Raw genomic sequence first — 288,358 nt, forward strand, 5'->3', positions numbered from 1 at the left:
ATAGACAATATCAATGCCCCATGAAAAAGACGAGGAGGTCGAAGTAGCTTAACAAAACGGTTTTAATGCCCCTTGGAAGAGACGTGGAGGTCACAGTAGCTTAACAAGACGCTTATAATGCCCTTTGGAAGAGTTGTGGAGGTCACAGTGGAATAAAAAGACAATATCAAAGCCCCGTGGAAGCGACGTGGAGGTCACAGTAGCTTAACAAGATGGTTTTAATGCCCCTTGGAAGAGTGGTGGAGGTCGCAGTGGAATGAAAAGACAATATCAATGCCCCTTGGAAGAGACGTGGAGGTCGCAGTGGAATAAATAGACAAAATCAATGCCCCATGAAGGAGACGTGGAGGTCACAGTAGCTTAACAAAACGGTTTTAATGCCCCTTGGAAGAGACGTGGAGGTCACAGTAGCTTAACAAGACCATTTTAATGCCGTTTGGAAGAGTGGTGGAGGTCACAGTGAAATAAAAAGACAATATCAATGACCCTTGGAAGAGTGGTGGAGGTCGCAGTGGAATAAAAAGACAATATCAATGCCCCTTGGAATAGAGGTGGAGGTCGCAGTGGAATAAAAAGACAATATCAATGCCCCGTGGAAGAGACATGGAGGTCACAGTAGCTTAATAAGCCGGTTTTAATGCCCCTTGGAAGAGTGGTGGAGGTCGCAGTGGAATAAAAAGACAATATCAATGCCCCTTGGAAGAGACGTTGAGGTCGCAGTGTAATAAATAGACAATATCAATGCCCCATAAAAGAGACGTGGAGGTCGCAGTGGAATAAATAGACAATATCAATGCCCCATGAAAGAGACGTGGAGGTCACAGTAGCTTAACAAAACGGTTTTAATGCCCCTTGGAAGAGCTGTGGAGTTCAGAGTGGTTTAACGAGACGGTTTTAATGCTCCTTGGAGAGTGGTGGTGGTCGCAGTGGACTAAAAAGTCAATATCAATGCCCCTTGCAAGAGTGGTGGAGGTCACAGTATAATTAAAAGACAATAGCAATGCCCCTTGGAAGAGTGGTGGAGGTCGCAGAGTAACAAAAAGACAATATCAATGCACCGTGGAAGAGACATGGAGGTCACAGTAGCTTAACAAGATGGTTTTAATGCCCCTTGGAAGAGTGGTGGAGGTCGCAGTAGAATAAAAAGACAATATCAATGCCCCTTGGAAGAGTGGTGGAGGTCTCAGTGAAATAAAAAGACAATATCAATGACCCTTGGAAGAGTGGTGGAGGTCGCAGTGGAATAAAAAGACAATATCAATGCCCCTTGGAAGAGTGGTGGAGGTCGCAGTGGAATAAAAAGACAATATCAATGCCCCGTGGAAGAGACATGGAGGTCACAGTAGCTTAATAAGACGGTTTTAATGCCCCTTGGAAGAGTGGTGGAGGTCGCAGTGGAATAAAAAGACAATATCAATGCCCCTTGGAAGAGACGTGGAGGTCGCAGTGGAATAAATAGACAATATCAATGCCCCATGAAAGAGACTTGGAGGTCACAGTAGCTTAACAAAACGGTTTTAATGCCCTTTGGAAGAGACGTGGAGGTCACAGTAGCTTAACAAGAGGCTTATAATGCCCTTTGGAGAAGTGGTGGAGGTCGCAGTGGAATAAAAAGACAATATCAATGCCCCTTGGAAAAGTGGTGGAGGTCGCAGTAGAATAAAAAGACTATATCAATGCCCCTTGAAAGAGTGGTGGAGGTCACAGTGGAATAAAAAGACAATATCAATGCCCCGTGGAAGAGACATGGAGGTCACAGTAGCTTAACTAGAAGGTTTTAATGCCCCTTGGAAGGGTGGTAGAGGTCGCAGTGGAATAAAAAGACAATATCAATGCCCCTTGGAAGAGTGGTGGAGGTCGCAGTGGAATAAAAAGACAAAATCAATGCCCAGTGGAAGAAACATGGAGGTCACAGTAGCTTAACAAGACGGTTTTAATGTCCCTTGGAATAGTGGTGGATGTCGCAGTGGAATAAAAAGACAATATCAATGCCCCATGGAAAAGACGTGGAGGTCGCAGTGGAATAAAGAGACAATATCAATGCCCCGTAGTAGAGACGTGGAGGTCACAGTAGCTTAACAAGATGGTTTTAAGGCCCCTTGGAAGAGACGTGGAGGTCACAGTAGCTTAACAAGACCGTTTTAATGCACTTTGGAAGAGTGGTGGAGGTCGCAGTGGAATAAAAACACAATATCAATGCCCCTTGGAAGAGTTGTGGAGTTCAGAGTGGTTTAACGAGACGGTTTTAATGCCCCTTGGAAGAGTGGTGGAGGTCGCAGTGGAATAAGAAGACAATATCAATGCCCCTTGCAAGAGTGCTGGAGGTCACAGTGGAATAAAAAGACAATATCAATGCCCCTTGGAAGAGTGGTGGAGGTCTCAGAGGAATAAAAAGACAATATCAATGCCCCGTGGAAGAGACATGGAGGTCACATTAGCTTAACAAGATGGTTTTAATGCCCCTTGGAAGAGACGAGGAGGTCACAGTAGCTTAACAAGACCGTTTTCATGCCCTTTGGAAGAGTGGTGGAGGTCGCAGTGGAATAAAAAGACAATATCAATGCCCCTTGGAAGAGTGGTGGAGGTCGCAGTGGAATATAAAGACAATATCAATGCCCCTTGGAAGAGTGGTGGAGGTCGCAGAGGAATAAAAAGACAGTATCAAAGCCCCGTGGATGAAACGTGGAGGTCACAGTAGCTTAACAAGACAGTTTTAATGCCCCATGGAAGAGTGGTGGAGGTCGCAGTGGAATAAAAAGACAATATCAATGCCCCTTGGAAGAGTGGTGGAGGTTGCAGTGGAATAAAATGACAATATCAATGCCCCTTGAAAGAGTGGTGGAGGTCACAGTGGAATAAAAAGACAATATCAATGCCCCTTGGAAGAGCTATAGAGTTCAGAGTTTTTCAACAAGACGGTTTTAATGCCCCTTGGAAGAGAAATGGAGGTCACAGTAGCTTAACAAGACCGTTTTAATGCCCCTTGGAAGAGTGGTGGAGGTCGACGTGGAATAAAAAGACAGTATCAATGCCCCGTGGAAGAGACGTGGAGGTGACAGTAGCTTAACAATATGGTTTTAATGCCCCTTGGAAGAGTGGTGGAGGTCGCAGTGGAATAGAAAGACAATATCAATGCCCCTTGGAAGAGTGCTGCAGATCGCAGTGGAATAAATACACAATATCAATGCCCCTTTGAAGAGCTGTGGAGTTCAGAGTGGTTTAACGAGACGGTTTTAATGCCCCTTGGAAGAGTGGTGGTGGTCGCAGTGGAATAAAAAGACAATATCAATGCCACTTGCAAGAGTGGTGGAGGTCACAGTGGAATTAAAAGACAATATCAATGCCCCTTGGAAGAGTGGTGGAGGTCGCAGAGTAACAAAAAGACAATATCAATGCCCCGTGGAAGAGACATGGAGGTCACAGTAGCTTAACAAGATGGTTTTAATGCCCCTTGGAAGAGACTTGGAGGTCACAGTAGCTTAACAAGACCGTTTTAATTCCCTTTGGAAGAGTGGTGGAGGTCACAGTGGAATAAAAAGACAATATCAAAGCCCCGTGGAAGCGACGTGGAGGTCACAGTAGCTTAACAAGATGGTTTTAATGCCCTTTGGAAGAGTGGTGGAAGTCTCAGTGAAATAAAAAGACAATATCAATGACCCTTGGAAGAGTGGTGGAGGTCGCAGTGGAATAAAAAGACAATATCAATGCCACTTGGAAGAGAGGTGGAGGTTGCAGTGGAATAAAAAGACAATATCAATGCCCCGTGGAAGAGACATGGAGGTCACAGTAGCTTAATAAGATGGTTTTAATGCCCTTTGGAAGAGTGGTGGAGGTCGCAGTGGAATAAAAAGACAATATCAATGCCCCTTGGAAGAGACGTTGAGGTCGCAGTGGAATAAATAGACAATATCAATGCCCCATAAAAGAGACGTGGATGTCGCAGTGGAATAAATAGACAATACAAATGCCCCATGAAAAAGACGTGGAGATCACAGTAGCTTAACAAAACGGTTTTAATGCCCCTTGGAAGAGCTGTGGAGTTCAGAGTGGTTTAACGAGACGGTTTTAATGCCCCTTGGAAGAGTAGTGGTGGTCGCAGTGGACTAAAAAGACAATATCAATGCCTCTTGCAAGAGTGGTGGAGGTCACAGTGGAATTAAAAGACAATAGCAATGCCCCTTGGAAGAGTGGTGGAGGTCGCAGAGTAACAAAAAGACAATATCAATGCACCGTGGAAGAGACATGGAGGTCACAGTAGCTTAACAAGATGGTTTTAATGCCCCTTGGAAGAGACTTGGAGGTCACAGTAGCTTAACAAGACCGTTTTAATGCCCTTTGGAAGAGTGGTGGAGGTCGCAGTAGAATAAGAAGACAATATCAATGCCCCTTGGAAGAGTGGTGGAGGTCTCAGTGAAATAAAAAGACAATATCAATGACCCCTGGAAGAGTGGTGGAGGTCGCAGTGGAATAAAAAGACAATATCAATGCCCCTTGGAAGAGTGGTGGAGGTCGCAGTGGAATAAAAAGACAATATCAATGCCCCGTGGAAGAGACATGGAGGTCACAGTAGCTTAATAAGACGGTTTTAATGCCCCTTGGAAGAGTGGTGGAGGTCGCAGTGGAATAAAAAGACAATATCAATGCCCCTTGGAAGAGACGTGGAGGTCGCAGTGGAATAAATAGACAATATCAATGCCCCATGAAAGAGACGTGGAGGTCACAGTAGCTTAACAAAACGGTTTTAATGCCCCTTGGAAGAGACGTGGAGGTCACAGTAGCTTAACAAGATGCTTATAATGCCCTTTGGAAGAGTGGTGGAGGTCACAGTGGAATAAAAAGACAATATCAAAGCCCCGTGGAAGCGACGTGGAGGTCACAGTAGCTTAACAAGATGGTTTTAATGCCCCTTGAAAGAGTGGTGGAGGTCGCAGTGGAATAAAAAGACAATATCAATGCCCCTTGGAAGAGACGTGGAGGTCGCAGTGGAATAAATAGGCAATATCAATGCCCCATGAAAGAGACGTGGAGGTCACAGTAGCTTAACAAAACGGTTTTAATGCCCCTTGGAAGAGACGTGGAGGTCACAGTAGCTTAACAAGACCGTTTTAATGCCCTTTGAAAGAGTGGTGGAGGTCACAGTGGAATAAAAAGACAATATCAAAGCCCCGTGGAAGCGACGTGGAGGTCACAGTAGCTTAACAAGATGGTTTTAATGCCCTTTGGAAGAGTGGTGGAGGTCTCAGTGAAATAAAAAGACAATATCAATGACCCTTGGAAGAGTGGTGGAGGTCGCAGTGGAATAAAAAGACAATATCAATGCCCCTTGGAAGAGAGGTGGAGGTCGCAGTGGAATAAAAAGACAATATCAATGCCCCGTGGAAGAAACATGGAGGTCACAGTAGCTTAATAAGACGGTTTTAATGCCCCTTGGAAGAGTGGTGGAGGTCGCAGTCGAATAAAAAGACAATATCAATGCCCCTTGGATGAGACGTTGAGGTCGCAGTGGAATAAATAGACAATATCAATGCCCCATAAAAGAGACGTGGAGGTCGCAGTGGAATAAATAGACAATATCAATGCCCCATGAAAGAGACGTGGAGGTCACAGTAGCTTAACAAAACGGTTTTAATGCCCCTTGGAAGAGCTGTGGAGTTCAGAGTGGTTTAACGAGACGGTTTTAATGCCCCTTGGAAGAGTGGTGGTGGTCGCAGTCGACTAAAAAGACAATATCAATGCCCCTTGCAAGAGTGGTGGAGGTCACAGTGGAATTAAAAGACAATAGCAATGCCCCTTGGAAGAGTGGTGGAGGTCGCAGAGTAACAAAAAGACAATATCAATGCACCGTGGAAGAGACATGGAGGTCACAATATCTTAACAAGATGGTTTTAATGCCCCTTGGAAGAGACTTGGAGGTCATAGTAGCTTAACAAGACCGTTTTAATGCCCTTTGGAAGAGTGGTGGAGGTCGCAGTAGAATAAAAAGACAATATCAATGCCCCTTGGAAGAGTGGTAGAAGTCTCAGTGAAATAAAAAGACAATATCAATGACCCTTGGAAGAGTGGTGGAGGTCGCAGTGGAATAAAAAGACAATATCAATGCCCCTTGGAAGAGTGGTGGAGGTCGCAGTGGAATAAAAAGACAAAATCAATGCCCCGTGGAAGAGACATGGAGGTCACAGTAGCTTAATAAGTCGGTTTTAATGCCCCTTGGAAGAGTGGTGGAGGTCGCAGTGGAATAAAAAGACAATATCAATTCCCCTTGGAAGAGACGTGGAGGTCGCAGTGAAATAAATAGACAATATCAATGCCCCATGAAAGAGACGTGGAGGTCACAGTAGCTTAACAAAACGGTTTTAATGCCCCTTGGAAGAGACGTGGAGGTCACAGTAGCTTAACAAGACGCTTATAATGCCCTTTGGAAGAGTGATGGAGGTCGCAGTGGAATAAAAAGACAATATCAATGCCCTTTGGAAGAGTGGTGGAGGTAGCAGTGGAATAAAAAGGCAATATCAATGCCCCGTGGAAGAGATGTGGAGGTCACAATAGCTTAACAAGATGGTTTTAATGCCCCTTGAAAGAGATGTGGAGGTCACAGTAGCTTAATAAGACGGTTTTAATGCCCCTTGGAAGAGTGGTGGAGGTCACAGTGGAATAAAAAAAAAATATCAATGCCCCTTGCAAGAGTTGTGGAGGTCGCAGTAGAATAAAAAGACAATATCAATGCCCCTTGGAAGAGCTATGGAGTTCAGAGTGGTTTAACAAGACGGTTTTAATGCCCCTTGGAAGAGACATGGAGGTCAAAGTAGCTTAACAAGACCGTTTTAATGCCCCTTGGCAGAGTGGTGGAGGTCGCAGAGGAATAAAAAGACAATATCAATGCCCTGTGAAAGAGACGTGGAGGTCACAGTAGCTTAACAAGACGGTTTTAATGCCCCTTGGAAGAGACGTGGAGGTCACATTAGCTCATAAAGACGGTTTTAATGCCTCTTGGAAGAGTGGTGGAGGTCGCAGTGGAATAAAAAGACAATATCAATGCCCCTTGGAAGATTGGTGGAGGTCACAGTGGAATAAAAAGACAATATCAAAGCCCCGTGGAAGCGACGTGGAGGTCACAGTAGCTTAACAAGACGGTTTTAATGCCCCTTGGAAGAGTGGTGGAGGTCGCAGTGGAAAAAAAGGACAATATCAATGCCCCGTGGAAGAGACATGGAGATCACAGTAGCTTAACAAGATGGTTTTAATGCCCCTTGGAAGAGATGTGGAGGTCACATTAGCTCATCAAGACGGTTTTAATGCCCCTTGGAAGAGTGGTGGAGGTCGCAGTGGAATAAAAAGACAATATTAATGCCCCTTGGAAGAATGGTGGAGGTCGCAGAGGAATAAAAAGACAATATAAATACCCATTGGAAGAGACCTGGAGGTCGCGGTAGCTTAACAAGATGGTTTTAATGCCCCTTGATAGAGTGGTGGAGGTCGCAGTAGAATAAAAAGACAATATCAATGCCCCTTGGAAGAGTGGTGGAGGTCGCAGTGGAATAAAAAGACAATATCAATGCTCCTTGGAAGAGCTGTGGAGTTCTGAGTGGTTTAATGATACGGTTTTAATGCCCCTTGGAAGAGAAATGGAGGTTACAGTAGCTTAACAAGACCATTTTAATGCCCCTTGGAAGAGTGGTGGAGGTCGCAGTGGAATAAAAAGACAATATCAATGCCCCTTGGAACAGTGTTGGAGATCGCAGTGGAATAAATACACAATATCAATGCCCCTTGGAAGAGCTGTGGAGTTCAGAGTGGTTTAATGAGACGGTTTTAATGTCCCTTGGAAGAGACTTGGAGGTCACAGTAGCTTAACAAGACCGTTTTAATGCCCTTTGGAAGAGTGGTGGAGGTCGCAGAAGAATAAAAAGACAATATCAATGCCCCTTGGAAGAGTGGTGGAGGTCTCAGTGAAATAAAAAGACAATATCAATGACCCCTGGAAGAGTGGTGGAGGTCGCAGTGGAATAAAAAGACAATATCAATGCCCCTTGGAAGAGTGGTGGAGGTCGCAGTGGAATAAAAAGACAATATCAATGCCCCGTGGAAGAGACATGGAGGTCACAGTAGCTTAATAAGACGGTTTTAATGCCCCTTGGAAGAGTGGTGGAGGTCGCAGTGGAATAAAAGGACAATATCAATGCCCCTTGGAAGAGACGTGGAGGTCACAGTAGCTTAACAAAACGGTTTTAATGCCCCTTGGAAGAGACGTGGAGGTCACAGTAGCTTAACAAGATGCTTATAATGCCCTTTGGAAGAGTTGTGGAGGTCACAGTGGAATAAAAAGACAATATCAAAGCCCCGTGGAAGCGACGTGGAGGTCACAGTAGCTTAACAAGATGGTTTTAATGCCTCTTGGAAGAGTGGTGGAGGTCGCAGTAGAATAAAAAGACAATATCAATGCCCCTTGGAAGAGTGGTGGAGGTCGCAGTGGAATAAAAAGACAATATCAATGCTCCTTGGAAGAGGTGTGGAGTTCTGAGTGGTTTAATGAGACTGTTTTAATGCCCCTTGGAAGAGAAATGGAGGATACAGTAGCTTAACAAGACCGTTGAAATGCCCCTTGGAAGAGTGGTGGAGGTCGCAGTGGAATAAAAAGACAATATCAATGCCCCTTGGAAGAGTGTTGGAGATCGCAGTGGAATAAATACACAATATCAATGCCCCTTGGAAGAGCTGTGGAGTTCAGAGTGGTTTAACGAGACGGTTTTAATGCCCCTTGGAAGAGTGGTGGTGGTCGCAGTGGAATAAAAAGACAATATCAATGCCCCTTGCAAGAGTGGTGGAGGTCACAGTGGAATTAAAAGACAATATCAATGCCCCTTGGAAGAGTGGTGGAGGTCGCAGAGTAACAAAAAGACAATATCAATGCCCCGTGGAAGAGACATGGAGGTCACAGTAGCTTAACAAGATGGTTTTAATGCCCCTTGGAAGAGACTTGGAGGTCACAGTAGCTTAACAAGACCATTTTAATGCCCTTTGGAAGAGTGGTGGAGGTCACAGTGGAATAAAAAGACAATATCAAAGCCCCGTGGAAGAGACGTGGAGGTCACAGTAGCTTAACAAGATGGTTTTAATGCCCCTTGGAAGAGTGCTGGAGGTCTCAGTGAAATAAAAAGACAATATCAATGACCCTTGGAAGAGTGGTGGAGGTCGCAGTGGAATAAAAAGACAATATCAATGCCCCTTGGAAGAGAGGTGGAGGTCGCTGTGGAATAAAAAGACAATATCAATGCCCCGTAGAAGAGACATGGAGGTCACAGTAGCTTACCAAGACGGTTTTAATGCCCCTTGGAAGAGTGGTGGAGGTCACAGTGGAATAAAAAGACAATATCAACGCCCCTTGAAAGAGACGTGGAGGTCGCAGTGGAATAAATAGACAATATCAATGCCCCATGAAAGAGACGTGGAGGTCGCAGTGGAATAAATAGACAATATCAATGCCCTATGAAAGAGACGTGGAGGTCACAGTAGCTTAACAAAACGGTTTTAATGCCCCTTGGAAGAGACGTGGAGGTCACAGTAGCTTAACAAGATGGTTTTAATGCCCCTTGGAAGAGTGGTGGAGGTAGCAGTGTAATAAAAAGGCAATATCAATGCCCCGTGGAAGAGATGTGGAGGTCACATTAGCTTACCAAGATGGTTTTAATGCCCTTTGAAAGAGATGTGGAGGTCACAGTAGCTTAATAAGACGGTTTTAATGCCCCTTGGAAGAGTGGTGGAGGTCACAGTGGAATAAAAAAACAATATCAATGCCCTGTGAAAGAGACGTGGAGGTCACAGTAGCTTAACAAGATGGTTTTAATGCCCCTTGGAAGAGACGTGGAGGTCACATTAGCTCATCAAGACGGTTTTAATGCCTCTTTGAAGAGTGGTGGAGGTCGCAGTGGAATAAAAAGACAATATCAAAGCCCCGTGGAAGCGACGTGGACGTCACAGTATCTTAACAAGACGGTTTTAATGCCCCTTGGAAGAGTGGTGGAGGTCGCAGTGGAATAAAAAGACAATATCAATGCCCCATGGAAGAGACATGGAGGTCACAGTAGCTTAACAAGATGGTTTTAATGCCCCTTGGAAGAGACTTGGAGGTCACAGTAGCTTAAGAAGACCGTTTTAATGCCCTTTGAAACAGTGGTGGAGGTCACAGTGGAATAAAAAGACAATATCAAAGCCCCGTGGAAGCGACGTGGAGGTCACAGTAGCTTAACAAGATGGATTTAATGCCCTTTGGAAGAGTGGTGGAGGTCTCAGTGAAATAAAAAGACAATATCAATGACCCTTGGAAGAGTGGTGGAGGTCGCAGTGGAATAAAAATACAATATCAATGCCCCTTGGAAGAGAGGTGGAGGTCGCAGTGGAATAAAAAGACAATATCAATGCCCCGTGGAAGAGACATGGAGGTCACAGTAGCTTAATAAAACGGTTTTAATGCCCCTTGGAAGAGTGGTGGAGGTCGCAGTGGAATAAAAAGACAATATCAATGCCCCGTGGAAGAGACATGGAGGTCACAGTAGCTTAATAAAACAGTTTTAATGCGCCTTGGAAGAGTGGTGGAGGTCGCAGTGGAATAAAAAGACAATATCAATGCCCCTTTCAAGAGACTTTGAGGTCGCAGTGGAATAAATAGACAATATCAATGCCACATAAAAGAGACTTGGAGGTCGCAGTGGAATAAATAGACAATATCAATGCCCCATGAAAGAGACGTGCAGGTCACAGTGACTTAACAAAACGGTTTTAATGCCCGTTGGAAGAGCTGTGGAGTTCAGAGTGGTTTAACGAGACGGTTTTAATGCCACTTTGAAGAGTGGTGGTGGTCGCAGTGGACTAAAAAGACAATATCAATGCCCCTTGCAAGAGTGGTGGAGGTCACAGTGGAATTAAAAGACAATATCAATGCCCCTTGGAAGAGTGGTGGAGGTCGCAGAGTAACAAAAAGACAATATCAATGCACCGTGGAAGAGTGGTGGAGGTCGCAGTAGAATAAAAAGACAATATCAATGCCCCTTGGAAGAGTGGTGGAGGTCTCAGTGAAATAAAAAGACAATATCAATGACTCTTGGAAGAGTGGTGGAGGTCGCAGTGGAATAAAAAGACAATATCATGCCCCTTGGAAGAGTGGTGGAGGTCGCAGTGGAATAAAAAGACAATATCAATGCCCCGTGGAAGAGACATGGAGGTCACAGTAGCTTAATAAGACGGTTTTAATGCCCCTTGGAAGAGTGGTGGAGGTCGCAGTGGAATAAAAAGACAATATCAATGCCCCTTGGAAGAGACGTGGAGGTCGCAGTGGAATAAATAGACAATATCAATGCCCCATGAAAGAGACGTGGAGGTCACAGTAGCTTAACAAAATGGTTTTAATGCCCCTTGGAAGAGACGTGGGGGTCACAGTAGCTTAACAAGACGCTTTTAATGCCCCTTGGAAGAGTGGTGGAGGTAACAGTGGAATAAAAAAGCAATATCAATGCCCCGTGGAAGAGATGTGGAGGTCACATTAGCTTAACAAGATGGTTTTAATGCCCCTTGAAAGAGATGTGGAGGTCACAGTAGCTTAATAAGACGGTTTTAATGCCCCTTGGAAGAGTGGTGCAGGTCACAGTGGAATCAAAAAACAATATCAATGCCCCTTGCAAGAGTTGCGGAGGTCGCAGTAGAATAAAAAGACAATATCAATGCCCCTTGGAAGAGCTATGGAGTTCAGAGTGGTTTAACAAGACGGTTTTAATGCCCCTTGGAAGAGACATGGAGGTCAAAGTAGCTTAACAAGACCGTTTTAATGCCCCTTGGCAGAGTGGTGGAGGTCGCAGAGGAATAAAAAGACAATATCAATGCCCTGTGAAAGAGACGTGGAGGTCACAGTAGCTTAACAAGACGGTTTTAATGCCCCTTGGAAGAGACGTGGAGGTCACATTAGCTCATCAAGACGGTTTTAATGCCTCTTGGAAGAGTGTTGGAGGTCGCAGTGGAATAAAAAGACAATATCAATGCCCCTTGGAAGATTGTTGGAGGTCACAGTGGAATAAAAAGACAATATCAAAGCCCCGTGGAAGCGACGTGGAGGTCACAGTAGCTTAACAAGACGGTTTTAATGCCCCTTGGAAGAGTGGTGGAGGTCGCAGTGGAATAAAAAGACAATATCAATGCCCCTTGGAAGAGACGTGGAGGTCGCGGTAGCTTAACAAGATGGTTTTAATGCCCCTTGATAGAGTGGTGGAGGTCGCAGTAGAATAAAAAGACAATTTCAATGCCCCTTGGAAGAGTGGTGGAGGTCGCAGTGGAATAAAAAGACAATATCAATGCCCCTTGGAAGAGTGGTGGAGGTCGCAGAGTAACAAAAAGACAATATCAATGCCCCGTGGAAGAGACATGGAGGTCACAGTAGCTAAACAAGATAGTTTTAATGCCCCTTGGAAGAGACTTGGAGGTCACAGTAGCTTAACAAGACCGTTTTAATGCCCTTTGGAAGAGTGGTGGAGGTCACAGTGGAATAAAAAGACAATATCAAAGCCCCGTGGAAGCGACGTGGAGGTCACAGTAGCTTAACAAGATGGTTTTAATGCCCCTTGGAAGAGTGGTGGAGGTCTCAGTGAAATAAAAAGACAATATCAATGACCCTTGGAAGAGTGGTGGAGTTCGCAGTTGAATAAAAAGACAATATCAATGCCCCTTGGAAGAGAGGTGGAGGTCGCTGTGGAATAAAAAGACAATATCAATGCCCCGTGGAAGAGACATGGAGGTCACAGTAGCTTAACAAGACGGTTTTAATGCCCCTTGGAAGAGTGGTGGAGGTCACAGTGGAATAAAAAGACAATATCAATGCCCCTTGGAAGAGACGTGGAGGTCGCAGTGGAATAAATAGACAATATCAATGCCCCATGAAAGAGACGTGGAGGTCGCAGTGGAATAAATAGACAATATCAATGCCCTATGAAATAGACGTGGAGGTCACAGTAGCTTAACAAAACGGTTTTAATGCCCCTTGGAAGAGCAGTGGAGTTCAGAGTGGTTTAACGAGACGGTTTTAATGCCCCTTGGAAGAGTGGTGGAGGTCGCAATGGAATAAATAGACAATATCAATGCCCCTTGCAAGAGTGGTGGAGGTCACAGTGGAATAAAAAGACAATATCAATGCCCCTTGGAAGAGTGGTGGATGTCGCAGAGTAACAAAAAGACAATATCAATGCACCGTGGAAGAGACATGGAGGTCACAGTAGCTTAACAAGATGGTTTTCATGCCCCTTGGACAAGACTTGGAGGTCACAGTAGCTTAACAAGACCGTTTTAATGCCCTTTGGAAGAGTGGTGGAGGTCGCAGTAGAATAAAAAGACAATATCAATGCCACTTGGAAGAGTGGTGGAGGTCTCAGTGAAATAAAAAGACAATATCAATGCCCCGTGGAAGAGACGTGGAGGTCACAGTAGCTTAACAAGACGGATTTACTGCCCCTTGGAAGAGACAGGGAGGTCACAGTAGCTTAACAAGACGGTTTTAATGCCCCTTGGCAGAGTGGTGGAGGTCGCAGTGGAATAAAAAGACAATATCAATGCCCCTTGAAAGAGTGGTGGATGTCGCAGTGGAATAAAAAGACAATATCAATGCCCCGTGGAAAAGACGTGGAGGTCACAGTAGCTTAACTAGGCGGATTTACTGCCCCTTGGAAGAGACGGGGAGGTCAAAGTATCTTAACAAGATGGTTTTAATGCCCCTTGGCAGAGTGGTGGAGGTCGCAGTGGAATAAAAAGACAATATCAATGCCCCTTGGAAGAGTGGTGGATGTCGCAGTGGAATAAAAAGACAATATCAATGTCCCTTGGAAGAGTGGTGGAGGTCGCAGTGGAATAAAAAGACAATATCAATGCCCCGTGGAAGAGACATGGAGGTCACAGTAGCTTAACAAGATGGTGTGTCCCTTGGAAGAGACGTGGAGGTCACAGTAGCTTAACAAGACAGTTTTCATGCCCCTTGGCAGTGTGGTGGAGGTCGCAGTGGATTAAAAAGACAATATCAATGACCCTTGGAAGAGTGGTGGAGGTCGCAGTGGAATAAAAAGACAATATCAATGCCTCTTGGAAGAGTGTTGGAGGTCGCAGTGGAATAAAAAGACAATATCAGTGTCCCGTGGAAGAGACATGGAGGTCAAAGTAGCTTAACAAGACTGTTTTAATGCACCTTGGCAGAGTGGTGGAGGTCGCAGAGGATTAAAAACACAATATCAATGCCCTGTGAAAGAGACGTGGAGGTGACAGTAGCTTAACAAGACGGTTTTAATGCCCCTTGGAAGAGACGTGGAGGTCACATTAGCTCATCAAGACGGTTTTAATGCCTCTTGGAAGAGTGGTGGAGGTCGCAGTGAAATAAAAAGACAATATCAATGCCCCTTGGAAGAGTGGTGAGGTCACAGTGGAATAAAAAGACAATAACAAAGCCCCGTGGAAGCGACGTGGAGGTCACATTAGCTTAACAAGACGGTTTTAATGCCCCTTGGAAGAGTGGTGGAGGTCGCAGTGGTATAAAAAGACAATATCAATGCCCCGTGGAAGAGACATGGAGGTCACAGTAGCTTAACAAGATGCTTTTAATGCCCCTTGGAAGAGACGTGGAGGTCACATTAGCTCATCAAGACGGTTTTAATGCCTCTTGGAAGAGTGGTGGAGGTCGCAGTGGAATGAAAAGACAATATCAATGCCCCTTGGAAGAGTGGTGGAGGTCGCAGTGGAATAAAAAGACAATATCAATGCCCCTTGAAAGAGTGGTGGATGTCGCAGTGGAATAAAAAGACAATATCAATGCCCCTTGGAAGAGTGGTGTAGGTCGCAGTGGAATAAAAAGACAATATCAATGCCCCTTGGAAGAGTGGTGGAGGTCGCAGTGGAATAAAAAGACAATATTAATGCCTCTTGGAAGAGTGGTGGAGGTCGCAGTGGAATAAAAAGACAATATCAATGCCCCGTGGAAGAGACGTGGAGGTCACAGTAGCTTAACAAGATGAATTTACTGCCCCTTGGAAGAGACGGGGAGGTCACAGTATCTTAACAAGATGGTTTTAATGCCCCTTGGCAGAGTGGTGGAGGTCGCAGTGGAATAAAAAGACAATATCAATGCCCCTTGGAAGAGTGGTGGAGGTCACAGTGGAATAAAAAGACAATATCAATGCCTCTTGGAAGAGTGGTGGAAGTCGCAGTGGAATAAAAAGACAATATTAATGCCCCGTGGAAGAGACATGGACGTCAAAGTAGCTTAACAAGACCGTTTTAATGCCCCTTGGCAGAGTGGTGGAGGTCGCAGAGGATTAAAAACACAATATCAGTGCCCTGTGAAAGAGACGTGGAGGTAACAATAGCTTAACAAGACGGTTTTAATGCCCCTTGGAAGAGACGTGGAGGTCACATTAGCTCATCAAGACGGTTTTAATGCCTCTTGGAAGAGTGGTGGAGGTCGCAGTGGAATAAAAAGACAATATCAATGCCCCTTGAAAGAGTGGTGGAGGTCACAGTGTAATAAAAAGAAAATATCAAAGCCCCGTGGAAACGACGTGGAGGTCACATTAGCTTAAAAGGACGGTTTTAATGCCCCTTGGAAGAGTGGTGGAGGTCGCAGTGGTATAAAAAGACAATATCAATGCGCCGTGGAAGAGACATGGAGGTCACAGTAGCTTAACAAGATGTTTTTAATGCCCCTTGGAAGAGACGTGGAGGTCACATTAGCTCATCAAGACGGTTTTAATGCCTCTTGGAAGAGTGGTGGAGGTTGCAGTGGAATAAAAAGACAATATCAATGCCCCGTGGAAGAGACGTGGAGGTCACATAAGCTTAACAAGACGGATTTACTGCCCCTTGGAAGAGACGGGGAGGTCACAGTAGCTTAACAAGATGGTTTTAATGCCCCTTGGCAGAGTGTTGGAGGTCGCAGTGGAATAAAAAGACAATATCAATGCCCCTTGGAAGAGTGGTGGATGTCGCAGTGGAATAAAAAGACAATATCAATGTCCCTTGGAAGAGTGGTGGAGGTCGCAGTGGAATAAAAAGACAATATCAATGCCCCGTGGAAGAGACATTGAAGTCACAATAGCTTAACAAGACGGTTTGCCCCTTGGAAGAGACGTGGAGGTCACAGTAGCTTAACAAGACAGTTTTCATGCCCCTTGGCATTGTGGTGGAGGTCGCAGTGGAATAAAAAGACAATATCAATGCCCCTTGGAAGAGTGGTGGAGGTCGCAGTGGAATAAAAAGACAATATCAATGACTCTTGGAAGAGTGGTGGAGGTCGCAGTGGAATAAAAAGACAATATCAGTGCCCCGTGGAAGAGACAAGGAGGTCAAAGTAGCTTAAAAAGTCCGTTTTAATGCCCCTTGGCAGAGTGGTGGAGGTCGCAGAGGATTAAAAATACAATATCAATGCCCTGTGAAAGAGACGTGGAGGTCACAGTAGCTTAACAAGACGGTTTTAATGCCCCTTGGAAGAGACGTGGAGGTCACACTAGCTCATCAATACGGTTTTAATGCCTCTTGGAAGAGTGGTGGAGGTCGCAGTGGAATAAAAAGACAATATCAATGCCCCTTGGAAGAGTGGTGGAGGTCGCAGTGGAATAAAAAGACAATATTAATGCCTCTTGGAAGAGTGGTGGAGGTCGCAGTGGAATAAAAAGATAAAATCAATGTCCCGTGGAAGAGACGTGGAGGTCACAGTAGCTTAGCAAGACGGTTTTAATGCCCCTTGGAAGAGTGGTGGAGGTCGCAGTGGTATAAAAAGACAATATCAATGCCCCGTGGAAGAGACATGGAGGTGACAGTAGCTTAACAAGATGGTTTTAATGCCCCTTGGAAGAGAAGTGGAGGTCACATTAGCTCATCAAGACGGTTTTAATGCCTCTTGGAAGAGTGGTGGAGGTCGCAGTGGACTAAAAAGACAATATCAATGCCCCGTGGAAGAGACATGGAGGTCAAAGTAGCTTAACAAGACCGTTTTAATGCCCCTTGGCAGAGTGATGGAGGTCGCAGAGGAATAAAAACACAATATCAATGCCATGTGAAAGAGACGTGGAGGTCACAGTAGCTTAACAAGACGGTTTTAATGCCCCTTGGAAGAGACGTGGAGGTCACATTAGCTCATCAAGATGATTTTAACGCCTCTTGGAAGAGTGGTGGAGGTCGCAGTGGAATAAAAAGACAATATCAATGCTCCTTGGAAGAGTGGTGGAGGTCACAGTGGAATAAAATGACAATATCAAAGCCCCGTGGAAGCGACGTGGAGGTCACAGTAGCTTAACAAGACGGTTTTAATGCCCCTTGGAAAAGTGGTGGAGGTCGCAGTGGAATAAAAAGACAATATCAATGCCCCGTGGAAGAGACATGGAGGTCACAGTAGCTTAACAAGATGGTTTTAATGCCCATTGGAAGAGACGTGGAGGTCACATTAGCTCATTAAGACGGTTTTAATGCCTCTTGAAAGAGTGGTGGAGGTCGCAGTGGAATAAAAAGACAATATCAATGCTCCTTGGAAGAGTGGTGGAGGTCACAGTGGAATAAAATGACAATATCAAAGCCCCGTGGAAGCGACGTGGAGGTCACAGTAGCTTAACAAGACGGTTTTAATGGCCCTTGGAAGAGTGGTGGAGGTCGCAGTGGAATAAAAAGACAATATCAATGTCCCGTGGAAGAGACATGGAGGTCACAGTAGCTTAACAATATGGTTTTAATGCCCATTGGAAGAGACGTGGAGGTCACATTAGCTCATTAAGACGGTTTTAATGCCTCTTGGAAGAGTGGTGGAGGTCGCAGTGGAATAAAAAGACAATATCAATGCCCCGTGGAAGGGTGGTGGAGGTCGCAGTGGAATAAAAAGACAATATTAATGCCCCTTGGAAGAATGGTGGAGGTCGCAGTGGAATAAAAAGACAATATCAATGCCCCGTGGAAGAGACGTGGAGGTCACAGTAGCTTAACAAGATGGTTTTAATGCCCCTTGGAAGAGACGTGGAGGTCACAGTAGCTTAACAAGATGGTTTTAATTCTCCTTGGTAGAGTGGTGGAGGTCGCAGTAGAATAAAAAGACAATATCAATGCCCCTTTGAAGAGTGGTGGAGGTCGCAGTGGAATAAAAAGACAATATCAATGCTCATTGGAAGAGCTGTGGAGTTCTGAGTGGTTTAATGAGACGGTTTTAATGCCCCTTGGAAGAGACGTGGAGGTCACAGTAACTTAAACAAGACCGTTTTAATGCCCCTTCGAAAAGTGGTGGAGGTCGCAGTGGAATAAAAAGACAATACCAATGCCCCTTGGAAGAGTGGTGGAGGTCGCAGTGGAATAAAAAGACAATATCAATGCCCCTTGGAAGAGTGATGGAGGTCGCAGAGGAATAAAAAGACAATATCAATGCCCCGTGGAAGAGACATGGAGGTCACAGTTTCTTACCAAGACGATTTTAATGCCCCTTGGAAGAGACGTGGAGGTCACAGTAGCTTAACAAGACGGTTTTAATGCCCCTTGGCAGAGTGGTGGAGGTCGCAGTGGAATAAAAAGACAATATCAATGCCCCTTGGAAGAGTGGTGGATGTCGCAGTGGAATAAAAAGACAATATCAATGCCCCTTGGAAGTGTGGTGGAGGTCGCAGTGGAATAAAAAGACAATATCATCAATGCCCCTTCGAAGAGTGGTGGAGGTCACAGTGGAATAAAAAGACAATATCAATGCCCCTTGGAAAAGTGGTGGAGGTCGCCGTGGAATAAAAAGACAATATCAATGCCTCTTGGAAGAGTGGTGGAGTTCGCAGTGGAATAAAAAGACAATATCAATGCCCTGTGGAAGAGACGTGGAGGTCACAGTAGCTTAGCAGGATGGATTTACTGCCCCTTGGAGGAGACGGGGAGGTCACAGTAGCTTAGCAAGATGGTTTTAATGCCCCTTGGCAGAGTGGTGGAGGTCACAGTGGAATAAAAAGACAATATCAATGCCCCATGGAAGAGTGGTGGATGTCGCAGTGAAATAAAAACACAATATCAATGCACCTAGGAAGAGTAGTGAAGGTCGCAGTGGAATTAAAAGACAATATCAATGCCCCGTGGAAGAGACGTGGAGGTCACAGTAGCTTAACAAGACGGCTTTAATGCCCCTTGGAAGAGACGAGGAGGTCACAGTAGCTTAACAAGATGGTTTTAATGCCCCTTGGTAGAGTGATGAAGTTCGCAGTTGAATAAAAAGACAATATCAATGCCCCTTGGAAGAGTAGTGGAGGTCGCAGTGGAATAAAAAGACTATATCAATGCTCCTTTGAAGAGCTGTGGAGTTCTGAGTCGTTTAATGAGACGGTTTTAATGCCCCTTGGAAGAGACGTGGAGGTCACAGTAACTTAACAAGACCGTTTTAATGCCCCTTGGCAGAGTGATGGAGGTCGCAGAGGAATAAAAACACAATATCAATGCCCCGTGGATGAGACATGGAGGTCACAGTAGCTTAACAAGATGGTTTTAATACCCCTTGGAAGAGACGTGGAGGTCACATTAGCTCATTAAGACGGTTTTAATGCCTCTTGGAAGAGTGGTGGAGGTCGCAGTGGAATAAAAAGGCAATATCAATGCCCCTTGGAAGAGTGGTGGAGGTCGCAGTGGAATAAAAAGACAATATTAATGCCCCTTGGAACAACGGTGGAGGTCGCAGTGGAATAAAAAGACAATATCAATGCCCCATGGAAGAGACGTGGAGGTCACAGTAGCTTAACAAGATGGTTTTAATGCCCCTTGGAAGAGACGTGGAGGTCACAGTAGCTTAACAAGATGGTTTTAATGCTCCTTGGTAGAGTGGTGGAGGTCGCAGTAGAATAAAAAGACAATATCAATGCCCCTTGGAAGAGTGGTGGAGGTCGCAGTGGAATAAAAAGACAATATCAATGCTCCTTGGAAGAGCTGTGGAGTTCTGAGTGGTTTAATGAGACGGTTTTAATGCCCCTTGGAAGAGACGTGGAGGTCACAGTAACTTAACAAGACCGGTTTAATGCCCCTTCGAAAAGTGGTGGAGGTCGCAGTGGAAGAAAAAGACAATACCAATGCCCCTTGGAAGAGTGGTGGAGATCGCAGTGGAATAAAAAGACAATATCAATGCCCCTTGGAAGAGTGATGGAGGTCGCAGAGGAATAAAAAGACAATATCAATGCCCCGTGGAAAAGACATGGAGGTCACAGTTTCTTAACAAGACGATTTTAATGCCCCTTGGAAGAGACGTGGAGTTCACAGTAGCTTAGCAAGATGGATTTACTGCCCCTTGGAAGAGACGGGGAGGTCACAGTAGCTTGACAAGATGGTTTTAATGCCCCTTGGCAGAGTGGTGGAGGTCGCAGTGGAATAAAAAGACAATATCAATGCCCCTTGGAAGAGTGGTGGAGGTCGCAGTGGAATAAAAAGACAATAATAATGCCCCGTGGAAGAGACATGGTGGTCACAGTAGCTTAACAAGGTGGTTTGCCCCTTGGAAGAGACGTGGAGGTCACAGTAGCTTAACAAGACAGTTTTCATGCCCCTTCGCAGTGTGGTGGAGGTCGCAGTGGAATAAAAAGACAATATCAATGCCCCTTGGAAGAGTGGTGGAGGTTGCAGTGGAATAAAAAGACAATATCAATGTCCCTTGGTAGAGTGGTGGAGGTCGCAGTGGAATAAAAAGACAATATCAATGCCTCTTGGAAGAGTGGTGGAGGTCGCAGTGGAATAAAAAGACAATATCAATGCCCCGTGGAAGAGACGTGGAGGTCACAGTAGCTTAGCAATATGGATTTACTGCCCCTTGGAAGAGACGGGGAGGTCACAGTAGCTTGACAAGATGGTTTTAATGCCCCTTGGCAGAGTGGTGGAGGTCGCAGTGGAATAAAAAGACAATATCAATGCCCCTTGGAAGAGTGGTGGATGTCGCAGTGGAATAAAAAGACAATATCAATGCCCCCTGGAAGAGTGGTGGAGGTCGCAGTTGAATAAAAAGACAATATTAATGCCCCGTGGAAGAGACATGGTGGTCACAGTAGCTTAACAAGATGGTTTGCCCCTTGGAAGAGACGTGGAGGTCAAAGTAGGTTAACAAGACAGTTTTCATGCCCCTTGGCAGTGTGGTGGAGTTCGCAGTGGAATAAAAAGACAATATCAATGCCCCTTGGAAGAGTGGTGGAGGTTGCAGTGGAATAAAAAGACAACATCAATGCTTCTTGGAACAGTGGTGGAGGTCGCAGTGGAATAAGAAGACAATATCAATGCCCCGTGGAAGAGATGTTAAGGTCACAGTAGCTTAACAAGATGGATTTACTGCCCCTTGGAAGAGACATGGAGGTCACAGTAGCTTAGCAAGATGGTTTTAATGCCCCTTGGCAGAGTGGTGGAGGTCGCAGTGGAATAAAAAGACAATATCAATGCCCCTTGGAAGAGTGGTGGATGTCGCAGTGGAATAAAAAGACAATATCAATGCCCCTTGGAAGAGTAGTGGAGGTCGCAGTGGAATAAAAAGACAATATCAATGCCCCGTGGAAGAGACTTGGAGGTCACAGTAGCTTAACAAGACGGTTAGCCCCTTGGAAGAGACGTGGAGGTCACAGTAGCTTAACAAGACAGTTTTCATGCCCCTTGGCAGTGTGGTGGAGGTCGCAGTGCAATAAAAAGACAATATCAATGCGCCTTGGAAGAGTGGTGGAGGTCGCAGTGAAATAAAAAGACAATATCAATGCCCCGTGGAAGAGACATGGAGGTAACAGTAGCTTAACAAGACGGTTTTAATGCCCCTTGGAACAGTGGTAGAGGTCACAGTGGAATAAAAAGACAATATCAATGCCCTGTGGAAGAGACGCAGAGGTCACAGTAACCTAACAAGACGGTTTTAATGCCCTTTGGAAGAGTGGTGGAGGTCGCAGTGGAATAAAAAGACAATATCAATGCCCCTTGGAAGAGTGGTGGAGGTCGCAGTGGAATAAAAAGACAATATCAATGCTTCTTGGAAGAGTGGTGGAGGTCGCAATGGAACAAAAAGACAATATTAATGCCCCGTGGAAGAGACGTGGAGGTCACAGTAGCTTAACAAGACGGTTTTAATGCCCTTTGGAAGAGTGGTGGAGGTCGCAGTGGAATAAAAAGACAATATCAATGCCCCGTGGAAGACATGTGGAAGTCAGAGTAGCTTAACAAGACGATTTTAATGCCTCTTACAAGAGCCATGCAGTACAGCATATTAAAAACATTATTTAAATTATTGGGGAGTGAGTCTCCCATAGTCTTTGCTTATGCCTTCCAAGCAAAAGCTGCCAAAAATTAGGACGGAGGAACTTGCAATGCCCCGTACAAGAACCATGCAGTACAGCATATTAAAAACAATATTCCCAATATGGGGGAGTGGGTCTCGCATGGTCTTTGCCTATGCCTTCCAAGCCAAAGCTGCCAAAAATTAGGATGGAGGAACTTGCAATGCCCCGTACAAGAGCCATGCAGTACAGCATATTAAAAACATTATTCCCATTATGGGGGAGTTGGTCTCCCATAGTCTTTGCCTATGCCTTCCAAGCAAAAGCTGCGAAAAAATAGCACGGAGGAACTTGCAATGCTGGCAACACGGACCATGGTCACCCTGGTGGTATAGTGGTGGTGGAGTCTGAGGATAAGGAAAAGAGCAAAAAACAGCCGAAATGAGGAAGCATATACCCATGTGTGGGTGTGAAGCGGTGCATGGGAATACACCTCCCGAAACAACACAGTGGATTTGACTTTATATTACTCTGCTGTCATTTGGTGGTGCTGAGAAGTCTGGCCCGATCCAGCCCTTGTTCATTTTGATAAGGGTCAGCTTGTCAGCAATGTCATTTGACAGGCGAGTGCGCTTATCAGTTATAATTCCCCCAGCGGCACTAAAAATACGCTCCGATAACACGCTAGCGGCTGGGCAGGCAAGGACCTCCAAGGCTTGCAGAGCGAGTTCATTCCAAGTGTCCAGCTTGGATACCCAATTATTAAAAGGCACAGAGGAATCACGGAGGACGCTGGTACGGTCGGCAAGGTACTCCCTCACCATCTTTTGCAACTTTCCACTCCTTGTGAGAGTACCCTGCGCCTCATGGCCTGTAAGCTGGTCTCAGAAAACTGTCGCAGAACATTGACAGTGTTCCCCTGCCTCTGCTGGATTGGAATTGCGTCTCTCTTGCCTGTACGCCTTGGTTGGTCAACGAACTGTGACCTCTGCCGCTAGCATGTTCAGATGGGAATTTTTTTAACAGTTCAGCAGCAAGGGCCTTCTTGTACTGCCCCATTTTTGTACACCTCTCCACCTCAGGAATAAGAGAGTTAAAGTTCTCCTTGTAGCGGGGGTCTAAAAGTGTCACCAACCAGTAATTGACTGTCACCCAACATTTTGACAACGCGAGGGTCATGGTTAAGGCAGCGTAACATAAAGTCAGCCATGCGTGCCAGACTGGTAACGGTCAAGACTTCCGTGTTCTCACCAAGATGATGACTGACCATGCTCTCCTCCTCCTCCTCCCCCCAGTCCTCAGGCCACCCACGCTGAACCGACGGTATGACAGTTGTACAGGTACTACAGTCTACAGCGCATGATGCCAGCTCCTGTTCTTCCTCCTACTCCTCCTCCTCCTCTCCATGGTCCCCCAATGCACGTTGGGATGAGATGGGGCTGGGCTGTGTGTAATCGACCGCTACGGCTTCTTGATCCATCTCATCATACTCTGGCTGCAATGCCTCCTCTTTAATTCTCTGCAGAGAGCGTTGCAAAAGACAGACAAGTGGAATGCTGACGCTAATGATGGCGTCATCGCCACTCACCATCTTGGTGGACTCCTCAAAGTTTGTCAGGATGGTACATATGTCAGACATCCAGGTCCACTCCTGAGGTCTTATGTGTGGAGTCTGACCTGAATATCGACAGTTTTGTTGCAGCTGGTACTCCACAACTGCTCTCTTCTGCTCACAAATCCTTTGCAACATGTGGAGGGTAGAGTTCCAACGTGTGGTGACATCACACACCAGTCGGTGTGTCGGAAGCTGCAAACGCTGCTGCAACACAGCAAGGGCGGCGGAAGCTGCAGCCGACTTCCGAAAATTAGCTGACAGGCGGCGTACTTTGATGAGCAGATCTGGCAACTCGGGGTACGATTTAAGAAACTGCTGAACCACGAGGTTAAGCACATGAGCCAGGCATGGCACATGTGGGATCTCGCCTCGCCACAGTGCCGCCACCAGGTTACGGCCATTGTCACACACGACCATGCCTGGATGTAGGTTCAGCGGTCTCAGCCACAGGTCTGCCTGCTCTTTCACAGCTGTCCACAACTCACAAGCAGTGTGAGGTTTATCACCTAAGCTTATGAGTTTCAGCACAGCCTGTTGCCGCATGGCTGAGGCAGTACTGCATTGCTTCCAGCTTGTAACTGATGTGGTGATATATGAGATGGAGGCTGAACATGAGGAGGAGGAGGATGATGCACAGGAGCTGTACTCTGTGGGGGCAACTCTGACTGACATAGGGCCCGCAATCCTCGGTGTGGGGAGGATGTGTTCCGTCCCAAGGTCCGACTGGGTCCCAGCTTCCACTATGTTTACCCAGTGTGCCATCAGGGAGATGTACCGTCCCTGGCCCCAAGCACTTGTCCACGTGTCCGTTGTCAGGTGTACTCTCCCAGTAACTGCGTTGTTGAGGGCACGGCAGATGTTTTGGGACACGTGCTTGTGTAGTGCGGGGATGGCTCACCGGGCAAAATAGTGTCGGCTGGGGACCGAGTACCGAGGGACGGCCACAGCCATAAGGTTGCGGAAGGATTCCATCTCCACCAGCCTAAAGGGCAGCATTTCCAATGCAAGCAGTCGTGAAATGTGTGAATTTAGGACTGTAGCCTGTGGGGCGTGGCTGCGAATTTCCGCTTTCGTTCAAAGGTCTGGGATATGGACAATTGAATGCTGCGGCGGGATCTGTAAGTGGACGTTGATGCTGTTTCTTGAGAAGCTGCCTTAACAAGTGAAGACTGAGAGGAGGGGGCATCTTTGCATGCAGTATGGACAGGGGATTGCCTTGCACGCACAACAGGGGGTTCTCTTACATGCACAACAGCGGAAGAAGCAGTGGTGACACCTGCTGACAATGGTTGTGGACCCTGGAGTTCACCCCACAAAGTCGGGTGCTTTGCTGCCATGTGCCTGATCATGCTGGTGGTGGTCAGGCTGGTAGTTTTGTCACCCCTGCTGATGGTGGCCTGGCAGGTGGTACAAATGGCCTTTTTGGGGTTATCAGCAGAGTCTTTAAAAAAACTCCAGACTCTGGAAGACCTACCGGTTGTACTGGCAACGTCCCTCATGTTGGTGTTACGGGGAACGGTTGCCCGCCTTCTGTCTGCGGCCACCACCCTGCTTCTTCCTGCCTGTTGGGGTACCCTTCCTCCCTCCGTCTGTGTGCTGCTGGCCTCGCTCTGCATGTCCTCCTGCCACGTTGGGTCAGTTACTAGATCATCCACCACCTCTTCCTCTTCCAGTTCCGCACCACGGTCCTCCTCCTCACTTTGTGGCAATTGTGTCTCATCATCGTCCACCTCTTGCGACAAATTGCCAGCGTCGCCTTCCTGTGGCCGTGGCTGTTCAAATATTTGGCCATCGCTACATGGGATCTCCTCTTCCACCACTTCAAGCGGAGCAGGCGAGGGGCCCAAATATGGAAATGGACCAGTGAACAGCTCTTCAGAGTGTCCAAGTGTGGGATCAGTTGCTGTCTGACGACACTCGGCATGGTGGGAGGAAGAAGCATCAGGGTGAGGAGGAGTATGCGGTCGAGACTCACGGCTACTAACACTTGACCGTGTGGAAGACAGACCAAAGGTGGTGGTGCCCAGGTGACTGGACGTATTATCTGCTATCCAATTAATAACCTGTTCACACTGATCAGTTCGCAATAGTGGTCTTGTTGTTGTGTGCTTCCCTAGTAATTCGGTCAAGAACTGTGAGCGAGAAGATGTGGCTGTTGGTTGTGGCACATTTTCACCTTGGCCACGGCCCCGTCCTCCGCATGCACCATCACCAGAACGTCCAGTTCCACGTCCCTTGCCACGAACCTTGCCCATTGTAAATGAAGTAAAATAGCTTACACTCGCACTATCAATGGCAAAAGGGTAATGAAAAGGAGATTAGAACAGTGGAAGAGGAAAACCACAGTTTTATTTCTCTGGTCTACACCAGAATCATTCAAACAGATATATTGGTGTCTGAACTGTCAGCGAGACACTGAAAATGTTTTTTTTCTATGGAAAAAACACAAAAAAGTGGATAATACAGAGATTTGTACCGTGGAACTGCAAAACCACAGTTATAATTTCCTGGTGTATACCAGACTTGTTAAAATAAATATATTTGTGTCTGAACAGTCAGCGACACACTCAAACTGTTTTTTTTAATGGAAAAAAAGCAAGTAGGTTGATAACACCCAGATTTGAACCGTGGAAGAGGAAAAACACAGTTCTTTTTCTCTGGCCTACACCAGAATCATTTAAACAGATATATCGGTGTCTGAACTGTCAGCGAGACACTGAAAATGTTTTTTTTTTATGGAAAAAAGACAGAAAAGTGGATAATACAGAGATTTGAACCATGGAACTGCAAAACCACAGTTATAATTTCCTGGTGTATACCAGACTTGTTAAAATAAATATATTTGTGTCTGAACAGTCAGCGACATACTCAAACTGTTTTTTTAATGGAAAAAAGGCAAGCAGGTTGATAACACCCAGATTTGAACTGTGGAAGAGGAAAACCATAGTTCTATTTCACTGGCCTACACTAGACTCTTTTAAACAGATATATTGGTGTCTGAACAGTCAGCGAGACACTGAAAATGTTTTTTTTTTATGGAAAAAAGACAGAAAAGTGGATAATACAGAGATTTGAACCATGGAACTGCAAAACCACAGTTATAATTTCCTGGTGTATACCAGACTTGTTAAAATAAATATATTTGTGTCTGAACAGTCAGCGACATACTCAAACTGTTTTTTTTATGGAAAAAAGGCAAGCAGGTTGATAACACCCAGATTTTTACCGTGGAAGAGGAAAAACACAGTTCTATTTCTCTGGCCTACACCAGGATCTTTTAAACAGATATATTTTGTGTCTGAACAGTCAGAGACACACTCAAACTGTTTTTTTTTATGGAAAAAATGCAAGCAGGTTGATAACACCCAGATTTGAACCGTGGAAGAAGATAACCACAGTTCTAGTTATCTGGCCTACACCAGAAACTTTTAAACAGATATATTGGTGTCTAAACAGTCAGCGAGACACTCAAACTGTTTTTTTTTATGGAAAAAAGACAAAAAAGTGGATAATACAGAGATTTGAACCGTAGAACTGCAAAACCACAATTATAATTTCCTGGTGTATACCAGACTTGTTAAAATAAATATATTTGTGTCTGAACAGTCAGCGACACACTCAAACTGTTTTTTTTTTTATGGAAAAAAGGCAAGCAGGTTGATAACACCCAGATTTGAACCGTGGAAGAGGAAAACCACAGTTCTATTTATCTGGCCTACACCAGAATCTTTTAAACAGATATATTGGTGTCTGAACAGTCAGCGAGACACTGAAAATGTTTTTTTTATTGAAAAAAGACAAAAAAGTGGATAATACAGAGATTTGAACCGTGGAACTGCAAAACCACAGTTATAATTTCCTGGTGTATACCAGACTTGTTAAAATAGATATATTTGTGTCTGAACAGTCAGCGACACACTCAAACTGTTTTTTTTAATGGAAAAAAGGCAAGTAGGTTGATAACACCCAGATTTGAACCGTGGAAGAGGAAAACCACAGTTCTATTTCACTGGCCTACACCAGACTCTTTTAAACAGATATATTGGTGTCTGAACAGTCCACGAGACACTGAAAATGTTTTTTTTATGGAAAAAAAACAAAAAAGTGGATAACACAGAGATTTGAACCGTGGAACTGCAAAACCACAGTTATAATTTCCTAGTGTATACCAGTCTTGTTAAAATAGATATACTTGTGTCTGAAGAGTCAGCGACACACTCAAACTATTTTTTTTTATGGAAAAAAGGCAAGCAGGTTGATAATACCCAGATTTGAACTGTGGAAGAGGAAAACCATAGTTCTATTTCACTGGCCTACACTAGACTCTTTTAAACAGATATATTGGTGTCTGAACAGTCAGCGAGACACTGAAAATGTTTTTTTTATATGGAAAAAAGACAAAAAAGTGGATAATACAGAGATTTGAACCGTGGAACTGCAAAACCACAGTTATAATTTCCTGGTGTATGCCAGATTTGTTAAAATAGATATATTTGTGTCTGGTCAGATACACTCTCAAAATGTTTTTTTTTATGGAAAAAAGGCAAGCAGGTTGATAACACCCAGATTTGAACCATGGAAGAGGAAAAACACAGTTCTATTTCTCTGGCCTACACCAGAATCTTTTAAACAGATATGTTGGTGTCTTAACAGTCAACGAGACACTCAAACTGTTTTTTTTTATGGAAAAAATAAAAAAAGTCGATAATACAGAGATTTGAACCGTGGAACTGCAAAACCACAGTTATAATTTCCTGGTGTATGCCAGACTTGTTGAAATAGATATATTTGTGTCTGAAAAGTCAGTGACACACTCAAACTGTTTTTTTTTATGGAAAAAAAGCAAGCAGGTTGATAACACCCAGATTTGAACCGTGGAAGAGGAAAACCACAGTTCTATTTCTCTGGCCTACACCAGAATCTTTTAAACAGATATATTGGTGACTGAACAGTCAGCGAGACACTGAAAATACGTTTTTTTATGGAAAAAAGTGGATAGTACAGAGATTTGAACCGTGGAACTGCAAAACCACAGTTATAATTTCCTGGTGTATACCAGACTTGTTAAAATAAATATATTTGTGTCTGAACAGTCAGCGACATACTCAAACTGTTTTTTTTATGGAAAAAAGGCAAGCAGGTTGATAACACCCAGATTTTTACCGTGGAAGAGGAAAAACACAGTTCTATTTCTCTGGCCTACACCAGGATCTTTTAAACAGATATATTTTGTGTCTGAACAGTCAGAGACACACTCAAACTGTTTTTTTTTATGGAAAAAAGGCAAGCAGGTTGATAACACCCAGATTTGAACCGTGGAAGAAGAAAACCACAGTTCTAGTTATCTGGCCTACACCAGAAACTTTTAAAAAGATATATTGGTGTCTAAACAGTCAGCGAGACACTCAAACTGTTTTTTTTTATGGAAAAAAGACAAAAAAGTGGATAATACAGAGATTTGAACCGTAGAACTGCAAAACCACAGTTATAATTTCCTGTTGTATACCAGACTTGTTAAAATAAATGTATTTGTGTCTGAACAGTGAGCGACACACTCAAACTGTTTTTTTTTTATGGAAAAAAGGCAAGCAGGTTGATAACACCCAGATTTGAACCGTGGAAGAGGAAAACCACAGTTCTATTTATCTGGCCTACACCAGAATCTTTTAAACAGATATATTGGTGTCTGAACAGTCAGCGAGACACTGAAAATGTTTTTTTTATTGAAAAAAGACAAAAAAGTGGATAATACAGAGATTTGAACCGTGGAACTGCAAAACCACAGTTATAATTTCCTGGTGTATACCAGACTTGTTAAAATAGATATATTTGTGTCTGAACAGTCAGCGACACACTCAAACTGTTTTTTTTAATGGAAAAAAGGCAAGTAGGTTGATAACACCCAGATTTGAAACGTGGAAGAGGAAAACCACAGTTCTATTTCACTGGCCTACACCAGACTCTTTTAAACAGATATATTGGTGTCTGAACAGTCAGCGAGACACTGAAAATGTTTTTTTTTATGGAAAAAAGACAAAAAAGTGGATAACACAGAGATTTGAACCGTGGAACTGCAAAACCACAGTTATAATTTCCTAGTGTATACCAGTCTTGTTAAAATAGATATACTTGTGTCTGAAGAGTCAGCGACACACTCAAACTATTTTTTTTTATGGAAAAAAGGCAAGCAGGTTGATAACACCCAGATTTGAACTGTGGAAGAGGAAAACCATAGTTCTATTTTACTGGCCTACACTAGACTCTTTTAAACAGATATATTGGTGTCTGAACAGTCAGCGAGACACTGAAAATGTTTTTTTTATATGGAAAAAAGACAAAAAAGTGGATAATACAGAGATTTGAACCGTGGAACTGCAAAACCACAGTTATAATTTCCTGGTGTATGCCAGACTTGTTAAAATAGATATATTTGTGTCTGGTCAGATACACTCTCAAAATGTTTTTTTTTATGGAAAAAAGGCAAGCAGGTTGATAACACCCAGATTTGAACCATGGAAGAGGAAAAACACAGTTCTATTTCTCTGGCCTACACCAGAATCTTTTAAACAGATATGTTGGTGTCTTAACAGTCAACGAGACACTCAAACTGTTTTTTTTTATGGAAAAAATACAAAAAAGTGGATAATACAGAGATTTGAACCGTGGAACTGCAAAACCACAGTTATAATTTCCTGGTGTATGCCAGACTTGTTGAAATAGATATATTTGTGTCTGAAAAGTCAGCGACACACTCAAACTGTTTTTTTTTATGGAAAAAAAGCAAGCAGGTTGATAACACCCAGATTTGAACCGTGGAAGAGGAAAACCACAGTTCTATTTATCTGGCCTACACCAGAATCTTTTAAACAGATATATTGGTGACTGAACAGTCAGCGAGACACTGAAAATACGTTTTTTTATGGAAAAAAGTGGATAGTACAGAGATTTGAACCGTGGAACTGCAAAACCACAGTTATAATTTCCTGGTGTATACCAGACTTGTTAAAATAAATATATTTGTGTCTGAACAGTCAGCGACACACTCAAACTTTTTTTTTTTTATGGAAAAAAGGCAAGCAGGTTGATAACACCCAGATTTGAACCATGGAAGAGGAAAAACACAGTTCTATTTCTCTGGCCTGCACCAGAATCTTTTAAACAGATATATTTGTGTCTGAACAGTCAGCGACACACTCAAACTGTTTTTTTTTATGGAAAAAAGGTAAGCAGGTTGATAACACCCAGACTTGAACCATGGAAGAGGAATAACACAGTTCTAGTTCTCTGGCCTACACCAGACTCTTTTAAACAGATATATTTGTGTCTGAACACTCACAGACACACTCAATTTTTTTTTTTGGGGGGGGGGGATACCAAAAGGTTAATAAGACGGGTATTTGTACAGTCTGACTGAGGGAAAAACAAACAAACAGGATTTAGATGAAAAAAAAAGGATTTTTCCTGGCCCCTGAGACCTGGGGATAAGTCTAGCAATTTGATCAGCAGGAGCGCACAGGACTGTAATGCAGTGTTTGTTGGTATAACCACTGCTTCTCCTCTACAGCCTGCCTGCCTGCCTGCCTGATATCTGGGATGGATATTAGTCCTGAGAAGGACTGTTTGTTTGATTTGGCAGGCTTTAGAGACCCTACACTAACTATTTTGCAGTATAAATCTCTCCCTAGCTCAGCAGCACTGAACCTACACTGTCTGATCCGGAGCGACTGTGTCCAAGATGGCGGCGCCCAGTTTTAAATACTCAAGGTGACGCTGTGCAGCCAGCCAATCACTGTAATGCCCACAAACAACATGGCTGCGGCATTACAGTGACTGGCTGACAATCCCTGCATGTTCATTGACGCTGTAAAGAGCGCCAAACATGCAAGGCGGAGACCCGAGCTCCCGCCCAAGTAACCCGGAAATGCTCGGTGCTCGCCGAACATCCCGAGTAGTGAGATGCTCGGGCGAGCACTGAGCAGTGTCGAGCATGCTCGCTCAACACTAGTATTTATTTACTGATGATGGTTCTGGTGCCATATTCATACACTATTAATGGCTCTCACATTCTATTTATGTAATGATGATAATTTTGTTTTCATATTCATGTATTGATGATGGTTCTAGTAATGAATACATGATCACAATCACCAATACTACATGAATATATCACCAGAGCCATCAGAAGTACATGACTACAGCACCAGAACAACTACCAATACATGATTATATCGCCAGAACTGGAATATGTTACCAGAACCACCATCGGCACATGAATACGTCACCAGAACCACCATGAGGAGATGCATATGTCACTAGAACCACCATCAGTAAATTAATATATATCACCAGAACCACAATCAGAACATGAACACAGAACCACCATCAATACATGAATACATCACCAGAACCATCATCAGTTTTGTGAAAGCTGTATTTATCGCATGATGGATACAAAAACCATCATACGTGTCCCTTTATCTATCATACGGGTCTGTTTAGTTTCCATTAGAGTATCCACCAAATGCTGGACACCTTAATTGAAACCAAACGCCCCCCATTATATATAGTTAACCTATATTAATTTCAATGACTATCCTTGAGTCTAACATTTAAAATATAGAACGTCAGGGATGAATATTGCTATTTGTCACTGGTATCATGTAAATGGTCAGCAAACAATAAATTATTCTAACTTTGAAATTGCACTTCCTGATGGGTCAAATGCCTAAAGTATACCACTTTGTTTTTACTTTTGCTGGTATTTTTTTGGTGAAAAAGGTAACAATTCTAGTGGAATTGGTCGTCAGAGCTTGTTACCTGTTCTATAGGAGGGGGTGCGTTACAAGTACTATAACCTCCGTCTCTGACCCATTCCTTTGCTTTGGAGCAGGGGCACTATTGGCTTCATCTGCCTATGGCACCAAAATACCTTGTTCTGACCCTGTCTGTCACAAAAGTGGTAATGTGAATGGACAAGACACAGAGGTTTAGTGTTCTGTTCAGAGAAAATGTATGATGTTGTACCTAATTTTACAATAATCAATTATAGAATCATAGAATGTTAGAGATGGAAGGGACTTCTAGGGTCATTGTGTCCAACCCCCTGCTCAATGAAGGATTCACTAAACTATCTCAGATAGATGTCTGTCCAGCCTCTGTTTGAAGACTTCCATTGAAGGAGAACTCACCACCTCTCGTGGCAGCCTGCTCCACTCATTGATCACCCTCGCTGTCAAAAATGTTTTTCTAATATCTAATCTGTATCTTCTCCCTTTCAGTTTCATTCCATTACTTCTCGTGTTTCCACATATTTGTAGACCAATATTTGTAGATAGCTATCAAGTCTCATCTTAGCCTTCTTTTTTGCAAGCTAAACATTCACAGATCCTTTAACCATTCCTCATAGGACATAGTTTGCAGACCGGTCACCATCCTGGTAGCTCTTCTCTGAACTTGCTCCAGTTTTTCGATGTCTTTTTTATAATGTGGTGCCCAGAATTGGACACCGTATTTCAGATTAGATCTGACCAAGGAGGAGTAGAGGGGGATAATTACTTCACATGATCTAGACTCTATGCTTCTCTTGATACATCCTAGAACTGTGTTTGCCTTTTTTGCTCTTGTATCACACTGTTGACTCATGTGCAGTCTGTTATCTATTAATATAGATGTCTTTTTCATATGTGCTGTAGCTTAGTTCTATTCCTCCCATTTTGTAGATGTCATTTTCGTTTTTCTTGCCCAGATGTAGAATCTTGCATTTCTCCCTGTTATATACCATTCTATTAGCTATCCTTCCTAGCTCTGCATATACCTAACTAGTTATTTAGTGATGTTATTTTCCATTGATGACAACATTTTAGATTTTTAGACCGATATGTTTACATGAAACTAAAATGTTATGACATCAAATATTTTGAAATGACGTGTACAGTGTTCTTTTGTCTACCTCCATGGTAGTAGTGCCCCATGTGCAGGCAGATAACATGTGGTTTGCTCAGCATGCTGTGTTTGGACGTGTGTATCCCAAGTAACCAGCTGTCACTACTCACCCCCTCCGCCTGTGTCTGGCCCAAAGACCTTGGTACTATTTTTAATTTGAGACACACCCCCTCATTGGCACTAAGCAAGAGAAACTTGTATACACTTAGCACAGCTATATAGCTCACACAGAGACACACTACACACAACACAAAGTGTATACAAAAACTGAGATATCTGCTATGTGATAATCACTATACAAAAACTTATGCCAGTATAAAGCCAACCCCACGTCACCTGTACACACTAGAACAAACACTGGCAGCGTGGTGCACATATAAGTATACAGCTAGGTGGGTGATTCTTTTATTCAAGACACATGGGGACAGAAGAGGATCTACGGAAAATTGGCAGGAGGCTGGAGAAGCGGATCAGCGAGCAGAGCAAAGTGAGTATTTTGGAGTACATAAATAAGTTGCTTAATTGCAGTTTTAAAGAAATGTTATTATGTCTCTGAGTACTAGTTCTTGAATTTAGAAACATAGTCTCTATTAAAGTCCCATAAAAATGTACCTTCACATTCCCTGCAAATTCACAAAAAAATTGCCTTGTAGCCATGGTCGCTTTATTAAATGTTGAAAAGAAGGCAAAACAGAAACGTCAACTCAGGAAATACACAGCAAACTAGTCACTCATTATATGTCATGTTTACATAAGGTTGGGTTAGCTTCTAGGAAATGGGCCAAGTGATAGTGGTCAAAAAAGAAGCGAGCTACAAAGTAGGACGTTTCAGACAAGTGTGTGTGGGACACAGTGCAAATGATGCATGACATGGGTAATTTGGAAATGCTACTATATACAGGGCTAGAAAATAAAAAGAATGATTGTTAAATAAGGGGGAGTGAGTGGGCTAAGCCCTGAGAAAGAGGGAGCATGATTTTCTCTGAAACATGAGACGTAAAAAGGGGGAGGGGAGTAAGATATGAATAGCGAGCAACACAGAAAACAACTGAACAGGTGAATAAGAAGGGTGAGAGAGGGGGTGTGATGTGAGAAAACAGAAAATAAAGAGTATTATAAGAAGATTAATAGATTAACTTTAGCAAAGTACATAAACAAGCCACTGCAACGTGCTTCACTATTCGCTCGCTAAATTGCTCTCATTGTTCAGATTTGTAGCAAAACAATGGGGAGAAATGTTTGGAATAAGTTGTTTCATAAGCAAGAACTCATACAACAGGAATAGACTAAATGCAGGAGAACAATGGCGGTGTGTATAGTAGGTGCGTAGCATGAAACATGGAAACATGTAGAGGAGTACTGCTCTGTGACCTCATTAACAGGAATATATGTTATTTCTCATTATTATAATTTCCTGCTTCTAGTAGTCAAATTATGCAGAGGTGTAGGATAGGGAAAGATCTTTGTTATGTTATAAATATTAATGGGTTGCTATTCATATGGAATTTTTCCTTAGGTTAAGAAGAAAGAAAATGTACAGGTGCCAATATTTCTGCGCCAATTGAGATTTTTAAATAAAATATAAAATTAGACATTGAGTTGTTGGAAATAAACTAGATTCACAGTGGTAAGCAGCTGTCAGAGGCTTATTTTCCTCTCCCCATTAAAATAAACATGCATGCTTAGTAAGAGCCATCTTAAAGTATGGAGACAATTTTTTCATCTTACTGTAAACGCATGTATTTTCTAAATAAATTTGATTAAATGGTTTTCCAGTATCAGAAAAACCTCAGTCACCCTGCTACAGTTTATTTAAAAACACCAAACAAACTGTGCTTTACTCACTCTCCCCAGGTGCAGGGCTGAAACTCTGCCACTGCTCCCAGTGACTGTCATTGTCTGCAGTGCTGACGTCACGTAGACAGCGCTGCAGCCAATAACTGAGCTCTGCAACACTGCCAGTGAGCTTGTTCTGATGAACTCTCTTATCAGCTCACAGCTGACTTATGACTACAAACCACATAAACCTCAGCCAATTTTCATTTTTGCACTTTTTTCTCCCTTTCTTCAAGTGGGGACCCCCTGCATGCGAAAACCCCTGCAATCACGTACATGTACGCGATTATGTGTTAAGTGGTTAATAGTGAGACGACCATGCATGTGATAGTAGAAAGGGATATACAGATAATTCTGCTGGTCAAGATTATATGAGCTTGTTGCGTTTTTTCCTGATGGAGTTTGCTCAGCTCTGAAACGCGTAGATTAAAGGGGTTGTTCACTACTAGGACAACCCCTTCTCATTCTGAATGTTTGCTCCCGTTAAAACAAAAGCACTTATATTCACCTCCCGTGGCAGCACAGGTTCAGCGGTGTCGGTGCACGCATTCTTGTGGCTCACGTGAGGTTGTTATTGACGCGCCCCCTGGGCCTGTGTTGTGCAGGGGATACCAGGAGCCGGATCGCTGGGGGTTGTAGTCTCCGTGGCGCTGACCCGGTCCGTGCCCAGGGTGGTCAGTTCAGTGGCAGTCTTAGTGTAATAACAAGTGTCCGACTACGCCACCCGTGGATTGCGGTCAGTGGGGACCGCCGCTGCGCTGCAGACCGCTGAGGCTGTATGCGCAGCCAAGTATGGGATAACTCCCCACGGGAGAAGTATTGCCTCATGGCAGCTAGTGTGAATGATGAGAGTGATGGTGTGAGCGTCCCAGTACTGATGGTGCTGGTGCGGCAATGAAACACAGAGACGTGTGGTTGCAGTTTCCAATGCTTTACTCACAGTTCTTTACTGGTCCTAGTCACCTCGGTACCGGCGGTGACTGCCCAAGCCGTGCTGCGTCCACCAGGCAAGGGGCTCGACCAACTCCCAGGCAATTCCAGAGCGTGGCACAGGGCTCCCTTCTCTTCCTTTCTCTGGCCGTCCCCACCAGTGACCCACCTTTGTCCAGCTTCCTCGGGCCTTCTCTTGGCGAAACCTATCTCCGGTTTCCCTGACCCTATGTGGTATGCTTTCCTGGTGGATGTAGTGAGGGGTCGCACCAAGTTGTGGTCACAACCTCCGGTCTTTGGCTGAGGAATTTATTGCCTCCACCAATTTGGGTTCCGGTACCCTGTTCTGCCAACCCGTCACCCGCAATCTCCTGGGCCTATGGGGTTCCTTCTGCCTTCGTGTCTATGGGCCTCTCTTAAAGTTCCATTTCTTCTTTCCTTTCTGTTCCTTTCTGTTTCCGTTCTCTCTGGCTCCCGCCTTCACCCTAGGCCTGCCTCGTGGAGCTGGGCCCAGACTGAGCCACAGCTCCCTGTCAGCCCTCTCTGGCTGAGCTCCTTCTCTCACTGCCTGCACTCCTGTCTCGTGGGAGCACCGTTGAACTGTGCCTTGGAAATGGGGTGTGTGTGGTGCATGCAGCCTACTGAGTCCTGGTCCACACTCCATCCTTACCCGGGAGTGGAATATCACACCTCTGGTTTGAGGTGCAATACCCCTGTAGCAGCCGAGCCCTCGGGGTGCTACATTCCCCCCTGGTAAACCACAGCACGTCCTCGGGCTGGAAAAGAATAAAAACAATTTAAAACATACAAATTTTTAAAGTGCACTCACATATAAGACATTAACCAAATACTCATCCCTTTATGGGAGGTACTCCTTTCTTTTTAACGTTACTGGTATAATCATTATAAAACATTTTGCTAATGCCACCGGAACTCTTTTTGGCAAAAACACCATATAAAACTTTGGCATTTCTATTTTGGCAGCACATAGACTTTTCACATTAAGGCATTTTCAAGTAAAACATTTTCAAAACATATTCTTGAGTTCTGGCCGCTGTGCAACTTGCGACCAGGTAAAGATGCAACAGTCCATTTAATCCGCCTTGAGGTAGACGTTGCGGTTTTTGTATAAAACCAGTAGGGGGCGCTTTAAGAAGCGCAACTATTTACAAGGGGTTGGCCGCTCTGAGTCCTCGGCCAGTGGGGATAGGGGAATGGCTGCTCACAGTCCTCAGCCTCGTAACTTAGGAAGGGGCAATTTTTAAACAGTCAACAGTTCACTATTTGTCCCAACGGGGATCACACTCCAATCAGTAACAGTTTCAGCAACAGTTCTCATACCCTTGACGGGTAACTATATACAGTTACTATTCTACCGTTCATTGATAACGGTGTCCTCCTCGCTCTTCCGGGTAGTCTTCAGGTCTGTCCGGACCCTCAGGGTAGTCCATGTCTGGGCGGTACCGCAGTTCCTCCTCCGTTAGACGGTGGACATGGAGGGCGTACAGTCCCTTTGCGCCCTTGTGCCGGGTGTAGGTGACCACGTCGCCGGGGTACAGGTCACGGCCGTGATGTCCCTCTGGCAAGTGGCTTTCCACGTCTCTCCTGGTGACGAAGACATCGGTGTCAGCCTCCGGGTCTCTGATGAAGCCCCAGCCATGCTCTAGCTGGAACTTTACTAAGGTCCCGGTGGCTCGGGGACCGCGGATGGCTTGGGAGTCCTGACGGGCCCTCCTCTTCTGCTCCGCGCTCCGGGCTTGGAGTCGCTCCTCCCTGATGCGCCTCTGCCACCGCTCCCTTTCATAGGTGGCCAGCTGTTGACGGCAGCAATCCAGGCGATGGGTTGCCTCCGCCCGGGTCTCCTGGGTGAACCCCATGAGATTCTCGCCGGTGGGGTCCCATGCAAACTGGGCATCCTCCGGCGGGGGTGGAGCGATGTTGGCAGGCTCCGGGGCCGGGATCAGAGGCTCGCTCAGGGGTTGTTCTTTCCGGAGACGGGGGTTGACAAACTCTGGTGGCCACTCAAAGGGCAGCCCGTCTGGGCTGGTATGTTGGGCGTACAGGTCCGCACCCAGGGGTGGCACCGCAGGCTTCGGATGGGTGGCAGCGCCCAGGGGCACTCGGCCTTGCGACCAGGCCGGTGGTCGCTTGTTGGTCGCACCCGGGGATGGCACCGCCAAGGTAGGGGGCGCTGGTGAGGCAGCGGCGCCCGGGTGTGCTGGGCCTTGCCTCCCGGCCTGTGACGTCTCCCGCTTTACGGCGCCGGGGTTCAGAGGGCACAGCGCGGGGCAGGGCGTGACAGTGACGTTTGCAGCCTGAGGCCTAGCTGGCGGCGGTGGAGGCCTGATGTCAGGTACGGTCCCCGGGGCTTCGGGTCCCGCAGCGGAGGGTGAGGGCAGGCTGGTGTTCCCAGGGCTTGGGGTAGTGGCGTCCCCATTACCTGCCTCGGTCTCCGTGGCCTCCTCCGCGGCGTCGTCTGCAGCTGTCGGTCCCTCTTCTCCGCGCCCAGCGGTAAGCGCGCTGCCCGGTCCCGGCGGGGCCCTCCGCTGGCTGCCTTCGTACTGCCGGGCCCTCTCCTCTCTCCACCCGGCAAACACATCCCGCTGCGCCCGGACCATACGTCTGTTCAAATCTTCCAGCGCTGCGCGCGCACTGTCCGGGTCCCTGGGCAGCTGGGCTAGCAACTCTGTCAGGCTGCAGGGTGGCTCAGCTTGCAGCAGGCTGCGGGCCAGGGTGCTGGTGGAGTTCTCTGCTCCCTCCATCTCCGGGTGCAGTGGGTCCAGACTGATCCAGGCCGCACCCGACCCCACAGTTTTCTTTCCTATCCGCCCCCATGGGGGGTGGTCCTGGGGGCATCTGCTGACAATCACCTTTAGGGGCAGCCCCCCCACGTTGATGGACATCTCCACTGCTGCATTCATGGCTGGTGGGGGCGGGCTCCTTCTTTGGCGCCATTCCGGGATCTGGCCCACGATGGGAGGCGGCTTCCTGCTGTCTTTTGGTGCGCACATAATGGCGTCCGCTCTGCCAGGGCGGGAAAAACGGATGAAGATGGCGGGAAACGGTCCAAGATGGCGTCTGATGGCGGGAATCAGCCCCTGATGGCGGGAAACTTCTGGAAATGGCGGGAGACTCCTTTTCAAGGTACATGCACAATCTTCTTCAGGCACGCAATACCCGCTTGTGGCGGGTTGGTAAAGATCCTGCCGACTATGCCAAAAGTTGACGCGCCCCCTGGGCCTGTGTTGTGAAGGGGATACCCGGAGCCGGATCGCTGGGGGTTGTAGTCTCCATGGCGCTGACCCGGTCCGTGCCCAGGGTGGTCAATTCAGTGGCAGTCTTAGTGTAATAACAAGTGTCCGACTACGCCACCCGTGGATTGCGGTCAGTGGGGACCGCCGCTGCGCTTCAGACCGCTGAGGCTGATGCTGTATGTGCAGCCAAGTATGGGATAACTCCCCACGGGAGAAGTATTGCTTCAGGGCAGCTAGTGTGAATGATGAGAGTGATGGTGTGAGCGTCCCAGTACTGATGGTGCTGGTGCGGCGATGAAACACAGAGACGTGTGGTTGCAGTTTCCAATGCTTTACTCACAGTTCTTTACTGGTCCTAGTCACCTCGGTACCGGCGGTGACTGCCCAAGCCGTGCTGCGTCCACCAGGCAAGGGGCTCGACCAACTCCCAGGCAATTCCAGAGCGTGGCACAGGGCTCCCTTCTCTTCCTTTCTCTGGCCGTCCCCACCAGTGACCCACCTTTGTCCAGCTTCCTCGGGCCTTCTCTTGGCAAAACCTATCTCCGGTTTCCCTGACCCTATGTGGTATGCTTTCCTGGTGGATGTAGTGAGGGGTCGCACCAAGTTGTGGTCACAACCTCCGGTCTTTGGCTGAGGAATTTATTGCCTCCACCAATTTGGGTTCCGGTACCCTGTTCTGCCAACCCGTCACCCGCAGTCTCCTGGGCCTATGGGGTTCCTGCTGCCTTCGTGTCTCTGGGCCTCTCTTAAAGCTCCATTTCTTCTTTCCTTTCTGTTCCTTTCTGTTTCCGTTCTCTCTGGCTCCGGCCTTCACCCTAGGCCTGCCTCGTGGAGCTGGGCCCAGACTGAGCCACAGCTCCCTGTCAGCCCTCTCTGGCTGAGCTCCTTCTCTCACTGAACTCACTCAACAGAACCCTGTTCTAAGATGGTGCCCACCTTATATACCTCCCTCTATGTGTGAGCCCAGGTGACTAGCAACCAATGGGCTCCTACCTATGCCCAGAGACCCACCCCTATCTGCTCCTACACCACTGGGTGTACTTTCCCCTCCCCACTCCAGCCAGGGACAGATGCTGTCGTGCCTGCACTCCTGTCTCATGGGAGCACCGTTGAACTGTCCCTCGGAAATGGGGTGTGTGTGGTGCATGCTGCCTACTGAGTCCTGGTCCACACTCCATCCTTACCCAGGAGTGGAATATCACACCTCTGGTTTGAGGTGCAATACCCCTGTAGCAGCCGAGCCCTCGGGGTGCTACATTATAACTCGCCCCCTGGGCCGTGGGGCACTCGGAGCCGGGCAACAGGGCAATAATGGGGGTAGTAGTGGCAACCCGGTCCGTGGCTCAGGGTGCTCAGACCAAACATTGTGGCAGTCTATTTGTAGGGTTTTAAATGTCCGGCTACGCCACCCGTGTATTGCGGTCAGGGTTAACCGCCGCTGCAGTGCAGATCGCTGGGGCAGATGTAGGTGTGCAGCACTAAGTAGTATAACTCCCCACGGGAGGAGTATGGCCCCAGGGCAGTATATAGATGGATGATGGAGGGGATGATTCCGATCGCAATAGCCAGGAGACGGAGGCCTCTTAAACAGTACAGGGTCTTTATTAGAACAGGTGAGACAACCCAAAAACAGTCCCGGCTAGGAGGGGGCCTGGATGTCTGAGAACAAGTGGGAAGCTGGACCTGGTCAGGGTGAGGGTGAAGGCCTACCGTATTCTCTGCGCTCTTTCTGGCTATTTCCCTCCTGGTGGTGTAACAGCCCTCGTTCCTGAGCTCGGCGTGTCTTCTCACCCGTATGGCTTGCAACTTGGGTTCCTTTCGATTCTTGGCCTGGTGCAGCCTTGCTGGTCCCTTCTGCTGTGCCGGAACCTCCAGGCTTCTTAGGCCAAGGAACATACAATCCCCTGCGGACTGGTTATTTGCTGTAGGACTTGGAATCCTAACAGCCTCGGACACCAAAGTCCGGTAGTTCAGTTTCTCTCTCAGCCAGGACAGGCTCCCCTCGCCTTCCGTCCCTGGCTTGTGGCTCCTCTACTGCCACTCGTCCTCCTCAGCCTCAGCTGAACTGGCTCTCCCTTCTCTGGGACACCTCTCACTCCAGAGACAGGTCATCCAGAACTCTCTAACCCTGCCCCCAGCTCCAGCTTTTATAGGGGCAGCCTGCTCCCCCTACTGGCCTGGGACAGGAGTTGCTGCATGCTAATGGTCCCTGACCAGAGAACCTCCCCCTTGCTCTCAGACACAGCTTTATTATACATTAGTGGCATCCAGGCCAGGGTGACACAGTTACATCGTGAGCCCTCAACTCAGTCAGCACTGGCATCACTGTCCCGGCCTTCAGACACATATGTAATCAAGAGGAAGTGAGCAGCCAGCCACAGCTCCCATTTTCTCTTGATTACTTATATGTCCGAAGGCAGTTGCTACAGATACAATTCTATGGACTCAGAGCTCCTCCCTCCTCTTCCTCCTATCTAGATAGAATCTTATCTGGATAGAAGTCTTCACTGAATACAGATTTTACCTCAGAATTGAGAATTTTGATAATGACTGATCATTTCTGTCAGAGAAAGAAGCAGATTTCTCTGGTAAGATATATTACAAAGTTGCTTATTTTTATGTGTACTATTGATTTATGAAATAAGAATTAAAATGACGGTTATGCTTTGAGTACAAAAACAAAACTGCTCTCAAGGTGACCATACCCATACACCTTAATCTCTTAACGAGCATGTACGGTGCTGGTCGGCAGAGGATGAATGGAGAGGGTCAGGAGCAGATGATGGGTGCGTCACTTAGCCATCATCTGTCTCTAACAGCTGCATTTTCTGACAGTTGCATTTACCACACACTTCTCAAGGGGCATGCTATTCTAATTGCTCATCAGCGCCTCTTTTTTTTTTTGCCGCCACAACTCTGCAAAAAATGCAATAAGGATCCATCAAACATTTTATACACCCCAAAGCGGTATCAGTATAAACATCAGATCAACCTGCAAAAAACAACCCCTCACACTGCTCCATCAACTGCTAAATGAAAATGTTTGAGGTCTCAGAAAATGAAGACACAAGCAATATAAAATTTCCAAATTATTTTTACCACTTAAAGTAAATGAAAAAAAACATGCAAGCTTGATATCGTTGTAATCGTACTGACATGGAGAATTATATTTCCAAGTAATTTTTACTGCACAATGCACGACAAAAATCAAATGTGCAATTGCATGGGTTTTTTTTGCAATTTCACCTATTTTTTTTCCCATTTTCCATTATTGCATATGATAATATTAAAAAATACAACTTATCCTCCAAAAAACAAGCCCTCATATGGCCATGTGGGTGGAAATATAAAAAATTATGGCTCTTGGAAAAACGAGAGGAAAAAATGAAAGCGCAAAATCAAAAAATAGTCTGGTCCTTAAGATTTCAGCAACACCATCTAATATATGTTTGCATCTTCTGATTGGGAAACAAAAATTGGGTATATTGATTTTCAGCACCATATTATTTTGTTATCAGGTAGATAAGTCTCCACCAGAGGTGTCCGGCAGGGGCTTGTTCATTTCTCCTGGTTCAGAACACGTGCACTCTGGGCTGTCGAGAGATCACTGCTGGCCAAATGAGCATTTGGATTTATGGACATCATCAAGGAAACAGACATATATTATAATGCAGGTCATTGTCTTAGTGCAAGATGAGCTTAGAAGATTAATACATACAGTACAGACCAAAAGTTTAGACACACCTTTTCATTTAAAGATTTTTCTGTATTTTCATGACTATGAAAATTGTACATTCACACTGAAGGCATCAAAACTATGAATTAACACATGTGGAATTATATACTTAACAAAAAAGTGTGAAACAACTGAAAATATGTCTTATATTCTAGGTTCTTAAAAGTAGCCACCTTTTGCTTTGATGACTTCTTTGCACACTCTTGGCATTCTCTTGATGAGCTTCAAGAGGTAATCACAGGAAATGGCCTTCTAACAATCGAGAGGGAGTTCCCAGAGATGCTTAGCACTTGTTGGCCCTTTTTCCTTCACTCTGCGGTCCAGCTCACCCCAAACCATCTCGATTGGGTTCAGGACTGGTGACTGTGGAGGCCAGGTCATCTGGCGTAGCACCCCATCACTCTCCTTCTTGGTCAAATAGCCCTTACACAGCCTGGAGGTGTGTTTGGGGTCATTGTCCTGTTGAAAAATAAATGATGGTCCAACTAAACGCAAACCGGATGGAATAGCATGCCGCTGCAAGATGCTGTGGTAGCCATGCTGGTTCAGTATGCCTTCAATTTAATCCACAACAGTGTCACCAGCAAAGCACCCCCACACCATCACACCTCCTCCTCCATGCTTCACAGTGGGAACCAGGCATGTAGAGTCCATCTGTTCACCTTTTCTGCGTCGCACAAAGACACGGTGGTTGGAACCAAAGATCTCAAATTTGGACTCATCAGACCAAAGCACAGATTTCCACTGGTCTAATGGCCATTCCTTGTGTTCTTTAGCCCAAACAAGTCTCTTCTGCTTGTTGCCTGTCCTTAGCAGTGGTTTCCTAACAGCTATTTTACCATGAAGGCCTGCTTCACAAAGTCTCCTCTTAGCAGTTGTTGAAGAGATGTGTCTGCTGCTAGAACTCTGTGTGGCATTGACCTGGTCTCTAATCTGAGCTGCTGTTAACCTGTGATTTCTGAGGCTGGTGACTCGGATAAACTTATCCTCAGAAGCAGAGGTGACTCTTGGTCTTCCTTTCCTGTGGCGGTCCTCATGTGAGCTAGTTTCTTTGTAGCGCTTGATGGTTTTTGCAACTGCACTTGGGGACACTTTCAAAGTTTTCCCAAATTTTCGCACTGACTGACCTTCATTTCTTAAAGTAATGATGGCCACTCATTTTTCTTTACTTAGCTGCCTTTTTCTTGCCATAATACAAATTCTAACAGTCTATTCAGTAGGACTCTCAGCTGTGTATCCACCAGACTTCTGCACAACACAACTGATGGTCCCAACCCCATTTATAAGGCAAGAAATCCCACTTATTAAACCTGACAGGGCACACCTGTGAAGTGAAAACCATTTCAGGTGACTACCTCTTGAAGCTCATCAAGAGAATGCCAAGAGTGTGCAAAGAAGTCATCAAAGCAAAAGGTGGCTACTTTGAAGAACCTAGAATATAAGACATATTTTCAGTTGTTTCACACTTTTTTGTTAAGTATATAATTCCACATGTGTTAATTCACAGTTTTTATGCCTTCTGTGTGAATGTACAGTTTTCATAGTCATGAAAATACAGAAAAATCTTTAAATGAAAAGGTATGTCCAAACTTTTGGTCTGTACTGTATATTTTGTCAGGAAAAGATTTATCAAAATTAAGCCATTTATTAAAATTCCTGCACACTTTGTGCTTAGTTGTCCAGTCGGTGGTCCTACTCAATGATAGAGAGCTATCTATATATGCACCCTCATTGGGAAAAGGCTATCAATTACAGAGTAGGACTGCCCTCTTTGCTCTTAAAGGGATTTTCTCCATTTTAACAATCTTTAGCCCTTGGGTTTGCTGATGTTGAAAATAACAAGAATAGCCATACAAACCCTACCCTCCTCCTATGATACCTTTTCACCACTGCTTCCAATGATTGGTAATAGACTGTAGCAATGACAAAATGACTACAGCACCCATGACCGCTGCAGTCAATTACTGGGTTCAGCGACTCTGCCAATGTAGATGACTTCAGCTGTCATTGGCAAATATTGTAAAATCAAAGAGATCCTTCAAATGACCATTTGCATTCTTATATGGATTAGTGTCCTCCCGATCCATCATTGCCTTTCTACCTTATTTGTCCAGTTTTGTGTGTTCTGCTAGATTGGTGTCGGGAAGTGAATTTTTCCTCAATGATGTAAATTGGCCTATACCGCATGGGTTTTTGTTGCCTTACCCTGGATCAACGCTGCGGAATAGCTGCAGTGCACAAGAAATAGGCTGAACTGGATGGACGCTTGTCTTTTTTCGGCCTTATAAACTATGTAACTATGTAACTATGTAACTATGTAACTGTGCCTCTTTTTTGTTTGAACCCAATTCATTATTGTATTTGCTCCTTTTTTTAACGTCTATTTTATATGTGCTTGTCTTTTCTCTTTTTTTTCGCTTTGTGGGCAGAGTCTAGTGTTTTTGTCTAATTCATCAATTGCAACTTTTTAGAAAGTTAAAAAATTTGTTGCAAGCTTGCTCCAGTCCCCCCTTGGAGTGATTTTCTACACCTATGTCAAAAGGCGTATCTTTGCTCAAAAAGTAGCAAAATGATAAGTGACAGGAAAAAAGCCTATTTTTGATGTTGTGCAAAATTCATGAACTGCATGCACCATTTTGAAGAATTTGGCACAAGAAATGTCAGCAAATGCCACAAGGCAATAAAAGAAAAGTGACTTAAAAACTCCCACAAATGATGAATTGGAGACGTACAAGACCTAAAGCATGTATAGGAATGACTGTCACATTTCTTACCTCTTCAATCTTATTGTTATTGTATTAGCAATATTTATTCTCTCTATGAAATTATTATAGGATCGTATTCTGGATCTATTAAAGGAGCTGCAAAGATTTCAAATGACTGTCACACTCCTGAGGGTAAGAGTGGCACCTCCTCCTACTTCAGAAGCCTGCACAGACCATTAGAGAGTAAGGGGTTGTTAGAATTCAGAAGTGAGTGAGTAGCATATAGCTTCTTAGGGGAATTTCTCAAAAAAAACAAAAATTTAAGTGTATTGCCCACCCTTTTCCAGAGCACTAGGATTGGAGTGACTGTGAATAAGTTAAAAAAGCAAAGCAAGGATCGAGAGATTGGAGAGCTTGCCAAAGTAATCATCAAGAACTGGAAAAGACTGCTGGGTAAGTAGGTTTCAGGTTTATGTGAACATATAAAAATTTGTTAATTAATTAATTAAAAAGTTCATGTATGTTTCCATGTGGTTCTTAGAATCCTCGTACAAGAACAATGGAGCATCAGATGCTGGAGTTATGGCTTCTCCTACCAAGACAGAACCCGAAAAGTAAGAAAAAATATGAGGCAACCAAAATGTTGAACCCCCTTCTCTACCTTTCTTAAAAAAAACCTACAAGTATAACTTTTCTCTCAATTTCATTTCCACTTTTTTCTCTACTTGAATGAAAATTTAAGAAAGCAGAAAGAAGAAAAGACGTTGCATTTGAAAAAGTAAGATTGTATCATGAAAGTGGAGCTCTGTGCTCAGTAGTGTCATGACTTCCAATCATAATCTAGGCATGATGAGAACTTTAATAATTGTCAGGTTTCAGCAAGGATAGTACTGCTGACTACACTATCTTGAGCATCAAATAGCACCTGACAGAATGTTTCAAACAATGTGAGCCATTCTCATGTTTTCAACAGAAACTAGATCCTGCCCCCATCTCTTCCCTACTGCTGCTCAGGCTATGTTCACACCTGAATTTTCACATTCCATTTGTCTGTTACATTTTTTAGGATGTCAAACATTTTTTAGAAATGTCAAAAACACATCCAGTGAACAACTGCTGAAAAAGGAAGCATAAGACCTAATTTATAAGATAAATAAAGTTCATAGTTGGTACTTTGACTTGCAAAAGTATTCACACCCTTGGATTTTTACCTATTTTGTTAAATTACATCATCTGTTTAAATATTTTTGTAATCTAATTTGTGTGGGAGGCATCAGCAATAGATAGTCTAAGTTGGTAAAGTGAAGTAAGAAAAATCTAGGCATAAATTAAATTGAAACTAAAAAATGGCATGTGCATATGTATTCATATGAGGAGATGAAGGCCATAAAAAATTATGGTGCAAGCAATTACTTTCATAAATCACATGCTTAGTGAAAGGAAGCCCACCTGTGTGCAATCTAAGTGTCACGTGGTCTGTCAGTATATACACACCTTTTCTGAAAAGCCACAGAGGCTGCAACACAATTAAGCAAGAGGTACCCTTAACCAAACACCATCATGAAGACCAAGAAGATCTCCAAACAAATCAGGGACAAAGTTATTGAGAAGTACAAGTCAGGGTTGGGTTATAAAAAAAAAAATCCCAATGTTACACGCACGCCGCTGTAATGCACACGCCCGGGCTGAGCGGCGTGTGCGTGTGATTCCACTGGACCGTGCCGGAGAGTGAATGCCTGGAGGGGCGTAACTAGGTATTCACCCGATCCGACCAGGGTCGCACGACAGCATACGACGCCAGTGCACCAAGGAGGAACCGAGCAGAGGGACCAGGTGCTACTCCAGGACAGACCCCGGACACGGCTGTTGACCCACACAGGGGAATACAGGAACAGAATGGTTAGGCTGGCACACAGACTGGTGGGAATAGGCAGGCACGACTGGTATGCAGGCAGATGGGTATGCAGGCAGGGGGGTACAGGCAAGCACGGCTAGAGTGCAGACAGGGAGGCACTAGCAGGTAGGAACACAGGCGGGATAGGACCCAGTACACACTGGGACTCAGGAACAGAACCACAGATGTGGCGGACAAACACAGCAGAGTGAGGCCGCCCAGAGAGGTGAGCGAGAGCAGGGCAGGACGAGACCGTCTGGAGCGGTGAGCAAGAGTAGAGCAGGACGAGGCCGCCTGGAGCAGTGAGCAAGAGTAGAGCAGGACAATGCCGCCTGGAGCGGTGAGCAAGAGTAGAGCAGGACAAGGCCGCCTGGAGCGGTGAGCAAGAGTAGAGCAGGACAAGGCCGCCTGGAGCGGTGAGCAAGAGTAGAGCAGGACAAGGCCGCCTGGAGCGGTGAGCAAAGGGTCAGAGCTGAGCGAGACTGCCGGAGCAGTGAGCAAGGAGTCAGAGCAGAGCGAGACTGCCGGGGCAGTGAGCAAAGGAGTCAGAGCAGAGCGAGACTGCCGGGGCAGTGAGCAAAGGAGTCAGAGCAGAGCGAGACTGCCGGAGCAGTGAGCAAAGGAGTCAGAGCAGAGCGAGACTGCCGGAGCAGTGAGCAAAGGAGTCAGAGCAGAGCGAGACTGCCGGAGCAGTGAGCAAAGGCAGAGCAGGCTAGAACCACCGGAGCGGTGAGCAAAGGCAGAGCAGGCTAGAACCGCCGGAGCGGTGAGCAAAGGCAGAGCAGGCTAGAACTGCCGGAGCGGTGAGCAAAGGCAGAGCAGGCTAGAACCGCCGGAGCGGTGAGCAAAGGCAGAGCAGGGGGGACAGGGCTCTGTTCACACGGAACAGACAGGAAGGGAAAGGCAGAACCAGATACCCACAGGGTACTTGCAGTGAAGTATCGAGTGGACCACAAACTCACAAACGGGAGTACAGTGACAACGAGCAGGAGTTAGGTACGAGTTCAGACTCTGCAGAAAAAGGAAAGGTACGGACAAAGAGAAAAACAGGAAACAGGCTAGAAGAGTATACAGACAAGAACAGACACAGGAGCAAGATACAGGAGCGGGTCTAGGTAGCAGCCCCTAGAAGGCGGGAGGAACAGGCTAGGAGCGTGTTCAGACAGGACAGACAAGATACAGGAGCGGGTCTAGGTAATCGGCCCCTAGAAGGCGGGAGGAACAGGCTAGGAGCGTGTTCAGACAGGCCTGGAAATACAGCCTCCTGGATAGGCAGACAAGAGAACACAGAAGGGACCTGGCACATTCAGAGTGCAAGAGCACACTAAATGAAACACAATGCTCAGGCATGGGTTAATTGGAGCAGCTGGTTTAAGTACCAGGTGACAGACAGCAATAGGCTGAGGACGCACAAGGGGTGTGCCTGCAGCAGGTACAATAAGCAGGAAGTGATCGGGCGCCGCCCTTAAGCAGCAGAAACAGACACAAACAGACAGCATGGAGGGAAGCCAGAGAGACATTCTGGATTGGAGATCAAGTGCGCGCTCTTGCATAGTGGAAGATGGACCACTATGCAAGGACGCCGCCAGGTATGTTACAGTACCCCCCCCTTACGCCCCCTCTTCTTCAGGCCTGCCAGAATGTTCCGCAGGGAATTCGAGGGCCAATCCTTAACTTCAAGGAGATCACTTCCACTGTCCACCGGAAAAACTGGTCTCCTCTGGGTAGCTAGGATGCTACCTCCCATCCAGCCACCCTTAGCAACAGACGAAATGGGTGGAGTACCAGGAACAGCACACAAGGAAGTCTCTCTCCATATATTTTCAGGTGGCACCCCAGAGGGTACAGTAGACAACTGGAAGTCCTCCACCGGGTTGGAGGGGAGCAGAGACTTGGGGGTAACCTCTGCTTCGAGGTACATCTTGTCAAGCTCACAGGAAGAAATAGACGGGTTATCGGGTACAGGGTGAGGAAAAGTCACTGTCTCTTTGTTATCTGGTGGTACCACGGAGGAGTCAGGAAACAATTGGAGGTCCTCTGCCGGGTCAGAAGAGTGCAGAGGCTCGGGGAAAACATCTGCTTCAGAGTACACTAGGTCGGACTCACTGGACGAAGCAGGCGAGGTATCGGGTGCCGAGTATAGGAAAGTCTCTGTCCATTCACCACCAGGTGGCACCCCGAAGGGTCCTGGAGACAACTGGAGGTCCTCCACCTGGTCGGAGGGGTGTAGAGACTCATGAATAACCTCTGCTTCGGAGTACACAAGGTTAGACTCACTAGGCGAAGCGAGCAAGGTATCAGCTCCAGGATATAGGAAAGTCTCTGTCCATTCACCACCAGGTGGCACCCCGAAGGGTTCTGGAGACAACTGGAGGTCCTCCGCCTGGTCGGAGGGGTTTAGAGACTCGGGAGTAACATCTTCTTCGGAGTACACTAGGTTGGACTCACTGGATGAAGCGAGCAAGGTATCAGGTACAGAGTATAGGAGAGTCTCTGTCCTTTCCCTACCAGGTAGCACCCCGAAGGGCTCAGGAGACAACTGGAGGTCCTCCGCCAGGTCGGAGGGGTGAAGAGACTCATGGGTAACCTCTGCTTCGGAGTACACTAGGTCGGACTCACTGGATGAAGAGGCCGAGGTATCAGGTACCGAGTATAGGAAAGTCTCAGTCCATTCGCTACCAGGTAGCACCCCGAAGGGTTCAGGAGACAACTGGAGATCCTCCGCCTGATCGGAGGGGTGTAGAGACTCGGGGGTAACCTCTGCTTCGGAGAACACTAGGTCGGACTCACTGGACGAAGCGGGTGAGGTATCAGGTGCAGAGTATAGGGAAGTCTCTCTCCAATTGTCCTCAAGTGGTATCCCGGGGGATTCAGGAGGCAACAGGGGGTCCTCCGGTGTGGATTCTGGGTGGGTAGCAGTCTCTTCGGGCAGGAGAACTGGTGCACTACCCACACACATTACCCGTTGGGGCTTCTCCGGGATACAGGGAGATGAAGCTTCAGTAGGGACTTCAAGGTTGGGGTCAGGAGGTCTCAGGGAGGACAGACCCTGGCGTGACGGCTTGCCTCTACGTCTAGCACGTCTGGACTGCCTCTTGAGGTTGGGAGAAGTATTCCGGAGAGTGTAGTCACCCTGTGAGGATTCTGGATGGGCAGTAGTCTCATTGGGCTGGAGGACTATTGCGCTACCCATACACATTACACCACATTTCCGGGGGGGCAGGGTGACCGATATGCTCCAAGTAGAGGACGACAGTCCCTGGCCCTGGCTGAAGTGGGGGGAGGGAACACCGAGGAAGGGGGAACCACTGTAGTGCATATGACTCACCCCCTGGGCCGTGGGGTACCCAGAACCGGGCCTTCTGGTGTACGGTGCTGATGGGGGTGGTGGTGGCGGCCCGGTCCCGTGGCTCGGGGTGGTCGGACCAAATTGTGGCGGTCTATTTGTCAGTGTTTTGAGTGTCCGACTGCGCCACCCGTGGATTGCGGTCGGGGATAGCCGCTGCTGTGGGGCAGACCGCAGAGGCTGGTGTTGGTGTGCAGCACAGGGGTGGGCTAGCTTCCCACGGGAGGAGTGTAGCCTCAGGGCAGTGTGGGTGGATGCTGGGGGTGATAGTGCAGGCCGCAATAGTAAGAGTTCAGAGTCCGCTTCAAACAGTCCAGGGTCTTTATTGTAGGAATTATTAATGACCCAACAATAGTACTGGTTAGGAATGGGCCTGGGTGTCTGAGAGCATTCGGGGGAGCCCCACTGGTCAGGGTGAGTGTGTAGGCCTGAGCATGCTGTAATGCACACGCCCGGGCTGAGCGGCGTGTGCGTGTGATTCCACTGGACCGTGCCGGAGAGTGAATGCCTGGAGGGGCGTAACTAGGTATTCACCCGATCCGACCAGGGTCGCACGACGGCATACGACGCCAGTGCACCAAGGAGGAACCGAGCAGAGGGACCAGGTGCTACTCCAGGACAGACCCCGGACACGGCTGTTGACCCACACAGAGGAATACAGGATCAGAATGGTTAGGCTGGCACACAGACTGGTGGGAATAGGCAGGCACGACTGGTATGCAGGCAGACGGGTATGCAGGCAGGGGGGTACAGGCAAGCACGGCTAGAGTGCAGACAGGGAGGCACTAGCAGGTAGGAACACAGGCGGGATAGGACCCAGTACACACTGGGACTCAGGAACAGAACCACAGATGTGGCGGACAAACACAGCAGAGTGAGGCCGTCCAGAGAGGTGAGCGAGAGCAGGGCAGGACGAGACCGTCTGGAGCGGTGAGCAAGAGTAGAGCAGGACGAGGCCGCCTGGAGCAGTGAGCAAGAGTAGAGCAGGACAATGCCGCCTGGAGCGGTGAGCAAGAGTAGAGCAGGACAATGCCGCCTGGAGCGGTGAGCAAGAGTAGAGCAGGACAAGGCCGCCTGGAGCAGTGAGCAAGAGTAGAGCAGGACAAGGCCGCCTGGAGTGGTGAGCAAAGGGTCAGAGCTGAGTGAGACTGCCGGAGCAGTGAGCAAGGAGTCAGAGCAGAGCGAGACTGCCGGGGCAGTGAGCAAAGGAGTCAGAGCAGAGCGAGACTGCCGGGGCAGTGAGCAAAGAAGTCAGAGCAGAGCGAGACTACCGGAGCAGTGAGCAAAGGAGTCAGAGCAGAGCGAGACTGCCGAAGCAGTGAGCAAAGGAGTCAGAGCAAAGGAGTCACAAACGGGAGTACAGTGACAACGAGCAGGAGTTAGGTACGAGTTCAGACTCTGCAGAAAAAGGAAAGGTACGGACAAAGAGAAAAACAGGAAACAGGCTAGAAGAGTATACAGACAAGAACAGACACAGGAGCAAGATACAGGAGCGGGTCTAGGTAGCAGCCCCTAGAAGGTGGGAGGAACAGGCTAGGAGCGTGTTCAGACAGGACAGACAAGATACAGGAGCGGGTCTAGGTAATCGGCCCCTAGAAGGCGGGAGGAACAGGCTAGGAGCGTGTTCAGACAGGCCTGGAAATACAGCCTCCTGGATAGGCAGACAAGAGAACACAGAAGGGACCTGGCACATTCAGAGTGCAAGAGCACACTAAATGAAACACAATGCTCAGGCATGGGTTAATTGGAGCAGCTGGTTTAAGTACCAGGTGACAGACAGCAATAGGCTGAGGATGCACAAGGGGTGTGCCTGCAGCAGGTACAAAAAGCAGGAAGTGATCGGGCGCCGCCCTTAAGCAGCAGAAACAGACACAAACAGACAGCATGGAGGGAAGCCAGAGAGACATTCTGGATTGGAGATCAAGTGCGCGCTCTTGCATAGTGGGAGATGGACCACTATGCAAGGACGCCGCCAGGTATGTTACGGCCGCTAGGTTCAGATAGGGGCGAGACAGGTTACATGAATTCTTTTGAATCCTGGGGGAGCCGTTACTCAGGGAGACCATAGACCATGTGCTGCAGCTTTTCCCAGGCACACAGGGGTATTGACCCTCAGGCACAGACACGTAGGTTGTTTCACTTGCTGACCAGGCACACTTGACAAGAGTCCTCATAAATGGTAGAACATGCAGCCAGTGCAAGTTAAGTCTTATGAGCAACAGGCTCTAGTGACAAACAGTACAGTTTCCTTAGCAGCACAGCAGTTCACAGTCTTCCTAGTAGTACAGGACAGCACCGTTCTAATGCAAAGGCACATTCATGAACACAGCATTCTTTACAGCACAGTGAGATGGAGGCGGGAGGGGGGGTTTACTGAGGGAGATGATCCCTGTAACACCATTTCATCCAGTCCTTATCTTTCTGCCTGACAATGCACTGTTAGTTCAGGAACTCTACATGATCTGTGCTTAGCTTTACTCCTGACTTGAATCCTTTTCACTTGCAGGGGCACTTCTGTGAGATATAGATCACACACACCACCTTTCTTTTCGACTCCAGCCAGACAGTAAACAACTTCCCCACAATCTCCCTGGGGCTCTGCTAAAACACTCCCCTTCTCCTGTGACTGTGTTAACCCCTCTAGTTGCTAGATGCTTCTGGAGCACAACACTTCCTGTCTCATGTGCTTGTGTTACTTCTAATAGTTGCTGAATGCTTTTAAAGCAACAGCACTACTTGTGCATGTCACACCAATCTCTGATGATCCCCTGGAGCACCATCAAATCCTTATCATCAAATGAAAAGAACATGGTGCCACAGCAAACCTGCCATGAAAGGGCCACCCACCAAAACTCTGAGCCCAGGCCAGGAGGACATTAATCAAACAGGCAGCACAGAGACCAAAGGAAACCCTAAAAGAGCTGCAGAGTTCCCAAGCGATGACTGGAGTATGAGTCCATACGACCACAATAAGCCGTACACTCCACAGAAGTGGCCTTTATGGAAGAGTGGCCTTTAATTCCGCACAAAAACTGTAAGGCTCATTTTGAGTTTGCCAAAAGACACGAGGGAGATTCCCCAAATGTATGGAGGAAGGTGCTGTAGTCAGATGAGACCAAAATTTAACTTTTTGGTCACAAAGGTAAAATCTATGTCTGGCGCCAAACCAACACAGCTCATCACCCCAAGAACCCCTGTTTTTCAGCAGCATGGATAGGGAAAATGGTCCGAATCAGAGGGAAGATAGATGGTGCGAAATACAGGGATGTTCTTGAGCAAAAACTGTTTCAGTCTGTCAGTGATTTGAGACAGGGATGGAGGTTCACATTCCAACAAAACAATGACTCAAAGCATACTGTGAAAACAAAACTTGAGTGGTTTAAGGGGAAATGGGTTAATGTTTTGGAGTGACCCAGACCTTAGTCCAATTGAGAATCTGTTGCCAGACTTGATGATTGCTATTCATTAGAGGAAACCATCTATCTTGAAGGAGGGGGAGCAGTTTTGCCTTGAGGAATGGACAAAACTCCCAGTGGCAAGATGTGTAAAGCTCATAAAAACTTATCCAAAGCGACTAGCAGCTGTAATTGCTGCAAAAGGAGGCTCTACAAAGTACTGATTTTAGGGGGGTGAATAGTTATGCACACTGACATTTTCAGTTATTTTGTCCTATTTGTTGTTTTCTTCACATTATAAAGAAAATCAAATCTTCACAGTTGTAGGTATGTACATGAACTGATGTAAACCCTCATAAAAAGCAGTCAAATTCCAGATTGTGAGGTTACAAAACACGAAAAATGCCAAGGTGGTGAATACTTTTGCAAGTCCCTGTAGATAAAGTTCTGTTTGACGCGCTTTATCTAAAATGGACATATAACAAACATCAAATGGACCAAATAATAATCAGTGAAGTCTTTACAGTACTGTTCACATTAGTTATGCAACAGATCTGTTTTTTTAACATTAATTCTGTTTGTCTGTTCCTATAAATGGAACAGATAAATGGAATGTGAAATCGCAAGTGTGGATAGAGCTTTATCAGGTTGTAACAATCATACTTTAATCATATTTAACAATAGTTATTTACCTTTGAATACACATGTACATTGTATCTGTCCCATGTTATTTCTCCATTAATGCAAGAAAAACACAATGGACAGACAATATGGTTTATATAGTCTGATGGGTAATAAATACACCAAGCACCAGATGGTTTAGTGGGTGGCATGTCATGTCATGGCAGGGTTGTTGGTTTTGTTTATATCATCTAAACCTAAATTATCATACAATGTTATTATTTTGAATAACTCTGTAAATTTAAAATGCCAGTACAGTGTAAATATCTAAAAAAATTGATGTGCTTAAAGGGGAAATGATCTTCTCATTTCCAGAAAACAGTAAGTCATATGGTTGAGTTGAGGTCAGGGATCACCAGATAATGTTTTATTTATTTTGCTTAAGGTTTTTAGACTCTATCGAGACTTGTCTTTCTAATACTATGATCATGCTCTCTGTTGCTCGTAGGCTTCCTGCTGCTTCTTTTAAGAGCCCACACCTTGAAAAAGGAAGGTATATGATTTTTCTTTAACTTTATAGCATTTGGGTATTTTATTTTAAAATTGAAGGTATAATAATAAAGGCAAGTTAGTTTTCTTCATGGCTTCCGCCATGACAGTATTGTGCTATTTTAGGTCCATAGTTCAGCTTTTATATACACTGCTCAAAAAAATAAAGGGAACACTCAAATAACACATCCTTGATCTGAATGAATGAAATATTCTCATTGAATACTTTGTTCTGTACAAAGTTGAATGTGCTGACAACAAAATCACACAGAAATCATCAATGGAAATCAAATGTATTACCCAATGGAGGCCTGGATTTGGAGTCACCCCCAAAATTAAAGTGGAAAAACACACTACAGGCTGATCCAACTTTGATGTAATGTCCTTAAAACAAGTCAAAATGAGGCTCAGTATTGTGTGTGGCCTCTACTTGCCTGTATGACCTCCCTACAATGCCTGGGCATGCTCCTGATGAGGTTGCGGATGGTCTTCTGTGGGATTTCCTCCCAGACCTGGACTAAAGCATCCGCCAACTCCTGGACAATCTGTGGTGCAACGTGACGTTGGTGGATGGAGCGAGACATGATGTCCAAGATGTGCTCAATCAGATTCAGGTCTGGGGAACGGGCGGGCCAGTCCATAGCTCCAATGCCTTCATCTTGCAGGAACTGCTGACACACTCCAGCCACATGAGGTCTGGCATTGTCCTGCATTAGGAGGAACCCAGGGCCAACCGCACCAGTATATGGTCTCACAAGGGGTCTGAGGATCTCATCTCGGTACCTAATGGCAGTCAGGCTACCTCTGGCGAGCACATGGAGGGCTGTGTGGCCCTCCAAAGAAATGCCACCCCATACTATTACTGACCCACTGCCAAAACAGTAATGCTGACAGATGTTGCAGGCAGCAGATTGCTCTCCACGTCGTCTCCAGACTCAGTCACGTCTGTCACATGTGCTCAGTGTGAACCTGCTTTCATCTGTGAAGAGCACAGGGCGCCAGTGGCAACTTTGCCAATCCTGGTGTTCTGTGGCAAATGCCAAGCATCCTGCACGATGTTGGGCTGTGAGCACAACCACCATCTGTGGATGTCGGGCTCTCATACCACCTTCATGGAGTTGGTTTCTAACCATTTGTGCAATTACATGCACATTTGTGGCCTGCTGGAGGTCATTTTGCAGGGCTCTGGCAGTGCTCCTCCTGTTCCTCCTTGCACAAAGGCGGAGGTAGCGGTCCTGCTGCTGGGTTGTTGCCCTCCTACGGCCCCCTCCACGTCTCCTGGTGTACTGGCCTGTCTCCTGGTAGCGCCTGCAGCCTCTGGACACTACGCTGACAGACACAGCAAACCTTCTTGCCACAGCTTGCATTGATGTGCCATCCTAGATGAGCTGCACTATCTGAGCAACTTCTGTCGGTTGTAGAGTCCGTCTCATGCTACCACGAGTGTGAAAGCACAACCAACATTCAAAAGTGACCAAAACATCAGCCAGAAAGCATTGGTACTGAGATGTGGTCTGTGGTCCCCACCTGCAGAACCACTCCTTTATTGAGGGTGTCTTGATAATTGCCAATAATTTCCATCTATTGTCTATTCCATTTGCACAACAGCATGTGAAATTGATTGTCAATCAGTGTTGCTTCCTAAGTGGACAGTTTGAATTCACAGAAGTTTGATTTACTTGGAGTTATATTCTGTTGTTTAAGTGTTCCCTTTATTTTTTGAGCAGTATATTATTGGTCATTCACTTCTGAACCTACATTGTCCAACAAAATAATTTATTAAATGATGCAATTAAAAGAACAGCAAAAAAAAAAACCTGGAAACAATCCTAGAGCAAAAATTGGCTTCAAGATGGATTGTGCATATTAAATTCTGAGAAGTCATTACTTTTTACGATGGGATAGCAATGATTTTGAATTAAAAGCAATTTAGTCAAAACTTCATGTGATTATCTTCCTGCTAGAAAACCCATATAGACATGTGGTTTAATTACATCTGAAGTGTCCCATTATTGATCCTCAGGACTGTACTGCCCAATGGAAATTTATTAGTAAAGCTTTTACTACCAAACGGATATGAAACGTAAACATCACGTAAAACAATAATTATACTGTATGTATATACATGGTTTCTACTCATACAAAATGTGCACCCATTATAAACATACAGCTAAGTAGCCTCTTTAATGTATAAAATATGATTATTCTTAATTGACAACCTTTATAGGCTAGGAAATCAATGGTAATCTACTGTAGTCAAATCATTGAATGTTAGCAATTAACAGGGAAACTGTACAATAGCACAGGCTTTGTAATGAGCTTTGTAATGAGCCATATAAAATGTACTCTTATATGCATAAAGGCTATTAGTTGGAAAGTGCCTGATAACTATGGTCATTTAAGTGCTGAAAAGTGCATAATTAACTTCAATTGTAGCTTAAGTATGAGGTCACTGTATGGATTACCAATGTGAAAAAAAATAGAATATAATCTTAATAGCCTATAATCTGAGCATTTAGCTAAAATTATAGCATGTAAATAACAGCACAATATTGTCGACATGTTAGGAGAGGTCCTTAACAGAACAACTTATTATGATCAACCATGGGTTACTCTTCAGACCAAAATCAGCATCCACAGGAGAACTAACAAAAATAACACCAAAAACTGCCTGTGAAATAACTGATACTGATTTGAAGCTGGTCCTGTCGATTTAAGTATTTATTAATAAAAGCAATCCTGATATTTCTTATATTATACACGGGTGCAATAGATCCACACTACTGACAAGTGATGGGGGACTCATCAAATAACAGGTCGTATAGAGATAAGTAAATATTCTATCATTATATAAGCAGCTTGTGGTTCTGTAACAGGAACTTCTCTGAGGTCTAGTGTTATATGCTTTATGTAGCTCATTATTTACTATAGTATTGATGCTTACCTCAGCTTGTCTCAGCTTAATAATGAAGGATTCAATCTTATAACACAAGCTTTAAACTATGTTCCCATATGGGATACTTCCTTCAGATGCATGATGGAAACATTTCAAAAGATAAGTGACAGAGCTATAATTAAAGGGAATCTGTCTGTAGGATCAACCCTCCTAACCTGTCTATATGGACATGCAGGTCATAAAAAGTTTAATAAAATGATACTTTGATATCTGTGATCCGATGTCTTATTCCAGAGGAATCCACATTCCACATATTCTTAATATGTAAATATCTAAGGGACAAACACAGATATCTGTGACATTCCGCCTCCATAACTTGTTAACTTGCTTTAAACTAAAGGGGGAGTTATAAGTGAGATGTGTAATGGCTGACAGTCTGCCCTCCTGATATCACTGCAGAGCTGTGTGTGATTATAACTGACGCAGTACAGCATTAACGTCTTCATGACTTTGCTATTTTCCATTTTTGCGTTTTCGTTTTTTGCTCCCCTTATTCCCAGAGCCATAACTTTATTTTCCCATCTATATAGCCGTATAAGGGCTTGTTTTTTGTGGGACATGTTGTACTTTTAAATAACACTATTGATTTTACCATAATGTACTGGAAAACATGAAAAAAAATTCAAAGTGCGGTGAAATTGCAAAAAAAGTGCAATTGCACAATTGTTTTTTTTATTTACCATGTTCACTAAGTGCTAAAACTGACCTGGCAATATGATTCCCCAGGTCAGCAGAAGTATGAAGTTACCAAACATAAATAGGTTTTTTTTTACTTAAATTGTGAAAAAAAAATTCTGGAATTTTTAAGAAAAAAGAAATTTGCTTATTGTCGCCATTTTCTGAGACCCATAGCATCTACATTTTTCATGATCTGGGGCCGGGTGAGGGCTTATTTTTTTGTGCCCAGATCTGATATTTTTATTGATACCATTTTAGGGTAGATACAATGTTTTGATAGCCTCATTGCATTTCATTTCAATGTTGCGGCGGCCAAAAAAACGTCATTCTGGCATTTTGATTTTTCTACTTTCTCCTCATGTTTTCATAGATCGGACATTTCTGAACGCAGCAATATCAAACGTGTAATTTTTTTAATGGTTTTATTTTTAATAGGGCAAAAAAGGGGGTGATTTGAACTACTGTTTTTATATTTTTATATTTTTTAAAACTTTTTTTTTTACCTTTTCCTGACTTCAATATTCACCTTAGGAGACATCAGTGCTCTATGATCACGTGACATGACTTGTGAAGCGCTTCCGAACGGTACATGTTAAATGCTGCTGTCAGTGATTGACAGCGGTATTTAACTGGTTAACAGCCACGGGTGGTTCTCAGATCCACCCGCGGCTTTTAGAGGCACTTGATAGCCATCAAATGTGGGGAAAGATGCGGGCTCAGCGTTGGAGCCCGCATCAATGGCAGGGGCACAACCTCTGACGTACCTATATGTCAAAAGTCGTGAAGGGGTAAAACACCTTTGCGGTTGGCCTCCTATAGAGCTTCAGCTTCCATCTCACAGACAGCCAGTGTTACAAGATAGGAGAGCAGTGAGAGGTGCTGGTGCAAATGTATTTGTAATGAAACACAGTTCCGTTCTACTGTCCTATGTTAGTTACATGTCTTACACTGGTAACTCCCTCTATTATTTAAAATAAGCTCTGGAGGCCGATTTTCATGCAGATATGTATCCATCCCATAGATCTTAACAGCTCATTTACATATTAAGAAAATGTACTTTTCTCTGGAATAAGACATCAAATCGCAGATATCAAGGTATCATTTTATTCAGCTTCATATGACCTACATACCCATATAGACAGTTTAGGAGGGTTGATGCTACTGACAGAATCCCTTTAATGAGCTAATTTGAAGTACCTTTTGGGCCCCACTAGTATCTACATTGTTGGCACCTCTGTTCAAGCTGACTGGTTTACAATTGCCTTCATTTAGACTTGTTTCAAATAGTAGATATGACTAACTTTGTTTAAATGTTTCATTTTCAAGCCATCACGGACTCTCTTTTATCACTTTATCATGCAGTCCATGTTCTGAGAGCTCTCAGACTCTTAGCAAGCAACCTGCCACCCAGGAGCCAAAAGTCAAACGGTAAAGAACTAAAGCCTTTCCATTATCATTTCATGTAAACTCAAGTGCACATATACAAAGGTCTCATGCTCATTAACCTAGAGAAATATCATGTATACAAACTATAGCATTCTACATACAGTCCTGTTCATCGTTATTGGCACCCATGAAGTTTAAGTACATAATGTGCAATATCTCCTGAAAAAAACAACAGTTTTTTGTATAGAGCCCTTGTGTTAAATATAAAAGAGAAAATGATAAACAAGGATTTAAAACCAAAAACAATGGGAGGGAAAAATAGGAAAACCTAAAACTTGCTGTAACACTGGTATTGGCACCCTTAACATTAATTTAGTATGGAAATACATTTTGACTCACCTGTGGTAAATCGCAAAATATATTCTCCTGTGATTGTCAGTACCCATGTGACCTGAATTAGCCAATGAATGATGACTTTAGTGATTTAAAAAGCCACATGGTAGACCCTGTTTCTTTGTCACAATAGTGAAGACAAAGGATCTGTCTGAGGACATCAGAACTGCTGTTATTAGCAAACACACAACTTCCAAAGGGTATAAGGTAGTGTTGAGCGAACATGCTCGACACTGCTCGGTACTCGCCCGAGCATCACGCTACTCGGGATGTTCGGCGAGCACCGAGCATTTCCGGGTTACTCGGGCGGGAGCTCGGGTCTCCGCCTTGCATGTTTGGCGCTCTTTACAGCACCAATGAACATGCAGGGATTGCCAGCCAGTCACTGTAATGCTGCAGCCATGTTGGTTGTGGGCATTACAGTGATTGGCTGGCCGCACAGCGTCACCTCGAGTATTTAAAACGGGGCGCCGCCATCTTGGACACAGTCGCTCCGGATTAGACAGTGTAGGGACAGCGCTGCTGATTTAGGGAGAGATATAAACTGTGAAATAGTTAGTGTAGGGTCTGAAAAGGCTGCCAGAACAAACAAACAGTCCTTTTCAGGACTAATATCCATCCCAGATACCAGGCAGGCAGGCTGTATAGGAGACACAGTGGTTATACCAGCAAACGCTGCATTACAGTCCTGTGTGCTCCTGTTGCTGAAATTGCTGGACTTAGCACCAGGTGTCGGGGGCCAGGAAAAATCCTTTTTTTTTCATCTAAATCCTCCTTTTTTTTCCTCCTTCACACTGTACAAATACCCGTCTTATTAACCTTTTGGTGTGTCCCCCCTCCCCCCCAAAAAAAGCATGTCTCTGATTTTTCAGACACAAATATAACTGTTAAAAATAGTCTGGTGTAGGCTAGAGAAACAGAAGTGTTGTTTTGCACATCCACGGTTCAAACCTCTGTATTATCCATTTTGGGCCATTTGTATCTAAAAACAAAAAACAGTTTGAGTGTGTCGCTCACTGTTCAGCCGCAAATATCTCTATTTAAAAAAGTGTGGTATACCCCAGTAAACAATAACTGTGGTCTTGCCATCCCACGGTAAAAAATCTTTATTTTTCAGGTTTTGGTAGTTTTTTCCGTAAAGAAAAACAGTAGTGTCTCCTGACTGTTGTGACACAAAAATATATCTGTTGAAAATAGTCTTGTGTAGGCCCGACATCCCAGTGTGGTTTCGCAGTTCCACGGGTCAAATCACTGTACTATCCAATTTTGAGCCTTTGGTATCTAAAAAAAAAGCAGTTTGAGTATGTCGCTCACTGTTCAGCCGCAAATATCTCTATTTAAAAAAGTGTGGTATACCCCAGTAAACAATAACTGTGGTTTTGCCATCCCACGGTAAAAAATCTCTATTATTCAGCTTTTGGTAGTTTTTTCCGTAAAGAAAAACAGTAGTGTCTCCTGACTGTTGTGACACAAAAATATATCTGTTGAAAATAGTCTTGTGTAGGCCCGACATCCCAGTGTGGTTTCGCAGTTCCACGGGTCAAATCGCTGTACTATCCAGTTTTGGGCCTTTGGTATCTAAAAAAAAAGCAGTTTGAGTGTGTCGCTCACTGTTCAGCCGCAAATATCTCTATTTAAAAAAGTGTGGTATACCCCAGTAAACAATAACTGTGGTTTTGCCATCCCACGGTAAAAAATCTCTATTATTCAGCTTTTGGTAGTTTTTTCCGTAAAGAAAAACAGTAGTGTCTCCTGACTGTTGTGACACAAAAATATATCTGTTGATAATAGTCTTGTGTAGGCCCGACATCCCAGTGTGGTTTCGCAGTTCCACGGGTCAAAATCGCTGTACTATCCAGTTTTGGGCCTTTGGTATCTAAAAAAAAAGCAGTTTGAGTGTGTCGCTCACTGTTCAGCCGCAAATATCTCTATTTAAAAAAGTGTGGTATACCCCAATAAACAATAACTGTGGTTTTGCCATCCCACGGTAAAAAATCTCTATTATTCAGCTTTTGGTAGCTTTTTCCGTAAAGAAAAACAGTAGTGTCTCCTGACTGTTGTGACACAAAAATATATCTGTTGAAAATAGTCTTGTGTAGGTCCGACATCCCAGTGTGGTTTCGCAGTTCCACGGGTCAAATCGCTGTACTATCCAGTTTTGGGCCTTTGGTATCTAAAAAAAAAGCAGTTTGAGTGTGTCGCTCACTGTTCAGCCGCAAATATCTCTATTTAAAAAAGTGTGGTATACCCCAGTAAACAATAACTGTGGTTTTGCCATCCCATGGTAAAAAATCTCTATTATTCAGCTTTTGGTAGTTTTTTCCGTAAAGAAAAACAGTAGTGTCTCCTGACTGTTTTGACACAAAAATATTTCTGTTGAAAATAGTCTTGTGTAGGTCCGACATCCCAGTGTGGTTTCGCAGTTCCACGGGTCAAATCGCTGTACTATCCAGTTTTGGGCCTTTGGTATCTAAAAAAAAAGCAGTTTGAGTGTGTCGCTCACTGTTCAGCCGCAAATATCTCTATTTAAAAAAGTGTGGTATACCCCAGTAAACAATAACTGTGGTTTTGCCATCCCATGGTAAAAAATCTCTATTATTCAGCTTTTGGTAGTTTTTTCCGTAAAGAAAAACAGTAGTGTCTCCTGACTGTTGTGACACAAAAATATATCTGTTGAAAATAGTCTTGTGTAGGCCCGACATCCCAGTGTGGCTTCGCAGTTCCACGGGTCAAATCGCTGTACTATCCAGTTTTGGGCCTTTGGTGTCTAAAAAAAAAAGCAGTTTGAGTGTGTCGCTCACTGTTCAGCCGCAAATATCTCTATTTAAAAAAGTGTGGTATACCCCAGTAAACAATAACTGTGGTTTTGCCATCCCACGGTAAAAAATCTCTATTATTCAGCTTTTGGTAGTTTTTTCCGTAAAGAAAAACAGTAGTGTCTCCTGACTGTTGTGACACAAAAATATTTCTGTTGAAAATAGTCTTGTGTAGGCCCAACATCCCAGTGTGGTTTCGCAGTTCCACGCGTCAATTCGCTGTACTATCCAGTTTTGGGCCTTTGGTATCTAAAAAAAAAGCAGTTTGAGTGTGTCGCTCACTGTTCAGCCGCAAATATCTCTATTTAAAAAAGTGTGGTATACCCAAGTAAACAATAACTGTGGTTTTCCTCTTCCACGGTTCTAATCTACTCAGGGGTTCCCTTTTTCCATTGATAGTGCAAGTGTAAGCTATTTTACTTAATTTACAATGGGCAAGGCGCGTGGCAAGGGACGTGGAAGTGGACGTTCTGGTGATGGTTCGTGCAGAGGACGGGGCCGTGGCCAAGGTGAAAATGTGCCACAACCAACAGCCACATCTTCTCACTCCCACTTCTTGACCGAATTACTAGGGAAGCACAGAACAACACCAGTATTGAGAACTGATCAGTGTGAACAGGTTATTAATTGGATAGCAGATAATACTTCCAGTTACCTGGGCACCACCACCTCCGGTCTGTCTTCCAAACGGTCAACTCTTAGTAGCCGTGAGTCTCGACCGCATACTCCTCCTCACCCTGATGCTCCTTCCTCCCACCATGCCAAGTGTCGTCAGACAGCAAGTGATCCCACACTTGGACACTCTGAAGAGCTGTTCACTGGTCCATTTCCATATTTGGGCCCCTCGCCTGATACGCTTGAAGTGGTGGAAGAGGAGATCCCATGTTGCGATGCCCAAATATTTGAACAGCCACGACCACAGGAAGTCGACGTTGGCAATCTGTCACAAGAGGTGGACGATGACGAGACACAATTGCCAGGAAGTGAGGAGGAGGATTGTGGTGCGCAAGTGGAAGAGGAGGAGGTGGTGGATGATCTAGTAACTGACCCAATGTGGAAGGAGGACATGCAGAGTGAGGCCATCAGCACACAGGGGGAGAGAGGCAGAGTACCCCAACAGGCAGGAAGAAGCAGTGTGGTGGCCGCAGACAGAAGGCAGGCAACCGTTCCCCGTAACACCAACACGAGGGACGTTGCCAGTACAAGCGGTAGGTCTTCCAGAGTCTGGAATTTGTTTAAAGACTCTGCTGATAACCCCAAAAAGGCCATATGTTCCACCTGCCATGCCAGCATCAGCAGGGGTGACAAAACTACCAGCCTGACCACCACCAGCATGATCAGGCACATGGCAGCAAAGCACCCGACTTTGTGGGGCGAAACCCAGGGTCCACGACCAGTGTCAGCGGGTGTCACCACTGCTTCTTCCACTGTTGTGCGTGCAATAGAACCCCCTGTTGTGTGTGCAAGGCAATCCCCTGTCCATACTGCATGTAAAGATGCCCCCTCCTCTCAGTCTTCACTTGTTATGGCAGTTTCTCAAGAAACAGCATCAACGTCCACGTCCCACCGCAGCGTTCAATTGTCCATATCCCAGACCTTTGAACGAAAGCGGAAATTCGCAGCTAACGCCCCACAGGCCACAGTCCTAAATTCGCACATTTCACGACTGCTTGCATTGGAAATGCTGCCTTTTAGGCTGGTGGAGACGGAATCCTTCCGCAATCTTATGGCGGTGGCCGTCCCTCGGTACTCGGTCCCCAGCCGACACTATTTTGCCCGGTGTGCCATCCCCGCACTACACAAGCACGTGTCCCAAAGCATCTGCCGTGCCCTCAACAACGCAGTTACTGGGAGAGTCCACCTGACAACGGACACGTGGACAAGTGCTTGTGGCCAGGGACGGTACATCTCTCTGACGGCACACTGGGTAAACATAGTGGGAGCCGGGACCCAGTCGGACCTTGGGACGGAACACATCCTCCCCACACCGAGGATTGCGAGCCCTATGTCAGTCAGAGTTGCCCCCACAGTGTACAGCTCCTGCGCATCCTCCTCCACCTCCTCCTCCTCATGTTCAGCCTCCATCTCAGATATCACCACATCAGTTACAAGCTGGAAGCATTGCAGTACTGCCTCCGCCAAGCGGCAACAGGCTGTGCTGAAACTCATAAGCTTAGGTTATAAACCTCACACTTCTTGTGAGTTGTGGACAGCTGTGAAAGAGCAGGCAGATCTGTGGCTGAGACCGCTGAACCTACATCCCGGCATGGTCATGTGTGACAATGGCCGTAACCTGGTGGCGGCTCTGAGGCGAGGTGAGATCACACACGTACCATGCCTGGCTCATGTGTTTAACCTCGTGGTTCAGCGGTTTCTTAAATCGTACCCCGAGTTTCCAGATCTGCTCGTGAAAGTACGCCGCCTGTCAGCTCATTTTCGCAAGTCGGCTACAGCTTTCGCCGCCCTTGCTGTATTGCAGCAACGATTGCAGCTTCCGGCACACCGACTGGTGGGTGATGTCCCCACACGTTGGAACTCTACCCTCCACATGTTGCAAAGGATTTGTGAGCAGAAGAGAGCAGTTGTGGAGTACCAGCTGCAACAAGGCCGTCGATATTCAGGTCAGACTCCACACATAAGACCTCAGGAGTGGACCTGGATGTCTGACATATGTACCATCCTGACAAACTTTGAGGAGGCCACCAAGATGGTGAGTGGCGATGACGCCATCATTAGTGTCAGCATCCCACTTGTCTGTCTTTCGCAACGCTCTCTGCAGAGAATTAAAGAGGAGGCATTGCAGCCAGAGTATGATGAGATCGATCAAGAAGCCGTAGCGGGCGATTACACACAGCCCAGCCTCATCTCATCCCAACATGCATTGGGGGACAATGAGGGAGAGGAGGAGGAGGAGGAAGAACAGGAGCTGCTATCATGCGTTGTAGACGGTAGTACCTGTACAAGTGTCATACCGTCGGTTCAGCATGGGTGGCCTAAGGACAGGGGGGAGGAGGAAGAGGAGGAGGAGAGCATGGTCAGTCGTCATCTTGGTGAGGACACGGAAATCTTGCCCGTTACCAGTCTGGCACGCATGGCTGACTTTATGTTACGCTGCCTTAACCGTGACCCTCGCGTTGTCAAAATGTTGGGTGACAGTCATTACTGGTTGGTGACACTTGTAGACCCCCGCTACAAGGAGGACTTTCACTCTCTTATTCCTGAGGTGGAGAGGTCTACAAAAATGGGGCAATACCAGAAGGCCCTTGCTGCAGAACTCTTAAAAAAATTCCCATCTGAACACGCTAGCGGCAGAGGTCACAGTTCGTTGCCCAACCAAGGCGTACATGCGAGAGAGATGCAACTCCAATCCAGCAGAGGCAGGGGAACATTGTCAACGTTCTGGGACAGTTTTCTGACACCCGCCCAGCTTACAGGCCCTGAGGCGCGGGGTACTCTCACAAGGAGTGGAAAGTTTCAAAAGATGGTGAGGGAGTAGCTTGCCGATCGTACCAGCGTCCTCCGTGATTCCTCTGTGCCTTTTAATTATTGGGTATCCAAGCTGGACTCTTGGAATGAACTCTGTTAGAACCTTGCTCTTAGGTTTTTTCCTTTGCTGGTCACATGACCTTGTTGGCCTATTTAATCCTGCTCCGCCCTTCTGGCTTTGCTGGACTTCATTGTATAACTACTTTCTAGCTAGCCTGTGCTCTGTATCTAACTCTGTTAGTTTGCTTGGTCTACGGACCTCTATGTTCTATATATTTTGTTTGTTCGTCTGTCTGCTACTATTTCTGTTAGGAGGTGTCCCATTTTCCTCCCAGTCCTTAGTACTTGTAGGGATTCCTTCCCCACATCTATAGGTCTCCGTACAGACTAGCTTAGGACTTTAGCAGGTCTGATCGCAGGATTAGGTCCCCTGTTACATCGTAGGGATTAAGCTGAGTTCTATCGTAGGGACAGATCTCCTCTCTTTCCTTAGCTCTGGTAGCAGAACATAACAGTAAGTCCAGCCTGCAAATTCTCTAAGGAAAGATTTTTCTGTTCCATCATGGTGTCGGTTCAGGATTTGGCTCATCGCCTGCAGGGACTCTCTCTGGAGGTGGCCGAGCTCCGTCAGCACGTGAGTAACTGTCCTGGAGCACATTTCTTGGAGCCTAAGGTACGTTTGCCGGATTTATTTTTTGGTGAACACCGAGAATTTTTTTCATTTAAAAATGCTTGCTTATTGTATTTTCGTTTGAGACCCAAGTCCTCTGGGGATGAATCCCAGCGCATAGGGTTCATAATGTCACTTTTGCGCAAAGAGCCTCAGGAGTGGGCCTTTTCTTTGCAACCTAGTGATACATGCTTCAGATCAGTGGATAGTTTTTTTTCTGCTTTGGGACTGTTGTATGATGATCCTGACCGTGTCTCATCAGCTGAGACTAAGTTGAGGCGTTTGAGACAGGGATCAGGTAATGTGGAAAAATATTGTACTCATTTCCGTCGTTAGTCTACTCAAACAGGGTGGAACGATTCTGCTCTGAAAAGTCTATTTCTTGCTGGGCTCAATGAAAGGGTTAAAGACCTGCTAATTGCTTATCCTACACCTGAAGATTTGCAACAGGCTATGCAATTAGCTATACGGGTGGATAGGAGACTGCGTGCAATTGTTAATGAGAGCAAATCCTCTGCTATGTCAGTTTCTGGTTATGAGAATGTGTGTACTAACAGTGGTGAACCAATGGAGATTGGATCGGTGGCACCTCGCTCTCAAGAAAAAGACCGTAGATTTTCTGAAGGCTTGTGTTTCTATTGCGGAAAATCTGGTCATTTGATTAAAGGCTGTGAACTTCGTATGAAGAAAGAAAAAAAAATGGTCAGTCATGCCCGTATTGCCTGTTTAAATTCCAAGGGTGTATTTTTAGCTGCTTCCACGATTGCTCAGGAAAAATTAATGGAACTTCGGGTGTTTGTTGATTGTGGGTCTACTCTGAATGTAATTGATGGGGGATTCTTGGAAAGACTCAATTTAAAACCCGAACCTTTATCATCCCCCATTGCTGTGGTTTCTGTGGATGGTTCCCCTTTGAAGAATATTACTCTCAAGGTCTGTGAATTTCCTCTCACTATTAATGGTGTTCACCATGAGAAATTGGATTTGGTAGTTTTGAATAACTTGCCTTCTCCAGTAATATTGGGATTGCCCTGGTTAAAATTTCACAATCCTGGATTGGTCTACCAGTGAAATTAAATCCTGGAGCCATAAATGTTATGACAAGTGTTGTAACGGGCGTATTGCAGCTTTGGATAGGGGAGAATTGCCTGTTCCTATTCAGGATTTTTGGAGAGTTTTTTCTGAGAAGGAATCGCAGGTTTTGCCTCCCCATAGAGACTATGATTGTTCTATTGAATTTGTCCCTGGAGAGACTCTTCCTAAAAGTCGTTTATTTAACCTTACTATTCCTGAGAGGAAGGCTTTGGAGGAATACATACAGACAAGTTTGGCCGCTGGTCACATTAGGCCCTCTAAGTCTCCTGTGGCGGTTGGATTTTTTTTTGTAAAAAAAAAGGACGGTGGTTTACGTCCTTGTCTGGATTTTCGTGAGATTAACAAAATTACTGTACGCAATCCTTACCCACTGCCATTGATTCCTGATCTGTTTAACCAGTTAATGGGGGCCAAGTGGTTCTCTAAAATTGACCTTAAGGGGGCATACAATCTGTTGCGCATGAAGGAGGGTGACGAATGGAAGACTGCTTTTAACACTCCTGTGGGTCATTTTGAGAATCTGGTTATGCCCTTTGGTCTTACTAATGCTCCTGCATTTTTTCAGAATCTTATTAATGACATCCTTAGACCTTTGATCGGCAAAAATGTGGTTGTGTATTTGGATGACATTTTGATTTATTCGCCGGATCTGGAGTCTCATTGGCGGAGCGTACGTGAGGTATTACAGTTATTAATGGACAATTCGCTTTTTGCTAAGCTGGAGAAATGTGAGTTCGCTGTACAGAGAATTAGTTTTTTGGGCTACATTATCTCCAGCGAAGGTTTTGAGATGGACCCGGTTAAAGTTCAAGCTGTACAGGAATGGCCTAGGCCTATTGGTTTGAAATCGATACAGAGGTTTTTAGGTTTCGCCAATTATTACAGAAAATTCATAAAAAAATTTTCTAGTATTGTCAAACCTCTGATCGATCTCACCAGGAAAGGTGCTGATGCGGTTCAGTGGTCTTCTGAGGCCATTGAAGCTTTTGTGTATCTCAAGGAGAGGTTCACCTCTGCTCCCATCCTTATGCAGCCTGATGTGACTAAGCCGTTTTTGGTTGAGGTTGATGCTTCCTCTGTGGGGGTTGGCGCAGTATTGTCTCAGGATAACGGGGATGGATTACATCCCTGTGCCTTTTTTTCAAAAAAATTTTCGGAGACTGAACTGAATTACGATATTGGTAATCGGGAATTATTGGCTATTAAACTCGCATTTGAACACTGGCGCCACTTCTTGGAAGGTGCGGAATTTCCCGTTCAGGTTCTTACGGATCATAAAAATCTGATATATCTTGATGCTGCCAAGCGCCTGAATGCCCGTCAGGCTAGGTGGGCACTGTTTTTTTCGCGGTTTAATTTCTCCGTTACTTACATCCCTGGTACTAAGAATGTTAAGGCGGATGCCTTGTCTCGCAGTTTTTCTCCCATAGTCGGTGTTGAGAAAGAGGAGAACATTTTACAAGAAGGTGTTGTGATAGCTGCTTTGGACTCCGTTTTGGAAGATGAGATTCTTAAAGCACAGGAGAATGCCCCATCTAACACTCCTCATGGGAGGTTGTTTGTGCCTGGGACCTTTAGGAGAGATTTGTTTGTTGAGTGTCACGAATCTCGGTTGGCAGGTCATCCCGGAATCTCTGAGACCAAGAGACTGGTGGGTCGCAGTTTTTGGTGGCCTGGATGGCAGAAGGAAGTCATTAAGTGGGTGCGTCAATGTACTATATGTGCTAGATCTAAGTCCTCACATACTCCTGCTGCGGGGTTGCTTTGTCCTTTGGAGGTTCCCAGTGCTCCTTGGACACATTTGGCTATGGACTTTATAACTGACCTTCCCCCCTCTGAGGGTTTTACTGTCACCTGGGTGGTCGTGGACCGTTTTAGCAAGATGTGTCACTTGGTTCCCTTCGTCAAACTGCCCTGCGCTAAAACTCTCGCTAAGGCCTTTGTCAAGGAAATTGTCAGACTTCATGGCGTTCCTACTGACATTGTTTCTGATAGGGGGCCTCAGTTCGTGGCTCGTTTTTGGCGTGCCTTTTGTGACAGGTTGGGAGTTCATTTGTCGTTCTCGTCCGGATTTCATCCTGAATCTAATGGCCAGACAGAAAGGAAAAACCAGGATGTTGAGCAGTTCTTGCGTTGTTTTGTGGCAGACAATCAAGAGGGGTGGTCTGAGTTTCTGCCACTTGCTGAATTTGCTCTGAACAATCATACATCTTCTTCTGCTGGTTGTTCGCCTTTTTTGTTGTTCTGGGAGACATCCGTCGTTTGGGTCGTTCTCCAAGTTAGGATCTGCCGTGCCTGAGGAGGAGAATTTTTCCGGTGATTTGGAGAGAGTTTGGACGGATGTGCGTGGTAATCTTCAGGAGGCCAACAGAAAATCTAAAGACTACTTTGATAGGAAACGACAGGAGGTTTTGTTCGCTGTTGGAGACATGGTTTGGTTGTCCTCTAGGAATCTGCGGTTGAGGATTCCTTCTAAGAAATGGGGTCCCAAGTTTGTAGGGCCCTTTAAGGTGCTTCAGGTTGTCAACCAATCTGCTGTTAGGTTGGAGGTTCCTACCTCCTGGAGAATTAATCCGGTATTTCATGTCTCTCTGTTGAAAAAAGCTGTTGTATGGGATTGTGACGCCTCTGCCTCTGTTCCTCCGGTGGTGGAGGACGGGGAATATGAAATTTCTCGCATCCTTAACTCTAGACGGTATAGAGGTAGTTTGCAGTATCTTGTGGCCTGGAAAGGTTTCGGACCCGAGGATAACTCTTGGGTGAGGTCGGATGATGTTTCCGCGTCCAGACTTATCAGAGCGTTTCACAGGAGATTTCCTGATAAGCCTGGTCCTAGGGGATCCGGAGGATCCTCTTAGAAGGGGGGGTACTGTTAGAACCTTGCTCTTAGGTTTTTTCCTTTGCTGGTCACATGACCTTGTTGGCCTATTTAATCCTGCTCCGCCCTTCTGGCTTTGCTGGACTTCATTGTATAGCTACTTTCTAGCTAGCCTGTGCTCTGTATCTAACTCTGTTAGTTTGCTTGGTCTACGGACCTCTATGTACTATATATTTTGTTTGTTCATCTGTCTGCTACTATTTCTGTTAGGAGGTGTCCCATTTTCCTCCCAGTCCTTAGTACTTGTAGGGATTCCTTCCCCACATCTATAGGTCTCCGTACAGACTAGCTTAGGACTTTAGCAGGTCTGATCGCAGGATCAGGTCCCCTGTTACATCGTAGGGATTAAGCTGAGTTCTATCGTAGGGACAGATCTCCTCTCTTTCCTTAGCTCTCGTAGCAGAACATAACAAACTCGCTCTGTACGCCTTGGAGGTCCTGGCCTGCCCTGCCGCTAGCGTGTTATCGGAGCGTGTTTTTAGTGCCGCTGGGGGAATTATAACTGATAAGCGCACTAGCCTGTCAACTGACAATGCTGACAAGCTGACCCTTATCAAAATGAACAAGGGCTGGATTGGGCCAGACTTCTCATCACCACCAAATGACAGCAGAGTAACATAAAGTCAAATCCACTGTGTTATTTTGGGAGGTGTATTCACATGCACCGCTTCACACCCACACATGGGTATACGCTTCCTCGTTTCGGCTGTTTAATCTTCTTCTCCTTATCGTCAGCCTCCACCACCACTATACCACCAGGGTGCCAGCATTGCAAGTTCCTCCGTCCTTATTTTTGGCAGCTTTTGCTTGCAAGGCATAAGCAAATACTATGGGACACCCACTCCCCAATAATGGGACTTATGTTTGTAATATGCTGTACTGCATGGCTCTTGTAAGGGGCATTGCAAGCTGCTCCATCTTAATTTTTGGCAGCTTTTGCTGGGAAAGCATAAGCAAATACTATGGGACACCCACTCCCCAATAATGGGACTTATGTTTGTAATATGCTGTACTGCATGGCTCTTGTAAGGGGCATTGCAAGTTGCTCCGTCCTAATTTTTGGCAGCTTTTGCTGGGAAAGCATAAGCAAATACCATGGGACACCCACTCCCCAATAATGGGACTTATGTTTGTAATATGCTGTACTGCATGGCTCCTGTAAGGGGCATTGCAAGTTGCTCCGTCCTAATTTTTGGCAGCTTTTGCTGGGAAAGCATAAGCAAAAACTATGGGACACCCACTCCCCAATAATGGGACTTATGTTTGTAATATGCTGTACTGCATGGCTCTTGTAAGGGGCATTGCAAGTTGCTCCGTCCTAATTTTTGGCAGCTTTTGCTGGGAAAGCATAAGCAAATAGTATGGGACACCCACTCCCCAATAATGGGACTTATGTTTGTAATATGCTGTACTGCATGGCTCTTGTAAGGGGCATTGCAAGTTGCTCCATCTTAATTTTTGGCAGCTTTTGCTGGGAAAGCATAAGCAAATACTATGGGACACCCACTCCCCAATAATGGGACTTATGTTTGTAATATGCTGTACTGCATGGCTCTTGTAAGGGGCATTGCAAGTTGCTCCGTCCTAATTTTTGGCAGCTTTTGCTGGGAAAGCATAAGCAAATACCATGGGACACCCACTCCCCAATAATGGGACTTATGTTTGTAATATGCTGTACTGCATGGCTCTTGTAAGGGGCATTGCAAGTTGCTCCATCCTAATTTTTGGCAGCTTTTGCTGGGAAAGCATAAGCAAAAACTATGGGACACCCACTCCCCAATAATGGGACTTATGTTTGTAATATGCTGTACTGCATGGCTCTTGTAAGGGGCATTGCAAGTTGCTCCGTCCTAATTTTTGGCAGCTTTTGCTGGGAAAGCATAAGCAAATACTATGGGACACCCACTCCCCAATAATGGGACTTATGTTTGTAATATGCCGTACTGCATGGCTCTTGTAAGGGGCATTGCAAGTTGCTCTGTCCTAATTTTTGGCAGCTTTTGCTGGGAAAGCATAAGCAAATACTATGGGACACCCACTCCCCAATAATGGGACTTATGTTTGTAATATGCTGTACTGCATGGCTCTTGTAAGGGGCATTGCAAGTTGCTCCGTCCTAATTTTTGGCAGCTTTTGCTGGGAAAGCATAAGCAAATAGTATGGGACACCCACTCCCCAATAATGGGACTTATGTTTGTAATATGCCGTACTGCATGGCTCTTGTAAGGGGCATTGCAAGTTGCTCTGTCCTAATTTTTGGCAGCTTTTGCTAGGAAAGCATAAGCAAATACTATGGGACACCCACTCCCCAATAATGGGACTTATGTTTGTAATATGCTGTACTGCATGGCTCTTGTAAGGGGCATTGCAAGTTGCTCCATCCTAATTTTTGGCAGCTTTTGCTGGGAAAGCATAAGCAAATACTATGGGACACCCACTCCCCAATAATGGGACTTATGTTTGTAATATGCTGTACTGCATGGCTCTTGTAAGGGGCATTGCAAGTTGCTCCGTCCTAATTTTTGGCAGCTTTTGCTTGGAAAGCATAAGCAAATACTATGGGACACCCACTCCCCAATAATGGGACTTATGTTTGTAATATGCTGTACTGCATGGCTCTTGTAAGGGGCATTGCAAGTTGCTCCGACCTAATTTTTGGCAGCTTTTGCTGGGAAAGCATAAGCAAATACTATGGGACACCCACTCCCCAATAATGGGACTTATGTTTGTAATATGCTGTACTGCATGGCTCTTGTAAGGGGCATTGCAAGTTGCTCCGTCCTAATTTTTGGCAGCTTTTGCTTGGAAAGCATAAGCAAATACTATGGGACACCCACTCCCCAATAATGGGACTTATGTTTGTAATATGCTGTACTGCATGGCTCTTGTAAGGGGCATTGCAAGTTGCTCCGTCCTAATTTTTGGCAGCTTTTGCTGGGAAAGCATAAGCAAATACTATGGGACACCCACTCCCCAATAATGGGACTTGTGTTTGTAATATGCTGCACTGCATGGCTCTTGTAAGGGGCATTGCAAGTTGCTCCGTCCTAATTTTTGGCAGCTTTTGCTTGGAAAGCATAAGCAAATACCATGGGACACCCACTCCCCAATAATGGGACTTATGTTTGTAATATGCTGTACTGCATGTGGCTCGCCCCCTGGGCCGTGTGTACACGTGTGTGGGATACCCGGTGCCAGGTCTCTGGGGTCTGTAGTCTCCGTGGCGGTGACCCGGTCCCGTGGCTCAGGCTGGTCAAACCAGTGGCAGTGTTTCTTAGGTTTTGAGGTTAATTGTCCGACTGCGCCACCCGTAGATTGCGGTCAGGGAGTATCACCGCTGCGAAGCAGACCGCTGAGGCTGGTGTTGTGTGCGCAGCATAGAATGGGATAACTCCCCTCGGGAGCAGTATAGCCTCAGGGCAGTGAGTGTGGATGATGGGGGTGATGGTTCATGAGCGCAGCAGGAATGACTCAGAGTCTTTGCAGTGCAGTTCAGGGTCTTTACTGATGATTATAAGGTAGACCCTCCCGGGAGTACTGGCTAGCATAAGAGGCCTGGTCAGTCTGTGAGCAAGCAGGAGTTCCCCTGGCCAGGTGGAGTTGTAGACCTCCCGGTCTGTCTGCACTCTTCCTGGCTACCTTGCTGTAAGCGGGTAGAAGTAGCCCACGTCCCTGAGTGTACCGTGTAGTGCTCACCCATATGGCTGGTGACTTGGGGCCTTCTGTTAGCTTCCGCTCCACGACGGCGGTGCTGGTCCCTTGCTTGTGACTGAGCCTCCGGGCTACTATGGCCAGAGGACCTGAAATCCCCTGCCGGCTGGTTTCTGCTGCTGGATATATAAGTCCTCACAGCTTCGGACTCCTGTGTCCGGTTCCTATTGTCTTCTGCCAGGGCGAGCTCTGCTCAGCTTCCAGCCCCTGGTCTTTAGCTCCAAGCTCCTACAGAGCTCCTTGCTGTTACTTTCCCTTGCTCTCACTCTGACTCTGACTGTTCTCTGACTCACTCAACCCCGCCCCAGATCCAGTTTATAAGGGCAGAATTCTCCCCTCCCAGGATTGGGGCAGGAGGATGTTGCATGTTTAAGGGATCCTGACCAGGAAACCTCCCACTTGCTCTCCGACGTAATATCTCTATTACTGTGGTGACCAGACCCCTGGGATGCCACACATGGCTCTTGTAAGGGGCATTGCAGTTCCTCATAATTTTTGGAAAGCCTTCCATTCACTGCTTAGGCCAACAGTGCACGGGAGACCCAGTTGCTATAAATGGAAAAAAAGGTTTAGTTAACGCCCTCTGACCTCCATGTCATTTCCAAGGGGCATTGGAGTGGCTCGAAATTTTTGGTAGGCATTGCACTCACTGTATGCCCTATAACTGTGTAGCCGAACCGCTCCTTTTGTTACAGAAACATATCCTACAAGACATATCTGGTTGACTGGCCTGATATTGATGTGAATGGTCCCTGTTCCTCCTGCTCTTTCTCCTTTGCCACTACCTCATCCATCATTTATCACCTGAAGCTTTGTTTTAACGGGAGTCATAGAACTTGGATAGTAGCAGGAAAGCATCCAGCAATCCTCGGAGGAGGTAGGATATGCGCCAAAACGCTGACCACCTCAGGCCTAGCCGCTACTACATACATGCGCTTGCATTACAACAAAAAAAAGCAGATGCTAACTTCTATCATCCTCATCATGCTCCTCACCTTGGCACGCTCAACTCCCCTGATGGAGAAGCCAGGGCCCACCGGAGGAGTCTGATAGTCCGGTGGGCTCGGCCAATGCTACCCTAAAGCAGGCCAGGCTAAGAAAAGTGTGGGAAAGGTTACCGGGACAAATAGGGGTGGCTGGGGACCGAGTATGGACACCCGGCCACCCGCTGGAGGCTGGGGAGCAAGCGGGGACACCCGGCCACCAGGCGGCTGGGGACTGAGTATGGATACCTCGCTGCCGAAGCAGCCATGAGGTAGTGGCCAGCTTCGGCCTCCTCCAAACTAAAAGGCCCCATTTCAAGTGCAAGCTAGCAGTATGTAATTGCAGTCTGGGGGTGGGTGGGTGGCAGGCTGCACACTTACACTTGCATTAAAAGAAAACATAGCAGATGCTAACTTCTGTCATCATCATCATGCTCCTCACCTTGGCACTCTCAACTCCACCGATGGAGAAGTCAGGGCCCACCGGAGGAGTCTGGTTCTCTGGTGGGCTCGTCCAATGCTGCCTAAAGCAGGCCGGGCTAAGAAAAGTGTGTGGGGGGATGTTCCAAGGAGAAATAGGGGCGGCTGGGGACCTTTTATGGACACCCGGCTGCCCCCAGGCGGCTGGGGACCGTGTGTGGACACCCGGCCGCGGGGTTGCTGGGGACCGAGTATGGACACCCGGCCGCCAGGCGGCTGGGGACTGAGTATGGATTCCAGCCCGCCAACACAGCCATGACATGGTGGCCAGATTCCGCCTCCACATGCCTAAAAGGCCCAATTTCAAGTTCAAGCACGCAAGCAGTATGGTATTGCAGCCTGGGGGTGGGTGGGTGGCAGGCTGCATACTTGAGCTTGTATTGCAAGGAATGGGGGAGGTACAATTGAACACTGCCCTGGGACTAGAACTTGCATGGGGATAGTTGCAAGTCTGCATCTTCTGATGTGGTAAGGATCACTTATGATGGGCACACTTTTAGACAGTGACCTGGGAGTCAGAGATGCTTCCAGGGGTCTTCCCCATGCTGTTCCCTTGTCTTTTCAGCACTTTATGCATGTGTCACACAGCACATGGCCAGATAAGGTTGTAAAATGTTAAAATGACATTTCACGGTGAATGCATTTGTCATAGTTGAAAGCAATACAAAAGTGCAAAAACGCATAAAAAATGCTACTTGTGAACATAGCCGAAGGTGTGGAGGAGTATTTTTGGTTTTGGTCATTTATTTTAACTTATACACAAGTCTTTACCCTGGAAAGGATGTTCCTTAACATATTTCACAGGAAAAAAGTTTCACTTTTGTTTTTGAACGTTTTATTGTGAGCCTGTAAAAGTGGCTTAATACCTCTGACCACGTTGTTGACAGCAGTGACCTGGGGGTCAGAAATGCTTCCTGGGGCAATCCCCATGCTGTCCCCATGTCATTTGAGCACTGTCACTATCGTTTTGGGCACTTGTTAGGCTTTTAAAAGACTGCCGGGGGTGCCACCGCAAAAATGCTCGAGTCTCCCATAGACTAACATTGGGCTCGTTGCTCGGGTCGAGCACCCGAGTATCACGGCGAGCTCGGCCCGAGCTTCGAGCACCCGAGCATTTTAGTGCTTGCTCAACACTAGTATAAGGCCATCTCCAAAGACCTTGGTATCCCAGTTTCAACAGTTCGTAATGTCATTAATAAGTTTGCCAAGCAATGAACCGTCAAGAACCTCCCTGGATATGGGGGAAAGAGGAAAGTTGAAAAGAGATGACTTCGAAGTTTGGTGCGAATGGTGGAAAAAACACCACGTCAAACATCCAAAGACCTGAAGGCCAACCTGGAACAGTCTGGAGTCATGATTTCAACAAGTACCATACACCGCACACTAAACCAAGCAGAGCTTTATGGGCAAAAGCCAAAGAAGAAACCATTGCTGAAGAAAAGACATGAAAAGGAACAACTGATTTTTGCCAAAGAGTACCTTGATAAACCACAATCCTTCTGGGAAAATGTTCTGTGGACAGATGAAACAAAAATAGAGCTTTTTGGCAATACAAAGCAACAGTTTGTTTACAGACGGTGCAATGAAGCTTATAAGGAAAAGAACACCTTACCAACAGTTAAGCATGGTGAGGGATCCATAATGCTGTGGGATTGCTTTGCTGCATCTGGTACGGAAGGGCTTGACTGTGTAGTGAGCTGGCCGGCTCTGGCTGTTCTGTGATAATTGATATAGAGCCTGTTACAGAAGTGATTACACAGGATGATGTTGCCACCTTGTGGCCAGAGGTTGCACCTGCGCAGGGTGTGATGACAGAGAAAAAGACTGAGCCTCCTGTGTCCCGCCCTTGAGAGTCACGTGACCAAAGTGGGAAGCAGGAAAAAGCGCGCGAAGAGTCTGCTGTGGTCTGTGAAAAGAGCCAGGACGGTGTGCAGGCCCTCGTGTGTGGCGCAGGAGAGACTCTCAACGTGATTTCTTCTATCTAACACCATATCCTCGGAGCCTTCCCCAGCTTCTGCACTGCTGAAGGATTCAGCTGTTACACTCCCTGCTACTGGAGTGTGGACTACATAAGGGGACCCACCAGAGCTTCTATCCGGATCAGAGAGACTGTAAGCGGGACCTCTGGCGAGAGGCCGAAGTACCCCTTCCTTTCTTTCCGCGAATTCTGCTGTTCCTGTTTTTTTTTTCCGGCTGGGACGCCCTCCTGCAAAGACAGACAGGCCTGCGACGGGGGACACATCCTTCTGGAGTAAAGGACTGGTAAAGTGTGAGTAGGGACAGTGAGGGTCAGCTTATAAGTACACGTTATTACTGTGCATATTTACGGTTGTCATTTATTGTTTTTCTTTGCTGTGTTAAAAATGTATACGAGTAAAGATACGGTTATCAAGATAGAGTCTGTGTGTGGGGATCTTGCTGGGCCAGATCATAGATACCAATGCACGGCCTTGCCCGCGGTCACTTCATCTGGCGTAGTCGGCAGGATCTGTGACCAACAGGATTCCCACCCAGGCCATGTGTACAGTCAGAAAGCCCCGCCGGTGTCTATTGTGAATCAGGTCAGGAAATTTGGCGGACGAAACTACCCTGTACCAGAGTGGGCGGAACAAGTCCGGATACTGGGGGAAATGTATAATATTGACCCTAAGACCTTGGCAGAAATGGCGGTACTGACGCTAGAGGGGGAGGCATGGACGACAGTCAGACTGGAGACGGTCAGGGGCCAGCGTACAGTAGATGATTTGGTGCGGGTGCTGGAGAACACCTATGGGCCGACCACATACCAGGGAACACTGCGACACATGTTCTTTAGACGGACGCAGCTTGAATGGGAGGATATTCCCCAATATGCGAACGCCCTTCAGGTACTCCTTGAACAAACCTGTGGAAAAGGGGAGCAACTAGCTGGTATGGCTTCTCGTGACCTGGTACTGAGAGACCAATTTGTAATAGGACTGAGAGACCAGTATCTTAACCGCACGTTACAGGACTTGATCCGGATGATGCCGGCTCTTACTTTTGCTGAAGTCAAACAGGAAGCCATAGAACGTTCAATGGGATCCGTCATGGATGTGGGGATTCAAGGTGCTGCGTGCAGATCCATATCTGACTTTAAAAATCCGAACAGTGACACGGAAGACCTGAAACAGATGGTAGCAGACTTACAGAGACAGATATTACAGTTAACATTAGACCGACAGGGAGACCAGCGAAGACAGCCTAGTCATCCCGTGAGACAGTGTTGGTCATGCGGTGATCCTCGCCATAGGGCAAATCGTTGTTCTCAACACTTCCCTCCGCAACAACCTCCGTCGCACCAACGAACAAACCCTCAGTCACCCCAGCGAAGGGAATTTCGATCAGACCAGCGAAAGGAACCCAAGCCATATCCACAAGCAGAGCTACCACGCCGGGCCTCACCACAATGGCCGCCGTTAAACTAGACACCCCTGCAGCTGAGGCTTGCGCAGCAGGGGAGGCCAAGGAGAGGGGTGTGGAAAAACAGAGCCGATGGCGGAGTGCTCTTGCCTCGAATAGCCCGACACTTGAAGTTGTCCTGGAAGGAATTGCCGTACAGGGACTGATGGACACCGGGTCACAAGTGACCACGATCTCTGAACAGTTTTACGAAAATTACCTCAAACCAAGAACTGCTCGTGACCCAGACACCGCCATTAAGATTATTGCGGCTAATAATCTACCCATTCCAGCGACCGGAGTTGCTTGGATGGACACAAAGGCCTGCGGGCAGGACTTAGGGAAACAAGGGATCGTCATCGTCAAGGAAGGTTTCGGCTCCGAGACCCCAGTGATAGTTGGAATGAACATCTTGAAAGACCTGGATCTTATGCTGTTGACAAGAAAAGGACCGAAATACTGGCAGAAAGTCACCAAACATAAGCCGACTCGTCTGGCGTTCCAGTGCGTAATCCGGACCGTTGGACTTCAACAGATGGCAGAGGAACAACTACCCCTAGCCGCCATTACGGTGCCATGCCGTACCCAGATTACTTTGCCCGATGAAAAAGAGACAGTAATTTCCTTACCCCTTAACACCAACCGGCAACTTGAGGGGGTTGAAGTGTTGATCGAGCCGAGGACCCCAAGTGGGGGTAAGCTAAACCCACTCGTTGCTCGCACTCTAGCCGTCGTGAGGAACGGGAGAGTCCCTGTCAGGCTAAACAACACCGCAGACATAGGCCTAGCCCTTGAAGACGGCACTCAACTTGCCCGGGTATATGCTCTACCCACGGAAGTGAATCCCATTGGGCCCCTAGAATTCACACCGTCTACAGAAGGCGACTGGACGGTAACCGTCTCGGCCATAAACACTCAAGTAGACGATGAAGACATTGGGCGAAAACTACAGGAAAAAGTGCAGCTAGACACGTCTCAGTACACCAAACAAGAAGTGTCTCAAGTGGAGGAACTCCTGCGGGAACACCAAGACTCCTTTGCAAAGCATGACACAGACTTTGGGTGTACCACCAGTATCCAGCACGAGATACCCACGGGCGATACCCCCCCTATCCGCGAGAGGTACCGGCAGATACCACCTCAGCAATAGCAGGAGGTGAAAAGCCTGTTAGAATCTATGCTACACGCCGGAGTGGTACGTGAAAGCCAGAGCCCGTGGGCTGCACCCGTGGTGATAGTCAAAAAGAAAGATGGTTCCCTAAGGTTTTGCGTGGACTACCGTAGGCTGAATGCTTGCACTATCCGGGACTCATATCCACTTCCTCGGATCGAAGAGTCACTGACCGCCCTGAAGAAGGCCAAATATTTTTCGTCCCTAGACCTGGCCAGTGGATATTGGCAGGTTCCACTGAGTGAGAAGGACAGGGAAAAGACCGCCTTCATCCTTCCCATGGGCCTGTATGAGTTCGACCGGATGCCATTCGGCTTGAATAACGCACCGGGGACCTTTCAGAGACTAATGGAACGCTGTCTGGGGGACTTCAACTTTGAGTTTACGCTGATATACCTTGACGACATTGTGGTATACTCCGCCACCTTTGAAGATCATCTTCACAAGCTTGGCCAAGTGTTCCAGCGCTTGAGGCGACACGGCTTGAAGTTGAAGCCCAGCAAGTGCCGTCTGTTCCAGCAGGAAATCGACTACTTGGGTCACCGGATCTCGGCCGAAGGCGTCCAGCCCTCTCCGGAGAAGATAGCAGCCGTTCAAGAGTGGCCGCAGCCAACTACCGTCAAAGAAGTCCTGGCTTTTCTGGGGCTAGCAGGCTACTACCGTCAGTTTGTCAAGGACTTTGCTCGGCTTGCTGAACCACTGCATGAGGTTCTCCGAGGGACCGCGAACAGCCCCAGAGGACGACGCATCAGTTGGGGGCCTGACCGAGAAAAATCCTTTCAGGCACTTAAGGCTGCTCTAACATCACCCCCTGTTCTGGCATATGCAGACTACACATTACCGTTTCAGTTGCACACCGACGCCAGCCTTCAAGGTCTAGGGGCGGTCCTCTCTCAAGTTCAAGATAATAAAGAACGCGTGATAGCCTATGCCAGTAGGTCTCTCCGTGACACTGAAAAGAATCCCGTCAACTACAGCTCCTTCCGCTTGGAACTCTTGGCTCTGACTTGGGCTATGACGGAGAAATTTGCTGGCTACCTGACAGGAGCGGAGGTGCTGGTCATGACGGACAACAATCCTCTTGCCCACCTAGAGAATGCCAAACTAGGGGCAATGGAACAGCGCTGGATGGCCAGGCTCTCTAGATTCCAGTACAAAATTAAATACAGAGCGGGGAATGAGAATCAGAATGCGGACATCCTGTCTAGAGTGACATCATCCCCGCCAGTGGGGGACCGGGATGAAGAGTTGGAGGAAGATGAGATGCCTGACTTTGCCCGACTCGCAAAGCAAATAGAAGATAGCCGCCAGTATGCGGTAGGAGGGATTGAAGACGTAGTGGGATCTCCCCTGTCCCAGCAAGAATGGGCCAAGCTTCAAGATCGAGATCCCGAGCACGTCTTACTGAAACAGTATGTGAATAAACAAGAGAAACAGCCCTCCGAAGTGAGAGCCCGACTATCGACCGGAGCCTTGGCTCTGTTTGCCCAGTGGGATCGGCTGATCATGAAAAATTTAGTCCTGTTTCGCAGGGCCCTTTTATCCCATATGCTGGAGGAGTGTTTGCAGATTGTCATCCCGGTGCAGTTGGCCCATGAGATGGTGGGCGAAGCTCACAGGAGGAACGGCCACTTCGGCATAGACAAGACCCTCCGGTGGACCCAGCAGTTCATTTTTTGTCCGGGGCTCCGTAAGTTGGTTGAAAACGTCTGTCAAGCATGCCGTACCTGTGAATTCCACAAGTCCGCGGAGCAGCGTGCCCCCGTCCAGACTATTAAGACGTCGAGGCCCCTCGAGCTGTTGATGGTGGACTATCTGTTGATCAGAACGGCGAATAGTGGCTACCAGTACTGTCTGGTGATGGTGGACCACTTTACGAAATTCGCTGTCGCTGTTGCTACCAAGGATCAGACTGCTGAATCAGCTGCACAGGCTATCTGTCAGCAATTCGTCCGGGTCTACGGGTGTCCGGAGTGGCTACACTCTGATCAGGGGGCTTGTTTCGAAGGGCGAGTCATTGAAGAACTCCAACGGATGTATGGAATCAAGAAGTCCAGGACCACCCCTTACCATCCACAAGGGAATGGCGCATGTGAACGCTTTAACCGGACCCTCTTACAACTGATCCGGACTTTGGCTGAAGACAAAAAGCCCGACTGGCCTCGTTTCCTCCCGGAACTGCTGTGGGCCTATAATAATCAGGTCCATTCCATCACCGGATACACCCCATACACCCTTCTCTTTGGCCGTCCAGGCAAAGACATCCATGAGTTGCAACTGTCTAGCTCCGAAGAAGATACCTGTGGTACCTATCCTTCCTGGCTACAAACATACCGCCAGAGAATGGAGACTGTCTACCGGCTAGTAGGCCGACAAATTCAGGATCAAGTGCACGCTGTAGCGTCGGCGTCCCTGCCTCCTGCTAAGCAGGGACGCTGTTCCCCTCACCTCTCCGCTCCGTGCCCGGCGTCCTCCTCCCGCTCTGCTGGCAGCGCGCGCTGCTTCCCGGCCACTGTGCTTAGGGCGCGCGCGTGCTCCCCCTCTCTTAAAGGGGCCGCGCGCGCCGTCCTAAGGAGTCCCCGGCCAATGGCCGGAGGACCTCACCATATATAAGGCACCTCCTCCAAAATGGAGGTGCCCGAGCAATGTTGTTGCAAAGCCTTCACTCTGCTTCAGCCCTCAGGTCCCGTTACCAGTTACCTGCCAGTCACCTGCCAGATTCCTGCTTGTTACCTGCCAGTCACCTGCCAGATTCCTCCTTGTTACCTGCCAGTCACCTGCCAGATTCCTGCCTGTTACCTGCCAGTCACCTGCCAGATTCCTGCTGGATACCTGCCTGATATCCGCTTACCTGCTTGCAAGCCTGCGGTCCGACGGTCTGCCTTCCAACACCTGTCAGTCTGTCTATGGACCAGCCTGCCCACTCACCTGGGAGCGCTCACCTGCTACCTGCCTGCTTGCCTACCTGGAGGCTCTGCCGTCACTTTCCGTGACCACCTGCCTGTCCAGAGACTCTTGCCCGCTCACCTGGGAGTGCTCACCTGCTACCTGCCTGCTAGCCTACCTGGAGGCTCTTCCGTCACTTGCCGTGACCACCTGCCTGTCCAGAGACTCTTGCCCGCTCACCTGGGAGCGCTCACCTGCTACCTGCCTGCTAGCCTACCTGGAGGCTCTGCCGTCACCTGCCGTGACCACCTGCCTGTCCAGAGACTCTTGCCCGCTCACCTGGGAGCGCACACCTGCTACCTGCCTGCTAGCCTACCTGGAGGCTCTGCCGTCACTTGCCGTGACCACCTGCCCATCCAGAGACTCTTGCCCGCTCACCTGGGAGCTTCCACCTGCTACCTGTCTGCTAGTCTACCCAGAGACTGTCCCTGTCACTTGCCGTGACTACCTGCCCTTCTACCCAGAGACTGTCCCTGTCACTTGCCGTGACTTCCTGCCCTTCTACCCAGAGACTGTCCCTGTCACTTGCCGTGACTACCTGTCCGTCTTCCCTGGGAGCCACCCGCTTCCTTACAAGGACCGCCCCCTTGTATAGTTGCTCAGAGGTTCCGCCTGGTCCGTATCCGTCAGGGGGATGAATGGAAGACGGCATTCAACACCCGGGACGGCCACTATGAATACCTGGTAATGCCCTTCGGTCTCTGTAACGCTCCCGCCGTCTTTCAAGAGTTGGTCAATGACATCTTCCGGGACCTTCTCTACTCCTGCGTAGTGGTGTACCTGGACGACATCTTGGTCTTCTCTCCGGATCTCCCCACACACCGGAGGGATGTTCGTCAGGTTCTGCTCAGGCTCAGGCAGAACCACCTCTACGCTAAATATGAGAAGTGCCTCTTTGAGCAGACCTCACTTCCGTTTTTGGGCTACATAATTTTTCAGACCAGCCTACGAATGGATCCTGAGAAACTGTCTGCCATCGAGAAGTGGCCTCGACCAGAGGGGTTGAAGGCTATTCAGCAGTTCCTGGGCTTCGCCAACTACTACCGCCTCTTCATACCGCACTTCTCTTCCCGGACTGCCCCAATCTCTGCGCTCACCCGTAAGGGCACTAATCCCAGAGAATGGCCGCCCGAAGCAGAGGAAACCTTTCTTTCCTTAAAACAGGCTTTCTCTTCCGCCCCGGTGCTGCATCGCCCGGACGGCAACAAGCAATTCTTCCTGGAAGTTGACGCCTTCTCCTCTGGAGCCGGAGCGGTACTTACCCAAAAATCGTCTTCCGGGAGAATGGTAACTTGCGGCTTCTTCTCCAAACTCTTCTCCTCTTCCGAGCGCAACTATTCTATAGGAGACCGAGAGTTATTGGCCATTAAGCTGGCATTGGAGGAGTGGCGTTACCTGCTCGAGGGGGCTCTTCACCCGGTAATAATTTACACGGACCACAAGAACTTGGCTTACCTCCAGAGCGCCCAGAGACTTAACCCGCGCCAAGCCCGGTGGTCCTTGTTTTTTGCTCGCTTTGATTTTGTTCTTCATTTTCGCCCGGCTGACAAAAACATCAAAGCTGACGCCTTGTCCCGATCCTTCCTGGTGTCTGATCTTGAGGAGGAACCTAAACACATCATCGATCCCGCCAGAGTAATGCAGGTGGCCCCCGTGAGTCTAAATCATCTCCCTCCCGGTAAGACGTTCGTAACGGTACCTGATCGGGAGAAGATCCTACACTGGGGTCGCTCGTCTAAGCTTGCTGGCCACGCCGGTCAGAAAAAGACCCTCCAGCTTATCACCCGGCACTACTGGTGGCCTACCCTGCACAAGGACGTAATAGACTTTGTTTCTGCCTGTGTGTCCTGCGCCCGCAACAAGGTTCCGAGACACCTGCCAGCCGGTCGCCTCCTTCCTCTTCCAGTACCTGCTGCCCCCTGGCAGCATATAGCTATGGACTTCATAACAGATCTCCCTGTCTCTGCCGGTTGTACGGTCATTTGGGTGGTCGCTGATCGCTTTTCCAAAATGGCTCATTTCATTCCCCTGCCAGGCCTCCCATCTGCACCCGAGCTGGCTAAAGACTTTATCCGCCACATCTTCCGTCTCCATGGCCTGCCCCTCCACATCGTGTCGGATCGTGGGGTTCAGTTCACCTCACGCTTCTGGAGAGCCACATGTAAGCTGCTAGACGTCACCCTGGACTTCTCCTCCGCATACCACCCACAGTCCAATGGTCAAGTGGAGCGGATCAATCAGATCCTGACCAGTTACCTCTGGCACTTCGTTAATGCCCACCATTCAGACTGGGTGGATCTCCTGCCATGGGCCGAATTCTCTTACAATAATCAAGAGAGCGAATCTTCCTCCAAATCCCCGTTTTTTGTAGTCTTCGGTCAGCATCCTCGGATCCCATTTCCCGTCTCCACCTCGGTGGACAATCCGGCTGCGGAATCTCTCGTTAGCAAATTTTCCTCCATTTGGGAGAGTACCCGAACCGCACTCCTTCAGTCGTCCGAGCGGATATAAAAACACGCTGACAAAAAACGCCTGGATCCTCCACAATTCCGTCCTGGAGATAAAGTCTGGCTCTCGTCCAAGTATATCCGGCTCAAGATTCCTTCCTACAAGTTAGGGCCTCGGTTCATCGGCCCACTGGAGGTTATCAAACAAATCAACCCAGTGGCCTATAAATTGAAACTCCCGGCCAACTTGCGGATCCCTAACTCCTTCCATGTATCTCTCCTCAAACCCGTGGTACTTAACTCTTTTTCCAAGTCTACAGGTACGCCTCCTGCTCCGGTTTCCGCTGAAAACCAGTTTGAGGTAGAGAACATTCTGGCCACCAAAAGGGTAAGAGGAAAAACCTTTTTTCTGGTAGATTGGAAGGGGTTTGGTCCTGAGGAGAGAACTTGGGAGCCCCGGGAGAACATCCATGCCCCTCTCATCCTTGATAAATTTCTGTCTGGCCTAAAAAAGGGGGGGCCTAAAGGGGGGGGTACCGTAGCATCGGCGTCCCTGCCTCCTGCTAGGCAGGGACGCTGTTCCCCTCACCTCTCCGCTCCGTGCCCGGCGTCCTCCTCCCGCTCTGCTGGCAGCACGCGCTGCTTCCCGGCCACTGTGCTTAGGGCGCGCGCGCGCTCCCCCTCTCTTAAAGGGGCCGCGTGCGCCGTCCTAAGCAGTCCCCGGCCAATGGCCGCAGGACCTCACCATATATAAGGCACCTCCTCCAAAATGGGGGTGCCCGAGCAATGTTGTTGCAAAGCCTTCACTCTGCTTCAGCCCTCAGGTCCCGTTACCAGTTACCTGCCAGTCACCTGCCAGATTCCAGCTTGTTACCTGCCAGTCACCTGCCAGATTCCTGCTTGTTACCTGCCAGTCACCTGCCAGATTCCTGCCTGTTACCTGCCAGTCACCTGCCAGATTCCTGCTGGATACCTGCCTGATATCCGCTTACCTGCTTGCAAGCCTGCGGTCCGACGGTCTGCCTTCCGACACCTGTCAGTCTGTCTATGGACCAGCCTGCCCGCTCACCTGGGAGCGCTCACCTGCTACCTGCCTGCTTGCCTACCTGGAGGCTCTGCCGTCACTTTCCGTGACCACCTGCCTGTCCAGAGACTCTTGCCCGCTCACCTGGGAGCGCTCACCTGCTACCTGCCTGCTAGCCTACCTGGAGGCTCTGCCGTCACTTGCCGTGACCACCTGCCTGTCGAGAGACTCTTGCCCGCTCACCTGGGAGTGCTCACCTGATACCTGCCTGCTAGCCTACCTGGAGGCTCTGCCGTCACCTGCCATGACCACCTGCCTGTCCATAGACTCTTGCCCGCTCACCTGGGAGCGCACACCTGCTATCTGCCTGCTAGCCTACCTGGAGGCTCTGCCGTCACTTGCCGTGACCACCTGCCCGTCCAGAGACTCTTGCCCGCTCACCTGGGAGCGTCCACCTGCTACCTGTCTGCTAGTCTACCCAGAGACTGTCCCTGTCACTTGCCGTGACTACCTGCCCTTCTACCCAGAGACTGTCCCTGCCACTTGCCGTGACTTCCTGCCCTTCTACCCAGAGCCTGTCCCTGTCACTTGCCGTGACTACCTGCCCGTCTTCCCTGGGAGTCACCCGCTTCCTTACAAGGACCGCCCCCTTGTATAGTTGCTCAGAGGTTCCGCCTCCCAGACCCGTTACACACGCTGACCCACTTCCGGTACAAGAAGACCCACTGAATGTAGGTCAATTGGTCCTAGTCCGAATAAAGAAGCCGCAAGGGAAACTCCGGCCCAAGTGGGAGACCGAAGTCTATCGAGTAATTGGACAGCCGTACCCCGGTGGCCCCGTCTATCGAGTGCAGGGCGAAGACAGCGGCAGCATCCGAACTTTGCACCGTAATATGTTGCGCCCCTGCCGTTCCCAGCCCGACTCCCCTACTGTGATACCTAGAGAGATGGATATCACTAATACTGTCGGAGACACTGACCCCGGGGATGTAGAGACTGAATGCATGCCTACCCCTGTCCGTCCAACTGACGCACTTGAACCGATTACCTCCTCTACTGACATCTCGACTGGGAAAGAGAGTGGGGTGACTGATAGGAGAGAGGGGATCCAACCTGTTAGGCGGACAACGAGGACCACTGCAGGGGTACCTCCAGGACAGTCCTACAGAGACCAATATGTGTGGCCCTCTTCCCAGCCGCCCCCTGTCACATCCACAGCCATCGCCGCACCTGGAGCCGGTCGTTGGCAGGGACTGCCAACCTTTGAGTGGGGGGGCGTGTAGTGAGCTGGCCGGCTCTGGCTGTTCTGTGATAATTGATATAGAGCCTGTTACAGAAGTGATTACACAGGATGATGTTGCCACCTTGTGGCCAGAGGTTGCACCTGCACAGGGTGTGATGACAGAGAAAAAGACTGAGCCTCCTGTGTCCCGCCCTAGAGAGTCACGTGACCAAAGTGGGAAGCAGGAAAAAGCGCGCGAAGAGTCTGCTGTGGTCTGTGAAAAGAGCCAGGACGGTGTGCAGGCCCTCGTGTGTGGCGCAGGAGAGACTCTCAACGTGATTTCTTCTATCTAACACCATATCCTCGGAGCCTTCCCCAGCTTCTGCAGTGCTGAAGGATTCAGCTGTTACACTCCCTGCTACTGGAGTGTGGACTACATAAGGGGACCCACCAGAGCTTCTATCCGGATCAGAGAGACTGTAAGCGGGACCTCTGGCGAGAGGCCGAAGTACCCCTTCCTTTCTTTCCGCGAATTCTGCTGTTCCTGTTTTTTTTTTCCGGCTGGGACGCCCTCCTGCAAAGACAGACAGGCCTGCGACGGGGGACACATCCTTCTGGAGTAAAGGACTGGTAACGTGTGAGTAGGGACAGTGAGGGTCAGCTTATAAGTACACGTTATTACTGTGCATATTTACGGTTGTCATTTATTGTTTTTCTTTGCTGTGTTAAAAATGTATACGAGTAAAGATACGGTTATCAAGATAGAGTCTGTGTGTGGGGATCTTGCTGGGCCAGATTATAGATACCAATGCGCGGCCTTGCCCGCGGTCACTTCAACTGCATCACAGAAATCATGAAATCAGAGAATTATCAAGAGATGTTAGATCGTAATGTCCTACCCAGTGTAAGAAAACTCGGTTTGAGTCGAAGATCATGGGTCCTCCAGCAAGACAACAACCCAAAGCACACATCTAAAAGAACACAGGAATGGTTGAAAAAGAAAAAATGGACTGTTTTAAAATGGTCATCAATAAGTCCTGACCTCAATCCCATTGAAAATCTTTGGGGTGAGCTGAAATCTGCCATTGGGAAAAAGAACCCTGCAAACATTCAAGAGCTTGAACAAACTGCAATGGAAGAGTGGAGGAAAATTCCAGATGAGAAGTACAAGAAGCTTATAGATGGCTACAAAAAAACGTTTGGAGGCTGCCAGCAATGCTGAAGGGTGTGCAACCAAGTATTAATTAGGGGTCTGAAAAAAGATAATTAGCTCATATCACCTGATACTCACAGGAATCCCAGGCTCACGGATTAGTGTCCAGCATACATTTACAAGGAATTATAAGGAAGGTAAAATCCGGTGCCACATGCGATAAATCCTTTTATTCCAAAATTAAAAATCACAAACTGTCCCTAGGAAGGGAACAACTGGACGCGTTTCGAGGACACAGCCCCTTATTCATCAGATTTAAACAACACATTTCTAATAAAAACTGTGACCACCCCTAAACATGTGTGATAGATTAGTATACAAATTAGGATATTAACGCCTACTTAGACAAGATTTGCGTGCAACAAATTCTCATAGAATATTCAGATATAAACTTAGGAGAAAGAAAAAAAAATTATATGTAATAAAATTTGCCATATAAATGCACAGAACAGAACATGGTTATAATATTGTAAATGCCAGCATATATGTATAATTTAATAAAAAAAAATAGATCTGATCTATAATTCATACCTTGCGGTATCCGTGCATTTAATTTCAATATCCATACGTGAAAAAAAAAAAAAAAATGGACTCTATTTTCTCTGGTGGTGGAAAAATGGATATGAGTGCTCCTGAAATTCGTGAGGCATTTTTTACTTTGGAGAAGGCTTTGATTCAACATCTAAAGGTTTGGTGGGATCATGCCACCTTGAAAAAATATGTCGTGAAAAAGATGATTCCTCGAGGCCTTCGCATTAAAAAGATTGCAACTACTCCGTTCAGTGATGAATTTACAAGTAAGTGGAATGATGTTCTTTCAGAATGTTCCTTTAAATTAATGAATCTCATCATTATGGAGGAGGAAAATAAATTGGAGGCTTTAGAGAATGATATTAAAGTTTTGCAAGATGCAGCGGATAGGTTTATTTCTCAGAATGTATATGAATCACTATATGAGAATATGCATAAAAAAATCGATGAACTTGAAAAGACTATTATTGATTTAAAGAGTTCCAAGTATAAACGAGATTTAAAAGACTATGAGAGTTATTCTGTTTATGTATGGAAACATCATACTCCTGAAAAAACTCGTTTTTCATCTACCGCTAGCACACCTAAAACTCCTAAAAATTCCACGAAATCAGGCACCATAAAATCCATTTTGAGAAATCCACCTGGACAAGTTAAGCAACCGTAATGTGAGTTTTTCTTCACCTGTCTCATCAGCAAGCACAGATGAATCAGATGTGTCGGTTTCCGGTCAGGATGAAAATGGCTCTTTTAGAGCATATAATACCAGATATGCCTCCACATCTACTGTTTCAAAAAACGGCAACAAAGGCCGAAGCGGCGCTCACGGAGAAGGAGGAAAAAAGAGATACAAGAAATAAATAACATAGATACAGTCTCTGTTCACAATTTATCTGCTTGCATTTTTTCTGAACATGATCTTAAAGTTTTGGAGAATGGTTTAAATTTTGTACCTAACAAAAATGCTGATCTATTTCAAACATTGAAGGATGTAAACAAGTTCACAAGAAAGGTCTCTACAGATCATGATTGTGCCCCTCCTATATTGCCTGACTGTTATCCATTACATATGGGGTTACAGGAAATCATGTGCATCAAGGATTTACATCATTTAGAAAATAATGTTGAGATCAAAAAATGTCTGAATTTTAGAAATGATTTGGAAATATCCAATTTTACTACATCCAACGAAAATTATTATCCCATTGCAGCGAGGATACCAGCTATGGATTCCTTTCAAGCCGCAATGGAAAGGGATTTAAATAATCTTTTGGATGATGGAAAATTGAGAGTATCAAATAATCTCTCCAGAAGGGAAAGGGAAGCAATAATTTCCCTAAGGGCTAATTCTAACATTGTCATTAGACCTTCAGACAAGGGGGGGTCGGTGGTGATTCTGGATTCAGGATTATATAAAAAACTGGTAGAAGATATATTATCTGATTCCACCACCTACCGCCCCTTAGTCTCTGATCCTACAAAAAATTTTACATTAAAATGAAACAAGCTACTGGAGGAATTAGAAGCTCTTGGAGCCATTGATTCCAAGATGAAGGCTTTTTTGTCTCCTGATCAGCCTGTAATTCCGATTTTTCATGCCCTCCCTAAGACGCATAAGTCTGTGTTTCCGCCTCCCCTGAGGCCAATCGTGGCGGGTATACATTCCCTCCATGAGAGACTTTCGGGGTGGGTGAATTCCAGATTGTGCGTCTTATTGAAGGGATCACCAGGTATGATAAAAGATACAAAGCATCTAATGCAGGCCATTAATCTTATGTCTTGGCATGAGGACTGTAATTGGATAACATGTGATGTTGTCCAGTTATATTCCTCAATACCTCACGATAAGGCATTGAGGGTTGTGCAATATTTTTTGAATCAAATTGACGTTTTCACTGATGGTGTCAAGGAATTTTTGTTATTGAGTTTGGAGTTTCTTTTGAAGAGTAATTTTTTCATCTTCAATGATAAATTTTACTTAGAGCTTTGCGGTTGTCCGATGGGCTCTAAGTTTTCCCCTTCACTGGCCAATGTTTATATGAAAAGATGGGAGGAAGAATATATTTTCAGTGAATGTTGTCCATATAGGAACAATATCTGGTGGTGCGGGAGATTCATTGATGACATGATCCTCATATGGGGTCTGTCATCGGGGTCTCCCGCACTACCTGTTACAGAATTTTTAAATTATCTGGAGGATGACAACTATAATTTAAAATTCACTATGGAGATTCACAAGGAGTCAACTCCGTTTTTGGATGTTGTATTGACTGGTTGTGTGAGTACAGGGAAAATTACCTCTAAACTTTACCGCAAGCCCCTCAGCGGTAATTCTCTCTTGAGAGCTGAAAGTAGCCACCCAAAACATGTTATAAAAAATTTACCAGTGGGTGAGTTCATTAGAGCCAGACGCAATTGCAGTGAACAAGAGGGTTTTGAGGAGGAAACTAAAACCATGTCAGCGAGACTAAAATCTAGGGGATATGAAAAATGGATGAACAATAGGGCTGTATCTATAGCTACATCTAAAGATAGAGAAGGTTTGTTGACACAATCAGAAAAACATAGTTCCAATAAGGCAAAATCGTCATTAACTTCCTCCACGCCATATAGTGATCATTTTTACAACATTAAACGATTTTTTCTCAAGAATTTACCCATATTATATCAGGATGACAAATTGTCTAATATATTGGAAGCAGGTTGTAGGGTGGTTTCAAGGAAAGGTCAGGATCTACGCAATATGTTGTCACCCAGCGTATTTTTGGATAATAAAGTACAAAGTCCCACCTGGCTGAAATATGTCGGTATGTATAAATGTGGTGAAAATAGATGCTGTATGTGCAAATATGTCGCTATGGGTTCAAGTTTCTCTGATCTACACACAGGTAGAAAATATGACATAGAGTCTTATATAAATTGTAACACCTCCCATGTAGTCTATATGGCAACTTGTGTCAGCTGTTCAAAATATTATATAGGCCGTACTATCAGAGCCCTTAAGGCAAGAATATCAGAACATATTACAGGAGCAAATCCTGCCTCAAAATCCATCAGGTTATCAGGTCTCTCCAAACATTTCAGGGAGGTACATGCGGGCAATATAAGTACATTAAATATTAGAGGCATAGAGAGAGTACCATGTCCCCATCGTGGCGGTAATTGGGAAAAAATGCTCCATAACAAAGAAAAATTATGGATATTGAAATTAAATGCACAGATACCGCAAGGTATGAATTATAGATCAGATCTAATGTTTTTTATTAAATTAGACATATATGTTTGCATTTACAATATTATATGCATGTTCTGTTCTGTGCATTTATATGGCAAATTTTATTACATATACATTTTTTTTTTTCTCCTAAGTTCATATCTGAATATTCCATGAGAATTCGTTGCACGCAAATCTTTGTCTAAGTAGGAGTTAATATCCTAATTTGTATACTAATCTATCACACATGTTTAGGGGTGGTCACAGTTTTTATTATAAATGTGTTGTATTTTAATTCATTTGTATACTGACGAATAAGGGGTTGTGTCCTCGAAACGCGTCCAGTTGTTCCCCTCCTAGGGACATGTGATTTTTAATTTTGGAATAAAAGGATTTATCGCATGTGGCACCGGATTTTACCTTCCTTATAAATATTAATTAGGGGTGCCTTTACTGCTGCACATGCTGTTTATTCTGTTTCGTCTTTGAAATTGCAAAATGGAAGTTGAAAAACAATGTTTTATTATTGCATTATTTTAGACCACTAATGAAAAAATCCTGAGGATATAACTTTGGTACATTTCCATTTATTTCTGAAGATATTGTACAGTCTATGAATGAAATGAAGGAGTGCCAATAATGGTGACCAGCACTGTTTATAGTATTTTAATAAAGCCAGTTTGAAATGCAAAATCCATGCACATTATGTTTAGCTAGGGTAACAATAAAATTACATTTCATACAAATCCCATTTATCAGGAAGAGGAATGCATTATTAATTTATAGGCCTTACCAGATAACTATCTCTGTTGTCCCTTCTACTAAATGTATGTTGTGATATAAATGCCATGCATGCCTAATTTTTATTACATGTTTTGAACACTTTTGCTGCCTTGTTAAGGACTGTGTAAATTAGTCTTTGCATGAAATGCAATAATGTTTACAATGATTGGGCAATACATTTTTGAAGAAACCTATCAAAGGCTTTGAACCAGTTTTCTGGCATAAAAAAATCACTAATTTTGTTGCACATAGTTTTTGCACAAAAGTTTGTAACTTTTTGTAATTTTACTCCACTTTTGAAATATACATGGAGTAAGTTAATTGCAACTTATTAAAAAGTCACAATTCCCACAAAAATTGGAGAAACAGCAGAAGTGTGTTATAGCTAAGAATTTCCCAAATTTATAAAACAGTATATGATGTTTTGATACATTTGGCTCAAATAACAGTTATGCAGCATCAAACAAAACGGACTTAAAAAATTCCCTCATAATGAATTTCCCCATGACATGTACCACCTGGAATACTTGTATAAGGGGTTGAGAACCTAGGCTCCAGGTAATTGAAGTATATTACAAATTTTAAAGGGGTTTCCCACATTAACATAATGTAACACTAGTGGGTGTGGACCCACTGCACCACGGGTCGGGCTTATCCTGGAGGGGCATGAATAAGTGACTACCGAGTATTCACTAGAGCCTCTGATGGGGAGGATAGGCTTTGCCGCCGGTAGTCACCAGGTACCACTCCAGGGTAGTCCCCGGGTCTGCAGCAGCTTACCAGAGGGTCAGAGACGCGGGTATGAAGTACAGGAGGGAGAAACAAAGGTGTAGTCAGACAGACCGAGGTCTGGGAAAGCAGCACAGAATCAGTAAACGTAGCTGAGGTCAAGAGCAGGGAGGTCAGACAGGACGGTTAAATAAACCGAGTCAAAAACTGGAGAGTCAAAATACACACAAGCATAAGCGTGGTGCTAGGAACCAATGGTTGGGCACTGAGTGGTGGGAGGAGCTGCTTAATATAGGACCTAGTGGCATGGGATAGGCAGGGGAACCTAATCTCTGCAGGACACAGCAGGGTTAAATTCCTGCAGAGACTGGCCATGCCCCTCTAAGGCCAAATGGAAGCAACATTCTCTTGCAGCAATGCAGAAGAGTCCTGCAAGCTGCAAAACTCAGCGAGCTGACCTGACCGGAGGAGATGTGCGGTGACCATGGTGAGTAGTGCGGCACTGAGGAGGCCATCAAGTTACCGCTGTGACACAAAACTTGTCCCTAATGGCATTTAGAGATATAAAATAATGAACTCAGCAGGTATCCACCCTCCCCGGGTCCAGTGACAGCTCTCCACCACTGCTTCGATCAACACTTCGACGTCAACACTGGTCTTTGGCTGCAGTGTTGACGTCAATGACTACTGTGCACATCACCACTGCAACCAATCACTTAGCTCAATGGCTTGTGCCATCTACATCAGAAGATACATTGAGCTCAGTGATTGGCTGCAGTGGGGATGTGTGCTGTAATTATAAATGACAACATTGCAGCTAATGCACAGTGATTGTAGGAGCGAAGGGGGGCTGTCACTGGACCCGAGGAGGGTGAATACTTGCTGTGTTTATTTTATTTGTATAAAAGCCTTTGGGCACAAGTTTTGCTAATGTGCAAATCCCCTTGAAGACTTGTAACATACTTCAGTTACCTGGAGCCTAGGTTCCCAACCCCTGATACAAGTGCTCGTAAGTGGAATATGCCATGGGGACATTTCATTATGAGGGAATTCATGAAGTCTGTTTCAGTTTTGCTTGATGCTACATATCTGTTATTTGAGTTGAATGTATCAAATCATCCCACAGTGTTTTATAAATTTGGCAAATCTTTAGATATAACACATTTTGTTTATTAAAACTTAAACAGTAACTGTTGTTTTTATTTTTATTTCATAAATCAATAGTACACCTGAAAATAAGCAACTTTGTAATATATCTTATCTGAGAAATCTGCTTCTTTCTCTGCCAGAATTGATCAGTCATTATCTAAATTCTCAATTCTGAGGTAAAATCTGTATTCAGTGAAGACAGACTTTCCCATTACTGAGATAGGAGATGGCAGCTACTACTGATAAGATTCTAGCTGGATTGTACAGGGAGGAGGGGGGCTCTGTCTCTAGCTCCTTCCTCCTCCCATCTACATAGAATCTCATCAGTACCAACTAATATCTCCTATCTCAGTAATGGGAAAGTCTGTCTTCACTGAATACAGATCTTACCTCAGAATTGAGAATTTTAATAATGGTGGAACAAATCTGGCAGAGAAAGAAGCAGATTTTGTCTGATAAGATATATTACAAAGTTGCTTATTTTCAGGTGTACTATTGATTTATGAAATAAAGATTAAAATGACGTTTACACTTAGCCTTCTCCTAAATATGCCACACCTGCATCTACAATGTTGAATACGTAAAAATTCATCCTATGTCATTTGTACACTGTGTCGACACACTTTTACAATGAAGTACAAACTTGCAGTGTGTAAACCCAGCCTACGATTACAAAATAGAAAAAGAAGTTCCAGCTGATTGAGCCGTCCTGTCCATCAACTCTAGCAGCATTGGGAAAAACTGTCCATGGGTGGAGCCAGACTAGACTAGTCTCTGGTTCTGGTCCCTGGTCAGATCTTCTGTGTTTCAGAGGAAAACGTATCTGCCTACAATTATGCAGCCATGCTTTGATTCATGCTGCTGATGGTTTGATCAGCATGAATCAAGTGAAAGTTTCCCTTTAAATGTTGATAACTATGATTGTTGTAGAGATGTACAGAAGCTGGCACAGCTCTTTCCAATCCCTGAGCATATGACACATTCATATGATTTCCTCTTTCATCACAAGACTTCTTTCTCTTGCAGTGACTGTCCTGAAAGTCAATCTCAATCGCAGAGCCAGCACAAAACTTCCAAGGACTCAAAGCTAAAACGGTAAAGCTTTCTATACCTGGCAACAGACATATAGGGCCTGATCATTTAGACTTAGTGAAGACGTGCTGGAGTAAGATGCGCCTAATTCATTGCAAGGTGCATGCGTATTAATACATGAAGCGCGTCTTACAACTGATATGCACTCCCACCAGAAATGTTACTCCAGCAAGGGAATGGCATACATTACGGGCACAAATTACACTACAAAAGTGGCTTAAAGTGTAACTGTTTTTATTTCATAAATCAATAGTACACATGAAAATAAGCAACTTTGTAATATATGTTATCAGAGAAATCTGCTTCTATTTCTGGCTAATCTTTTATTCTCAAAATTCTCAATTCACATGTAAAATGTGTATTCAGTGAAGACAGATTTTTACATTACAGATAGGATGAGAACATTACTGACATAGAAGATGACAGTATCTACTGATAAGATTCTATGTAGAAAGGTGGTGCTGAAGGGAAAGTAGCAGGAAGGAGCTAGAGGCAGAGCTCCTTCCTCCTCTGGTCTAATAGAATCTTATCAGTAGAAACTGTCATCTCCTATCTCCATCTCCTATCTCAGTAATGTAAAAATGTCTTTATATAGATTGTCTGAATATGGATTTTACCCATAAATTGAAAATGAAAGCTTAATCCAGGAGGTGAAACAAGCAGATATCTATGATTACTATTGATTTATTAAATACAAATTAAAACAATGGATACACGTTAAAGAGAACCTGTAATCAGGATTATGCATGTTAAAATAAAGGCCATAATGGCTTTCTATATTGATTTAATAGATACCTTCAGTGAAGAAATTTGCAGTCTGGTTGTTAGCAAACCGAAACTTGTAATCATAATTAACTAAGCTTTGCATGCATTGGAGTGGGACTGTGGGTAGGGTCTTCGGCTTTGCCCTGACTGCTTCGCTGCCTCTGGTGTCTGCATCTTCTTCTTGTTTTAAATGTCACACTGGCACTATTCTAGCCATGGGCGGTACTTGCGCAGATTGATCTAGCTGCGGGCTGCATTAAAATGGCACCAGTGGCAGAGCATGTGCAGACTGAGATCTCGGTTTGTCATTGAGCCGAGATCTAAAACTGCGCCTATGCCACCACCGACGCCATTTTCTAGAAGGCTGCCAAAAGATCAATCTGCGCAAGTGCCACCCACGGCTAGAATAGTGCCAGCGTGATGGTGCAGGCTGAAGTTATCTTCAAAAACAGTACAAGAGCACAGACTTCCATAAACAAACTGAGACTCCTTGCAGTTTATCATGGGGTTTCTTTCGTTTCTAAATAGAATGTTTACAAATATATTATTATATGAAAATGAAAGGTATAATCTGACTATGGTGCCCAAGTTTAAGGGGTTGTCCAGGACTTTAACATTGATAGCTTATCCTTAAGATGTCATCAATGCCTGATCGATGAGAGAGTGTGACACCCGGCAGCCCCACTATTCAGCTGTTCCTGGTGCTGGCGGTAGTTGGAACTACTCAGTTACGAAGCTGCATATCAACATCAACTGTATTGTTGCCACAGCTCAGTACTGCATATCTGAGACGTATTCGCATCAATAGGGGGCGGATGTGCATTACCCGGCAGCGGCCACTATTTCGTTGACGGAACTGTGCTGTGCAGCTCCACAACTGAGCAGTTCCAGCCACCGTCAGTGCCATGAATAGCTGATAGACGTGGGTGCCGTCAATGTCAATCAGACATTGATTTATCCTAGGGATAGGCCATGAATATTAAAGCCCCGGACAACCCCTTTAATGTGGGAGGCAGTTCCTACTTTCCTATTAACTTAAACAGGACACAAAAAAATATGTATTTTTGTGACTGATTGCTGGCTGCACAGCAGTTTATCAATCGCTGATGACAGGGGCATGAGGAAGTGGCTAGATGAGGTGTAGCGCTACATTCAGGATACAGTACACTTCTAACTGTATTTTTTATTGCTTCTATTTGGCAATTGAACCAGTATACCTTATTGAAGAGAGGAACTGTCCCGATTTTTTGCTAATCTGACATAGGGCGAGATAACCTTGATGACAGATCAGTTTTACTAATTTACTATCCATAAATGTCCATATATATATGTAGCGCCCCGAGGGCTCGGTTGCTACAGGGGTATTGCACCTCACCCAGAGGTGTGATATTCCACTCCCAGGTAAGGATGGAGTATGGACCAGGACTCAGTTAGCTGCACACACACACTCACCCCATTTCCGGGGGACAGCTCGACGGTGCTCCCAGCTGCGGGCACAACTGACCATGTCCCTGGCTGGACTGGGGAGGGGGGAGAGAACCCAGTGATGTAGGAGCAGAGTGAGGCGGTTTCTGGAGCACAGGAAGGAGCTCATTGGGTGCAGGTCACCTGAGCTCAGACACAGAGAAGCAGATAAAAGGTGGGAGCCATCTTAAGTCGGGGAGTAGTTCAGTCAGAGCAGAAAGGAGAGAGAGCTGACAGGGAGCAGCGGCTCAGCCTGAGCTCAGCTCCACGAGGCAGGCCTAGAGAGAAGGCCGGGGCCGGAGAGGAGAAGAGAAGAAGGAGAAGGAAGGAAGGAGAAGAGACAGAGGAGTGGAAGGGCTCCAGAAACCAGAAGGCAGAAGGGACTCTTAAGAGTTCAGAATGGTCAGCAACCGTTGCATACCCCATTATACCGGGTGAAAGGGTCAGGCTGTGGAAAGGTGCCAGATCCCTAAGTTGGTGGAGGCGAATCTACCCTCAGCCAAGAACCGGAGGTTGTGACCATTTATTGGTGCGACCCCCCGCTAAATCTGCTAGGAAGGCACCATATAGGATAGCGGGAAGTTAAGGCCAACGCTTACCCGACACGGTCCGCGGTAGCCGGACAGAAGTCAGGACACTGGTGGGGCACGAGAGGCCAGAGAAAGGACAGAAGGGGATCCTGTGCCATACTCCTGAATTGCCTGGGGGTTGACCGAGCTCCACACCTGGTGGACGCAGCATGGCTCGGGCAGTCCTTGCTGACAGAAGTGACTTGAGTAACAACTGTGAGTAAAAGACCCTGGACTGCATCTTTGGACTCTGTGTGATTTCTGCTGCGCCGGCACCATCACCCCCAGCATCCACCTACACTGCCCTGAGGCTACACTCTTCCCTTGGGGAGTTATCCTACCCCTGTGCTGCACACCAACACCAGCCTCGGCGGTCTGCCTCGCAGCGGCGGTTATCCCTGACCGCAATCCACGGGTGGCGTAGTCGGACATTTAAAGCACTGATTGATAGACTGCCACAATTTGGTCTGACCACCCTGAGCCACGGGATCGGGTTGCCACTACTACCCCCAGCATTGTACAGAAGCCCGGCTCCGAGTACCCCACGGCCCAGGGGGTGAGTCATATACACACACACATATATACAGTATATATATATATATATATATATATATATACAGTATGTATATGTGTATAATATATATAAAAATATATATATACACATACATACATGCAGTGGGTATGGAAAGTATTCAGACCTCTTTACATTTTTCACTCTTTGTTTCATTGCAGCCATTTGGTAAATTCTAAAAAGTTCATTTTTTTTCTCATTAAAGTACACTCTGCACCCCATCTTGACTGAAAAAACAGAAATATAGAAATTTTTGCAAATTTATTAAAAAAGAAAAACTGAAACATCACATGGTCATAAGTATTCAGACCCTTTGCTCAGTATTGAGTAGAAGCACCTTTTTGAGGTTGTACAGCCATGAGTCTTCTTGGGAATGATGCTGTAATACACAGGTGTCAGAATGCAATGCGCAGAGTCACAAAATGAGGGCACTCAAATAGCTATAAATAATTTATATATGTACATATATTAAACAAGCTGACAGGGGTTAGTAATGAGAACACTATCACAATAGCAATAACAATGGTAATAACACACAATGCATCACAATAGCAATAACAATAGCAATAAAATCCTTCTCTAAAATACTGTATCTAGCCCAAATATGGGATTAGCACTGAAGTCCATTGGTTCTGCAAATGGCCCTAGCGGGGGTCTCCGGTTATTCCCGCTAGGCCTTTAAGTCTTTTTCTGACAAAGTCAATTAGATCCCGTTTGGCTTGATCCACCTCACCCGTCCCCCTCCCAACCTGATACCCTAAACCCGATTGTTCCCGGTATGGTGAGGGAGCGGATGAAGTGACAGCCCTGTTCAGTGATGACACTCGTCGGCTTCTGCTGACGAGATCTCTCCGGCACGACTCGTTTCTCTCCTTTCTTTTTTCATGTCAATCGGGGCGGTTTACCACGTCGTGGGTAGGAGGGTCTTGTACATTTCCTTAATGTCATATCCAAGTCCCGGTCCTCCTCCGTAGCCGTGACACCCGAGAGACCGCTGCACTGAATCCCGCGCTCGTTCACCGGCAGCCACCCGTCTTGCCTTATGGGTCTCTCACCCCGGTCTCTCTCGCTGGTTCCTTCAGCACGTCCAGCCTGCGTCACGTCTCTCTCTGTGTCTTGCGCCGAAATCACCTCAGGCACTGCGCCCTCGACCGTTAAATTTTGAAATCCTCTGCTGGAGGTCACCTGACCTAGTCCGGCGTGCAAACTTGAAATGCTCACTAGATGGCGCTCTCTCTCCTTATTACATACATCTTGCATTGATTCTCTGAAAGATTTTTCTCCTTCTATTACATTCCTCCCTCATTTTTGATCGCCCGGGCGAGTGGATTTTTGCGAGATCGATGCCTCCTTCGAGGCAGCATAAGTTCAGACAAGAGTTGAGCACACTCTTCTATTTTCTGTTGAATCTGAGATCAGATAATCTCCTCTTGAGCATATCGGTTAGGAGGGATCCCGGCATCAGCCCGTTCGGTTCTGTGGGGTTCCTCCTGCGAAGGTGATTCCGGGGTATCGTGATAAATCAAGCAGTGAAGATTGTAAATCGCCTCCTGATCCATTTTGTATCTCACTTGGGACTGAAGGGCTCAATTGCATTATAGCCCATCCTTCTTTGTCTTCCAGAGTCACCATGTGTGGCGCTTCAGTTAGCTTTTCCGCAGGCTCAATTCTGTTACAGTCCTCTGCTTCGGATGAACAGGATCGTAGCATATTATGGTGCAACACCCTAGATGTCGTGGCATCACCCCCTTCTGGCCTAACCTCGTAGACTGAATTCTTTGGATGGATCTGCTTCACCACTCGATATGGTACCACCTCCCAACGATGGTCTAGCTTACTCCCAACCGGTTTGGCCCTTACTAACTCACGATCTCCTGATCAAAGTGGGCTCACTGAAATCGGGGGCCACCCTGTATGCTCTATTTCCTGAAATTTCTGCGCAACCAGCTTTCTCACTGTATGAAGCCACGGTCTGTGTTCTCGAATGCAGGTACTCGGACTGTTGTACGGACCGGAATCTTCTGAGTCTAGCTCCAGCTCAGTAATCTCTTGTCCATTCCTTCCAAACAGCAGCATATAGGGTGTGTAACTAGTAGTCGCATGAACGCGATTATTATACACCCACACCAACTCGGACATGAACTCAGGCCATTTCATTTTCTTGTACTCTTCCGTAATGTCTGCAACAAGGTTCGTTTGAAGCGCTCACATGCCCCATTTACCTGGGGGTGATGGGGCATTGTTCGAGATCTGTTGATCCCATAGATATGATATATGTAATGCACACGCCCGGGCTGAGCGGCGTGTGCGTGTGATTCCACTAGACCGTGCTGGAGAGTGAATGCCTGGAGGGGCGTAACTAGGTATTCACCCGATCCGACCAGGGTTGCACGACGGCATACGACGCCAGTGCACCCAGGAGGAACCGAGCAGAGGGACCAGGTGCTACTCCAGGACAGACCCCGGACACGGCTGTTGACCCACACAGGGGAATACAGGAACAGACTGGTTAGGCTGGCACACAGACTGGTGGGAATAGGCAGGCACGACTGGTATGCGGGCAGGCGGGTATGCAGGCAGGGGGGTACAGGCAAGCACGGCTAGAGTGCAGACAGGAAGGCACTAGCAGGCAGGAACACAGGCGGGATAGGACCCAGTACACACCGGGACTCTGGAACAGAACCACAGATGTGGCAGACAAACACAGCAGAGTGAGGCCGCCCAGAGAGGTGAGCGAGAGCAGGGCAGGACGAGACCACCTGGAGCGGTGAGTAAGAGCAGAGCAGGACGAGACCGCCTGGAGCGGTGAGCAAGAGCAGAGCAGGACGAGACCGCCTGGAGCGGTGAGCAAGAGCAGAGCAGGACGAGACCGCCTGGAGCGGTGAGCAAGAGCAGAGCAGGACGAGACCGCCTGGAGCGATGAGCAAGAGCAGAGCAGGACGAGACCGCCTGGAGCGGTGAGCAAGAGCAGAGCAGGACGAGACCGCCTGGAGCGGTGAGCAAGAGCAGAGCAGGACGAGACTGCCTGGAGCGGTGAGCAAGAGCAGAGCAGGACGAGACCGCCTGGAGCGGTGAGCAAGAGCAGAGCAGGACGAGACCGCCTGGAGCGGTGAGCAAGAGCAGAGCAGGACGAGACCGCCTGGAGCGGTGAGCAAGAGCAGAGCAGGACGAGACCGCCTGGAGCGGTGAGCAAGAGCAGAGCAGGATGAGACCGCCTGGAGCAGTGAGCAAGAGCAGAGCAGGACGAGACCGCCTGGAGCGGTGAGCAAGAGCAGAGCAGGACGAGACCGCCTGGAGCGGTGAGCAAGAGCAGAGCAGGACGAGACCGCCAGGAGCGGTGAGCAAGAGCAGAGCAGGACGTGACCGCCAGGAGCGGTGAGCAAGAGCAGAGCGGAGCGAGACTGCCGGAGCAGTGAGCAAAGGAGTCAGAGCGGAGCGAGACTGCCGGAGCAGTGAGCAAAGGAGTCAGAGCGGAGCGAGACTGCCGGAGCAGTGAGCAAAGGAGTCAGAGCGGAGTGAGACTGCCGGAGCAGTGAGCAAAGGAGTCAGAGCGGAGCGAGACTGAGCAGGGGGAACAGGGCTCTGCTCACACGGAACAGACAGGAAGGGAAAGGCAGAGCCAGATACCCACAAGGTACTCGCAGTGAAGTAGCGAGTGGACCACAAACACACAAACGGGAGTACAGAGACAACAAGCAGGAGTTAGGTACGAGTTCAGACTCAGCAGAAAAAGGAAAGGAACGGACATAGAGGCAAAACAGGTAAAGGATAGGAGAGAGTTCAGACTGGAACTGAGTGTACGGAAGAGACCGACACTGCAGCGGGATACAGGAGCGGGTCTGGGAATACGGCCCCCAGAGAGGCGGGACGAACAGGCAAGGAGCGTGTTCAGACAGGACAGACAAGATACAGGAGCGGGTCTAGGTAATCGGCCCCTAGAAGGCGGGAGGAACAGGCTAGGAGCGAGTTCAGACAGGACAGACAAGATACAGGAGCGGGTCTAGGTAATCGGCCCCTAGAAGGCGGGAGGAACAGGCTAGGAGCGTGTTCAGACAGGCCTGGAAATACAGCCTCCAGGATAGGCAGACAAGAGAACACAGAACGGGACCTGGCACCTTCAGAGTGCAAGCACACACTGAATGAAACACAATGCTCAGGCAGGGATTGATTGGAGCAGCTGGGTTATATACCAGGTGACAGACAGCAATAGGCTGAGGATGCACAAGGGGTGTGACCCACAGCAGGTACAAAAAGCAGGAAGTGATCGGGCGCTGCCCTTAAGCAACAGAAACAGACACAAACAGACAGTATAGAGGGAAGCCAGAGAGACATTCTGGACTAGAGATCAAGTGCGCGCTCTTGCACAGTGAGAGATGGACCACCATGCAAGGGCACCGCCAGGTATGTTACAATACCCCCCCCCTTACGCCCCCTCTTCTTCAGGCCTGCCAGAATCTTCCGCAGGGAATTCGAGGGCCAATCCTTCACTTTAAGGAGATCACTCCCACTGTCCACAGGAAAAACTGGTCTCATCTGGTTAGCTAGGATGCTACCTCCTATCCAGCCATCCTCAGCAACAGACGAAACGGGTGGAGTACCAGGAACAGCACACAAGGAAGTCTCTCTCCACATATTTTCAGGTGGCACCCCAGAGGGTACAGGAGACAACTGGAAGTCCTCCACCGGGTTGGAGGGGAGCAGAGACTTGGGGGTAAACTCTGCTTCGAGGTTGATCTTGTCAAGCTCACAGGAAGAAATAGACGGGTTATCAGGTACAGGATGAGGAAAAATCACTGTCTCTTTGTTATCTGGTGGTATCCCGGAGGATTCAGGAAACAACTGGAGGTCCTCCGCCGGGTCAGAAGAGTGCAGAGGCTCGGAGAAAACATCTGCTTCAGAGTACACTAGGTCGGACTTGCTGGACGAAGCGAGTGAGGTATCAGGTACAGAGTATAGGAGAGTCTCTGTCCTTTCGCTACCAGGTAGCACCCCGAAGGGTTCTGGAGACAACTGGAGGTCCTCCGCCTGGTCAGAGGGGTGTAGAGACTCATGGGTAACCTCTGCTTCAGAGTACACTAGGTTGGACTCACTGGACAAAGCGAGCGAGGTATCAGGTACAGAGTATAGAAGAGTCTCTGTCCTTTCGCTACCAGGTAGCACCCCGAAGGGTTCCGGAGACAACTGGAGGTCCTCCGCCTGGTCGGAGGGGTGTAGAGACTCATGGGTAACCCCTGCTTCAGAGTACACTAGGTTGGACTCACTGGACGAAGCGAGCGAGGTATCAGGTACAGAGTATAGGAGAGTCTCTGTCCTTTCGTTACCAGGTAGCACCCCGAAGGGTTCTGGAGACAACTGGAGGTCCTCCGCCTGGTCGGAGGGGTGTAGAGACTCGGGGGTAACTACCACTTTGGGGTACCCATTGTCAAGCTCACAGGACGGAGCGGACAAAGTATCGAGTACCAGGTGTAGAGAAGTCTCTCTCCATTTGTCATCGAGTGGTATCCCGGAGGATTCAGGAGGCAACTGGGGGTCCTCCGCCAGGTAGTAGAGGTGCACAGACTCTGAGGTAATCACAGCTTCGGAGCATCCTTGGACATGCACACCAGTTAAAGTGGGTGAAGCATCTGATGCCGGGTGCAGGAAGTTCTCCTGTGTGGAGTCTGGATGGGCAGTAGTCTCTTCGGGCAGGAGAACTGGTTCACTACCCACGCACATTATCCGTTGGGGCTTCTCCGGGATACAGGGAGATGAAGCTTCAGTAGGGACTTCAAGGTTGGGGTCAGGAGGTCTCAGGGAGGACAGACCCTGGCGTGACGGCTTGCCTCTACGTCTAGCACGTCTGGACTGCCTCTTGAGGTTGGGAGAAGTATTCCGGAGAGCGTAGTCACCCTGTGAGGATTCTGGGTGTGCAGTAGTCTCATTGGGCTGGAGGACTATTGCGCTACCCACACACATTACCCATCGGGGCTGCTCCGGGATATTGGGAAGTGAAGCTTCAGCAGGAGCCTCCGGGTTAGGATCATCGAAGACCATTAGAAAGGCCACCAGGAAGGCCATTATGTCCAGGACGATAGGATCCTGTGTTTCCCATAGGGGGGTTGATCCATTCCAAGGCATCACCCGCTAGGTTAGACATAATGAATGCCACCTTAACCCGATCGGTGGGAAAACATAGAGGGTAGAACTTGAAGTGTAGCATGCATTGCTCCACAAATGCACGACTTTGTCTTGGATCCCCATAGTAACGTGGCGGATCCGCAGGAACGAGAGCAGATAGATCCATCTGGACGGGTGCGTAATTAGCCAGGAACTCAGCTAGAGAAAAAAAAATTGTATTTATTTATTTTTAATGCATGTATTCGCTGGAAAACGTCTCAGAGAGCGAAGGCCGTGGGGCTCAACGGGAACCATGGCCTGAGCATGCTGTAATGCACACGCCCGGGCTGAGCGGCGTGTGCGTGTGATTCCACTGGACCGTGCCGGAGAGTGAATGCCTGGAGGGGCGTAACTAGGTATTCACCCGATCTGACCAGGGTCGCACGACGGCATACGACGCCAGTGCACCCAGGAGGAACCGAGCAGAGGGACCAGGTGCTACTCCAGGACAGACCCCGGACACGGCTGTTGACCCACACAGGGGAATACAGGAACAGACTGGTTAGGCTGGCACACAGACTGGTGGGAATAGGCAGGCACGACTGGTATGCGGGCAGGCGGGCATGCAGGTAGGGGGGTACAGGCAAGCACGGCTAGAGTGCAGACAGGAAGGCACTAGCAGGCAGGAACACAGGCGAGATAGGACCCAGTACACACTGGGACTCTGGAACAGAACCACAGATGTGGCAGACAAACACAGCAGAGTGAGGCCGCCCAGAGAGGTGAGCGAGAGCAGGGCAGGACGAGACCGCCTGGAGCGGTGAGTAAGAGCAGAGCAGGACGAGACCGCCTGGAGCGGTGAGCAAGAGCAGAGCAGGACGAGACCGCCTGGAGCGGTGAGCAAGAGCAGAGCAGTACGAGACCGCCTGGAGCGGTGAGCAAGAGCAGAGCAGGACGAGACCGCCTGGAGCGGTGAGCAAGAGCAGAGCAGGACGAGACCGCCTGGAGCGGTGAGCAAGAGCAGAGCAGGACGAGACCGCCTGGAGCGGTGAGCAAGAGCAGAGCAGGACGAGACCGCCTGGAGCGGTGAGCAATAGCAGAGCAGGACGAGACCGCCTGGAGCGGTGAGCAAGAGCAGAGCAGGACGAGACCGCCTGGAGCGGTGAGCAAGAGCAGAGCAGGACGAGACCGCCTGGAGCGGTGAGCAAGAGCAGAGCAGGACAAGACCGCCTGGAGCGGTGAGCAAGAGCAGAGCAGGACGAGACCGCCTGGAGCGGTGAGCAAGAGCAGAGCAGGACGAGACCGCCTGGAGCGGTGAGCAAGAGCAGAGCAGGACGAGACCGCCAGGAGCGGTGCAAGAGCAGAGCAGGACGAGACCGCCAGGAGCGGTGAGCAAGAGCAAAGCGGAGCGAGACTGCCGGAGCAGTGAGCAAAGGAGTCAGAGCGGAGCGAGACTGCCGGAGCAGTGAGCAAAGGAGTCAGAGCGGAGCGAGACTGCCGGAGCAGTGAGCAAAGGAGTCAGAGCGGAGCGAGACTGCCGGAGCAGTGAGCAAAGGAGTCAGAGCGGAGCGAGACTGAGCAGGGGGAACAGGGCTCTGCTCACACGGAACAGACAGGAAGGGAAAGGCAGAGCCAGATACCCACAAGGTACTCGCAGTGAAGTAGCGAGTGGACCACAAACACACAAACGGGAGTACAGAGACAACAAGCAGGAGTTAGGTACGAGTTCAGACTCAGCAGAAAAAGGAAAGGAACGGACATAGAGGCAAAACAGGTAAAGGATAGGAGAGAGTTCAGACTGGAACTGAGTGTACGGAAGAGATCGACACTGCAGCGGGATACAGGAGCGAGTCTGGGAATACGGCCCCCAGAGAGGCGGGACGAACAGGCAAGGAGCGTGTTCAGACAGGACAGACAAGGTACAGGAGCGGGTCTAGGTAATCGGCCCCTAGAAGGCGGAAGGAACAGGCTAGGAGCGAGTTCAGACAGGACAGACAAGATACAGGAGCAGGTCTAGGTAATCGGCCCCTAGAAGGCGGGAGGAACAGGCTAGGAGCGTGTTCAGACAGGCCTGGAAATACAGCCTCCAGGATAGGCAGACAAGAGAACACAGAACGGGACCTGGCACCTTCAGAGTGCAAGCACACACTGAATGAAACACAATGCTCAGGCAGGGATTGATTGGAGCAGCTGGGTTATATACCAGGTGACAGACAGCAATAGGCTGAGGACGCACAAGGGGTGTGACCCACAGCAGGTACAAAAAGCAGGAAGTGATCGGGCGCCGCCCTTAAGCAGCAGAAACAGACACAAACAGACTGCATGGAGGGAAGCCAGAGAGACATTCTGGACTGGAGATCAAGTGCGCGCTCTTGCACAGTGGGAGATGGACCACCATGCAAGGGCGCCGCCAGGTATGTTACAATATAACTCATCCATGACTCGCCCTTGGAAGCAGGCCCCTTGGTCAGAATGTATCCGCTGCGGACACTCATATATCCGAATGAAATCTTGACAAATGGCCTTGGCTGCGGTTTCTGCCGTCTGATCCCGAGTAGGTGTCACCACTGCAAATTTGGTGAAGTGGTCGGTCATTACTAAACAATGCCAGTAGCCTTTGTATGAAGCTCCGATCGACAGATAATCGATCATCAGAACCTCTAATGGTGCAGAAGTTCAGATGGTCTGAATGGGAGCTCTTTGTTCAGGAGGCTTGCTCAATTCACATTGCCGACACTTTCGGCAAACTTCTTTGATTTCTTCCCGCAGTTGGGGCCAATATACCAGTTGTTGTAACCACCAGAAAGTCTTCTCCACGCCGAAATGGGCACCTCTTCCATGAGCCTCCTGGGTAGAGATGAGCGTTGTTCTACTCGAACTGTTCGCCAATCTCAAATTCGAGCTGTTTTGGGCGGTGTTCGAGCCGTTCGGCGAACACGAACAATTTGAGAAAAATTCGGCTGTTCGAGGTTATGTTCAATAACTGTTCGTGCACCAAAATCATAACTGGATTTTTTCTCAGTAATGATGAAAATTAATGTTAATTCGCAGTTTGAGTGTACAGCGGGGTGGGGGGAGGGGCAGGGGATGGATCTCTGCAGGAACAATGAAGATCTCCATTTTTTTTTCTCTTTCCCGCATTTGCAGTGGGGAGGTGCAATCTGTCAGCCTATCAGCAGCGCACACACGGAGCGAAGTGCTTTTTTTCACACAAGCAAGGGCATGTGTCATTGGCAGTGTATGTCACATGTCCTTGCCCTATAAGACCAAGCCATTTTCCCCGTCGCCACCATTTTCTCACTGCTGCAGCTGCGTGTTAGACGGCACCGCTGTTGCTGTGTGCGCTATACCTTGTTAATTTCAAGCCAATTTTCGCACAAATATACAGATAGCTTGGGAGTAGGGAATAGTTGTGATTGCAGTCCTTTTAAGGACTAGGTTACAGCATTTCCTACGACTTTTATCAGGGAGGTCTGTGCTCTTAAATAGATAGGTTGTGGGAGTAAAGACTAATTGTAATTGGAGTCCTTTTCAGGACTAGGTTACATGAGTTCCTATCAGTTTTTGCCAGGCAGGTCTGTGCCAGTGCTGTGCAAGTTTTTTTCACAGCATTTGGCTGAATCTAGCAAAGCTAATCCTTTTTGGCCTATTGCAGAGTGTGTTAGTCAGTGGAGTAGCCTATCTGTGTTGCAAGATATAACACCTGTGTATAGAATACCAATTTTTTACTGCACCTAGTGAAGTAAAATCTTTTGGGCATAGCATCATTCTATTAGTCCATCTATACTGACCTCCATCAGGTTGCAAACTTAATATAATTTTTTTCTGCATCTAGCTCTGAAAAAATATTTGGGCTTCTAGCAGTGTGTGGGACTTGGTCTATTAGTCCATCTATACTGACCTCCATCAGGTTGCAAATTAAAAATAATTTTTTTCTTCATTTAGCTCTGAAAAAATATTTGGGCTTCTAGCAGTGTGTGGGACTTGTTCTATTAGTCCTTCTATACTGACCTCCAGCAGGTTGCAAATTGAATATAATTTTTTTCTGCATCTAGCTCTGAAAAAATAGTTGGGCTTCTAGCGGTGTGTGGGACTTGGTCTATTAGTCCATCTATACTGACCTCCATCAGGTTGCAAATTAAAAATAATTTTTTTCTGCATCTAGCTCTGAAAAAATATTTGGGCTTCTAGCAGTGTGTGGGACTTGGTCTATTAGTCCATCTATACTGACCTCCATCAGGTTGCAAATTAAAAATAATTTTTTTCTGCATCTAGCTCTGAAAAAATATTTGGGCTTCTAGCAGTGTGTGGGACTTGGTCTATTAGTCCATCTATACTGACCTCCATCAGGTTGCAAATTAAAAATAATTTTTTTCTGCATCTAGCTCTGAAAAATATTTGGGCTTCTAGCAGTGTGTGGGACTTGGTCTATTAGTCCATCTATACTGACCTCCATCAGGTTGCAAATTAAAAATAATTTTTTTCTTCATTTAGCTCTGAAAAAATATTTTGGCTTCTAGCAGTGTGTGGGACTTGTTCTATTAGTCCTTCTATACTGACCTCCAGCAGGTTGCAAATTGAATATAATTTTTTTCTGCATCTAGCTCTGAAAAAATAGTTGGGCTTCTAGCGGTGTGTGGGACTTGGTCTATTAGTCCATCTATACTGACCTCCATCAGGTTGCAAATTAAAAATAATTTTTTTCTGCATCTAGCTCTGAAAAAATATTTGGGCTTCTAGCGGTGTGTGGGACTTGGTCTATTAGTCCATCTATACTGACCTCCATCAGGTTGCAAATTAAAAATAATTTTTTTCTGCATCTAGCTCTGAAAAAATATTTGGGCTTCTAGCAGTGTGTGGGACTTGGTCTATTAGTCCATCTATAATGACCTCCATCAGGTTGCAAATTAAAAATAATTTTTTTCTGCATCTAGCTCTGAAAAAATATTTGGGCTTCTAGCGGTGTGTGGGACTTGGTCTATTAGTCCATCTATACTGACCTCCATCAGGTTGCAAATTAAAAATAATTTTTTTCTGCATCTAGCTCTGAAAAAATATTTGGGCTTCTAGCATTGTGTGGGACTTGGTCTATTAGTCCATCTATACTGACCTCCATCAGGTTGCAAATTAAAAATAATTTTTTTCTGCATCTACAGTACCTCTGAAAAAATATTTGGGCTTCTAGCAGTGTGTGGGACTATTTGTATTAGTCCATCTATACTGACCTCCATCAGGTTGCAAATTCAAAATAATTTTTTTCTGCATCTAACCCAGCCAATAGTTTTGGCCTAATACCACAGTTTGGCCACTCAGCTCTGCTCGGTTACCATCCATTGTTTTTTTGTGCAAACAACTCCAGAGTTGTGAATTAGTTAACCACCAAAATGAGTGGAAAAAGGCCTGCTGCTGGTGGAAAGGGGAATAGGCGTGTTGGGAAGGGGAAAAAAGGTTGTGTCCGTGGGGTAGGTGTTAAAGCAACAGTAACATCTGCAGAAGAAAGACCATCTTCCAGCCAAACTAAAATGTCTACTTCTTTTAGCGGACAATGTGATAAGATCCCTTTCTTACGGCCACGCCAATCGCTACAAATTCCAGATGAGGCACAAAAACAGCAGGTGCTTCAACGGATATCAAGTGCTCCTTTAAGTGGGCTCTCCTCCACATCAACTTCAACATCACAAATACTCCAGTCCTCAAAGGTGTCACCCAAATCGCACTTGCTTCCTCACAGCTCCCAAATCTCCAGCTGCCCGTCTGAGTATGAGGTAGAACAGATGGTTGAGTCTGCAGAGCTGTTTACTCATACTATAGCCTGGGAATCAGAGGTCGACTCCAGCGCTTCTGTGAATCCAGACAAGGAAATGATCTGCACTGATGCCCAGAATCTTTATGAGTCGGATCCAGGACCAGACGCAGAAGGTTCTGACCATAATGTAGACCCTCATTCCCAAACTGTAACTCCTGTTGGTGGAGACAATGAGGAAGACGATGATAAGACTCAAATACCTGATTGGAGCGACAACTTTAGTTTTTTGTCAGGGCAGGAACAGGTTGGCTCTGAGGACGACGGGTGTGATAACGCACAGGGTGATGATGATGAGGTCGGAGATCCCACTTACTGTCAACCCACAGTCAGCCAAGAGATGAGGTCAGCAGAGGAGGTGGAGGAAGATGCTAGTGACGACGAGGTCAGGTTGCGCCTTCCTGGACAGAGACGTAGTACTGGAAGCACGTCAACAACTGCATCCTCAAACACAACTCTGCCTCTCACCACAAGTCGTGGTGGCTCTTCAGGTCGCATGGGTGCTAAGCCTTGCATAGCCTGGGCATTTTTTCAGATCGATAAAGATGACCCAACTCGTGTTATCTGTAACATTTGTCAGCAAAAGCTAAGTAGAGGCCAAAAAATACATAGTTTGAGTACTTCATGCATGAACCGGCACATGGACATGAAGCATAAGTTGCAGTGGGAAGCTCAGTGTGCTACAATGCGGCCTAGCCGGCCGGGCCAATCACCGTCTGCCATATCTTGTGCATCCGCGGCCTCTTCATCCTCTGTGACTGGGGGGACAGCAGTCACACCTGTTTTGGGGCGCAGACCTGCCACCTCTTTACCCGCAACAGCCAGCGTGATTGGCAGGTCATCATTTTCTTTGGAGGTGGTAACACCAGCTGGTGTTGAGCGCTGTCCGACATCGATAGCACCACCTTTGGATCAAGGCAACCTAACATGTCCGCCTGCATCTTCCTCACAGACCGGCAGTTTGCCGGGGACACCCTTATCAACCCCGTCTAAGCACAATAGCCAGCCCTCGGTCCCTCAGATGTGGACAAGTAAAAGACCATTTCCTCCTAGCCATGAGAAAGCTAAGAGGTTGAATTTCACCATCTGCAAGCTCTTGGCTACAGAAATGCTGCCTTTCCGCCTGGTGGACACAGAGGATTTTCGAGACCTTATGTCCGTCGCAGTGCCCCAGTACCAGATGCCCAGTCGGCACTACTTCTCAAAGAAAGGTGTGCCTGCGCTCCACCAGCATGTCGCACACAACATCACCGCTTCTTTGAGAAACTCTGTGTGTGACAGGGTGCATTTCACCACAGACACTTGGACGAGTAGGCATGGACAGGGGCGTTACATGTCGCTGACTGGGCACTGGGTAACTATGGTGACAGCAGGACAAGGGGCTGCTGTCCAAGTCTTGCCGTCCCCACGAGTTGTGCGTCAATCCTCTTTATGTCAAAGTTCCTCCACTGCTTCTGCCTCCTCAACCTCCTCTCGGTCTTCCACCTGCACCCAAACCCTGTCTGGTCATGCCACAAGCTTTCTAACTGCGCAGAAGGGATCCTGCACACCTCCTTACTATGCTGGCAGTAGGGCTCAACGTCATCAGGCGGTTTTTACATTGAAATGTCTGGGAAATGTGAGTCACACAGCTGAGGAGTTGTGGTCAGCTCTGGAGAACCAATTTCATGAATGGTTGTCTCCACTGGACCTGAAACCAGGGAAGGCCGTGTGCGACAATGCTGCAAACCTGGGTGCGGCCCTTCGCCGGGGCAATGTCACACACGTGCCTTGTATGGCTCACGTGTTGAACCTGGTTGTCCAGCAATTTTTAGCCCACTATCCCAGACTAGATGGCCTTCTGCAGAGGGCACGGTCGCTGTGTGCTCACTTCCGCCGTTCGCATCCCGCAGCTCAGCGACTTACATCTCTACAGAAGTCGTTGGGCCTGCCACTTCACCGGCTAAAATGCGATGTGCCTACCCGGTGGAATTCAACTCTGCACATGTTGCAGCGACTGTGGCAGCACCGACAAGCCCTGGTGCAATACGTTCTGACGTATAGCCTGGGCCAACGAGATTCAGAGGTGGGGCAAATCACGCTGGAGGAGTGGTCTCAGATCAGGGACCTATGCACCCTTCTGCACAGTTTTGAAATGGCGACGAAGATGTTTAGTGCTGACGATGCCATTATCAGCATGACTATTCCGGTGATTTACATGCTGGAGCACATGTTAAACAGAATTCGGAGTCAGGTGGTGGCACAAGAGGAGGTGAAGGAAGTAGAGGAGGAGGAGTTGTATGCGGAAGGGCTAACATCTGCAAGGTCCAGACGGTCGGCAGCACCAAGGCGGCAGGCATGTGAGGGTGGGGGAGATGGTTTTACCAGGGCGCATGGTAGCAGCCAAACTAGTGAGGAAGGTGCAGGAGCCCAGGAAGAAGTGGAGGACGAACTGATGGAAGACTCATCAGATGAGGGAGACCTTGATCACATTTCTGTTGTGCGAGGTTGGGGGGAGAGGACAGAGGAAGGAAGCATGATTGTTACCTCGCCACCAACACAACAGGGACTTGGTGCCCCTGGATGCGCAACACACATGAGTGCCTTCTTGCTGCACTACCTGCAACATGACCCTCGAATTGTGAGAATTAGAAATAATCCTGACTACTGGGTTGCCACACTGTTAGATCCCCAGTACAAAAGTAAATTTGCAGAAATTATTCCTGCCATAGAAAGGGATGCACGCATGCAGGAGTATCAGCAGAGACTGTTGCAGAATCTTACATGTGCTTTTCCACAAAATACCAGTGGTGCACGTAGTGAATCTCACAGTTCCAACTTGCCAACCGTGGGACCGTCAAGTGTTCAGCACTCAAACCGTAACAGAACCACAGTATCTGCTGGTAACATCAATTTTGCGGAATCATTTCACCACTTTTTTAGCCCTTCCTTTGCAAGGCCACAGGAGACAAGAAGTCTGACACATAGTCAACGCCTAGAGACGATGGTACAGGAGTATCTCCAAGTAAACATTGAAGCCACGACTGTGTCACTGGACCCTTACTCTTTTTGGGCTTCCAATCTGGATAAATGGCCGGAGCTAGCCACTTACGCCTTGGAGATCTTGTCATGCCCCGCAGCCAGCGTTCTGTCTGAACGTGTGTTCAGCGCTGCTGGTGGTGTGCTGACAGATAAGCGCACGCGGCTCTCCACTGATAATGTAGACAGACTCACGTTCATAAAGATGAACAAATCATGGATCCGAAACGACTTTTCTACCCCTGTGTCATCCTGGGGAGAGTAAAAGCTTGATGATTGGTTAAAATCACCCTACCAACCGTTTTAAGCTTTCAAATTACTAATCATGTTTATCTGTATCTTGACTGGAAAATAATTTGGGCTTTGTAGCAGTGTGCAGCACTGATCCTATTAGGCCATCTATACTAAAGCTTCACCAGATTTAAAATTAAAAATAATTTTTAGCTGCATCTAGCCCGGAAAATAATTTTGGGGCTCCGAGATGCGCAAGGCACATAAGTGCCTTCTTGCTGCACTACCTGCAGCATGACCCTCATATTGTCAGAATTCGAAGTAATCATGACTACTGGGTTGCCACACTCTTAGATCCCCCAAACTTTTCGATCAACCTTTTCATTTTAATAAAGACCAAAAAAATGGTCATTTTTGAAATTATAAGCATTAGCAGGTTGTTAGAAACTGAAATCAAACAGTTTTCAACTCAAAACTTTATTCTAGGTGATGTTACATTTTCACATAGGACCCCTTGTTCGAAAGGAGCTTCTGAACTCTCTCGTCCATTGAATTTGTCAGGTTTTGGATGGTTTCTGCTTCAATTGTTTTGCATGAGGACAGAATACCCTCCCAGAGCTGTTGCTTAGATGTGAACTGCCTCCCGCCATCATAGACACTCCTTTTAATGATGCTCCAAAGGTTCTGAATGGGGTAGAGGTCAGGGGAGCATGGGGGTCACACCATAAGTTTGTCCCCTTTTATGCCCATATCAGCCAGAGATGCAGATGTTTTATGTGCAGCATGAGATGGTGCATTATCATGCAGAAAAATGATCTTGCTGTGAAATACACGGTTCTTCTTCTTGAACCATGGCAGGAAGTGCTGTTTGAGAAAATCCACATACATTATGGAGTTCATCTTTAGCGCCTTCAGGGATCCTAAAGGGGCCGACAATCTCTCTCCCCATGATTCCAGCCCAAAACATTACTCCACCTCCTCCTTGTTGGCGCTGTAGCCGTGTTTGCGTGGGGTGTCCATCAACCAGCCATCCTCCACTCCATCCATCTGGACCATCGAGCGCTGCACGGCACTCATCCGTGAACAAAACAGTTTTGAAATCAGTCTTCATGTAATGTTTGGCCCACTGGAGCCGTTTCTGCTTGTCTGAAGTGGATAGAGGAGGTCGACAGGATGGCGCATGCACAGCTGCAAACCTCTGAAGGACCCTGCATCTTGTTGTTCGGGGGACGTTGGAGGCACAAGCAGCTTCAAAAACTTGTCTGCTGCTATGACAAGGCTTTTTTGCCGCTGCTCTTTCAACCTGACGTAATTGCCTGTAGGAAAGAGTCCTCAATTTGCCCTTATCAGCACGCACACGTGTGTACTGTGAATCAGCTACATACTTCTTGATTGCCAAGACACTTCATCCTGATCATCGCACAATGTTGATTGTAGTCATGCCTTGACCTAAACACTCCACAATTTGTTGCTTCTCAGCAGCCGACACATCCTTTTTCTTTCCCATTTTGGCAGAAAATGTAGGCTGCTTAATAATGTGAGAGAGCCTTCTTAAATAGTCTTGCCTTTCATTGGACACACCTGCCAAACTAATTAGCACAGGTGTCTGCAATTGCTTACAGTGATATAAAGAGCCCTGACACACATCACCATCAATGAGTTTAACTGACAAACAAACAAATTCTTCCCTTATCACTCCTAAACACTTTTTGTATAATAATTTGGAACGCAGTGTACATGTGCTTTTCCACAAAACACCAGTGGTTCACGTAGTGAATCTTACAGTTCTAACTTGCCAACCGTGGTCTGTATGGAGTTGTTCAATAAAGGGCCCAAAATTAAGATAACATAGATGGGAGAGGTCTCTATGAATAGGAATTCCTAAGTATTTGATACCCTGTGAGGGCCAGGCAAAGGGAAAGTTGGACTGGATGGAATCCTATATGGATTTGGGGAGGGAGACATCGAGGGCCTCAGACTTCGCTGCATTGATTTTAAAATTTTACCATGTAACAAAGTGATCTATTTCAGCCATAACAGCATGGATGGATATATGTGATTGAGTGATATATACTAGGACATCATCAGCAAATAGAGAGCACTTGTACTCGGTGCCTCCCACCTCAATCCACCTAATATTGGGGTTATGGCGAATTGATGAGAGCAGGTGCTCCGTCACTAGGATGTATAAGAGAGGGGACAGAGGACATCACTGCCTTGTCCCATTGGTGATTGTGAAAGGTGATGAAAATGTTCTGACGCACCCCCTGGGCCTTGGGACACCCGGAGCCGGACCCTTTTTGGTGGATGCTGGTGGTTGTAGTCTTCGTGGCGGCGACCCAGTTCCGTGGCTCAGGGCGGTCAAACCAGTGGCGGAACTATTTATGTGGTTTTCATGTTTAAATGTCCGACTACGCCACCCGTGGATTGCGGTCAGAGTGAACCGCCGCTACAGGGCAGACCACTGAGGCTGGTGTTGTGGGTGCAGCAGAGCGTAGCATAACTCCCCACGGGAGGAGTATAGCCTCAGGGCAGTGTATGCGGAGGATGGGGGTGATGGTGCAGGGCAGCAGCAGTAACGACACGGAGTCAGTGATGCAGTTCAGGGCCTTTACTCACAGTTCTTATTATCCAGACCACGTCTGCAGGTAACGGCTGCCCACGTCGTACTGTGCTCACCAGGTGAGGGGCTCAGACAACTCCCAGATAACTTTGGAGCACTTCACAGGACCCCCTTTGTGTGTCCTTTGTCTGGCCTTTCTTACCAACACTTCTGTCCGGCTGCCTTGGGCCTCCTCTTGGTAAACTTGGCGCCAGTTTCCCTGACCCTATGTGGTGCCTTCCTAGCGGGTGTAGCGAGGGGCTGCACCACATAAAATGTCAGAGCCTCCGGTTTCTAGCTGAGGGTCGTTTCCTGCCTCCACTAGTTCGGGGACCGGTCTCCCCCTTTGGCCTGACCCCTCCACGCAGGTGGATTCGGGCGTGCGGTGGCGACTCGCCCGTCCGCACCCCTGGGATCCCTTCATTCCTCATTCCTGGAGCCTTCTCCGCTCCTCTTCCTTCCTTCTCCCTCTTCCAGGCCTGGGCCTCTGTTACTAGGCCCGCCTCCGGAGCAGAGCTCATGCAGAGCCCCTGCTCCCTGCCACTTCTGCTCAGACTTCTCTGCACTGAACTAAGATGGTGCCCACCTTTTATACTCCCTTCTCAATGCACCCAGGAACTGCTTCCTCCCTGCTCCTGCACTACAGGGTTCCCCTTCCTCAGTGTTCCCTCCCCCCACTCCAGCCAGGGACAGGGACTGTCGTGCCCATCTCAGGGGCATATTGGTCGCCCTGCCCCACGGCAATGTGGTGTAATGCATGCAGGTGTCGGGTCCTGATCCACACTCCATCCTTACCTGAGAGTGAGATATCACACCTCTGGGTGAGGTGCAATACGTCTGTAGCAACCGAGCCCTCAGGGTGCTACAGTTCCATTTATCTTCAGCCTAGGTGACGTATTGCGATACAGGGCCGTGATTTTGGCTATAAAAGGGTCCCCTAGACCCCTACCCCAAGCTTTTTAAGAGAATCATATATGGCGTGCCAGGAGACTCTATGGAATGCTTTCTCAGCATCCAACGAGAGTATCTAATTACAAATTTTTAACTGCATCTAGCCCAGGAAATACTTTGTGCCTAGTAGCAGTGTCTGCTAGTGAGCGGATTATCCCGGCTGTTAAGCAAGCTGCACCACCTGTAGTTTAGACACTTAATTTTTTCAAAGGAAATGCTTCGGGTCCATGGGATACTTAGTGAAGAGCATCAGGAGGCACCCCAAGGCATAGGGGCTGGGACTGGCAGTAGGATGCCTTGCGGTGGACAGCCGAGCTCGATCCTTATAAAAGCTTTTTAACTGCAGCAGCTTTAGTGGACGCTACTGGAGCTGGAATTACCGCGGCTGCTGGCATGAGACTTGCCCTCCAATAGATCCTTGTAAATGGATTTAAAGTGTATTCATTCAAATTAGAGAGACAATTTAAATTAAAAAGCTTAGAGCTGCCTCCACCACAGGGGGGCTCGCTCGACCCACCAGCGGACAGGCACCAGTATTGGGAGAGGGGGGCTGGCCGTCAGGGTTCACCGCGGCTCTGGCACAAACCCGGCGACACGGAGGTGGCACGGGCAGGAGCGGACTGGCCGTGTCGGCTTCTCACTTTTTGGATTTTAGAAGGGCATGACATGCCTATATCTGTGTCTCCCCCTCCTTTTACTCCTCCACCTCTTTTATTTTCGCATGACTATATGTACTTGTCACTTTTCCATGTGTTAGTTATGTCTTCTGAGCAGTTTGTCAGCTTTTGGACACCTTTGAAGGTGTTTTCTATGTGTTTCTATGTGTTTTTGTTTGCCTGCCATTGGTTTTAACGGTGTTCGAAGGTGTTCGACGAACAGTTCGACGAACAGTTCGGCGAACACACGGGTGTTCGACGAACCGAACCGAACTCGAACACTACGGGGGTGGCTCAACACTACTCCTGGGCTAATTGTGTTACTAGTGTTCCTGGGACTAATACCTGCCAGGTCACGTCAAACTCTCGAGGTAGCTGGATTTTATGGCATAGCAAGCCATCCTTCAAGAAGAGTCTTTCCCACTGACCTAAGATTTGTAGGGTAGTTGGGAGTGAAGCAGCTCTAGCCTTCTGGTCGAGTCTCTGACCTAGAGCGACCCATTCCCTAAGCTTTGCCAACTCTGGGTCGAACCGTTGCAACTGTATCCACTCATCTCTTGAGCGACCCAGGATTTGAGTGGGCCTTGCCTTTTCTTTGGAGTTCTGAATATCGATTACAGCTGCAGCGAATTGACGAAAATCTAGAGTCTCTTCGCCTTCCAGCTCTTCATCTATATCTTTGGCCCCATCTGAGTGACCTGGGACAGAGCAACTGCATGGGTGTTCAGGGCCTTAGACCGATAAGCGATTTTGTACTGATATTTAGACATCCTTGCAACCCACCGTTGTTCCAATGCACCCAGCTTTGCATTTTCCAAATGAGCTAAAGGATTATTGTCCATCCGCACTTGTACTTCTGAACCTGACAAGTACTTCGCAAATTTCTCAGTCATGGCCCATACCAGTGCCATTAGCTCCAGTTTGAATGAACTGTAGTTATCTGGATTCTTCTCAGTGTCATGAAGTGACCGACTGGCATACGCGATCAATCGCTCTTTTCCTTCTTGCACTTGAGCGAACACTGCTCCCAGTCCATGTAGACTTCCATCAGTGTACAATACAAAAAGCTGTGAGAAATTAGCATGGGCCAGTATTGGGGCGTTTGTTAATGCCATTTTCAATGCTCGAAATGCGTCTTCTTGTTGTGGTCCCCACTCAATAGGTTGCCGCTTTGCTCCTCCAGCCATTCCCCTCAGTAATTCATTGAGCGGGACCCCAATCTTAGCGAAGTCTTTTATGAATCTACAGTAATATCCAGCGAGTTGACTGGTGTGGGCCACTTCTGCACTGCGGCTACTTTCTCAGCAGTGGGATACACTCCCGCACTGAACACAGTGTGCCCCAAATATTCAATTTCTCGTTTGAAGAGATGACACTTACGAGGCTTGATTTTCAATCCATGCCTCTGAAGTGGTTCTAGAACTTGTTCCAGTCAGCGGAGATGATCTTCAAACGTGACTGAATAAATAATTATATAATCCAGATAAATTAAAGTAGCTTCGAAGTTGAGGTCCCCGAAAGCATCTCTCCATCAATCTTTGGAATGTTCCTGGTGCATTTGTCAGCCCAAACTCAAACAAACCCATAGGAAGAACAAAGGCAGTTTTCGAACGATCTTTCTCAGCTACTGGGACCTGCCAATAGCCACTGGCCAGGTGAAGAGAAGAGAAGAATTTAGCACTTCCTAATGCGGATAGAGATTCTTCTATTTGGGGTAATGGGTAAGAGTCTCGCACAGTACATGCATTCAATTTCCGATAATCTACGCAAAATCTCAGAGTACCATCTTTTTTTCGAACTAGCACAATAGGAGCTACCCAAGGACTCTGACTTTCGCGAATTACACCATTCCGCAGCATATGGGCTAAAAGTTCTTTCACCTCCTGGTACATTTGAGGTGGGATCTGCTGATACTTTTCCTGAATGGGAGCCATATTTCCTGTGGGTATTTTGTGTTGAATATCTCGAGTGCACCCAAAATCATCTTCCTGTTGTGCAAACACCCCCTGGTAACGCTGTAAAAGTTGCTCGATCTGCTTAACTTGTCCAGCTGAGAACTCAGTGAGATTAGCCTCCATTTGCTCTAATAGGCGGCGCCCAGGCAAATGTTCCCTTTTGACTTCTTGTCTGTGAAGGGAGACCTCTAGGGTCCATGGTTCTCCGTCCATGGGCTCCAACTCTATAGCATTCACTCTGGTTAGGTCCTCTGGCATTATGCAAACCCACGCTATGTCTTGGCAGGGCAACAACTGTAGGCTTGTGCCACTTAGGTTATTACAGCGTACGGGTACTCGACCCTGACGCATGGTAGCCAGTGTGCGAGCAACCAGAAGTCCAGCAGGTGCTTCTTCCCCTTCTATTGGTTCTATCTGAATGTCCACACCCTCTAATGATACGAGGGTCAGTCAATAAGTAATGCCTCCTATTTTTTTTCTTCTTAAATAAGGTAGTTATATTAAATATTCGAATTTGGCACAATTCCTCTAACCTTCTTCTCCAATTGCAACTTCCTGCACCAACAGGTGGCAGGACTGTATCCGTTTGCAAAATGGCTGACATCGATGTTCGTATTAGACAACGTTCTGTGATTGAATTCTTGCATGCAGAAGGTGAAACGCCCATTCGAATTCATGAGAGACTGAAAAATGTGTACGGTGATGCAACAGTGAATGTCAGTACTGTTAGACGATGGGTTCGTTGCTTTAACACAGCTGAAGGGCCATCACCGTTGGCAGACAAAATGCGCAGTGGCAGGCCAGTAACCGCAGTGACTCCAAGCAACATTCAGCGAGTCGATGACATCATTCATGGTGACCGCCGGTTGACTGCAGATGAATTGTGTGGCATTATCTGCCTCAGTAAAGGCTGTGTGATGAAAATTATTGGACAACTGGGATACAGAAAAGTTTGTGCACGGTGGGTTCCAAGAATGCTTTTTACCATGCTGGAATACATGCCCTTGTTAAACGGTGGACCAAGACTGTGGAAATGGATGGAGATTATATTGGAAAGTGACAAATTAATCGTTAATGTTGTGGTATTCAACCTATGTAATTGCATTCGAATTTCTTGCCAATTAAAAGGAGAAAAAAAATAGGAGGCATTACTTATTGACTGTCCCTCGTACATGTGCCAGCATGTCACTGTAGCTTCAGACGCCATAGACACTCTACCAAGATACTGAGAAGCAACAGGCAATTTTTGAATTTGACTGACTCGTACGAGGTGTTGAAAGACCCTCTTGCTGGCTGGGTCACGAGTGGTGTGGGTCCAGTTATTTCTGTCAGAAACCTCAGCCAAGAACTGTCCGACCTCCTGGACATTCATGCCCAGGGTTACAATGGGCCCATCACCTCCAGATCCTGTGGTCAGTATTATCCCCTTTCGGCTGAGGTTCTTTCCACATGCCCGGACCAACATCCATACTACCCCTGCTACCGGGATAGGTAATTGGTTAGGCGTTACCAATTTGACGGTAGGTTCCTTCCAGGAATGAGCAACCTCTGGAAAATGACTTTGAAAATATGCTTCAGGCATAGTGGTCTCCTGAGACCCAGTGTCCATTAAACAACGAATCCGCTGTCCATTGAATTCAGCCCAAATAATAGGCCTCTCAGAGACAATGTTTTCAGACGTTCTCCTTTCACGCCTTGAAGTTTGAAACCCCACGGTATGCTCCACGACCGTGGGGCGTCGTAGTTTAACGGCTGCCCTCGTCTCCTCTTTTCTTTATTCGGACAGTCTCTGGAGATATGACCTCTACCGCCACAGGTTCAACACTCCGGTCCTCGCTCTACCGGTGGACTGAGTGCACGACTCATTGGAACCTGATAGGAACGTCTTCCTCGCTCTTATCTCCGTCCACGTGAATTTAGAATTTACCACATGGCTGCACTGAAACAAAGAGTGAAAAATTTAAAGGGGTCCGAATACTTTCCGTACCCACTATATATATATATATATATATATATATATATAAAATATATATATATATATATATATATATATATATATATATATATATATATACATACATATACAGGGTGGGACATTTATATGGATACACCTAAATAAAATGGGAATGGTTGGTGATATCAACTTCCTGTTTGTGGCACATTAGTATATGGGAGGGAGAAAACTTTTCCAGATGGGTGGTGACCATGGCGACCATTTTGAAGTTGGCCATTTTGGATCCAACTTTATTTTTTTCAATGGGAAGAGGGTCATGTGACACATCAAACTTTTTGAGAATTTCATAAGAAAAACCATGGTGTACTTGGTTTTAACGTAACTTTGTTCTTTCATGAGTTATTTACAAGTTTCTCTTTGTTTTCATCCATTGACATGTCGCAGAGGTTAACACGTGAGGAGCGGATAGAAATTGTGTTGATGTTTGGTGAACGCAGTACCCTGGTCATTGCAGCAGATTTCAATGCAAGACACCCTACGAGACCACCCATCTCCCATGCTACAGTTAGCAAACTGCTTGCCAAATTGTGTGAAACAGGTTCAGTGTTGGATTGGCCAAAATGTGGACGCAAGAAAAATGGCACTAATGAAGAAACATCAGTGACTGTCCTAGCTTCATTCAGCAAGAGCCCACAGCGTAGCATTCGCTGCATGTCACTGGAGAGTGGCATCAGTCGAACATCCCTTCGGCGGATATTAGCTACTCACAAATGGCACCCTTGCAAAATCCAGCTGCTGTAGCATCTCAATGAGGATGACCCAGATTGGCGCACTGAATTTGCAGAATGGGCAAAACAAAAATTGAAACAGGACCCTCAGTTTACACAGAACATTATGTTCAGTGATGAAGCAAACTTTTTTGTGAATGGTGACTGAGGTTAACAAACAAAACCACCGCTATTGGTCTGACACTAACCCATAGTGGATAGATCCCTCCAGGACTGTTGCAACACAAAAATTGATGATATGGTGTGGTATATGGGATACAAAGATAGTGGGGCCATTCTTCATCAATGGAAACCTCAATGCCACTGGATATCTGAAATTGCTACATGATGATGTGTTGCCCTCATTATGCACTGAAGATGGCATGTTCCCTGAGTTTTCCAACAAGATGGTGCACCACCACATTATTGGTGTCAGGTCCGAGCATTCCTACATGAACAATTTCCTGGAAAGTGGATTGGTCGTCGTGGGCCAGTTGAATGGCCACCAAGGTCTCCCAATCTGACCCCCTTAGACTTTTATCTTTGGGGTCATCTGAAGGCAATTGTCTATGCTGTGAAGATACGAGATGTGCAGCATCTGAAACAACGGATACTGGAAGCCTGTGCTAGCATTTCTTCTGGGGTTTTGCTATCGGTGTGTCAAGAGTGGGAGAAGAGGGTTGCATTGACAATCCAACACAATGGGCAGCACTTTGAACACATTTTATAAGTGGTCATAAACTTGTAAATAACTCATGAAAGAATAAAATTATATTAAAACCAAGCACACCATTGTTTTCCTTATGAACTTCTCAATAAGTTTGATGTGTCACATGACCCTCTTCCCATTGAAAAAAATAAAGTGGGATCCAAAATGGCCAACTTCAAAATGGCCCCCATGGTCACCACCCATCTGGAAAAGTTTTCCCCCTCCCATATACTAATGTGCCACAAACAGGAAGTTGATATCACTAACCATTCCCATTTTATTTAGGTGTATCCATATATATATATAATTTCACCTGAAAAATTGCTAAATTTGTAGTGTTTATATTTTATCACATAGAGTTGGGAGTTAGATCTATAACTCCCAATCTAGAAGTTAATCTATGATCTGTATCACGTAATTTACCACAATGCATAGAGAGGTGGTTTATTTCAATTATGCATTCATTAGTAAGAAATTATTTCAAATTAGAAATTAATTGTAATGCAGATATGCAGTATTTCATTATTTGAATTCGGACTGCTACCTAATCTGATTGGTATATTGATATTATCTTTGTAGAAGCCATTCATCTGATGTTCAGTCTTCATCCCATATCTCTAAGAAGCTAGAAAGGTGAGACTCTTGTGTAAGGCCTCATGTACATGGGCATAATATGGTTCTGTACAACCTCAGACTTACAGAGCTCTATCAGTTCATGCTTTACTAACATATGTCATAATTTCATACAAACACATGCTACATTGGATGCCATGTTCTGTAGATATTCATCTCAAACATTGCGTATGGATGAGAATAACATAGTGCCATATGGAGGCATCATATGATGGCACACTAGCGTACACAGACAGAAGAGGCCTCTGAACAATAAATGGGCCTTTTGCAGTCCAATAGCTCATCATGCTGCATAACTCCACCTGCTTTGGAGGTGGAAGAGGGTCCATTTACCTCTTGGGCCCCTGTGAGGCTGGAGGGGTTGCACCAATGATATATTCGCCCTCTGATAGCACTAGGTCATTAAAACTCTGTATACAGTTGCACAGTGTGACTACATATAGCAGAGCCAAGGTGTACAGAAGAACCAATACCATTTACAGTGATCGATTCTTGCTACTAATTTCTGTCTCCATTAGGCGACTCTCTTTAAACACTTCACTGCCATCATCACCTGGTTCTAAAAATTCCAGTAACAGTAAAGAAGAAAGGTAAAGCTATTATGTTAACTAATGAGTGTGTTAAAGAGGACCTGTCACCTGGTCAAAAGTGGGCAGTTTCTGCTCTAATTTTACTTCTGTTGCTCCCCTGAATATTACGTTTTTGTTTTTTTTAAATTAACTATATGTACGGTTCCAAATATTTGGACCTTGTAATTTGGTGCTAATTTTACCAATCTAAAGATACAGCCTAAAATCACGCTCCCAGAGAATCCTGTGAACCACATCCCCTTAGTAAAGACTAGAGATGAGCGGATCTGACAAAATTTGAATTCGCCAAATTGTGCGGAATTTCCTGGAAATTTCAATTTGCAGCTAAAATATTCTCCACTAATTGAATGTCCCTTATTATACTCTGGGGTCTCGCTAGACCCCAGAACATAATCAACGTAGTGATTTATAAAATAGAAGCCCAGGAATACAGCTCTCAGCAGCAGTAATAAGAAGTGCTGCAGACCGGACAGGAGACCGTGAAGAACAGAAGGGTCAGACAGGTGAGTGGTAAGGTGAGTATAAGTATTTTCCTTATTTTTAACTTTTTGATGGTCCCTTAAAGTTCAGTAAAATGGTGGCAGACAATCACCATTGTGCTAAATCAGTGCAAAAGCGAATTACAAAAAATCTGAAAGTAAAGACCATAAAAGTTCAAATTCCGAATAAAAAGACCTTTGTCTCTGGAACTGTATTGTGGATTTTTCAAAACAGCATACCTAAGGGATCAGAGGGAATAAAACTAGCAAAAACTGGCCACTTTTGACCTGGTGACAGGTCTTGTTTAAATGTTTAAGGATTACCTTCCTTCAGCCTCATTACTAATCTAGCCAGATCTTACATTCTCCTCTTTGCAGAAGATTCTCCATGTCTTCACCAACTTCATCAAGTCGCATTGAATCAAAAAAACCTTCTACAAACACTAAGGAAGAAAGGTGATAAGAACTTAAAAGAAACAAAATATTCATTAATCTTTGTATTCCGCTTGCAGTAAAACTTTGCTATTTTTCTAGACCCAGTGCTCCATTGGCATGTTCTCCAACTTGTAGTAGTCCTCCTTCATCTGCTCTTCTGTCAACAAGTTATGTGACAGGTGATTCTGTGAGAGACAAGTGTGTAGAGATGATAGCATCTGCTCTAAAGACTGATGGTAAGGTTTGCGATTTTGACATTTTATGTCTGCCAGCTTGACAAGTACCCCACTTGTAGTTTTAAAATGTCAACCATAACTAGTATGGACAGAGAATAATAAGAATTGTGTAAAAAAGGGCTCAAATAAATTGTTTACATCTCTCAGCTATGGCAGAGAATCATTGCAAAAGACATCTCTCACTCTGGAGTACTTGGTACACTTCATTTCTTCTGTGCAAGAGCAGCAGGAAAATTGCACAGTTGTTGAAGCCCCTGCAGCCCATCTCTTGGGGGTCCCAACACTAGGACATGCAGTGATCAGTTTATCAAAAGTGGAATGTTCTAACAAAAAGTAAAGAATTAAGCTTGTTCATCTATGTAATAAATTAATAAATTCAACAAATCAACAATGTTGGAAAGCAATGCTTATATGTAGTAGATAACAGGCAGATGTTATCAGAGAAGAGCTTGTATACTCCTGGATTAAGAATGCATTGTTCACAGTTTTTTCGAAAATCATAATTACCTGAAAGGAAGATTTGCAGAGCGATCAACATAGAAGAAATCTCTTCTGTTCTCAAAGTTAATATAACCTAATGTGTGTTACTGAATATGTCTACATAATAATAATAATAATAAAACTAGTTTATTGTGCCGTTTTCATCAATGTTAGGAAGTATTTCAGCTATTTCTTATTGAGAATACAATAGGGCTGTTGGCTCAAAGACTGAGGTGTTTGACCACCTTAAAGGCTAGGGTCTAGTGATGAGCAGGCGTGCTCGCTTAAACCCTTTAAAGGAGAACGCTCGGGTACTCGACGAGTAGTTTCGGCATGCTCGGCATTTCAGTAACAGCCACAGCGGCTGCATGTGTCACATCTGTTAGCCAGGTGTGACACATGCAGGGATAGCCTATTTGACAGGCTATCCTTGCATGTGTCACAGCTGTCTAACAGATGTGATATATGCAGCCGTGGCGGCTGTTACTGAAATGCCGAGCACGCTGAAACTACTCGGCGAGTACCCGAGCATGCTCATTTAAAGGGTTAAACGATCACGCTCGATCATCACTACTAGGGTCACATGACTGTTTTTCTCTCATCCGAAAAAAATCATTCCGATTATACTAATCACACTCTGATCAAATTCTGAGCAAAGTTTGATCAGAGTGTAATCCGATTTTTTTCGGTTGTGAAGTAAAAAATTGTCTGCATCTTCTCCATTCTGTCAGTCTGTGAAAATCAGATAGCACTCGGATGTCATCCGAGCCCTGACACAAGTAAGACAAGGTATCGTGTACATATATGTTAACATTCTGTCATATATCTGATTTCAGATGACTTTAAAACTTTTGGAGCTAACTGTGAGAAAATTGCATGGGAAATAGAAGAAAATATCCTTTTATGATCTGGGTATTGTAGTTAATTATCCTATTTAATCAATTAGATCACAATTTATTTTGGTTCTATGATTTACTTTAGTGTATTTTTTATTTCTATAAAAAGCTAAGTTTAGAAAGGTAGGTAGAAGGTAAAGTAAGGACTTAAAGGGGTTTTCCCACGAACGAAAGTTGATTTTACTCAATGGATCATAGAATAATAATAACTTCCACAATTGGATGTGGTTAAATAAAATGTTCCTGTGCTGAGATAATCTTATAAATGTGTCCCTGCTGTGTACTGTGTAATGGCTGTGTCTGATCGTACAGGAACATGGTCTGATCATACCACATCTCCTGGGCAGGGGAAGAAGCAAAAGAGTATGCAGACATTACAGCCTGGTTTTAAACAATGTTTTACTTCAAAGAAAGAATCAGCTGTAATCCCCTACTGTAATGTCTGTATACTCTTTTGCGTCCCCCCTGCCCAGGAGCTGTGGTATGATCAGACCATGTTCCTGTACGGTCAGACACAGACATTACATAGTACACAGGAGGGGCACATTTATAAGATTATCTCAGCACAGGAACATTTTATTTAAACACATCCAACTGTGGAAGTTATTATTATTCCAAGATCTATTGATTAAAATGAACTTTTGTTTAGTTGGAAAACCTCTTTAAGGACTGTTTGTCTTCCATTGTAGTAGCTTCTCATTAGCACTTCATAAGCCACCTAGCACCATGGGCATATACCCTACCAGCACCCACAGCTACAGGGTAAATGTACATGTTAAAGGCTTCATAAACATCATACTCTTCTCATTTATATTTAGTTTCACCCTTCTTTTGGGTGGCATGTAATTTTTGCACTTTTAAAGGAAGTCTGTCAGCTGTCAGCACAGAATGTCTGTTTAAGCCAAGTACAGGTGCTTGGTGCACTCTTGACATAGCCAAAAATTTAAGTACACCTTCCACCTACTTAATTTCCCTTTATTTCCACAGGGGGACAGTTCTGACTTTATAAAGCCAGAAAATGGTAGATGCCAAATCCATCATGAGGGGCTAGTATCTGCATAATGCTATAGTTGCATGTCTGCTTCAGTGCAGAGGCTATTAAAGGCTACGTGTCACCAGATAATGCCCTTTTTTACGCGTTTTATTAGTTCTCCATATCTCTATATAAAAGAACGTCAGAAATCTTGCAATTTTCACACTGGCCACTAAGCCTTATATTAGGTTTATACTTTCTGTGCTTTTCAGCCTTTACAAGGACAAAGCCAGTAATAGACTAGCTCTGACTTTTATAGAATTATTTTCTGGCCATACTCGTCACCTAGGCAAAATTTATAGTAAAAGGAAGGTGTGGAGGTGATATGTGAACATCTGCTATTGTGAACTCTACAATAGAGGGGTTATTGAGTCTAGCATTAGGTTTTGTGGCCAATTTGATAACTGCATGTGATATGGAAAAACGCTGGGCGGCGCTCATAACCTCCCGGCAACAGCCGGGGTCTCCTGCAGAACCCAGGTTGTCATGTCAACCCATCAGCAACCCACGGTGATGTGACACAGGTGCCGATGGGCAGGACTTATGATGTCCTTCCGCGATTCCACCCGCGGATATTAGGGGCATATGACAGCTCTACAGATCAGCTTGCGCTGAAGGGAGAGACACGACTTGTGCCATACATGTATGGCAGATGTTGGAAAGGGTTATTTTATGATAACATGTTGACATGTTCCCTTTAAGAAATGTGAACTTAGACTATTATAACTAAACCTAAGATGGTGACCCTCTAGTAAGATATGGCATCAGATGTGTTAACGTAATGTGTTGACCAGGAATTCCATTTATTAGGACTGGAAAGCAGATATAGAAAAAAGTAGAAAAAGCCTTACCGTGTAGTATATTATGTGGTAGCTCCTTAATTGAATTGCTGGGTCCTGATCCGTTGACCTCCTGTACATCCACAAGGAAAAAGAGAGGGATCAACAAGGCATAAATGTCATAATAAATCGATCTTTATTCCATCCTGTTAAAAACAACGGTAGGGGGTAGGGATATCCATACATTAAAATAATATTGTCATCTTTCTCTGACGCGTTTCTGGCCGAAGCCCTTAGTCGTAGAGTATGTGTTTATAGATCACAGCAGCATTATAGCAGATAGATAGCAGATAGGACAAACAAACACACATCAAGACAAATACAAAGCAGACACAAAAACAATGAATAAGTTACCGTAATTAAAGAATTTGCTCTTGCGCTGAAGTGCAAAATAAGGTAAACCTTTTATATACAAGCATGAAATTCTATGTCATCTTGTTCTAATAACGTAGACTCACTGCAAGCAGCTCCATGGAAAGTAAAGCAGGCCACCACAGACTTGATCATAAGGGAATTGTGGGAAATGTTTTCCTTCCAGTTGGCTGTAATGTCCCTAATCAAATTAACAAAATGTATAGGGCTACAAATAATACTAAACTTCCAGAAGTCAGAAAAAGAGAATGTGAGGAACCTTGAGGTTCTTAAGATCACTTCAGTTTCTGAAGAGGTCAGGTAAGGTAAAGAGCAGTGTAATAATTAACTTAGGTGGACACTTTCTTTCTGATATTAAAAAATGTTCTCCTTGATTATCGTAATAAGAAATATGAATCTTCCAGTACTGTAGAGTATGTTCTCACAGTGATGTACAGTATGAGTATAATTGCATAAAAGCTGGTTTGTGCTCTTCTGTTAAAAGTTATTAATATTACAATTGTGTTAACCACAACATTGCTGAGTACTCCAGAAGTCTCTTTCCTGCCCAGGAAAAGCAAGTTCAGATGAAAAGTCTCCATCAGAACTACAAAATACATTTAACTGTTATAGTCTAAGTATCTCATGTAGTATTTATTGGTCATTATAAATTTTAAAAGATGATCTTTGTCATAATTTACTCTATGGGGCCGATTCATAAAGACTGACATAGTGTACAGTTGTGCTACGTCTTTATGAAGTACAAGAGTCACCAAATTTATTAAGAGGGCACATCAATTAATAAATTTGGCACTTTTTGAGTGGCTGTCACGCCAGGTGTGAGTGCAACACAGAGAGTCACACCATGTGTGACTGCACCACAGAGGGGAAAGGGAGCCCAGACACTAGGGAAAGGGGGAAGAGGTGACCTCCTAATCTGGACTAGCATCACCCTGTCTCCCCCTAACGTCCCTATGCAGCCTCCGCAGCCGATCACGTGCCTCGCCCTACAATCCCTGGCGTAAGGCTATAGCTGGGGATGGAAGGAGATGAGCATTAGTCAACCTCCGCTAGCACTCTAAAGACAAAAGGGGAAGACAACACAGGGGAATAACAACTTAGCTTTAGAAGAAACACCAACAGGGCACATGGCCTCAAGACTCCAGAGAGGACGTGGTGCTGCTTCAGACAAGCTCCAAGTAGAAATGAGTATAAACGGCGATGCCCACCTGGAGAGATCGGGTATATATACACCCAGGCCAGAGAGAGGTAGTCGCTGGGTCCTAAAGACAGCCTCCTATCTAGGCAGCTGTCTACATTGCCAAACATGGAGATCCCCTGAAAACCACTGCAGGATGACTGTCTGTTGACGCACCCCCTGGGCCATGTTCAGGGGATACCCGAAGCCGGATCTGGGTAGGGGTAGTAGTCCTTGTGGCGGTGACCCGGTCCGTGCCCAGGGTGTCAAACTAAGTGGCAGTCTATGGCAGTAGATGTTAACTTGATCGACTACGCCACCCGTTGAGTGCGGCTTTGAAGCCGCCGCTGCAGAACAGTCCACTGAGGCCAGGTGTATAAGGATATGCAGCGTGGTGGTATAACCCCCAACGGGAGAGGTATGGCCTCAGGGCAGCAGGTGAAGATGAGGGGGGTTGTGACGGTGCAGTAAGAAGAGTCAGAGTCAGGAGATGCAGTTTCAGGGGTTTTACTCACAAGTGTTCTCTCAGTCACACTGGCCTTGAGTGACCACCCGAGCCGTGCTGCGTCCACCAGGTCCTGGACTCGGCTAACCCCCAGGCAGTTCTGAAGCGTGGTCCTGAGCTCCCTTCTCCCTCTCTGTCTCTGGCCATTCCCACCAGGGATCCACCTTTGGCCGGCTCCCTCGGGTCTCTTAGTGGTCAAACCTCCTCTGGGTTCCCTGACCCTATGCTTGGTGTGCCTTTCTGGTGGATTTGGTGAGGGTCGTGGCAAATCTTGACCACGACCTCCGGTTCCTGGCTGAGGATAAGTGGCCTCCACCAGTTCGGGTTCCGGTACCCGTGTCCGCCAACCCTTCACCCTTTTTGGTCTGATTCTGGGTTCTTAGGGTTCCCTCTGGTCTTCCACTCTGGGCCTTTCTTTCTCCTCTCTCCTCCGCAGGCTTGGCTCTGGAGCTGGGCCCAACTGGAGCCACAGCTCCCAGTCAGCCCTCCTGGCTGAGCTCCCCTGCTCAAAAGACCCTGTCCTAAGATGGTGCCCACCATATATACTCCCTCTATGTGTGAGCCCAGGTGACTAGCACCCAATGAGCTCCTAGCTTTACCCAGAGTACTCCCCCTATCTGCCCCTACACTACTGGGATGTTCCACCCCCCTCCCACTCCAGCCAGGGACAGACGCTGTCGTACCTGCACATATACTTGGTGGGAGCACCGTAGTTCTGTCCCCCGGAAATGGGATGTATGTAGTGCATGCAGCCTACTGAGCTCAGTCCCACACTCCATCCTTACCCGGGAGTGGAATACCACACCTCTGGAGTGAGGTGCAATACCCCTGTAGCAGCCGAGTCCTCAGGGTGCTACATTCCCCCCTGGTAAATCACAGCACGTCCTCGGGCTGTAAAAGAGCAAAACATAATAAAACATACAAAATTTTTGCAAAAACATACACAACAGGTATAAAACACTATAACATTATCAGACTTAAACAAGATAAACTTTTTCTTTCATATAAAACTCTTTCATAATAATGTTCTTTGAGTTACTGGCCACTGTGCGCTTGTGACCAGGTAAAAGTGCAACAGTCAGTTCAAGAACAACAGTTTCCTATAAAACCAGTAGGGGGCGCCTTAGAAAGTGCAACTATATACAAGGGGAGGTGGCCGCTCTCAGTCCTCGGCCAGTGGGGAAAAGGAATGGCTGTTCACAGTCCTCAGCCTGTTAAGGGATAGGGGACTCACGGGTTTAAGTTCACACTTGTCCCAACGGGGAACATATTTAAATTAGCAGCAGTTCTTATACCCTTACGGATAACTATGTACAGTTCTTTTTTACCGTACTCTAATAATGGCGTCCTCCTGATGCTTCCTCCCTGTGTTCTTCAGACCCGTCCGGGTCCTCTTGCTCCTCCTGACACCTCAGCTCTTCCTCTGTCAACCGGTGTACATGAAGGGCATAGGGTCCTTTGGCACATTGGTGCCGGGTAAAGGTGACCTCATCACCCAGGTATAGGTCACGACCTCTGTGTCCCTCCGGCAGGTGGGACTCGACATCTCTGCGGGTCACGAAGACGTCGCCTGGCGTGTGGTGATCCCGGATGAAGCCCCAACCGTGCTGCAGTTGGAATTTGATTACAGTCCCGGTGGCACGGGGACCGTGAGCTGCACGGGGGTTCCGTCGGGTCCGGCTCTTCTGCTCTGCACTCTTCACTTGCAGCCGCTCCTCGCGGACCTGCCTCTCTCGCCGTTCCCGGTCGAAAACCTCTAACTGCTGCCGGCAGCACTCTGCACGCTCCGCTGCAGCCGCCCGGGTCTCTTGAGTGAACCCGATGAGGTCTCCTTCAGTGGGGTCCCACGCAAACTGCGCTTCCTCCAGCGAGAGTGGGGTGATCTTGGCGGGCACCGGAGCCGGGATCAGGGGCTCATCCAGGGGCCTTTCCTTCCGGAGTCGGGGATGGTAGTACTCCGGTGGCCACTCAAAAGGCTGCCCATCCGGGCAAATATGCTGGGTTACCAAGTCTTCACCCAGGTGCGGCACTGTGGAGGTTGAGGGCGCGGTGGTGGCAGCGGCACCCGGGATCACTAGGCCTTGCGACCAGGCTTGGGGTACCCTGAAGGTAAAGGGCACCGTGAAGACGGCGGCGCCCGGGGGTACTTGACTTTGCGACCAGGCCGGTGGCTCAGTAGAGGGCGCTGTTGGTACTGCGGCGCCCGGGGGCACTCGGCCCTGCGACCAGGCCGGTGGCGTCTCCTGCTTGGCAGCGCTCAGGGTTGAGGCGCGTGACGTCACAAGGGGCGTGGTCGCGGCTCCTGCTTGGGGCCTAGTCTGGAGCGGTAGCGGTGCGGCAACGGGCACGATCGGTGGGATTTCGGGCTCTGCGACGGGGAGCGGGGGTAGGCTTACGGAGGCTGGGCTTGGGGTAGTGACGTCCCCTTTACTTGCCTCCGTCTCTTCAGCTCCCTCTGCGGCGTCGTCTCCGGCCTCCGTCCCTTCTGCATCCTCTTCAGGGGCAGGCGTGCTCCTCGTTGCGGGTGGTGTGCTCCGCTGGCGGGTTCCAGCCTGCTGGGCCATCTCCCTGCTCCATTCCGTCAGCGTTTCTCGCTGCACCTGGGCCATCCTCCGTGCGAGGCCCTCCAGCGCGGTCTGTGCACGCTCCCGGTCTCGGGGGAGCTGTGCCAGGATCTCCACCAGGTCTTGTGGGGTGGTGGCTTGCATCAGGCTCCTGACCACAGGGTCGGTGCTGCCTGCCTCTCCCTCCATCTCCGGGTACGGCTCCTCCAGACTCCTCCAGGCTGCACCCATCTTCGCTCTTTTGTTCTGTATCCGCCCCCATTGAGGGCGGTCCTGGGGCAACTTGGTGATTGTCAGTTCCAGGGGCCGACCCCCCACGCTGATGGACATCTCAATCATTGCAGTCTCTGCTGGTGGGGGCGGTCTTCGTTTTTGGCGCCATTCTTGGTCCTGGCCCACGATGGGAGGTGGCCTCTTGCCACCCTCTGGCACGCCCATAATGGCGTCCGCTCTGCCAGGGCGGGAAATCTTCCCAGATGGCGGGAATCGTCTCCCAGTGGCGGGAAACTCTGTGGATGGCGGGAAAAAGCTGCAGATGGCGGGCAACCGGCGGGAAATGACCCGTGATGGCGTCCGATGGCGGGGACCCTCCGGAATTGGCGGGAGACTTCTTTTTACGGTACAGATAAACTTTTCTTCAGGCACGCAGTACCCGGTGGTTGCGGGCACGTTATCCTGCCGACTACGCCAAAGTTGACGCACCCCCTGGGCCATGTTCAGGGGATACCCGGAGCCGGATCTGGGTAGGGGTAGTAGTCCTTGTGGCGGTGACCCGGTCCGTGCCCAGGGTGTCAAACTAAGTGGCAGTCTATGGCAGTAGATGTTAACTTGATCGACTACGCCACCTGTTGAGTGCGGCTTTGAAGCCGCCGCTGCAGAACAGTCCACTGAGGCCAGGTGTATAAGGATGTGCAGCGTGGTGGTATAACCCCCAACGGGAGGGGTATGGCCTCAGGGCAGCAGGTGAAGATGAGGGGGGTTGTGACGGTGCAGTAAGAAGAGTCAGAGTCAGGAGATGCAGTTTCAGGGGTTTTACTCACAAGTGTTCTCTCAGTCACTCTGGCCTTGAGTGACCACCCGAGCCGTGCTGCGTCCACCAGGTCCTGGACTCGGCTAACCCCCAGGCAGTTCTGGAGCGTGGTCCTGAGCTCCCTTCTCCCTCTCTGTCTCTGGCCATTCCCACCAGGGATCCACCTTTGGCCGGCTCCCTCGGGTCTCTTAGTGGTCAAACCTCCTCTGGGTTCCCTGACCCTATGCTTGGTGTGCCTTTCTGGTGGATTTGGTGAGGGTCGTGGCAAATCTTGACCACGACCTCCGGTTCCTGGCTGAGGATAAGTGGCCTCCACCAGTTCGGGTTCCGGTACCCGTGTCCGCCAACCCTTCACCCTTTTTGGTCTGATTCTGGGTTCTTAGGGTTCCCTCTGGTCTTCCACTCTGGGCCTTTCTTTCTCCTCTCTCCTCCGCAGGCTTGGCTCTGGAGCTGGGCCCAACTGGAGCCACAGCTCCCAGTCAGCCCTCCTGGCTGAGCTCCCCTGCTCAAAAGACCCTGTCCTAAGATGGTGCCCACCATATATACTCCCTCTATGTGTGAGCCCAGGTGACTAGCACCCAATGAGCTCCTAGCTTTACCCAGAGTACTCCCCCTATCTGCCCCTACACTACTGGGATGTTCCACCCCCCTCCCACTCCAGCCAGGGACAGACGCTGTCGTACCTGCACATATACTTGGTGGGAGCACCGTAGTTCTGTCCCCCGGAAATGGGATGTATGTAGTGCATGCAGCCTACTGAGCTCAGTCCCACACTCCATCCTTACCCGGGAGTGGAATACCACACCTCTGGAGTGAGGTGCAATACCCCTGTAGCAGCCGAGTCCTCATGGTTCTACACTGTCATCTCTGACACACCCGTGACAGTTACGTGCACCTCTGTATGCCACACCAGAAATGCTACAGTAGTAGGATTTCTGCCATACAAGACGCTATCCATTTTGATTAATTGTACGGGTGAGCATGGCCAGCTCCTCCCCAGGTCAACCCATTGTGGCAGAGTTATTCAAAATGACATGAAAATGCCAAGTCACAAAATGTTGGTGCAACTCCGTGTTGCACAAAAAAATTGTGACTTTTTAAAGCTTTTGCACCACTTTTACACCACTTTTATGGCAATAACGCTTTGATGAATTGGCCCCTATGTGTAGGATAATTGCAGCAATATGTGTCTCAATGACATCAACATTCAGTAAGATATCTGGACTCTGGACTCATTTTCTAATAAAACTTGCTTGTAAACCATAAGTGGTGAACACATTCGTTCCCATTCCATGCTGAGTGCGTTAATAATAATAACCTGCCAGACCAACATACCAATGTAGTTTTTTTTATTTTAGACTGATTAGCATAAAACTTGCATTATACACATCATTAACATAGTGTTCACTTTTAACACTTAGGCCACGGCCCCACTATCAGTATTTGGTCCGTATTCGGTCAGTATTTTTTCTCAGGAGTGGGAGCCAAAACCAGGAGTGGAACAATCAGAGAAAAGGTTCAATAGAAACAAGTCACAAATTCTGCATTTATCAACCACTCCAGGTTTTGGCTCCCACTCCTGAGAAAAAATACTGACCGAATATTGACCAAATACTGATAGTGGGGCCGTGGCCTAATCATAATATCTGACTGTTTTTTTTAAACACAACGGTAGTTTTTGATGCAGTTATTTTAGCCAGAGCTAGAAATGAATTCCACAAGCAGGAGAAGTACAAGTTATTTTTTCCATTCCATTTGAATATACTTCTGGCTTTGGCTCAAAACACTGAACATTTATAGAGTAACACAGATCTCTTTTCTGTTGGACTCATTATAAAACAGACCTCTATTGGGAAATTCATTATTTCTTTTACTTGCAGAAAACTATAATATGAAAGTCACCAAACTTTTTCGTAATGTGTAGTTAAAAATATCCAACACTTGGTGTTCATATATGTACGTATTTTTCAAACTATAAGACGCACATTTTTCCTCCAAAATTTTGGAGGAAAATGAGGGGTGCGTCTTATAGTCCGGATAATACATTGTGGATGGTGGGGTGGAGGGGAGCGGCGGCAGAGGAGCGGGGCACAGACAGTAACTGCCTGCTGCGGCTTAGCGATCCTGTGTGCCGGCTACTAAACAGAAAGAATATTCAGTCCTCTCCACGCCCATGGGAGTGGAGAAGAGTGAATATTAATTTTCTTTAATAACGCACACTGTCAGCAGCGGCCGCTGCTCCTGCAGAGGCTCAGTTATTTAGTCTGCCTGCTATTAGAGAGAATAAATATTCACTCCTCTCAACTCTCATGGGCATAAAGAGGAGTGAATATTCATTCTTTTTAGTAGGATCACTGAGCCGCATCAGGAAGCCGCGGCTGCGATTGACAGTGTGCGCTATTAAAGAAAATGAATATTCACTCCTCTCCATGTCCATAGTCCCTGTGTGGAGAGGAGTGAATATCCCCGCAGCTGATATCAGAGTGTGAGGGCACATGGCAGTGACATCATGTGCTGCTAGGATGCTGAGATCAACTGCTGGCAGAACAGGATGCAGCACTGGAGCAGAGGGAAGGAAGGTGAGTAGAAGTGTTTATTTTTTTCATGTGTGCAGTCATGGTGTCACGAGTGTCAGAGGTGACAGACAGTCACCCTGCAGTTGGTTGCAGGAGATCTCTATGTTTGGCATTACAGACATCTTCTTAGAGGCTGGCTGTCTCTAGGACCCAGCGACTACCTCCCTCTGGCTAATTAGCTCCCTGGCCTGAGTGTATAAATACCTGGTGTGTCTGAGAGGGAGGTGTCGGCGATATTCCTTACTACTTGTGAGGCTTTAGCAAGAGCAGTACTTCATACTCTCTGGAGCTTGAGGCCATGTGCGCATTTCTCTGGAGTCGTCTAAAGCTAAGCAATCCCCCTGTTTGTATACCCTTGTTGTCTATTGAGTTTAGTGGAGATTGACTAGTGCTCATCTCCTCCCTTCCCTAGCCTTAGCCATACGCCATGGAAAGTTAGAGCGAGGCACGCGTGCAGCGATTGTTGAAGAGCCAATATAGGGATGGTAGTTGAGACAGGGTGACACTAGACCAGACTAGGAGGTCTCCACTCCCCCTTTTCCCTAGTGTCTGGGCTTCCTTTCTCTCTTCCCTCTGTGTGGCACTAAGTCTTTCCAACACCCTGCGTGACAGAAGGGGGCCATGCATACCAGGATAGGGATGGGGGCCATGCATACCAGGGTTGGGGATGGGGGGGCCATATATACCAGGATGAGGGGCCATGCTTACCAGGATGGGGGGGGCATGCTTACCAGAATGGGAATGGGGGGCCATGCTTACCAGAATGGGGATGGGGGGCCATACTTACCAGGATGGGGATGGGGGGCCATGGATACCAGGATGGGGATGGGGGGCCTTGGATACCATGATGGCAATGGGGGGCATGCATACCAGGGGATAATGGGGATTAGTTGACCATGCACACCAGGAAGGGGATTAAGGGACCATGCATACCAGGGTTAGGAAGGGGGCCATATATACGAGAATGGGGTATATTAGTACAGAATTGGGGGACATTACCCCTATAACAGTGTCTGCAGCAGACTCATCCCCATAATAGTGCGTCATGACCACATTTTTTGATTACATTTTTTTTCTAATCTCCTCCTCTAAAACCTAGGTGTGTCTTATAGTTTGAAAAATAGGGTGTATATATTTATACAGTTATATGAAAAAGTTTGGGCACCCCTATTAATCTTAAGCTTAACGTTTTATAAAAATTGGTGTTTTTGCAACAGCTATTTCAGTTTTATATATGTAATAACTGTTGGACACAGTAATGTTTCTGCCTTGAAATGAGGTTTATTGTACTAACAGAAAATGTGCAATCTGCATTCAAACAAAATTTGACAGGTGCATAAGTATGGGCACCTCACCAGAAAAGTGACATTAATATTTAGTAGATCCTCCTTTTGCAAAAATAACAGCCTCTAGTCGCTTCCTGTAGCTTTTAATGAGTTCCTGGATCCTGGATGAAGGTATTTTTGACCATTCCTCTTTACAAAACAATTCCAGTTCAGTTAAGTTTGATGGTCGCCGAGCATGGACAGCCCTCTTCAAATGATCCCACAGATGTTCAATGATATTCAGGTCTGGGGACTGAGATGGCCATTCCAGAACTTTGTAATTGTTCCTCTGCATGAATGCCTGAGTAGATTTGGAGCGGTGTTTTGGATCATTGTCTTGCTGAAAGATCCATCCCCTGCGTAACTTCAACTTTGTCACTGATTCTTGAACATTATTGTCAAGAATCTGCTGATACTGAGTGGAATCCATGCGTCCCTCAACTTTAACAAGATTCCCGGTGCCGGCATTGGCCACACAGCCCCAAAGCATGATGGAACCTCCACCAAATTTTACTGTGGGTAGCAAGTGTTTTTCTTGGAATGCTGTGTTTTTTTTCCGCCATGCATAACGCCTTTTTGTATGACCAAACAACTCAATCTTGGTTTCATCAGTCCACAGGACCTTCTTCCAAAAAGAAATTGGCTTCTCCAAATGTGCTTTTGCATACCTCAGCCGACTCTGTTTGTGGCGTGCTTGCAGAAACGGCTTCTTTCGCATCACTCTCCCATACAGCTTCTCCTTGTGCAAAGTGCATTGTATAGTTGACCGATGCACAGGGACACCATCTGCAGCAAGTTGATGCTGCAGCTCTCTGGAGGTGGTCTGAGGATTGTCCTTGACTGATCTCACCATTCTTCTTCTCTGCCTTTCTGATGTTTTTCTTGGCCTGCCAAGAACTGTCCCTGTGTTCTTCCATTTCCTTACTATGTTCCTCACAGTGGAAATTGACAGGTTAAATCTCTGAGACAGCTTTTTGTATCCTTCCCCTGAACAGCTATGTTGAATAATCTTTGTTTTCAGATCATTTGACAGTTGTTTTGAGGAGCCCATGATGCCACTCTTCAGAGGAGATTCAAACAGGAGAACAACTTGCAAGTGGCCACTTTAAGTAGCTTTTCTCATGATTGCATACACCTGGCTATGAAGTTCAAAGCTCAATGAGGTTACAAAACCAAAAAAAGTGCTTTAATAAGTCAGTAAAAAGTAGGTAGGAGTATTTAAAACAAGAAAATGATAAGGGTGCCCATACTTATGCACCTGTCAAATTTTGTTTGAATGCAGATTGCACATTTTCTGTTAGTACAATAAACCTCATTTCAAGGCAGAAACATTACTGTGTCCAACAGTTATTACATATATCAAACTGAAATAGCTGTTGCAAAAACACCAATTTTTATAAAACATTAAGCTTAAGATTAATAGGGGTGCCCAAACTTTTTCATATAACTGTATATATAAACTTGTTGCATCATTCCCAAGAAGACTCATGGCTGTGCTAGCTCAAAAGGGTGCTTCTACTCAATACTGAGCAAAGGGTCTGAATACTTATGACCATGTGAAATTTCAGTTTTTCTTTTTTAATAAATTTGCAAAAATTTCTACATTTATGTATTTTTTCAGTCAAGATGGGGTGCAGAGTGTACGCCTTTAGATTTTTCACTCTTTATTTCATTGCAACAAGTTTTTCACACCTGGATTTGAGGATCCTCTGCCATTCTTCCTTGCAGATCCTCTCCAGTTCTGTCAGGTTGGATGGTGAATGTTGGTGGACAGCCATTTTCAGGTCTCGCCAGAGATGCTCAATTGGGTTTAGGTCAGGGCTCTGGCTGGGCCAGTCAAGATTAGTCAGAGTTGTTCTGAAGCCACTCCTTTGTTATTTTAGCTGTGTGCTTAGGGTCATTGTCTTGTTGGAAGGTGAACCTTCAGCCAAGTCTGAGGTCCAGAGCACTCTGGAAGAGGTTTTCATCCAGGATATCTCTGTACTTGGCCGCATTCATGTTTCCTTCAATTGCAACCAGTCATCATATCCCTGTAGCAGTAAAACACCCCCATAGCTTGATGCTGCCACCACCATGTTTCACTGTTGGGATTGTATTGTGCAGGTGATGAGCACTGCCTGTTTTGTCCACACAGACCGCTTACAATTATCACCAAAAAGTTCTATCTTTGTCTCATCAGACCAGAGAATCTTATTTCTCATAGTCTGAGAGTCCTTCATGTGTTTTTGAGCAAACTCTATGTGTGCTTTCATATGTCTTGCACTGAGGAGAGGTTTCCGTCGGGCCACTCTGCCATAAAGGCCCAACTGGTGGAGGGCTGTAGTGATAGTTGACTTTGTGGAACTTTCTCCCATCTCCCTACTGCATCTCTGGAGCTCAGCCACAGTGATCTTGGGGTTCTTCTTTGCCTCTCTCACCAAGGCTCTTCTCCCACGATTGCTCGGTTTGGCTGGACGGCAGGTCTAGGAAGACTTCTGGTGGTCCCAAACTTCTTCCATTTAAGGATTATGGAGGCCACTGTGCTCGTAGGAACCTTGGGTAATGCAGAAATTCTTTTGTAACCTTGGCCAGATCTGTGCCTTGCCACAATTCTGTCTCTGAGCTCCTTGGGCAGTTCCTTTGAGCTCATGATTCTCATTTGGTCTGACATGCACTGTGAGGTCTTATATAGACAGGTGTGTGCCTTTCCAAATCAAGTCCTATCAGTTTAATTAAACACAGCTGGACTCCAATGAAGGAGTAGAACCATCTCAAGGAGGATCACAAGGAAATGGACAGCAGGTGACTTAAATATGAGTGTCTGAGCAAAGGGTCTGAATACTTATGACCATGTGATATTTCAGTTTTTCTTTTTTAATAAATTTGAAAACATTTCTGTTTTTTTCAGTCAAGATCGGGTGCAGAGTGTACTTTAATGAGAAAAAAATGAACCTTTTAGAATTTACCAAATGGCTGCAATGAAACAAAGAGTGAAAAATTTAAAGGGGTCTGAATACTTTCCATACCCACTGTGTATATATATATGTATATATATATATATATATATATATATATATATATATATACATATATTTATTGTGAGGCAGTGAGAGGGATCATATGCGAGGGACGGTATGTATCTCCTATGATGCGCATAGAGGCATATTGAACCCACTGGAGTGCATTGCAGTCACGGGCACAGCTGTGGTTGCAGTGCAAAATAAAAGTAAGTTTGGACTTGGTCAAGCTATTTGACCAAGTTGGTTTTAAGAAAACCCAGCATGGGCTTTTATTTTGGGAGTAAACTACAGGTGGAAGTGGGGCGGTTCACTCCCTCCAGCCGGGTCTTACAAGCAGCTCATGGCCACAGATTCCTTTTAAAAACCAGCAGCAAAGGTTTGGGTGTGTCAGTCTTTGGTTAGGAGGCTCTGTGCAATAAAGGACTGGGTGAAGTGAACACAGAGCCCCAGGAAGGCAAAGCTTCTGACACTCCTCAGAGTGATAAGGCAGTGCATTCGCCCTCGGCAATGGTGTTTTGTTTGTACAGACTATTGTGGACAACCCGGCTACTATCCGGAGGATAAAGCTGACTTCACTGTGTGAGTTTTTTTGGACAATAAAAAACTGGACTTTAAGTTGGACATTCTGGGGTCACTGCCTGTTAAATCGCATTGTGTGAACATCGTCACACTACAATATGGTGGAGAAAGCTGTCAGTGTGAACTGAGGCATACCCCGACAACTGCATGTCTGTGATCAAGCCTGCAAGTAGCATTTTTTATGCGTTTTTGCACTTTTGTATTGCTTTCAACTATGACAAATGCATTCAACGGGAAATGTCATTTTAACATTTTACAACCTTATCTGGCCATGTGCTGTGTGATACATGCATAAAGTGCTGAAAAGACATGGGAACAGCATGGGGAAGACCCCTGGAAGCATCTCTGACTCCCAGGTCACTGTCTAAAAGTGTGCCCATCATAAGTGATCCTTGCCGCATCAGAAGATGCAGACTTGCAACTATCCCCATGCAAGTTCTAGTCCCAGGGCAGTGTTCAATTGTACCTCCCCCATTCCTTGCAACACAAGCGCAAGTATGCAGCCTGCCACCCACCCACCCCCAGACTGCAATACCATACTGCTTGCTTGCTTGAACTTGAAATTGGGCCTTTTAGGCATGTGGAGGCGGAATCTGGCCACCACGTCATGGCTGTGTTGGCGGGCTGGAATCCATACTCAGTCCCCAGCCGCCCGGCGGCCGGGTGTCCATACTCGGTCCCCAGCCACCCCGCGGCCGGGTGTCCACACACGGTCCCCAGCCACCTGGGGGCAGCCGGGTGTCCATAAAAGGTCCCCAGCCGCCCCTATTTCTCCTTGGAACATCCCCCTACACACTTTTCTTAGCCCGGCCTGCTTTAGGCAGCATTGGACGAGCCCACCAGAGAACCAGACTCCTCCGGTGGGCCCTGACTTCTCCATCGGTGGAGTTGAGAGTGCCAAGGTGAGGAGCGTGATGATGATGACAGAAGTTAGCATCTGCTATGTTTTCTTTTAATGCAAGTGTAAGTGTGCAGCCTGCCACCCACCCACCCCCAGACTGCAATTCCATACTGCTAGCTTGCACTTGAAATGGGGCCTTTTAGTTTGGAGGAGGCCGAAGCTGGCCACTACCTCATGGCTGCTTCGGCAGCGAGGTATCCATACTCAGTCCCCAGCCGCCCCTATTTGACCTGGTGTGCCTTATACATAAGATTAAGCGCGTATACCAAGACATTACCTATGCCCTCCCCAGTGCATTTAGTAGGAAGGAGAGCCTATTCCGCTGTAGTGTGTGCATGCCAAACCCCTGTTCATGGTACATGCGAAGATGCCTCCCACCTTGCACCTGTCATTGCAGACTTGCAACTATCCCCATTCAAGTCCTTGTCCCAGGGCAGTGTTCAATTGTACCTCTCCCATTCCTTGCAATGCAAGCGCAAGTATGCAGCCTGCCACCCACCCACCCCCAGGCTGCAATACCATACTGCTTGCTAGCTTGCACTTTAAATTGGGCCTTTTAGGCATGTGGAGGCGGAATCTGGCCACCACGCCATGGCTGTGTCGGCGACCTGGTATCCATACTCAGTCCCCAGCCGCCTGGTGGCCGGGTGTCCCTGCTTGCTCCCCAGCCTCCAGGGGGTGGCCGGGTGTCCATACTCGGTCCCCAGCCACCCCTATTTGTCCCGATAACCTTTCCCACACTTTTCTTAGCCTGGCCTGCTTTAGGGCAGCATTGGCCGAGCCCACCGGACTATCAGACCCCTCCGGTGGGCCCTGGCTTCTCCATCAGGGGAGTTGAGAGTGCCAAGGTGAGGAGCATGATGAGGATGATAGAAGTTAGCATCTGCTTTGTTTTGTTGTAATGCAAGCGCATGTATGTAGTAGCGGCTAGGCCTGAGGTGGTCAGCGTTTTGGCGCATATCCTACCTCCTCCGAGGATTGCTGGATGTTTTCCTGCTACTATCCAAGTTCTATGACTCCCGTTAAAACAAAGCTTCAGGTGATAAATGATGGATGAGGTAGTGGCAAAGGAGAAAGAGCAGGAGGAACAGGGACCATTCACATCAATATCAGGCCAGTCAACCAGATATGTCTTGTAGGATATGTTTCTGTAACAAAAGGAGCGGTTCGGCTACACAGTTATAGGGCATACAGTGAGTGCAATGCCTACCAAAAATTTCGAGGCACTCCAATGCCCCTTGGAAATGACATGGAGGTCAGAGGGAATTAACTAAACCTTTTTTTCCATTTATAGCAACTGGGTCTCCTGTGCACTGTTGGCCTAAGCAGTGAATGGAAGGCTTTCCAAAAATTATGAGGAACTGCAATGCCCCTTACAAGAGCCATGTGTGGCACCCCAGGGGTCTGGTCACCACAGTAATAGAGATATTACATCGGAGAGCAAGTGGGAGGTTTCCTGGTCAGGATCCCTTAAACATGCAACATCCTCCTGCCCCAGTCCTGGGAGGGGAGAATTCTGCCCTTATAAACTGGATCTCGGGCAGGGTTGAGTGAGTCAGAAAACAGAGAACAGTCAGAGTCAGAGTGAGAGCAAGGGAAAGTAACAGCAAGGAGCTCTGTAGGAGCTAGGAGCTAAAGACCAGGGGCTGGAAGCTGAGCAGAGCTCGCCCTGGCAGAAGACAATAGGAACCGGACACAGGAGTCCGAGGCTGTGAGGACTTATATATACAGCAGCAGAAACCAGCCGGCAGGGGATTTCAGGTCCTGTGGCCATAGAAGCCCGGAGGCTCAGTCACAAGCAAGGGACCAGCACCGCCGTCGTGGAGCGGAGGCTAACAGAAGGCCCCAAGTCACCAGCCATATGGGTGAGCACTACACGGTACACTCAGGGACGTGGGCTACTTCTACCCGCTTACAGCAAGGTAGCCAGGAAGAGTGCAGACAGACGGGGAGGTCTACAACTCCACATGGCCAGGGGAACTCCTGCTTGCTCACAGACTGACCAGGCCTCTTATGCTAGCCAGTACTCCCGGGAGGGTCTACCTTATAATCATCGGTAAAGACGCTGAACTGCACTGCAAAAACTCTGAGTCGTTCCTGCTGCGCTCGTGCACCATCACCCCCATAATCCACACTCACTGCCCTGAGGCTATCCCATTCTCTGCTGCGCACACAACACCAGCCTCAGCGGTCTGCCTCGCAGCGGTGGTACTCCCTGACCGCAATCCACGGGTGGCGCAGTCGGACAATTAACCTCAAAACCTAAGAAAGACTGCCACTGGTTTGACCAGCCTGAGCCACGGGACCGGGTCACCGCCACGGAGACTACAGACCCCAGAGACCCGGCACCGGGTATCCCACACACGTGTACACACGGCCCAGGGGGCGCGTCACATGCAGTACAGCATATTACAAACATAAGTCCCATTATTGGGGAGTGGGTCTCCCATAGTATTTGCTTATGCCTTGCAAGCAAAAGCTGCCAAAAATTAGGACAGAGCAACTTGCAATGCCCCTTACAAGAGCCATGCAGTACAGCATATTACAAACATAAGTCCCATTATTATGGAGTGGGTCTCCCATAGTATTTGCTTATGCCTTGCAAGCAAAAGCTGCCAAAAATTGGGACGGAGCAACTTGCAATGCCCCTTGCAAGAGCCATGCAGTACAGCATATTACAAACATAAGTCCCATTATTGGGGAGTGGGTCTCCCATAGTATTTGCTTATGCCTTGCAAGCAAAAGCTGCCAAAAATTAGGACAGAGCAACTTGCAATGCCCCTTACAAGAGCCATGCAGTACAGCATATTACAAACATAAGTCCCATTATTATGGAGTGGGTCTCCCATAGTATTTGCTTATGCCTTGCAAGCAAAAGCTGCCAAAAATTGGGACGGATCAACTTGCAATGCCCCTTGCAAGAGCCATGCAGTACAGCATATTACAAACATAAGTCCCATTATTGGGGAGTGGGTCTCCCATAGTATTTGCTTATGCCTTGCAAGCAAAAGCTGCCAAAAATTAGGACGGAGCAACTTGCAATGCCCCTTACAAGAGCCATGCAGTACAGCATATTACAAACATAAGTCCAATTATTGGGGAGTGGGTCTCCCATAGTATTTGCTTATGCTTTCCAAGCGAAAGCTGCCAAAAATTAGGACGGAGCAACTTGCAATGCCCCTTACAAGAGCCATGCAGTACAGCATATTACAAACATAAGTCCCATTATTGGGGAGTGGGTGTCCCATAGTATTTGCTTATGCCTTGCAAGCAAAAGCTGCCAAAAATAAGGACGGAGGAACTTGCAATGCTGGCACCCTGGTGGTATAGTGGTGGTGGAGGCTGAGGATAAGAAGATAAAACAGCCGAAACGAGGAAGCGTATACCCATGTGTGGGTGTGAAGCGGTGCATGTGAATACACCTCCCGAAATAACACAGTGGATTTGACTTTATGTTACTCTGCTGTCATTTGGTGGTGATGAGAAGTCTGGCCCAATCCAGCCCTTGTTCATTTTGATAAGGGTCAGCTTGTCAGCATTGTCAGTTGACAGGCGAGTGCGCTTATCAGTTATAATTCCCCCAGTGGCACTAAAAATACGCTCCGATAACACGCTAGCGGCAGGGCAGGCCAGGACCTCCAAGGCGTACAGAGCGAGTTCATTCCAAGTGTCCAGCTTGGATACCCAATAATTAAAAGGCACAGAGGAATCACGGAGGACGGTTGTACGGTCGGCAAGGTACTCCCTCACCATCTTTTGAAACTTTCCACTCCTTGTGAGAGTACCCCGCGCCTCAGGGCCTGTAAGCTGGGCGGGTGTCAGAAAACTGTCCCAGAACGTTGACAGTGTTCCCCTGCCTCTGCTGGATTGGAGTTGCATCTCTCTCGCCTGTACGCCTTGGTTGGGCAACGAACTGTGACCTCTGCCGCTAGCGTGTTCAGATGGGAATTTTTTTAAGAGTTCTGCAGCAAGGGCCTTCTGGTACTGCCCCATTTTTGTAGACCTCTCCACCTCAGGAATAAGAGAGTGAAAGTTCTCCTTGTAGCGGGGGTCTACAAGTGTCACCAACCAGTAATGACTGTCACCCAACATTTTGACAACGCGAGGGTCACAGTTAAGGCAGCGTAACATAAAGTCAGCCATGCGTGCCAGACTGGTAACGGGCAACATTTCCGTGTCCTCACCAAGATGACGACTGACCATGCTCTCCTCCTCCTCCTCCTCTTCCTCCTCCCCCCTGTCCTCAGGCCACCCACGCTGAACCGATGGTATGACACTTGTACAGGTACTTCCGTCTACAACGCATGATAGCAGCTCCTGTTCTTCCTCCTTCTCCTCCTCCTCTCCCTCATTGTCCCCCAATGCACGTTGGAATGAGATGAGACTGGGCTGTGTGTAATCGCCCGCTACGGCTTCTTGATCCATCTCATCATACTCTGGCTGCAATGCCTCCTCTTTAATTCTCTGCAGAGAGCGTTGCAAAAGACAGACAAGTGGGATGCTGACACTAATGATGGCGTCATCGCCACTCACCATCTTGGTGGCCTCCTCAAAGTTTGTCAGGATGGTACATATGTCAGACATCCAGGTCCACTCCTGATGTCTTATGTGTGGAGTCTGACCTGAATATCGACGGCCTTGTTGCAGCTGGTACTCCACAACTGCTCTCTTCTGCTCACAAATCCTTTGCAACATGTGGAGGGTAGAGTTCCAACGTGTGGGGACATCACACATCAGTCGGTGTGCCGGAAGCTGCAAACGTTGCTGCAACACAGCAAGGGCGGCGGAAACTGTAGCCGACTTGCGAAAATGAGCTGACAGGCGGCGTACTTTCACGAGCAGATCTGGAAACTCGGGGTACGATTTAAGAAACCACTGAGCCACGAGGTTAAGCACATGAGCCAGGCATGGTACGTGTGTGATCTCACCTCGCCTCAGAGCCGCCACCAGGTTATGGCCATTGTCACACACGACCATGCCGGGATGTAGGTTCAGCGGTCTCAGCTACAGATCTGCTTGCTCTTTCACAGCTGTCCACAACTCACAAGCAGTGTGAGGTTTATCACCTAAGCTTATGAGTTTCAGCACAGCCTGTTTCCGCTTGGTGAAGGCAGTACTGCAATGCTTCCAGCTTGTAACTGATGTGGTGATATCTGAGATGGAGGCTGAACATGAGGAGGAGGAGGAGGAGGAGGATGCGCAGGAGCTGTACACTGTGGGGGCAACTCTGACTGACATAGGGCCCGCAATCCTCGGTGTGGGGAGGATGTGTTCCGTCCCAAGGTCCGACTGGGTCCCGGCTTCCACTATGTTTACCCAGTGTGCCATCAGAGAGATGTACCGTCCCTGGCCACAAGCACTTGTCCACGTGTCCGTTGTCAGGTGGACTCTCCCAGTAACTGAGTTGTTGAGGGCACGGCAGATGCTTTGGGACACGTGCTTGTGTAGTGCGGGGATGGCAAACCGGGCAAAATAGTGTCGGCTGGGTACCGAGTACCGAGGGACGGCCACCGCCATAAGATTGCGGAAGGATTCCGTCTCCACCAGCCTAAAAGGCAGCATTTCCAACGCAAGCAGTCGTGAAATGTGCGAATTTAGGACTGTGGCCTGTGGGGCGTTAGCTGCGAATTTCCGTTTTCGTTCAAAGGTCTGGGATATGGACAATTGAACGCTGCGGTGGGACGTGGACGTGGACGTTGATGCTGTTTCTTGAGAAACTGCCATAACAAGTGAAGACTGAGAGGAGGGAGCATCTTTACATGCAGTATGGACAGGGTATTGCCTTGCACACACAACAGGGGGTTCTATTGCACGCACAACAGTGGAAGAAGCAGTGGTGACACCCGCTGACACTGGTCGTGAACCCTGGGTTTCGCCCCACAAAGTCGGGTGCTTTGCTGCCATGTGCCTGATCATGCTGGTGGTGGTCAGGCTGGTAGTTTTGTCACCCCTGCTGATGCTGGCATGGCAGGTGGAACATATGGCCTTTTTGGGGTTATCAGCAGAGTCTTTAAAAAAATTCCAGACTCTGGAAGACCTACCGCTTGTACTGGCAACGTCCCTCGTGTTGGTGTTACGGGGAACGATTGCCTGCCTTCTGTCTGCGGCCACCACACTGCTTCTTCTTGCCTGTTGGAGTACTCTGCCTCTCTCCCCCTGTGTGCTGCTGGCCTCACTCTGCATGTCCTCCTTCCACGTTGGGTCAGTTACTAGATCATCCACCACCTCCTCCTCTTCCACTTGCGCACCACGATCCTCCTCCTCACTTCTTGGCAATTGTGTCTCGTCATCGTCCACCTCTTGTGACAGATTGCCAACGTCGACTTCCTGTGGCCGTGGCTGTTCAAATATTTGGGCATCGCAACATGGGATCTCCTCTTCCACCACTTCAAGCGGAGCAGGCGAGGGGCCCAAATATGGAAATGGACCAGTGAACAGCTCTTCAGAGTGTCCAAAAGTGTGGGATCACTTGCTGTCTGACGACACTCGGCATGGTGGGAGGAAGGAGCATCAGGGTGAGGAGGAGTATGCGGTCGAGACTCACGGCTACTAAGAGTTGACCGTGTGGAAGACAGACCGGAGGTGGTGGTGCCCAGGTAACTGGAAGTATTATCTGCTATCCAATTAATAACCTGTTCACACTGATCAGTTCTCAATACTGGTGTTGTTCTGTGCTTCCCTAGTAATTCGGTCAAGAAGTGGGAGCGAGAAGATGTGGCTGTTGGTTGTGGCACATTTTCACCTTGGCCACGGCCCCGTCCTCTGCACGAACCATCACCAGAATGTCCACTTCCACTTCCCTTGCCACGCTCCTTGCCCATTGTAAATGAAGTAAAATAGCTTACACTTGCACTATCAATGGAAAAAGGGTAATAAAGAGTAGATTAGAACCGTGGAAGAGGAAAACCACAGTTATTGTTTACTGGGGTATACCACACTTTTTTAAATAGAGATATTTGCGGCTGAACAGTGAGCGACACACTCAAACTGCTTTTTTTTAGATACCAAAGGCCCAAAACTGGATAGTACAGCGATTTGACCCGTGGAACTGCGAAACCACACTGGGATGTCGGGCCTACACAAGACTATTTTCAACAGATATATTTTTGTGTCACAACAGTCAGGAGACACTACTGTTTTTCTTTACGGAAAATATACCAAAACCTGAATAATAGAGATTTTTTACCGAGGGATGGCAAAACCACAGTTATTGTTTACTGGGGTATACCACACTTTTTTAAATAGAGATATTTGCGGCTGAACAGTGAGCGACACACTCAAACTGTTTTTTTTTTTTAGATACAAATGGCCCAAAATGGATAATACAGAGGTTTGAACCGTGGAAGTGCAAAACAACACTTCTGTTTCTCTAGCCTACACCAGACTATTTTCAACAGTTATATTTGTGTCTGAAAAATCGGGGGGGGGGGGCACACCAAAAGGTTACTAAGATGGGTATTTGTACAGTGTGATGAGGAAAAAGAAAAGGGGATGTAGATGAAAAAAAAAGGATTTTTCCTGGCCCCCGACACCTGGTGCTAAGTCCAGCAATTTCAGCAACAGGAGCACACAGGACTGTAATGCAGCGTTTGCTGGTATAACCACTGTGTCTCCTATACAGCCTGCCTGCCAAGGACTGTGCTGCCAAGAGATTTACCCCTGTATTGGTCCTTGTGGGAGGGTAAGATTAACCCTAGAGGTATTTGCAGGAGAGGTCGACTACCTCTTGAAGCTCATCAAGAGAATGCCAAGAGTGTGCAAAGCAGTCATCAAAGCAAAAGGTGGCTACTTTGAAGAACCTAGAATGTAAGACATATTTTCAGTTGTTTCACACGTTTTTGTTAAATATATAATTCCACATGTGTTAATTCATAGTTTTGATGCCTACAGTGTGAATGTACAATTTTCATAGTCATGAAAATACAGAAAAATATTTAAATGAGGTGTGTCCAAACTTTTGGTCTGTACTGTATATATATATGTGTGTAGATTAAAGATTTGCCAAATTTATAAAACACTGTGGGATGATTTGATACTGTATATATATTAGTGCCTTCCCATCTTTTTAAATAATCTAAGCAGGGTTTAACCTTATCCACTAGCAGCCCACCAGATTCACTATAATCCTGAAACTGGCAGAAATTATAGCAGAAACTTACACCAGCTCAGAGCTGGAGTATATTTCTGATTTTATTTCATAGACAGCCTAATACCGAGTTCAGACAAGAGTATGAAAAATCGATTTTTATCCAGAAAATACAGACCATTTTCATTTGTATGTCATTCTTGTGTCATATGTATGTACTTTACATCCAGAGACATAAAATGTATAAGACTAAAAACAATTAACAATTGTAACGTATGCTGCAATTTTTTTCGCACGGACAGTGTAGAAACACTGTCATCTGAACAGCACTATTGAATAACATTGGTCAGTGTTGTGTCTGTGTTCTGTTCATGTTAAAATTGTACATATAATACACCTGTCTGAACCAGCCCAAGCGTCAAATTCATTAAAGAAGCAATCCAATCAAATTTTTTATATTTCAGTCGTCATATGATATATCAATGTGCACTTACAATTGCTCATTTTGGCTTTCTACCCATTTAATTCTTCTGTTTTCCATTAGGGCTATGACATCACGTGATTAAAAAGCTAGCTAAAATCTTCTAAGCTCTATGTAGAAACAGGAAGTCTCTTTTCCCTGCATAAATCATAACTGCAAAAGTCCCTGACTTGGGGAACGGAGCTGGTTAAGGAGTTGGAGGGATGACTAATGCAGGGAAAAGAGACTTCCTGTTTCTACATAGCAGTGAAAAAAGAAAAGAGAAGAATTAACTAGGTAGAAAGCCTTAATGAGCAATTGTAAGTACATAGTTCTATATAATATGATGATTGCAATATAATAAGAGGATAGCCTAATACAGTATATATGCCGGTTTGGCTGATATTAGCAATTCAAGCCCAGGACTAGGATCACTACAGCAGGACCTTGTGAAATAAGAGTGCAGCAAAGGCCAGACAGATGGTGGTAGGGGACTCTTAAAAATCTGGTAGAAAATTTATACCCTCTAGTAATAAAATTTCCAAGAATAAAAAGAAAACATTATGGATAAATGAGACAGTAGAAAGTTTTATAAGACAAAAACAAAGGGCATTCAAAATCTAGAAGGACGAGAATACAGAAATAGCAGTTCAGGAGTATAAAGATTCCAATAAGAAATGTAAAAAAGAAATCAAGGTTGCAAAGTTAGCTACTGAAAAACAAATCGCCAGCAACATTAAAATAAATCCCCAAAAATGTATAAATACACTGTGTGCAGAATTATTAGGCAAGTTGTATTTTAGAGGATTATTTTTATTATTGATCAACAACTATGTTCTCAATCAACCCAAAAGACTCAAAAATATCCAAGCTTAATATTTTTGGAAGTTGGAGTGTTTTTTTTTTAGATTTGACAATCTTAGGAGGATATCTGTTTGTGCAGGTAACTATTACTGTGCAGAATTATTAGGCAACTTAATAAAAACCAAATATAATCCCATCTCACTTGTTTATTTTCACCAGGTAAACCAATATCAGTGCACACAATTTAGAAATAAACATTTCTGACATGCAAAAACAAAAACCAAAAACTAGTGATCAATATAGCCACCTTTCTTTATGATGACACTCAACAGCCTTCCATCCATAGATTCTGTCAGTTGCTTGATCTGTTTCCGATCAACATTGCGTGCAGCAGCCACCACAGCCTCCCAAACACTGTTCCGAGAGGTGTACTGTTTTCCCTCCCTGTAGATCTCACATTTTATAATGGACCACAGGTTCTCTATGGGGTTCAGATCAGGTGAACAAGGGGGCCATGTCATTATTTTTTCTTCTTTTAGACCTTTACTGGCCAGCCATGCTGTGGAGTAGTTGGATGCATGTGATGGAGCATTGTCCTGCATGAAAATCATGTTTTTCTTGAACGATACCGACTTCTTCCTGTACCACTGCTTGAAGAAGTTGTCTTCCAGAAACTGGCCGTAGGTCTGGGAGTTGAGCTTCACTCCATCCTCAACCTGAAAAGGTCCCACAAGTTCATCTATGATGATACCAGCCCATACCAGTACCCCACCTCCACCTTGCTGGCGTCTGAGTCGGAGTGGAGCTCTCTGCCCTTTTCTGATCCAGCCTCTGGCCCATCCATCTGGCCCATCAAGAGTCACTCTCATTTCATCAGTCCATAAAACCTTTGAAAAATCAGTCTTAAGATATTTCTTGGCCCATTCTTGAAGTTTTATCTTATGTTTCTTGTTCAAAGGTGGTCGTTTTTCAGCTTTCCTTACCTTGGCCATGTCCCTGAGTATCGCACACCTTGTGCTGTTTGATACTCCAGTAACGTTGCAGCTCTGAAATATGGCAAAACTGGTGGTGAATGGCATCTTGGCAGCTTCACGCTTGATTTTCCTCAATTCATGGACAGTTATTTTGCGCCTTTTTTGGCCAACACGCTTCTTGCGACCCTGTTGGCTATTTGCCATGAAACGCTTGATTGTTCGGTGATCACGCTTTAAAAGTTTGGAAATTTCAAGACTGGTGCATCCCTCTGCCAGACATCTCACAATTTTGGACTTTTCAGAGCCCATCAAATCTCTCTTCTGACCCATTTTGCCAAAGGAAAAGAAGTTGCCTAATAATTAAGCACACATTATATAGGGTGTTGATGTCAACACCCCTCCTCATTACAGAGATGCACATCACCAGATTTACTTAATTGGTAGTTGGCTCTCAAGCCTATGCAGCTTGGAGTAGGACAACATGTATAAAAAGTATCAAAGTGATCAAAATACGCATTTGCCTAATAATTCTGCACGCGGTGTACATTAATACCAAAAAGAAAAAATGGATAGCATCTGCTCCTTAAAAGATGATAACAGCAAGATAATTATAGAGGACAAAGAAAAGGCTGAAATATTAATCAAGCACTTTTCATCTGTGTTCACCAAAGAACTGTATGTTCCAGGGATTTTTCAACAAGGCAAAAATCAAAGTTCACTACCTGATATAACTAGTTTAATACAAGAATAAGTATGGCTGCGTATGAGCAAATTAAACATTAACAAATCCCCCGGGCCAGATGGCATTCATCCATGGATATATAGGGAATTGAGCTCAGTAATTGACAGACCGATGTATCACATCTTCTTAGACTCTCTTGTAACAGGGTTGATGCCATAGGATTGGAGGATGGCTGACGTGGTACCAATATTTAAGAAACGTAAGAAGGTGGATTCAGGCAACTACCGTCCGGTAAGTCTGACATCAGTAGTGTGCGAAGTTTTTGAGAACAATATAAGAGATGACCTTCAGAAATATATTGCAGAGAATAATATAATAACTGACAACCAGCCTTGGATTCATGAAAGATAAGTCATGTCTAACCAACTTGTTGGGTTTCTATGAGGAGATAAGTGCAAATATGGATGTTGGTAATGCAGCTGATGTGATTTATCTGGACTTTGCAAAGGCATTTGATACTGTTCCATATAACAGCCTTTTACTGAAGCTTCAGAAGCAGGGACTAGTGGAAACTATATGCAGATGGATAAGGAACTGGCTAAAAGACAGGAAACAAAGAGTCGGTCGTAAATGGTACATTCTTTAAATGGGGTATACTCAGCAGTGGGGTATGTCAAGGTTCTGTGCTTGAGCCGATTTTCTTTAATCTCTTTGTAAATGACCTTGTGGATGGGATTGAGAGTAAAGTGTCAGTCTTTACTGGCGACACCAAGCTATGTAGGATATTAAAAACTGATCTTGACAGTACAATTTTACCAAAGGATCTGAATAATATTTCTGAATGGACAAACGAGATTTTATGTTGATAAATATAAAGTAATGAACCTAGGACGGAGTAATCCTATTGCTATATATACATTAAAAGGGCATATACTCGGGACTACAGAAGGACTTGGGTATTTTGGTTACAATAACTTGAGCAGCAGTAATTAATGTCAAGCAGCAATTGCAAAAGCAAACAAGATTTTAATGTGTATTAAAAGATAAATCATGCAATCCTAACGTATTGTTACCCCTCTATAAATCACTTGTAAGGCCATATCTAAAATATGGTATCCAGTTTTGGGCACCACATTTTAAAAAGGATATTCAGAAATGAGTTCAAAAGCGAGCAACTAGATTATTACAAGGGATGGAAGGTCTCTCATATGATGAGAGGTTGGAAAAGTTGGGCTTGTTTAGCTTAGAAAAAAGACATCTCAGAAGAGATCTCATATATATGTATAAACATACATGTGTGGTCAGTACAAAAGGACTGGCACATGATTTATTCCTTTCAAAGATGATACTAAGGACCATGGGGCACTCATTATTGGTGGAAGAAAGGCAATTCTGGCAGCTAAATAGGAAAGGGTTCTTTACAGTCAAAGCAGTAGGACTGTGGAATGCCCTATCACAAGAGGTAGTAATGGCAGACACTATAATAGCTTTTAAAAAAGGGCTGGATGATTTTCTCAGTACATATAACATTGTGGGTCATAGGTAATTTAGAACAGGAAAGGATCCTCCAGCGATGCAGGTAGTTTAGGATAAAAACTTTATTAGCTGGTAAAAATATGGCAGTTCCTCTAGTCACAGAAAAAAACAACGCGTTTCGGCTAGAAAGTCTTACTCATGGTTATTACCATGAGTGAGTAAGGGTTTGTTGGCAAGACCATCCCTTCTATGGTGAAGAAAACCCCCTTCACAACATCCACCAAGTGAAGTAGGTATTTTGGTATCTAAGTCTACCATAAAGAGAAGACTTCATAAGAGCAAATACATAAGGTTCACTGCAAGGTGCAAACCATTTAATCACCCTTAAAAACAGAAAGGCCAGATTAGACTTTGCCAAAAAAAAACATTTAAAGAAGCCAGCCCAGTTCTGGAAAAGCATTCTTTGGACAGGTAAAACTAAGATCGACTTGTACCAGAATGATGGGAAGAATAATACATGGAGACTGCTTAGAACAGCTCTTAATCCAAAGCACACCACATCCTCTGTGGTGTGAGGCAGTGTGATGGCATGGCCATGCATGGGCCGCCATAACATCGTGCCTCAGCAGACTGCAGCGGCGCTGGTGGCCCTCACCAGGTGCCACAGGTGGCGTAGTCGTAAATCAGCCACTCAACCCGGATAAGCCCACACCATCTCCTTTTTAATGTGATGGCCCTGAGCACAGGTCGGGTCTGGGCCACAGCTGCACCCCATCTCTCCATCACAGGACCCGACTCCGAGTCCCCCATCTCCCAGGGTAAACTAAAGGGCTTTTCGAGTAACAGGCGTCACAACCTGGCGTAGTCGGCAGGATCGCGTGCCCGCAGCAAAGTAAGGAAGTACCCATTGCTACCGGGTACTGTGTGCCTTACACCTTGAACTGTTGTTTTACACTTAAAATGGCACCCGCCCAAGAAGAACAGGCGCCATAATGCTGTGAAAAGACTGTCTTTGAACGCCTCCCATCGTGGGCTGGGCTCCCGCTTGGCGCCAAAAATGTGGACTGCCCCTTCCATCAGAGACTGTCCGCGGGGTAATGCCCGTCAAACTGGATGGGTTGAACGAAGGCGGGCCTGTCAGCATTCCGCCCAGGAACCGCCCCGAAAGAGGAGGAAGAAGAAAAGTAACAAGTTGCGGCCATTGCAGTCAGAGGTTGGCAATCGTCAGAGGCAGACATGGACACTTCTGGAAAGCAAACCAATGCACCTTCTGAACCCGGTTCAGGCCCTTCACCCGGCAGAGAGCGAGGCAGCAGTGTCCTCACATCGGGAGATTTTGAATTTCTCCGGCAGGAAGCTCCAGGTCTCTTGCGGAGACAGAGAGAGGCCCAGGAGGCGGCGACGGCTGCGTGGCGGGAAGAGATGATGCTGCGTATCCGGGACTGCCGCCAAGGAGTTAAGGTCTCAGGACAAGGAGACGCGGTGACAGAGGTCGAGGGCGGCCCAGCGGCGGGTGAGTGTGCAACCCCTGCCCCGGCTGCAGAGCCTACCGTAACAATCCTGGACCTTATGACGGAGTATTTAATACCCCACGCGGCCACCTGGGAGCAGGCTTTGGCTCCGGAGCTGCAAGCGGCAGCTATGAGTGGGGACCTGCGATGCCGCCCTAACCCTGAAACAGAAGCGCCTGAAACTGCGGAGGAATCCACCGGCTCCAACCCGGACTGGTCCACGCCTGTAGAGGACCCGCAGCAACCTGTGTTGACCCCACTACCCGCACCAGCAGTAACCTGGCCCGAGGCTGAGGAGTGGGCCTGGGACAACCAGGGGGGGGGACCTGATGGGCTTCCCCCGAGAGACCCGGGCTGAAGTGACTCGCCCCCTGGGCCGTGGGGTACCCGGAACCGGGCCTTCTGGTGTACGGTGCTGATGGGGGTAGTAGTGGCAACCCGATCCCGTGGCTCAGGGTGGTCAGACCAAATTGTGGCAGTCTATTTTTAGAGTTATGGATGTCCGACTACGCCACCCGTGCATTGCGGTCAGAGATAACCGCTGCTGCAGGGCAGACCGCTGAGGCTGGTGTTGGTGTGCAGCACTGGGATGGGATAACTCCCCACGGGAAGAGGGTAGCCTCAGGGTAGTGTAATAGGATGCTGGGGGTGATGGTGCAGACGCAGCAGAGATCACACAGAGTCGAATGATGCAGTCCAGGGTCTTTTACTCACAGTTGTTATCCGAGTCACTTCTGTCAGCAATGACTGCCCAAGCCGTGCTGTGTCCACCAGGTGAGGAGCTCGGTCAACCCCCAGGCAATTCAGGAGTATGGCACAGGACCCCCTTTTATCCTTTCTCTGGCCCCTCGTGCCCCACCAGTGACCACGCTTCTGTCCAGCTGCCTCAGGCCTTCTCTGGTGAAACTTGGCGCCAGTTTCCCTGACCCTATGTGGTGCCTTCCTAGCGGGTGTAGCAGGGGGTCGCACCAATAGATGATCATGACCTCCGGTCTTTGGCTGAGGGATGATTTACCTCCACCAACTTGGGAATCCGGTACCCTTCTGTGGCCTGACCCTTCACCCGATATAACGCGGGCTTGCAACGGTTGCTGTCCGTTCTGCTATCTTAGGGTCCTTTCTGCCTTCTTGTTTCTGGAGCCTTTCTGCTCCTCTGTCTCTCCTCTTTCCTTCCTTCTCCTTCTCTTCTCCTCTCTCGCCCCGGCCTTCTCCCCAGGCCTGCCTCGTGGAGCTCAACTCAGGCTGAGCCGCAGCTCCCTGTCAGCTCTCACTGAGCTGCTGCTCTGCTCTGCACTGTTTTGAACTCCCTCCTAAGATGGCCCCCACCTTTTATCTGCTTCTCTGTGTCTGAGCTCAGGTGACCTGCACCCAATGAGCTCCTTCCTGTGCTCCAGAAACCGTCCCCTTCTGCTCCTACATCACTGGGTTCTCTCCCCCCTCCCCACTCCAGCCAGGGACATGGTCAGTTGAGCATGCAATTATATGGGAGCACCGTCGAGCTGTCCCCCGGAAATGGGGTGTGTGTAAGTGTTTGTATGCAGCTAACTGAGCCCTGGTCCACACTCCATCCTTACCTGGTAGTGGAATATCACACCTCTGGTTGAGGTGCAATACCCTTGTAGCAACAGAACCCTCGGGGCGCTACAGAAGCGCGGAGGAGGAGCCAGTGGTGCAGCGACCAGATTTTCCAGCTCGCTCGGGAGCAACGTCAACGGGAGCTCCGCTGTGAACGTCTAGAGGTACGGGCCAAAGCTGCCAAATCCCGGGCTCGTCAGGAGGAGGCCACCCGTCCCAGTCCCCGAGTGGAAGGCCAAGTCGTCCGCTTCCACCATGAGGCAGGGTGGGGGTTCATTAGAAGTCCCCAGTACCAGGACGACGTCTTTGTCAGCCGGCGGGACGTCGAGCCGCGTCTAAAGAAGGGACACCCTGGTCGGAACCTCTTCCCGGGCGATACAGTGACCTTTTCTCGCCACCAGGGGGTGTGAGGGTGGTATGCCCTGGATGTACACAAAGTGTCCGGGAGCGACGCCACCCCGCGCTCAGCCGCAGGGGACCGGTTAGCCTCCGTCGGGAGGAACGAGCCTTTTCCCAGCAGGAAGCCCGAGGTTTAAAGCAGCCCCCCGGCTGTTGCAGTTTTTGTTTACAAGTTGATGCGTGTTGACTTTTCTATTTTTGCTTTATAACCCCCGGTTTCTAGAGACATGTGTCCCTGCGGACTGGCAGCAGACAGACTCTTTCTATTGTATATAGTTTGCATCTTTTTAGGTGCTCCATATTGGTTTTTTATAAAAAAAACGCGGATAATTTCTACCTCATGAAAACCTGTAAGGGTGGCTCTCCGGGAGGTCCAACTCGGGATCTTCATGCCCTGCAGCCACCCTAGGGCCCTCGTTGAGGGTTTGGGACAGGTCCCTCACACTTATGAACTGACTCTGCGTCTTTGCACCTTAACTCGTCTGTTTGCACCAAAATGTCTCTGGAAAAATGCTAGCACTTTTAGAATTTTATAATTTTATACTTTTGTCATTTTCTACTGTTTAACCTGTTATGCAACGTTTAAGAAGATGTGCCTCCCATAAAGGGAAGATAGATCATGTTAATATTAAAAAGAAAATTTCCTGGGTGTTACTTCCTTTGCAGCCCGCGGACGTGCTGTGTTTTACCAGGGGGGAATGTGGTGCCCCTGAGGGTTCGACCGCCACAGGGATGCTGCACTTCTTTAATGGAGTGTAGTGTTCCTCCTCTGAGGTAAGGACAGTGTGATAGTCGTGACCCAACCTTTGCATCCAACACCACATTTCTCCACCAGAGGGAGCTAGTATGCACTAGGTGCTGCTCCCCTGGTTACAGGGAGACTGGGGAACCAAGAGTTAGGGGAACCAGTTAGTGGGTGAGGGTGGAGGACATACAAGTTAGTTACACTTTAAATTTCATATTTAATAAAAAGCCATCTTTGGTTTTGGTCTTTTTGGTTAGTCAAGTCTTTGGTTCTTCTGACTGTCAAGTACTGTGATCTCCCACCCTGATAGTGGATCCTGTGTGGACGTGCAGGGGAGGGAGACCCGGCCCTCGTACCCCGGCCTTGGGACGAGAGGCAGGTTGCAGACGGGGAATGTCTCAACCCGGCCAGTGACCAGGACCAAGAAGGCCCGGAGCTTAAGAGTGTGGCTCCATAGCAAATGGATCCCAGGCAGGATGCAGACGGAGCGGTGTACGCCACCTGTCCTCGCCATGTTGATATATTCAGAGGGAGTCCGGCTGCAAGAGGGGTACCGGCCCCCGACACCCGACCTTGCTACTCCATGTCCTGGTCGGGAAAGCCCAGTAGGCCCTGAGGATCCCACCGGGTATCGGACGGAGCGGAGCTGCCACCTGTGCCCTAGTTCTGAGAGGAGCTCAGAGGGAGACCCGGCCTATTTGCACACACACGGACAGGAAAGGATTCGGTCTGTAGTTCAGGAACACTCTGGTGTAGGGTCCCGACTGAATGCTGGACTTACTCGGAGGTTGTCGGACCCCCGTCTCAGGTGACCGCAGGACTCCGCGGGGAGCAGGGAGTCGCCTTCCTTCTGCCATCTCTAAAATGAGTAAAGCCTTGGAAGTTCACCCCTATGGACTCCGGACTGTTATTTCTGTGCCACACCGCACGACGCGGCATCCGTTCTCCTCTACTACTACCCCCCCTCCATCCTGTCCCTCTGCCCTGAGGCCTTGCTCCGCCTGTGGGGAGTAGTAAGAACTTTGGCCGCCATAACATCGTGCCTCAGCGGACTGCAGCGGCACTGATGGCCCTCACCAGGTGCCACAGGTGGCGTAGTCATAAATCAGCCACTCAACCCAGATAAGCCCACACCATCTCCTTTTTAATGTGACAGCCCTGAGTACGGGTCGGGTCTGGGCCACGGCTGCACCCCATCTCTCCATCACAGGACCCGACTCCGAGTCCCCCATCTCCCAGGGTAAACTAAAGGGCTTTTTCGAGTAACAGGCGTCACAAAAGCAACCCAGGAGTTTTTAAAGCAAAGAAGTGGAATATTCTGCAATGGTCAATTCAATCACCAGATCTCTACTCCATCGAGCAGCATTACACATGCTTAAGACAAAACTTAAGGCAGAAAGACCCACAATCAAGCAACAACTGAAGTCAGCTGCTGTAAAGACCTAGCAGAGCATCACAAAGGAGGAAACTCATTTGGTGACGTTCATGGGTTCTGGACCTCAGGCTGTCATTGCCTGCAAAGGATTCACTACAAAGTATTAAAAATTAATATTTTTTTTATTGTAAAGTTAATTTGTCCAATTCCTTTTGAATCCTTAAAATGAGGAGGTTTTGTAAAAAAAATAGTTGCAAATCCTAAGCGTTTCACATGATACTTTTGTTCAACCCCTTTAATTAAATCTGAAAGTCTACGCTTTAATTGCATCTCAGTTGCTTCATTTTAAATAAAAAGAGTGGTCTGCAGAACCCAAATCACGAAGATTCAGTCACTATACAAATATTTTTGGACCTAACTACATTTGCACTATTATTTTTCAGTTTACCTTATATGGATTTACCGTATTTTTCGGACTATAAGACGCACTTTTTTCCTCCAAAATTTTGGGGGAAAATGGGGGTGCGTCTTATAGTCTGAATGTTGCTGTGGGGTATATATATACTGTGTTGGGGGGAGCGGTTGCGGCGGAGGAGCAGGGCCCAGGAGGTAGCAGCCGCCTCCTGCAGCCTATACTGTCCCCGCTGCTAAAGAAAGGCGTGAGGAGCACTGAAAATTCATGCTCCTTAATAGCGGCACACAGTGTATCAGCAGCGCGGCTCCTGCTGCTGCCGGGCGATCGCGTGTGACCGCTATTAAAGGGCATGAATATTCACCCCCTCCCCACACCCATGGGCGTGGGAAGGGGGTGAATATTCATGCCCATTAACAGTGGGCACACGCGATTGCCCAGCAGCAGCAGGAGCCGTGCTGTGGCTACGCTGTGTGCCGGCTATGAAGGCGCATGAAGTCACTGCTCCCCACGCATACAGTCCCGGCATGGGGAGCAGTGACTTCCGGCAGCTGATCTCTCCTTGTGAGCTGCGCATGGCAGTGACGTCATGCGCAGCTCAAATGTACAGAGCAGTGCAGTCAGACAGGACGCAGCGCTGGATAAGAGAAGAAAGGTGAGTATGAGTGTTTGTTTTTTTATGTGCAGCCTGATGAGGATTAGGGGGACTATGCATACTAGGATAAGGATGAGGGGGCTATACATACCAGGATAAGGATGAGGGGGCCATACATACCAGGGTAAGGATGAGGGGGCCATACATGCCAGGGTAAGGATGAGGGGCCATACATACCAGGATAAGGATGAGGGGTGCCATGCATACCAGGATAAGGATGAGGGGGCCATGCATACCAGGATAAGGATGAGGGGCCATGCATACCAGGATAAGAAAGAGGGGTGCCATGCATACCAGGATAAGGAATGAGGGGTGCCATGCATACCAGGATGGGGGTGAGGGGTACCATACATACCAGGATAGGGATGAGGGGTGCCATGCATACCAGGATAGGGATGAGGGGTGCCATGCATACCAGTATAGGGATGAGGGGTGCCATGCATACCAGGATAGGGATGAGGGGTGCCATGCATACCAGGAGAGGGATGAGGGGTGCCATGCATACCAGGATAGGGATGAGGGGTGCCATGCATACCAGGATAGGGATGAGGGGTGCCATGCATACCAGGATAAGGATGAGGGATGCCATGCATACCAGGGTAAGGATGAGGGGTGACATGCATACCAGAATAGGGATGAGGGGTGCCATGCATACTAGGATAAGGATGAGGGGTGCCATGCATACTAGGATAAGGATGAGGGGTGCCATGCATATCAGGATGGAGGGGTGCCATGCATATCAGGATGGGGATGGGGGCCACGTATAATAGGAAGGGGGGCATATCTACCAGGATGGGGGATATTATCAGAATTGGGGGACATTACCCCTATGCCAGTGTCAGCAGCAGACCCGCTCCCCTTTAACAGTGCATCGTGACTAGAGATGAGCGTTGTTCTACTCGAACTGTTCGCCAATCTCAAATTCGAGCTGTTTTGGGCGGTGTTCGAGACGGTCGGCGAACACGAACAATTTGAGAAAAATTCGGCTGTTCGAGGTTATGTTCGATAACTGTTCGTGCACCAAAATCATAACTGGATTTTTTCTCAGTAATGATGAAAATTAATGTTAATACGCAGTTTGAGTGTACAGCGGGGCGGGGGGAGGGGCAGGGGATGGATCTCTGCAGGAACAATGAAGATCTCCATTTTTTTTTCTCTTTCCCGCATTTGCAGTGGGGAGGTGCAATCTGTCAGCCTATCAGCAGCGCACACACGGAGCGAAGTGCTTTTTTTCACACAAGCAAGGGCATGTGTGATTGGCAGTGTATGTCACATGTCCTTGCCCTATAAGACCAAGCCATTTTCCCCGTCGCCACCATTTTCTCACTGCTGCAGCTGCGTGTTAGACGGCACCGCTGTTGCTGTGTGCGCTATACCTTGTTAATTTCAAGCCAATTTTCGCACAAATATACAGATAGCTTGGGAGTAGGGAATAGTTGTGATTGCAGTCCTTTTAAGGACTAGGTTACAGCATTTCCTACGACTTTTATCAGGCAGGTCTGTGCTCTTAAATAGATAGATTGTGGGAGTAAAGACTAATTGTAATTGGAGTCCTTTTCAGGACTAGGTTACATCAGTTCCTATCAGTTTTTGCCAGGCAGGTCTGTGCCAGTGCTGTGCAAGTTTTTTTCACAGCATTTGGCTGAATCTAGCAAAGCTAATCCTTTTTGGCCTATTGCAGAGTGTGTTAGTCAGTGGAGTAGCCTATCTGTGTTGCAAGATATACCACCTGTGTATAGAATACCAATTTTTTTACTGCACCTAGTGAAGTAAAATCTTTTGGGCATAGCATCATTCTATTAGTCCATCTATACTGACCTCCATCAGGTTGCAAACTGAATATAATTTTTTTCTGCATCTAGCTCTGAAAAAATATTTGGGCTTCTAGCAGTGTGTGGGACTTGGTCTATTAGTCCATCTATACTGACCTCCATCAGGTTGCAAATTAAAAATAATTTTTTTCTTCATTTAGCTCTGAAAAAATATTTGGGCTTCTAGCAGTGTGTGGGACTTGTTCTATTAGTCCTTCTATACTGACCTCCAGCAGGTTGCAAATTGAATATAATTTTTTTCTGCATCTAGCTCTGAAAAAATATTTGGGCTTCTAGCGGTGTGTGGGACTTGGTCTATTAGTCCATCTATACTGACCTCCATCAGGTTGCAAATTAAAAATAATTTTTTTCTGCATCTAGCTCTGAAAAAATATTTGGGCTTCTAGCAGTGTGTGGGACTTGGTCTATTAGTCCATCTATACTGACCTCCATCAGGTTGCAAATTAAAAATAATTTTTTTCTTCATTTATCTCTGAAAAAATATTTGGGCTTCTAGCAGCGTGTGGGACTTGTTCTATTAGTCCATCTATACTGACCTCCATCAGGTTGCAAATTAAAAATAACTTTTTTCTGCATCTAGCTCTGAAAAAATATTTGGGCTTCTAGCAGTGTGTGGGACTTGGTCTATTAGTCCATCTATACTGACCTCCATCAGGTTGCAAATTAAAAATAATTTTTTTCTGCATCTAGCTCTGAAAAAATATTTGGGCTTCTAGCAGTGTGTGGGACTTGGTCTATTAGTCCATCTATACTGACCTCCATCAGGTTGCAAATTGAATAAAAAAATTTTCTGCATCTAGCTCTGAAAAAATATTTGGGCTTCTAGCGGTGTGTGGGACTTGGTCTATTAGTCCATCTATACTGACCTCCATCAGGTTGCAAATTAAAAATAATTTTTTTCTGCATCTAGCTCTGAAAAAATATTTGGGCTTCTAGCAGTGTGTGGGACTTGGTCTATTAGTCCATCTATACTGACCTCCATCAGGTTGCAAATTAAAAATAATTTTTTTCTTCATTTAGCTCTGAAAAAATATTTGGGCTTCTAGCAGTGTGTGGGACTTGTTCTATTAGTCCTTCTATACTGACCTCCAGCAGGTTGCAAATTGAATATAATTTTTTTCTGCATCTAGCTCTGAAAAAATATTTGGGCTTCTAGCGGTGTGTGGGACTTGGTCTATTAGTCCATCTATACTGACCTCCATCAGGTTGCAAATTGAATAAAAAAAATTTCTGCATCTAGCTCTGAAAAAATATTTGGGCTTCTAGCGGTGTGTGGGACTTGGTCTATTAGTCCATCTATACTGACCTCCATCAGGTTGCAAATTAAAAATAATTTTTTTCTGCATCTAACCCAGCCAATAGTTTTGGCCTAATACCACAGTTTGGCCACTCAGCTCTGCTCGGTTACCATCCATTGTTTTTTTGTGCAAACAACTCCAGAGTTGTGAATTAGTTAACCACCAAAATGAGTGGAAAAAGACCTGCTGCTGGTGGAAAGGGGAATAGGCGTGTTGGGAAGGGGAAAAAAGGTTGTGTCCGTGGGGTAGGTGCAGAAGAAATACCATCTTCCAGCCAAACTAAAATGTCTACTTCTTTTAGCGGACAATGTGATAAGATCCCTTTCTTACGGCCACGCCAATCGCTACAAATTCCAGATGAGGCACAAAAACAGCAGGTGCTTCAACGGATATCAAGTGCTCCTTTAAGTGGGCTCTCCTCCACATCAACTTCAACATCACAAATACTCCAGTCCTCAAAGGTGTCACCCAAATCGCACTTGCTTCCTCACAGCTCCCAAATCTCCAGCTGCCCGTCTGAGTATGAGGTAGAACAGATGGTTGAGTCTGCAGAGCTGTTTACTCATACTATAGCCTGGGAATCAGAGGTCGACTCCAGCGCTTCTGTGAATCCAGACAAGGAAATGATCTGCACTGATGCCCAGAATCTTTATGAGTCGGATCCAGGACCAGACGCAGAAGGTTCTGACCATAATGTAGACCCTCATTCCCAAACTGTAACTCCTGTTGGTGGAGACAATGAGGAAGACGATGATAAGACTCAAATACCTGATTGGAGCGACAACTTTAGTTTTTTGTCAGGGCAGGAACAGGTTGGCTCTGAGGACGACGGGTGTGATAACGCACAGGGTGATGATGATGAGGTCGGAGATCCCACTTACTGTCAACCCACAGTCAGCCAAGAGATGAGGTCAGCAGAGGAGGTGGAGGAAGATGCTAGTGACGACGAGGTCAGGTTGCGCTTTCCTGGACAGAGACGTAGTACTGGAAGCACGTCAACAACTGCATCCTCAAACACAACTCTGCCTCTCACCACAAGTCGTGGTGGCTCTTCAGGTCGCATGGGTGCTAAGCCTTGCATAGCCTGGGCATTTTTTCAGATCGATAAAGATGACCCAACTCGTGTTATCTGTAACATTTGTCAGCAAAAGCTAAGTAGAGGCCAAAAAATACATAGTTTGAGTACTTCATGCATGAACCGGCACATGGACATGAAGCATAAGTTGCAGTGGGAAGCTCAGTGTGCTACAATGCGGTCTAGCCGGCCGGGCCAACCACCGTCTGCCATATCTTGTGCATCCGCGGCCTCTTCATCCTCTGTGACTGGGGGGACAGCAGTCACACCTGTTTTGGGGCGCAGACCTGCCACCTCTTTACCCGCAACAGCCAGCGTGATTGGCAGGTCATCATTTTCTTTGGAGGTGGTAACACCAGCTGGTGTTGAGCGCTGTCCGACATCGATAGCACCACCTTTGGATCAAGGCAACCTAACATGTCCGCCTGCATCTTCCTCACAGACCGGCAGTTTGCCGGGGACACCCTTATCAACCCCGTCTAAGCACAATAGCCAGCCCTCGGTCCCTCAGATGTGGACAAGTAAAAGACCATTTCCTCCTAGCCATGAGAAAGCTAAGAGGTTGAATTTCACCATCTGCAAGCTCTTGGCTACAGAAATGCTGCCTTTCCGCCTGGTGGACACAGAGGATTTTCGAGACCTTATGTCCGTCGCAGTGCCCCAGTACCAGATGCCCAGTCGGCACTACTTCTCAAAGAAAGGTGTGCCTGCGCTCCACCAGCATGTCGCACACAACATCACCGCTTCTTTGAGAAACTCTGTGTGTGACAGGGTGCATTTCACCACAGACACTTGGACGAGTAGGCATGGACAGGGGCATTACATGTCGCTGACTGGGCACTGGGTAACTATGGTGACAGCAGGACAAGGGGCTGCTGTCCAAGTCTTGCCGTCCCCACGAGTTGTGCGTCAATCCTCTTTATGTCATTTTTCCTCCACTGCTTCTGCCTCCTCAACCTCCTCTCGGTCTTCCACCTGCACCCAAAGCCTGTCTGGTCATGCCACAAGCTTTCTAACTGCGCAGAAGGGATCCTGCACACCTCCTTACTATGCTGGCAGTAGGGCTCAACGTCATCAGGCGGTTTTTACATTGAAATGTCTGGGAAATGTGAGTCACACAGCTGAGGAGTTGTGGTCAGCTCTGGAGAACCAATTTCATGAATGGTTGTCTCCACTGGACCTGAAACCAGGGAAGGCCGTGTGCGACAATGCTGCAAACCTGGGTGCGGCCCTTCGCCGGGGCAATGTCACACACGTGCCTTGTATGGCTCACGTGTTGAACCTGGTTGTCCAGCAATTTTTAGCCCACTATCCCAGACTAGATGGCCTTCTGCAGAGGGCACGGTCGCTGTGTGCTCACTTCCGCCGTTCGCATCCCGCAGCTCAGCGACTTACATCTCTACAGAAGTCGTTGGGCCTGCCACTTCACCGGCTAAAATGCGATGTGCCTACCCGGTGGAATTCAACTCTGCACATGTTGCAGCGACTGTGGCAGCACCGACAAGCCCTGGTGCAATACGTTCTGACGTATAGCCTGGGCCAACGAGATTCAGAGGTGGGGCAAATCACGCTGGAGGAGTGGTCTCAGATCAGGGACCTATGCACCCTTCTGCACAGTTTTGAAATGGCGACGAAGATGTTTAGTGCTGACGATGCCATTATCAGCATGACTATTCCGGTGATTTACATGCTGGAGCACATGTGAAACAGAATTCGGAGTCAGGTGGTGGCACAAGAGGAGGTGGAGGAAGTAGAGGAGGAGGAGTTGTATGCGGAAGGGCTAACATCTGCAAGGTCCAGACGGTCGGCAGCACCAGGGCGGCAGGCATGTGAGGGTGGGGGAGATGATTTTACCAGGGCGCATGGTAGCAGCCAAACTAGTGAGGAAGGTGCAGGAGCCCAGGAAGAAGTGGAGGACGAACTGATGAAAGACTCATCAGATGAGGGAGACCTTGATCACATTTCTGTTGTGCGAGGTTGGGGGGAGAGGACAGAGGAAGGAAGCATGATTGTTACCTCGCCACCAACACAACAGGGACTTGGTGCTCCTGGATGCGCAACACACATGAGTGCCTTCTTGCTGCACTACCTGCAACATGACCCTCGAATTGTGAGAATTAGAAATAATCCTGACTACTGGGTTGCCACACTGTTAGATCCCCGGTACAAAAGTAAATTTGCAGAAATTATTCCTGCCATAGAAAGGGATGCACGCATGCAGGAGTATCAGCAGAGACTGTTGCAGAATCTTACATGTGCTTTTCCACAAAATACCAGTGGTGCACGTAGTGAATCTCACAGTTCCAACTTGCCAACCGTGGTCTGTATGGAATTGTTCAATAAAGGGCCCAAAATTAAGATAACATAGATGGGAGAGGTCTCTATGAATAGGAATTCCTAAGTATTTGATACCCTGTGAGGGCCAGGCAAAGGGAAAGTTGGACTGGATGGAATCCTATATGGATTTAGGGAGGGAGACATCGAGGGCCTCAGACTTCGCTGCATTGATTTTAAAATTTTACCATGTAACAAAGTGATCTATTTCAGCCATAACAGCAGGGATGGATATATGTGATTGAGTGATATATACTAGGACATCATCAGCAAATAGAGAGCACTTGTACTCGGTGCCTCCCACCTCAATCCACCTAATATTGGGGTTATGGCGAATTGATGAGAGCAGGTGCTCCGTCACTAGGATGTATAAGAGAGGGGACAGAGGACATCCCTGCCTTGTCCCATTGGTGATTGTGAAAGGTGATGAAAATGTTCTGACACACCCCCTGGGCCTTGGGACACCCGGAGCCGGACCCTTTTTGGTGGATGCTGGTGGTTGTAGTCTTCGTGGCGGCGATCCGGTTCCGTGGCTCAGGGCGGTCAAACCAGTGGCGGAACTATTTATGTGGTTTTGATGTTTAAATGTCCGACTACGCCACCCATGGATTGCGGTCAGAGTGAACCGCCGCTACAAGGCAGACCGCTAAGGCTGGTGTTGTGGGTGCAGCAGAGCGTAGCATAACTCCCCACGGGAGGAGTATAGCCTCAGGGCAGTGTATGCGGAGGATGGGGGTGATGGTGCAGGGCAGCAGCAGTAACGACACGGAGTCAGTGATGCAGTTCAGGGCCTTTACTCACAGTTCTTATTATCCAGACCACGTCTGCAGGTAACGGCTGCCCACGTCGTACTGTGCTCACCAGGTGAGGGGCTCAGACAACTCCCAGATAACTTTGGAGCACTTCACAGGACCCCCTTTGTGTGTCCTTTGTCTGGCCTTTCTTACCAACACTTCTGTCCGGCTGCCTCGGGCCTCCTCTTGGTAAACTTGGCGCCAGTTTCCCTGACCCTATCCTTCCTAGCGGGTGGAGCAAGGGGCTGCGCCACATAAAATGTCAGAGCCTCCGGTTTCTAGCTGAGGGTCGTTTCCTGCCTCCACTAGTTCGGGGACCAGTCTCCCCCTTTGGCCTGACCCCTCCACGCAGGTGGATTCGGGCGTGCGGTGGCAACTCGCCCGTCCGCACCCCTGGGATCCCTTCATTCCTCGTTCCTGGAGCCTTCTCCGCTCCTCTTCCTTCCTTCTCCCTCTTGCAGGCCTGGGCCTCTGTTACTAGGCCCGCCTCCGGAGCAGAGCTCATGCAGAGCCCCTGCTCCCTGCCACTTCTGCTCAGACTTCTCTGCACTGAACTAAGATGGTGCCCACCTTTTATACTCCCTTCTCAATGCACCCAGGAACTGCTTCCTCCCTGCTCCTGCACTGCAGGGTTCCCCTTCATCAGTGTTCCCTCCCCCCACTCCAGCCAGGGACAGGGACTGTCGTGCCCATCTCAGGGGCATATTGGTCGCCCTGCCCCACGGCAATGTGGTGTAATGCATGCAGGTGTCGGGTCCTGATCCACACTCCATCCTTATCTGAGAGTGAGATATCACACCTCTGGGTGAGGTGCAATACGTCTGTAGCAACCGAGCCCTCGGTGCTACAGTTCCATTTATCTTCAGCCTAGGTGACGTATTGTGATACAGGGCCGTGATTTTGGCTATAAAAGGGTCCCCTAGACCCCTACCCCAAGCTTTTTAAGAGAATCATATATGGCGTGCCAGGAGACTCTATGGAATGCTTTCTCAGCATCCAACGAGAGTATCTACTTACAAATTTTTAACTGCATCTAGCCCAGGAAATACTTTGTGCCTAGTAGCAGTGTCTGCTAGTCAGCGGATTATCCCGGCTGTTAAGCAAGCTACACCACCTGTAGTTTGGACACTTAATTTTTTCAAAGGAAATGCTTCGGGACCACGGGATACTTAGTGAAGAGCATCAGGAGGCACCCCAAGGCATAGGGGCTGGGACTGGCAGTAGGATGTCTTGCGGTGGACAGCCGAGCTCGATCCTTATAAAAGCTTTTTAACTGCAGCAGCTTTAGTGAACGCTACTGGAGCTGGAATTACGCGGCTGCTGGCATGAGACTTGCCCTCCAATAGATCCTTGTAAATGGATTTAAAGTGTATTCATTCAAATTAGAGGGACAATTTAAATTAAAAAGCTTAGAGCTGCCTCCACCACAGGGGGGCTCTCTCGACCCACCAGCGGACAGGCACCAGTATTGGGAGAGGGGGGCTGGCCGTCAGGGTTCACCGCGGCTCTGGCACAAACCCGGCGACACGGAGGTGGCACGGGCAGGAGCGGACTGGCCGTCTCGGCTTCTCACTTTTTGGATTTTAGAAGGGCATGACATGCCTATATCTGTGTCTCCCCCTCCTTTTACTCCTCCACCTCTTTTCTTTTCGCATGACTATATGTACTTGTCACTTTTCCATGTGTTAGTTGTGTCTTCTGAGCAGTTTGTCAGCTTTTGGACACCTTTGAAGGTGTTTTCTATGTGTTTCTATGTGTTTTTGTTTGCCTGCCATTGGTTTTAACGGTGTTCGAAGGTGTTCGACGAACAGTTCGACGAACAGTTCGGCGAACACACGGGTGTTCGACGAACCGAACCGAACTCGAACACTACGGGGTTGGCTCAACACTAATCGTGACCACATTTTTCTCCTACATTTTTTTCTATTTTCAACCTCTAAAACCTAGGTGTGTCTTATGGTCCGGTGCGTCTTATAGTCCGAAAAATATGGTAATCAAGTACATTTTTTAAATGAACATAAATAAGATGATCTAGGTCTAGTCTAGTCACATCTGTCTTAAAACAATATAGCCTATTGAATTATGGTAATTCCTTTATTTGCTGCTGTCTGATTTTACAATATGTTCATACAATGAATTTGGTTATGGTCCTTAACATTCCCACGCATATACAAAGAAATGAAAGCCACGGATATGAAGTACAGAAACAGGATCAGAAGTCGTATTAGTAACCTGAAGGATCCGAAGAATCCCAGTCTGAGACGTAACGTGCTCTGTGGAGTAGTATCACCACAGAACATAGCAATAATGACAGCTGAGGTGACTACATTTAATAAATCAAGTCAAGAAGTGAAATACAAATATACATAGCTGTAACACATAGAAGTGGCCTACCTCTTGGCCTCAAATATCTGAAGATGAGTGGTGAGATATGACCAGCTCTGAAAAAAGCTCTGAAATTTTTTTTTAACATTTCCATTATTCACAAAGCCTGACAATATAATGTTCCACATTCTGTCCGAGTCGGAAGAAACAATCTCTTTTCCGATTCTGATGGCTGCTGCTGTCACATGGTGTTCACTGCTAGAAGAAACAGCTAGGAGACCTGCAGGGAACACACTGTAGAGTATGGAGGAACAGCTTTGCTTCGGTAGGTGAGTATCAATTTTTTTTTTGTTTTCTCTAAACCCTGGGTTCATTTGAAATGTGTATTAATGTAGTATACAACCCATTTAAGTGTTACAGGTGTGAATACGTATGTCTGGTTTTGCACACCTGCTTTCCTAGTCCAATGGTTGAACAATTGGAGTTGCAAGATTGTTAAAAATTAATTGCAGTGTTATACAAAATTTATTGTAAAATAAAAATTGGCAATGATATTGGACAGTGTAGTGTAAAGGGAAAAATCATACCACTGCTAGAAATATAAGAGCTGTTAGCACCAGCACCGCAAACACCACCACTTGCACCAGCTATGCGGGAGTAGCACTACATACACAGGTTACAATTGGCTTTTGGCCTCCACCAAATGCGTTAGTGGGGAGAAAGTGGAGGGCATCATGCAATATATGACACATCACTCCTGTCATTCACAGCAAGATGATGTTACCTCTGTTCTACAAAGAAGGGTCTTTGCCTGTTCACAAAAGACTAAGAGATAATTTTTAGACCATTTTTTTTACTTAAAAAAACATGACTGTTGGTTACCATCTGTTTATGTGGAAAGGTCACTTTAACACAAACGATGACTTGATAGTGTCAGATAAGCAGAAAGGGGTTGGATACAGTCCAAGGAGATATCAAGAGCGTTAAATGTGTCTTTTCAGAGCAATGGGAGATTTTCCAATATTGCAATTCATGGCAAATCTATTGCTGCTAATCGAATTACATGGAAAAAAACCTGCTGAATTTGAACTTCAAAAGATTTGATCATCTCTGATAAGGAGACTTAGTTCTGATTTCATGCTGTATGTTTAAGGTTATGTTCACGCGGGTGTTATAGTCCAGTCTGTCCAATTTAAAAAGAGAAAAGGAACATGTAAATCTGCGAGACCCATAATGGGTCAATGGAATCGGTAGTTTAACGGATAACTGAAGCCATGACTTAAGTGTGAACAGATATAAACGGCTGAGGAGAAAAAATAGTGCAAAAATAGGATCTTATCCAGTAATAATTATCAAGGATAGTATTAAAACATGCTGACTAGTGTTGAGCGAGTATGTTCTATTAACCCTTTCGCCGAGTATGCTCAGGCCGAGCTCCGAGTATTTACAGCTGCTCGGTGATGTGGTTAAATCGCTCCCGTGTACATGATTTAAGACTGTTTGACAGTTTTACTACATGTGAGGAATGTCTATTTCTTACACATTCATCACATGTAATAAAGCTGTCAAACAGTCGCAAATCATGCACACGGGAGCGATTCAACCATATCACCAAGCAGCTGTAAATACTCGGAGCTCAACCCGAGCATACTCAGACAGAACATACTCGCTCAACCATAATGCTGACCTGTTCCCAGGTTGTGGGGCTGCTGCAGTTCCACGGGTGATTTCATCAGAGAAATATAGAAAAATGGAAGTTTGTGGTCTGTATCCGCGCTGCCAACTGATGAAGTGACGTCAGATGCCAGAGATAATGTAAAAAAAAGGTTTATTTTATTTTTCTACAAGTTTCAAAGTGTAACACACTGCTTCAGGAACAAAAAACATATGATATGATATGGTTTTTGTTCCTGAAGAAAAAATTGGTTACACTTCGAAATGCGTGAAAAGAGCTTAGGTCAAGTTGTTATCTTTAGCACAAGGTGGTTTTGGAAAATAATATAGTATGCCAAGTGTTTGGTTGTCTGGCTTTCTTATGACAGGAAATGGCAAGTGATGAGCTGAAAGAACTTAGGAACACACTGACTCAAGAAGCTATCAGAGAACACCAGATGGCAAAGACAGGTGGCACTCAGACAGACTTACTACAATGTGACAAGTGTAAGAAGAAGAACTGCACCTATAACCAGGCAAGTGACTTGTTTAATACAGAAATATGTGTTGGTCATATGCTATAACTAGAGAATTTTAAATTTTGTATAAACTTCACTAACCTAATGAGGTGTAGCTATAGCTGTCTGCAGGTTATGGAATTTTTAACTATATTATTTATATAGAGGCTGCAATTTAAAGGAAATATTGACTTTGAATAATCTGCACTGTATATATTTCTTCTTAGGTGCACACAGGGATTCATAATGCTCTGACTCATGGTTAATAGTTATATTTATAATAAAATACTGTATAAGGGAATGCTATCTATTCTTTGTACTATACTGTGTGTTTTGAGTGGGTAATGAAGAAATGAAACAAAATTGTGGGTTCTCCAGGATAGACCATCAATTTTTGATCGGTGGGAGTCCCAGTCCCGTGACTTTGGCTCAATAGCACAATAAAGGGGTTGTACTCAGACATAGTGGTTGCTATGGAGCTACTATGCCTTATACTTCTGCTTGTTTCAAGTAAATGTGATGAGCTGCAGTACAAAGCTGGGGATGTGATATGGCACTCTCATTGTTCTGCTCCACATGGGTCCCAGGGTTGGCCCACACTATTCAAACATTGATGGTACAGTACTTTACACAGTTATTCTGAACATTAAAAGTTATCATCTATCCTCAGGATAGGTGATGGCTTTCTGATCAGTAGGAGTTTGACTGCTGGGGTCACTGATCCTAAAAACGTGGTTTGGAAATGCCCCATTGAAATGGAGCCAGTGCTCTATTTATTCTCTATGGACTGCTAGTTGCATCTGAGTACAGTAGTTGGCTATTTCTAACAGCCCCAAGGAGAGGGAACAGGGCAGTGGTGTTCATGCTCCTTTCTGACAGCAGTTCAGAGCCCTGTTCTCGCGATTTCTGGTTGTCACTGCAGTCAGACCCGTATTGATCATGTTTATAGGTGATCATTTTCAAAGATAGAAATAACCCTTTAAAGAGGACCTGTCACTATGTCAAACGTGACTAGATTTTCCTGTAATTTTATCCCATGAATATTCTTGGTTTTTATTCTTAATTCTACCATTTGTTTCCAGAGATATGGACATTACATTTAGTGCTGCTTTTTGTGTTTTTTTTTTTACCAAGGTGGCATTGCTCTCAGTGTAATAATTGATAGCTCTCAGAAAGTCCTTTGTGCAACTCCCCTTGGTAAAGATAAAAATTAGTGCTAACTCAAAAGGACCATATTTCTAGAAGTGTATGTCGAATTTAAAAAAAAAAAAAAAAATTCCATACGAGAAAATAACTGATGGTAAAAACGGACATACAGACCAAAAACTGATGAAAATCAGTTTTTCTTTTATGTATGAGAAAAAACTAATAAGGCCTAAGAAAGTCCAATTCCCCACACATTGCATTAAGGCTACATTAATGTTCATTATTTTTACTGTGATTTTCACAAATCACAGAAAAATGTCTGGATTTATTAATAAAAAAATTTTTCTTAAATATCTTCCACAAATGGAGAAAAAATTTAGTTCTGTAAATTGACTTGAATTGAAGATTTTAAATCCACTTCATGTTAATTACGTAATGTTTAGAATGGTTGTGGGTTTGTTGTAGATTTTCCCTAATGACTTAAAAATCAGAATTAAATCCTAATTGTTCCAGATTTTCCTGTGGGTAATCCACAGAAAAATCAGCATATCCTGAAAAAAAACAAACCAACAAACAAACACCTTTTACACCTAATTTTAGATTCTGTAACCTGTTGTGATACAGATCCTTGTACAACCCGGCCTGCTATGATCACGGCTTGCCCCATGTTGTACCAGATGATAGAATGATAATCATCATGGGAGGTCAGGTTGTATCGACCAGGCTACAGAGCTAGGCACAAGGGGAGGTGCATATGAAGTGTGTTTGTTGTGTTATTTTTTTTTATATCTTTAAAGGTGCTATTTTTCACAGGAAAATCAACAGTAAAACCTGCACCAAAATCACGCAATTTAATGTAATAAATTTGCTGTGAATTAGTTGAAAATTCCAACCCAATTTGTTATGCACCCATACAGTGAAGTGCCCCTTCCCCACAAAATATATTTATGAATAGTCCCTCCTTCCTTCACACATACAATTTACAGCAATGCCCCTTGTGATGCACATTGGAACTGCATACGGTTGACATGGTTTTCATAGTATTTTTGACTGCATGTTGTTTTTAGAGTTGTCATCACCACTGTGTTTCATGTTGATTAGTTGGGTTTATTAAATTTGGGTCATGCAATAAAAAAATGTATCAGTTACACTATGCTTATGCAAAAAATCGCATGCATCAAAATTGCACCTTTTGCCCTTACTCTAAGGAATCCCTCCACCCTAACATATCATTTACTGTAAATTCCCGCCAACTAAATCTATAAAGCACCCTATCTCCCCCCCACAGACATATCCCCCATATATAGTGACTGTATTCACATGTCCCCCCACATACAGTACATATAGACATGTCCCTCCACATGCAGTATATAGAGACATATTTCCCCACATATAGCATAGACAAATCCTACCTCCCTCACATATAGTATATATATAGACAAGTCCACCCTCCCCCACATACAGTATATATTGTCATGTCCCCCATACAGTATATAAAGAGACAAGTGCCCTCTCCCCATGTATAGCATATAAAGACTTATTCCCCTCTCACACATGCAGCATATATAGACAAGTCTCACTCCTCCACACATAGTATATAGTATATAAAGACATTTATCCTCACACAAATACAGTATATATAGTAATGTTCCCCTTCCCCACACATAGTATATTTCGACAATACCTCTTCCCCCAAATACTAAAGTCTCCATCCAAAAATTATTTACAAAGAAGCCCCTATCATTGTACAATTAATATGAACAGTCCCACTCACATACAGGACATCATAGGCGGATTATAATGAGGGCAATATGGGCTACCGCCCGGGGCCCTGATAGTCCAGGGGGCCCATGAATTGCTCCCATTATAATGCGCATTTTTTTTGGTCACCGCCGCGCTGGCCGAAGGTTTAGATGATCACCGCTGCGGGCCCGCAGCTGTAGGCGGTTTGAATCATACTGTGTCGCCCCGCCCTGCCAGTGCCACATGACGCTCCCATCTGGCCGCCACGGCTGTATATTCACTAGCACGGGCGTGCAGTTTAAATGCTGTTGGTACTGCCCTGCCTGACGTCATGTGTCAGGGCAGTCCCAACATCATTTAAATTTCCCGCCGGCGCTAGTGCATATACAGGGCTGTGTGATACAGCCAGCGTGTCTGTGAGTGGCTGCTTTGAACCTTGGGACCGCCCTGCCACATAACGTCAAGCAGGGAGGTCCCAGAGTTCAAAGCAGCCACTCACAGACACGCTGCATCACGCAGCCGCTCCCACCGGGGCGGGCAGTTTGAATGATGCTGGAACCGCCCTGCCACTTGACATCAGGCAGGGCCCAGCATACACAGGGGCGCGGCATACAGGCAGACAGTGGCGGGGTGCCCCCCGACTGCTCCCCCAGCAGCGGCGCACGGCCGCTACTTCTTCAGCCGGGCCAGCACTGCAGCAGTTAACTTCCCTGTGCTGGCCCGGCCGCGTCACAGCTAGGAGACATGGCCGTGTGCGCGGCCGTGTCTCCTAGCTGTGACATCACGCAGTGCGCGCCCGGCCTGCACTGCTGCAGCCTGCATCGGAGAGGAGCAGGAGGACTGGAGCAGAGAGGAGCAGGAGGACTGGAGCCGAGCCGGGGGATGGTGAGTGTGTGAAAATGAGTGAGTGTGTGTGATTGAGTGTGTGTGTGTGATTGAGTGTGTGTATGTGTGTGTGTGTGTGTGATTGAGTGTGTGATTGAGTGTGTGTGTGTGTGTGTGTGCAGGCAGACATAATTGTGTGATGTCTGTTTATATGTATTTTTGTGTTTCAAATGTGTTTATGTGTGTATGTATGTGTATGTCTGTATATGTTTGTGTGTGTGCGTGACTGCGTGCAGCCTCCTGCTGTCTCTGGGGGGGCGCCGTGCGGCCTCCAGCTGTGTATAGATGGCGCCGTGCAGCCTCCTGCTGTGTATAGATAGTGACGTGCAGCCTCCTGCTGTGTATAGATGGCACCGTGCGGCCCCCTGCTGTGTATAGATGGCACCGTGCGCCCCCTGCTGTGTATAGATGGCTATGTGCGGCCTCCTGCTGTGTATAGATGACTACATGCGGCCTCCTGCTGTGTATAGATGGCTACGTGCGGCCCCCTGCTGTGTATAGATGGCTCCTGCGGCCTCCCGTTGTGTATAGATGGCGCCGTGCGGCCTCCCGTTGTGTATAGATGGCTACGTGCGGCCCCCTGCTGTGTATAGATGGCACCGTGCGGCCCCCCGCTGTGTATAGATGGCACCGTGCGGCCCCCCGCTGTGTGTAGATGGCACCGTGCGGCCCCCTGCTGTGTATAGATGTCACCGTGCGGCCCCCTGCTGTGTATAGATGGCACCGTGCAGCCCCCTGCTGTGTATAGATGGCACCGTGCGGCCCCCTGCTGTGGACAGATGGCACCGTGCGGTCCCCTGCTGTGTATAGATGGCACAGTGTGGCCCCCTGCTGTGTATAGATGGCGCCGTGCGGCCCCCTGCTGTGTATAGATGGCGCCATGCGGCCTCCCATTGTGTATAGATGGCACCGTGCGCCCCCTGCTGTGTATAGATGGCTACGTGCGGCCCCCTGCTGTGTATAGATGGTGCCTGCGGCCTCCCGTTGTTTATACATGGCGCCGTGCGGCCTCCCGTTGTGTATAGATGGCTACGTGCGCCCCCCCACTGTGTATAGATGGCACCGTGCGGCCCCCTGCTGTGTATAGATGGCACCGTGCGGCCCCCTGCTGTGTATAGATGGCACCGTGTGGCCCCCTGCTGTGTACAGATGGCACCGTGCTGACCCCTGCTGTGTATAGATGGCACAGTGTGGCCCCCTGCTGTGTATAGATGGCACTGTGCGGCCCCCTGCTGTGTATAGATGGCGCCGTGCGGCCTCCAGTTGTGTATAGATGGCACAGTGCGGCCCCCCGCTGTGTATAGATGGCACCGTGCGCCCCCCCGCTGTGTATAGATGGCACCGTGCGGCCCCCCGCTGTGTGTCGATGGCACCGTGCGGCCCCCTGCTGTGTATAGATGGCACCATGCGGCCCCCTGCTGAGTATTGATGGCACTGTGCGGCCCGCTGCTGTGTATAGATGGCACCGTGCGGCCCCCTGCTGTGTACATATGGCACCGTGCGGACCCCTGCTGTGTATAGATGGCACAGTGCGGCCCCCTGCTGTGTATAGATGGCGCCGTGCAGCCCCCTGCTGTGTATAGATGGCACCGTGCGGCCCCCTGCTGTGTATAGATGGCACCGTGCCGCCCCCCGCTGTGTATAGATGGCACCGTGCCGCCCCCTGCTGTGTATAGATGGCAGAATGCGGCCCCCTGCTGTGTATAGATGGTGCCGTGCGGTCCCCTGCTGTGTATAGATGGTGCCATGCGGCCCCCGCTGTGTATAGATGGCACCGTGTGCCCCCTGCTGTGTATAGATGGCTACGTGCGGCCTCCTGCTGTGTATAGATGACTACATGCGGCCTCCTGCTGTGTATAGATGGCACCGTGCGGCCCCCTGCTGTGTATTGATGGCACCGTGCGGCCCGCTGCTGTGTATAGATGGCACCGTGCGGCCCCCTGCTGTGTACAGATGGCACCGTGCGGACCCCTGCTGTGTATAGATGGCACAGTGCGGCCCCCTGCTGTGTATAGATGGCGCCGTGCAGCCCCCTGCTGTGTATAGATGGCACCGTGCGGCCCCCTGCTGTGTATAGATGGCACCGTGCCGCCCCCCGCTGTGTATAGATGGCACCGTGCCGCCCCCTGCTGTGTATAGATGGCAGAATGCGGCCCCCTGCTGTGTATAGATGGTGCCGTGTGGCCCCCTGCTGTGTATAGATGGCGCCATGCGGCCTCCCGTTGTGTATAGATGGCACCGTGCGCCCCCTGCTGTGTATAGATGGCTACGTGCGGCCTCCTGCTGTGTATAGATGACTACATGCGGCCTCCTGCTGTGTATAGATGGCTACGTGCGACCCCCTTCTGTGTATAGATGGCGCCTGCGGCCTCCCGTTGTGTATAGATGGCGCCGTGCGGCCTCCCGTTGTGTATAGATGGCTACGTGCGGCCCCCCGCTGTGTATAGATGGCACCGTGCGGCCCCCCCGCTGTGTATAGATGGCACCGTGCGCCCCCCCGCTGTGTGTAGATGGCACCGTGCGGCCCCCTGCTGTGTATAGATGGCACTGTGCGGCCCCCTGCTGTGTATAGATGGCACCGTGCGGCCCCCTGCTGTGTACAGATGGCACCGTGCGGACCCCTGCTGTATATAGATGGCACAGTGCGGCCCCCTGCTGTGTATAGATGGCACCGTGCCGCCCCCTGCTGTGTATAGATGGCGCCGTGCGGCCTCCCGTTGTGTATAGATGGCACCGTGCGGCCCCCCGCTGTGTATAGATGGCACCGTGCGGCCCCCCGCTGTGTGTAGATGGCACCGTGCGGCCCCCTGCTGTGTATAGATGGCACCATGCGGCCCCCTGCTGTGCATTGATGGCTTCGTGCGGCCCGCTGCTGTGTATAGATGGCACCGTGTGGCCCCCTGCTGTGTACAGATGGCACCGTGCGGACCCCTGCTGTGTATAGATGGCACAGTGCGGCCCCCTGCTGTGTATAGATGGCGCCGTGCAGCCCCCCGCTGTGTATAGACCGTGCGGCCCCCTGCTGTGTATAGATGGCACCGTGCCGCCCCCCGCTGTGTATAGATGGCACCGTGCCACCCCCTGCTGTGTATAGATGGCAGGGTGCGGCCCCCTGCTGTGTATAGATGGCGCCGTGCGGCCCCCTGCTGTGTATAGATGGCACCGTGAGGCCTCCCGCTGTGTATAGATGGCACCATGTGACCTCCCGCTGTGTATAGATGGCACCGTGTGGCCTCCCGCTGTGTATAGATGGCACCGTGTGCTCCATATTTAGTCATACAATTAATGTAAGGCTATGTGCCCACGATGCAGAAATGCTCCGAATTTTTTTTGAGCGTTTTTGCATCTCCCTGGCAGAAAAAACGCATGCGGATTGTACATGCGTTTTTCCTGCCAGGGACAAGCGGAAGTGAAGCGTTCTTCACATGCATTTCTGCATGTGGGTTGACAAGCGCTTTCCAAGTGATTTTAGCATCACTTGGAAAGTGCTTGACAACTTGGTCACACTATATAAATTCATGCAACCAGCATGGATTTATATAGTGTGACTGTAAAAGAATGGTAAAAAAATATATACTTACATTCTGATGGCCTGCCGACGTTAGCGATCGCGTGAGCCGTCACATGACTAAATGACGTCACGGCAGGTCCTTTTCAGACCATAGCGAGCTGCCGGCAAACCAGGACGCATCGGATAAAGACACCGGGGGCCATCAGAAGGTAAGTATAATATTTATTTTTTATTTTATTCTTTTTTTACAGGTTCTATGGTACCCGGGTCCGGAGGAGAGTCTCCTCTTCTCCAAACCCGGGTACCATCCGCACATTGAAACCCATGGATTCTGCATGTACAGATGCAGTGATGCGGATTCCATGCGTTCCAGTGCAAGTCAATGGCGGCGAAAACGTCGCACTTCCGTAAAATAATTGGTAATGCTGCGGATTTTTCCACAATGATAATCCGCAGCGGAAATTTCCGCAGCATGTGCACAGCACATGCGGATTATCATTGGGGAACATGGCAGACCTTCTACCAAGCATTTTTTAAGTGTTTCTGCAGCGGAATTGCTTAAAAAACGCATAGTGGGCACACAGCCTAAAAAAAATTATTATAATTAATATTGTGCCAAATTAATTTCACGTGAACTATCACATGATCTATCACAGGGGATCATGTGACATGTGATACATCAGGGGTGTGTGTGTGTGTGTGTGGGGGTGGGGTTGGGGGGGGGCCCGTGCCTTCTAAACTGCCCGGGGCCCTTGCTACTCTTAATCCACCCCTGCAGGACATTAATTAGTAATTTAGTATTTAGCATCTATGCAGTGAGGAGCCAGGTTTCAATCTGCATGACATCGGTAGTGATGCCTTGTCGACAGAGCAAAGAGGAAGAGAAGGACCTGCTCTGCTAACGTGACATCACAGACAGCAGGAGGAGCTGTCTGTGACGGTTATAAGCTGGAAGAGATCGTCAAAGACAAAACAGGCAGATAGTTAGCAACTAGTTGCTTGTAAATTCTTAGCCCCATAGGGGAAAAAGAATAATTCTTGGAAAACTCCTTTCAGACCAGATTTTTGGGTCGCAAAATTTGGCACATCTTAATCTTTTCGGAAGTGGTAAAAAAAAGTTTTGTTATTGAGAGTAACAAAGCTCCAGAGAAACCTTGTATTCACCACTTTTGAGTTTTCAGAAAATATTAGGGAGGGAGAAGAGGATTAGTGTGTGGATAAATTCTAAAATGTAGCTTTTATTGTTATTAATAAAATAAATCAATTGTACCATTAGTTAAATTATTGAAATAAATCACTGCCTCTAATTTATACTTTCTTAAACCATATTAATTGTTAACTTTAATTATTACATAAATTGTCTCTTTCCTGCAAGATTAAAAGAGTGGATCAGCAATATTAGATAGCAAACATTCCTAATGTTATTTGAGTAATGCAGTTGTATATTTTTTTCCTCTACATGAAATATGAAATACTATTGACAATGATGTCTTGGTAAATAATGTGCCCTTTTTTCTTCAATGGTTTAGATTATCATATTGTATAAACATAAGAATTTATTCAAATTTGTCAGGACAACTAGTATGACACTGCTAGGACTTGGTCAGTGTCAATTTTATCATTTTAAACATGCTGTTCATTCTAATGTATAATATATATAATAATCTAAGCAATGCTACAATTCATCTCATTAATAAACAGCGCATATATAATCTGTCATATAATCCAGCGCTCTATAATAATTAATTTGTAATACTTTCTATACAGAAATAAAGCACAATAATTCTTTCTTGCTAACTGCAATTTAGGATTAGTTACATAGTGTGATAACAGAATACAAATACCTGATGTACAATGGTGAGTAGTGTTGAGCATTCCGATACTGAAATATCGGGTATCGACCGATATTCGCGGTATCGGAGTTCCGATACTGAGTTCCGTTACTTTTAGAATATCGAATACCAGAATCGGAAGTTCCCATAATGCCTGCGCTCTGCAGTGTCTCTGAAGGATGACAAGCTGGATGGCAGCGCTCAGCTTACTGTACTTGTCATTTAGTGTTAAAGGATTTATTAAAAAAAATAATAGTGTTTTCATGCACCGTCTCTTTAAAAAAGCCGGCCAGCAATTCAGCGGCATACACCGGTACCCGACAATTTACAACAGAAAGAATAGAGCATCACACATAGATTAGATAGATAGAAACATGTCAGTCACATATATAAGAAGTACAGTGACAGTGTTGCTTACTGTACTTGTCATTTAGTGTTAAAGGATTTATTAAAAAAAATAATAGTGTTTTCATGCACCGTCTCTTTAAAAAAGCCGGCCGGCAATTCAGCAGCGGTACCCGACAATTTAGAATAGAAAGAATAGAGCATCACACATAGATTAGATAGATAGAAACATGTCAGTCACATATATAATAAGTACAGTGATAGTGTTGATTACTGTACTTGTCATTTAGTGTTAAAATAAAGGATTTATTAAAAAAAAAATTGGCGTGGGGTTCCCTGTAATTTTAGTCTCTAGCAGAGGTTAAGCAGGCAGGAACGGGCTGCCCCCAACCACCAGCTGCCTAATTGTGTCTGGCCGGACACAACAATATAGGGAAGCCCTTTTTTTTAAAATTATTTCATGAATTTCATGAAATAATTAAAAAAAAAAATACGTGGGGCTTCGCCCTATTTTTGTGTCCAGCCAGGTACATCTAGGCAGCTGGGGGCTGGAATCCGCAGCGCAGGGAGGCCCAAGCTTTCTGGGGCCCCCCCCGCTGCAAATTGCAGTCCGCAGCCACCCCAGAAAATGGCGCGTTTATAGAAGCGCCATCTTCTGGCGCTGTACCCAACTCATCCAGGGCCCTGGTGCGGTGGCTCACAGGGTAATAAAGGGGTTAGGGCCGGCTTGGCATTATCAGCTGGCCCTAAACCCGAAATTCATGGGGTCACGGCAATATTAGACATGACTGCCATGAATTTCTAGTAAAGTATTTAAAAAAACACAACACCCAGAATAAAGTCCTTTAATGAGCCGAGGTCATGTCCAATGAACTCGGCTCACCTCATCCATGTCACTGACAGCATGGGAAAATTCTCCTGCACTCAACGCTTCAGCAGAAGAATTCTCCCACGCTGGGATGGCAATGAGATGACAGGCTGGATTGCAGCTGATGCCTGCGCTCTGCAGTGTCTCTGAAGGATGGCAAGCTGGATGGCAGCGCTCAGCTGTGATCCAGCCTGTCATCTCAATGCCATCCCAGCGTGGGAGAATTCTCCTGCTGAAGCGCTGAGTGCAGGAGAATTCTCCCACGCTGTCAGTGACGTGCATGAGGTGAGCTGAGTTCATTGGACATGACCTCGGCTCATCTTTATGCCGTCACAGCCAGGCACTGAGGAGCGCAAGCATGCCTGCGCTTCTCAGTGTGTGCGGCATGGCAAGCTGGATGGCAGCTTTCGGCTGCGATCCAGCCTGTCATGTGAATGTAGCAGAGCTGAAGCTGTTGTGGGAACCATGGAAAGGTAAGGATGATGTTGGTTTATTATTTTATTTTTATTGCAGAAGACATTGGCTTCAACTGGAATGGGCGTGATGGTAAGTATGGTTTAATTTAGAACAATAAAGAATTGTGTGTTTATTTCAATTAAATGACTTTATTCTGGGTGTTTGTGTTTTTTTTTTAACTTTGACTATGGGGTTAGTAATGGGGGTGTCTTATAGACGCCTCTCCATTACTAACCTGGGCTTGATGTCAGCTGGCATTATAAGCTGACATCAACCCCAACCCCACGTCATTTTTTGGGGGGGTCCCCCATTTTAATAGCTAGTAAAGGCTAGGTATTCAGCTGGGGGCTGATATTAGTAGCCTGGGAAGCTCCGTGGGTATTACCCCCTTCCCAGGCTTCAAACATCTGCCCCAGCTGTCTGCTTAACCTCCGCTAGAGACTAAAATTACGGGGAACCCCACGCCAATTTTTTTTTTAATAAATCCTTTATTTTAACACTAAATGACAAGTACAGTAATCAACACTATCACTGTACTTATTATATATGTGACTGACATGTTTCTATCTATCTAATCCATGTGTGATGCTCTATTCTTTCTGTTATAAATTGTCGGGTACCGGTGTATGCCGCTGCTGAATTGCCGTCTTTTCATGTAATACATTCTACATTATTCTTAGCTGTTTTCCTTCATGTAGAATTAACCTACAAGGAAAGAAAGGGTTTATTTTTATTCCGATATTTGTGTCCCATTGACTTGCATTGGTTTCCGGTATCGGAATCGGCGATATCCGATATTTTTTGTGTATCGGTCCGATCCAATCCGATATTTCCCGATATCGGAAGGTATCGCTTAACACTAATGGTGAGCTAATATAATCAGCCAATGCTGATTATATAGTGATTTATCCTAAAAAAAGTTTTTAAAACTTTAAAAATGTTGCTCATGGTAATTCTGGCTCAATTTGAATAGTAAATCTGCTTCAATAATCTCAAGATTTTTTTCTTTAATTCCTACAGGTGCAGACACGAAGTGCAGATGAGCCAATGACAACTTTTGTGTTATGCAATGAGTGTGGACATCGTTGGAAGGTAAGTAATTTGCTTTGTTCAGGGATGTTCACAGATTTGTTGCAGAATGTTCACAGCCTTATCTCCCAGTTGGTGAAATTAAAAGGGGTGATAAATATTTGGCCAACAGAAATAAAAGTATTCTTTACTATAAAAAGTAATAAACACTACAGTATAGTCATCTTTGCCATGCCATAGATACCCTTTTCTTTATTAGCTTGGAGTGATGATTCTTATAAATAAGAAAACAATAGGAAGGCAACGAAACATGAAGAATATTACTACAACTATAACATAGACCATAGACTCATTCTCAGTGATGTGTATATATTATATATACACATATATATATATATATATATATATATATATATATATATATATATATATAGCACAGACCAAAAGTTTGGACACACCTTCTCATTTAAAGATTTTTCTGTATTTTCATGACTATGAAAATTGTACATTCACACTGAAGGCATCAAAACTATGAATTAACACATGTGGAATTATATAATTAACAAAAAAGTGTGAAACAACTGAAAATATGTCTTATATTCTAGGTTCTTCAAAGTAGCCACCTTTTGCTTTGATGACTGCTTTGCACACTCTTGGCATTCTCTTGATGAGCTTCAAGAGGTAGTCACCGGAAATGGTTTTCACTTCACATTTGTGCCCTGTCAGGTTTAATAAGTGGGATTTCTTGCCTTATAAATGGGGTTGGGACCATCAGTTGTGTTGTGCAGAAGTCAGGTGGATACACAGCTGATAGTCCTACTGAATAGACTGTTAGAATTTGTATTATGGAAAGAAAAAAGCAGCTAAGTAAAGAAAAACGAGTGGCCATCATTACTTTAGGAATTGAAGGTCAGTCAGTGCGAAAAATTGGGAAAACTTTGAAAGTGTCCCCAAGTGCAATTGCAAAAACCATCAAGCGCTACAAAGAAACTGGCTCACATGAGGACCGCTCCAGGAAAGGAAGACCAAGAGTCACCTCTGCTTCTGAGGATAAGTTTATCCGAGTCACCAGCCTCAGAAATCGCAGGTTAACAGCAGCTCAGATTAGAGACCAGGTCAATGCCACACAGAGTTCTAGCATCAGACACATCTCTACTACAACCTTTAAGTGGAGACTTTGTGCAGCAGGCCTTCTTGGTAAAATAGCTGCGAGGAAACCACTGCTAAGGACAGGCAACAAGCAGAAGAGACTTGTTTGGGCTAAAGAACACAAGGAATGGACATTAGACCAGTGGAAATCTGTGCTTTGGTCTGATGAGTCCAAATTTGAGATCTTTGGTTCCAACCATCGTGTCTTTGTGCGATGCAGAAAAGGTGAACGGATTGACTCTACATGCCTGGTTCCCACCGTGAAGCATGGAGGAGGAGGTGTGATGGTGTGGGGGTGCTTTGCTGGTGACATTGTTGGGGATTTATTCAAAATTGAAGGCATACTGAACCAGCATGGCTACCACGGCATCTTGCAGACGCATGCTATTCCATCCGGTTTGCGTTTAGTTGGACAATCATTTATTTTTCAACAGGACAATGACCCCAAACACACCTCCAGACTGTGTAAGGGCTATTTGACCAAGAAGGAGAGTGATGGGGTGCTACGCCAGATGACCTGGCCTCCACAGTCACCAGACCTGAACCCAATCGAGATGGTTTGGGGTGAGCTGGACCGCAGAGTGAAGGCAAAAGGGCCAACAAATGCTAAGCATCTCTGGGAACTCCTTCAAGATTGTTGGAAGACCATTTCCGGTGACTACTTCTTGAAGCTCATCAAGAGAATGCCAAGAGTGTGCAAAGCAGTCATCAAAGAAAAAGGTGGCTACTGTAACATCCCTGGCGGCGTGCTTGCATGGTGGGATGTTGCATGGTGCACCACCTCCCACCATGCAAGACCGCAATCTTACCTGTCAGTCCATGCTGCACACTTTGCTCCAGTACCTGCTGTGTCCATGTCTCTTGTCTGATTGCTTAGGGCGTCTGCGTGGCTTTCTGCTTGTTTCTTATAGCTACTGTGTGCACAGTCCTAATGCATCCCCAGCCTATTGCTGTGAGTCACTGGATATTTAAACCCCCTCCACCCAGTAGGAGGTGCCTGAGCAACACTTTCACTCAGTTTGTCTTTTGCAACTGAGTTGCCAGGTCCTGTCCTGTATCTAGTCTGTTCTGCCACCCTGGGGGCTGAGTACCCAGGGCCGCTACATTTATCTCTGACTTCTAGTCTGTTTCCGCCACCCTGGGGGCTGAGTTCCCAGGCTCGTTCCTGTATCTTGTTCCCGGTTCAGTTCCTGTCTGAACAGTGTCCTAGCCCATTACTTGTTTCTCTCTATGTCCATGCCTTCCCTTTTCCTGCAGTGTCTGAACCTGCACCTAACTCCAACTCGTTGTCTCTGTACTTCTGTTTGTGAGTTTTGTGTCCACTCGCTACTTCATTGTAAGTACCTTGTGTGTATCTGGTTCTGCTTGTCCCCTTTCCCTGCTTCCGTATCTACCTCCTGTGTTCTAACCATCTTCCTGTATTTTCCAGTCTGTTCCATGTGAACAGAGCCCTGTCCTGCCTGCCTTCACCTTCTGCTCTGTTCTGCTCTGCTATTTCACCGCTCTGGCGGTTCCGCCCTCCTCCGCTTGTTTACCGCACCTGCGGTTGTGTTCTGCTCTGCTTGTTCACCGCTCCGGCGGTTCCGCTCTGTTCCGCTTGTTCACCGCACCTGCGGTTTTGCTCCACTCTGCTTGTTCATTGCACCTGCGGTTTTGCTCCACTCTGCTTGTTTCCTGCACCTGCGGTTTTGCTCCGCTCTGCTTGTTCAATGCACCTGCGATTTTGCTCCGTTCTGCTTGTTCACCGCACCTGCGGTTTTGCTCCGCTCTGCTTGTTCACCGCACCTGCGGTTTTGCTCTGCTCTGCTTGTTCACCGCACCTGCGGTTTTGCTCCGCTCTGCTTGCACACCGCACCTGCAGTTTTGCTCCGCTCTGCTTGTTCACCGCACCTGCGGTTTTACTCCGCCCTGTTTGTTCACCGCTCCTGCGGTTTTGCTCCACTCTGCTTGTTCACCGCACCTGCTCTTTTGCTCCGCTCTGCTTGTTCACCGCACCTGCGGTTTTGCTCCACTCTGCTTGTTCACCGCTCCTGCGGTTTTGCTCTGCTAGTCCACCGCACCGGCGGCTCTGTTCCTGTATCCCAGTCTGTACTGGTCCCTATCCTGCCTACGTTCCTGCTTGCCAGTACCCGCCTGTCTGCATGTCAGCCGTGCCTGCCTGTGCCCATCTGTCTGCATGCCTGCTGTGCCTGCCAGTGCCCACCTGTCTGCATACCAGCCGTGCCTGATAATATCCACCTGTCTGCATACCACCCGTGCCTGCCAGTACCCACCAGTCAATATGCCAGTTTAACCTGCCTGTTCCTGTATTCCCCGGTGTGGGTCAACAGCTGTGACCGGGGTCTGACCTAGAGTAGCACCTGGTCCTTCTGCTCGGTTCCTCCCTGGTTCATGGAGTTGACTGAGCCGCCGTGCGCCCTTGGTCGGATCAGGTTGATACTTAGTTACGCCCCTCCAGGCACTCCTCGGTTCATGGTACAGTGGAATCACTAATCACGCTCATGCCAGTCAGTCCGGGCGCGAGCTTAACAGTTTGCTCAGGCCATGGTTCCCGTTGAGCCCCAGGGCCCTTCGCTCTCAGAGACATTTGAATCCTTGTCTGGCGAATACGTGCACCAAGAAAAAAAAATTTCTCAAGCTGAGGTCCAGGTGAATTTAAGCAGCAGCCCAAATGGAGCTATCAGCACTCCTTCCTGCGGATCCACCACGGTACTATGGGGATCCAAAACAAAGCCGTGCGTTTGTGGAGCAATGTATGCTGCATTTCAAATTCTATGCTCACTATTTTCCCACTGATCGGGTGAAAGTATCATTCATGATGTCCTATTTAACGGGTGATGCCTTGAATTGGATCACCCCGCTATGGGAAGCATGGGATCCTATTATCTTTGATCTGGAGGCCTTCCTGGTGGCCTTTCTAATGGTCTTCGATGACCCTAACCCTGAGGCTTCTGCTAAAGCTTCCCTTCCCAGTATCCCGGAGCAGCCCTGATGGGTAATGTGTGTAGGTAGCATACCAGTTCTCCAGCCTGAAGAGACTGCTGCCCACACAGAATCCACACAGGATGACAATGCTCCACAGAATACTTTCCTTCCCAACCTCAAGAGGCAGTCCAGACGTGCAAGGCATAGAGGTAAACCGTCACGCCAGGTTCTGTCCTCCCAAAGACCTCCTGTTCCCCAGCCTGTAGAGGCAGCTCTCCGCACAGAATCCATGAAGGATGACTATGTTCGTCAGGCAAAGCAGAGGCCAGAACTCAGTCACAAGATCGGATTGCGGTCCCACTGCGGTTGTTTAGGACCCCCTGACGGTCTTTGTCCAGCGAAGGTTGGAGAATCCCAAAACATTAGGCCTGTAGGAAAGGCTGCCCTTGGCGTTAGTGTTTCCTCTCCACAAATGACCATGACTGTCTCCGTGGCAAGTGAAGGCCTCGGATTAGCCGGAAGTTTCGGGTTTAAAGCCTTGAAGAGTCAGTGTTTGATTCCCGTCCGACAACTCCAGAAGCCGGTTTGGGCATTGTCAGCGGAAGGACAAGCCCTACTCAGAAACAGTCAAAATATGTCTGTACAAATTAAGCTCCAGATTGGAGCATTACACATGAAGAAGTTCACATTAAAGGTGCTGTCTGGTTTACCCACAGGTCGTCCAGAGCCGAGAGATCTAGTGCCCGCTCAGGTCCTGCATGGTGTTTCCTGGGGGACTGCTGAGGTGCAAGGGGTGTCCAGTCCTCATATCTGCAGGACAGTCAGCAGTTTCTTCTTCTTCTTCACCAGATCTGCTAGTCGCTGACTCGCTGTGCACTGAAGTCTCCGAAGGAAGGAAAGAGGAGGCATTGTCCCCACACAGTCTCGACGATTGAACCAATGATCTGGCTTTAGGCACCGCCCCGCCTCGCAGACATGTCATCTCAGAAACCAGACTCAGGTTGGTCCCTAAGCAAGGTTCCTCCATCTCTAACAAATCTGGCAATAAGTCCATCAAGGTGGTGGCTACCTCCAAGTCTCTGCACCCCTCCAACCAGGCAGAGGACCTCCAGTTGCCTCCTGAATCCTCCAGGGTGCTATCTGATAACAAATGGAGAGAGACTTTCCTGCACCCTGTGCCTGGTACTTCGCCCACTTCATCCAGTAAGCTTGGCAAAGTGTACGTCAAGGCGGTGGTTACCCCCGAGTCTCTGCACCCCTCCAACCAGGCGGAGGACTTCCAGTTGTCTCCTGAATCTTTTGGGGTACTTCCCGATGATAACAAATGGAAAGAGACTTTTCTGCACCCTGTACATGGTACTTCGCCCACTTCATCCAGTAAGCTTGGCAAAGTGCACTTCAAGGCGGTGGTTTCCCCTGAGTCTCTGCACCCCTCCAACCCGGTGGAGGATCTCCAGTTGTCCCGTGAATCCTTTGGGGTGCTACTCGATATTAATAAGTGGAGAGCGATTTTCCTGTGTCCTGTTCCTGGTACCTCGCCCACTTCTTCTGTTGCTGAGGATGGCCCGATGGAAGGAAGCATTCTAGTTACCAAGATGATGAGACCAGCTTTGTTCCCTCTAGTGGACAGAAGAGGGAATCTTCTTGAGGAGAAGGATCGGCCTCCAAATTCTCTGCAGAAAATCCTTGCTGGCTGGAGGAACAGGGGGTGTAAAGGGGGGGGTACTGTAACTTCCCTGGCGGCGTGCTTGCATGGTGCACCACCTCCCACCATGCAAGACCGCAATCTTACCTGTCAGTCCATGCTGCACTCTTTGCTCCAGTACCTGCTGTGTCCATGTCTCTTGTCTGATTGCTTAGGGTGTCGGCACGGCTTTTTGCTTGTTTCTTATAGCTACTGTGTGCACAGTCCTAATGCGTCCCCAGCCTATTGCTGTGAGTCACTGGATACTTAAACCCCCTCCACCCAGTAGGAGGTGCCTTAGCAACACTTTCACTCAGTTTGTCTTTTGCAACTGAGTTCCAGGTCCTGTCCTGTATCTAGTCTGTTCTGCCACCCTGGGGGCTGAGTACCCAGGGATACTACCTGTATCTCCGACTTCTAGTCTGTTTCCGCCACCCTGGGGGCTGACTACCCAGGGCCGCTACCTGTATCTCTGACTTCTAGTCTGTTTCCGCCACCCTGGGGGCTGAGTTCCCAGGCTCGTTCCTGTATCTTGTTTCAGTTCCTGTCTGAACAGTGTCCTAGCCCGTTACTTGTTTCTCTCTATGTCCATGCCTTCCCTTTCCCTGCAGTGTCTGAACCTGCACCTAACTCCAACTCGTTGTCTCTGTACTTCTGTTTGTGAGTTTTGTGTCCACTCGCTACTTCATTGTAAGTACCTTGTGTGTATCTGGTTCTGCTTGTCCCCTTTCCCTGCCTCCGTATCTACCTCCTGTGTTCTAACCATCTTCCTGTATTTTCCAGTCTGTTCCATGTGAACAGAGCCCTGTCCTGCCTGCCTTCACCTTCTGCTGTGTTCTGCTCTGCTTGTTCACCGCTCCGGCGGTTCCGCTCTGCTCCGCTTGTTTACCGCTTCTGCGGTTCTGTTCTGCTCTGCTTGTTCACCGCTCCGGCGTTTCCGTTCTGTTCCGCTTGTTCACCGCACCTGCGGTTTTGCTCTGCTCTGCTTGTTCTCCACACCTGCGGTTTTGCTCTGCTCTGCTTGTTCAACGCACCTGCGGTTTTGCTCCGCTCTGCTTGTTCACCACACCTGCGGTTTTGCTTCGCTCTGCTTGCTCACCGCATCTGCCGTTTTGCTCCGCTCTGTTTGTTCACCGCTCCTGCAGTTTTGCTCCACTCTGCTTGTTCACCGCTCCTGCAGTTTTGCTCCGCTCTGCTTGTTCACCGCACCTGCAGTTTTGCTCCGCTCTGCTTGTTCACCGCACCTGCGGTTTTGCTCCGCTCTGCTTGTTCACCGCACCTGCGGTTTTGCTCCGCTCTGCTTGTTCACCGCACCTGCGGTTTTGCTCCGCTCTGCTTGTTCACCGCACCTGCGGTTTTGCTCCGCTCTGCTTGTTCACCGCTCCTGCGGTTTTGCTCTGCTAGTCCACCGCACCTGCGGCTCTGTTCCTGTATCCCAGTCTGTACTGGTCCCTATCCAGCCTGCGTTCATACCTGCCAGTATCTGCCTGTCTGTATTCCAGCCGTGCCTGTCAGCACCCGCCTGTCTTCATACCAGCCGTGCCTGCCAGTACCCACCTGCTGTCATACCAGCCGTGCCTGCTAAGTACCCACCTGCCGTCATACCAGCCGTGCCTGCCAGTACCCACCTGTCTGCATACCAGCTAACCTGCCTGTTCCTGCATTCCCCAGTGTGGGTCAACAGCTGTGACCGGGGTCTGACCTGGAGTAGCACCTGGTCCCTCTGCTCGGTTCCTCCCTGGTTCACGGAGTCAACTGAGCCGCTGTGCGACCTTGGTCGGATCAGGTTGATACTTAGTTACGCCCCTCCAGGCACTCCTCGGTTCATGGTCCAGTGGGATCACTAATCACGCTCACGCCAGTCAGTCCGGGCGCGAGCGTAACAGCTACTTTGAAGAACCTAGAATATAAGACATATTTTCAGTTGTTTCACACTATTTTGTTAAGTATATAATTCCACATGTGTTCATTCATAGTTTTGATGCCTTCAGTGTGAATGTACAATTTTCATAGTCATGAAAATACAGAAAAATCTTTAAATGAGAAGGTGTGTCCAAACTATATATATATATATATATATACACATACATATATTCCTACATACAGGTGCATCTCACTAAATTAGAATATCATCAAAAAGTTAATTTATTTCGGTTCTTCAATACAAAAAGTGAAACTCATATATTATATAGAGTCATTACAGAGTGATCTATTTCAAGTGTTTACTTCTGTTAATGTTGATGATTATGGCTTCCAGCCAATGAAAACACAAAAGTCATTATCTCAGTAAATTAGAATACTTTATAACAGCAGCTTGAAAAATGTTTTTAAAATCCGAAATGTTGGCCTACTGAAATGTATGTCCAGTAAATGCACTTGGTACTTGTCTCGAGCTCCTTTTGCATCAATTACTGCGTCAATGCAGCGTGGCATGGAGGCGATCAGCCTGTGGCAATGCTGAGGTATTATGGAAGCCCAGGTTGCTTTGATAGCAGCCTTCAGCTCGTCTGCATTGTTGGGTCTGGTGTCTCTCATCTTCCTCTTTACAATACCCCATAGATTCTGGTTTTACCCATCATGAGAGGTTTCTTGTGTGGCACCTTAATTATGAAACACCTTTATATACTTCATCAGTTGAACCAGCTGATATTATTTTTCACTAAGTGGCAGGATTGCTTTTTAATAATGGATAGATTTCAGCTGGTGTCATGACTTTCCATGGCTTTTTGCACATCTTTCTTCATGTCTTCAATACTTTTTTTTCCTGTGTCATTTCTCATTATTACACATAAGTTAACTTCATTAATGGGCATGTATGGTTTGATTTCTTTGCCTGTGTGGATTGGATGGGTTGCTACCGACGTCTGGTGAGAATGTCATGTCAATAGCACCTTTAGAAATATATTTACTTAGAAAATTAGTGACGTGTTCAACACTTATTTCACCCTCTTAATTTACATGTAGAATATATGCTACACATACAGTGAATATCAGTAGTTACTAAGCAAGGACTTCAGCGACCATGCAAAAACACAAAGTTACAAGTCTTATTTTTTTTAAGAAACTAAGGGGGATACATATACAAAATTAACTGATATGAACTACCATTAATGTTTAAAGAAGATGTGCAAAATTAGAAGTGTGTATTTTGTTGTTTTTTAGTAGCTGAGAAACACAGCTCTATAATTAAGTTATCACAGCTGCTGAAGAACCTCTTTTTCTATTAAAAAAATAGCACTGTACGTCTGTCAGTCAATGGTTGGCGGAGTAAAAGGAACTACCTGCCAAAGTAATCTATGAGCAAGCCAATGTAGTGCCACTCTGCTCTGTATTATCTTCAGGTTCTGGCATCAGAATGTGACGTTTATGCAATTATTATTTAGAATATCATTATACTCAAATTAGGTTTTAAATGTAGAATATTAAAACCTTTGTCTTTATCTTACAGTTTTGTTGATCTGTAGCTCCTGATGACAGCAATGAATGATCTTCCTTGTTCTGTAAATATCCCAGGATCAACATTGTTTTCTCCAAAGTCTGTCCTTCTATCACCAGTTAATGCCTATTTTTTTCCCTTGTAATCTTTAAATCTTTTGTCTACATTTTATAGAGTTTTCATAGATAAGAGTGATATAAAATTTGTAGAGTATTATGACTGGTTGTATTAATCACTCCAAAATGTAATTTTATGAAAATGGTGACATATGTGGTGGTAAAACTACTGTCACATGTATCAAATGCTCCATTTTTTATACCTATGTATGTGTTCTAAAGATGTTCATACCCTCCTACAAGATATGTAAGAATACAATTTTTTGCAAAAAAAGGGTATTTTTTGTAAGCTGAAAAATAGCATTATATCTTCATCTGCGTCTGCAGACATGGTAATCAATACAAACCATTAGTTCCTTCACATCTTTGGTAATAAAGTTCAGAGTTTGGATACAGATATTGAATGACTTTTAAATTACTTTTATTCTTTTGCAATATTGTCAGCTGATCACTGAACAGATAAAACAACAAACTACAGTTAATGAGTCAAAATCAAAGGGTCTGTAATTGTATAGTATTGCATGGTATTGTAAAACTACACCTCGGCACATTAAATCCAATATTATGACAAATGCACTAAACGTGGTGTAATATATTGTGTTTCAGTATTAGACTATCTTTCTCAGCAAATACTAATTATAGAGAGTGCACATAATAAAGGAAACAAAGCTTTATCCAATCTATAAAATAAAGGAATCGAGCAAAATAGTTTCTAATTAAAAAATAACTATCTGACAAAAACTTCCCAATCACAGTTCAGCCATTTTATTTCAAGAGCACTATAAGAAATGAGAAGCGAGCTGTAATCAGAGGAGAGGGAGGATCAGGGAGCCATCACGCACATTAGCTGATCTCAGATGAGGTGCAGGTCCCGCTGGTGAGCCACAGCAGTAGTAGAAGAAAATTTGGGAAAATCCAGATTCGGCACAGAAACCAGGTGGTTTTAAACTTTTCTGTTTTTAAACTGGCTCAATAAACTTTTTGATTCTTTATCTGGTTGCTGTGCCGAATCTGGATTTTCCCCAATTTTCTTCAAACTGAGCTGTAATCAGTAGAGATGAGTGGTTCTCTTGCAAATTCGAATTTGTCAGCTGTGCTGAATTTTCCCCCAAAATTCAATTTGTGGCAAATTACAAAGCATATAATCGCCTGGAAAATATAGAACACTGTGAGCTCCCCTTAGAGTCAACTGAACATGTTTTGAGTTCTGTAGTGCAAACAAGCCTTTTTGATATGTTTGAAGTAGGCGACTTAATTTGTATAAATAGTCAAAAAATTTGCCAATTTGGAGGGCAGATGCATGCAGTGCTATTTTATAGACGTGATGCAACAAAGAAGCCATGTAATTTTCACATGATTGGATGCAACAATTATCCATGTTTGGGAAGTACAAGGAACTAAATGAAGAATTAATAGTTTTTTAAAAGCCATCTAAAATTATTCCTTTAATAGGGAGACAAATCAGGTGTATTGTTTTAAATGTGAAAAAGTAATGACCTCTCAACCAGAAGTGAAAAGAAATATCAATTTTTTGTGTCTGCAACTAGTTTGCTAATCACAAAATCATTAGGCAATTACAAAGGTTTTTTTGAAGTCATCCAAAAATTATCCCCTTTTTTCTGGAGATAGGAAGAAGTTCTGGCTTTTTGTCAGCCTTTTCAAAAATTAGCCCTATTTTTAGACTTGTTTCTTGATGGTACAAAAACATGAGAGTACGTTTCCAAGCATCAGTAGAACTGTCCAGCACTATAAAACACTGAAATGACTACAGCAAGAGCAGAAATATTGTACAGCCAATTTAATCATTCGTGCATGAAAGTCTGCATTGATCCATGCTTGATTCATTTTGACAACTATTACATTTTTCACACTTATAACAGATAACCTGGTCTGCTTTGGTGTGACAAATCCATTGGCCATGCTGAACACCTTCTCTGATATCACAGTGCAGCTGCACATGATGGTACGCCCATAGCAAACTGGGACAGTTTGTGCCACTGGTCCAATATGTTGACCCAGAAATCCATGGAATCGGAGTTCAGGATTCCTGATTGAGAATGGTCACAGTATAGGTAGGACTAAATTTGACTGTTCAGGTGGCAAATAAACAAACAATCAGATCCATCATGTCGTATATATTGTAATTGGTATTACTGCTGCCTCTTTTATTTGTCAAATTGTTACTTTTGAGAAAGAAAATTGCACTTATGGAATTAAAATAATTTGGGTTTGACAATTTTAAAGACTTTTTTCCTTTCTAATAATTTTTTCCTTTCTGACTCGGGAGAGTGTTTACCCTGTAGAAAGCGCATAATGTTGAGGCGGATCTAAGTTTTCCAGGACCCAGGGTAAAAATTCAGTTTAGTGCCCCCTCCTATACACAGCTTAAGCTGTTTGAGAAGTTGGCATGTGACTGCTCATATGCAATTTGCACACTTACATTCATGTGCCAACTAGCTGCTCTACCAAATTCTCTCAATGTTCAATAAAATACTACAGCCCCAGATTCACTGAGAGAAGCAGAAAGAGAAGCTAGATGTCATGGGACTGTAATTATTAAAATCGCATGAGTGATTTGTGATAACCTCTGGAGCTGGCAAGCAGAACCGAATCCCAACAGTGAGTACATTACACGTCGTTAAGATTTGAAATAAATTTTATAATTAAAGCACTACTCCAGCAGTTTTTTTTTCAGCGCTGGAATGGTGCTTTAAATGTAAGTCCCCTGTACCCGGTCATATGCTCACCCTCCAGCTTCTTCACCGTTTTCGGCGCTAGTCTGGTCCCATGGCACCATCTTGTGACAACAGCTTAGCTTCTGACTGGCTGAAAGTCAGAAGCTATATCACAAGCTTTTAATTCAAAAAGTTCTGGCTCTCATAGACTTATATTGAAAGTAAAGTGACATCCATGTAGCTCTATGAAACACTGGAGCTGCAGGCTGGGTACTTTTTGTCGGAGACCGACGGGAGCGACTCTGGAATACAATGATGAAGGTGGCAGCAGATGAGTATTAGACACGAGGCAGAGGAATTACATTTAAAGCACCACTCCAGGGTGCAATAAAAAATGCTGAAGTGGTGCTTTAAAAGGATTGTCCAGGTTTGTGGTGAAAGTCTGCACTCACATTATGTGACTGCAGTCTTTTAAATCCTCACAGCGTGCAAACTGCATGCTATCAGGATTCTTTTGTGCTGTCGGTAAGAGCAAGCAGTCAAATGACCACGAGTATGCGACTTACACACATCTGGCCACATTACAACTAGAAGTATGTGGCTTCACTCAATACAATACTTGCAGTTACGTCACCTTCCGCTCTGAACACCGGCACCAAATAAGCACTGACAGCAAGCAGTGTGTGAGGATTCAGAAATAGGCAGACATACACAGGAACTGCAGATTTTCATTACAAACCAGGACATCACCTTTAATGGTCCTAACATACATAGAAATATAGTATTTCTTAACTTATCAGAAGACACAATGTTTTATTAACATGGTCATGTATCACATAATCTTACAAGTTACGGCTTTTACATGTGTACAGGATCAGAATCAATAACCATACAGACATACATCATCTGAACCACCAACAGTACAGAAGACACCAAATCAGTTTAAAAATACAGCATCAAAACCCCCATTAGTACATAAATACATCACCAGAACCACCATTAGTACTAGTGTACAACACTAGAACCCCCATCAGTACTGAAATACAGCATCACAACTCCTATCAGTACAGAAATTCAACACCAGAACCACCATCAATACATGAATATATCACTAGAACCACCATTAGTACAGAAATACAGCATCAGAACCACCTTCAGTACATGAATTCAGCACCAAACTTAGTACAGCGATCACTTGTAATGTCAGATAATGTCATGTCAGTTCCAAAATGGCTATCATGAACAGGTTTGGCACAAGCTACTCCGTTTCCCATAGTCCAGGGGTTTCCCTAGCCTTCACCCTTTACTACCTAAACAGTGATCTGGACTTACACAGGGGAACCTGGACTAAGACCACAGAGTCAACTTGTGCTCGGTGGTGCAAGCTGGCAAGAGGGAGAGTCAGGTAGCTGAGTCAGATGCCGGAGGTCACGTCAAGAGTAGTCAAATGACAAGTCGATGTTAAAGAATTTGAATAATCAGGAAAAAACACAGGTGGACAGCACAGAGGTCTGAACTTGGATAACAGAACTATTGACTGGCAGTGGAACTCAGGGGTTATAGTAACAGCCCCACTCAGTGCTGGCAGCAGATAGAAACCTAAATTAACAAGATTAACCATGAAGCTTCTGGACTGGCCAGAGCCACAAATCCCAGAATAAATGTTGTCAAGCATCACTCACAACAAGGGTGTGGCGCCGCCTAGAGGCTGAAGCCATAACCGACACAGATGTTACAGTAGCCCCTCTAATGAGGGGCCTATGGATACTTAGGACCAGGCTCACCAGGTAAAGACCAATCGAACTTTCTGATAGAATTGTTAGCATTAATGTTAATATCTGACACTGATGATCTTTTCTCTGGTCCATAGTCTTTCCAATTAGCAAGGTCCTGCAAGGCTCGTCTTACTATCCTGGAATCAATGATTTGCTGGGTGGGGGGATTATAAACAGTGTGTATCTGCAGGTGTATCTGCAAACAATATATATTTAGGAAGGATTTGGGAAAAACATTGAAAATCCGGAATAAGGGTGGAAGTTTCAAATGGAAGGCTACATTATTTACCACCTCAATAATCTCATAAGGCCCAATGAACTTGGGACCCAACTTAGCAGAATGAACCCTGAATTTGATATCTCTAGTAAATAACCACACTTTTGTCCCTAATACCAAAGCTTGGCCCATCCATGTGCCTGTTTTCTCTGATCTCAGACCAGACAAGCTCCCACTTGTCTGTGGATTTACCAGCTTCTGGGGGGTCAACTGCAGAAGTCACAGAGGAACCAAAATGTGGATGATACCCAAGATTACAGAAGAATGGAAATGTTTTAATGGATTCTTGATATTGATTGTTATGGCAAAGTGACATAATGGCAAGTCTTCTACCCAGTCAAACTTATGGTCAGTAGAGATGAGCGAATGTTTCAATATTCGGTTCGGATTACAATCGTGGAATTTGCAATATTCGCCGATTTATTCGTCAAATATTTGCCGAACATATCCATTGGATTCAATGGGGAGCAGAAATAAACGCATACACAACACGTTCAAATGAGCCCAAAAGCTGACAAAAAAACATTAAATTAAGGGTAGACACCAGGAAAGTGCCATCAATTGACCCAGAGTACAAGTACTATAACTATTATTTATTATTGTAGAGACATTTATTCCGTGGTGATTTACATGCGAAAAGGGGTCACTGACTGGTACAAGAGGAGAGAGGACCCTGCTCATGAGGGCGCACAAACAATCTGCAAGGGATGGGTGAGGATACAGAAGGTCAAGGTACAGCTGGTCGTGCAGCCGTATGGTGGAGAGAGGGTTGCTGCAGATTGTACGCTTGTCAGAAGAAGTGGGTCTTCTTTAGCTTTCTTTTCAAGGTTTTCACGGTAAGCGACAGTCTGATGTGTTGGGGTACAGAGTTCCACAGTAGGGGAGATGAACGGGATAAAACTTGTATGCGATTGTGACAAGAAGAGATAAGAGGGAAGTAGAGAAGGAGATCTTCGAAGGATGGGAGGTTGCGTGCAGGTAAGTACCAGGAGACTAGGTCACAAATGTATGGAGGAGACAGGTTTTCAATGACTTGGTATGCCAAAGTTAGGGTTTTCAACTGGAGTCTCTGGCCAATGGGGAGCCAGCTGGGGAATAGCGGGGTGACTAGTGGATTAGTTGGCCAGCACAGTTTAGGATAGATTGGAGGGGTGCGAGAGTGGTAGAAGGGAGGCCACAGAGCAGGAGTTTGCAGTAGTCGAGGCGTGAGATGATGAGGGCATGCACTGGAGTTTTGGTAGATTCATGGTTGAGGAATGTGCAGATGCCAAAGATATTTTGGAGTTGGAGTCGGAAGGAAGTGGAAAAAGCTTGGATCTGGACAGATCAGAGTGAGCAGCCATTGACTTTGATGGATGGGTTAGTTGGGGGGGTGAATGTGATGGTATAAAAATGATGAATTTGGTTTTATCTATGTTAAGTTTTATAAATCTAGCAGATAAGAAAGATGAAATAGTGGACACACATTGTGGGATTCTGGTTAGTAAGGAGGTGATATCAGGTCCAGAGAGGTAGATCTGGTTGTCATCAGCATAGAGGTGATATTGAAAGCCGTGAGACTCTACGAGCTGTCCCAGGCCAAAGGTGTAGATGGAGAAAAGCAGGGGTCCTAGAACTGAATCTTGGGAGACACCGATACATAGGGGGCGAGATGAAGAGGTGATGTGTGAGTGGCAGACACTGAATGTCCAGTGGGTTAGGTATGAAGAGATCCAAATAGGGCCAAGTCGGTGATGCCGAGACAGCGGCACGCTTTGTAGATGAGGGCCAGAAAGAACATGTGCTACAGTAGATGACAAGCGCTGCATCAAGTGGCCTCTGCTCCTCTTCCTCCACCTTAACATCACAAACAGTACAGTCCTCAGAGGTGGCACCCCAATTACTCTTGTTTTCCTCCATGTCACAACTCTCCAACCGCCCAACTGACTGCGGAGAACCACAGATGGGTGAGTCTGCAGAGCTGATCACACATTCTGTTCTTGGGCATCAAAGGCCTGATGCAAAGCTTCACAGACTCAAGAGGGGCAAAGCATGTGTAGCGAAGGGCAACATTTTTTTCAGTTGATCCGGAGCAGGACGAAGGTGCGTCCGAGCAGAATCCAAACCCTCATCACCAGATGTTAACCCCTGGTTTATGGGACAAACCTCTATATCTAACACTTCCTCCAGTGCTTTTGCCTCCTCTATCACCTCTATGGCCTCCACCTGCGCCCTCAACCTCTGCCTTAATGAGACACACGTTCCAACAGTGCAGATAGAATCCCCCCCACCTCCATACTGCGCAGCCAGGGCTCACCAAAATCAGTCAGTATTAAAATGAATATGCCTTGAAGATCGCAGTCATACAGCTGAAGAGTTGTGGACAGCTTGCAAGGTTGAGTTTGAGCAATGGCTTTCTCCACTGAACCTGGAGCAAGGGTAGGCCGTGTGCGATAATGGTGCAAACCTGGTGGTGGCCCTACGTTGGGGTAACCTCACACATGTGCCTTGCATGGCTCGCATCCTCAACCTGATGGTACAGCAATTTCTCCGCCACTATCCTGGCCTGGAGGAGCTGCTGCAGAAACCACGGGATCTGTGTGCTGACTTAAAACTATACAAATTAGCAGGATCTTTAATATAAAAACCAGACTACTAGACAACGAGCTAACTCCTTCATAAAGATAGAGGCCATCATCTCCTTAGCTTGCTGCTGGTACATTTCTGTGGGAATGAGCTTGTCTCCAACCAGCCTGGAATATTTCCAGGGAATTATAGCACCCCATGTTATTAGCAGTGCACCCAGTACCAGAAGTGAAGCCATCCACAATTACCTTCTCAGGAATTTTATTTGGTAGACTGAGTGGCTGCCCAAACACTAGTTTCTCACAAAGGAGCTGAAGACACGGAGTGGCAGTAGGTGCAAGTTTCTCCAGCATGATCGGTTAGTTATTGTTAGATATCAGATGGAGAACAGAATTGGGCTTTGCCAAGGTGCCTGATTGCATCTTAAGTCCTATAGACCCTGCCCTTGCGGGCTTACATTTTACAGGATGGTGGGGAAGGAGACAGTAGGTTGGGGGGTTGCAGTAGCTCCGGTGGTGTTGAGGTGGCAGTGAGGTAATGGCAGGCAGTAGACTGTCTTGACGAGATGGGTTTTCAGGTTCCGTCTGAAGGATCCAAATGTGGTGGCTAATCGGACATGCTGAGGCACAGAATTCCAGAGGATTGGGGATATTCGGGAGAAGTCTTGGAGGCGATTGGGAGAGGAACGAATAAGTGTGGAGGAGAGAAGGAGATCTTGGGAGGACCGGAGATTACATAAGAGAATATATGGGGAGATTAGTTCAGAGATGTATGGAGGAGAAAGGTTATGGATGGCTTTGTACTTCAGTGCTAGTAGTTTGAACTGAATACGCTGGGCAATTGGGAGCCAGTGAAGGGATCTTATAGATTATAATCTTATATATTGCTGGAGCCAGTCCACAGTAAAAAAAGCAGCTATAGAGTGTCCGGGAACCTTCACACAGACTTTTCTTAGCCAGGGCTGCTTCTCGTCAGGATTGGACCGGCCCACCAAAGAACCAGAGACTCCTCCGGTGGGCCCTGGCTTCTCCTTCAGGAGAGTTCATAATGCAAATCTTGCAGGTCATGATGATGATAGAGGCCACCATCCCCTTAGCTTTCTGCTGGTACTTTTCTGTGGAAATGAGCTGGTCTCCAACCATCATGGAATATTTGCAGTGAATTATGGCACTCCATAGTATTAGAAGTGCACCCAGTACCAGAAGTGAAGTCATCCACAATTTCCTTCTCAGGAATTTTATTTGGTAGACTGAGTGGCTGCCCAAACATTAGTTTCTCACAAAGGAGCTGAAGACACTGAGTGGCAGTAGGTTTCTCCAGCATTTTAAGTATCAGAGGGAGAACAGAGAGTGCAGCACGGTGGCTCAGTGGTTATCACTGCAGTCTTGCAGCATTGGGGTCCTGGGTTCACATCCCACCAAGGAGAATATCTGCAAGAAGTTTGTATATTCTCCCCGTGTTTGCAGGGTTTCCTCCGGTTTCCTCTGTAGAGTGACCAGGAACCTTCACACATACTTTTCTTAGCGAGGGCTGCTTCTCAGCAGGGTTGTACGGGCCCACCAGAGAACCAGAGACTCCTCCGGTTGGCCCTGGCATCTTCTTCAGAGAGTTCATAGCGCAAACCTTGCATCTGCTATGGGGCTCTTGAGCGGGGGAGAAATGTGGGCCCTCAGAATCAAATCCTTTGGTTGGCCCAATGTTCTTCAGTCTGACACTGCTTCTCGGTGAGAGTTGTATTTCTCCACAGCCATATTCTTTAGCTCGGTGAAAGGACTGTCAGAGTGTAAACCGTATCTACTCTGGCTGTCATTTCTCCCAGGAAGTCCTCTAATGCAGCTTGTTGCATAAGCAATGGCAGCCTGTCCAACATCAGCTGACACTTCTTGGTGGTGCTCTGACACACAAAGATCTTTCTTTACGACTTGAATTTCATGACTACAGAGTTGGGCAATGGCCTGATCTGCAATGCATTTTGAGAAATAACGTGTTGATTTCCAATGTGTGGTCACATCGCACGCCAGTTGGTGAGCTGGAAGCTGCAAATGCTGCTGAAGCACTGCCAGGGTGGAGGAAGCTGTAGCTGACTTTCTGAAATGGGCACACACCAATGGGTATACTTTCACAAGCAGCTCTAGCAGCTGTGGGTAGGTTTTGAGAAACTGCTGAACCATTAAGATAAGCACATTTAGTGTTCGCTCATCAATAATGTGTACCCCTGTATGGAGAACAATATCAGCACAAAAAAATTAAAAGATGAAATGCTGCCTGCTTTATACACCACGGTAGTAAGAAAACCAATTTTGATTATATCATGTGTACCCCTGTGTGGAGAACTATATTTGTACCAAAGAATTAAAAGATGACATATAGCCTGCATTATATACCACGGTAGTAAGAAAACCAATTTCTATTTTACCATGTGTACCCTTGTGAGAACAATAACTGCACCAAAGAATTAAAAGATAATATGTAGCCTGCTTTATACACCATGGTAGTAAGAAAACCAATTTCAATTTGATCATATGTACCCCGGTGTGGAGATCAATATCAGCACCCAAAAATTTGAAACTGACATCTGGCCTGCTGTATGACGTTAGTAACAGAAGAAAGATTTTTTTTTGTGTGGACGAGGTCTGTATAACACAGGAGATATGCTCCAAACAATTTCAAACTGAGATGTCCCCTACAGTATCACGTTAGTAACAGAAGAAAGAATTTTTTTCCCTTGTATGGAAAACAATATTTGCACTAAAGAATTAAAAAATGAAATATAGCCTGCTTTATATACCACGGTAGTAAGAAATTTCCAAAAGTTTATGTTAACACCTGCAGCAACAGCAGCAGCAAAAGCAGGCACAGGAGCCATATCACAGACTGCAATTCCACGAGATCAATGCAGCACACTAAAAACTACATTGCCTAGTCTGTACAGTCTGTGCAAAAGTCCTTGGAGATCCATGACTTGTTCATCTTGATGAAAGTTAGGCGGTCTACATTTTCAGGGGCCAGCCGGCTGCGCTTATCTGTCAGGACACCACCAGTAGTGATGAGCAAATATGTTCAAATTCCGATCTCAAATGTTAAGTTCAACACGAATGTGGCACATTCGGATTCATGATCGGAAAGGCGAGCAAAATTTGTTAAATTCGGGAAAATAGGTAACGTTCGGCGAATTTACGTGGTTACGTGATTGTGGGGCAACTACTGCATTTTTTACAGTCTCTTGCGTATGATTAGCGGAGAGACGTGGCAGATGAGTGGGGGGCTGGTGAAAGCAGAACAGGTCAGATCAGCGGCGCGCTGTTTTTTTTCCCTTCCTGTAGGCTGTAACTTTAAGTCAGGAAAGCGCAGCTAGCCAATCAGAGAGCAGGAAGCATCCAAAATGTTCCAGACACAAGGGCTTCTGCAATTGGCTGCTGAAATCACATGTCCTCTCCATATAAAAACCAGCCATGTTCCCTAAGCGCCATTTTATGCATGTCACTGAAGGAGATAGACACTGCTGAGTGTGCTGTGTCCTGTGTAATAAGAGATATTAGCTAGATAGATGGGCGCTTCTGTGGAAGTCAGATAGTGTAGATAAGTCCTGTGCTGTGTACTTGTTCAATTGACCTTGCAGCCTTTTTTTTGTGCAATTACTGAGATTCTCACGGAAAGAGCAAGGTCTGTTGCTCAGAACAGTGCTGTGCATCGGTTGTACTGTGCTCCATGCAGACCTTCAATCTATTTTTGCACTTGCTAATGTGATAAAGCAAGCAAGCCCTTATAGGCCACTTTTTGTTTTTGTGAGGTTGAAATTCAGCTATCTGCAGAGCTTGTCAGTGCAGAGCACAAAAAACTTTTCTTTTCATTTGCTAATATGATAGTGCAAGCTGTGTTAGCCCAGTTTGTAATTTTTTTTGTGGATGAACTTCAGCTTTATGCACAGTAAAACAATTTTTTTTTCTGTTGCTAGCCACAGTCCACCAAAGATGTTTTTGTGTCGCAGACGTGTTACACTCTGCTATAAGCCACCTAGTGCTTTTAGTGGCGGTGAAATTCTGCTGTTTTCAGAGTAAAGAACTAGATATTTTCTGTTGCTAGCCACAGTCCACCAAAGATTTGTTTGTGTCACAAACGTGTTACAGTCTGCTATAAGCCATCTAGTGCTTTTAGTGGCGGTGAAATTCAGCTGTTTTCAGAGTAAAAAAAAATATTTTTTCTGTTGCTAGTCAGAGTCCACCAAAGATTTTTTGGTGTCACAAACATGATACACTTTGCTAAAAGCCACATACTATTTTAGTGGCGGTGAAATTCAGCTGTATGCAGAGCTTATGCAGAGTAAATAAATCAATTTTTTACTGTGACTAACGTGATACAACAGGCTAGATCTGAGTTTGAAATATCTTGGAGCATATATTCTGTGTTATACAGGCCTCATCCACAGTTGAAAAATACTTTCTTCTGTTACTAATGTGATACAGTATTACTAATGTGATACAGTAGGGGACATCTCAGTTTGAAATTGTTCGTAGCATGTCTCCTATGTTATACAGACCTCATCCACACTAAAAAAATAATTTCTTCTGTTACTAACATCATACACTATAGGACATCTCAGGGTGTCAAGTTAGGGTGGTTCACTGCGATCGAGGGGGGTTGGAAAAACTATTAGTGAAGGTGTTAGTGAAGGTGAGGAACAAATGGAAGAGGTGAAGGGCGAGCAACAGTCAGAACATAAAAAAGATAATCATCCCCTCTCTGCTCATGTTTGGCTGGTGGGGAAGGAGGAAACGAGCATCAGAATTACCCAGCCACCAACACAGCATGGGCTTGAACCTCAGGAAAGAGCCCGACATATGAGTGCGTTCTTGCTGCACTATCTGCTTCATGATCCCCATATAGTTATGATTCAAAATAGTGCTGGCGACTGGGTTGCCACTTTATTAGATCCACGTTATAAGAGTAAATTTTGCCAGATCCTTCCCGCCATGGAAAGGGACCCGTGAATGCTGGAGTGTCAAAACATGCTTTTACACAATCTTAATATAGGTTTTCCCCAATCTAGCAGTGAGGCACACAGAGTTCATCGCAGCTCTACACTTCCAACCTCCAGCACGTCAATTCGCCAACACCAAAATATTAGCAGCAGCAGTAGCGTAAGTGGCAGAAGCAATTTCTGTGAGTCCTTTCACACATTTTTTAGACCAGCTCGTGCACCTGCACAACAGAGTACAAGTCTGACATGTGGTGAACGACTAGAGAGGATGGTGCACTCCTGATTGAGTCTCCATCTGCTAGGTTGGCTGTATTGGAAGAGGTTTTGGTTCCTAATTCTACAATTTTTACTGTAGTGAAATTAATGCCACTATGCTGGTGTCTGCCACTAATTTTTGGAAATGTGGAGAATCCTGATTGGGTCTCCATCTATTGGGTTTGGCTGTAGTGGAAGAGGTTTCTATCTCCATTAAACTATTTCTACTGTGGTGAAATTGATGCCACTTTGCTGGTGTCTGCCACTAATTTTTGGAAATGTGGGGAATCCTGATGGTGTCTCCATCTATTGGGTTGGCTGTAGTGGAAGAGGTTTTTTTCTCCATTAAAATAGCTCTACTCTAGTGCCACTTTGCTGGTGCTAGGTCCTAATTTAGGGAAATGTAAACACTTCTGATTGAGTCTCCTTCTACTGGGTTGGCTTTAGGGGGAGACGTGTCATTCCTAATTCTACAATTTCTACTGTAGGGAAGTTGATGCCACTTTTGCTGGTGTCTGCCACTAATTTTTGGAAATGTGGGGAACCTTATAGGGTCTCCATCTACTGGGTTGGCTGTAGGGGAAGAGGTGTCGTTCCTAATTGTACAATTTCTACTGTACTGAAATTGATGCCTACTTTGGTGAAATTGATGCCACTTTGCTGGTGTCTGCCACAAATTTTTGGAAATGTGGGGAATCCTGATTGGGTCTCCATCTATTGGGTTTGGCTGTTGTGGAAGAGTTTTCTGTCTCCATTAAACGACTTCTACTCTAGTTAAATTGATGCCACTTAGTTGGTGTTATGCCCTAATTTAGGGAAATGTGAACACACTTGGTTAGGTCTCCATCTCCTGGGTTTGTCGTAGTGGAAGAGGTTTTGGTCTCCATCTATTTGTATAGTTATACTGTAGTGAAATTAATTATTTGGTGAAGATATTGTTCTCCACAAAGGGGTACACAAACATGATTAACTCAAAATTGGTTTTCAGTAAACAACGATTAGCTGCCCCATCAAACGCATCTGCTGCTTCTTCCTCCTCCTCTGTTACCATGGCAAGTATTTTCAGGCAGGTCTCCGACCGCAGAACCTACAGTTGTGTACTCGCTCCAGTCAGGCTGAGTGAAAGCCCGTCTCCGCCTGCACCTCACTCACGGTCTAGCAGTTTGTCTGTTTCACCCTACTCCGACCTCTCTCAGCACTATAGCCAGCCGTCGGACCCGCTGTTGTGGTCACGTAAAAGATTGTTTACTCCTACCCATGACAAAGCTAAGATGTTAAACTCCAACATCTACAATCTGTAGGCCACAGAAATGGTGATTTTAGGCCCTAATTTTTTTAAATGTGAACAGTTCTGCTTGTGTCTCCATCTGCTGGGTTGGCTGTAGTAGAAGTGATGTCGGTCCCCATTATGCTACTTAAACTCTAGTGAAATTGATGCCACTTTGTTGGTGTCTGCCACTAATTTTTGGAAATGTGGGGAATCCTGATTGGGTCTCTATCTATTGGGTTGGCTGTAGTGGAAGAGGTTTTTGCCTCCATTAAACTATTTCTACTCTGGTGATATTGATGCCACTTTGGTGGTGCTAGGCCCTAATATACGGAAATGTAAACACTTCTGAGTCTCCATCAGGATATCAAGACTCTTCAGACCTACAGATCACTACCCATTCCTGCTAATACATGTGGGGACAAATGACACCGCAAGAAAGGACCTGGAAACCATCTGCAATGACTTTGAAGACTTAGGCAAGAAAGTGAAAGAATTGGGAGCGCAGGTGGTCTTCTCATCCATCCTCCCAGTGGATGGCCATGGAACAATGAGGTGGAATAAGATTCTACAGGTGAACAACTGGCTACGTCGATGGTGCCGTCAACAAGGATTTGGATTTCTGGATCACGGAATGAATTACCTATACGATGGACTACTTGCTAGAGATGGGGTGCACCTTACGAAGACTGGAAAACATGTATTTGGAAGTCGCCTTGCTACACTCATCAGAAGAGCTTTAAACTAGAACAATGTGGGAAGGGAAGCAAAAGGCCAGAAAAAGCCATACAGCTGACAAATACTATTGAGATCTCTGCTACTGGAAGTGGAAAAGAAGAACAAAGACAAAACAAATTAAATAATAAAAATATGGGAGGAAGAGAAACCAATCACAAACTAAAATGTTTTTATACAAATGCACAAAGCATGGGCAACAAACAAGGAGAATTGGAACTACTAATGCAGGAAAAGGAATATGATGTCATTGGAATCACTGAAACTTGGTGGGACGATACACATGATTGGAATAAAAGGCTAAAAGGATACAACTTATTTGCAAGAAACAGACTTGATAAACGAGGAGGAGGTGTTGCATTGTATGTTAGAAAAGCGTATATCTGCTCAGAGATTGAAGCTTCAGAGACTGGGAGTTCTGTGGAAACTGTTTGGGTAAGAATACAAGGAGAGAACAACGGAAAGGACACCATTGTAGGCATTTACTACAGGCCACCTGGGCAAGCTGAAGATATGGATGAACTCTTTATGTATCAAATGACCAAGTTCTCCAAAAAATATGACGTAGTGGTCATGGGAGATTTCAACTATCCAGACATTTGTTGGGAATCTCTCTCAAGTAAAACTAACAGGTCAAGCAAATTCTTATCCTCTCTTGCTGACAACTTTATCTTCCAAAAGGTAGGGGAGAAAACAAGGGGATCTGCTACTTTGGATCTAATCCTTATAAACAGGGAGGAAATGGTTGAGGAGGTAAAGGTGGCTGGGACCCAAGGAAGCAGCGATCATGCTATTATAGAATTTTGGATAACTAGAGGAGGAAGACATGTGAAGACTCAAACTTCAAGGTTAGATTTTAGAAAGGCAGATTTTAAGAGACTCAGAAAGAGAATAGGAAGGATCCAATGGCTGGATGTCCTTAAGGACAAAAATGTCCAGGAAGGATGGGAAATTTTTAAAAATGAGATTCTCAAAGCACAATCGTTAACAATCCCGAAAAGTAGGAAGAATGGGAAGCATTTAAGGAAACCAGGATGGATGAACACAGAACTTAAACACATGCTAAAAAGAAAGAAAGAAATGTTTATTAAATGGAAAGAGGGAGGCATATCTAAAGAAGATTATAATGCAGTCTGCAGATCCTGCAGGGCACGTATCAGGTTAGCTAAAGCTGACAATGAATTAAGGCTTGCAAGAGATGTCAAAAGCAATAAAAAAGGATTTTGGGGGTATGTCAGAAGTAAAAGAAAAGTCAAAGATGCTATAGGATTTTTACAGGATGAAAATGGAGAAATGGTAAGAGAGGATGTTGAGAAGGCCGAACTTTTTAATTCCTATTTTGCATCTGTTTTCTCTCAGAAAGAAAATGTAACATCAACTGATCTTCACTGTCCTTTTAAAGGAATAGAGGAATCCAAGTTATCTGTAAACAGAAAGATTGTGAGGGAATATTTAGCTAACATAAATGAGTTCAAGTCTCCAGGTCCAGATGAATTACACCCCAGAGTACTGAAGGAGATCGTAGAAGAAATTTTAGAACCACTCTCCATAATCTTTGAAAATTCTTGGAGAACAGGAGAAGTCCCAGAAGACTGGAGAAGAGCAAATGTTGTTCCTATCTTCAAAAAGGGGAAGAAGGTGGACCCAGGGAACTATAGGCCGGTGAGTCTGACTTCTATACCAGGAAAGATCTTTGAACAAATTATTAAACAACATGTATGTAAGTACATGGATAAGAATGAAGTGATTAACCAGAGTCAGCATGGGTTTGTAACTAACAAGTCATGTCAGACTAACTTAATTTCCTTCTATGACAGAATCACTGACTGGGTGGATCAGGGAAATGCTGTAGATATAGTATATCTTGACTTCAGCAAAGCATTTGACAAAGTATCTCACACCATCCTTATTGAAAAAATGACCAAGTATGCAATGGACCAGGCAACTGTTAGGTGGATTCATAACTGGCTTAGTGATCGGACTCAAAGGGTGGTTGTAAATGGCTTCACATCCAGCTGGATGAATGTCTCAAGTGGGGTACCACAGGGCTCCGTCCTGGGACCTGTATTGTTCAACATCTTTATCAATGATTTAGATGAAGGAATTGAGGGTAAACTGATTAAATTTGCTGATGACACAAAGCTAGGAGGGATAGCTAATACTAGAGAAGAGAGAGAGAGGATTCAAAAAGACCTAAATAAACTGGAGCAGTGGGCAGCAACCAACAGAATGGTTTTTAACAGGGAAAAATGCAAAGTACTGCATCTGGGCAATAAAAATGAAAAAAACATATACAGAATGGGAGGAATAGAGCTAAGCAACAGTACATGTGAAAAAGACTTAGGTATACTAATAGATCATAGACTGAACATGAGTCAACAGTGTGATGCAGCAGCAAAAAAGGCAAATACAATTCTGGGATGTATTAACAGAAGCATACAATCTAGTTCACGTGAAGTCATTATCGGTCTTTACTCCTCTTTGGTCAGACCTCATCTGGAATACTGTGTACAGTTTTGGACACCACATTTTAAAAAAGACATAGACAAACTGGAGCAAGTTCAGAGAAGAGCGACCAGAATGGTGACTGGTCTGCAAACCATGTCCTATGAGGAACGGTTGCAGGATTTGGGAATGTTTAGCTTGCAAAAAAGAAGACTGAGAGGAGACTTAATAGCTGTCTACAAATATGTCAAGGGCTGTCACATTGTAGAAGGATCATCTTTATTCTCATTTGCACAAGGAAAGACTAGAAGCAATGGGATGAAACTGAATGGGAGGAGACACAGATTAGATATTAGAAAAAACTTTTTGACAGTTAGGGTGATTAATGAGTGGAACAGGCTGCCACGAGAGGTGGTGAGTTCCCCTTCAATGGACGTCTTCAAACAGAGGCTGGACAGACATCTGTCTGAGATGATCTAGTGAATCCTGCTTTGAGCAGGGGGTTGGACCAGATGACCCAGGAGGTCCCTTCCAACTCTACCATTCTATGATTCTATGATTCTATGATTCTATCTACTGGGTTGGCTTTAGGGGAAGATGTGTCATTCCTAATTCTACAATTTCTACTGTACTAAAATTATGCCACTTTGGTGGGTTTAGCCCTAATTTTTTGAAATGTGGAGAATCATCATTGGGTTTTCCATCTATTGGGTTGGCTGTAGTGGAAGAGTTGTTGGTCACCATTATATTAGTTCTACTGTAGTGAAATTAATTCTTTGGTGCAGATATTTTTGTCACAGGGGTACACAAGATATAATCGAAATTGGTTTTCTTAGTACCGTTGTATATAAAGCAGGCTATATTTCATCTTTTAATTTTTCGGTGCTGATATTGTTCTCCATACAGGGGTACACATTAGTAATGAGAGAGCACTAAATGTGGTTCAGCGGCTTCTCAAAACCTACCCAGATCTGCCAGAGCTGCTTGTGAAAGTACAACGCATGTGTGCCCATTTCAGAAAGTCAGCTATAGCTTCTGCCATACTGGCAGTGCTTCAGCAGCATATGCAGCTTCCAACTCAAAGACTGTTTTGCGATGTCACCACACGTTGGAAATCAACGTTGCAGATGTTGGGAAGGATTTGTGAGCAGCAGAAGGCAGTTGTTGAGCAACAGCTTCAACACGCCCGTCGGTATTCAGGTCAGCCTCCGCACATAAGAACTGATGAGTGGGCATGGATGTCTGACATCTATGCCTTCCTCCAAAACTTTGAGGACTCTGCCAAGATGGTGAGCAGTGATGATGCCATAATTAGCGTCACCATCCCGCTTCTCTGTCTACTGAAACGCTTGGTGCTCACAGTTAAAGAGGAGGCATTGCAGCCGGAGCAAGGAACTATGTGTTATGATCTGCAACATAAACTGAGGAAAGATAGGAGAAAGCTGTCCCTACAGTAAGACTAAGCTGAATCCCTATGATGTAGCGGGCTGCCTGTTCCTTGTGAACAGACCCGCCTTAGTCCTCGGCTAGTCTGAATGAAGACCTATAGAGTTAAGGGAGGGGTCCCTAAAAGAACTAAGGACTGGGACAAAAATGGGACACCTCCTAAACAGAAGTAGATGCAGAGCACAAAAGACAAACAGACAAAACGTACTAGAGGTCCCAGAAGACCAAGCGAACTAGACAGAGATAGGCACCGAAGCACCTGGCCAGAGAGACAGTCAAACAACACTGAAGTCCAGCAAAGCCAGAAGGGCGGAGGTGGAATTAATAGGCAGATGGTCACGTGACCGCAAAACACAAGATAGCAAAAACTAACAGGAGGGTTCTAACAGTACCCCCTCTTCTATGAGGATCCTCCGGATCCTCCAGGCCCAGGCCTATCAGGAAACCTCCTGTGGAAAGCTTTAACAAGCCTAGGAGCAGAGACATCATCCGTCCTTACCCAGGAGTTTTCTTCAGGACCGAAACCCTTCCAGGAGACAAGATACTGTAATTTCCCTCTATGCCATCTAGAATTCAAAATACGAGAAATTTCATATTCGCCGTCTTCCACCACAGGAGGAACTGTGACAGTGGCGTCCCTAATAGATACATCAGCCTTTTTCAACAAGGAAACATGAAACACAGGATAAATCTTCCAGGAAGTAGGGACATCCAACCTAACAGCAGACTGGTTAAAAACCTGAAGCACTTTAAATGGACCCACAAACTTAGGACCCAGTTTTTTAGAGGGAATCCTCAACCGCAGGTTCTTCGAGGACAACCAAACCATGTCACCCACCGTAAACAAAACCTCTTTACGTTTCCTGTCAAAATACTTCTTGGACTTCTTGTTAGCCTCTTCCAGGTTACAATGTACATTAGTCCAAACTCTCTCCAAATCACCGGAAAAATTCTCCTCCTCCGGCACCGCCGACCCCAATTTGGAGAACGAACCAAAAGACTGATGTCTCCCAGTACAACAAAAAAAAGGAGAACTCCCAGCAGAGGAGGATGTATGATTGTTAAGAGCAAATTCTGGGAGAGGCAAAAACTCAGACCACACCTCTTGATTGTCCGCCACAAAACAACGCAAAAACTGTTCTACATCCTGGTTCTTTCTTTGTCTGTCCATTCGACTCAGGATGATAACCAGACGAAAATGACAAATGGACTCCCAACCTGTCAAAAAAATCATGCCAAAAGCGAGCCACAAACTGAGGTCCTCTATCAGAAACAATATCCGTGGGAACGCCATGGAGCTTGACAATCTCCTTAACAAACGCCTTAGCGAGTGTCTTGGCGCAGGGCAACTTAATGAACGGAACCAAATGACACATCTTACTAAAACGGTCCACGACCACCCAGAAGACAGTAAAACCCTCGGACACAGGAAGATCATAGTGAGATGCGTCCAAGGCGCACTAGGAACCTCCAGAGGGCAAAGCAACCCCGCAGCAGGAGTATGTGAAGCCTTTGACCTAGCACACAGTACACTGACGCACCCACTTGATGACTTCCTTCTGCCATCCAGGCCACCAAAAACTGCGACTGATAAGTCTCTTAGTCTCCGAAACTCCTGGATGACCTGCCAACCGAGACTCATGACACTCCACAAACAAATCTCTCCTAAAGGCTCTAGGCACGAACAACCTCCCATGGGAAGTGTTAGATGGAGCATCATCTTGAGCATTCAGAATCCCATTCTCCAAAACGGAGTCCAAAGCCGCCACCACAACTCCTTTCTGCAAAATGCTCTCCTCCTCCTCGGCACCGACCGTAGGAGAGAAGCTGCGAGATAAAGCATCGACTTTAACATTCTTCATATCAGGGATATAGGTAACAGAAAAATGAAACCGAGAAAAAAAAAGTGCCCACATAGCTTGACGGGCATTCAAACGCTTGGCAGCATCCAGATAGATCAAATTCTTATGATCCGTGAAAACCTGAATAGGAAATCTAGCGCCTTCCAAAAAATGACGGCAGTGTTAAAATGCAAGTTTAATAGCCAGCAACTCCCGATTTCCAACATCATAATTCAGTTCGGTTTCCGAAAACTTTTTCGAAAAAAAGTCACAAGGATGTACTCCACCCTTGTTCTCTTGAGACAAAACTGCTCCGACCCCCACCGATGAAGCATCGACCTCGACCAAAAAAGGCTTGGTCTCATCAGGCTGCATAAGGATAGGGGCAGAACTGAACCTCTCTTTGAGATACTCAAATGCTTCAATGGCCTCAGTAGTCCACTGGGCCGTATTCGCACCTTTCCTAGTGAGATCGGTTAGAGCAGTGATTTTCAACCTTTTTTGAGCCGCGGCACACTTTTTATACTTAGAAAATCCTGGGGCACACCACCAACCAAAATGACACTAAAACAGTCATATTATACATATAGTTAATAATATAGATTCTAAATTTTTTTTACTCACTCAGTGTGAAACCTGGGCCTGTTTCGATAAACACAAAAGGGATATCCTGGCAGGAATGGTGGAAAGACACACACGAAGCTCTTCCTCAACAGTTCTCAGTTTCTCCCTGTTTTTAGTTTTTATCGCAGTCAAGCTTGAGAAGCCCAGCTCACATAGATATGTGGTTGAAAATGGGAGCAATGTCAAAATAGCTTTGTTGGCCAGAATGGGGAACTCCTTGGCAACAGATAACCAAAAACTGTCCAAAGGAAGATCAGCAAACTTTAGCTTTAAACCGCGATCTTGCTTCAGTTCGACGAGTTCCTCTTGCTCCTTTAAAGTCATGTCCTTTCCAGCAACAGATAATGAGCTGTATGGGTCCCTAACCTAGTCAAGGCATTCTGTGAAGGCTGAAGAGAAATAGAACGATAACTTCTCCTCAAGAGTTTTCAAATGTCTGCCAATCGCTTCGCACATTGCAGCAGTATTGTCATCATGCAGTTTCTCGGTGAGTAGGAACATCTGAAGGTTGCCACCCTGCACATGTTGTTGCCAGAGCTGCACCTTTAAACGGAATCCGTTCATTTTATCAGTGATTGTAAGCAGGTTTTCATTTCGACTTTGCATCCGTGTGTTTAGTTCATTCAGATATTGAAATATATCAGCCAGGTATGCCAGCTTTGCACACCACTCATCACTTGCAAGCAGCTTTGAATAATCGGACCTCTCGTTTGTAAGAAATATTTTAAGTTCCTCTCGCAACTCATACACACGTGCCAGCACTTTGCCGCGTGACAGCCACCTGACCTCCGTGTGGAGCAATAAGATTTTATGTTCCGCTCCCATTTCTGTACACAAAAACGCAAATAAGCGACATCTCAAAGGTTGCGTCTTCACAAAGTTCACTATGCGCACAACATCATCCAACACAGGAGCTAGATCTGCTGGTAAGGTCTTTGCAACGAGGGCCTCACGGTGCAAGAAACAGTGGGTAGCAAGAACATCTGGGTTTCTTTCTTTAACCCTACTTACAAAGCCTTTGATGCGCCCGACCATGGCTGCGGCTCCATCAGTGCAGACACCTGTGCAGTTTTCCCATGTAAGTCCACTTTTATCAAGATATTCCGATGTGACTTGGAATATTGCCTCTCCTGTTAATTTTTCTGTCAGTGCCTTGCAAAATAGGAAGTTTTCTCTAATGGCTTCACCATCCACAAAACGCACATTGGCCAACAACTGACAATGTCCACTGATATCCGTCGACTCATCAAGTTGCAAGGCAAATTTCTTACTGATGCGCACCTTTTCCAAAACAACTGTTTCAATGTCCGCAGACAAGTCATCAATCCGTCTGGCAATTGTGTTATCAGAGAGAGGCACTTTAGCTATCTCTTTAGCTGCTTCAGGGCCAAGCATCTCATTTACAATAGCTTTACAAGCTGGTAGTATTAATGTTTCTGCCACAGAGTGGGACGTTTTTGATTTAGCTATGAGTTCAGCAACAAGGTAGCTAGCTTTGAGGGCTCTCTCATTTACCTTTGTGCTTTTTCTCAAAAAAGTTGCCCCTTTCTCATTGTTTGTATGTAAGCGTACAAAATACTCCATCGGTTTATTTTGAACGGAAGGGTGTTTCGTTTGGAGATGGCGTTTAAGTTTGCTTGGCACCATAGCGCTATTGGAAAGCTTCTCACCACACACCAAGCACAGTGGTGTTGGTGCTGTCGCATCCCCAGTGGAAGTAAATCCAAATGAAAGATAGCTTTCACTGTATTGCCTTGAGCTCACCGTCTTGTCTTTTTTCTTTTGTCGAACTCTCATACTAGGGCCTTCATTTGGGTTAGAATTGTGTCCAGGGTCCTGTTCGGCATTTGCCTTTTCCATTCTCAAATACTTCTCCATCACTGCTGAGATAGTGTGCGCAGCCACACACTAAAATAGAAGAGTATTACATTATCTGCCACACTTAAAGGACCTCTGCTAGGCATATTTCATTCCTGAGGGCTTAAAAAGCAGCTCTCGTGGTGACAAGAAGCTGATTTAAACCCCCCAAGAGTGAACTTCGCGAGAGCTGTATGTGTGTGATAATAACTTATATTACTACGGTCTGCATTTCCTGCTTGAATTGACACTAGTGACGTAGCACTCAGCTTTCTCTATAAGTAGAATAGAGCCGGCTACGCCACTAGAGTCAATTCAAGCAGGACATGACTGCTGAAGAACGGTACTAATATCATTTATTATTCCATACATACAACTCTCACGGAGTTCACTCTTGGGGGTTTTAAATCAGCTTCTTACCACCACAAGAGCTACTTTTTTAGCCCTCAAGAGTGAAATATGCCTGGCAGAGGTCCTTTCAATAAATTATTTATTTAAAAAAAGTGAAATAAAAAAGGATAACCCCCTCATATATTCAATCCCATGTAACCTCATAAATACAGTCCCACGTATATGAGCACATGATTATCAGCATCATATACTGTGGTGATGTGCACTGTACAGCGCCACAGTATATGGTGCTGATTATTATGTGGCTCATATACTGCAATATAAAGGGGTACAATGAGAAGTACTATGGCCATGAGGCCAGAGTACAAGTGCCAGCTCATATACTCAGCATATGAGCTGGTACTTGTAGTACTCCAGCCTCATGACTATAGTATTTCTCATTTTACATTTCTCATTGTTATATGCAGTATACTGCTGGAGTACTAAAAGTACCAGCTCATATGATGAGTATTCTGCCAACAGTTCATATACTCAGGCAAAAGCTCATATAGTCAGCATTATTGGCGGGCATTACCTTGGCGGCGGGCAAATGCGAGAGTCTCTCCGCTCTCAGGATGACGCGCCGGCCTCGGTGACGTCATTAAGTCGCGCGAGGTTCAAAGCTTGCGCATGTGTTATTGTACACGTCTCCTACATTGTAAGAAGGAGTGACTGCGCATCGAGCGCATTGCCGGGAAACAAAACACAGGGGGCACCATAGTTTGGGGAACTTTCCCCGTGGCACACCCGACTAGTGTGCCGCGGAACACTGGTTGAAAATCACTGGGTTAGAGGTTTAACAATTACAGAAAAACTCTTAATGAATTTCCTGTAATAATTGGCAAAACCCAAAAATCTCTGTATAGATTTCAAACCAATAGGCCTAGGCCATTCCTGCACAGCCTGAACCTTCACAGGTTCCATCTCAAAGCCCTCGCTGGAGACAATGCAGCCCAAAAAACTAATTTTCTGCCCAGCGAATTCACATTTCTCCAGCTTAGCAAAGAGTGAATTATCACTCAATAACAGCAAAACTTCACGTACACTCTGCCAATGGGACTCGAGATCTGGTGAATAATTCAAAATGTCATCCAAATAAACAACCACATTCTTACCAATCAAAGGTCTCAGGATGTCATTAATAAGGTTCTGAAAAAATGCAGGTGCATTGGTAAGACCAAAAGGCATCACCAGACTCTCAAAGTGACCTACCGGAGTGTTAAAAGCAGTTTTCCATTCATCACCCTCCTTCACACGTAACAAATTGTATGCCCCCCGGAGATCACTTTTTGGAGAACCACTTGGCCCCCACTAACTGGTTAAACAAGTCAGGAATTAACGGCAATGGGTAGGAATTGCATACGGTAATCTTATTAATGTCACGAAAATCCAGACATGGACGTAAACCGCCGTCCTTTTTTTTAACAAAGAAGAATCCAACTGCCACAGGTGACTTAGAAGGTCTAATGTGACCAGCAGCCAGGCTAGTCTGTATGTACTCCTCCAAGGCCTTTCTTTCAGGGATAGTCAGATTAAACAAGCGACTTTTGGGAAGAGTAGCTCCCGGAACAAACTCAATGGCGCAATCATAATCCCTATGAGGAGGTAAAACTTGCGACTCTTCCTCCGAAAAAACCCTCCAAAAATCTTGAATAGGTACAGGTAATTCCCCCTTTTCCACAGCCGCAATGCGACCATTACAACATTTATCATAGCACTTCGGACTCCAAGACTTAATCACATTAGTAGACCAGTCCAATAAAGGATTGTGCAGTCTTAACCAAGGCAATCCTAGAACAACTGGAGAGGGCAAATTATCCAAAACAGCCAAGTCCAAATTTTCTTGGTGATCTCCATTGATAGTGAGAGGAAATGCAGCAGTCTTGTGAGTAATACATTTCAAGGGAGCGTTATCAATTGCCACCACAGAAATAGGTGATGACAAAGGTTTGGATTTCAATTTAAGGTTTTCCAAAAACCCTTTATCAATCACATTAAGTGTTGAACCACAATCCACAAATACCTGTAATTCAACATCGCCCCAACCTCCATTGGTTCTCCGCTGTCAGAGCAGATTTTCTGGGAACTAGGACCTGAAGTTACAGGAGTTTTTACATCATTAACCCTGGACCTTAGTCTCCTGTCCACACGAACAGCTAACTGCATAGCTTCCTGCAGAGTCTCAGGTGCAGGGAATGCAATTAGCAAATCCTTAGCCCTTTCACTCAGACCAGCAAGAAATAAACATCTTAGCACAGAATCATTCCATTTAACTTCTGAAGCCCATCTCCTGAAGTGTGTGCAATAATTCTCAACATCATCTGACCCCTGATTCAAACGTTTAAGTTCTGATTCAGCAGATGAGATTCGATCAGGATCATCATATAATAGCCCCATAGCAGAAAAAAATTCTTCAACAGAACTTAAACACGGATCATTAGATTGGAGAGAAAATTCCCAACCCTGTGGTTCTTTGCACAAAAGTGACATAATAAACCAATGCGCTGTGATTCATTCCCAGAGGATCTTGGTCTCAAACGAAAATATAACAAGCAAGCATTTTTAAAGGAAAAAAAATCTTGCTGTTTACCATAAAAAAAATCAGGCAGTCCTACCTTGGGTTCAACAAAATGCACTCCAGGACAGCTAATCACGTGTTGCTGAAGCTCGGCCACCTCCAGAGACAATCCCTGCAGGCGTTGAGCCAACTCCTGGACGGAAACCATTCTAATCCCCGAATGTCTTTCCTTTTAGTTTTTTTTTTTGGGCTGGACTTACTGTTATGATCTGCAACATAAACTAAGGAAAGATAGGGGAAAGCTGTCCCTACAGTAAGATTAAGCTGAATCCCGACGATGTAGCGGGCTGCCTGTTCCTTGTGAACAGACCCGCCTTAGTCCTCGACTAGTCTGAACGAAGACCTCTAGAGTGAAGGGAGGGGTCCCTAAAAGAACTAAGGACTGGGACAAAAATTGGACACCTCCTAAACAGAAGTAGATGCAGAGCACAAAAGACAAACAGACAAAACGTACTAGAGGTCCCAGAGGACCAAGCGAACTAGACAGAGATAGGCACCGAAGCACCTGGCCAGAGAGACAGTCAAACAACACTGAAGTCCAGCAAAGCCAGAAGGGCGGAGCTGGAATAAATAGGCAGATGGTCACGTGACCGCAAAACACAAGATAGCAAAAACTAACAGGAGGGTTCTAACACTATGCAGCCCAGCCTCATCTCATCTCAATGCGGATTAGGTGATAATGAGGAGGAGAACATGGACAGTCATCCTCTTGGGGAGGACAGGGAAGTCTTGGCTGTCTTGGAAGTCTTGATACCCCTCTTTCAGTCTGTGGGACAGCTGTATGATTTTCGCTTAATGACCTTCAGTGGCCTAATCCGTGGCTTTGCTTATGCATGTTATTTCTCTAAACGCATTGCAGATCAGGCCATTGTCCAGCTCTGTAGTGATTAAATTCAAGGCATAAAGAAAGATCTTTGTCTTTGACTAAGCACCGAGAAGTGTGAGCTGATGTTGGATGGGCTGCCATTGCTTATGCAAAAAGCTGCATTAGAGGACTTCCTGGGAGAAATGACAGCCAGAGTAAATATGGTTTCACTATATGCCAGTCCTTTCACCGAGCTAAAGAATATGGCTCTGGTGAAATACAACTCTCACCGAGAAGCAGTGTCAGACTGAAGAACATTGAGCCCACCAGAGGATTTGATTGTGAGGGACCACCTCTCTCCCCCACCAAAGAGCCCCATAGCAGCTGCAAGGTTTGCGCTATGAACTCTCCCGAAGGAGAAGCCAGGACCCACTGGAGGATTCTCCGGTTCTCTGGTGGGCCCATCCAACCCTGCTGAGAAGCAGCCCTGGCTAAGAAAAGTGTATGGGAAGGTTCCTGGACACTCTATGACTGCTCTTTTGCTGTGGGCTGGCATCAGTGAGATGTACCTTCGCACTAAGTGCACTGGGGAGGGCACGGGTAATGTTCTGGGACCCGTCCTTGTGGGAGGTGGGGACGACACCGGGAGAAATAGTGCTGGCTGGGGACTGAGTATGGAGACCAGGCCGCCGCCGCCATGAGGTTGTGAAAAGCTTCCACCTCCAAGAGCCTAAAAGGCAACATTTCAAGTGCAAGCAGCTGTCCAGAAATGTGGCAGTTTAATATTGCGGCCTGTGGGTGGATGAGTGGCTGGCTGCATACTTGCACTTACATTCCAAGTAATAGAAAACTAAGGAGATGGATGGCCTCATTATCATCACAACCTGCAAGGTTTTCGCTATGAACTCTCCTGATGGAGAAGCCAGGGCCCACCGGAGGAGTCTTTGGTTCTCTGGTGGGCCAGTCCAACCCAAGAAGCATTCCTGGCTGAGAAAAGTGTGTGGGAAGGTTCCCGAACACTATATGGCTGCTTTTTAACTGTGGACTGGCTCCAGCAATCCATAAGGTTGCAACCTATAAGATCTCTTCACTGGCTCCCAATTGCCCAGCATATCCAGTTCAAACTACTAACACTGACGTACAAAGCCATCCCTAACCTTTCTTCTCCATATATCTCTGAACTACTCTCCTGATATAATCCCTTCCGTAATCTCCGGTCCTCCCAAGACCTCCTTCTTTCCACACTTATTTGTCCTCACCAAATTACCTCCAATACTTCTACCAAATATCCCCCATCCTCAGGAATTCTGTGCCTCAACACATCCGATTAGCCACTACATTTGGATCCTTCAGACACAACCTGAAAACTCTTCTCTTCAAAACAGCTTACAGCCTGCCATTGTCTCGCTGCTACCTCACCTCAACACCACCAGAGCTAATGAAACTCCACGACCTACTGTCTCCTTCCACACCATCCTGTAGAATGTAAGGCCGCAAGTGCAGGGTCTATAAGACTTAAGATGCAATATGGCACCTTGGCAAAGCCCAGTTATGTTCTCCCTCTGATATCTAACAAATACAAACAGGTCATGCTGGAGAAACTTGCACCTACTGCCACTCAGTGTCTTCAGCAAGTTTGTGAGAATCTAATGTTTGCTCAGCCAGTCTACCAAATAAAATTCCTGAGGTACGGAAATTGTGGATGGCTTTGCTTCTGGTACTGGGTGCTAATACCAAACCATGGCTTGCCATTCACTGGATATTCCTGGCTGGATGGAGACAAGCTCATTCCCACAGAAAAGTAGCAGAAAGCTAAGGAGATGGTGGTGTGGCGCCCCTGAGGGTTCAGTCACCACAGAGGTACTGCACCTCACCCAGAGGTGTGGTGTCCCCTTTTTTCAGGTAAGGAGGGAGTGCTGCCCGGAACTCCAACAACTGCATCCAACACTACACTGCTCCAGGCCAGCTGGAAGGGCAAGACGCAATGTATGTTTTCTGCTGAGCCCTGACCCTGGCTGGAGTGGGGGGAGCCCAAAGGTAGGGGGAACCAGTAGTGGGTGTGGGTGGAGGAAGTAGTTAGGGGGAGCACTTTGGTAGGAGTATTAAAAAGGGAAGCCATCTTAGGGTGGCAGATAAGTTAAGTGGAGTAGTGAGAGGACAGTTCAGAAGAACAGTCCGGGAGCAGATTCTCAGTAGGAGCTCTGCTCCACAAGTAGGGGCCTAGTGATAGAGGCCCAGGAGGGGAGCAGAGGAGTAGGCTCCATTCTAAGAAGGGATCCTAGGGGGTACGGCGAGTGCAGGAAGGCACCCATACGCCCCGAATCTGTCAGAAGACTGAGGGATCGTAGGCCGCAAGAAGGGGACCGGCCTCTGGCCCAGCCGTGTACTTCAAGTTTCGGCTGGAAAAACCGGAGGCTTCTGGCTTATATAGTCAGTTGCCGAAGCCGCATTCTTATACCCAGGAGGGTCAAGCAGGTCCGGGAACTCCGACGCACAGGAAGGAGTTCAGAGCACCTGAGCGGGATTGAGAGTGGGCAGCGCAGGGCAGGAGGAAGAAAGACCCAGCGTGAAGTCGGTCTAGCTAGGAACACAAGAAAGTGGGGTTCTGTCTGGTACTCCTAATCTGCCTGAGGAAGTGCTGAACCCCTGCCTGGTGAACGCAGCGCGACGTGGGAGGCTAGCACCCATACAATGCACCAGTGGAACTGTCATAAAAACTGTGAGTAAAGACTCGGATGACTGCACCGCACTGCCTCCATCCATTCTTTATCTGCGCCATCTTTCCCTCACTGCACTACAACGCCCAGTGCAACTTCCACATCCTTCACTGCCCTGGAGCTTGCTCTACCTGTGGAGAGCCACACCACCCCTGCTGCCGTAACACCAGCTCCAGAGGACTGCTCCGCAGCGGCGACTCCCTCTAGCCGCAATCCACAGGTGGCATCACGAACACTTTCCCAAATCCCCTATAAACTATACCCCCCTTTTGCACTGACCGCCCTGGGTCACGGACCGGGCGAGCCACCGTGATACTCCGATACCGGCATACACAGGGGCCCGGCTGCCGAGTACCCCACGGCCCTGGGGGCGCATCAGTGGACTCTATCATGAGGAAGGCGTTTGCTCGATGTCTAGCAGTCTGGCTTTTATGCTAAAGATTCTGCTCATTTTTATAGTTTTAAGTGAGCACGCAGAGACCGTGGTTTCTGCAGCAGCGCACCCAGGCCGGGATAGTGGCAGAGAAATTGCTGTACCATCAGGTTGAGGATGCGAGCAATGCAAGGCACGTGTCTAAGGTTGCCCAGACATAGGGCCACCACCGGGTTTGCACCGTTATCGCACACGGCCTTCCCTTGCTCCAGGTTCAGTGGAGACAGCCATTGCTCAAACTCAGCCTGGAGAGCTGTCCACAACTCTTCAGCTGTATGACTGCGATCTCCATGGCATATTAATTTTAACACTGCCTGATTGCGGTGAGACCTGGCTGTGCAGTACGGAGGTGGGGGGAAATCTCTCTGCACTGTTGGAATGTGTGTTTCAGTAAGACAGAGGTTGAGGGCGCAGGTGGAGGCCCTAGAGGAGGTGGAGGATGCAGAAGCACTGGAGGAAGTGTTAGATACAGAGGTTTGTCCCGCAAGACTTCGGGATTCCAACAATTGCTGTGTAGTGACACTTTGGTGTCTAGTGGTTCAGTTCTCCAACCCCTGGTGTGTAGTGGTTTAGTTCTCCAACCCTAGCTGTTTAGTAGGTTAGTTTACCAACCCCTGTTGTCTTATTAGTTTAGTTCTCCAACCCCTGTTTTCTATTAGTTTAGTTCCCCATGTTCTGATGTGTATTTGTTTCAATCTCCAACCTTAGCTGTTTAGTAGTTTAGTTCTCCAACCCCTGTTGTATATTAGTTTTGTTCTCCATGTTCTGCTGTGTATTTATTTCTTTCTCTAACCTATCCATGCCCACCCCCAGGGGTTAACGTCTTGTGACGAGGGTTTGGATTCTTATCGGAACCTACTTCGTCTGGGCCCGGTCAACTGAAAAAAATTTAGGGCATCGCTATGTGGCGCCCCTGCTGCGCATGAGTGCCACAGAACCTAGAGGGGTGCATGAACGGATTCCTCCACAAGAGGCCCTCACAGCATACACACAACTCCACCTTCCACCTCAGACCACCAGAGGGAGCCCGTTAGGGATATAAATAGGGAAGGTGGATCTAGGCAGTCAGTTCCTCTGGAGAGTTCAGCAAGTTCAGATCTGAATACAGAGTCGAGCTCAGTCTAGTCTGAGGAGAGCCCTTGCAGAAGTAATACTGCAGTGGAGCTCGGTCAGTTTAGTCAGACTCAGTTGTAGCTCAGAATAGTGAGCTTAAGGCGTGCCGACGCCATAAGAGCGGTGAAGCGCGGCAAGCTGCCGCTAGTGTGTATAGCCTAGTGAGGGCCTCGAGCGAGGCCGAAGGCTAGAGGAGTGAGTAGCATCGGGGGCAGAGGAGCTGTACAAGCTCACCCCAGAAAACATATACCGGACACCGGGTCCGTGTCTACAGGGCCGTATACCCCCTGTAGAGACAACCGGAGACCCTGGAAGACTTCAAGTCCCAGGAGCACCCAAGAGCTGATACGTAACAGAGCCAGGAGTCACGGAGGCCCAGCAAGCTGGGAGTGTGTACTCCAAGAGAAGGCCCTACCACAAAGTCAGCCGATGCAGGACAGAGACAAAGTTAGGCCTAGCTCCAGGTAGGTCAGAAACTTACTACACAAAGGCAAGAAACAGGAGACCCTACACCCGCTCACTGGTTAGGATCCTGATATGCACCCTTCACCCTACAGTGCTTCGGACTGAGCCTTGAATACTATCAGTAAAAGGTACTGAAGTGACTATCGTGTCTGTCCCTGTTCTTGCTCTGACCCGACTGTGTCCCATCTGTCCTGCATCCTTACATCCCCGCTGCCCTGAGGCCTAGCTCCACCTGTGGGGAGCTATACCATGCAAGCTGCCTTAACACCGGCCTCAGTGGGCTGCCGCAGCGCTGGTGTTCTTCATCAGACACCACAGGTGGTGTCACAAATTTTTATATAATTTTCCACCCTTTTAAAGAGAGTCCCAGGGTACGGCCCCGGGAGCCGGCCACCGCGGCATCCCCCAAAACCAACAACAAGGCCCGGAAGCTGAGCCGTCCCCATCCCCTGGGCGCGTCATCTCTTTCCTTGCGTCACGAACAGGATAGCGTGCCCGCTGCAATGACGGAGTGTTATGCCCGTTGCCACCGTGCCAATATTCTGCCAGTAGCATATGCTTTTCTCAAAGATTAAGCCATGCACGTGTAAGTACACACGGACGGTACAGTGAAACTGCGAATGGCTCATAAAATCAGATTGCCGCCATTGTTGAGCCGCCAAGCGGGAAGAAGGGCGTAACCGTGGGAAACTGAGAGGTGTACCTGCAAAAAGCGCGCGAAGCCTCGGACACGCCCCACGCCTCGACGTCAAACCAGGAAGCGCCAGATCCTGGAAGGAGCGCCGGTGAGTGCTCTGACGTAGGACGCAAGCGACGCAGGTCCTAAAAAAGACCGTCACCTGCGGAGCTGTGGCCTACCGGTAGAAAAGAAAGAAGGTAGGCCACGGTTCGCTAGGGGGGCGCTAGAATGTCCGAGGAACAGCACAACGCCGAAATACCGGTTAACCGCCCTGATGTTCAACCCGAGCTAGGCGCCGAGCAGGCCGAAGCAGCCGCTCCACCAGCAGGGCCTGTAACCCCTGTCATACCCATGGCCCTACCGTACATCCCTGGAGCGAAGTGGCTCCCCTGGTACAGCGGCAAACCAGATACCCTGTCTGGATTTAAGCGGAAAATCTGCGGTATACTGGACATGTACTCTATGACAGGCAAGCAGAGAGCCGCGGTTGTATTAGGACAATTCACTGGTGCTGCGGAATGAGAAGTAGAAACCTGGTCGGCCGCAGACCAGGAGTCGGTGTACGCCATCTTTAAAAAGTTACAGACTGTCTTTGAAAATCGTACTGAGACAGACCTCCACATGAGGTTCTACAACTGCTCTCAGCAACCGGAGGACAGTGTTCGGGACTATGCCTGGCGTTTACAAGGGGCCCTGCGGGCTCTGAAACAGGCTAGTCCAACCAGCATCAATGATGAAAATAAAATGCTGAAAGAACAGTTTATCCGGGGACTGAGGTCCCAAGAGGAGAGCAGGACTGTGCGTTGGTGGTCCCTGGATCATCCAGATGCCACATTTGACACCCTTAAGGACATGGCTACAAAAGGACTGCAGCCCCTGGAAACAACTGCTATCCAATGTTACCAGGGTGGGGACACCCCAGTGCCTGCAGCATCCACCTTTTCCCCGGTGGCTGCTGAAGCCAAGGTGCAAGCAACGTCCCCTAGTGAGCTGGACAGCCTGCGCTCTGAAGTGCGTCAGTTGAGCAAAACCCTGACCACTGTACTGAGTGCCCTGCAGCTGCGGACGGAGCCCGAGGAGGAATGAAGGATCCTGCTAGCCGACAGCCCTGAGGATGTCCCCTGGATGAGAAGGAGGAAGAGGACAACGCCACCCCCTGGGAGGATCAGCGACCAACGCCGTCCACCGAGGGACCCTGTCTGCCACCGCTGTCGCAAGTCAGGACACAGCATCCAGAGCTGTCCTTTAAACGAGAAAACCCTGGGTCCGAGGGCCAACACCCAGGAATAGACTCAGCAGGCCGCTCAGACTGGCACAGCAGGTACGTGGGAGGAAGACCGTTCCTGTCCATAATCGTGGACGGCATTGTGATACCTGCCCTGCTGGACACTGGATCTCGGGTAACAATTATGCCTGATGTGCTTTACAAGAGATACTGGTCCATGGACAGTCTCCAAACCCCAAACCCAGATTTTTCAGTATATGCCTATAACGGCCTCCCTCTTAACTTAGTCGGGTTAAGGATGTGACGGTAAAGGTGGGGAGAGTGGAGCTGAAGGACCAAGGACTCATTGTAGCAGAGACTGTCTCTGATGACTCAGGACAGAATATGGTACTAGGCACTAACATTGTTTGTAACTGTTTGGAGGAAGTGGTGTTTTTGCTCCAACAGCTTGCCAACGCCGCCAGACCAGGGCAGAGAAGAGCAATCCAGAAGGATATCCGAGCCCTGATGTACCAGCAGCAAGTAAAGCTATCCGGTGGTGAGATTGGTAATGTGCGGGTAACAGACCACATACCCATTGTGATCCCCCCAATGAGTGAAATGCTTAATCTGGTATAGAGCAGCAATAGGTCTTAAAGGACAGAGCTACCAGGCGGTAGTAGAACCCCTTAGCTAAGAGCACAGACCTACACTCTTAACTGCCAGAGGGGTAGTGGATGTACGCAATGGGAGGGTGCCCGTCCGTCTTCTCAACTATGGGGAAGATGAGGTCAGGTTACCACGCTATGCCACTGTTGCCAAGTTACATGCTGTAAATAACAACTCCATTCACACGGCGGAGTCCTTAACCTCACCAGGCGAAGTGGAGGATAATGACCCGGCAACCCAGGTGGAGGATTGGTGTCAACAGCTCTATGTTGGGACAGACACCACTCCTGCCCACCAGAAACAGGGGGTACACCGGGTGGTTCAGGAATATGCGCAGGTATTCAGTAAGCACCCACTTGATTTTGGGAGGATTAAGGGGGTACAACATCACATCCCCACAGGTGATCATCCACCCATCAAAGAACGTTACAGGCCTATACCACCAGCACACTACCAGAAAGCCAAGGAGATGTTGCATGACATGAGGAAGGCAGGGGTAGTAAGGGATAGTTGTAGTCCCTGGGCAGCTCCCCTAGTGCTAGTCAGGAAAAAGGATGGAAGCAATGAGAATGTGTGTAGATTACAGACAAGTAAATCGCATTACACATAGAGATGCATACCCTTTACCACGTATTGAGGAATCCCTGGCTGCCTTAAAGTCTGCAAATTACTTTTCCACCCTTGACCTCACTAGTGGGTACTGTCAAGTAGCTGTGGCTGAGGAAGATCGGGAGAAGACGGCCTTCACTACCCCGATGGAACTCTGCGAGTTCAATAGTATGCCGTTTGGACTCTGCAATGCCCGCGGAAGGTTCCAGAGATTGATGGAGTGCTGCCTGGGACACCGCAACTTCGAGACTGTGTTACTATACCTGGATGACGTGATAGTGTACTCCAAGACTTATGAGGACCAGTTGAAGCACCTGGCAGAGGTATTTGAGTCACTGTCCCGGTACGGGATGAAGCTGAAGCCCTCAAAGTGCCACCTGCTCAAGAGAAAGGTACAGTACCTGGGGCACATTGTCAACCCAGAAGGAGTGGCACCAGACCCGGAGAAGGTCACTGCCATCCAGAAGTGGCCGGAGCCGAAGAACCTCAAGTAGGTGCGTCAGGTCCTGGGACTAGTAGGATACTACCGGAGGTTTGTAAAAGACTACACTAAGAAAGCAGCCCCTCTGCAAGACCTCCTGGTAGGACAGTCCCCCAAAGGCAGAAATCCCCCATTCCACTGGGGTAAGGAGCAAGCAGAGTCATTTCAGGAGATGAAGGAGATCCTGACGGGCGACGAGATGCTAGCCTACCCTGACTACAGCCAACCGTTCCTGCTGTATACTGATGCCAGCAACGAAGGACTGGGAGCTGTCCTAAGTCAGAAGCAGAATGGCCAAGAGAAAGTGATCGCATACGCAAGCAGGAAGCTCCGCCCGACTGAGAGGAACCCAGAGAACTATAGCAGATTTAAGTTGGAGTTCCTGGCCTTGGTCTGGACCATCACTGAAAGGTTCAAGCACTACCTAGCCTCCAGCAAGTTCACTGCCTACACTGACAATAACCCCTTGACCCATCTTGAAACAGCCAAGCTAGGAGCCATGGAGCAGCTCGGCTGTCAAACTACCAATTCACAATTAAATACCGGGCGGGCCGCAAGAACGCCAACGCCGATGCCCTGTCCAGGATGCCTCACCAGTCAGACACAGAAGAAGAAGTGGATGACCTGGAGGAGATTGAGCTACCTACCTTTCACTGGAATGGAATGATCCACGAGCAATAAGCCTCCAGGAGGCAGCGTGGGAAGACGTTAAACCCTTTGCCTCACCACAGCTGGAAAGAGACCTAGGACAGCGACCCGGTTGTCAGCCGTATCAAGAAGCTGATAACCCAAGAAGGTTCCTCCCTGGAGAAGGATGCGTCTCTGCAAGCAAAGCAGCTGTGGAATGAGAGAAGCCGACTGTTTATCTACCGTGAGAAGCTGTGCCGGAGGTACGTCAATCCTAAAACCCATGAGATGGTATGGCAGATAGTGGTGCCCAAGACAGACATCCAGATGGTGTTGGAAGCCTACCACTATCAGGCGGGGCATTTTGGCTGGAAGAAGCTAGAGACCCTGCTGAAATGTCGATTCTACTGGGTAGGAATGCGCAGCTCCATTGAGCGGTGGTGCCGAAACTGTGGACCCTGTAGCCTCAGAAGAAAAGACTACAGCAGCCAGAAGGCACCCCTGCAACCCATCAAGATGACTCAACCCCTGGAGATCGTGGCCCTTGGCCATGTCAAGCTGTCACCCAGCAGGTCAGGGTACTCCTATGCCCTGACCATGGTGGATCACTACTCCAGGTTCCTGGTGGTCGACCCCGTCAAAGACCTGACAGCAGAGACAGCAGCAAAAATGTTCCAGGCGTGTTTCTGCAGACCCCATGGATACCCTGAGCAGGTGCTGACGGACCAAGGCCCGGCCTTTGAGGCTGAGTTGTTCAAAGAGTTCTGCCATCTCTATGGGTGTAAGAAGATAAGAACTACACCGTACCACCCACAAACCAATGGTCTCTGTGAAAGATGAATAACATCATCATCGACCTGCTGAAGACCATACCACTAGAGGAGAGGAATCAGTGGCCAGACCTACTACCTGACCTGGTAGATCTGTACAATCACATACCTGTAAGTTCCACCAATTGCACTCCAGCATATCTCATGCGAGCAAGACCAGGAAAGTTGCCCATGGACCTGGAGCTCGGTGTTGTAGAGCCAGAAGCAGATGTGACCACTGAGGACTGGGACACGACCAGACAGGAGCAGTACAGAAGAGTGCAAGCCTATGTCGAAGACAGTCTAACTCGGGTGAGGGACAAGCAGGAAGCTCAATCCAACATAGGTGCCCCAGCAGAACCCTTCACACCTGGTGAAGTAGTGTTAAAAAGGAAGAGAAGAAACCACAAACTTGATGACCAGTGGGAGAGAGAACCCTACATTGTGTTAAATTCAAGATTTGATAATAGGAAAACCTGTTTGATTAGCAAAGACAGGGGAAGAACAGCTGCTACGGTATCTAGGGACCACCTGAAGTTGTGTCCAGACCTGCTAAAGCCCCAAGAAGAAGTGTCTCTCATCCCAGAGGAACCTAAAGAAGCAGTATTCCATACTGACTTAGGAGACGTCCCAGCAGATTGGCCTCAACTAGGAGGAGCAATAATAATACCTGTGATCCACTTCTTTCAACAGCCAGAGTACCCTCCACAGCAAGTTGAACCTGTAAGTGCTGCAGAAGAGCCAGCTCAAGAAGAATCCCCGGACGTAGGATCCGTGGCAGGAGAAGAGCAAGAAGGCCCAGCCAATGGTGAACTTGCCAGTCCAAGAGAGAGGTTAAGGCAGTTTTACAACTTAGTCACATGTAGAACTGGTAGGGTAACTGAAAATGCAGACATTGATACCACCCAGACCCCCGCACTATGCAGATCTACACGTACTACAAGAGGTCAACCCACTGTCAGATACACTGAGTAAAATAGTTAAACTTCTGACAAGTGTAGATAGTTGCCCCTGGGGTATTGTATAATATTGCATAATATTGTGTATTTTTATGGATATGTATTAACTTATATTTTTGCCTTCATTAATGGACAATCTAAGTGATATGGACACTTCCCTTGTTACATAAAGAACTCTGTGGCTGAGGACTATGTGCAGCCCAAAAACTATTTCTTGTAAATAATTGCACTCCCAGGAGTGTCCCCTTTAGGTGACCTCGGAAGAAAAACCTGTCTGGAGTGGCTCTACTGGAGGTCCAACTCGGGATCTTCATGCCCTGCAGCCACCCCAGGGCCTACGTTGAGGGTTTGGGACAGGTCCCTGAAGCTACCAAGTACTCTACCCTGTGAGATGGACATCCTTTCGGGGAACCTCACCAAAAGAGTCTTAAATTCTGAGGTTGCTTATGGTATATATGTATATATTTTTTATTTATAATGTGATATGCAACGTTTAAGAATGTGTCTCCCATAAATGGAAGATTGTTAATGTTTATTGTTTTATAAAATGTACTTCAGCCAGGGAGTGCTGACCTTTGCTAGGGGGGAATGTGGTGCCCCTGCTGCGCATGAGTGCCACAGATCCTAGAGGGGTGCATGAACGGATTCCTCCACAAGAGGCCCTCACAGCATACACACACCTCCACCTTCCAGACCACCAGAGAGAGCCCGTTACGGATATAAATAGGGAAGGTGGAGCTAGGCAGTCAGTTCCTCTGGAGAGTTCAGCAAGTGCAGATCTGAATACAGAGTCGAGCTCAGTCTAGTCTGAGGACAGCCCTTGCAAAAGTAATACTGCAGTGGAGCTCAGTCAGTTTAGTCAGACTCAGTTGTAGCTCAGAATAGTGAGCTTAAGGCATGCCGACGCCATAAGAGCAGTAAAGCGCGGCAAGCTGTCGCTAGTGTGTATAGCCTAGGGAGGGCCTCGAGCGAGACCGAAGGCTAGAGGAGTGAGAAGCATCGGGGGCAGAGGAGCTGTACAAGCTCACCCCAGAAAACATATACCGGACACCGGGTCCGCGTCTACAGGGCCGTATACCCCCTGTAGAGACAACCGGAGACCCCTGGAAGACTTCAAGTCCCAGGAGCACCCAAGAGCTGATGCGTAACAGAGCCAGGAGTCATGGAGGCCCTGCAAGCTGGGAGTGTGTACTCCAAGAGAAGGCCCTACCACAAAGTCAGCCGGTGCAGGACAGAGACAAAGTTAGGCCTAGCTCCAGGCAGGTCAGAAACTTACTACACAAAGGCAAGAAACAGGAGTCCCTACACCCGCTCACTGGGTAGGATCCTGATATGCACCCTTCACCCTACAGTGCTCCGGACTGTGCCTTGAATACCATCAGTAAAAGGTACTGAAGTGACTATCGTGTCTGTCCCTGTTCTTGCTCTGACCCGGCTGGGTCCCATCTGTCCTGCATCCTTACATCCCCGCTGCCCTGAGGCTTAACTCCACCTGTGGGGAGCTATACCACGCAAGCTGCCTTAACACCGGCCTCAGTGGGCTGCCGCAGCGCTGGTGATCCTCACCAGACACCACATGTGGTGTCACGAATTTTTATATAATTTTCCACCCTTTTAAAGAGAGGCCCAGGGTACGGCCCCGGGAGCTGGCCACTGCAGCATTCCCCAAAACCAACAACAAGGCCCGGACGCCGAGTCGTCCCCATCCCCTGGGCGCGTCAGCTACACATGCTTTCCTCCTCTTTAGTCTGTGAAGCTTTGGACCAGACCTCTGATGCCCCGGAATAGAATGTGTGAGCAGCTCTGCAGACTCGCCCATCTCTGCTTCTCCACACTCAGTTGGCCGGTTGGCGAGTTGTGACGTGGGTGAAAACAAGGGTAATTGGGGTGCCACCTCTGAGAACTGTACTATGTGTGATGTTAATGTGGAGGAAGAGAAGCAGAGGCCACTTGATGCAGCGCTTGTCATCTACTGGAGCACGTTCTTCCTGCCCCTCATATACAAGGCATACCGCTGTGCGACTGCCAAAGAAAGGGAGTGCAGTCCAGTAACAAAAGTTTTCAAAATGCTGCACAATTGCTCACTGCAACAAAACAAACTTACTTCTCATCTTTCATATCATACATGTCTGACAACCCTAAACAGCTATTCAGTACTTTCAAGTCCCTCTCATGTCCACCAGCTCCCCCTCCCTCTCCTCTCAGCTGAAGACTAATGTTATTTGCCCACAATGTGGAATTGATGCAGATTTTTCCTGAGCGCTTCTGCCTTTCCCTGGCAGAAAAAAACGCATGCGGATGTTACATGCGCTTTTTCTGCCAGGGAGAAGCGTTTTTAAAGCGTTTTCGCATGTGTGGCACCCCAGGGGTCTGGTTCCCACAGTAATAGCAATATTACGTCTGTGAGCAGGTGGGAGGTTTCCTGGTCAGACATCCTATGCATGCCACACCTCCTGCCCAGTCCTGGGAGGGGAAGAACTTCCCCTATATAAAGCTGGGGCTGAGGCAGGGTTAGGGAGAAAGAGCAGAGAACACAGACAGAGACACAGTCTGGTCTGGAGTGGAGCAGCTTTAGGAAAAAGAAAGATCAGGAGCTCAGTGGGAGCTGTGCTAAAAGAGGTCAGGGGTTGGAAGCTGTAGAGCTCGCCCTGATTGAAGAGTTCTTACCGGACCCGGAGTCCGAGGCTGTGGGGACTAATCCTTACCCCGCAGCAGAAACCGCCCGGCAGGGGATTTCAGGTCCTCTGGCCAAGAAACCCGAAGGCACGGTCACACGCAAGGGACCAGCACCGCGACGTGGAGCGGAAGCTACCAAAAGGCCCCGAGTCACCGGCCATACGGGTGAGCACCACACGGTACACTCAGGGACGTGGGCTACTTTTACCAGCCTCTAGCAAGGTAGCCAGAAGAGTACGATTAGTTGGGGAGGCCTACAACTCCGCCTGGCCAGGGGAGATCCCATCTGCTCGCGGACTGACCAGGCCCCGATCGCTAGCCAGTACTCCGGGAGGGTCTACCTTTGCCACCAGTAAAGACCCTGAACTACACCGCACCGTCTCCGAGTGTTTCATCATCCACGTCCGCTGCCCTGAGGCCATACCCCTCCCGTTGGGGGTTATACCATCCCCGCTGCACAACCGTATCACCAGCCTCAGCGGTCTGCCCTGCAGCGGCGGTCTCATGACCGCATTCAACGGGTGGCGTAGTCGAACATTCTAACATCTACTGCTAAATACTGCCGCTCAGTTTGACTCCCTGGGCACGGACCGGGTCACCGCCACGAAACTACTACCCCTCTCAGATCCGGCTCCGGGTAGGCCCCCGCGTGCACAACGCTACTCAGCACAGGCCCAGGGGCGCGTCAACTTTGGCGTAGTCGGCAGGATTTCGTGCCCGCAACCACCGGGTACTGCGCGCCTGAAAAAGAGACTTTTAAACTTACCTGTGGTGAAGATTCCCGCCATCCGACGCCATCTTCTACCTTCTTCCCGCCATCCGTGGAGTTTTCCCGCCGTTGGACGCCATCTTCTGCCTTCTTCCCGCCATCCGTGGAGTTTTCCCGCCGTTGGACGCCATCTTGAAGACGCCGCGCGGGAAGAAGAGGGGCGTGGACTCCGAAAAGCCCGCGAGAACTGAAGCCCCGCCTCACGTCCGGACGTTGCGTAAGGTCCTGGAAGGAGCCCAGCAGACGCCGACGTCATAGGAGCGCGACGGAAGGTCCTCGACCCTGATGATCCACTGCGGAGCCGCGGCCTACGGAAGAGGATCATCGCAAGGTAGGCCACGGTCCACTAGGGGGGAGGAAGATGTCGGATACGGAGGAGAGCTTCACTGCCGCAGCCACCGCCAGCGCCACCGCTGCTGCGGTCATGCCTTTCACTATGCCCTATATCCCGGGGGCAGCCTGGCTACCCCAGTACTCAGGGGAGTCACATACCCTGAATGACTTTAGAGAAAAGCTGGATAGCCTCCTCCAGGTGTACCCCCTCACAGAAGAGCAAAAAGTGAGCATCCTGGTGGCCCAACTAACCGGGGCAGCCCAAAGGGAGGTAAAGTCCTGGCCACCTGGGAGGAGGACTGTAGCAGGGATATTAACCCGGCTGAAGGACACCTTTGATACCCGCACCTCAGCTGAGATTAAGCTTAGATTCTACGGGTGCAAACAGCGAGCACATGAGAATATAAGAGACTATGCTTTAAACCTACAAGAGGCCCTGAGAGCCATTAAGCAGACCGACCCTGACGGCGTGGGAAACGAGGACAGGCTGTTGAACGAACAATTTATAGAGGGACTATATTGCAATGCCCACCGAACCCAGTTGCGGGCAATGGCCTTACAGGATCCTCATCTGGACTTTGCACAGTTCAAGGACAGAGCCATCCGGGTGCTCCGAGAACCGGCACCGGGTGGCGTTGTGACCCACAGGCGCCCTACTACCGCTTACCACCAGGAGGCGGCGCCCTTGTCGGCAGGGCCTGTGGGAGCTGATGCGCAGGCTTGGAACAATGACCCGGCTCCAGACCTGCACCATCAGGTCCAAGAGCTAGCTAAAAGCGTAGCTGCGCTAACCCGAACTGTGCAGTCGTTACAGGTTTCTGCTCCAGGGAAGATCCAGCTGGCATCCGGACCGGAGGACATCCCGTGGCGTCGACCAAGGAGGACCCCACCGGCCAGAGGAAGACCCAGCGACCGATACAACAAGGACGGACAACCCATCTGCCGCCGCTGCAATCAACCCGGACATATGGCAAGGTACTGTTCTTTAAACTGGCACAACCTGGGGTAGAGGGCCGACCCCTAGGAATAAGATCACCAGGCCCATCGAACTGGCGTGACAAATATGTGGGAGGACGTCCAGTCTTGCCTGTGGTACTGGATGGCATTCCTATGAGTGCCCTACTTGACACCGGGTCACAGGTCACCACCATCCCGTACGTGCTCTTCAAGCAGTACTGGAATGACTCGGATATAACCCGCTACCCTGACGACGACTTGAGTATCATCGCCAGCAATGGTCAACCCGTGCCACAGATCGGATTCAAAGAGATGACCATTAAGATCGGTAGAGTCGAACTGGCAGCACAGGGACTGATCATTGTAGACATTGACAAGCGCGAGAGTCACCCAAAGATAACGCTAGGAACTAATGTGATTGAAAATTGTCTTGCAGAGGTGATTTTCATTTTACAGCAGGTTGCCAAGAACGCCAGCTCCGGCCAGCAGCGAGTGCTCCAAAAAGAGATCCGGGCACTGATGCGGCGGCAACAGATGGAACTCTCCGGTGGTGAGATTGGAAGCGTGAGAATGTGTGACCCTTTCCCTATTGCCATGCCCCCAAAAAGTGAAATGATGATTTGGTGCTGGGCAGCTATTGGTCTAAGAGGTAGAGACTACCAAGCAATGGTAGAACCCGTCTACTCAGACAGTAGGCCCACCATTTTGACAGCACGGGGGATGGTTGATGTACGCCATGGGAGGGTGCCCGTTCGCATAATAAACATCGGGAAGAGAGAAGTACACCTGCCCCGATATGCCACGCTAGCTAAATTGTTCACCATAAACCAGAATTCTGTACAGTCCGTGGAACCCTTGCCTCCATCTCAACCAGAGGAAGGTAACGGCTCTAAGAAAACAATAGAGGACTGGTGTCAGCAACTACATTTGGGTACTGACTCCACTCCCTCACACCAGAAACAGGGAGTCTATCGGGTGGTTCAAGAGTACGAGAGAGTGTTTAGTAAACACCCGTTAGACTTCGGGCGAGTAAAGGGGGTAGAACACCACATCCCCACGGGAGACCATCCTCCCATAAAGGAGAGATACCGACCCGTACCCCCTGCACACTACCAACACGCCAAGGGGATGCTTAGAGACATGAAGGAGGCTGGGGTAATCAGGGATAGCTGTAGCCCCTGGGCAGCTCCACTAGTCTTGGTTAAAAAGAAAGACAACACCATGAGAATGTGTGTAGATTACCGGAAAATCAACCGTATCACACACAAAGATGCGTACCCCTTACCAAGGATAGAGGAGTCTTTAGCTGCTTTAAAATCTGCTAACTTCTTCTCTACTTTGGATCTCACTAGCGGGTACTGGCAGGTTCCTGTAGCAGAGGCGGACCGGGAGAAGACCGCATTTACCACCCCGATGGGACTTAGCGAGTTTACCTGCATGCCGTTCGGACTCTGCAACGCACCAGGAACCTTCCAACGGTTGATGGAATGCTGTCTGGGACACCGAAACTTCAAGACGGTCCTGTTATACCTGGACGATGTCATCGTCTACTCCAAGACCTACGAGGACCACCTGAAACACCTGGCAGAAGTGTTCGAAGCCCTGGCAAACTACGGCCTAAAGGTGAAACCCTCCAAGTGTCACCTCCTGAAACCAAAGGTGCAGTACCTGGGACACGTGGTGAGTGCTGACGGAGTGGCTCCCGACCCTGATAAGATCACCGCAATTAAGGAATGGCCAAGCCCCTCCAGCGTAAAGGAAGTGCGGCAGTTCCTCGGGTTGGTAGGCTACTACCGAAGATTCATTCCCAGTTTCACCAAAAAGGCAGCTCCTATGCAGGACCTCCTGATAGGCCAGTCCAGGAAGGCCAAGAACCAGAAGCCACCCTTCAGATGGGAGAAGCTGGAAGAAGAGTCCTTCCGCCAGCTGAAGATGGCCCTCACGGGGGATGAAATCCTGGCGTACCCTGATTACAGCCAGCCCTTTATCCTCTACACCGACGCAAGTAACATCGGGCTAGGAGCCGTACTGTCCCAGATCCAGCAGGGGAAAGAACGGGTAATTGCTTACGCCAGCCGAAAACTGCGAGCCACCGAAAGAAACCCTGAGAATTACAGCTCATTCAAGTTAGAATTCCTGGCAGTGGTGTGGGCAGTCACCGAATGCTTTAAGCACTACCTCGCCTCTTCCCGGTTCACCGTGTACACGGATAACAACCCGTTGACACACCTGGATACGGCAAGACTCGGTGCCCTGGAGCAGAGATGGATGGCCCGCCTGTCCAACTTTGAGTTCACAATCAAATACCGGGCAGGACGCTCCAATACCAACGCGGATGCCTTGTCCAGAATGCCAAAGCTACCGGACGTGGGGGAAGATCCAGAGGAACTGGAAGAGGTTGAACTTCCCGCGTTCCACCGGCATGGGACTATCCAGTATTCCCACCGGGTAAGGAGTAAGCAATCCGCTACGTTCAACCCCTTACCTCATTACAACTGGGCGGAAACGCAAGACAGTGACCCCGCCGTCCGACTGGTGAAGGAGATGCTGACTCAGCCAGATGCCCGCCTTGACCCAGACGCTCCGGAGGAGACCAAGCAACTGTGGGCTGAGAAGAGTCGACTGTTCCTTTACAAGGGGAAGTTGTGCCGCAGAATGGTTAACTCCCGGACGCATGAACTGATCTGGCAAGTAGTGGTGCCAAGAAGAGACGCGGCTATGGTACTGGAGGCATACCACGACGGAGCTGGGCACTTCGGGTGGAAGAAGCTGGAGTTCCTGCTGCGCGGGCGGTTCCACTGGGTAGGCATGAGGGGAACCATCGAGAGGTGGTGCAGAGACTGTGGACCGTGCCACCTAAGAAGGAAGGACCGTGCCAGCCAGAAGACTCCCTTGCAGCCCATCATCACCCGACAGCCACTGGAACTGGTAGCCCTGGACCATGTGAAACTGGCTCCAAGCAGATCTGGGTATGTCTACGCCCTCACAATCGTAGATCATTACTCCCGGTTCCTTGTGGTGGTCCCGGTCAAGGACTTAACGGCTCAAACAGCAGCTAGAGCCTTCCAGCAGCACTTCTGCCGTCCACACGGATACCCGGAGCAGGTGCTGACGGACCAGGGACCTGCCTTTGAAGCGGAAGTCTTCCAGGAGTTCTGTACTCTGTATGGCTGCCGGAAGATAAGAACAACACCCTATCATCCGCAAACCAATGGGCTCTGCGAGAAAATGAACCAGGTGGTGATAGATCTTCTGAAAACATTGCCCCTGGAGGAACGCAGTCTGTGGCCTGAGAAACTGCCTGATCTGGTGGACCTATACAACCACATTCCGGTAGGTTCTACCAACTGTACCCCGGCTTACCTAATGAGAGCAAGACCTGGTAAGCTTCCTGTTGATCTGGAGATGGGAGTCCTGACACCCGAGGACACTTCACCAGAAGCAGACTGGGACACAGAAAGGCAGCAGCAGTACCGGAAAGTACAGGAGAGCGTGGAGCGAAGTCTCTGTCAAGCTAGAGAAAGACAGGAGAAGACTTACAACCAGTATGCTCCCGCTGTTCCCCTGGTACCTGGAGAGCAGGTCTTGAAGAGGAAGAGACGCCTCCACAAGTTGGACGACCAGTGGGAGAAGGACCCGTACACCATACTGCCCTCAAGCCATGAGAACCCGAAAGTCTGCATAATCAGTAAGGATGGAGGAGAAACCACAGCCATTGTATCCCGAGATCACCTGAAGAAGTGTCCCGAACAGCTACGAAGCCCTGAAGAAGAACAAGAAGACCCTCGACCCGCAGAGGAAAGAGAGGAGATGGTTAGTACTGTACTCGGAGACTTCCCTCGGTCTTGGACTCAAGTAAATGGCGCTGTTGTGGTACCCGTCCTCACCTTCCTCCAACCAGCATCTCATGTACCTACGGAGAAACAGGTAGAGCTGGAAGAGCAGCCGGTCCAGGAGGCAGAAGACCCCACACAAGCAGACCAGGAGGATCGACCCTCTGCTTATAGTGAGCCTGCCGTACCCCTAGTGAGCCAAAGAGCCCGTAGACAGCTGCCCAGTTTATCTTTGACAGCTCCTACACCCCGTAGCTCAGGACCAGTCAGTCAGCTCCGTAGGTCCACTAGAGCCACTAGAGGCCAGTTACCCGTACGTTGGAGGATCTAAGTGTTTAGACTGTTTATTTGTATTTACCTGTTCTCTGTTACTTGTAAATAATTGTGTATTTCTAGTTAGTTTATAGGTGTCGTTTATGGATTATCCGGAATCCTTTGTACATATGTTTGGAGCGTAACCCAGGAATGGACTAAAGACTGTTAAGGACTCAGGGCAGGACAGACCCCTACCTGGTTACGGCTCCCTGTCTCTTGGTGAAATGGACACCTTTGTTTTCTTCAAAGACTGCACCCGGTTGCGGACATGCCGTGACCATCCTAATGTGCTTTTCTTTATTGTACTGTTTCTGTTTTTTACTTGTTATGTTTTACAAAAATATGTTTAGTCCCGGAGTACTAAATTTCACTAGGGGGGAATGTGGCACCCCAGGGGTCTGGTTCCCACAGTAATAGCAATATTACGTCTGTGAGCAGGTGGGAGGTTTCCTGGTCAGACATCCTATGCATGCCACACCTCCTGCCCAGTCCTGGGAGGGGAAGAACTTCCCCTATATAAAGCTGGGGCTGGGGCTGAGGCAGGGTTAGGGAGAAAGAGCAGAGAACACAGACAGAGACACAGTCTGGTCTGGAGTGGAGCAGCTTTAGGAAAAAGAAAGATCAGGAGCTCAGTGGGAGCTGTGCTAAAAGAGGTCAGGGGCTGGAAGCTGTAGAGCTCGCCCTGATTGAAGAGTTCTTACCGGACCCGGAGTCCGAGGCTGTGGGGACTAATCCTTACCCCGCAGCAAAAACCGCCCGGCAGGGGATTTCAGGTCCTCTGGCCAAGAAACCCGAAGGCACGGTCACACGCAAGGGACCAGCACCGCGACGTGGAGCGGAAGCTACCAAAAGGCCCCGAGTCACCGGCCATACGGGTGAGCACCACACGGTACACTCAGGGACGTGGGCTACTTTTACCAGCCTCTAGCAAGGTAGCCAGAAGAGTACGATTAGTTGGGGAGGCCTACAACTCCGCCTGGCCAGGGGAGATCCCATCTGCTCGCAGACTGACCAGGCCCCGATCGCTAGCCAGTACTCCGGGAGGGTCTACCTTTGCCACCAGTAAAGACCCTGAACTACACCGCACCGTCTCCGAGTGTTTCATCATCCACGTCCGCTGCCCTGAGGCCATACCCCTCCCGTTGGGGGTTATACCATCCCCGCTGCACAACCGTATCACCGGCCTCAGCGGTCTGCCCTGCAGCGGCGGTCTCATGACCGCATTCAACGGGTGGCGTAGTCGAACATTCTAACATCTACTGCTAAATACTGCCGCTCAGTTTGACTCCCTGGGCACGGACCGGGTCACCGCCACGAAACTACTACCCCTCTCAGATCCGGCTCCGGGTAGGCCCCCGCGTGCGCAACGCTACTCAGCACAGGCCCAGGGGCGCATCACATGCGTTTTTTTCAAGCGCTTTTCCAAGTGATTTTGAGCATCACTTGGCAAAGTGCTTGACAAGTTGGTCACACAATATAATAATAATAATAATAATAATAATAATAATTTTTATTTTTATAGCACCAACATATTCCGCAGCACTTTACAATTTTAGGAGGGACTTATACAAACAATACAGAATAAGCATATCTCATATCGAAAGGAGTGAGGGCCCTGCTCGCAAGCTTACAGTCTATGAGGAAATGGGGGAGACACAAAAGGTAGAATGTACATATATTGTATAATGCAGCCTTGATATACTAAATAGGATAAATAATAATACATGGACTGGTCGCCTGCCAGTATGTGTACAGTCCTGACCGAGGCTATTAAGTGCATGGTTGGTATGAACCTGAAATTGAAGAAGATTTTAATATGGGGGAAAACGGGGATGGACAGATAGTGTGTGGAGGCGATAAAACCAGTTTAAAGAAATGGGTTTTTAGGGTCCGCTTGAAACTGTGGGTATTGGGAATTAATCAAACTGTCCTGGGTAGTGCATTCCAAAGAATTGGCGCAGCACGTGAGAAATCTTGGAGACAGGAGTGGGAAGTTCGGATTATGGAGGATTTTAGTTTTAAGTCATTGGCAGAACGGAGGGCACGTGTAGGGTGGTAGACTGAGACAAGGGAGGAGATGTAAGGGGGTACTGAAGCATGGAGCGCTTTGTGTTTAAGCGTGATAAGTTTAAATTGAACTCTATATTGGATATGCAACCAATGCAATGACTGGCACAGGGAAGAGGCATCGGTGTAGCGGATGGCGAGGAATATGATCCTGGCTGCTGCGTTAAGGATGGATTGGAGAGGGGAGAGTTTAGTAAGAGGGAGCCCGATAAGTAGAGAGTTGCAGTAGTCCAGACGAGAATGAATAAGAGCAACAGTAAGAGATTTTGCCGAGTCAAAGGTGAGAAAAGTCCTGATTCTTGAGATGTTTTTGAGGTGTAGATGACATGAACGAGCGAGTGATTTGATGTGAGGAGTGAAGGAAAGATCTGAATCAAAAATGACCCCAAGACAGCGGGCTTGTTGCTGGGGAGTAATGGTTGAGCCACAAACGGAAATGGCAATATCGGGCACAGGTAGGTTAGTGGAGGGAGGAAATACGAGTAGTTCAGTTTTTGACAGATTCAGTTTTAGGCAGAGGGAGGACATAATGTTAGACACAGCAGAAAGACAATCACTGGTCTTTTGTAGTAATGCAGGGGTGATGTCTGGAGCAGAGGTGTATTATTGGGTGTCATCAGCATGGAGATGGTACTGAAAACTGAATCTGCTGATTGTTTGTCCAATGGGAGCGGTGTATAAGGAGAAAAGAAGGAGGCCTAGGACTGATCCTTGAGAAACCCCAATCGTAAGATCAAGGAGAGAGGAGGAGAAGCCGGCAAAAGACACAGAGAAGGAGCGGTCAGAGAGATAGGAGGAGAACCAGGAGAGAACAGTATCCTTGAGGCCAATAGTGCGGAGCATAGTGAGGAGGAGCTGGTGATATACAGTGTCGAATGCTGGATCCAGGAGAATCAGAAGGGAGTAGTGACCATTAGATTTGGCTGTTAGTAGATCATTAGAGACTTTAGTGAGGGCAGTTTCAGTAGAATGGAAAGAGCGGAAACCAGATTGTAAAGGGTCAAGAAGAGAATTGTCTTAGAGATAGCGGATTAAACGGGAATGGACCAGGAGTTCCAGGAGTTTAGAGATAAAGGGAAGATTGGAAACAGGTCTGTAGTTGGCCGTGCAGTTCTGGTCAAGGGATGTTTTTTTAAGTAATGGATGTTGTGTCACCCTGGCCTGGATGCCACAAAATGTAATAAAGCTGTGTCTGAGAGCAAGGGAGAGGTTCTCTAGTCAGGGGAACATTAGCATGCAGTACCTCCTGTCTCAGGCCAGTAGGGAGAGCAGGCTGCCCCTATAAAAGCTGGTGCTGGGGGCAGGGTTAGGGAGAACTGGATGACCTGTCTCAGCACTGAGACGTGTCCCGGAGCAGAGCAGGGACAGAAAGTTGTATTGCACCTAAGGGGAAGTGTGGCAGGAGGAGAGCCACAAGCCAGAGACAAGAGGCAAAGTGAGCCTGTCTTGGCAGATAAAGGACTTAATTTACCAGACAGGGGACTGTATGTTCCTTGGCCTAAGAAACCTGGAGGCTCTGCCACAACAGAAGGGACCAGTAAAGCCATACCAGGCCGGGAGCAGAAAGGAACTGTAACGGGTCTGGGAGGCGGAACCTCTGGGCTACAATACAAGGGGGCGGTCCTTGTAAGGGAGCGGGTGGCGACCAGGCAGGAGGACACGGCAAGTGATCGGGGCAGTCTCTGGATAAAGGGTAGGTACGACCTGTGATGGCTGAACCTCCAGGTAGGCTAGCAAGGCAGATGAAGAATGTGTGCTCCCAGGTGAGCAAGCGAGAGTCTCTGGAATAGCAGGTGGTCACAGCACGTGACGGCGGAGCCTCCAGGTAGGCAAGCAGGCAGGTAACGGAGAAGTGCTCCCAGGTGAGCGGGCAAGAGTCTCAGGAATAGCTGGTGGTCACAGCACGTGACAGCGGAGCCTCCGGGCAGGCAAGCAGGCAGGTAGCGGAGAAGCGCTCCCAGGTGAGCGGGCAAGAGTCTGGAGTAGCTGGTGGTCACAGCACGTGACAGCGGAGCCTCCGGGCAGGCAAGCAGGCAGGTAGCGGAGAAGCGCTCCCAGGTGAGCGGGCAAGAGTCTGGAGTAGCTGGTGGTCACAGCACATGACAGCGGAGCCTCCGGGCTGGCAAGCAGGCAGGTAACGGAGAAGTGCTCCCAGGTGAGCGGGCAAGCTGGTCCATAGACAGACTGACCGGAGTTGTAAGGCAGACCGTCGGACCTCAGGAAAGCAGGCAGGTAGCTGAGGTGCGCTCCCAGGTGAGCGGGCAGGCTGGTCCTTAGACAGACTGACAGGAGTAGTAAGGCAGACCGTCGGACCTCAGACTAGCAGACAGGTAGCAAGTAATCAGGCAGGAATCTGACAGGTAACTGGCAGGTAACTGGCAACGGGACCTGAGGGCTGAAGCACAGGTGAGACACAGGTGCAAACAACATTGCTCGGGCACCTCCATTTTGGAGGAGGTGCCTTATATATGATGAAGTCCTCCGGCCATTGGCCGGGGACTCCTTAAGAGGAGGGGAGCGCGCGCGCGCGCGCCCTAAGCACAGGGGCCGGGAAGGAGCGCGCGCTGAGAGCAGAGCGGGAGGAGGACGCCGGGAAGGAGCGCGCGCTGACAGCAGAGCGGGAGAGGGACGCCGGGCACGGGGCAGAGCGGTGAGGGGAGCAGCGTCCCTGCCTAGCAGAGGGCAGGGACGCCGGCACTACAGTACCCCCCCCTTTAGGCCCCCCCTTTTTTAGGCCAGACAGAAATTTAGCTAGGATAAGAGGGGCATGGATGTTCTCCCGGGGCTCCCACGTTCTCTCCTCAGGACCAAACCCCTTCCAATCTACCAGAAAAAAGGTCTTTCCTCTTACCCTTTTGGTGGCAAGAATGTTCTCTACCTCAAACTCGTCCTCAGCAGAAACCGGAGCAGGAGGCGTACCTGTAGACTTGGAAAAAGAGTTAAGTACCACAGGTTTGAGGAGAGATACATGGAAGGAGTTAGGGATCCGTAAGTTGGCCGGGAGTTTCAATTTATAGGCCACTGGGTTGATCTGACTGGTGACCTCCAGAGGTCCGATGAACCGAGGCCCTAACTTGTAAGAGGGTATCTTGAGTCGAACATATTTAGATGAGAGCCAGACCTTATCTCCTGGACGAAATTGAGGAGGATCCAGGCGTTTTTTGTCAGCGTGTCTTTTCATCCGCTCGGACGACTGAAGGAGTGCGGATCGGGTACTCTCCCAAATGGAGGAAAATTTGCTAACGAGAGATTCCGCAGCCGGGTTGTCCACCGAGGTGGAGACAGGAAAAGGAATCCGAGGATGCTGACCAAAGACTACAAAAAACGGGGATTTGGAGGAGGATTCGCTCTCGTGATTATTGTAAGAGAACTCGGCCCATGGTAGGAGATCCACCCAGTCAGAATGGTGGGCATTAACGAAGTGCCGGAGGTAACTGGTCAGGTTCTGATTGATCCGCTCCACTTGACCATTGGACTGTGGGTGGTAAGCGGAAGAGAAGTCCAGGGTGACGTCTAGTAGTTTACAAGTGGCTCTCCAGAAGCGTGAGGTGAACTGTACCCCACGATCCGACACGATGTGGAGGGGCAGGCCATGAAGACGGAAGATGTGACGAATAAAGTCTCTAGCTAGCTCGGGTGCAGATGGGAGGCCTGGCAGGGGAACGAAATGAGCCATCTTGGAGAAGCGGTCAGCGACCACCCAAATGACCGTACAACCGGCAGAGAGTGGGAGGTCAGTTATGAAGTCCATTGCAATATGCTGCCAGGGGGCAGCAGGTACTGGGAGCGGAAGGAGGCGACCGGCTGGCAGATGTCTCGGAACCTTGTTGCGGGCGCAGGACACACAGGCAGAAACAAAGTCTATTACATCCTTGTGCAGGGTAGGCCACCAGTAGTGCCGGGAAATAAGCTGGAGGGTCTTCTTCTGACCAGCGTGGCCAGCCAGTTTAGACGAGTGACCCCAGTGAAGGATCTTCTCCCGATCAGGTACTGAAACGAACGTCTTTCCGGGAGGGAGACGATTTAGACTCACGGGAGCCACCTGCATTACTCTGGCGGGATCGATGATGTGTTTCGGATCTTCCTCGAGATCAGATACCAGAAAGGATCGAGACAAGGCGTCCGCCTTGACGTTTTTGTCAGCCGGGCGAAAATGAAGGACAAAATCAAAACGAGCAAAAAACAAGGACCACCGGGCTTGGCGCGGGTTAAGTCTCTGGGCATGCTGGAGGTAAGCCAAGTTCTTGTGGTCAGTGTAAATTATTACCGGGTGAAGAGCCCCCTCAAGCAGGTAACGCCACTCCTCCAATGCCAGTTTGATGGCCAATAACTCTCGATCTCCAATGGAATAATTGCGCTCTGAGGAGGAGAAGAGTTTAGAGAAGAAGCCGCAAGTTACCATACTCCCGGAAGAAGATTTTTGAGTAAGTACCGCTCCAGCTCCAGAGGAGGAGGCGTCCACTTCCAGGAAGAACTGCTTGTTGCCGTCCGGGCGATGCAGCACCGGGGCGGAAGAGAAGGCCTGTTTTAAGGAAAGAAAGGCTTCTTCTGCTTCGGGCGGCCACTCTTTGGGATTAGTACCCTTACGGGTGAGCGCGGAAATTGGGGCAGTCCGGGAAGAGAAGTGTGGTATGAAGAGGCGGTAGTAGTTGGCGAAGCCCAGGAACCGCTGAATGGCCTTCAACCCCTCCGGTCGGGGCCATTTCTCGATGGCAGACAGTTTCTCTGGATCCATTCGTAGGCCGGTCTGAGAAATAATGTAGCCCAAAAACGGAAGCGAGGTCTGCTCAAAGAGGCACTTCTCGTATTTAGCGAAGAGGTGATTCTGCCTGAGCCTGAGCAGGACCTGACGAACGTCCCTCCGGTGAGTCTGGAGATCCGGAGAGAAGACCAAGATGTCGTCCAGGTACACCACTACGCAGGAGTAGAGAAGGTCCCGGAAGATGTCATTGACCAACTCTTGAAAGATGGCAGGAGTGTTACAGAGACCAAAGGGCATTACCAGGTATTCATAGTGGCCGTCCCGGGTGTTGAATGCCGTCTTCCATTCATCCCCTTGACGGATACGAACCAGGTTGTACGCCCCACGGAGGTCTAGTTTGGTGAAGATTCTAGCCCCCCTCAGACGATCAAATAATTCTGGAATGAGCGGAAGGGGGTACTTATTCTTCACCGTGATCTGGTTTAGGCCTCTATAGTCTATACAGGGACGGAGAGAGCCGTCCTTCTTTTTGACGAAAAAGAAGCCTGCTCCCGCCGGGGAGGTAGATTTCCGGATGAATCCCCTGGCCAGATTCTCCTCAATATATTCGGACATCGACCGGGTCTCAGCAGCGGATAAAGGATAAATACGCCCACGGGGAGGAGTAGTACCGGGTAACAGGTCGATGGGACAGTCGTATGGTCTATGAGGGGGTAATGTCTCTGCCTCCTTTTTATTAAAGACATCAGCATAAGACCAATAAGGAATTGGAAGTCCAGGTAGATTAGCTGGGGTAGGAGAGGGACGGACGGGATGGACGGGAACCAGGCAGGTCTTATGACAGTCTTGTCCCCAGCGAAGGACTTCTCCGGTTTGCCAGTCAAGCACGGGTGCATGTCTCTGGAGCCAAGGCAGACCTAGCAAGAGGGCGTGAGAGAGTCCAGGCAGAACATGAAAGGAGATACTTTCAGAATGCAGCATTCCCACCTGCAGAGTAATGGATTCGGTGATGAGTTGGATGGGGCGTGGTAAGAGCCCCCCATCCACGGCAGCCAAAGACAAGGGTACAGCCAGAGGTTTGGTGGGGATGCGGTATTTCTCTACCAGGGACTGTGAAATAAGATTCCCGGCCGCTCCAGAGTCCAGTTGGGCTAGTTCGAAATAACGGTTCTCCCCGTAGACGATTGAAACTGACAACAGCAGGGATGGAGAGGATTTATTCTTGTCTAGGTGGACCTCTCTGAGCGAACCTAGACACAGGCGTTTCCCGACCTCTCCGGGCAGGCACGGATCCGGTGCTCCTTGCTGCCACAGTAGAAGCAGGTCCCCTCGGCACGGCGTAAGTCCTGACGGGTCTTGACCATCTTGGTCTGGTCGACCTGCATAGGCTCAGGAGGGTGTACCTGGTTAGAGACAGAAGGAGTGACGGGTTTCTGAAAAGTAGGAGCTAGACGTGGTAACCTCCTCTCACGGGTGACCTCTCTGCCACGCTCCTGGAACCGTAGGTCAATCCGGGTGGCAAGAGTTATTAAGTCATCGAGAGTGGTAGGAATGTCCCGACCGGCAAGTTCATCTTTAATACGGCCGGACAGACCCTCCCAGAAGACGGAAACCAGAGCGTCGTTATCCCAGGCCAGCTCCGAGGCAAGGGTACGGAACCGTATGGCATATTGGCCCACGGTGAGACTCTCCTGACGGAGGCGTAGCAACGATGATGCAGATGAGGTCTTCCGTCCGGGTTCGTCGAAGACTTTCCGGAAAGCCGTGAGAAAAGCAGGCAAGTTGGACACCAGGGGGTCTCCTCTCTCCCATAGAGGATTTAGCCAGGCCAGGGCCTCCCCAGTGAGATGGGACATGATGAAGGCAATTTTGGCCCGGTCGGAGTTAAACTGGTGGGACAAAAGTTCAAAGTGCAGGGTGCACTGATTTAAGAAGCCCCGAGCCTGGACGGAGTCGCCTCCGAAGCGAGGAGGTGCAGAAAGCCGGGGTCCGGGGTAGGATACCATGGTATTAGTGGGCAGCGGAGCTGCCGGATTGCAAGATATGGCACTGGCGGAGGTTGTTGGTGGATCAGACAGAGTGTTCAGGCGAGTATTGACATTCCGCAGGTGACCCAGGATGGACTCCTGTTGGGACCTCTGACGGGACAGTTCAAGACAGAGGTCCGAGAGCGAGGGAGCTTGGGTGCCACCGGGTTCCATGGCCCGAGCAAACTGTAACGGGTCTGGGAGGCGGAACCTCTGGGCTACAATACAAGGGGGCGGTCCTTGTAAGGGAGCGGGTGGCGACCAGGCAGGTAGTCACAGGAGGTGACCAGGACAGTCTCTGGGTGTACGGGCAGGAGGACACGGCAAGTGATCGGGGCAGTCTCTGGATAAAGGGTAGGTACGACCTGTGATGGCTGAACCTCCAGGTAGGCTAGCAAGGCAGATGAAGAATGTGTGCTCCCAGGTGAGCAAGCGAGAGTGTCTGGAATAGCAGGTGGTCACAGCACGTGACGGCGGAGCCTCCAGGTAGGCAAGCAGGCAGGTAACGGAGAAGCGCTCCCAGGTGAGCGGGCAAGAGTCTCAGGAATAGCTGGTGGTCACAGCACGTGACAGCGGAGCCTCCGGGCAGGCAAGCAGGCAGGTAGCGGAGAAGCGCTCCCAGGTGAGCGGGCAAGAGTCTGGAGTAGCTGGTGGTCACAGCACGTGACAGCGGAGCCTCCGGGCAAGCAAGCAGGCAGGTAGCGGAGAAGCGCTCCCAGGTGAGCGGGCAAGAGTCTGGAGTAGCTGGTGGTCACAGCACGTGACAGCGGAGGCTCCGGGCTGGCAAGCAGGCAGGTAACGGAGAAGTGCTCCCAGGTGAGCGGGCAAGCTGGTCCATAGACAGACTGACCGGAGTTGTAAGGCAGACCGTCGGACCTCAGGAAAGCAGGCAGGTAGCTGAGGTGCGCTCCCAGGTGAGCGGGCAGGCTGGTCCTTAGACAGACTGACAGGAGTAGTAAGGCAGACCGTCGGACCTCAGACTAGCAGACAGGTAGCAAGTAATCAGGCAGGAATCTGACAGGTAACTGGCAGGTAACTGGCAACGGGACCTGAGGGCTGAAGCACAGGTGAGACACAGGTGCAAACAACATTGCTCGGGCACCTCCATTTTGGAGGAGGTGCCTTATATATGATGAAGTCCTCCGGCCATTGGCCGGGGACTCCTTAGGACGGCGCGCGCGGCCCCTTTAAGAGGAGGGGAGCGCGCGCGCGCCCTAAGCACAGGGGCCGGGAAGGAGCGCGCGCTGAGAGCAGAGCGGGAGGAGGACGCCGGGAACGGGAAGGAGCGCGCGCTGACAGCAGAGCGGGAGAGGGACGCCGGGCACGGGGCAGAGCGGTGAGGGGAGCAGCGACCCTGCCTAGCAGAGGGCAGGGACGCCGGCACTACAGGAACCCACGTCGCAGGCCATACAGGCGAGAGTACACGGAAAGCTCGGAAACGTGGGCTGTTACCCTATAAGGAGGAGATAGCCAGAAGGAGCACAGAAAGCACGGTAGGCCTACACCCTCACCCTGACCAGGGCCAATTTCCCCATTGCTCTCAGACATCCAGGTCTCCATCCGTCTCCCGCCATCTTCCATTGGTTCCCGCCATCTTCAGCCGCTTTCCCGCCATCGGACGCCATCTTCAGGACGCCGCGCGGGAAGAAGAGGGGCGTGGACGTCCAAACCGCGCGAGATCCGAAGCTCCGCGCCACGCACCGATGCTGCGCAAGGTCCTGGAAGGGAGAGAGAGCGACGCTGACGTCATCAGGACGCGACGCAAGGTCCTCGTCCAGAGCAGCAGCAGCGGAGCCGCGGCCTACAGAAGAGGATCGTCGGAAGGTAGGCCACGTTTAACTACGGGGGAGGAAGATGTCGGACACAGAGGCGCCCACTACCACCAACGCAGCTGCAGCAGCGGTGATGCCCTTTTCCCTGCCCTACATCCCTGGAACGGCCTGGCTGCCCAAGTACTCAGGGGAGCCCCATGCCCTAACTGACTTTAAGGAAAGGCTGTACAGTTTGTTCCAAGTCTACCCCCTGACAGAGGAACAGAAGTTCAGCATACTAACAGGGCAGTTAACTGGCGCAGCCCAAAGGGAGGTAAAATCATGGCCCACTGAGGAGAAAAGGACTGTGAAGGGTATTCTGGCCCGGCTGCGGGGTACCTTTGACACACGTACCTCCGCTGAGATTAAAATGAGGTTCTATGGATGTAAGCAGCGGGCACAGGACAGCATCAGAGACTATGCCCTAAATCAGCAGGAAGCCTTGAGGGCTATTCAACAAACTGACCCTGGCAGTGTGCAGGAAACGGATAAGCTGCTAACAGAACAATTCATAGAAGGTCTGCTGTCTAGCGCCCACAGGGCCCAACTGCGCCTCATGTTCTTTCAGAACCCCGACCTGACCTTTGCCCAATTTAAGGACAGGGCCATAAGGGTGCTCCGTGAATCTGCAACCAGTGTCGCTATAAACCCCCGGCACCCTGCTCTCACCTACCACCAGGAGGCGGCGCCCTCCTCTATGGACCCCGTGGGGGCTGATGCACAGGCCCTGAACCAAGCCCCGTCGAAAGACCTGCACCACCAAGTCCAGGAGCTGACCAGGAGCGTCGCGGCGTTGACCAGCACCGTCCAGGCGTTGCAAGTGGACCCGTCAAGACCCATCGAGCTGGCTTCAAGTCCGGAGGATGTCCCGTGGCGTCGACAGAGGAGGATCCCGTCGTTCCGAGGGAGGCCCACAGACCGCTACGCAGAGGATGGACAGCCCATTTGCCGCCGATGCAACCAGCCCGGACACATTTCCAGGTACTGTAATTTAAACGGGTCCAACCTGGGGCAGAGGGCCAACCCCCAGGCATAAGATCACCAGGCCCTTACAATTGGCGTAATAAGTACGTTGGAGGGCGCTTGGTTTTACCCGTGGTGCTGGACGGTATCCCCATGAGCGCCTTGACAGATACTGGGTCGCAAGTAACCACTATCCCTTATGTACTTTTTAAGCAGTATTGGACTGATGCTGATATCACACGGTATCCAGACAGTAACTTGAGCATCATCGCCAGTAATGGCTTACCCGTGCCGCAGATGGGGTTCAAGGAGATGACCATTAAGATTGGTAAAGTTGAACTGCCGGCACAGGGAGTAATTATTGTGGACATTGACCGTCGTGAAAGTCACCCTAAAATAACTGTGGGTACTAACATGATTGAAAATTGTCTTTCAGAGGTAATTGTAATTCTACAACAGGTGGCGGTGAATGCTAGTTCCAGCCAACAGAGAGTCCTCAACAAGGAGATAAAAGCCCTGATGAGACGGCAGCAGGTAGAACTGTCTGGTGGTGAGATCGGTAAGGTAAGACTGAGTGACCCATTCCCCATTTCCATGCCTCCCAAAAGTGAAATGATGATCTGGAGTCGGACTGCAATCGGGTTGAGAGGTAGAGACTACCAAGCCATGGTAGAACCCGTGTACTCAGACAGCAGGCCCACCATTTTGACAGCCCGGGGGGTGGTTGATGTCCGTCATGGGAGGGTGCCTGTCCGCATCCTCAACATTGGGGAGAGGGAAGTATACTTACCCAGGTATGCTACACTCGCCAAACTGTTTGTTGTCGAACACAAAGCTATCAGGGCCGTGGAACCCTTGCCTCCATCTTCACAGGCGGAGGGTAATGGCTCCCAGAAACAAAAGGAGGACTGGTGCCAGAAACTCCATGTGGGTGCTGACTCCACTCCCCTGCACCAAAAACAAGGAGTCTACTGGGTGGTACAGGAGTACGAGAGAGTCTTTAGTAAGCACCCGCTAGACTTCGGCCGAGTAAAGGGAGTAGAACACCACATCCCCACGGGGAGCCACTCACCAATAAAAGAGAGGCACAGACCTGTACCCCTAGCACATTATCAGAACGCAAAGGGCATGCTAAAAGAAATGAAAGAAGCTGGGGTCATTAGAGATAGCTGTAGCCCCTGGGCAGCCCCCTTGGTTCTGGTGAAAAAGAAGGACGGCACCATGAGAATGTGCGTAGACTATAGACAAATCAACCGTATCACCCATAAAGACGCATACCCGCTGCATAGAATAGAGGAGTCTTTAGCCGCACTAAAATCAGCTAACTTCTTTTCTACTTTGGACCTTACTAGCGGATACTGGCAGGTTCCTGTGGCAGAGGCTGACAAGAAGAAGACCGCCTTCACCACCCCGATGGGACTGAGCAAGTTCAACTGTATGCCTTTCGGGCTCTGCAACGCACCAGGGACCTTCCAGAGGCTGATGGAATGCTGTCTAGGGTACCAAAACTTCGAGACGGTCCTCCTTTACCTGGACGACGTGATCGTCTATTCAAAGACCTACGAGGACCATCTAAAGCACCTGGCCGAGGTGTTCGAAGCCCTGGCAGGCCATGGCCTGAAGGTGAAACCATCGAACTGTCACCTACTGAAACCAAAGGTCCAGTACCTAGGGCATGTGGTAAGCGCGGAAGGAGTTGCCACCGACCCTGACAAGGTCACGGCAATCAAGAGCTGGCCAAGCCCCTCGAACATCAAAGAGGTGAGACAGTTTCTCAGATTGGTAGGCTACTACCGAAGGTTCATCCCCGGGTTCACTAGGATGGCAGCTCCTATGCAGGACCTCCTGATAGGACAGTCTAAGTCTAGGAGTCAAAAGCCGCCCTTCAAGTGGGATAAACCGGAAGAGGAGTCCTTCCGCCAGTTGAAGATGGCCCTCACGGGGGATGAGATCCTGGCCTACCCTGATTATGGTCAGCCTTTTTTTCTCCACACGGACTCCAGTAATGTGGGACTGGGAGCCGTACTGTCCCAAAACCAACAGGGCAGAGAAAGGGTGATCGCGTACGCCAGCCGGAAGCTGAGGCCCACCGAGAGGAACCCGGAGAATTACAGCTCCTTCAAGCTAGAATTCTTGGCGGTGGTGTGGGCCGTGACAGAACGCTTCAAGCATTACCTGGCCTCCGCAAAGTTCACCGTGTACACGGACAACAACCCGTTGACACACCTGGACAATGCAAGACTGGGTGCCCTAGAACAGCGGTGGATGGCCCGTCTCTCCAACTATGACTTCGTGATCAAGTACCGGACAGGCAAAACCAATGCCAATGCTGACGCCCTATCGAGGATGCCTCACTTACCTGAAGGTGATGAAGACCCAGAAGAGCTAGAGGAGGTAGAACTCCCCGCGTTTCACCGGTATGGAGCCGCTCAATACTCCCACCGCATGAAGGAGGAGGATCTAACAACTGTGATGATCAATCCCCTACCTCACCACAGCTGGGCCGAGACCCAAGATAGTGACCCTGCCAGCCGCCTGGTGAAAGATCTGCTGACCCAGGAAGACGCCCGCATGGATCCGGATGCTCCAGAGGAAGCCAAGCAGCTGTCGAAGGAGAAGAGCAAGCTGTTCCTCTACGAAGGCAAGCTGTGCAGAAGGATTGTCAACCACCGGACGCACGAGCTGACCTGGCAAGTCGTGGTCCCAAGGCGGGATGCAGCTATGGTCCTGGGGGCTTACTATGACAGATCGGGGCACTTCGGTTGGAAGAAACTGGAGTTCCTGCTGAGTGACGGTTCTTTTGGGTTGGCATGAGAGGAGCTGTAGAAAAATGGTGCAGAGACTGTGGCCCTTGTCACCTAAGGAGGAAGGACCGTGCCAGCCAGAAGACACCCTTGAGGCCCATCGTCACCACGCAGCCTCTTGAGCTGGTAGCTCTGGACCACGTCAAATTGGCTCCAAGCCGGTCAGGATACATCTACGCCCTGACAATCGTGGACCACTATTCCCGTTTTCTAGTGGTGGTCCCGGTAAAGGACTTGACAGCCCAAACAGCGGCCAGAGCCTTCCAGCAATACTTCTGCCGTCCACACGGGTATCCGGAACAGGTCCTGACAGACCAGGGTCCAGCGTTCGAGGCTGAAATCTTCCAAGAGTTCTGCAACCTCTATGGCTGTAAGAAGATTCGGACAACGCCTTACCACCCACAAACCAACGGGATGTGTGAGAAAATGAACAACATAGTCATTGATCTCCTGAAGACGTTGCCCCTGGAGGAACGCAGCCTGTGGCCAGAAAAACTGCCAGACCTGGTAGACTTATACAATCATATCCCGGTGAATGCTACAAACTGCACCCCGGCTTACCTGATGCGAGCCAAACCAGGTAAGCTGCCTGTAGATCTGGAGATGGGAGTCCTAACACCTGAGGGCACCTCCCCAGATGCGGACTGGGATACGGAAAGGCAACTGCAGTACAAGAAGGTACAGGAGAGTGTGGAGAAGAGCCTGGCCCAGGTGAGAGAGAGGCAAGAAAAACTCTTCAACCAACACGCCCCTGCTGGTCCCCTAGAACCTGGTGAGCAGGTCCTGAAGCGGAAGAGAAGGCTGCATAAGTTGGACGACCAGTGGGAAAGGGAACCCTACACCGTACTGCAGTCTGATCACGACAACCCGAAGGTGTGCGTGATCACCAAGGACGGAGGAGAAACCACTAGTACCGTCTCCAGAGACCACCTCAAAAGGTGCCCCGAGCAACTCCGTAGTGCAGAAGAGGATCAGAGTGACCTTGAACACGCAGAGGACAAGGAAGAAATGATCAGCACCGTTCTCGGAGAGTTCCCTCAGTCCTGGACTCGAATAAACGATGCCATAGTGGTACCTGTCCTGCATTTCCTGCAACCAACTGCGCAACAACCTGCACCAGAGCCGGAAGGTGAAGAGGAGCAAGCAGTTCCAGAGGCAGAAGAGCCTGTACCAGCAGCCCAGGAGAGTCAACCCTCTGCTGACAGTGAGCCTGCCATGCCTGCGGTAAGCCAAAGGACCCGCAGACAGCTGCCTGCCCTACCTGTAAGTCCAGCTGGTAGATGTACCCCTAACGCTAGTGGGGAAAGCCAGGTTGGTCCACCACAAGACAGTGGGTTAAGGAGGTCAACCAGGAGCACAAAGGGGCAGATACCCGCTCGCTGAAGAATATAGGGTGCACTAAAATTGTAAATAACCCTGTTGCCAAGTGTTGAAATGTTTGCAAAGTTACATGCATGATTGGTAATTCTGTGTTTCAGTTTCTTACAGTTACCGTACGGACCCAAAGTTTATGGACTTTTAATAACCGGGACTTTGTATGGACTGCGTTCGGAGCCTGACCAAGGAATGAACTAAGACTGTAAAGGACTTGGAGTAGGACAGACCCCCACCTGGTTAAGGCACCCCGTTGTATTGGTGATATGGACACCCGGTCACAGACCACACTGTGACCTTAAGAACTCAATCTGTGCGTCACTTTCCTGATAATGTTTTATAGTCATGTATATGGTCTTTGTTTATTGCTTAGTACTAAATTTTACTAGGGGGGAATGTGTCACCCTGGCCTGGATGCCACAAAATGTAATAAAGCTGTGTCTGAGAGCAAGGGAGAGGTTCTCTAGTCAGGGGAATATTAGCATGCAGTACCTCCTGTCTCAGGCCAGTAGGGGGAGCAGGCTGCCCCTATAAAAGCTGGTGCTGGGGGCAGGGTTAGGGAGAACTGGATGACCTGTCTCAGCACTGAGACATGTCCCGGAGCAGAGCAGGGACAGAAAGTTGTATTGCACCTAAGAGGAAGTGTGGCAGGAGGAGAGCCACAAGCCAGAGACAAGAGGCGAAGTGAGCCTGTCTTGGCAGATAAAGGACTTAATTTACCAGACTTTGGTGTCTGAGGCTGGGAGGATTCCACATCCCACAGCAGATAACCAGTCCGCAGGGGACTGTATGTTCCTTGGCCTAAGAAACCTGGAGGCTCTGTCACAACAGAAGGGACCAGTAAAGCCGTACCAGGCCGGGAGCAGATAGGAACCCACGTCGCAGGCCATACAGGCGAGAGTACACGGAAAGCTCGGAAACGTGGGCTGTTACCCTATAAGGAGGAGATAGCCAGAAGGAGCACAGAAAGCACGGTAGGCCTACACCCTCACCCTGACCAGGGCCAATTTCCCCATTGCTCTCAGACATCCAGGTCCCCCTCCTAGCTGGGACTGTTTATGGGTCAGTTTACCTGTTTTAGTAAAGGCCCTAGACTGCAACCTGTTGTCTGTGTGCTCCTTCACCCCTCCAGCACTACCGGTACTGGGACTCTCACCACCATCACTCCCACCATCCATTATACTGCCCTGGGGCCGCACTCTTCCTGTGGGGAGTCACACCATCCCAGCTGCATACATCATCAGCCCCAGCGGTCTGCCTTGCAGCGGCGGTTCCTAATGACCGCAAATCCACGGGTGGCGTAGTCAGACATAATCATCAGCGCATAACAGATTACCACTGGCCTGACCACCCTGAGCCACGGAACCGGGTTGCCACTACTACTCCCATCGTTCCCTTACTGCCCGGATCCGAGTGCCCCACGGCCCAGGGGGCAAGTCAATGTATGCTGGCATGTTTAAAAGAAGAGGGAAAGATACCAGATGATAGGGAGAGGTTGAAAATTTTAGTTAGGTGAGTGGTGACAGTTGGAGAAAGGGACTGAAGGAGATGTGAGGGAATAGGGTCACTGGTGCAGGTGGTAGGGTGAGAAGATGCCATGAGCCTGATCACTTCATCTTCCATGACTGGTTCGAAGTCAGAAAGTGAGCAAGATACAATGTGGCGGGGGAGAGCATGCATAACGTTTGGGGATTGGGAGAAAATTTCCTGTCGGATATGGTCAATTTTTTCTTTGAAATAATTGGCCAGATCGTCGTCGGTGATCGGGGCCTGTGCTGTTTGTTTGAGGAGAGAATGAAACGTGTCAAAGAGTCATTTGGGATTATGGGAAAGTGAGATGATGAGGTTGTTAAAGTAGGTTTGTTTGGAGAGCTGAAGCGCAGAGTTATATGTTTTCAGCATCAATTTATAATGGAGGAAATCTTCGGGCAGATTAGATTTTCTCCACAGCCTTTCAGCGCACCTGAGGCACTGCTGGAGAAGACGTGTTTGAGGTGTGTGCCAGGGTTGTCGCCGTCTATGCCGAATTGTTCTTTGTGTAGGAGGTGCGGCTTCATCCAGGGCGCATAGCATTATTTCGTTATAATGCTTCAATGCAGAGTCAGGACATGAGAGGAAGGAGATTGGGGCCAATGATGATTGCAACTTTTTCATAAATTTCCGGGTGTTAATGGCGCGTATATTTCAATAAGTGTGGAAAGTGGCGGTGTCTTGAGTAGAGTCACAGTTCTTGACAGAGAATGAAAGAAGATTATGGTCAGAGAGTGGAAGGGGAGAGTTAGTAAAGTCATGTACTGAGCAAAGCCAGGAGAAGATCAGGTCCAATGTGTTCCAGTCTTCATGTGTAGGAGAATTAGCAAGCTGTGACTCCTCCAGTCCACTGCACTCGGATCTTGCTCCAAGTACAGTAGCCAAGAGCCTGGACCCTCTCACACTGCTCTGCTGAGCAGGACCCAGCTCCGCTTTTCCGCGCAAACGTCCTCGTCTCTTCCTCTGTCTAGCCACGCCACCAGTTCCCCTGTCACCTGACCTCCCAGCTCTCACTCTGGACATGCCCCCAGCTTCCCAGTCACCTGACTCCTGTGCTCGCAGTCTGTCTTCCCCCTGCAACCAGAGGCATGGCCCCGGCAGTTCCGGATCCCTTGCTCTGAAAGTACTTACTCCCCAGTCTTCCCCCTTACACATCTTTACTCTCCAAATCACATCTCACCACCTGTGAACTTGAACTAATACCATCCCACTTCATTCCAAACCTTACCACAGTCTTCATCCCAAGCCTAACCCTCCTCTTCTACATTGTCACTAACAACTAGCGTCTTCCCCTCATGATTCAAACATACCTCGATCACACCCATCCTCCAAAACCCCTCCCTTGACCTATCCTGTGTTTAGCTATTGCCCCATCTCACTTCTTCCCTATGCCTCCAAACTACTGGATCAACACATCTATTTTGAATTGTCCTCCAACCTTTCCTCCTGCTCCCTCTTTGACCATTTACACTCAGGCTTCCGACCTCACCATTCCACTGAAACTTCCCTGACTAAAATCACCAACGACCTACTAACTGCCAAATCCAAGCCAGACTACTCTGTCTTCCTCCTCCTAAACCTGTCATCTGCCTTCGACACAGTAGACCATAGCATCTTACTACATACTCTCATCTCTCGTCATCACAGACTTGACCCTGTCTTGGATCTTTTCATACCTAACAGACAGGACATTCAGTGTTCTCACTCACACACCACCTCCTCATCTCACCCCCTATGTGTCGGTGTCCCCTAAGGTTCAGTTGTAGGACCCAGGCTCTTCACCATTTACACCTTCGGGCTGGGACAGCTCATGGTCTCACGGCTTTCAGTATTACCTCTATGCTGATGACACACAAATCTACCTCTCTGGACCTGATATTACCTCCTTACTAACCAGAATCCCACAATGCGTTTTCTATATTTCATCTTTCTTCTCTCTAGATTTGTAAAAATTAACATGGATAAAACAGAATGCATCATCTTTCCACCATCTCATTCACCACCCCCAACTGACCTATCTATCAAAGTGAATGGCTGCCCAATCTCCCTAGTCCCGCAAGCTTGACTCTGTTCTGTCCTTCAAACATCAGATCGAAGCCCTTTCCACTTGCTGCTGACTCCAACTCCAAAATATCTCAGTGATCCGCACATTCCTCAACCATGAATGTAGAAAAACACCAGTGCACGCCCTCATCATCTCCCGCCTCGACTACTACCAGCTCCTGCTCTGTGGCCTCCCTTCTACCACTCTCGACCTCCTCCAATCTCTCCTAAACTGTGCTGGCCGATTAAGCCACCTGTCATCCCGCTATTCCCAGGCTTCTCCACACTGTCAATCCCTGCACTGGCTCCCTGTTGCCCAGAGACTCCAGTTGAAAAGCCTAACTTTGGCATACCAAGCCATCGAAAACCTGTCTCCTGCATACAGGTGTGACCTAGTCTCCCTGTTCTAGTTACCTGCATGCAACTTCCCATCCTTCCAAGATCTCCTTCTCTACTTCCCTCTTATCTCTTTTTGTCACGATTGCTTACAAGATTTGTCTCGTGCATCTCCGCTACTGTGTATTGCTGTACCCCAAACTTCTTATGACAAGTGTACAATCTGCAGCAACCCTTGCTGCAGCATACTGCTGCATGACTAGCTGTACCCTGACCTACTGTATCCTCACCCATCCCTTGTAGATGGTTTGTGCGCCCTGGTGGGCAGGGTCCTCTCCTCTTGTACCAGTCGGTGACACCTTTTGACATGTAACGCGCCACGGAATAAATTTTGCTGTAATAGTAATAATAATTATAGTACTTGTACTCGGGGTCAATTGATGGCACTTTCCAGGTGTCTACCTCTAATTTGATGTGTTTTGGCAGCTTTTGAACCAGTTTTAAGGCGTTGCATATGCGTTTTTTTTGTCCCCCCATTGAATCCTATGGCGATAGGTAACGTTCGACGAACATTCAACGAATAAATCGGCGAATATCGTAAATTCGGTGATCATAATCCGAATCGAATATTGAAACATTCACTCATCTCTAACCACCAGCAGCGCTGAAGAGAACGCTGGCTGCCAGGCATGATAACACCTCTAAGGCGTGACAGGCGAGCTCAGGCCACTCATCCATTTTTGAAGACCAAAATGTCAAAGGGTCCAAACCCTTCCTGATGGTTTTGATATTGAGCTCTAGATATTCCATCCTCTCCAGTCGTTCATGACGTGTCAGACTTGTACTCTGTTGTGCAAAAGCTAGTCTAAAAATATGTGAAAGGACTCACAGAAATTGCTTCTGTCACTTATACTACTGCTGCTGCTGCTAATATTTTGACGTTAACGACTTGAAGTGGCGGAGGTTGGAAGTGTAGAGTTGCAATGCACACTGTGTGCCTCACTGCTGTCTTGAGAAAACCTAACTTAAGGTTGTGTAAAAGCGTGTTTTGATACTCCAGCATTCATGGGTCCATTTCCAGGGTGGGAAGCATCTGGCAAAATTTACTCTCATAACGTGGATCTAACAGAGTGGCAACTCAGTAGTCAACACTATTTCGAATCATAACTAGAGATGAGCGTTGTTCTACTCGAACTGTTCGCCAATCTCAAATTCGAGCTGTTTTGGGCGGTGTTCGAGCCGGTCGGCGAACACGAACAATTTGAGAAAAATTCGGCTGTTCGAGGTTATGTTCGATAACTGTTCGTGCACCAAAATCATAACTGGATTTTTTCTCAGTAATGATGAAAATTAATGTTAATACGCAGTTTGAGTGTACAGCGGGGCGGGGGGAGGGGCAGGGGATGGATCTCTGCAGGAACAATGAAGATCTCCATTTTTTTTTCTCTTTCCCGCATTTGCAGTGGGGAGGTGCAATCTGTCAGCCTATCAGCAGCGCACACACGGAGCGAAGTGCTTTTTTTCACACAAGCAAGGGCATGTGTGATTGGCAGTGTATGTCACATGTCCTTGCCCTATAAGACCAAGCCATTTTCCCCGTCGCCACCATTTTCTCACTGCTGCAGCTGCGTGTTAGACGGCACCGCTGTTGCTGTGTGCGCTATACCTTGTTAATTTCAAGCCAATTTTCGCACAAATATACAGATAGCTTGGGAGTAGGGAATAGTTGTGATTGCAGTCCTTTTAAGGACTAGGTTACAGCATTTCCTACGACTTTTATCAGGCAGGTCTGTGCTCTTAAATAGATAGATTGTGGGAGTAAAGACTAATTGTAATTGGAGTCCTTTTCAGGACTAGGTTACATCAGTTCCTATCAGTTTTTGCCAGGCAGGTCTGTGCCAGTGCTGTGCAAGTTTTTTTCACAGCATTTGGCTGAATCTAGCAAAGCTAATCCTTTTTGGCCTATTGCAGAGTGTGTTAGTCAGTGGAGTAGCCTATCTGTGTTGCAAGATATACCACCTGTGTATAGAATACCAATTTTTTAACTGCACCTAGTGAAGTAAAATCTTTTGGGCATAGCATCATTCTATTAGTCCATCTATACTGACCTCCATCAGGTTGCAAACTGAATATAATTTTTTTCTGCATCTAGCTCTGAAAAAATATTTGGGCTTCTAGCAGTGTGTGAGACTTGGTCTATTAGTCCATCTATACTGACCTCCATCAGGTTGCAAATTAAAAATAATTTTTTTCTTCATTTAGCTCTGAAAAAATATTTGGGCTTCTAGCAGTGTGTGGGACTTGTTCTATTAGTCCTTCTATACTGACCTCCAGCAGGTTGCAAATTGAATATAATTTTTTTCTGCATCTAGCTCTGAAAAAATATTTGGGCTTCTAGCGGTGTGTGGGACTTGGTCTATTAGTCCATCTATACTGACCTCCATCAGGTTGCAAATTAAAAATAATTTTTTTCTGCATCTAGCTCTGAAAAAATATTTGGGCTTCTAGCAGTGTGTGGGACTTGGTCTATTAGTCCATCTATACTGACCTCCATCAGGTTGCAAATTAAAAATAATTTTTTTCTTCATTTATCTCTGAAAAAATATTTGGGCTTCTAGCAGCGTGTGGGACTTGTTCTATTAGTCCATCTATACTGACCTCCATCAGGTTGCAAATTAAAAATAATTTTTTTCTGCATCTAGCTCTGAAAAAATATTTGGGCTTCTAGCAGTGTGTGGGACTTGGTCTATTAGTCCATCTATACTGACCTCCATCAGGTTGCAAATTAAAAATAATTTTTTTCTGCATCTAGCTCTGAAAAAATATTTGGGCTTCTAGCAGTGTGTGGGACTTGGTCTATTAGTCCATCTATACTGACCTCCATCAGGTTGCAAATTGAATAAAAAAATTTTCTGCATCTAGCTCTGAAAAAATATTTGGGCTTCTAGCGGTGTGTGGGACTTGGTCTATTAGTCCATCTATACTGACCTCCATCAGGTTGCAAATTAAAAATAATTTTTTTCTGCATCTAGCTCTGAAAAAATATTTGGGCTTCTAGCAGTGTGTGGGACTTGGTCTATTAGTCCATCTATACTGACCTCCATCAGGTTGCAAATTAAAAATAATTTTTTTCTTCATTTAGCTCTGAAAAAATATTTGGGCTTCTAGCAGTGTGTGGGACTTGTTCTATTAGTCCTTCTATACTGACGTCCAGCAGGTTGCAAATTGAATATAATTTTTTTCTGCATCTAGCTCTGAAAAAATATTTGGGCTTCTAGCGGTGTGTGGGACTTGGTCTATTAGTCCATCTATACTGACCTCCATCAGGTTGCAAATTAAAAATAATTTTTTTCTTCATTTAGCTCTTAAAAAATATTTGGGCTTCTAGCAGTGTGTGGGACTTGTTCTATTAGTCCTTCTATACTGACCTCCAGCAGGTTGCAAACTGAATATAATTTTTTTCTGCATCTAGCTCTGAAAAAATATTTGGGCTTCTAGCGGTGTGTGGGACTTGGTCTATTAGTCCATCTATACTGACCTCCATCAGTTTGCAAATTAAAAATAATTTTTTTCTGCATCTAACCCAGCCAATAGTTTTGGCCTAATACCACAGTTTGGCCACTCAGCTCTGCTCGGTTACCATCCATTGTTTTTTTGTGCAAACAACTCCAGAGTTGTGAATTAGTTAACCACCAAAATGAGTGGAAAAAGGCCTGCTGCTGGTGGAAAGGGGAATAGGCGTGTTGGGAAGGGGAAAAAAGGTTGTGTCCGTGGGGTAGGTGCAGAAGAAAGACCATCTTCCAGCCAAACTAAAATGTCTACTTCTTTTAGCGGACAATGTGATAAGATCCCTTTCTTACGGCCACGCCAATCGCTACAAATTCCAGATGAGGCACAAAAACAGCAGGTGCTTCAACGGATATCAAGTGCTCCTTTAAGTGGGCTCTCCTCCACATCAACTTCAACATCACAAATACTCCAGTCCTCAAAGGTGTCACCCAAATCGCACTTGCTTCCTCACAGCTCCCAAATCTCCAGCTGCCCGTCTGAGTATGAGGTAGAACAGATGGTTGAGTCTGCAGAGCTGTTTACTCATACTATAGCCTGGGAATCAGAGGTCGACTCCAGCGCTTCTGTGAATCCAGACGAGGAAATGATCTGCACTGATGCCCAGAATCTTTATGAGTCGAATCCAGGACCAGACGCAGAAGGTTCTGACCATAATGCAGACCCTCATTCCCAAACTGTAACTCCTGTTGGTGGAGACAATGAGGAAGACGATGATAAGACTCAAATACCTGATTGGAGCGACAACTTTAGTTTTTTGTCAGGGCAGGAACAGGTTGGCTCTGAGGACGACGGGTGTGATAACGCACAGGGTGATGATGATGAGGTCGGAGATCCCACTTACTGTCAACCCACAGTCAGCCAAGAGATGAGGTCAGCAGAGGAGGTGGAGGAAGATGCTAGTGACGACGAGGTCAGGTTGCGCCTTCCTGGACAGAGACGTAGTACTGGAAGCACGTCAACAACTGCATCCTCAAACACAACTCTGCCTCTCACCACAAGTCGTGGTGGCTCTTCAGGTCGCATGGGTGCTAAGCCTTGCATAGCCTGGGCATTTTTTCAGATCGATAAAGATGACCCAACTCGTGTTATCTGTAACATTTGTCAGCAAAAGCTAAGTAGAGGCCAAAAAATACATAGTTTGAGTACTTCATGCATGAACCGGCACATGGACATGAAGCATAAGTTGCAGTGGGAAGCTCAGTGTGCTACAATGCGGTCTAGTCGGCCGGGCCAACCACCGTCTGCCATATCTTGTGCATCCGCGGCCTCTTCATCCTCTGTGACTGGGGGGACAGCAGTCACACCTGTTTTGGGGCGCAGACCTGCCACCTCTTTACCCGCAACAGCCAGCGTGATTGGCAGGTCATCATTTTCTTTGGAGGTGGTAACACCAGCTGGTCTTGAGCGCTGTCTGACATCGATAGCACCACCTTTGTATCAAGGCAACCTAACATGTCCGCCTGCATCTTCCTCACAGACCGACAGTTTGCCGGGGACACCCTTATCAACCCCGTCTAAGCACAATAGCCAGCCCTCGGTCCCTCAGATGTGGACAAGTAAAAGACCATTTCCTCCTAGCCATGAGAAAGCTAAGAGGTTGAATTTCACCACCTGCAAGCTCTTGGCTACAGAAATGCTGCCTTTCCGCCTGGTGGACACAGAGGATTTTCGAGACCTTATGTCCGTCGCAGTGCCCCAGTACCAGATGCCCAGTCAGCACTACTTCTCAAAGAAAGGTGTGCCTGCGCTCCACCAGCATGTCGCACACAACATCACCGCTTCTTTGAGAAACTCTGTGTGTGACAGGGTGCATTTCACCACAGACACTTGGACGAGTAGGCATGGATAGGGGCGTTACATGTCGCTGACTGGGCACTGGGTAACTATGGTGACAGCAGGACAAGGGGCTGCTGTCCAAGTCTTGCCGTCCCCACGAGTTGTGCGTCAATCCTCTTTATGTCATTTTTCCTCCACTGCTTCTGCCTCCTCAACCTCCTCTCGGTCTTCCACCTGCACCCAAAGCCTGTCTGGTCATGCCACAAGCTTTCTAACTGCGCAGAAGGGATCCTGCACACCTCCTTACTATGCTGGCAGTAGGGCTCAACGTCATCAGGCGGTTTTTACATTGAAATGTCTGGGAAATGTGAGTCACACAGCTGAGGAGTTGTGGTCAGCTCTGGAGAACCAATTTCATGAATGGTTGTCTCCACTGGACCTGAAACCAGGGAAGGCCGTGTGCGACAATGCTGCAAACCTGGGTGCGGCCCTTCGCCGGGGCAATGTCACACACGTGCCTTGTATGGCTCACGTGTTGAACCTGGTTGTCCAGCAATTTTTAGCCCACTATCCCAGACTAGATGGCCTTCTGCAGAGGGCACGGTCGCTGTGTGCTCACTTCCGCCGTTCGCATCCCGCAGCTCAGCGACTTACATCTCTACAGAAGTCGTTGGGCCTGCCACTTCACCGGCTAAAATGCGATGTGCCTACCCGGTGGAATTCAACTCTGCACATGTTGCAGCGACTGTGGCAGCACCGACAAGCCCTGGTGCAATACGTTCTGACGTATAGCCTGGGCCAACGAGATTCAGAGGTGGGGCAAATCACGCTGGAGGAGTGGTCTCAGATCAGGGACCTATGCACCCTTCTGCACAGTTTTGAAATGGTGACGAAGATGTTTAGTGCTGACGATGCCATTATCAGCATGACTATTCCGGTGATTTACATGCTGGAGCACATGTTAAACAGAATTCGGAGTCAGGTGGTGGCACAAGAGGAGGTGGAGGAAGTAGAGGAGGAGGAGTTGTATGCGGAAGGGCTAACATCTGCAAGGTCCAGACGGTCGGCAGCACCAGGGCGGCAGGCATGTGAGGGTGGGGGAGATGATTTTACCAGGGCGCATGGTAGCAGCCAAACTAGTGAGGAAGGTGCAGGAGCCCAGGAAGAAGTGGAGGACGAACTGATGGAAGACTCATCAGATGAGGGAGACCTTGATCACATTTCTGTTGTGCGAGGTTGGGGGGAGAGGACAGAGGAAGGAAGCATGATTGTTACCTCGCCACCAACACAACAGGGACTTGGTGCTCCTGGATGCGCAACACACATGAGTGCCTTCTTGCTGCACTACCTGCAACATGACCCTCGAATTGTGAGAATTAGAAATAATCCTGACTACTGGGTTGCCACACTGTTAGATCCCCGGTACAAAAGTAAATTTGCAGAAATTATTCCTGCCATAGAAAGGGATGCACGCATGCAGGAGTATCAGCAGAGACTGTTGCAGAATCTTACATGTGCTTTTCCACAAAATACCAGTGGTTCACGTAGTGAATCTTACAGTTCTAACTTGCCAACCGTGGTCTGTATGGAATTGTTCAATAAAGGGCCCAAAATTAAGATAACATAGATGGGAGAGGTCTCTATGAATAGGAATTCCTAAGTATTTGATACCCTGTGAGGGCCAGGCAAAGGGAAAGTTGGACTGGATGGAATCCTATATGGATTTAGGGAGGGAGACATCGAGGGCCTCAGACTTCGCTGCATTGATTTTAAAATTTTACCATGTAACAAAGTGATCTATTTCAGCCATAACAGCAGGGATGGATATATGTGATTGAGTGATATATACTAGGACATCATCAGCAAATAGAGAGCACTTGTACTCGGTGCCTCCCACCTCAATCCACCTAATATTGGGGTTATGGCGAATTGATGAGAGCAGGTGCTCCGTCACTAGGATGTATAAGAGAGGGGACAGAGGACATCCCTGCCTTGTCCCATTGGTGATTGTGAAAGGTGATGAAAATGTTCTGACGCACCCCCTGGGCCTTGGGACACCCGGAGCCGGACCCTTTTTGGTGGATGCTGGTGGTTGTAGTCTTCGTGGCGGCGATCCGGTTTCGTGGCTCAGGGCGGTCAAACCAGTGGCGGAACTATTTATGTGGTTTTGATGTTTAAATGTCCGACTACGCCACCCGTGGATTGTGGTCAGAGTGAACCGCCGCTACAGGGCAGACCGCTAAGGCTGGTGTTGTGGGTGCAGCAGAGCGTAGCATAACTCCCCACGGGAGGAGTATAGCCTCAGGGCAGTGTATGCGGAGGATGGGGGTGATGGTGCAGGGCAGCAGCAGTAACGACACGGAGTCAGTGATGCAGTTCAGGGCCTTTACTCACAGTTCTTATTATCCAGACCACGTCTGCAGGTAACGGCTGCCCACGTCGTACTGTGCTCACCAGGTGAGGGGCTCAGACAACTCCCAGATAACTTTGGAGCGCTTCACAGGACCCCGTTTGTGTGTCCTTTGTCTGGCCTTTCTTACCAACACTTCTGTCCGGCTGCCTCGGGCCTCCTCTTGGTAAACTTGGCGCCAGTTTCCCTGACCCTATGTGGTGCCTTCCTAGCGGGTGGAGCAAGGGGCTGCGCCACATAAAATGTCAGAGCCTCCGGTTTCTAGCTGAGGGTCGTTTCCTGCCTCCACTAGTTCGGGGACCGGTCTCCCCCTTTGGCCTGACCCCTCCACGCAGGTGGATTCGGGCGTGCGGTGGCGACTCGCCCGTCCGCACCCCTGGGATCCCTTCATTCCTCGTTCCTGGAGCCTTCTCCGCTCCTCTTCCTTCCTTCTCCCTCTTGCAGGCCTGGGCCTCTGTTACTAGGCCCGCCTCCGGAGCAGAGCTCATGCAGAGCCCCTGCTCCCTGCCACTTCTGCTCAGACTTCTCTGCACTGAACTAAGATGGTGCCCACCTTTTATACTCCCTTCTCAATGCACCCAGGAACTGCTTCCTCCCTGCTCCTGCACTGCAGGGTTCCCCTTCCTCAGTGTTCCCTCCCCCCACTCCAGCCAGGGACAGGGACTGTCGTGCCCATCTCAGGGGCATATTGGTCGCCCTGCCCCACGGCAATGTGGTGTAATGCATGCAGGTGTCGGGTCCTGATCCACACTCCATCCTTATCTGAGAGTGAGATATCACACCTCTGGGTGAGGTGCAATACGTCTGTAGCAACCGAGCCCTCGGTGCTACAGTTCCATTTATCTTCAGCCTAGGTGACGTATTGTGATACAGGGCCGTGATTTTGGCTATAAAAGGGTCCCCTAGACCCCTACCCCAAGCTTTTTAAGAGAATCATATATGGCGTGCCAGGAGACTCTATGGAATGCTTTCTCAGCATCCAACGAGAGTATCTACTTACAAATTTTTAACTGCATCTAGCCCAGGAAATACTTTGTGCCTAGTAGCAGTGTCTGCTAGTCAGCGGATTATCCCGGCTGTTAAGCAAGCTACACCACCTGTAGTTTGGACACTTAATTTTTTCAAAGGAAATGCTTCGGGACCACGGGATACTTAGTGAAGAGCATCAGGAGGCACCCCAAGGCATAGGGGCTGGGACTGGCACTAGGATGCCTTGCGGTGGACAGCCGAGCTCGATCCTTATAAAAGCTTTTTAACTGCAGCAGCTTTAGTGGACGCTACTGGAGCTGGAATTACGCGGCTGCTGGCATGAGACTTGCCCTCCAATAGATCCTTGTAAATGGATTTAAAGTGTATTCATTCAAATTAGAGGGACAATTTAAATTAAAAAGCTTAGAGCTGCCTCCACCACAGGGGGGCTCTCTCGACCCACCAGCGGACAGGCACCAGTATTGGGAGAGGGGGGCTGGCCGTCAGGGTTCACCGCGGCTCTGGCACAAACCCGGCGACACGGAGGTGGCACGGGCAGGAGCGGACTGGCCGTGTCGGCTTCTCACTTTTTGGATTTTAGAAGGGCATGACATGCCTATATCTGTGTCTCCCCCTCCTTTTACTCCTCCACCTCTTTTCTTTTCGCATGACTATATGTACTTGTCACTTTTCCATGTGTTAGTTGTGTCTTCTGAGCAGTTTGTCAGCTTTTGGACACCTTTGAAGGTGTTTTCTATGTGTTTCTATGTGTTTTTGTTTGCCTGCCATTGGTTTTAACGGTGTTCGAAGGTGTTCGACGAACAGTTCGACGAACAGTTCGGCGAACACACGGGTGTTCGACGAACCGAACCGAACTCGAACACTACGGGGGTGGCTCAACACTAATCATAACTATACGGGCATCGCGTTCAACAAGAAGACACTCATATGTCGGGCTCTTCCATAAGGTTCAAGCCCATGCTGTGTTGGTGGCTGGGTAACTCTGATGCTTGCTTCCTCCGTCCCCTCCCACCAAACACGAACAACAGAGGATGATTATCTTCTTCATCTTCTGACTGTTGTTTGCCCATCACCTCTTTCTCCTCCATTTGTTCCTCGCCTCTTGCACCTTCACTAACACTTTGTCTGGTATCACCAACCCCCCTTGATCGCAGTAATCCACCCTCCCTTGGCACCCTGAGATGTCCTCTACTGTATGACATTAGTAATAGTAGAAAGTATTTTTTTAGTGTGGATGACGCCTCTATAACATAGCATATATGCTCCAAACTATTTCAAACTGAGATGTCCCCTGCTGTATAACATTAGTAACAAAAGAAAGTATTTTTTTACTGTGGATGAGGCTTGCATAACATAGAATATATGCTCCAAGATATTTCAAACTCAGATCTAGCCTGCTATATCACGTTAGTCACAGAAAAAAAATGATTTTTTTACTCTGCATGAGCACTTCATACAGCTGAATTTCAACGGCACAAAATGACAAGGTGGCTTATGATGTACTGTATCACGTTTGGCACAGAAAACATTTTTTTTTACTGTGCATACAGCTGAATTTCACCCCCAAAAATGACAAGGTCGGCTACTATAGCTTGCGGTATCACATTAAAAATAAAAAAAAAAATAGATTTTTGTACTCTGCACTTAGGAGCTCTGCATACAGCTAAATTTCAACCTCACAAAATGAAAAGGTGGGCTAGTGGAGCTAGCTTGCTGTATCACATTAGCAAGTGAAAATATATATTTTTTTAAGGGATACTCATGCATGGAGCACAATAGAAGCAATGCACAACAGAGTTCTATGACATGGGCCCTGCTGTCTTTGTGTGGACCTCAGTAATGGCACAAGAAAAAAAAATCTAGCTAAAATCTCTCAGTAGGCAGGAGCAGCGTCTATGACCACTTATAAGAAGAAAATGGCACTCACACAACATGTCCGCTCTTTATATAGAGGACATGTGATTTCAGCAGCCAATGGCATAAGCCCTTGTGTCTGGACAGTGTGGATGCTACCTGCGCCCTGATTGGCTAGCCACGATTTGCACTCATAAAGTTAGGGAAAAAAATTAGAAGCACAGAGCTGATCTCAGCTTCTATCTGCTCTGCCCTAGCCCCTCCCCTCATCAAACACGTCCCCCCCGCTCATCATACACAAGCAGTATGCTAGCCAAACTGTTAAAAGCACTTTAGTTGCACTGCAATAATTTTCCTGCACTTTTTGACCGAATGTTACAGATTTTTGCCTATTTTAACAAAAAATGCTCGTGTTTCCAATTACGAATTCGAATGTGCCATATTCGTGCCGAATTTAACATTTGTGATCGGTTTTAGAACATATTCGCTCATCACTAATGGTCAGAGACATAACACCCAAGAAATGGTTTGAGTGTTTGGTTGGCACATTCAGTCTGACCATTGGTCTCTGGGTGAAAAGCTGATGAAAAGGATAATTCAATATTAATTTTACTACAAAATGCCCAGAATTTAGAAACAAACTGAGTTCCACTATTGGAAACAATATTTTCCGTAATCCCAAGTAGACAAAAAATGTGTTTGATAAACAACTTATTTAAGGTTTGAGAGTTAGGCAACCCAGACAAAGGAACAAAATGACACTGTTTGCTAAATCTGTCCACAATTATCCAAATTAAAGTTTTCCCTTCTGAGTGTAGGAGATCAGTAATGAAATCCATGGAGCGGTGGGTCCAAGGATTTTTTGGAGTGGGTAGACACTGTAGAATTCCTGCTGGGCAGGTGGTTTGGGGCTTTTTTTGCTCTGACACAAATTTTGCAAGCATTAACGTATTCTCTACAATCTCGAGCCACCAAAAATTCCTGGTTTTTAGTCTGATTGTATTGCTAATCCCAAGGTGGCCTGCAAAAACAGAATCATTAAACTCCTAGAGAATCATGAGACTCCCCTGGAGTACTCGTGCAAAAAACTGGGGAGATACAAATAATTTTTCAAAAGGAGTATTGTCAGTGGCTAATTCTTGATTATTACTCATCTCCTCAACAAGATCTAGAGAAACTGTGGACACAGCTATACCTTCAGCTAAAACGGTGCTTGTTCAGAGCCCTCGGCTTGGGATGGGCAGAAACTTTGGGAGAGAACATCGGCTTTTATGTCTTTTTATACTTGGTCTAAGGGTATGTACGCATGTTGAGTATTTGATTGCAGAAATTTCTGCAAGGTTTCTGCATCTCTTGGCAGCAAAAATGCTGGGAAAAAATCTCATGTTTTTGGTGCGTTTTTTGCATGCGTTTTTGTACAGCAATGAATGCTTTTTGGAGCTAAATAAAGATATTTGAATAAGGAAATGTTTGACATCGCTTTAACCCTTGGATTACCGTTGGACCTGTTGAGAGTATATTGTTTGTCGTGTTCCCCATACTGCACCCTCTTTCAGCATAGCAGCCAGCCCTCGGTCCTGCAGTTGTGGTCATGTAAAAGATTGTTTCATCCTACACATGCCAAAGTTAAGAGCTTGAACTCCACCATCTCCAATCTGTTGGCCACAGAAATGCTGCCTTTCCGCCTGGTGGATACAGATGGTTTCCGAAAGCTGATGGCCGTCGCAGTCCCCCAGTACCAGTTGTCCAGTTGCCATTACTTCTCTAAGAAAGTTGTTCCTGCGCTACACCAGCATGTCGCAGACAACATCACCTGTTTCTTGAAAAAATCTATATCTGCCAGGGTGCATTTCACCACAGACACCTGGATGAGCAAGCATGGCCAGGGGTGTTACATCTCGCTGATTGGGCACTGGGTGACTCTGGTGGCTGTGGGGGCAGGTGGGGAAGGGGCTGCTCCACAAGTCTTGGAATCTCCAAGGCTTGTGGGACAAACCTCTGCACACTTTCTCCACTGCTTCTGCCTCCTCCTCCTCTTCTAGGGCCTCCACCAGCGTCCTCAACCAGTGCGGTCCAACAGTGCAAAGAGAATCCCCCCACCTTCGTACTATGCAGCTAGGGCTCACCGCAATCAGGCAGAGTTAAAATTAATATGCCTTGGAGATCTCAGTCATACAGCTCAAGAATTGGGGACAGCTAGCCAGGCCGAGTTTGAGCAATGGTTGTCTCCACTGAATCTAGAACCAGAAAAGGCAGTGTTCGATAATGGTCTGAACCTGGTGGCGGCCCTATGCAGGGGCAACTTCACACACATGCCTTGCATGTCTCACGTCCTCAACCTGGTGGTACAGCAATTTCTCGGCCACTATCCCGTCCTGGATGTGACTCATCCCCTGGGCCAGTGCTGTAGTGCGGCGCGCGTGCGCGTGCGGGATACCCGGAGCCGGATCCGATGGGGGTAGTAGTCTTCGTGTGGCGGTGACCCGGTCCGCGCCCAGGGTGGTCAAACTAAGTGGCGGTTATTGGTATGATGGTGTTAGTGTCCGACTACGCCACCCGTTGAATGCGGTTATGAAACCGCCGCTGCAGGGCAGACCGCTGAGGCCAGTGGTATAGGTGTGCAGCAATGTTGATATAACCCCCAACGAGAGAGGTATGGCCTCAGGGCAGCGGATGTGGATGATGTTGGGAGTGATGGTGTGGATGTCCCAGCACTAACGGTGCGACAAGGAAGCACGGAAACGCGAGGGTACAGTTCAGGGTCTTTACTAATGGTACAAGGCAAATTCCCCCGGGAGTACTGGCGAGTAGTTGGGGCCTGGTTAGTCTGTGAGTAAGCCGGAGTTCCCCTGGCTAGGTGGAGTTGTAGGCCTTCCCGTTAGTCTGTACCCTTCCTGGCTACCCTGCTTTCGGCGGTTACAAGTAGCCCACGTCCCTGGGTATACCGTGTGGTGCTCACCCGTATGGCTGGTGACCTGGGGCCTCCTGTTAGCCTCCGTTCCGGGATGGCGGTGCTGGTCCCTTCGTTGTGACTGAGCCTCCGGGCTTTTATGGCCAGAGGACCTGGAATCCCCTGCCGGATGGATTCTGCTGCTGGGTATATCTTAGTCCCCACAGCCTCGGACTCCTGTGTCCGGTTTTAGTACCTTCTCCCAGGGCGAGCTCTGCACAGCTCCAGCCCCTGGCGCTTCTCCTTGGCTCCTACAGAGCTCCTGAGGTCTATCTGTCCCTGTTTCTGCGTGTCCAGACCAGACTCCGTCTCTGTCTGGAACTCCTCTCTCTAACCCTGCCTCAGCCCCAGTTTATATAGGGGAAGTTCTTCCCCTCCCAGGACTGGGCAGGAGGTGTGGCATGCTTAGGATTCCTGCCCAGGAGACCTCCCACCTGCTCACAGACGTAATACTGCTATTACTGTGGAAACCAGACCCCTGGGGTGCCACATTTCCCCTAGTGAAATTTAGTATTCCCGGACTAAACATAACAGGGTATAAACAATAACAATTAAATACATGAGATGGTCACGGCGTGTCCGTAACCGGGAAGCAATAAGGGTGTCCATTTCACCAAAGAACAGGGAGCCGTAACCAGGTAGGGGTCTGTCCTGCCCCGAGTCTATAACAGTCTTTAGTCCGTTCCTGGGTTACGCTCCAAACATATTTACAACTGAGTTCCGGTTACTCACTGTCCATAACCTGTCAGTCCATATAAAGAAACCTGTAACTGAAAAACATAATTAGCAACGGCTACAACAAAACAGGTAAACATAAAATAGTTAAAGCAACTAGCCAACTTAGATTCTCCAACGTACGGGCATCTGGCCTCTGGTAACCCTAGTGGACCTACGGAGCTCACTAACTGGTCCTGCACTACAGGGTGTAGGAGGTGTTATGGGCAGGCTGGGCAGCTTTCTGCGCACTCTTTGGCTCACTAGGGGCACGGCAGGCTCACTACTAGCAGAGGGTTGATCCTCCTGTACTGCTGGTGTGGACTCTTCTGCCTCTTGGGCCGGCTGCTCTTCCAGCTCTACTGGTTCTTCTGTAGGCACTTGCGGGGCTGGCTGGAGAAAGGTGAGGACGGGTACCACGACAGCACCGTTTACTTGTGTCCAAGACCGGGGGAAGTCTCCGAGTACAGTCCTGATCATTTCTTCCCTTTCCTCTGCGGGTCGAGGGTTTTCTTGATCTTCTTCTTCAGGGCTTTGCAGCTGCTCGGGACACTTCTTCAGGTGGTCTCTGGAGACAACGGCTGTGGTTTCTCCTCCATCCTTACTGATCACGCAAATCTTTGGGCTCTCATGGCTTGATGGCAGTACGGTGTACGGGTCCTCCTCCCACTGGTCGTCCAACTTGTGGAGCCGTCTTTTCCTCTTCAAGACCTGCTCTCCAGGTACCAGGGGAACAGCGGGAGCATACTGATTATAAGCCCTCTCTTGCCTTTCTCTAGCTTGAGACAGACTTCGCTCCACGCTCTCCTGCACTTTCCGATACTGCTGCCGCCGCCTTGTATCCCAGTCTGCCTCTGGCGAGGTGTCCTCGGGCGTCAGGACTCCCATATCCAGGTCGATAGGCAGCTTACCAGGTCTCGCTCTCATTAGGTAAGCCGGGGTACAGTTGGTAAAACCTACAGGGATGTGGTTGTATAGGTCCACCAGATCAGGCAGCTTCTCAGGCCACATACTGCGTTCTTCCAGGGGCAATGTTTTCAGGAGGTCTATCACCACCTGGTTCATCTTCTCGCAGAGTCCATTAGTTTGTGGGTGATAGGGCGTTGTTCTTATCTTCGTGCAGCCATACAGGTTGCAGAACTCCTGGAAGACTTCCGCTTCGAAGGCTGGCCCTTGGTCTGTCAGCACTTGGTCCGGGTACCCGTGTGGACGGCAGAAGTGCTGCTGGAAGGCTCTAGCTGCTGTTTGAGCCGTTAAGTCCTTGACCGGGACCACCACCAGGAACCGGGAGTAATGATCTACGATTGTGAGGGCGTAGACATACCCAGATCTGCTTGGAGCCAGTTTCACATGGTCCAGGGCTACCAGTTCCAGTGGCTGTCGGGTGATGATGGGCTGCAAGGGAGTCTTCTGGCTGGCACGGTCCTTCCTTCTTAGGTGGCACGGTCCACAGTCTCTGCACCACCTCTCGATGGCTCCTCTCATGCCTACCCAGTAGAACCGTTCACGCAATAAGAACTCCAGCTTCTTCCACCCGAAATGTCCTGCTCCGTTGTGGTACGCCTCCAGAATCATAGCCGCGTCTCGTCTGGGGACCACTACCTGCCAGGTCAACTCATGAGTTCGAGAGTTAACCATTCTCCGGCACAACTTCTCCCTGTAGAGGAACAGCCTACTTTTCTCCTTCCACAGTTGCTTAGTCTCCTCTGGGGCGTCTGGGTCCAGACTGGCATCGGCTTGGGTCAGCATTTCCTTCACCAGGCGGACTGCAGGATCACTGTCTTGCGTCTCCGCCCAGTTGTAGTGGGGCAAGGGATTGAACGTCGCAGAGCGCCTGTCCTTCACACGGCTGGAATACAGGGTAATCCCATGACGGTGGAACGCAGGTAGCTCAACTTCTTCCAGATCTTCTGGATCTTCCCCTACGTCCGGTAAGTTCGGCATTCTAGACAGGGCATCCGCGTTGGCATTTGAGCGTCCTGCCCGGTATTTGATGGTGAATTCAAAGTTGGACAGGCGAGCCATCCATCTCTGTTCCAGAGCACCGAGCCTTGCAGTGTCCAGGTGTGTCAACGGGTTGTTATCCGTGTACACGATGAATTTGGAGGAGGCAAGGTAATGCTTGAAACGTTCGGTCACTGCCCACACTACTGCCAGGAACTCCAGCTTGAATGAGCTATAATTCTCAGGGTTCCTCTCGGTGGGTCGTAGCTTTCGGCTAGCGTAAGCGATTACCCGTTCTTTTCCTTGCTGGATCTGGGACAGCACGGCTCCTAGCCCGATGTTACTTGCGTCCGTGTGGAGGATAAAGGGCTGGCTGTAGTCTGGATATGCCAGGATTTCATCCCCCTGGAGGGCCATCTTCAGCTGGCAAAAGGACTCCTCTTCCAGCTTTTCCCACCTGAAGGGCGGCTTCTGGTTTTTGGCTTTTCGAGATTGACCTATCAGGAGGTCCTGCATAGGGGCTGCCATTTTGGTGAAACCGGGAATGAATCTTCGGTAGTAGCCTACCAACCCGAGGAACTGCCGCACTTCCTTTATACTGGAGGGTCTTGGCCAGTCCTTAATCACGGTGATCTTATCAGGGTCAGGAGCCACTCCGTCAGCACTCACCACGTGTCCCAGGTATTGCACCTTTGGTTTCAGGATATGACACTTGGAGGGTTTCACCTTTAGGCCGTAGTTTGCCAGAGCTTCGAACACTTCTGCCAGGTGTTTCAGGTGGTCCTCGTAGGTCTTGGAATAGACGATGACATCGTCCAGGTATAACAGGACCTTCTCGAAGTTCCGGTGTCCCAGACAGCATTCCATCAACCGTTGGAAGGTTCCTGGTGCGTTGCAGAGCCCGAACGGCATGCAGTTAAATTCGCTGAGACCCATCGGGGTGGTGAATGCGGTCTTCTCCCGGTCTGCCTCTGCTACAGGAACCTGCCAGTACCCGCTAGTGAGATCCAAAGTAGAGAAGAAGTTAGCAGATTTTAATGCAGCTAAGGACTCTTCTATCCTTGGTAACGGGTACGCATCTTTGTGTGTGATACGGTTGACCTTCCTGTAGTCTACACACATTCTCATAGTGTTGTCCTTCTTTTTCACTAAGACTAGTGGAGCTGCCCAGGGGCTACAGCTGTCTCTGATTACCCCAGCCTCCTTCATGTCTCTAAGCATCCCCTTGGCGTGTTGGTAGTGTGCAGGGGGTACGGGTCGGTATCTCTCCTTTATGGGAGGATGGTCTCCCGTGGGGATGTGGTGTTCTACCCCCTTTACTCGCCCGAAGTCTAACGGGTGTTTACTAAACACTCTCTCGTACTCTTGAACCACCCGATAGACTCCTTGTTTCTGGTGTGAGGGAGTGGAGTCGGTACCCAGATGTAGTTGCTGACACCAGTCCCCCACTGGTTTCTTAGAGCCGTTACCTTCCTCTGGTTGAGATGGAGGCAAGGGTTCCACGGTCTGTACAGAATTCTGGTTTATGGTGAACAATTTAGCTAGCGTGGCATACCGGGGCAGGTGTACTTCTCTCTCACCGATATTTATGATGCGAACGGGCACCCTCCCATGGCGTACATCGACCACCCCCCGTGCTGTCAAAATGGTGGGCCTACTGTCTGAGTTCTACCATTGCTTGGTAGTCTCTACCTCTTAGACCAATAGCTGCTCGGCACCAAATCATCATCTCACTTTTTGGGGGCATGGCAATAGGGAACGGGTCACACATTCTCACGCTACCTATCTCACCACCAGATAGTTCCACCTGTTGCCGCTTCATCAGTGCCCGGATCTCTTTTTGGAGCACACGCTGCTGGCCGGAACTGGCGTTCTTGGCAACCTGCTGTAAAATGAGAATCACCTCTGCAAGACAATTTTCAATTACATTGGTTCCCAGGGTGATTCTAGGGTGACTCTCATGACGGTCTATGTCCACTATAATCAGTCCTTGTGCCGCCAGTTCGACTTTACCGATTTTAATGGTCACCTCCTTGAATCCCACCTGCGGCATGGGCTGACCATTGCTGGCGATGATACTCAGGTCGTCGTCTGGGTAGCGGGTTATGTCCGAATCTGTGACCCAGTGTCTAGTAGGGCACTCATAGGAATGCCATCCAGTACCACAGGCAAGATTGGACGTCCCCCTACGTATTTATCACGCCAGTTTGATGGGCCTGATGGTCTTTTGCCTGGGGGTTGGCCCTCTACCCCAGGTTGTGCCCGTTTAAATGACAGTACCTTGCCACATGTCCGGGTTGATTGCAGCGGCGGCAAATAGGTCGTCCGTCCTCGTTGTATCGATCGCTGGGTCTTCCTCTGGCCGGTGGGGTCCTCCTTGGTCGGCGCCGCGGGATGTCCTCCGGTCCGGATGCCAGCTCGATCTTCCCTGCAGTAGAAACCTGTAAAGACTGCACAGTTCGGGTTAGCGCGGCAACGCTTTTAGTTAGCTCTTGGACCTGATGGTGCAGGTCTGTAGCCGGGTCACTGTTTAAAGCCTGCGCATCAGCTCCCACAGGCCCTGCAGACAAGGTCGCCGTCTCCTGGTGATAAGTGATAGCAGGGCGCCTGTGGGTCACAGCGCCACCTGGTGCCGGTTCTCGGAGCACCCGGATGGCTCTGTCCTTGAACTGTGCAAAGTCCAGGTCAGGGTCCTGTAAGGCCATTGCCCGCAACTGGGTTCGGTGGGCATTGCACAGTAGACCCTCAATGAATTGTTCAGTCAACAGCTTATCTTCATTTCCCACGCTGTCAGGATCTGCCTGCTTAATGGCTCTCAGGGCCTCTTGTAGGTTTAGAGCATAGTCTCTTATACTCTCATGTGCCCGTTGTTTGCACCCATAAAATCTTAGTTTTATTTCGGCTGAGGTGCGGGTGTCAAATGTGTCTTTCAGCCTGGTTAGTATGTCTCTGACAGTCCTCTTCCTCCCAGGTGGCCAGGACTTTACCTCCCTTTGGGCTGCCCCGATTAATTGGGCCATCAGGATGCTCACTTTTTGCGCCTCCGTGAGGGGATACACCTGGAAGAGGCTATCCAGCCTTTCTCTGAAGTCATTTAGGGTATGTGACTCCCCTGAGTACTGGGGTAGCCAGGCTGCCCCCGGGATATAGGGCATGGTGAAAGGCATGACCGCAGCAGCGGTGGCGCTGGCGGCGGCTGTGGCGGTGAAGCTCTCCTCCGTATCCGACATCCTCCTCCCCCCTAGTGGACCGTGGCCTACCTTGCGATGATCCTCTTCCGTAGGCCGCGGCTCCGCAGTGGATCGTCAGGGTTGAGGACCTTCCGTCGCGCTCCTGTGACGTCGGCGTCTGCTGGGCTCCTTCCAGGACCTTACGCAACGTCCGGACGTGAAGCGGGGCTTCAGTTCTCGCGGGCTTTCGGAGTCCACGCCCCTCTTCTTCACGCGCGGCGCCCTCAAGATGGCGTCCAATGGCGGGAAAACTCCACGGATGGCGGGAAGAAGGCAGAAGATGGCGTCGGATGGCGGGAATCGGCTCCAGATGGCGGGAAACGACTCCGGACGATGGGAAACTTCACCACAGGTAAGTATAAAAGTCTCTTTTTTCAGGCACGCAGTACCCGGTGGTTGCGGGCACGTAATCCTGCCGACTACGCCAAAATTGACTCACCCCCTGGGCCAGTGCTGTAGTGCGGCGCGCGTGCGCGTGGGGGATACCCGGAGCCGGATCCGATGGGGGTAGTAGTCTTCGTGTGGCGGTGACCCGGTCCGCGCCCAGGGTGGTCAAACTAAGTGGCGGTTATTGGTATGATGGTGTTAGTGTCCGACTACGCCACCCGTTGAATGCGGTTATGAAACCGCCGCTGCAGGGCAGACCGCTGAGGCCGGTGGTATAGGTGTGCAGCAATGTTGATATAACCCCCAACGGGAGAGGTATGGCCTCAGGGCAGCGGATGTGGATGATGTTGGGAGTGATGGTGTGGATGTCCCAGCACTAACGGTGCGACAAGGAAGCACGGAAACGCGAGGGTACAGTTCAGGGTCTTTACTGATGGTACAAGGCAAATTCCCCCGGGAGTACTGGCTAGTAGTTGGGGCCTGGTTAGTCTGCGAGTAAGCCGGAGTTCCCCTGGCCAGGTGGAGTTGTAGGCCTTCCCGTTAGTCTTCCTGGCTACCCTGCTTTCGGCGGTTACAAGTAGCCCACGTCCCTGGGTATACCGTGTGGTGCTCACCCGTATGGCTGGTGACCTGGGGCCTCCTGTTGGCCTCCGCTCCGGGATGGCGGTGCTGGTCCCTTCGTTGTGACTGAGCCTCCGGGCTTTTATGGCCAGAGGACCTGGAATCCCCTGCCGGATGGATTCTGCTGCTGGGTATATCTTAGTCCCCACAGCCTCGGACTCCTGTGTCCGGTTTTAGTACCTTCTCCCAGGGCGAGCTCTGCACAGCTCCAGCCCCTGGCGCTTCTCCTTGGCTCCTACAGAGCTCCTGAGGTCTATCTGTCCCTGTTTCTGCGTGTCCAGACCAGACTCCGTCTCTGTCTGGAACTCCTCTCTCTAACCCTGCCTCAGCCCCAGTTTATATAGGGGAAGTTCTTCCCCTCCCAGGACTGGGCAGGAGGTGTGGCATGCTTAGGATTCCTGCCCAGGAGACCTCCCACCTGCTCACAGACGTAATACTGCTATTACTGTGGAAACCAGACCCCTGAGGTGCCACATTTGCACTGCTGTAAAAAGCACGGTCACCGCGTTCTCACTTCCACTGTTCTCACCCCACGGGTCATCGACTTGCATTGCTACAGAGGTTTTTGGCCTTACCGGTTAACCGGTTTATATGCAATGTGCCGACACGGTGGAATTCCGCTCTGCACATGTTCCAGGGACTGTGGCAGCAACTACAAGCCCTGATACAATATCTCATGTTGCGTAGCCTGGGCCAATGCAGTTTGGATGTAATGCAAATCATGTTTGCAGAGTGGGCACAGATTAAGGACCTCTGCACACTTCTGCACTGTTTCGAAATGGCTATTAAGATGGTTAGCGCTGACGATGCCATCATCAGCATCACTATTCTGGTCATCTACAGTACAGACCAAAAGTTTGGACACACCTTCTCATTTAAAGATTTTTCTGTATTTTCTTGACTATGAAAATTGTACATTCACACAGAAGGCATCAAAACTATGAATTAACACATGTGGAATTATATACTTAACAAAAAAGTGTGAAACGACTGAAAATATGTCTTATATTCTAGGTTCTTCAAAGTAGCCACCTTTTGCTTTGATGACTGCTTTGCACACTCTTGGCATTCTCTTGATGAGCTTCAAGAGGTAGTCACCAGAAATGGTTTTCACTTCACAGGTGTGCCCTGTCAAGTTTAATAAGTGGGATTTCTTGCTTTATAAATGGGGTTGGGACCATCAGTTATGTTGTGCCTAAGTCAGGTGGATACACAGCTGATAGTCCTACTGAATAGATTGTTAGAATTTGTATTATGGCAAGAAAAAAGCAGCTAAGTAAAGAAAAACGAGTGGCCATCTTTACTTTAAGAAATGAAGGTCAGTCAGTCCGAAAAATTGGGCAAACTTTGAATGTGTCCCCAAATGCAGTTGCAAAAACCATCAAGCGCTACAAAGAAACTGGCTCACATGAGGACCTGCCCAGGAAAGGAAGACCAAGAGTCACCTCTGCTTCAGAGGATAAGTTTATCCGAGTCACCAGCCTCAGAAATCGCAGGTTAACAGCAGGTCAGATTAGAGACCAGGTCAATGCCACACACACAGAGTTCTAGCAGCAGACACATCTCTTCAACAACTGTTAAGAGGAGACTTTGTGCAGCAGGCTTTCATGGTAAAATAGCTGCTAGGAAACCACTGCTAAGGACAGGCAACAAGCAGAAGAGACTTGCTTGGGCTAAAGAACACAAGTAATGGATATTAGACCAGTGGAAATCTGTGCTTTGGTCTGATGAGTCCAAATTTGAGATCTTTGGTTCCAACCACCGTGTCTTTGTGCGAAGCAGAAAAGGTGAACGGATGGACTCTACATGCCTGATTCCCACCGTGAAGCATGGAGGAGGAGGTGTGATGGTGTGGGGGTGCTTTGCTGGTGACACTGTTGGGGATTTATTCAAAATTGAAGGCATACAGAACCAGCATGGCTACCACAGCATCTTGCAGCGGCATGCTATTCCATCCGGTTTGCGTTTAGTTGGACCATCTTTTATTTTTCAACAGGACAATGACCCCAAACACACCTCCAGGCTGTGTAAGGGCTATTTGGCCAAGAAGGAGAGTGATGGGGTGCTACGCCAGATGACCTGGCCTCCACAGTCACCAGACCTGAACCCAATCGAGATGGTTTGGGGTGAGCTGGACTGCAGAGTGAAGGCAAAAGGGCCAACAAGTGCTAAGCATCTCTGGGAACTCCTTCAAGATTGTTGGAAGACCATTTCCGGTGACTACCTCTTGAAGCTCATCAAGAGAATGCCAAGAGTGTGCAAAGCAGTCATCAAAGCAAAAGGTGGCTACTTTGAAGAACCTAGAATATAAGACATATTTTCACTTGTTTCACACTTTTTTGTTAAGTATATAATTCTACATGTGTTAATTCATAGTTTTGATGCCTTCAGTGTGAATGTACAATTTTCATAGTCATGAAAATACAGAAAAATCTTTAAATGAGAAGGTGTGTCCAAACTTTTGGTCTCTACTGTATATGCTGGATCACACTTTGAATAGTCAGCGGGAGGAGGTGGTGGTCCCAGAGGAAGAGAAGGAAGCAGAGGGGATAATAATATCTCTAAGTTTTGGACTGTCATCGCACAGGTGCCAATTGAGGGTAGATTACAGCGATCAAGGAGGGCTCATGGTACCAGTCAAACTGTTAGTGAAGATGCAGGTGACGCGCCCCCTGGGCCTGTGTTGTGCAGGGAATACCCGGAGCCGGATCGCTGGGCGTTGTAGTCTCAGTGGCGCTGACCCGGTCCGTGCCCAGGGTGGTCAATTCAGTGGCAGTCTTAGTGTAATAACAAATGTCCGACTACGCCACCCGTGGATTGCGGTCAGTGGGGACCGCCGCTGCGCTGCAGACCGCTGAGGCTGATGTTGTTTGCGCAGCCAAGTATGGGATAACTCCCCACGGGAGAAGTATTGCCTCAGGGCAGCTATTGTGGATGATGGGAGTGATGGTGTGAGCGTCCCAGTACTAATGGTGCTGGTGCGGCGATGAAACACAGAGACGTGTGGTGCAGTTTCCAATGCTTTACTCACAGATCTCATCCAGGTTACTTGTGCATATGAAGGACCGCCTGAGCCGTGCTGCGTTCACCAGGCAAGGGGCTCGACCAACTCCCAGGCAATTTCAGAGCGTGGCACAGGGCTCCCTTCTCTTCCCTTCTCTGGCCGTCCTCACCAGTGACCCACCTTTGTCCAGCTTCCTCGGGCCTTCTTTTGGCGAAACCTATCTCCGGTTTCCCTGACCCTACCTGGTATGCTTTCCTGGTGGATGTAGTGAGGGGTCGCACCAAGATGTGGTCACAACCTCCTGTCCTTGGCTGAGGAATCTGTTGCCTCCACCAATTTGGGTCCCGATACCCTGCTCTGCCAACCCTTCACCCGCAATCTCCTGGGCCTTTGGGGTTCTTTCTGCCTTCGTGTCTCTGGGCCTTTCTCTGTGTTCCAGTTCCTTGTTTCCTTTCTTACTTCCTTTGCTGTTCCTTCTCCTCTCTCTCTCTCAGGCCCCGGCCTCCTGATAAGGCCTGCCCGTGGAGCAGAGCCCATGCGGCAGCTCTGCTCCCTGTCACTTCTCTTCAGACTCAACTTCTTCTTCTTTCTCCTGACTGAACTAAACTGAACTGACTACTCTAAGATGGTGCCCACCTTATATACCTCCTTCTAACACCCGAGCCCAGGTGACTAGCAACCAATG

At 47.5% G+C, this 288,358-nt stretch overlaps 1 protein-coding gene across 7 annotated transcripts; it reads left to right on the plus strand.

The window, feature by feature from the left end:
• Positions 1-33,934: 33,934 nt before the first annotated feature.
• LOC141220357 (transcription elongation factor A protein 3-like) lies at positions 33,935-200,614 on the plus strand. 7 transcript variants are annotated; one of them, XM_073666285.1, is made up of 17 exons: positions 33,935-34,285; positions 46,389-46,451; positions 46,607-46,712; positions 46,801-46,873; positions 47,002-47,037; positions 56,024-56,068; positions 61,025-61,126; positions 98,472-98,540; positions 127,228-127,281; positions 127,800-127,871; positions 128,729-128,806; positions 128,885-129,021; positions 130,338-130,394; positions 174,949-175,103; positions 177,152-177,298; positions 189,087-189,158; positions 198,302-200,610. In XM_073666285.1, exons 1-17 carry the CDS (start codon positions 34,217-34,219, stop codon positions 198,308-198,310), a joined length of 1,344 nt encoding a protein of 447 aa, XP_073522386.1. In that variant the 5' UTR covers positions 33,935-34,216; the 3' UTR covers positions 198,311-200,610. The 7 variants fall into 7 exon arrangements, with proteins under 7 accessions (XP_073522386.1, XP_073522400.1, XP_073522408.1 ...); XM_073666299.1 differs by having other exon boundaries at positions 61,061-61,126; XM_073666320.1 differs by having other exon boundaries at positions 34,199-34,285; positions 46,389-46,526; positions 198,302-200,614.
• Positions 200,615-288,358: the final 87,744 nt, after the last annotated feature.

Source organism: Phyllobates terribilis, unplaced genomic scaffold (genome assembly GCF_046119375.1).
Source record: "Phyllobates terribilis strain yellow unplaced genomic scaffold, ASM4611937v1 Scaffold_2__4_contigs__length_985480577, whole genome shotgun sequence".
NCBI lineage: Eukaryota > Metazoa > Chordata > Amphibia > Anura > Dendrobatidae > Phyllobates > Phyllobates terribilis.

Bases quoted from the DNA above. Each gene is read 5' to 3' on its own strand.
- LOC141220357 (XM_073666285.1), top strand. From the start codon at position 34,217: ATGGGGACAGAAGAGGATCTACGGAAAATTGGCAGGAGGCTGGAGAAG. The intron at 61,127-98,471 runs GTAAAGAACTAA...TTTCTCTTGCAG, and splicing joins CAGGAGCCAAAAGTCAAACG to TGACTGTCCTGAAAGTCAAT. The intron at 127,282-127,799 runs GTGAGACTCTTG...TGTCTCCATTAG, and splicing joins ATCTCTAAGAAGCTAGAAAG to GCGACTCTCTTTAAACACTT.